At 43.4% G+C, this 286324-nt stretch overlaps 15 protein-coding genes and 6 long non-coding RNA genes across 49 annotated transcripts in view; 11 read left to right on the forward strand and 10 right to left on the reverse strand.

The window, feature by feature from the left end:
* yipf3 (Yip1 domain family, member 3) overlaps positions 1 to 4789 on the forward strand; it is a 5033-nt gene extending 244 nt beyond the window's left edge. The window contains exons 2-9 of the mRNA XM_022216879.2: positions 341 to 547; positions 2909 to 3015; positions 3088 to 3133; positions 3216 to 3308; positions 3380 to 3511; positions 3583 to 3696; positions 3799 to 3922; positions 4491 to 4789. Of these exons, the coding sequence (XP_022072571.1) occupies positions 341 to 547; positions 2909 to 3015; positions 3088 to 3133; positions 3216 to 3308; positions 3380 to 3511; positions 3583 to 3696; positions 3799 to 3922; positions 4491 to 4609 (942 nt within the window). The 3' untranslated portion in view covers positions 4610 to 4789. The remainder of the gene's footprint in view (positions 1 to 340; positions 548 to 2908; positions 3016 to 3087; positions 3134 to 3215; positions 3309 to 3379; positions 3512 to 3582; positions 3697 to 3798; positions 3923 to 4490) is intronic.
* Positions 4790 to 12113: 7324 nt separating this feature from the next.
* On the forward strand, positions 12114 to 16149 carry dnph1 (2'-deoxynucleoside 5'-phosphate N-hydrolase 1). Its single transcript, XM_022216880.2, has 4 exons — positions 12114 to 12345; positions 14010 to 14081; positions 14159 to 14269; positions 15975 to 16149. The coding sequence occupies exons 1-4, from the start codon at positions 12129 to 12131 to the stop codon at positions 16091 to 16093; spliced, it is 519 nt and encodes a 172-aa protein (XP_022072572.1). The 5' UTR covers positions 12114 to 12128; the 3' UTR covers positions 16094 to 16149.
* A 21351-nt stretch (positions 16150 to 37500) lies between these two features.
* On the reverse strand, positions 37501 to 82385 carry tjap1 (tight junction associated protein 1 (peripheral)). Of its 2 annotated transcripts, XM_051960200.1 has the most exons (11): positions 82022 to 82385; positions 73615 to 73700; positions 72839 to 72889; positions 68379 to 68540; positions 63457 to 63485; positions 62264 to 62425; positions 59249 to 59315; positions 51772 to 51879; positions 51476 to 51559; positions 42885 to 43553; positions 37501 to 42809 (listed from the first exon to the last, which is right to left on the reverse strand). In XM_051960200.1, the coding sequence occupies exons 4-11, from the start codon at positions 68496 to 68498 to the stop codon at positions 42180 to 42182; spliced, it is 1869 nt and encodes a 622-aa protein (XP_051816160.1). In that variant the 5' UTR covers positions 68499 to 68540; positions 72839 to 72889; positions 73615 to 73700; positions 82022 to 82385; the 3' UTR covers positions 37501 to 42179. The 2 variants fall into 2 exon arrangements, with proteins under 2 accessions (XP_051816160.1, XP_051816159.1); XM_051960199.1 differs by lacking the exons at positions 72839 to 72889; positions 73615 to 73700; positions 82022 to 82385 and adding an exon at positions 67332 to 68244 and having other exon boundaries at positions 68379 to 68516.
* On the forward strand, positions 69599 to 71242 carry LOC127537582 (uncharacterized). 9 transcript variants are annotated; one of them, XR_007947299.1, is made up of 4 exons: positions 69599 to 70198; positions 70267 to 70368; positions 70403 to 70504; positions 71136 to 71242. It is a non-coding gene; the product is annotated as an uncharacterized LOC127537582 (long non-coding RNA). The 9 variants fall into 9 exon arrangements; XR_007947301.1 differs by having other exon boundaries at positions 69599 to 70164; XR_007947302.1 differs by having other exon boundaries at positions 69600 to 70130; positions 70301 to 70368.
* LOC127537580 (E3 SUMO-protein ligase ZBED1-like) lies at positions 77615 to 81029 on the forward strand. The gene is made up of 3 exons (XM_051960201.1): positions 77615 to 78339; positions 78996 to 79615; positions 79705 to 81029. The coding sequence occupies exons 1-3, from the start codon at positions 77727 to 77729 to the stop codon at positions 80104 to 80106; spliced, it is 1635 nt and encodes a 544-aa protein (XP_051816161.1). The 5' UTR covers positions 77615 to 77726; the 3' UTR covers positions 80107 to 81029.
* Positions 82386 to 97056: 14671 nt separating the features above from the next.
* Positions 97057 to 143294, reverse strand: lrrc73 (leucine rich repeat containing 73). Of its 6 annotated transcripts, none has more exons than XR_007947346.1 (7): positions 143025 to 143294; positions 142353 to 142634; positions 142121 to 142281; positions 141476 to 141598; positions 139899 to 140267; positions 98135 to 98479; positions 97057 to 97448 (listed from the first exon to the last, which is right to left on the reverse strand). XR_007947346.1 is itself a non-coding variant. In XM_051960358.1 (7 exons), the coding sequence occupies exons 2-7, from the start codon at positions 142622 to 142624 to the stop codon at positions 134002 to 134004; spliced, it is 996 nt and encodes a 331-aa protein (XP_051816318.1). In that variant the 5' UTR covers positions 142625 to 142634; positions 143025 to 143294; the 3' UTR covers positions 133789 to 134001. The 6 variants fall into 6 exon arrangements, 3 of the variants coding, with proteins under 3 accessions (XP_051816319.1, XP_051816321.1, XP_051816318.1); XR_007947345.1 differs by lacking the exons at positions 97057 to 97448; positions 98135 to 98479 and adding exons at positions 119234 to 119572; positions 120248 to 120592; XM_051960358.1 differs by lacking the exons at positions 97057 to 97448; positions 98135 to 98479 and adding exons at positions 133789 to 134072; positions 136608 to 136875 and having other exon boundaries at positions 140167 to 140267.
* On the forward strand, positions 105241 to 107375 carry LOC127537619 (uncharacterized). The gene is made up of 3 exons (XM_051960362.1): positions 105241 to 106335; positions 106433 to 106525; positions 106822 to 107375. Exons 1-3 carry the CDS (start codon positions 106007 to 106009, stop codon positions 107336 to 107338), a joined length of 939 nt encoding a protein of 312 aa, XP_051816322.1. The 5' UTR covers positions 105241 to 106006; the 3' UTR covers positions 107339 to 107375.
* LOC127537618 (uncharacterized) lies at positions 108813 to 111402 on the reverse strand. Its single transcript, XM_051960357.1, has 2 exons — positions 109658 to 111402; positions 108813 to 109429 (listed from the first exon to the last, which is right to left on the reverse strand). Exon 1 carries the CDS (start codon positions 111400 to 111402, stop codon positions 110278 to 110280), a length of 1125 nt encoding a protein of 374 aa, XP_051816317.1. The 3' UTR covers positions 108813 to 109429; positions 109658 to 110277.
* On the forward strand, positions 111336 to 133701 carry dlk2 (delta-like 2 homolog (Drosophila)). The gene is made up of 5 exons (XM_022215725.2): positions 111336 to 111422; positions 121830 to 121887; positions 131125 to 131255; positions 131335 to 131479; positions 132190 to 133701. The coding sequence occupies exons 1-5, from the start codon at positions 111356 to 111358 to the stop codon at positions 132899 to 132901; spliced, it is 1113 nt and encodes a 370-aa protein (XP_022071417.2). The 5' UTR covers positions 111336 to 111355; the 3' UTR covers positions 132902 to 133701.
* Positions 122084 to 123091, forward strand: LOC127537621 (uncharacterized). Of its 2 annotated transcripts, XR_007947349.1 has the most exons (4): positions 122084 to 122173; positions 122243 to 122403; positions 122450 to 122610; positions 122999 to 123091. It is a non-coding gene; the product is annotated as an uncharacterized LOC127537621 (long non-coding RNA). The 2 variants fall into 2 exon arrangements; XR_007947348.1 differs by having other exon boundaries at positions 122151 to 122265; positions 122496 to 122610.
* On the forward strand, positions 137394 to 138414 carry LOC127537620 (uncharacterized). Its single transcript, XR_007947347.1, has 3 exons — positions 137394 to 137845; positions 137931 to 138042; positions 138124 to 138414. It is a non-coding gene; the product is annotated as an uncharacterized LOC127537620 (long non-coding RNA).
* A 1017-nt stretch (positions 143295 to 144311) lies between the features above and the next one.
* On the forward strand, positions 144312 to 146308 carry mea1 (male-enhanced antigen 1). Of its 3 annotated transcripts, none has more exons than XM_022221088.2 (4): positions 144312 to 144419; positions 145014 to 145273; positions 145345 to 145453; positions 145537 to 146308. In XM_022221088.2, exons 2-4 carry the CDS (start codon positions 145028 to 145030, stop codon positions 145716 to 145718), a joined length of 537 nt encoding a protein of 178 aa, XP_022076780.2. In that variant the 5' UTR covers positions 144312 to 144419; positions 145014 to 145027; the 3' UTR covers positions 145719 to 146308. The 3 variants fall into 3 exon arrangements, with proteins under 3 accessions (XP_022076780.2, XP_051816323.1, XP_051816324.1); XM_051960363.1 differs by having other exon boundaries at positions 144324 to 144419; positions 145017 to 145273; XM_051960364.1 differs by lacking the exon at positions 144312 to 144419 and adding an exon at positions 144438 to 144637.
* Positions 146309 to 146353: 45 nt separating this feature from the next.
* ppp2r5d (protein phosphatase 2, regulatory subunit B', delta) lies at positions 146354 to 167945 on the reverse strand. 8 transcript variants are annotated; one of them, XM_051960349.1, is made up of 17 exons: positions 167621 to 167945; positions 163473 to 163550; positions 163077 to 163248; positions 161550 to 161749; positions 161375 to 161485; positions 160783 to 160875; positions 159742 to 159872; positions 159553 to 159612; positions 155896 to 156004; positions 155768 to 155821; positions 155253 to 155423; positions 153206 to 153333; positions 150602 to 150703; positions 150431 to 150503; positions 148822 to 148869; positions 148616 to 148723; positions 146354 to 148001 (listed from the first exon to the last, which is right to left on the reverse strand). In XM_051960349.1, the coding sequence occupies exons 1-17, from the start codon at positions 167645 to 167647 to the stop codon at positions 147864 to 147866; spliced, it is 1803 nt and encodes a 600-aa protein (XP_051816309.1). In that variant the 5' UTR covers positions 167648 to 167945; the 3' UTR covers positions 146354 to 147863. The 8 variants fall into 8 exon arrangements, with proteins under 8 accessions (XP_051816309.1, XP_051816310.1, XP_051816311.1 ...); XM_051960350.1 differs by having other exon boundaries at positions 163077 to 163245; positions 167621 to 167941; XM_051960351.1 differs by lacking the exon at positions 167621 to 167945 and having other exon boundaries at positions 163350 to 163487.
* Positions 167946 to 172569: 4624 nt separating this feature from the next.
* On the reverse strand, positions 172570 to 189661 carry znf318 (zinc finger protein 318). 2 transcript variants are annotated; one of them, XM_051960235.1, is made up of 11 exons: positions 189202 to 189661; positions 187620 to 187720; positions 184853 to 185345; positions 183045 to 184173; positions 182666 to 182748; positions 182257 to 182356; positions 179880 to 180181; positions 178353 to 178571; positions 178144 to 178237; positions 176519 to 176637; positions 172570 to 175917 (listed from the first exon to the last, which is right to left on the reverse strand). In XM_051960235.1, exons 1-11 carry the CDS (start codon positions 189439 to 189441, stop codon positions 173038 to 173040), a joined length of 5760 nt encoding a protein of 1919 aa, XP_051816195.1. In that variant the 5' UTR covers positions 189442 to 189661; the 3' UTR covers positions 172570 to 173037. The 2 variants fall into 2 exon arrangements, with proteins under 2 accessions (XP_051816195.1, XP_051816194.1); XM_051960234.1 differs by having other exon boundaries at positions 178353 to 178574.
* Positions 176031 to 176512, reverse strand: LOC127537590 (uncharacterized). Its single transcript, XR_007947311.1, has 2 exons — positions 176262 to 176512; positions 176031 to 176160 (listed from the first exon to the last, which is right to left on the reverse strand). It is a non-coding gene; the product is annotated as an uncharacterized LOC127537590 (long non-coding RNA).
* On the forward strand, positions 180200 to 192998 carry LOC127537591 (uncharacterized). Its single transcript, XR_007947312.1, has 2 exons — positions 180200 to 181419; positions 192348 to 192998. It is a non-coding gene; the product is annotated as an uncharacterized LOC127537591 (long non-coding RNA).
* A 5356-nt stretch (positions 192999 to 198354) lies between these two features.
* Positions 198355 to 200851, reverse strand: LOC127537573 (PE-PGRS family protein PE_PGRS33-like). Its single transcript, XM_051960172.1, has 6 exons — positions 200837 to 200851; positions 200100 to 200247; positions 199743 to 200057; positions 199554 to 199700; positions 199421 to 199462; positions 198355 to 198638 (listed from the first exon to the last, which is right to left on the reverse strand). Exons 1-6 carry the CDS (start codon positions 200849 to 200851, stop codon positions 198355 to 198357), a joined length of 951 nt encoding a protein of 316 aa, XP_051816132.1.
* Positions 200852 to 214247: 13396 nt separating this feature from the next.
* On the reverse strand, positions 214248 to 240716 carry si:dkeyp-121d4.3 (uncharacterized). Its single transcript, XM_051960236.1, has 13 exons — positions 240528 to 240716; positions 235374 to 235592; positions 234937 to 235083; positions 234651 to 234830; positions 234297 to 234464; positions 233905 to 234153; positions 227425 to 227529; positions 227199 to 227336; positions 225057 to 225164; positions 224659 to 224687; positions 222059 to 224456; positions 221564 to 221669; positions 214248 to 215008 (listed from the first exon to the last, which is right to left on the reverse strand). Exons 1-13 carry the CDS (start codon positions 240585 to 240587, stop codon positions 214392 to 214394), a joined length of 4524 nt encoding a protein of 1507 aa, XP_051816196.1. The 5' UTR covers positions 240588 to 240716; the 3' UTR covers positions 214248 to 214391.
* Positions 240717 to 251303: 10587 nt separating this feature from the next.
* Positions 251304 to 255611, reverse strand: LOC127537498 (basic proline-rich protein-like). Its single transcript, XM_051959918.1, has 4 exons — positions 254670 to 255611; positions 253024 to 253074; positions 251511 to 251701; positions 251304 to 251424 (listed from the first exon to the last, which is right to left on the reverse strand). The coding sequence occupies exons 1-4, from the start codon at positions 255351 to 255353 to the stop codon at positions 251340 to 251342; spliced, it is 1011 nt and encodes a 336-aa protein (XP_051815878.1). The 5' UTR covers positions 255354 to 255611; the 3' UTR covers positions 251304 to 251339.
* Positions 255612 to 261761: 6150 nt separating this feature from the next.
* On the forward strand, positions 261762 to 269134 carry LOC127537497 (uncharacterized). 4 transcript variants are annotated; one of them, XM_051959908.1, is made up of 10 exons: positions 261762 to 263615; positions 263976 to 264078; positions 264265 to 264405; positions 264508 to 264683; positions 264799 to 264935; positions 265156 to 265249; positions 265341 to 265676; positions 265764 to 265920; positions 266015 to 266142; positions 266277 to 269134. In XM_051959908.1, exons 1-10 carry the CDS (start codon positions 263592 to 263594, stop codon positions 266595 to 266597), a joined length of 1617 nt encoding a protein of 538 aa, XP_051815868.1. In that variant the 5' UTR covers positions 261762 to 263591; the 3' UTR covers positions 266598 to 269134. The 4 variants fall into 4 exon arrangements, with proteins under 4 accessions (XP_051815868.1, XP_051815869.1, XP_051815867.1 ...); XM_051959907.1 differs by having other exon boundaries at positions 261764 to 263615; XM_051959909.1 differs by lacking the exon at positions 264265 to 264405.
* A 5992-nt stretch (positions 269135 to 275126) lies between these two features.
* LOC127537510 (uncharacterized) lies at positions 275127 to 275931 on the reverse strand. Its single transcript, XR_007947210.1, has 2 exons — positions 275599 to 275931; positions 275127 to 275496 (listed from the first exon to the last, which is right to left on the reverse strand). It is a non-coding gene; the product is annotated as an uncharacterized LOC127537510 (long non-coding RNA).
* Between the last annotated feature and the right edge of the window lie 10393 nt (positions 275932 to 286324).

Below are 286324 nucleotides of genomic sequence, written 5' to 3' on the forward strand. Positions count from 1 at the left end.
TGCAGACCGGGACCAAACCGGGACGGAATCGGGCGGTGCTGCTCTCCGTTCACCGGACAGGAGAACCGGTCTGCTGTGAGAACACACGATTAGTCGATAAAGCAGGAGTTAATATGCTAACTGTGCTAGCAGCTAACAGGCCAGCAGAACCAGCTAACAGGCTAACAGAAACAGTCATTTCAGAAAGTTTATTTCTTTTTACTAAAACTGGACATCTTTCTTGAAAACCACCAAAGTATAAGTTTGGTTCTTATATTGATGGTGGATATTATAGTGTTTATTAACATACTGATGGTGGATATTATAGTGTTTATTAACATACTGCTGGTGGTGCGTTCAGGGCGGCTCGGCCGTCATCGACATGGAGAACATGGACGACACGTCTGGTTCCAGCTTCGAGGACATGGGGGAGATGCACCAGAGGATGAAGGAGGAGGAGGAGGTCACCGCCGAAGCTGCTGCCACTGAGGATGACGCCACCGACGACGGAGAGTTCCTGGGAATGAAGGGGTTAAAGGGCCAGCTGGGCCGGCAGGTGGCCGACGAGGTGAGAACCAGATCCAGAAACACAACTAGAACTAGTACCAGAACTGGAACTGGAACTAGAACCACAATAGAACCAGAACCTCAACCAGAATTGCACAGGTGTGACCAGGAGGGGCGGAGTCATCTCCTGTCAGACTGAGGGATCAGATTTCATCAGTTCACATGTAGAATGACAGACTTTGGCCTCAGAACCAGTGGAACAGCCCATAATAACCCCCATCTTTATGAACTGACCTGTCCCAGTCTGAACCTGTTAAAACATGGGAAACTCTCCATTGTTCAGTTATTTAGGGTTTATTTTACAGAAGTTTACTATGAAGGAACGTAACTAGAACGTTCTGAAACTAATTCTGGATAAAAAGTTCAAATCAAAGGAGAATCTAAATTTCATACAAAGATAAAATGATTCTGGAAACAAAACATGATCAGAGTAGATCCACTTGGAGATGGGGGCGGCATAGATCAGTGGGTAGAGTGGTCGTCTTGTAACTGGAAGGTTGCCAGTTCGATCCTCGGCCCGTCGTGCTCATGTCGAGGTGTTCCTGAGCAAGACACCTAACCCCTAATTCCTCCTGGTGGGTCGTGGTTAGCGCCTTGCATGGCAGCTTCCACTAGGGTGACCATACGTCCTCTTTTGCCCGGACATGTCCTCTTTTGAGAGGCTGTCCGGCCTGTCCGGCCGGCGTTTATAAAGTCCTTCAAATGTCCGGGTTTTTGATTCCCTAAATTCCACATAACGCGAAACCGCCGCGCTCTTTAATCGTACTGCAGCACTTAGAACCCATTCTCTTCTATCAGACAATTTCCACTGCACACGCTGTGGAGCGCCAGCGCCGCGTCTCTGAAGCGCCGGCGCTGGAGATTCGCTTCCTCGCAGGCTGACAGGCAGGTAGACACACTGCGAGAGAACACTCGAACAGAAAGAAAACGCCGAAACACAAATGTCATTTCACTGATGAAATGCGATAAAAGTCCCCCTGTTTTTGTCCGGGTCGTGTCAAATGGGAGGCAGAATGTACAGTCTGCAAAGCTGGACTTATGTCTCTGTAGCTAATAAGAAAAGGAAAAAGAAGGAAAAAAGGACTGTTAACTTGAGGCATTATTTCTATATTTTTTCATTTGCCATTAGACACATTATTTTGAAGAATGGGCTAACTGAACATTGAAGAATAGGCTACCTCTCTTTTTTTCTTTTTGTTTAATATTTTGAGGCATTATTTCTATTTTTACATAATTGATAATTGGGAGGTTATTTTGAAGAATGCTACTCTACCTCACTTTTCCTAACTAAGGTGTAAGTGTCAGACTTAAGAGAGATGATTATTTCTTATTTTGTTAAACATCTGAATACATGTGTTCCTACACAACTTGAGTCAATAACTATTAAAGACTAGAGCATGCCATATTTGTATGTGACTGATTATATTGTTTAGGAGAATTGCTTTAATTTAATAAATATATTATTTATAAAGCAACTGTTTGTGAGTGTTTTGGGCTATTTTTCTGTATATCCAGGTAAAGTGTTCTTTTCTGGGGAATTCAGAATATCTGTTTAACTGAGTTTGAAGCACAGAAAGCCCCTAAAAATGGGGGGGGGGGACTGAAAATTTTTCGCGTGCGAGCTGGAAGTGTGTCCTCTTTTCAGAGAAACAGAATATGGTCACCCTAGCTTCCACCGTCAGTGTGTGAATGGGTGAATGTGATGTATCATGTAAAGCGCTTTGGATAAAATTTACCATTTAGATGGTTCCAGTTTAATATCTGTTAATGTGACCAGCTGATCTGTCTCCATGACAACCATCAGAATCACATCCCATAATATGTCTGTCACAGGTTTACCTGGACAGGTAACAGTCTCTCACACCTACAGATATTCTAGTATCACTGATTAACCTCAGCATGTTGTTGGACTGTGAGAGGAACCTGGAGAACCTGGAGACCCCATGCAGAAAGATCCCAGAACCAGAACCAGGGACCTTCTATCTGTAGCTGCTCTATTTTTCCTCAAATGTTTGATTTAATTCATTGATTTGTGCTTAAATTCAGATAAAATTAATTAACTGATGTAATCTGATGCTCTATGGGATGTACTTTACCCTGGAGGGTATATTCTGGACTGTTTCTGCCCCAGAGGGTATATTCTGGACTGTTTCTGTGTCAGCAGGTAAAGACTGAGACGGACTAAACTATACCCAGGGTTATTATGGTCTGTTCCACCGGAATTAATAAACAACTTGAAGATCAATAATAAAGATCAATAATTATAGCTAGAACTAGTTTCATTTAAAAATGCTTCAAATGGTTCCAGTCAGTGATTGGTGTGTTCAGGTGTGTTCAGGTCTTACCTGTGTGCTGTGTTCAGGTGTGGCAGGCGGGGAAGCGTCAGGCATCCAGAGCCTTCAACCTGTACGCCAACATCGACATCCTTCGTCCGTATTTTGACGTGGAGCCGGTCCAGGTGCGCAGCAGGTAGGACGTTCACTTCCTGTCTCCTGTCAGCTGCTTCCTGCTTCCTGTTGGTAACGACTGCATTTCATGCAGGTTGATAGAGTCCATGATACCTGTCCGAATGATCACCTTCCCCCAGGTACGTTCCTGTCAGCTGACTCTGCCTTTTTAAAGTCAGGCTTTTCAAAATAAAACGTTCTAAAGGAAGCTTGTATCTGTAGAAGATTGCAGGTGAACTCTACGGTCCTCTGATGCTGGTCTTCACCCTGGTGGCCATTCTGCTGCACGGCATGAAGACATCAGGAACCGTCATAGTAAGAACATGGAACCTCTGAGCATGCCCAGTGTGATGTCAGCAGGTGAGGTCATGTGATGTGTGTTGCAGAGGGAGGGGACTCTGATGGGAACCGCCATCGGAACGTGTTTCGGCTACTGGCTGGGCGTGTCATCCTTCATCTACTTCCTGGCGTACCTGGTGAACGCTCAGATCACCATGCTGCAGATGCTGTCCCTGCTGGTGAGTGACAGTAACACACCTGCCCCGCTGCCTTCAGCAGAGTGACATCACTTCCTGTCTCCTGTTGTCAGGGTTACGGCCTGTTCGGTCACTGCGTTGTCCTCCTCGTCACCTACAACATCCACTTCCACTTCCTGTTCTACGTCCTGTGGCTGCTGATTGGAGGACTGTCCACGCTGCGCATGGTGAGGACCACGTTTCCCACCAGCCTCTCTGACTCACCTGTTCTCTACGACTCACCTGTTCTCTACGACTCACCTGTTCTCTACGACTCACCTGTTCTCCAGGTAGCGGCCCTCCTGTCTCGGACCGTGGGTCAGACTCCTCGTCTGCTGCTCTGTGGAACTCTGTCTCTGCTCCACATGACGTTCCTGCTCTACCTGCACTTCAACTACCACAAGATCGTGGAAGGTCAGAACCAGAGCACAGACTGGAGCCAGACTGGAGCCAGAACACAGACTGGAACCAGAGAACAGATGAGAACCAGACTAAAACCAGAGAATGGACTAGAACCAGACTGGAACCAGAGCACAGACTAGAACCAGACGGGAACCAGACTAGAAACCAGAGCACAGACGAGAACCAGAGAATGGACTAGAACCAGAGTAGAACCAGAGAAGAACCAGAGAACAGACTGGAACCAGACTGGAACCAGAGAACAGACTAAAATCAGAGACCAGACTGGAACCAGAACACAGACTGGAACCAGAGTAGAACCAGACTAGAACCAGAGCACAGACTGGAACCAGACTGCAACCAGAACACAGACTGGAACCAGACTGGAACCAGAACACAGACTGGTACCAGACTGGAACCAGAGCACAGACTAGAACCAGAGCACAGACTAAAGCCAAAGAACAGACGAGAACCAGAAAACGGACTACAACCAGAAGACAGACTAGAACCAGCCATGTGAGAACATGAGGATCATTCTGAGGATCTTGGAACTAGAATTAGAACCTGTTCTTTGTCCTTCCAGGACTCTTGGACTCTCTGGAAGGACCCAACATGGTTCCGATGCAGCGAGTCGCCCGAGACGTTCCTGAGCTGACGCTGAACGCCACCTGGAGGAACCCGGAGGTTCTGCAGGTCCACTGAGACGGGTTCTTTGGTTCTGTCATCTGAGATGTTTGGTTTTCTGTTAACGTTCTCTGACCTGTTGTTTCTTTTTATTGATCCTGTTTATTCTGATTGATGGTGTTGAGACCAGTAAAGTTTCTCTTTTCTCCTTCCTTCTGTTGTCATCTGCTCTGTTCAAATAAAGTTCATAAAATTATAGTGGAGCTTTACTCTGCGTGTTGTCTGACAGGTTAGCTCTGTAGATATGAAGAGTAGATAAGCCAGTGGGGGCAAAGTTTCATTGTTTTCCATTGGTGTGTACGGCATGAAAATTAAAACAAGAAGAATGCCGGCTCATTGTGCAGCATACAGTTGCACACTACGTCGGACGATCAAGACAAGGAAACTTGGAATAACTTTCCACAGGTAAGAACAGTTTTGGGCTCGTTTTTCATTATTAAATCTTGTTGAGAGTCTATGAGAGCTAACTAGTTAGCCATTAGCAAAACATTAACACAAGCTAACAGCTGGACAACCAAATACCAGACGATTAATAGTAGCTGTAGTATAGCTGTACAAGCAGTAATACGAAAAGTACAAGCAGCAGTAATAGTATAAGTAGCTGTTAGAGTCGTAGACGTAGTATCAGCATGTGTACTAGTAGTACAAGTTGTAGTAGCAGTGACAGTATCAGCAGCAGTAGTTGGTGTATTACCACTAGTAGTAGCATTACTATTAATACCACCAATACTACCAATAGTAGTTATAAAGCCTAACTCATATATATCCAGATTAGCATCTATGTTCTTCCTCCAAACCCATTTTATGATTGGGATTTCAGGCAATTCTTTAGGACTGCTCTCACATAATTGAAATGTTACTAAACAATGTTATACTGATCAAATTAAATAGCTTTGGTCTCCAGTATATTGGCTAATTCAGTTCTTTGTACTTAATTTATTCGCATGATTTCTTTATAAATATGTTGTTGTGTACAGACTTATTTACTTCTCTGTCTACTTTTTCTTGACTCCATGTAGGTTTCCCAAAGACTATGGGTTGAGGAAGAAGTGGAAGCAGCTCTGAGAGAGGGGTTTGCTGTAAATGTCTAACAGCCTAGAGAGAGAGAGAAATAAATAATAATTTATAACTCTGTTGTTTATTGTAAATGCAAATAAACTCTATCCTGTTCGAGTGTAGTTCCTTGTTACTGTATATGTAAATAACAGCCTAGAGATACGGTGCCTTGTGAAAGTATTCGGCCCCCTTGATCTTTTCAACCTTTCGCCACATTTCAGGCTTCAAACATAAAGATATAAAATTTTAATTTTTTGTCAAGAATCAACAACAAGTGGGACACAATCGTGAAGTGGAACGAAATTTATTGGATATTTTAAACTTTTTTAACAAATAAAAAACTGAAAAGTGGGGCGTGCAATATTATTCGGCCCCTTGCATTAATACTTTGTAGCGCCACCTTTTGCTGCAATTACAGCTGCAGGTCTCTTGGGGTATGTCTCTATCAGTTTTGCACATCCAGAGACTGAAATTCTTGCCCATTCTTCCTGCAAAACAGCTGGAGCTCAGTGAGGTTGGATGGAGAGCGTTTGTGAACAGCAGTCTTCAGCTCTGCCCACAGATTCTGGATTGGATTCAGGTCTGGACTTTGACTTGGCCATTCTAACACCTGGATACGTTTATTTGTGAACCATTCCATTGTAGATTTGGCTTTATGTTTTGGATCATTGTCCTGTTGGAAGATAAATCTCCGTCCCAGTCTCAGGTCTTTTGCAGACTCCAACAGGTTTTCTTCCAGAATGCTCCTGTATTTGGCTCCATTCATCTTCCCATCAATTTTAACCATCTTCCCTGTCCCTGCTGAAGAAAAGCAGGCCCAAACCATGAGGCTGCCACCACCATGTTTGACAGTGGGGATGGTGTGTTCAGGGTGATGAGCTGTGTTGCTTTTACGCCAAACATATGGTTTTGCATTGTGGCCAAAAAGTTGGATTTTGGTTCCATCTGACCAGAGCACCTTCTTCCACATGTTTGGTGTGTCTCCCAGGTGGCTTGTGGCAAACTTCAAACCAGACTTTTTATGGATATCTTTGAGAAATGGCTTTCTTCTTGCCACTCTTCCATAAAGGCCAGATTTGTGCAGTGTACGACTGATTGTTGTCCTATGGACAGACTCTCCCACCTCAGCTGTAGATCTCTGCAGTTCATCCAGAGTGATCATGGGCCTCTTGGCTGCATCTCTGATCAGTCTTCTCCTTGTTCCAGGTGAAAGTTTAGAGGGACGGCCGGGTCTTGGTAGATTTGCAGTGGTCTGATACTCCTTCCATTTCAATATGATTGCTTGCACAGTGCTCCTTGAGATGTTTAAAGCTTGGGAAATCTTTTTGTATCCAAATCCGGCTTTAAACTTCTCCACAACAGTATCTGGGACCTGCCTGGTGTGTTCCTTGGTCTTCATGATGCTCTCTGCACTTTAAACAGAACCCTGAGACTATCACAGAGCAGGTGCATTTATACGGAGACTTGATTACACACAGGTGGATTCTATTTATCATCATCAGTCATTTAGGACAACATTGGATCATTCAGAGATCCTCACTGAACTTCTGGAGTGAGTTTGCTGCACTGAAAGTAAAGGGGCCCAATAATATTGCACACCCCACTTTTCAGGTTTTTATTTGTTAAAAAAGTATAAAATATCCAATAAATTTCGTTCCACTTCATGATTGTGTCCCAATTGTTGTTGATTCTTGACAAAAAATTAGAATTTTATATCTTTATGTTTGAAGCCTGAAATGTGGCGAAAGGTTGAAAAGTTCAAGGGGGCCGAATACTTTCACAAGGCACTGTATATATAAATAAATAGATTACATTCACAATTAAATATTTTGATCTCAGAACATTTTCTAGATATCTAAGTATTTACATTTATACATGTAATGGCTGAACTGAAAGATTCCCTGGCCTCTGGACCTAAATAATAAGAGAACTAAAATTGCAGATTACATTTGTAGGAAGCCTTTTTCTGTTTTTTTTTTCAGATCAGATATTCTCTATTAATAGCACATGTTTTGACATTGACAATAAAGTAGACCACACGAAAATCGGTTGAGAAATGAGCAAATTCTGATTTATTTTCAATGTACATGCATTGCTTTGAATGGGAACTTTGCCCCCTCCAAGATGGCCGCCACGTAGGCACATCGCTCAGCCGGCTGCTACAGTATTCTGCCTAACACCTAATTTTTGTTCTAAAACAGTTATGATAACTCCATTCATTTTTGTGTTGTATGTTTCATCTAAAAGATGACATTTCTTTCATATCTATTAATGCAAGGGTTCTCAGAGATATAACCAAGAGGAAAAGCTTCTTTTTGTTCTGTAAAGGAAAGAATGCTAATATAGTCGTTCTACAAGAAACTCATTCCAAAGCTGAAGATGTCACATTTTGGTCCACACAATGGGGAGATGACATTTATTTAAGCCATGGCTCTTCGAGGTCAGCAGGGGTCGCCATCCTCCTAAACAATCTCAAGGGTCGGGTCATTTCTCATTTGGCAGATGATAATGGTCACTGGTTGATATTTGTCATAACCCTGGATGACATCAAATTCATTTTGGTCAACATATATGGTTACAATGGAAACAATGAGAATAAAACCTGCTTGAACAGATTGGCATACACTTAGATAATATTAAGTCATTACACTCATCTGATAATGTTATAACTGGGGGTGACCTTAATCTAGTCCATGATGACTTCTATGACAAATTTCCCTCTAGATTCCCTGCAAGTCATCCGAACGACACTTTTACCAACTTTTGCTATACTCCAAGCTTAACTGATGTTTGGAGACATTTAAATCCTGGAACATTTCAGTTCTCATGGTTCAACTCCAATTATAAGTCTAGGATTGACTCCTGGTTCATTGCAAACCACCTGCTTTGCTATAACCTCATATCTCTGCTGCTCCACTGACTGATCACATGAAACCTAACAACAGGAGAACTTACTCATTCAAATTTTGGAAGTTTAATGCAAGTCTACTTAAGAATGATAATTATTGTAAAAAGCTCAAATGACTAATTTCAGATATTACAGACTTAGAAGAACTATCAACACCCATTAAAAAATGGGAATTTCTAAAGTACAAAATACACCAGTTTACTATCTCATTCAGTAAAAAGTTAAAAAAGGATTTTGAGAAGAAGGAGCTAGACATTATCAACCAATTAAATGTTTACTGCAATAAACTTAACCCTACTGAAACTGATAAACAGAAAATTCTGAATATTCAATCTGAATTGGACAAAATATATATTCATAGAGCACAAGGGGCCTTTGTTAGATCAAGGGCTAAATGGATGGGGGGGGGTGGGACTCAGCATAGTTTGGTGGTCTGGAGAAAAGAAGACAAGGGAGAAATAGCATCAGTTCCTTAATGGTTGATAATACAGAAACTACAGATCCAAAGGTGATCTAATTAGAAATACTTAAATTCTATAAACGACTTTACAGTTCTAAATTTTCTAATGAAGACTGCCTTGCGTTCCTACAAGACATAGACAAATATATTCCCAAAGTTGAAGAAGGTTTCAAACATGTGACAAAGAAATAACAATGACTGAAAAGGACAAAGCAATCAGCCGCCTCTCTCTGAACAAGGCTCCTGGTTCAGACGGACTCACTGGAGACTTTTACAGACACTTTTGGGATGATTTAAAAGTATTGCTACATCAAGTTTTTTTGGAAATATTTGAAAATTGTACGCTTCCACCCACAATGAGACACGGGCTTATCATTTTAATTCATTAATCTGGCAAAGACTCTAGACGTCTTGAAAACAGAAGACCGATTACTGTCAGAAATTCTGATCATAAACTACTTACCTACAGTTTTACCATTCGTCTCCAAACAGGGATTTTTATCTTATTGCAGAAACACAGTCTGGCTTTTTAAAAGGAAGATCAATTCACAATAACATCAGGCTGGTAATGGACATCACTGAATATAGAGATCAAATTATAGATGATGGTTTTCTTTTATTTTTAGATTTCTACAAAGCCTTTGACTCTGTAGAACACTCGTTTATTTTTCAAGTTCTCCAACAATTAGGTTTTGGAATCAAATTTATGAATTTAGTGGGGGGTTGTATCAGAATATCAGCAGCTGTGTCATTCTACCTCATGGATCCACCCCCAGTTTCAATGTTAATGTAGGGATTCCACAGGGTTGTCCCATTTCACCATACTTATTTATTCTAGTCACAGAAATGTTGGCAATCTACATTAAAAATTGGAAGGACATCAAGCAATTAAATGTATTGGGCACTGATATTGTCATTAGCCAATTAGCAGATGACAGGACAATCTTTCTACATGACAAACATCAAGTTCCAATAGCTATCGACAGAATTAGAACATCAGGTTTAACCCTGAACCTAAACAAATGTGAATTACTTGTGATTCATGATACACCTTTAGCAGACATTTGTAATATCCCTCTGAAATCAGAACTCAAATACTTGGGTATTCACCTTACCAAAAGCCAACAACAGAGTCAACTCTGAAATGTAGAAAACAAATTAAAGGAGTGTAAAGCCAAATTAAATTCATGGCTCCAAAGAGACCTCTCCATTCTCGGCCGGATTTACTGAACCAAGATGGAATGTTTATCGAGGTGTATTTATCCAGCCTACTCTAATGCCGTTCCAAATAAACTGATAAAATCTATCAACCAAATCAACCTAAACTTCATTTGGAGAAATAAACCGCACTATATGAAAAGAAGCAATATGGTTAAAGATATTAAGGATGGTGGCCTGAAAGTTATTGACTTTGAATGCCTTAATGGAACTTTGAAAATCAATAGCAACTCAATTCCCTATTTAATAAGACTGGAGGATTGAAATGTCTTCTCCTAGCCGACCACAACATCAATAAACTACCGATATCTTTATCAGAGTTCCATAGACAAATTCTGTTATATTAGAAAATGATATATGTGCATAATTTACCCCCCCCCCCCCCCCCCACTCTGCTATGCTCTGGAATAACAGATATATACTGTACCGAAATAAGTCCTTATTTTATCCAGATTGGTAGAAGGAAAACGTATGGTCCATATCTGATTTAATGGATGCCAGTGGTAATTTATTGGATTATCAACTATTTTGTGCTAAATTTAAATTCAACCCCTCTAAATCAGATTTTATTAATTTACACAAAGCACTCCCTCAAGAATTTACATTTTTGACAAAAACATAGTGACACACCATCCTATGACACCACAGCTCGCCTCCCATCAATACAAGGGATTTCAATCCTGGACAAAAACTGTAACAAGACCTTTGTAAGAAACTGCCTTACTGACACATTATTCCCCGGTAGACAAAACAAAAATGACATTCTGTACAAGTTTGATAAACACTCAATTGATAAACTAAGGACAACGTATCGAACATTTCCTTTACCCCCCAAAGTAAAGAAAACACATTTTAAAATTATGAACAATATTTATCCCTCTAAAGAATTACTCAGAATGCGTTTCAACATTGATGATAAAATGTGCACGTTTTGTGGAAATGACACTGAAACTACAGACCATGTTTTTGTCTCATGTGGTGTTGTTCAAACATTCTGGCTTAAAATTCACGACTGGATCAAACCCAAACTCCCACTTCTTCCAGGTTCTATTTCCAGAGATGATATAACCTTTGGCATAATTCTGGCAAACGGAATGGATGAACTCTGCTGTAATGTGATTCTTTGTTTAGCAAAATTCTTTATCCATAAGAACAGGATATTGAAATCATCTCCCAAATTTATAGTTTTTCTGAATGAGTTTAAATTATACATGAATTCGCTAAAACTTCTAAAAGGTACAAAAGCACAGAAACTATATAACATCTTAAAAAACTTCCCTATGGAATTGGATAGTTGAACTTTAATATATATTCTTCCCTTCCCCTTGAGATTTCAATGGTTGTGTTTTGGTTTTCTTATGTTCTACTTCAATCCAATCTGATTCCATTGATTTGAAATTTGATGTGTATGTTTTTTTTCATGTTGTTCTTTTGTTGCTAGGATGTTGTTCCCTTGGCAATATTTTTTATAATATTCTGATGTTTATTGAATTAATGTTGCCATACTTGTTTGCTTTTTGTCAATAAAGCATTTGAAAAAAAAAAAGCTGGTTGCTGCAGCACGCTGGGTATCTTGTCTTCATATCTATGGTTAGCTCCTTCCTCTGACCAATCAGAGAGCTCAGACGTAAGGCGATCCTCCAGTAATGACTGAAATAATTTGCATCAGGTTAGATAAAATAAAGTTTGTTTCTGTTTCCTTCCATGTGAAATAATATAAACTAGTGAAGAAATAAGAGTTAATATTAAAGTCCACATTTAGAACCTTAAATATTAAAACCAGCGGTTTTTAAAGTCTCTACTGTCTGATTTTGATGAAGAACTCGAGAACGGACTCACCTGTCAGTCTGTGCTCAGGGCCTGTTAGCCCGCAACCCCTACAGCGATACGTAGGCATGACGTCACTGCAGACAGCGCGGAAAACTACAGCTGTGAGAGACGGAGGAGGAACCTTAAGAACGTTTAGAACCTTCAGGATGTTCGTTTATTTCTGTGGCAGCATCCGCGGAGGCAGAGATGACATAGATGTTTACCAGAAGATCGTCATCAAACTGAAGCAGTACGGAACCGTTCTGACGGAGCATGTGAGCAGCACGGAACTCACTGATCGAGGCAATACACACACACACACACACACACACACACACACACACACACACACACACACACACACACACACACACACACACTAACACTATGTTTTTCTATCATTGTGGGGACTTACCATTGACTCCCATTCATATCTAACCCCTAACCCTAACCTTAACCCTAACGAAAACAATGCCTAACCCTAAAGAAAGGTTTTTGCACTTTTACTTTTTTCAGTAACAACAACATGACCAAGAAAACACTGTTTAAACTTGTGGGGACTGAAATGAGGTCTCCACAAGTGACATAGTTTTCGGTTTTCCTACAGTTGTGGGGACATTTGGTCCCCACAACCCCTTTAATTACCAGTCCACACACACACACACACACACACACACACACACACACACACACACACACACACACACACACACACACACACACTATAACACTGTGACCAATGAGGACTTTTCTACTCTGAAAATAAAATCCTTCTACTCGTTCATTTGTTCTCATCCTGGATTTAAAAAGTATCTATCTATCTATCTATCCATCCATCCATCCATCCATCCATCCATCCATCCATCCATCCATCCATCCATCTATCTATCTATCTATCTATCTATCTATCTATCTATCTATCTATCTATCTATCCATCCATCCATCCATCCATCCATCCATCCATCCATCCATCCATCCATCCATCCATCCATCCATCCATCTATCTATCTATCTATCTATCTATCCATCCATCCATCCATCCATCCATCCATCCATCCATCCATCCATCCATCCATCCATCCATCAGGAGGAAACAGAACATTCTGAGTTTCATTTTCTGATCTCAGGTTCAGTCTGAACAGTAGAAGAATGATTTAAAGAGTGGAACCACCAATAAATCAAATATAATAAGACTGGAATCTGCAAAACCATCAACAGCTGAATACAGAAATCAGAATTCTCTACGACCACTTTTTAAATCTCAATCTTGTCTTTTTTTGACTTATTTATTCCTGTTAATCAGAGTTCTGACTTATTGATTCCATATAGAATATTAAAAAATGTGAATTAAAAACCTAGAAGCATTAAAAATAATAACAGCTTAGGCGTTTATAGCTGTTTATAAACTGACCTGCTGGTTGGGTTCTCTGTGTTCTCATGTTCCTCCATGTTGGTTCCTGATGCTGCCTCAGTCCACCATCAGTTAGACTAGAACCTGTTTCCAGGGTTCCACTCTTCACACTCTGGTCTGGTTGCAAATGTTTTTGCTTCTTTGGACGTGGTGGAGTTTAGGTGTAACCAGGCAACCAGTGACAGAACCTGGTAGGACTTAGTAGGACCTGGTAGGACCTGGGAGAACCTGGTAGGACCGGGTAAAGAGTCATGTGACTTTTCTGCAGTAAACGGACCAATCAGGTTACTCCTTCAGTCAGCAGGTAGTTTAATGTAGCGTTAGGAGGAAAATAAAATGATGCAGGTAATCAGAGGTCATATATTGATTAACTGATCAATACAGCTGATTATTGATCACCAATAGATAATCAACCTTCTGATCAGAGTTCTATCAACGGACCAAACATCAAACATATTTTTGTGAACACGTGGGTTTCCATGGCAACACAGTGCCTCCAGTGTGTGACTCTGTAATTGTGTGATGTCATTGACCTGCTGTGCTGTGATTGGACAGGAGAGGACGCATCAGTGGCAGGAGATCGATTCATCCACGACCGAGATGTTGATTGGCTGCGACAGTCTGACAGTGAGCTGATCAAAGGATGATTTATTGATTATTGGCGATTGGTGATTGGTCAGTAATTGTGACCTCTGTGTGTACAGTCATCGTTGCCGAGGTAACACAGCCTTCTCTGGGCGTCGGCTACGAGCTGGGCCGAGGCGTCGCCATGAAGAAGAAGATCCTGTGTTTGTTCAGACCATCGTCAGGACGCAGTGAGCACTTCCTGTTTCCTGTTTCTGTAACCTGTTCTGTTGCTGTTAGCTTAGCACTTGCAGAGACAGAAAACAGCTGGTAAACAGCTAATAAACAGCTGGTATACAGCTACTAAACAGCCGGTAAACAGCTAGTAAACAGGTAGTAAACAGCTACTAAGCAGCCGGTAAACAGCTAATAAACAGCCAGTAAACAGCTAATAAACAACCGGTAAACAGCTAATAAACAACCGGTAAACAGCTAATAAACAGCGGGTAAACAGCTAAAAAAACAGTTGGTAAACAGCTAATAGACATCCGGTAAACAGCTAAAAAAACTGCCAGCAAACAGCTAATAAACAAGTGGTAAACAGCCGGTAAACAGCTAGTAAACAGCTGATAAACTGATAATAAAAATCTAATAAACAGCTGGTAAACAGCAAATAAACAGCTGTTACACAGCAAATAAACAGCTAATAAACAGCTGGTAAACAGCTAATAAACAGCTGGTACACAACTAATAAACATCCAATAAACAGCTGGTAAACATCTAATAAACAGCTAATAAACATCTGGTACACAACTAATAAACAGCTAATAAACAGCTGGTAAACAGCTAGTGAACAGCTGGTAAACAGCTAGTAAACAGCTGGTAAACAGCTACTAAGCAGCCTGTAAACAGCTAATAAATAGCCGGTAAGCAGCTAATAAGCAGCCAGTAAACAGCTAATAAACGGTTGGTAAACAGCTAATACACAGCCGGTAAACAGCGAATAAACAGCTAATAAACAGCTGATAAACTGATAATAAACATCTAATAAACAGCTGGTAAACAGCTGGTAAACAGCTGGCAAACATCTAATAAACATCCAATAAACAGCTGGTAAACATCTAATAAACATCCAATAAACAGCTGGTAAACATCTAATAAACAGCTGGTAAACATCTAATAAACAGCTAATAAACAGCTGGTAAACAGCTAATAAACAAGTGGTAAACAGCTAATAAACATCCAATAACCAGCCGGTAAACAGCTAATAAACAGCTAATAAACAGCTGGTAAACATCTAATAAACAGCTGGTAAACATCTAATAAACAGCTAAAAAAACAGCTGGTAAACAGCTAATAAACAAGTGGTAAACAGCTAATAAACATCCAATAACCAGCCGGTAAACAGCTAATAAACAGCTAATAAACAGCTGGTAAACATCTAATAAACATCCAATAACCAGCCGGTAAACAGCTAATAAACAGCTAATAAACAGCTGATAAACTGATAATAAACATCTAAGAAACAGCTGGTAAACAGCTAATAAACAGCTGGTAAACAGCTAATAAACAGCTAATAAACAAGTGGTAAACGGCTAATAAACAGCTGGTAAACAGCTAATAAACAGCTAATAAACAGCTAATAAACAGCTAATAAACAGCTGGTAAACAGCTAATAAACAGCTGGTAAACAGCTGGTAAACAGCTAATAAACAGCTAATAAACAGCTAATAAACAGCTAATAAACAGCTGGTAAACAGCTAATAAACAGCTGGTAAACAGCTGGTAAACAGCTAATAAACAGCTAATAAACAGCTGGTAAACAGCTGGTAAACAGTCTACTTCTCTGTTTTCTCAGAACATTCCATGTCGTAGAACCTGAACCTTAGATTCAGACTCTGATTAGAACCTTATTGATCTGATCGGTTATTAATCAGACTTATTGATCCTCTGCAGCTCTGTCGGCGATGATCCGAGGAGCTGCTGATGGAGAACAGTTTGTGGTGAAAGATTACAATGAGGACGAGGTGGAGACCATTCTCGATGAGTTCTTCAGCAACCTGAAGAGAACCTGAAGAACACACCATAGAACAAGTCTGATGCTGAAGGAATAAAGTTTGATTTAAATCTGTGTCTCAGATACTCTTTAAGGAACCAAACCAGAACCAAACTAAAATAAAATCGGGTGATATCCTTGACGTTCCACTGAAACAGGAACGTTTGATGTTTGAGTTTTCTTTGATCATCTGATAGAAACATGAGAACATGAGAAGAAATCAAACCTTTTAAAAGGTTTGTAGGTTATTTATGGGTGTTATTGATGGAGCTGCAGCAGAACCTTCAGATGCCTCCTGAGGAACTCCAGAATATGTCAATGAATGTTCTCAGAGGTTCTGCAGAGAAATAACAATGAAATATCTGACCTGATTTTCAGACGATCTGATCCACCAACAAGTTTAAAAGCAGGTTTAGACAGAAAAACGCTGCAGCCTGAATAAATTTGAGCTTCACTTCTGCTATAAATAACTTTCAAATGATAAAACTTTAGTTTTTACATCAACTTAAACTAATCTTTTTCATAAATGAAAAAACTAAACAGAATTCAGGACCTTAAAGTGAAATCGTTGTTTGTCCTCCGGTGTCCAGCAGGGAGCAGCAGAGTTCCAGAATCATCCGGTTTGCAAACCAATCACAGCTGCTGTGGGCGGGGCTAACAGCATCATGTGACTGGTTTCACATGTGAAATGTTTTCATCACAAACAGCTAATTCCCCTCAAACACCAGTAAGAGACTCATCAGATTTGTAGGGTTCCTCACAGAAAGTTTGTAAATCGCAGATCAGATGTTTCCAGATGACTTGAACTCAGATTTAATGAATGAGCTGAAGTCACTCAGAGTTCTGTGACTGATATTTAAACAAAGGTTCTAATAGAAATGATTCATGTTCCTGCTAGAGCCTAAACTCTACCATCCACAGATGGAACCTTCAGGAGAACCTGGCAGGAACATAAAGACTCAAGAAAAACCCTCATGAACTTTAAAGGACCCTGACAGACTGAATTGTTCTTAAAGGTTTCTCACAGAACCCTCAGTATGTCTGGAGAACCTGCTGAGAACAACAAGTGGTGCTACATCATCAGGAAGAGGTGGGGCCTAAGATAGGAAGTAAAAATATAAACAACAGAAACAGCAACAACAATACTAAGGGGACATTAATACATTGTGAGAACACGAATGCACTGTGGGGACATGAATGCACTGTGGGGACATTAGTACACTATGGAGACCTTAGTACACTGTGAGGACATTAATACAATATGGAGACATTAGTACACTGAGGGGACATTAATACAGTTCGTAGCCCTGGGGGAAGCTAAATCCCGCCCCCACACTGTCACCTGTGGGGTCCCCCAGAGCTCTGTCCTCGGTCCAACCCTCTTCACCATCTACATGCTCCCCCTTGGCATGAAATACAATTCCACTGCTATGCTGACGACACTCAACTCTACCTCAAGGTCACCCCTTCCTCCACTCCCCCATCCTTTGTCACTCAGCTGGACTCCTGCCTGGAGAAGATAAAGGCTTGGATGAGTGAAAATTTCTTACAGCTGAACAGCTCCAAAACGGAAGCCATTCATATTGGCACTCCACACCAGCTCCGTTCCTCTGTTATGTCCTCTGTCTCCTTTCTCGGTCACAACTTTCCTCTTTTTCCCTCCGTTACTAATTTGGGTGTCAGGTTTGACCCCCATCTTAGCTTTGATCATCATATATCTCACATTTGCAAAACCTCCTTCTTTCACCTCCGTAACATTGCCAAACTCCGGCCATCTTTCTCCTGTCCCGCTGCAGAGAAGCTCGTCCATGCCTTTGTGTCCTCCAGGCTGGACTACTGTAATGCTCTCCTCATCGGGATCCCTGGCAAGAGCCTCCAAAGGCTCCAGTATAGGCTTGTCACGAGAACCGATACTTCGGCACCAAGTCGGTACTAAGATTCAGAAAATGTGACGGTACTGACTTTTCTAGACTACCCAAAGTACCATAAGTACCGAGGAGCCAGATCTGGCCGCTTCTTTAGCATTGTTTTTTTGGCTGTAAATGAGCGATTAACTGGCAACCCTCACACAGTGCTGATCACTTGACTGACTACGCTGCAAAGAGATCAACTACATGCAGCATGGCGGAGGCACACGCACCTGGCTCGACAACAGCAGCTGCCCCTCAATTAGTTGAAAAAAAGAACGCCAGAAGTCGCGTCTGGAAGTATTTTGGATTCGGGGCTGACGAGGATGGATTGGTTATTGATCCTGAAAAACCCGTCTGCAAAAAATGCCGTCACTGCAGCACGGCGAAGGGGAGCAACACGTCCAACTTGGCGAAACATATAAGGTACAGTCAATTCCAGACATTTTCGGTACAAAAAAATCGCTAATATTTTATTTGTAAATAAAAATATGACAAGAAATACAGGGAATATTGGACGCGCATCGCGAGGTGCATTTCCTCGAAAACGACCTATTTGTGGATTATATACCGACTTCAAGACATGTTTTGGACAAAATATTTTACTAGCTTGTTTCATCTGGATGTAAAAGGTTGGATTATGGCCGTTTTTTGTGGAATATTTTCATCTGTGTGTAATAATGAACCCGGAAATGTGAGTCGCGCTGTGTACGTTGAAGCTGTGTATAGAGAACGGATGGATGAATATTCGTTTTTGTCGGACAAATGTGTTTTTCTCACCCGCTGTGGTAATCACATCTGAAAGTGGTTTATACTGGCGAATTCATGAGAATCTAAGCTTTCCATCGGTGTATAATGTTTCTATCATTGAGTTGGCAGTGTCGTTCTATTTCGAAAAATGCTTATGCAGATATCAAAACGGCCTGCCCGTGAGCCGCTGAATCGTAACAGGTTCAGCGGTCCGTGTTGTACCAGAGTTGTACACAGTTGTACACAGAACTCAAGGTGAGTGCATTTGAATTCACGTGTTATCATTGTTGCTCATATCTAAATTACGTTACAATGATTAGATGAGCCCAGCCCATAGTAAATGAGCTGCATGGCAAAGTAACAAGCGTGTCCAGCCTTGTTTGTCTCGCATAATAGTTTTGTGACGTTTAGGGCTGAAAAGATTCCTCGGATAATCAGAATAATTCGATTACAAAATATCCTCGGGGCAAATTGTGTGCCTCGAAGCCTCGTTTAATATATAAATATATCTAAAATATATATCTGGACTACTATACAGCTCACAGTGTTTGACACAGACGGTCATGGTCATTTCTGTGGCACAATGTGCCTGCTACCTCCGCTACCGTGGGATCGAGTGGTATCGAGTATGGTAGAATTTAAGTGGCATTGGTATCGACTACTAAATTTCTGCTATTACTAAATTTGTTTTTATTGTCTTCTTGATTGTGCACATTGAGATTTGTCCACAAATGTAATGTGCTTTATAAATAAAATCCATTATTATTATTATTATTATACACTATGGGGACATGAATGCACTGTGAGGACATTAATGTACTATGGAGACATTAATACCCTATGGGGTCATTAGTACATTGTGGGGACATTAGTACACTGTGGGGTCATTAATAGACTATGGAGACATTAGTACACTGTGGGGACATTAGTACACTGTGGGGTCATTAGCCATTTAGGTCATTTAGGTCTGTTTTTGACAAATTCTGATTTTACCTTTATATTTCACCTTAAAAGCTGTTGATCTTGCTTTGCTTGGTATCTTTTTTTTCAGCACTGTTAGGGAATTTCTGCGATGTCAGGTGAGGAAACACCGGAGGCAAACTCAGGAACACTCAGATGACTGATGTAGAGAAAAATGCTTTACTGAATTCAGGAGAATTGACATAACAAGTGCATTGTCAGTATCAACTCTGAGGAGTCTCTCTGTCCTTGCAGGGTTTATACTGTCTGGAAGAGAAAAGAGGCAGGATCTAACCTTGTTGTTGCTTCTGTGTGTCTCCAATTGGAGTCAAGGGATGACCTTCTGTATGTTGGTTCGAAATGACCTATTACCTACAATTTTTCCTTAACAAATCCCTCCTTTTTGATCGTAAGATCAAACCTAAATGAAAGGAAAAATTTAAGTGTGTGGAAACTATGGCCAGAGAGCTCCACAAAATTAATTCTGTAATATTCAACACGTAAGAAATTCATTTTAAAAATCATAGTAATGTACAATGAAATACACAAACACACAATAAAAATGAACTCAATTGCTGTGATAAATTTAAATACTGTAGAAATTTAAATACATTGAAATTGGAGTAATTAATCACATCTGCTATAACTGTAATTACGCACGGTTCAATTAGCTGAAATTTCAATATTCTAAACTAACCCAAAACTTAACTCTACTGATTTATTAATACTAAGTTAATAGTTATACACTCTTGTTTTGCTCAACATTAATTCATACATTTGACTTACAAAAATGCCTTAAAAAAACTCTGATACAATCAACTCTTACAAATTCTTTTACCTTCAACTACTCAAACCTTCTACACTACTGCAGTTATGTAATTCACTGAATGTGTGTTATACACAAAATCATTTCACAATAAGTTTTCTATAGAGACATTATTCCATGAAAAATCAGATACCCAGCAAGACAGTTATTGTTGTGTTATTCATGATCATCAAAATTAAAAACAACACACCATATTGATTAATTAAACACACGTGTAAAAGTAGTGCAGTGAAGATGTAACTAAGTGTGTGTGTGAGGTGTGTGTATGTTGTGGTGTTTATGTGTGTAAGCTGTGGCATCCCTCTTACTGACCTGGTCTAAATCATCTTTTATTCGTTCAATTCATCCAGTGTGAACGATGTTCCAGACCCTCCCATTTCTCAGATCAACTCAAAAGAGCACAATAATGCAACGTGTGAATCAGTGTGAAATCAGCACTTTTAGGAAACAAACTTAATGAGAAAATTCTCTGAAATCAATGAGTATATGATCATATTATGTGATTATAAAACGATTCCCTTGTAATGTTAAATCAGCTGCGGCTGTCTAATACAACACTATCACATTCCACATTATATGCAACTCAATCAATCTATGATTTATGTTGAACTAATGAAATGTTTTATTTGTGGTTGATTCTAGCTTTAACCTGATTTCAAATCCATCCCGCCCTTTGAAATGAAAGAATAATGAGACCAAAAATCTGAATAACTTGTAAAAATTTCAAATATGGAATATAAAATTATACTATATTATCTATAACTACCTGAGGCGTGTGTGTGTGTGTGTGTGTGTGTGTGTGTGTGTGTGTGTGTGTGTGTGTGTGTGTGTGTGTGTCTAATTGTGTTTGTGGCACATCTCAAAATGCATTTGATCAGAATAACCAAACAAGTGAGAATAGTGAAATTACCAGCACAAAGATCATTGTCAGGAGTCTGAGTAGTCCATCACCCCAAGTTCCAAACAGACTAGAAAAGTTCCCAAAATCAAACGTTACATCATGCTGCTCTTTTATTCCCTGCGCTGTGTCGTGCACCATGTCTTGTACCTCAGATGTTGCATCAGATATGTATGAACAGGACTCAGGTCCTATGACCTTAGAAGTACCTCCTTGTGCTGCTAGGAGCAGATCCAGATCCATTCTATTTTGCAGATCCACAGTCTTTAATCTCCTGTAACTATTTGTGTTCTGCCATCATAGCCCAGCTACACTCATTCAGATGACTTTTAGTACTCCAGATAGAGTGTTTGTTTCTTTGTGTGATATGAAAACACCATATGAGGGGAGAATTACACCCCACACCCGCTGGCTCATGGTGATTTTCCTCTTGGTCCTACTTTGGGGATTATGAAATAAGGCCATTTCAGGAGTTTGTACTGCTCTAATTAACGGGACGAGATAAGCTAAGTAACAGACACCATTTAGGTGCGAGTAAGGCATACAGCTATACGCTTTTTTACTACAAACTAAATACTCTGTGGCAGTGGAGCTCGTTTTAACACAACAGGTATGTCAGTGATGCAGCTGCTTTCACCTAGTAACTCCTTTGGTTGGAGACCCACACCTTTAAAACACAGGGACACATTCTGTAATCCTTGAACCTGAATAGGAGGCATACACTGATCACAATTCCTCAATGGTGTATCAGTATTTGAGATGGCAACAGAACAATTGTGAATATTAACATTTAACACTCAGACATCATGTGTTCCAAACCAGGGTTGTACTATTACCAATGCATCGACTAATATGGAAACTCTGTAGGGCTGTGGATCATAAGAAGATATGTCAACCTGAGAGCGAGAGCAATTAGTTTGGACTAGTGCTCATGAAATTCTATACTTCAAGACTAGATCAGTGTACATTTTCACCGAGTGGATTGTCAGCAATTTGCATATATTGAATTCTGCAGGTAAGTGTTGTGTGCTGACCTCAGTTACCACCCATTCTGCCATTTCTTGGTACCTAGGAAACTCATTATTTTTAACAGGAAAAGTGTGTAGCAGTTCTGTGAACCGTTCTCCATCCTTAAACCTATATCATTCTAGTTTATTTCTCTGTAATAAGCTAAAGAAAAGGGAACTGATCTAAACATAGGAGAATGCATAGAATTAGTCATGTGTTGACACACCCAGAATATACTTATATTATGTTCATGAGCATAACCTAGCATAAGCTCTACGGCAGAATTCTCCTTAGGTTTGTATTGTAATTGGTCAGGTAATGACACAGAACGCATTACTTTACCAACACAAGCATTTTGTCATTTAGAGGAGGTTTTTTTTACCTTTGCTGGCAGACACCTTTGATCATTAAAAGGCAAACCACCTGTAGTTTGGTGCAAATTCAGTACACATAGGTTTGCTATTGAGAATTTTTGCAGTGAAACACCATAAGTCCGGTAGTTCTGCCAAAAGCTCATAGCTGACAACTTCAACCTTCATCATATTCACCTTGTGAGGTAACAAAGAGGACATTTTAGATACCTTTACCAGATCCGGGTCTACGATGTTCCAGTTCCATCCTCCTTCCGAATCATACCCTGGATAAACAGTAATACAGTCATTTTCCTTACACCTTGTTTTGGAACAGAAAAAGGATATTCTTATGGTCCCAGTCGTTGTAGGCTGATAACCAGAAGCCGAGTCCATAGAGTCACTTTCTCCTTTCTCGAGTCTCTGCAGGTTATCAGTGTGTATGTGAGAGGAGCAGTCCAAACAGTCTGTTGTCTCTGTGTTCTGCTCCAGTCTTCGTGTATCAGTGTACGTGTACGGTGCTGGGGCTGCACCGGTCAGTGCGTCAGGTACAGGGGGTTTATGGGGACCTCGTTCAGCAGGTACAGGGGGTTTATGGGGACGTCGTTCAGCAGGTACAGGGGGTTTATGGGGACCTCGTTCAGCAGGTACAGGGGGTTTATGGGGACGTCGTCCAGCAGGCCCAGGGAGTGAGACGCCCTCTCCAGCAGGAGATGCTCCAGGTGCACCTCTCAACTCTCTGCTGTGGGAATAGTGGTGGAGCACTAGGGGTAGAATCAGCCTCCACATCACTTTTGCTGGGAACCCTCCTTTTGACCGTGGCTGGTCGTCGTGTCGTGTGGACCCACTCCGATCGGCCCTTGACCTTTACAGCCGTCCGTGTCACCAACAGCACCTGGTAGGGACCTTTCCACCTGGGAGACAAAGATTCTTTTCCAAAAATTTAATTAGTACATAATCACCACGCTGAAAAGGATGAATAAGTTCCTCCGATATTTTAAGGAGCCTGTCAGCCACCTGCAAATGAAAATGTTTTGTGGTATTAGTCAATTAGTATATTAGTTATTATTATATTAGTATATTTCACACACTCAGTCATATATTCTTCAGTCCACAATAGGAAAAGCATCAGGCCATTTTAACTCTGTCGTTAGCATTGTTTGAAAACAGAAAATAGTTGTAAAGATGTTCTTAAATCTAAGATTGTAAATAATCTGTCATTCTTATTTGCTGTAATACCAGAAATCACATCAACCAGATGTTTACTTTTTTTTTTTTGGTGCATCATGAAAGTGTCCTTAAAACTGTAGTGGATAGTCTATTAAAGGAAAAACTTTGGCTTCTTCCAAAAATAATATTTGTTTCTTTTCCTCCATTTCTTAGTTGTTCTTTTTTTAAAGGAATATAGAACGGAATACTAGAGTTTTTGATTTTCTTCTTTTCTCATAGGGTAAGCCTCTACCCATTTGGAAAACATTTCGGTTTTGTAACCCCTGCAAATTTGCATGCGCATGAAAATCAATTTTATAATGTTCATTCTGGTTCTTTTTTTTTTAACAAGTAAAACTGGAGAAAAAATGAACACCCGTAGTCAGATCACCTTTTTTTTTTTACCGTAGTTTGCTTCCTCCTGTGTTGTTAAATCATTTATAATCTATGTAATTTACTTACTTATTGCAGGATCAAAGTGATGTTTTTCTACTTTACTCAAGCTTTGTCAGTCAAAGTGATCTATCTCAAATTGAAAGGTCGGCTTTTTAATACGCAACATGCCTCTGTTCAGATTTTCTTTAAAACAGAACTTATCTGATGGTTTGTTATTTCTGTGGCTCGCAGGTAGAAATTAACGTCAGCATCAGCTCGCGTGTCTCCCAGAGAAACAGGATCAGAACCAGAAATCGGTGTCTTGCATTTAACAATCGCCACCTGTTCTGGCAGAAAAAAGTTTTCCACATGAAGTTAAAAATTCTCTATTTCTAAAATTGAGCAAAATCATATGCAATCTAGAGTCTGCGTAGATGGTAGAGACCTTGTCCTTGGAGATAACACAGGCCCTGAGTAATGCAAACAACTCTGTTGCTTGTGCTGAGGTGTCTGGGGGGAGAGCTCCACCATCTCCCACAGTTATTGACTACAGCATAACCTGTATGACGTGTGACATCAGTGGGTCTGCTGTTTGGCCCCTCTGTGTACAGAATGAGGTCAGAATTAGCTATTGGTGTCTGCATCAAATCTGGACGAGGCGGCAAAACACAGCTGATAACCACTTTACATTCATGATTGTCATCTGAGTCTGCGATTGGAAGGAACAACATTTAGAACAGTGGCTCGCTTTAGAATGATGTGAGGACTGGACCAAATGATGGATCTGTAGCCTGATTTACGTGCAGCGGTTTATGTGTTGTGTGGCAGCTACATTTAGGATATGTATCACTGAGTGTGGTGCATATAGGAAAAAAAGTTATGTGTCAAGATCATAGGTGCAGATTTCTCTATCCTTTCTGCAATAGCAGCCACAAATCTTATTCCGCCAGGCATACCACATACCACTGTACAGAGCCTAGAAGAGTAATATGAGACTGGGCGATAACGCGACCCATGCTTTTGCACCATCCCTCCTGAAGCAAATCCCTCAGTGACGTACAGATGAAATGGTTGCGTGTAGTCTTGCAAAACCCAGGGTTAGAGCTGAAATCAGAGCAGTCATTTACTCTTCAAAGGCCTTGTGCATGCTTTCAGTCCACTGTACCACAGCAGGAGCATCCTGCAGTGTGGCAGCTCGTCCACAGCAGCGTAATCAGAGATCCTGTGACGACAGCAATTCATCATTCATCTCTTTCTTAGTCTTTGGGGGAGCCATATTGCTCAACAGAGTCAGTCTTTCTGGAGACAGCATGCGTTGGTCTTCATACAACACATGACCCAGCTGCTTGACCTTTTACTGCAAAACTGCAACTTCTCCAGCGAGGCATGGTGACCTCTCTCAGCCAACCTTTGTAACAGGAGCACAGAGTCCTGCTGGCAAGCCTCACGTGAAGGGGACGCAACCAACAAAACGTCAACGTAGGACAGCAACGTACTTCCACCTGGCAGGTGCAAATCAACTAGATCACGTCCCACCACGGCCACACACACTGTAGGACTCTCACCATAGCCTTGTGGCAGCCTGGTCCACGTCAACTGACGCTCTTTGTACGTAAATGCAAACAGATACTATCTGGATGCTATTGGATAGAGAAAAATGCAGAACTCAAATCAGTTACTATTGTAAAACTTCGAATCTGGTGGTAATGATGCCCGTGTTGAATTTGTATCTGGAACAATCGGAGCTGTTGGGACCACAATATTATTAATTGCTTGCAGGTCCTGAACAAACCTCCATTCATCTGCACGGTTTGCTTTCAGAATTGGTAATGTAGGTGTATTACAGGGGCTGTATGTTTCCACTAACACCCCTTGGTCTAAAAGGGACTGAATTACACCCTCTATGCCTGTAATTGCTCTTTGTGGTAAATTGTACTGCCTGAAAAAGGCAGAACTGCATTGGATTTCAGTGTAACCACATGAGGTGGAGCAGTGGTCACACGTCCCACATGATTCTTGTGTTTGACCCAGAGGTCACTAGGTACCTCAGATAATTCAGAGGAAGGTCCCTATGACTCAGTGAAAGGCACTTGTTGTAATACAAACAAACTCTCAGGGAGAGTGATAGGCTGTGGTAGCCTAAACAAAAACACATCATCTCCCAAGGATTTTACAGCAGCTGTCAGAGGACTGACGACAGTCTGCGTCTGAACGTTGTATCTACTTATCAGTGCTGTTAGTTGTTTTTCATCTGCACCTGTCGACACAGCGACCTTGATGTGGGGCAGAGTGTCTTCACCTTTATACAGAATTTTCTGAGCTTCTGTCAATTTTAGCTATTTTACAGGCAATGCGCCTAAGCACCGATAATCATACAATTTTCACAAATTACTTGATCAGTCTGTTTTAGAAGACCTGACACTGCATTTACTGCATTTTGATAGTCATCAGGTGGGTTAACAGCAGCAACGCAACAACACTGCAACACAGGTCTCATAGCAGACACCAATGAAGCACAGCTTGTGGAAAATTTTACAATGGAACTACGGAAAAGTTCACCCTGTTGACATTTTCGTAAGTCCAACAAAGGAATGAAACTATAAAGTTAGTGTCTCCTACATAAAATCATGATTTATTAAAATAATAATAAGAGAACACCTGACACAATATGAAAAGATAATTTTAAGTTTTTATTGTTACTGTAACTTTTATTTACTCACAGTTTCTTTGTTGGTGAATCTGAGGCTGTTTCTAAATGTTTATAATAAATCTGCTGCCATTTACAGCAAGCAGATTCTGAAACTGTTTCTGCCTCCTGTGGCCTTCCTCGCGCCGCGCTGGGGAGGAAACAGACAGAGCCGGCCAAGGTCTCTGCTGCAAACTTTTTACAGGTTGAAAACGACAAAAACAAAAATTACAACACTAATTTATTTCTTGGACAACAAAATTATGAAAGCATTATTATATTTCTCCCAACAGACGTGTATAAAACTCACGTATGATACAACGCGCATTTTAAAGAGAGAAAACTACAATTTTTACATATTTTTTTTACATCAAAAGACAATTTGATGGCATTTAAGTCATTTGATTGTATTCACACCACTTGTCACTGCCTTTCTCAGGATCTCTTTCATCTGCGTAGTCAATCCAAATCTTCACACATTCACTCAAGTTATGCATGATCCCACTGTGGATCACCAAAGTGCTTTGATGCGGCAAAATCAAGCTTCTCTGAATCAAAAGAACCAACATATGGCCATTCCTCTTTAGTCCATTTACACATCTGAGAACTAAATGGTACAACATAACGCCAGCCCTTCGCCCTTCCTATTTCTCCAGCCGGAGTGTCCATAGGAAAGCACACTCGGTATGTTTCACATTGAGGATCGTTTACAGGATCACTATGTGTGGATGCATCTGTTTTACTTTTAGATGTAGAAATTGATTTTTTCTGTGTGTTTTTGGAGCTTTGAGTGTCATCTATCTTGGACTGTGAAGCACCCATGGTTATCAGCACTCATGCACACACACACCAGCAAGAATGGAAACAAACAATAGATGGATACACATTCCTCTCAACTGCAGCTGAGCTCCTGTGAGTGTGATCATCAATGGAGTTTCCTCAAACTTAACGTGGATTTTCAAGTTTTGGATCCGAGTATCACCCTTCAATGTATTGAATTTGTAGGTCTGCACACGACCTAGCTCAGGTACAATATTCCTCTGAGTCTTAAAACCCCGCCGAACCAAAGGCTGGACACCCCCTCAACCTAATGCATTACACTGTGTCTTTACACAACGGACATGCTTTGTGCCCTACACTGCTTGATATAGCAGCGGACCAGCACCTGCACCACACTGCCTCTTTCTGCAGCGGACATGCTTATAGGGTGTCCCCTAAGGTCGAGTCTACCCTACCCCAAAAAGCGACCCAGGTATCCTACTCGATCCTAACGCCCTACACTGCCTCTTTCAGCAGCGGACATGCTTTGTAGAATTTAGCACTGTTCACATGACCCCAAAAAGTCCGGATCAGAAATTTAGCACTGGTCTGAGACCCCTAAAATCCGAAAAGACATCTAACTGAAATCCACATGCGTACTGCGCCGGACTTGCCTCGTGAGCCGACTAGCATTTAATGTTCAAATTGCCTATCTGACAATCGCAGGTCTAAGATTACTTCTAAATTTGGTTAGAAAGTTTTAACAGGTACATAATCTCGCCAAACTCAGACATGGTAGGTTGCAAAATTTATTAAAATTTGCACACTTACCAGTCTTTGTTGTGGGGAGATCCTGTTCGTGACGCCAATTTGTGAGGGAATTTCTGCGATGTCAGGTGAAGAAACACCGGAGGCGAACTCAGGAACACTCAGATGACTGATGTAGAGAAAAATGCTTTACTGAATTCAGGAGAATTGACATAACAAGTGCATTGTCAGTATCAACTCTGAGGAGTCTCTCTGTCCTTGCAGGGTTTATACTGTCTGGAAGAGAAAAGAGGCAGGATCTAACCTTGTTGTTGTTGCTATATCAGCAAATAGTTGTCTGTCTGAGCAGTTGGTGTGCTTCTGTGTGTCTCCAATTGGAGTCAAGGGATGACCTTCTGTATGTTGGTTCGAAATGACCTATTACCTACAATTTTTCCTTAACAAGCACAACCTCACCTGTGTGATTCTATAATTATTTAGACATTTTGATATAATGTATGGACACACTTGACCTAAAATAGCAGAAAAAATACAAAATCCGAGTAGAAAAAAGTTTGATTTTTTTGCTGTGGACACCATAAACATGTGTAATGAATCTTTTTCAGAACTTATAATGTAAATATAAATTGTTTGTCATAAAATAATGTACAAATTTAGCAGTTAACACAGTTATATACCACTGTTTGCACTAAAATGGAGGAATTTTTTTAGGTGTTTTTGCACAACTATTTACAAAATCATGAGGACTCACAATAAAATTTTACATAAATGAATTTGTACCATTCCAAAAAGCTTTTTCTGTTCACCACAATCTATACAATGACAAAAACAATAGAAACAGTCTTTAGGACCATAGGGAGAATCCAGAGTCCTGGTGTTCTCCATTGCTAGAATATGTTTATTATGAATGTTATTATTATTGTTGTTTTATTATTATTATTTTATTTTTATTATAATTATTATTATTATTTTATTATTATTATTATTAGTAGTAGTAGTAGTAATATATTACATCTGAAACAAAATCTTCATTTTCTGTGCATCTTTGGTGTCCAGCAGAGAGTGATCTGTGGCCAAAGCCAGTGAAGGACGTGCTGCTCTCCCAAAGAGTTATAACTATCACCTGACTAAAAAAAATTTTAAAAAAATGATAGAAAGTTCCAAATCTGCACTTTGCCCATCTCTCCTCTGTGTATTTCTAGAACATTCCACTCTCTTACTATGAACACAGAGACTGGGGGCGTGTCTGTGGGCGTGTCTGTGCGGCCGCTCCCCGTCAGAGCGTCTCTGTCACTCAGCTCCAAGTTTCTCAGTCACCTTTGGGGAAATCCAGTTTGCGTTTTTACTCCAGAGAACTCCAGGTTTGTGAAAATCTGGTCCACATTTTCCTTACTACACCAAGCATCCAAAGGTCTGTGTTTCTCCCCAGATGCTTTCAGCAGAGAGGACTTTCCGCTGAGTCCAAAGTTCAAAGTTTCGCCGTGCATAAAAGACGCTGGAAATAGCTCCGGTGAAGTTCGGTAAAAAATGTGGCGTTTATCATTGATCATATCTCTGGTTTTACTTGGCCGATCAACATGATTCAAAAACTGGTAGAAAGTTCAAAATCTGTACTTTCAGCACACGTTTAAAGGGAGACTCGCCGACGCTTCATTTTCCTGCTTTGTTTTGATTACCGCGGCGCAACAAGAAAACGCTCCAGAGCGTCTTTCGGGTGGCAAGGGTTAGTACACTGTGGGGACATTAGTACACTGTGAGGACATTAGTACACTGTGAGGACATTAGTACACTATGGAGACATTAGTACACTGTGGGGACATTAATACACTGTGGGGACATTAATACACTATGGGGACATTAGTACACTGTGGGGACATTAATACACTATGGAGACATTAGTACACTGTGGGGACATTAATACACTATGGAGACATTAATACACTATGGAGACATTAATACACTATGGAGACATTAGTACACTGTGGGGACATTAATACACTATGGGGACATTAGTACACTGTGGGGACATTAATACACTATGGAGACATTAGTACACTGTGGGGACATTAATACACTATGGAGACATTAATACACTATGGAGACATTAATACACTATGGAGACATTAGTACACTGTGGGGACATTAATACACTATGGGGACATTAGTACACTGTGGGGACATTAATACACTAGGGAGACATTAGTACACTGTGGGGACATTAATACACTATGGAGACATTAATACACTATGGAGACATTAATACACTGTGGGGACATTAATACACTATGGAGACATTAGTACACTGTGGGGACATTAGTACACTATGGGGACATTAGTACACTGTGGGGACATTAGTACACTGTGGGGACATTAGTACACTGTGGGGACATTAATACACTGTGGGGACATTAGTACACTGTGAGGACATTAGTACACTGTGGGGACATTAATACACTATGGAGACATTAGTACACTGTGGGGACATTAGTACACTGTGGGGACATTAGTACACTATGGGGATATTAATACACTGTGGGGACATTAGTACACTGTGAGGACATTAGTACACTGTGGGGACATTAATACACTATGGAGACATTAGTACACTGTGGGGACATTAGTACACTGTGGGGACATTAGTACACTATGGGGATATTTTTCCAGTTCTCAGTCTGGGGCAGTTTTAGTGTCCAGGGTCATTGATCAGTACTAATGTCCTCTGGTCAGGTAACTGGATTTCTGCTGCAGGTGCTTATAAAGGTGTACATCTGAACACCTCTAACAGGTGTAACAGTGGAGGCAGCTGTTGCTGTGTTTCCATGGTAACTGTAAGGTTTCAGATGTTGGGAACCTCACAAGCCGGATGGAAATGCCAAGTGGTATGGAGGGGTGGAGTGTGATGGTAAAAAGAGCCACAGCAGACAGGAGTTTTTTTTTCCAGAGCTCTGATATTTTTTTCTGGGTTTTTAATTAATCCAAAAACTTACAATAAAAGATTCTGAAGAGGCAACAAACAGTACATGAAGAACATGTGGCAGCATTCCTGTTCAGCAGAGCACACGGCCTGACCCCTCTCACACGCACACTCCTCACACCTGCCACCTAATCATTCCAGATCATACCATTATCACCATCTCCTCACACCAAACTCATCTCCCCCACCAGATTTACCTGGCTAATACACTCAAGACTACACACAACATACACAGAACTATACAGGAAAATGAAACCCATAATAAACCAAAGAATTAACTAAACAAAAATCTAAACAAAATCAAACACTCTAACAACATCATATATATATATATATATATATATATATGAGAGTAAGAGGCTACAACATAGCCTGGTTTTGTGTAATGTGATGGTGGTTTTCACTTTTTACTCTGGTAGGCCTAATTCATGTTCTTGATTTGACAAATATATATCCACCATAGATGAATAAAGCAGCAGGTAACACCTAAAACCAAAGTAGGAATACTTTGGAAAAAAGGGGCAACTTCATGTGGAGATGTTTCATCAAACACTCAAACTTTGAATAAAAAAGCAGAAAAAAACATGTAGGCCTACAGAGGAGATGTCATTTTTATTAGAGATGATAGTGCTACTGTGCCCTACATTTAAATAAGGGAGAAGACACAAATGAGCTGTACACAAAATAGTTCTCTCATCATTTGGCATCACCTTTGGATTCTCATCATGATCAGATTGGACCGCTGGTAAAAGGAAGGTATTCTTTATGGAAAACTGTGGCTGTTGTGTCCTGCTTATTTTAACACAATCTGTGCCTATTCCTGTTACGTGTTGACTGCACTTTGAGGGTGAAAGAAGAAAGAAAATCAGATATTTCCAAGTATTTACCGCTGGTGGATTCGAACCCACGGCGCAATGAAAAGTAAAACCACATTTAATCTACTTAACTACGCTCTAACCACTGATCCACAGTTGCACACTGTGACAAAATGTGTAGTGTAATATGATAGAGTTTGATTCACGGTTATTCCGGTGTTATTTAAATAAGAAAATTTAAAAAAGGTCTCAATGTATGTCACCGAACAAGAACATCATTGATTACAGATCAAGATGAATTTAATGTGTAATATGCGGTTCACAGGCGTCTTTCTGAAGCTCGTCAGAACCTTCTCTGACATGGAGCTAAAGTAAGCTTGACTGTTAGCCTGCCCCGGACCAGGCTTGTCGCTCTGGCTGAGTTACCATGGCTACCAAGCCAGGCTAGCTCTATGCCTTGTTGGTGGAACAAAACTCTCACTAAAGTTAGCGAAGCTGACCGAAATAAGCCAGGCTTAGACCTAAGCCAGCTTCGTGGAATACCCCCCTGTACAGCAGATCCCATCAACCCCTGCAGGACCAGATCCAGCCGGTCCTGGTTTTAGTTTTCACCACCAGGCTGAGACTGTTTGAGGTTTTATGATAACTGCAGTCTGTTCTACGCCACATAATTAACCCTAAAAACCAAGTCCTCTAATGTTGACGTTTCTGTTTCTCCTGCAAAACCTTCAAATGTGAAGAATTCAAAAGTAATTTTAAGAATTGTCCAAGCTACAGTACATTTACATTAAATTACTATGGGAGAGTTTTTACAGTATTTTTCATGACAAGCTGAGTTTATAGTTCACTATTTTAGCTGAACACAGCATCTCTATAAATACTGAACCTGCACTAGAAGTCTAGAATTGTTCATTAAACTATCCAGTTATACAGCTGCATGTAAAATGATCCAACCTCCTTATGTTTCTGACATTGTGTCTAAATGAGCAACATTCCAGCTGCAGGCGACTGAATCGGAGGAGAACAGTTAGTTTATTGGATATAAAACCAAAGAGAAACATCAAGATTTAATTCAGAATCCATCCAAAATTTAAACTTTTTTTTGGAGGAAGCATTTTGCAGAATGATGGTCCTCCTATAACCAATGCTGGCTGATCCAGATACCTGCAGCCCAAATCTAATCCATCCACCTGGATGTCTACATCTGGAGGAGAATCCAACGGGGACACATTCTGAACACTGAGGAATACTGACATCTATAAAATGGGGACACTTTGTCCTCTAGCAGCACCATGGTTCAGACCAGAGAGATGTCCTGAAGTTTACAGAGGAGATAGTTGCTCTGCATCAGAAAGGAAATGGGTCCAACAAACACACATCAGAACCAACAAAGGCTGGTTAGAGAAGAAAGCATGGAAGGTTCTAGAGTGGACATCACAACCTCCACACTGAAACCCAATGGAGAACCTGTGGTGGATCTAAAGAAAGCTGCTGCAGCACATAGACCTGAGAACATCGCTGAGCTGGAGACCATTGCCCATGAGGAATGGACTAAAATTCCCAAGAAGCTGCCAGGAACTTGTTAGAGACGATACCTCCATCTACAGCAGGTCATTGAAGCTAAAGGCTGCTGAAGATACGACCTCATAGGACCTGAAGATACGGCCTCATAGATCTGAAGATACGGCCTCATAGGACCTGAAGATACGGCCTCATAGACCTGAAGATACAGCCTCATAGGACTTGAAGATACGGCCTCATAGGACCTGAAGATACAGCCTCATAGGACCTGAAGATACAGCCTCATAGACCTGAAGATATAGCCTCATAGGACCTGAAGATACAGCCTCATAGGACCTGAAGATACAGCCTCATAGACCTGAAGATACAGCCTCATAGAAGTTGAAGTTTGAAGTTTATTAATGGAATGCCCCTTGAGATGTAACATCTCGTTTTCAAGGGGGTCCATAAACACATACATATATAAACACAATTTACAATGACATACATAAGTGCACACATTTACACATAAAGAGACACACACACACACACACACACACACACACACACACAGGACAGACATGCTCCATTGTTTCCTCACCCCCAACCCTCAATGAATTCTAAAACAGGTGCCACCAACTCGGTGCCAATGAGGCAAGATAGCCTTTTAGAGATGTGTTTGTTTGTTTCTTTGTCTGTCTTGCTCTTTTTTTTCTTTTTCCTTTTCTCTTCCTTCCCTCCTCTCCCCCTTTTCCTTCTCCCCTTCTCTTCCCTTCCCTTCTTTATTCACCTCCCCCCTTATCTACTCCTTCCTCCTCTTCCCCTTCTTTTTCCTTTTTTCCCCTTTTTCTCTCTCACAACTTGGTGCTGCTGACAAACTAACCCTTGGCTTCCAAGATTGGTGACCCCTGCTCAGGAATATTAGCGGTTCACAAACCATGGTTCTTAAACCTATTCAGGTTTCATACAAAATAGAAAATGTCGCCTGAGGGACAAAGCTGAAGAACCACAGTTTAAGAATAAAACAAAGGATAAATATGAAAATGCAAATAAATGATACAGCATTGACAGAAGTTCGAAGGAAAGACAAAAGAAAAAAAACAAAAAAACAAACAAACAAAAAAAAACTAAAAACATGAGCAGGAAGTTTTAAGGTGTGAAAATAATAAGGACTGGAATTGACCAAAAGATGTTACATCCCGAATGAATAAAGGTAACCTATTCCAATCAGATGGAGCCCTATACTGGAAGGCTCTGCGACCACTCTCTTTTTTTGTATATGGAACAGTAAAAGTAAGACTATGAGTGCTTCTTAAAGAATATACAGAAGTAACTGGAACCAAAAATCGCTTAAGATACAGAGGACAAAAAAATAAATACATTTGAAAATGAATAGTGTCCAGTGATATTGGCGCCTTTCATATGGTTGCAACCAGTTCAGCTTCTCAAACAAAATACAATGATGAGTTCTATAAGGGCACTTAAGTATGAATCGACATAGAGAATTAAAAAGAACATTTAAAGGCTTGAGATACAAGTCATGAGTGTTTTGATAGATTGTGTCAGCATAATCAACAATAGGGAGGACAAGTTGAATAATTATTTGCTTCCTGACTTCTTGTGTAAAACAGTTTGCAGACCGAAAAAGAGGAGTTAAAGTAGCATATGTTCGTCTTATGATATAATCTATGTGAGGTTTAAAGCTGAGTTCAGGATCAAACCAAAGTCCAAGATATTTAACAGAGTCAACATTTTGGACAATTAATCCATTACTAAATGCAATATGTAGGCTTGGGGATGTAAGTAAGTTATAATGAGAACCAAAAAGCATGCAGCACGATTTCTTCAAATTCAGTTTTAATTTATTATTTTGAAGCCAGTTTTGGATAAGATTAAAATCTGCTTGCAGCTGATTCTGCAGTAGTGTAAGATCGGAATTAGCATTATAAAGCACTGTATCATCAGCATACAAATTTATTGAGCAGTTCTGTATAATTTGCGGGAGATCATTTATAAAGATAGAAAAAAGTAGAGGACCAAGGGTGGAACCTTGTGGTACCCCCTTTTCAACTGTGGATTCATCAGATTGAACACCATCAAAATGAACATACTGTTTCCTATTGTGAAGATAAGAACTGAACCATAAAACTGCCTCTTTATTAAGGCCTACTGTATAAAGTTTGTCAAGAAGCAAATAATGGTCAACTAAATCAAAGGCTTTGGACAGATCTAAAAATATGGATCCCACAAGTTGATCCTGGTCAATAGAGGAGAATATGTCATTAGAAAATTTTAGCAAAGCTGTAGTTGTTGAGTATCCAGCTCTAAAGCCAGACTGTACTGGTGATAAAATATGATATACATTGAGGTACTGATATAGTTGATTGAATATAATTTTCTCAAAAACCTTGGCAACAGCACATATAATAGAAATTGGACGATAATTGTTTAAGTCAGTCGGATCGCCTCCTTTAAAGACAGGAGTAACTCTAGCGGTCTTCCATATTGAAGGAAATGAGCAAGCATTTATGGACAGATTAAACAGATCAGCTAGTGGAAACATTAACACATGTGCAGCCATTTTAAGAAACTTTACATCAAGACCATCAGGGCCTGCACCACTATTAGTTTTTAATCCACATAGTGCATTAAAAACATCTAAAGGGGTTATATTTCGAAAAGAAAAGGAGGGTCCAATGCGTGGTTCATTGGTAAAGTCCCCTGAGAGAACAGGTGGATTATTGGAGACACTACTAATGTTAGAGAAGTGTAGATTAAAAGCTTGTGAAATGGTAACAGGATCAGACGTAGTTTTGTTATTGACTATGAGATGATGAGTTTTACTTTTAGATTTGTGAAGAAGTTGATCCAACTGGCGCCAAAATTGTTTAGGGTTGTTTACATTTTGAGAGAAGCTGTCTTTATAAAAATTTGATTTTGCATTCCTTGTTTGTGTTTTACTCTGAAGGACCTGAAGATAAAGCCACACAGGAAATGAAGATACAGCCCATAGACCTGAAGATACAGCCTCACAGGACGTGAAGATACAGCCTCATAGGACCTGAAGATACGGCCTCATAGACCTGAAGATACAGCCTCATAGGACCTGAAGATACGGCCTCATAGGACCTGAAGATACGGCCTCACAGGGAGAGGATCATTCTGAAACCTGCTTTTAGTAAAAAGTATATATTGTGGATGGATTCTGAATTAAATCTTGATTTTTTTTCTTTGGTTTTATATCCAATAAACTAACTGTTCTTCTCTGACTTGGTCGCCTGCAGCTGGAATGTTGCTCATTTAGAGAGAATGTCAAAATAAGCTTAAATCTAGTAAGAAAATTCAAAAGAACAGTTTTTGTTCTGCCTCATTTATGACTCTGAAAGCATTTCCTGTTTGATTGTTTAACACTGACTTAATTCTTCATCAGATCAGAACAGAAACACAAAATGATGTTAGTTCTGAACAGCTGAAGATCTGAAATGGATCCATTATTCTGAGACTGAAGTCCATTCTGTATCTTTGGCCATTTGGGAACCATTAATACTCGAGAGCAAAACACACTTTCCCAGGTAAGTGTGGGCGGAGTCTCGGGGACACCTGAGGCCAACTAGTTTTCTGATGCAACAGAAAAGGCAGAGTTAAGTTTAAAATATTTTATTTGTTTTAAAATATACATTGGTTTACAAATTGAGAAAAATAAAATCAGTACAGTTTAACAGTCTTTCTCTGCGATGGAACAAACAGCGGCCAGCAGCACCTGTGAGTGGAGAGCAGGAAGGCGGGGCTACACCAGAACATCACGCTGAAACAGCTTCGTTCCACAGTACATTCATCCTCAGGTGTCCTCAGGTGAGTCTGCTGTGAGGAAGCTCCGACCTCCTGTCTTCAGTCCTGTTCAGAGCCACTGATGCAGCTTCAACCCAAACATTCTCAGATCTGGAGCGTTTTCAGACCAGAGGAGAGACAAACGTTTGCTTCGTCACAGAAAAAAGAAAAACGTGGATTTTTAATTTGAGGCGTTGATGCCAAGTCCTGAATGTTTAACTTCATCCAAATACGGAACATTCAGACGGAGATCAGACACAAAGAAAACATTCAACATGAATTCAGATCTGGCTTTGTCTCAGAGTTTCTGTCCAGAAACAAACTCATGAAAAACTCGACTTAAACGTGCAGTCAGAAAAATCATTAGACGTCTTGAGTTTCCAACTTTAGTGTCGCATCCAGACGTCACAGTGATGCACGCTGGGACACGGTGTATTAATAAGGAGAGTTAACTGACCTCAGATCAGCGGAGAACCGCAGCTTTTAATCTGAAAGGGAGGCAGAAGTAGGGCTGTCCTGATCTGATGTAAATCATTTAATATTCACAATCTGTTGATACAGAGGCACAAATACTGAAAATACACACTTCAACTAAAGTTTATTAATGTTTATTTAAATTAACTCCAGTAGAACACCATCTGAATGTAGTACTAGACTGCAGGATGTAGTACTAGATGGTAGGATGTAGTACTTGATGGCAGGATGCAGTACTAGATGGTAGGATGCAGTACTAGACTGCAGGATGTAGTACTAGACAGTAGGATGTAGTACTAGATGGTAGGATGTCGTACTAGAAGGCAGGATGTCGTACTAGATGGCAGAATGTAGTACTAGATGGTAGGATGTCGTACTAGATGGTAGGATGTCGTACTAGAAGGCAGGATGTCATACTAGATGGTAGCATGTAGTACTAGATGGTAGCATGTAGTACTAGATGGTAGAATGTAGTACTAGACTGTAGGATGTCGTACTAGACGGTAGGATGTCGTACTAGATGGTAGGATGTCGTACTAGACGGTAGGATGTCGTACTAGACGGTAGGATGTCGTACTAGACGGTAGGATGGCGTACTAGACGGTAGGATGTCATACTAGACGGTAGGATGTCGTACTAGACGGTAGGATGTCGTACTAGACTGTAGGATGTAGTACTAGATGGTAGGATGTAGTACTAGATGGTAGGATGTAGTACTAGATGGTAGGATGCACTGCAGTAAACCTGTTTTCTCTCCATGATGTCAGTAAATGTAGATCAGCTGTAGTTCCTGGTTGTTCCAGCAGGTGGAGCCTCTTTCTATTTAATCTTGTAGAGACCAGAGAAGGTTAAAGCAGAGAGCATTGTGGGAGTTAACAGTAACAGGCACCATGACAAAGGAGGCTCATGACCTGAAATGTTCCACCTTTTAGTCGTAGGAGCTTCAGGAGAAACCAGACGGACTTCTCCTACGACCACCAGGCCCTGGATGAGTTTAGGGTTCTGTCTTTTTATGACACCAGCTGATGTAAACTAAGAATCCAGCTGAGGGTCGATGCCGATCAGTTAAACTCCTGGATCGGATCGACTCTAAACTCTGAGATTGAATCAGAGCATCTTAAACAGTTTTTATTGTTCTAACAGCCGATCAGACAATAAACTATTAATGATTAGTGATCAATAAAGACTAATAATTTATTAATAAATGACCCAGAAACCTGCAGAGCTCTGGAGTTTTCAACCTCACAACATGGTCTTCATCGGCCAGAAAGAACCGAACCCAACATTCAGTGGAGAAGAAAAGACTTGGAGAATGAAAGCGAAGATGAAGAAAAGATAAAGAAGGAACGACAGAAAGACAAAGAGGAGAAATAAAAGAGAAGCAGAGATGAAGACAACGATTATATTCATGAAGAGTCATTAAAGATGCACGAGTCCAGATGTAGCAACTATTTATACCCACAGTACCACACGCTAGCCAACACACGCTGACACACACGTTAACACACACATATGCAACCCACTCTAACACACATTAACAGACACGTTAACACACGCACATTAACATACGCCAACAGAAACGCGAACACACACACACACACACACACACACACACACACACACACACACACACACACACACACACTCGTCTGTCTTCCTGAACATATGATGATTAAATATTTAACACACTCACACACACTCTGGTGTCTCTGTCTTTGTGAGGACCATCAGTCTCATGATGAACCATCAGACTGACTTGAACCCAAACCAGGTCCCCACAAGGCAGGAACGTCCCCACAAGGCAGGAACGTCCCCACAAGGCAGGAACGTCCCCACAAGGCAGGAACGTCCCCACATGGTCCAAATGAACAACGATCCTCACAAAGATGGACAGACAAACACATTTCCACATCAGGTGTTTGTATGTTTGCGAGGACCTTCAGTCCCATGACGACTCTCCTGGACAGGACGATGAACCTGAACCAGGTGAGACCTCCAGACTGTCTTCACAGAGATAGAACCCTTCACCCTCAGACTGCTGCAGCACTGAGACGGAACAGTGTGAATAATTTAGCAGCAGCAGAAACCAGAGCAGCGGTGAGTTCGAGTGTCTGCATCAGAGTGGGACTTTCAGCTGCTGCGGCTTTTAAATGTTTGAACAGCTCGGAGCTCCGCCATGTTTTATTTACACCTGCAGACAGGAAGTTACCTAACAGCCCTTTAACAGCGGAGGAAGACCATGTGGTGCAGTCAAAAGCTCCATCCAGGCTGACCAGGACACCGTGCCCCATCATGCACTCTGACCGTTAAAGCAGCAGAACCAGCTGATTGGTAAAAGTTCTAATGAGTTCTGAATGATTCTAGATGGCTTCTGAGCTTCATGTTCAGTTTGTTTCTGATCAGGTTATTGATTGGTTAGTTAACCTGATCGATGAAAATTGGTCAGTTGTTTAATCAGCCAATCACTTAACTCTTCAAGGAAAACTGGAAAACATTTACTAATGAATCTTTGATTTGTCGACAACAGAACGTCTGGTTTCTGGACAAAATGCTGAAACAAAACCTGTGATCAATGATCGACTGATCGATAAAAACAATCAATAAGTGAGATGTGTTGTAGCTTCAGATTGAAGCTTTAATCTGAACTCTGAAACAAGAAAACATTCGGTGATCGAGACTTTCAACAGTCGATCAATATCCAGCGCTGATCAATACAGACACTGATCAATACAGACACTGATCAATACTCTGACACTAAAAACTCCGTCCTGTCGGGTGAAGAGGAACTATACGTGTCGATCAATCTGCAGTTGATCGACTTCCAATCGGTCAGTGGATCAATGACTCCATTATTGATCCTTGAGTCACAATCAGAGCTGTGAGGCGACGAGCCGACATTCACTACCACGAAAGAGAAGGAGAGACAGAGCGCCACCATGTGGAGGCCTGAAGGAGCCAGAAACAGAGAGCTGCAGCAGGGGGCGCTGCAGCTGCGTCTGATTCATGGTGTCAGCAACATTTTTTAAAGACTGAATAATCAAAGGCAATAATGTCTCCATTTGTGGCACCAACAGGCCTCCATAGTGAGAACATAAAAACACAAACTGAGCAGAACCGATAATCAATAAAGCAATAATAATTATTTGTAATAACGGATCGACACTCAGAGTTCACAACAACAGAAAACTAAACAAAAACAACGGAAACGTTACATTCCAGGTGTGGAGAAGCTCCGCCCCCTACCCCACCCCCGCAGGTACAGTCACAGTGGGGGGTCAGGGTCAAAGGGCAAACCGAGGAGCTGACAAAAGAACACGTCAAAGTAAAAGTCTGACCTTCAAAATAAAAGCTCCTGGCCAGGAAAGAAGGCAAAGACGTCCGTAAAGTTTGTTTGTTTTTGTCGACTGCAGAACACACACACACACACACACACACACACACACACACACACACACACACACACGTCTCTTTTCCCCAGGTGTCCATATACTTGTGTACATGTATGTTGTGTTGGTATGCAGACACCTGAACATACATGAAGAGATGAACACGTTTGAGTAAATCTGATTTTCCATTTGACTGAATCTGTAATAAATCCTCAGATAAACTGCAGGTCTGATTTAATCTGATTAATTTTAGATTAAAAATACTGTCAACCTAATTTTAGCAAACAAAAATAAATGCTTCTATGTTTGTGTGAAAGTTAACAGATACACAAACTGAGATAAATCAATCAGCTGATCAGAACCAATCAATTATATTGATTTTAACACTGATTATTTAACGCTGCTGTCCACATACTTTTGGACATGTACATATACTGGATGGAAACACGCACTTAAAGTGCACAACATTCCAAAAGTATATGGACACCATGCGACACACACACACACACACACACACACACACACACACACACACACACAGGTGAGGCTGCGCAGCATACGTTAGAGTATGGCTATATCCTGGATGGGCGTGGCCTGTTGCTAGGTGCCAAGTCGGTTGCCGTGGAGGCGTGTCAGTCGAGCAGTGTGCCATGCTCCTGTGCTCGCGTCAGGCTGTCCTTCCGGTGCAGGTGATGCACGCCCATCCTCTTGGGGCTCTTCTGTGGGCGCTGCGGGGCGGCGGTGAGGGCGGGGTCAAAGTCGAGGAGGCGGGGCGAGATGACAGGCAGGTCGTGGGGGAGGACATCTCTCTCCTCGGTGGAGCTCTCGTCCTCTTCGTCCTCCTCCCTCCGGACGTCTGCGGTAACCACGGTGACTGCAGTGTCGCCGCTGCCGCCGTCGTCCTCCAGGTTCATCAGCAGCCCTTCCCCCTCCTCGGCATCGTCATAGCGACCCCTCCCACCGGGCCGCGGCTCCGTGTCTGTGTCGGTGTCGAGGCTGGAGCCACGACTCGGCGTCCAGCTCCGCGCCGACGATCCCTCCTCGCCGTCCGAGTACGCCGCCCGGTGGTGGTCGGAGGAGGAGGCCCCGCCACCCGCCGCCGGCCTGCGGCGCTGCAGCTCCTGCGCAGTCTGGCTGCTGAAAGACGTGCGGTGCACCAGCGAGCCATCGCACGTCGGCGCCATCTTCTCCACAAACATGCGCTGCCAGTTGGCGAGCAGGTCCTCCTCCGAGCTGCCAGAGCTCGCCATGACGCTGGGTGCCTGGGGGCGGAGTTAACAGTCAATCACACAAACACTACAGGTGAGACTAAGGGCTGGGTGGTGGGCGGGGCTTACCTGTGGCGGGCTGCTGAAGGGGCTGGACTGGCTCGACAACGGCTCACTGGCCACGTCACGCTGAGACGGCGGCGTGTGCTGAGTGGCTCCGCCCCCAGAGGAGGAGGAGGGGGCGGGGCTCCCGGGCGGCCGCTCATCGTCGTTCTGCACCAGGCTCAGGGAGATGGCCTGCCGTGTGGCGTAGGTGCAGTTGGGCAGTGGGGAGTTCTTGGGGATCTTGACTTTGTCGTCGGAGGAGAACTCGATGACCTTCCTGCCGGGGTAGAGGGGGTGGGGCGGGGGCGGGGCCGGGTATGGGTTCAGCTTCTCGAAAGACGAGGCTCCGCCCCCCTCCTCGTCCAGACTGCTCTGACTGCGACAGGAGCCGTTCTGCTGCGCCGTCTCCCGGCCGCCGTTCTCCCGCCCGGCCCGGCCCTCGGCGCTGCCCGCCGGTCCAGTCATGTCCACGTGCACGAAGACGTCCTCCGCCACGGGCCGGCCGCAACTGCTGGACTGGGCCGAGTTCAGGACCAGCGGCTCCGGTTTCTCCAGGACTCGGGCGATGACCGAGGTCGGCACCACGTCGGCTGGAGTCAGACTGAGCGTGTCCGGGTCCTGGGGGGCAGAGCCACGCTCAGGTAGACTGCTCTTCATGTGTTTGTTCAGCATGTCCTGAAGCTCCGACGGCAACTGTAACACGCACACACAAACACATACAGACACACACACACACAGGTTACTTGTATCTTGTCCTCATACGTTCTTTAGTGTTTCTAGGAATGTGTGTTTTCATTTTAACAGCTGAGCGTCTACAAACTGTCAGCAGTCTCCAACCCTGGTCCATGGACTGGTACCGGTCCATGGACCAGAACCGGGCCATGGACCGGTACTGGGCGGCACAGAAAGATTGAATAACTTCATGTGATGTGCTACCACTAAAACTAAACCCACAAGCAGCAGAATGATAAAAAAAAAAAGCACTCTGCATTAAAAGACACACTTTTCGAGTATTTTGAAAGAAAAAACAAAGAAGATGGACAGAAGCAGTCACTGAGGGCATCATACCTGGTGGCTAACCGCATCCCTAAGGCTAAGAAGCTGTTCACTATTGGTGAAGAACTGATCCTGTCCAACACTAAAGACATTCACTGTGAACTTCTAGTTGAGGCTGCGGTTATAAAGAAAGCTCAGGTGCCTCTTTCAGCTGGCATCTCACTGGGGAAACAGCAGAGGACACAGACATAGTTGTTGGCAGTGTTCCCTCTAATTTTTCATGAGTCTGAGCAAACACACAAACTCACTGAGCAGACCCTTGGACCACTGTGAGCAACATCGGACGTGTACACTGTGGTCACGGCAGCATCACATCCATCCAAGTTACATGTTTGTTAAAAGAACCAGATTACAGCATTTACATTTCTGTTGAAACACTTTGTCAACAGGAGCCAGTTGAAGGCTGCAGTGATTTTGGTGACACTACAGTGTATCAGAGTGAAGTTATTGAATATTTTTGTCTCTCTTTGCAGACCGTACCTGTTCCCTCCATAGACACCAACGTTATTTCTGCAGCTTGAAAGACAACTGGGCTTGTAGCACATTGTCTGCCTTACAACGATGGAAAAGAGGCATTGTTTATGTTTTGACAACCTATATCTAATGTGCTGTTGATGCTGGAAGTTTGAATCTGTAAATATCTTTCCAACTTTACCAAACTTGGGGCCACAACCACCCAAGGAGTGGTATATTTAATTTTGCAAAAAACATTTAGCCATTGTGACGGCCCCCATCCTGTTGCCAGTGTGGTGGTCCTAACGTCTTGTTTTTTCTTTAAGGAGCTGACAGCAGGAGGCGACCGAGGTTGGCTAAGGGTCCTGCTTGACTTCCGGTTCTCGGGGATAAAAGCTGGCTTCCGCTGTCGAGCTGCAGTTCGCTTTGGAGCGCTCATTGGGGCGCGCACCGGAGTCTTCCACGTGCTTTTTGCAAACTCTAGTCGAGAGCTAATGTGGCTTTTCTTCAACAGTGGCTTTCTCATTGCCACTCTCCAATAAAGCTTTGACCGGTGAAGAACCCGGGCAGCAGTTGCTACATGCACAGTCTCTCCCATCTCAGCAGCTGAAGCTTGTAACTCCTTCAGAGCAGTTGTCGGGGTCTTGGTGGCTTCTCTCACTAGTCTCCTACTTGTAGGTCACTCAGTTTACGAGGGCAGCCTGATCTAGGCAGATTCACACAAGTGCCATATTCCTTCCATTTCTTGATAAGTGATTTAACTGAACTCCGGGGGATGTTCAGTGCCTTGGAAAGTTTTTTGTAACCATCCCCTGAATTGTACTTCTCAATAACCCTTTCCCTGAGTTGCTTAGAGTGTTCTTCTGTCTTCATGGTGTAATGGTAGCCAGGAATACTGATCAACCATTCTCTGGACCCTTCAGACAGCTGTTTTACAACTCAATCACTTGAAACACACCCACACCACTCAGGTGATCTTCATTTCACTAATTGTGAGACTATTGGCAACAATTTGAAGGACCTCTATTGAATTAGACCATTAAATTAAAAAGGGGGTGAATAATTATGCAAACAATTATTTTTATTTATATAATTTTCTTTCATTAACATTACTTTATAGAAATCTGTTTTCACTTTGACATTAAAGAGTTTTTTCCAATAAATTTTTGTGTTAAGAGAGAAATTTTATTGACCATGATTGATTTATTAAAGCAATAAAAGGGTAAACCATCAAAGGGGGTGAATACTTATGATAGGCACTGTAAGTTAAGCCAAGCCATCAAGGCGATACTACTCCTTTATGTGAGATATCTTTACCAGCAAGCTGTGCATGAGGATACGTTATGTAGATAAAAATCAGTTGTTAAATTTTATACAAACATGGTCACCGTATATTAACTCCCTTAACTTAAACCTGGTAACCTGACTCTGCCTGTTAGCGAGAGCCACCACATCACCCCAATATATTATGTACTTTGGCAATGTGTAACTAATGATTTTCTTCAGTTAGGAACCCAGTTGCTGTCAGCAGGACCGAGCGGGCCATATCGACGACACCTTACAGTCATCAACTCCTCAGGATCCTCTCTATATGCATGAATGGCTAGCTTGGTGTCACTGCATGCTTGGCTAACTTTCTAGGTGCTGGCTCGACGTGGTTGGCCTTGCTCCCTGGGCGGCGCTCGGTTTGGGCGGTCGCCGGGTCGCCGTGGGCGCCGGGGTTCATGGGGGGTTGGTGGAGTCGTGCGGGAGGCTGCTTCCGTGGGGGGGCGTGGTGGGTGGTTCGGCTCGGTCGGGTGCTCGGTTTGGGCAGTCGCCATTTGCGACTAAAAACGTCGCGGGTGGTGGCCTGGCGGCCGTCTGGGGCCACCTGTCATGTTTTCTTTGTGGGGGCGGCCGCTTTGTGTGGTGTCGTCGGCCTCCCGTGGTTCCCGGCACTCGTGGCGGCCTGGCGGCCGTCTGGATTGGGCGCTGCCCCCGGGTCTCTGCTGGGTCGCGCATGCGTCTGCATGGGGGTGTTCTGGCCTAGCCCATTCCAATTTTGCCGTCCCGACACCCTGTGCGGGCTCCGGAGATGGGGGGAGAGTGACCCTCGCCCTGCCACACCATCACCTACCCCCAATTTTAAGGCACCACACACACTTGTATATACACTTGGGTGGGTCATATTCACGGTGCAGGGTTAGTGTTTGCCAGTCGGGGAGCTGGTGAACTCAGTAACAGGGTAAATCACAATAGGTGTACTGGCGTGGCCTCCGGGGCTTCTCCCTGCCGGGCCCGAGGGCCCGGGTTGTTGTGCCTCCCCTGGTGCTCCTTCCTCTCCCTCCCTCAGTATCACATTTTTCTGGGTGGCTGTTGGTGGGCTGGGCTCCTTTGCCCTTGCGGTGCTGTTGCCCGGTCCCTTGGCACTGTTTTCCGGCGAGTGGGTGGCCTCCCGGATTTGGGGGTGGGAGAGGTGGTGTGGGTGGTGTGGCTGGATGGGGTGGGGAGGGCGTGTTGACGGCATGTTTATGATGTCATTTTTATCAGGTGACCAGTCTGACAGATCCTCCCACCGTCCGTTGGCCGACTTCCTGATCTCTGTGGCCTCCACCTTTTTTGCTTGGACTCCGATGTTCAATTCAATTCAATTCAATTTTATTTATATAGCGTCAATTACAGTAAACTCGTCTCAAGACGCTTTACAGAACCCAAATGCCTGACCCCCAGAGCAAGCCCAAAGGCGACAGTGGCAAGGAAAACACCCTTTTAACAGGGAAGAAACCTCGAGCAGAACCCGGCTCTATATAGGGGGGACCCATCTGCCTGCTGGCCGGGCGGGTTGAGAAGGACAGAAGAAGATGTTACATTCTCTCTTTGTCCCAGTCCATAATGTAGTTATTAGAGGTGGATAATGGAGGTCACAGAGATCAGGAAGTGGGCCAACAATTCTACGAACCAGGACGAGGGGGCTACACACTTACAAACTTCGTCAGATAAAGAGTCACTGATCAAATATAAGAAAATGACAAAATGAACATAATCGCGCCTGTTGGAGCAGCTTTGTGAGGAGTAGGGCTGGTCCAACAGCAAATTCTGGGCTCCGGATATTTGGGCCAAATTGATGACAAATATCTGAATATTTGGCTCGTCCCCGGGAATGGGGGTTGTGTTCATTGTCAGAGTCCAACAGCATTAGCATTGGTATCTTGTCGTCACTTTACAAACACCGGCGAAGTGAAGCGTGACGTCAGAGTTGGTAGGTCCACGTGATACAGTCAAACAACTTGCCAATGAAAAGCAACGCTGACCCCAGAGGTCACTGCAGTCCACAAGACTAAGAAATACCAATGCTTTCTGGCAGTAAAATGGGGGTTTGTACTCCAAATATTTGGGTCCAGCCCTAGTGAGGAGATGGACGTGGAGCACACACACCGTCTCGTACACACAGAAATCAAATGGTTTTCCAGGGAGATCGCTGGCCAGAGTGCTTGAATTACGAGAGCCACAGCAGAGATTTCGCTCAGAAAAAAAGTCACCGCTGGCAGCACATTTCAGTGACAAGGAATGAGTCAAAACTGGCTTACTGGTGCTTTTTTTGTTTTTGTGGTGTATGTTATTTTGAAGGCATGTTTAAACGCTAACATAGCAAACAGAGCGTGTTAGGAGGAGATGTTACTCATGTCATATTGTTGGACGCTGCTAATAAAGTTATATCTGAATACAGAGGACTCACGTTTATTGTTATATTTAGAAAATACCACAGTTTTTATGCCGGTTGTATCATTTTATTTTGTTTTAAAGGCCGATCTGTGAAAAAACTGTCTGACTAGAGATGCACCGATTGCAAAATTCTTGGCCGATACCGATTTCCGGTTTTAAAGGAGGTCTGACCTGCCAAAACCGGTTTTTCCGATACCGATTTTCTATCTGAGAAATAATTATAATCATATAATAGACACCATATTTGTTTGGCTTGAGTAGCCTTTCCCAAATTTAATACAAGTACCCCTCTACCAGACAACATTTTTCTTATATAACTACAATTAAAACCACAACTAATGATAGGCTATATGCTATCATAACCCTCCTTTTCAAGAATAAAACCTTCAACAGTGCCTCCTGAGCAGATTTATTTTCAACACTGACCATAACATTCAGTCCAGTTTACAGGTCAATAATTAACTTATATTCAAACAACATTCAAAAACATCCCAGCATTTGCCTGGTACAATGTAATTTATTTACTACCCCTCCAGTACCTCTGGGTACCCCAAGGGGTACTTGTACCCCAATTTGAGAAACACTGGAATAGTTGACTTTCAATGTCACATCACAGTCAATATATTTCAGGCTTTCAACACCTCAACACAAGCAGCAGTAGTTATTACAAAAGAAAACTTTAACCCCATCTAAAAAAAAATAAAGTGCAATGAAATCGGTGTACTTGAAAATTAAAGCTGGTGATCAAAGTAAATTGCACCACCTCTTTTAATATTTCAAAATAAAAAGTGCAGCATATAATATAAGATAAAACTAAAATACTAACACAAACAAAATATAAAGTGCACTGTATGTACTTGAAAATGAAAACTGGTCCTCAAAGTAAATTGCACCACATTTCAGACCTTTGGCCTCTCCTGAAATCTCTAAATAAAAGAAGTGCATCATAATATGGGATAAAAAGACAATACAAAACAGGTTGCTTTAGGTTGTGAACAAAGTACTCCATGAAATCACTTAACCATCAATGGCAGGTTCTTCTTCACAAACAGAAGCATCTCTGCCTTCTCACCAGAAAGCCTGTTTCTTTTTTCATCTATGACATTACTAGCCAAGCTAAACAAGCGCTCACTATCGATGCTTGTACATGGAGCAGAGAGGTAGGCTTGGGCAAGTGGGGCAAGTGCAGGGTAGTGTGTTTTGTTTTCATGCCAGTATTTCAGTACATCATTTACAGTTTCATCTTCAGATCTCCTGATGGGCGACTCGGACAGGTAACGATGTAACTGCACAGATGAAGGGCTGCACAGCAGTTGCTCTTCCTCATTGCTAGCAACCTCCTTCAGTATCTCATCATGCACGGAAAGCAGTAGACTTGTCCTTTTGGCTGCAAGTTCCACAGAAGGCTGATCAGGTGTGGGTCTGCTGGCACTGGTGTCCAGCATGTTCAGAAGCACCCTTTTCACTTCATCCTTTACTTCTGCTGAGAAGTAGCAGGTTTTGTATCTGTATCAACAGACAAAATAATTTTATTTTTATTATATAGCCACATTGGCCAGGCAATACATAAATGTTGTGCACTCTGCACATACACAAGGAGGCACTAAAAGGCCAACACATTTTTTTAAATTAATTTTATGTTTTGATATACTCCTGCAAACACATTAGCCTATAGCTCAGTAGCAAAGGCTTATTCATTTAAGAACAGTAGTGGGCTAATAAACATTATTAGCAGTAAGTTATAACTTGCCTGGGATCCAGAACAGTGGCCACTGCGTACAGTGGATTCTTCTCGATGTCTGCAAACCTTCTCTGGACCGCTTCCAACAGCGTGACTTTGGCGGTGCCCACACCACGGTCTGTGTCTGCTGCTCTCCCCAAAAGGCGCTTCAGTGCAGTGATTTCAGGGATGACAACTGCGGCGGTGGCTGACGAGGAGCTAACTGTCTTAGTGAGCTCCTCAAAAGGTTCAAGGATGCTCACCACATTCTCAATTAAACCCCACTGATTTGTGGTGAGTACGACCGGGAGCTCGTGTTCTGTTGCGTATAAGCCCAGGGCACGTTTCTGTTCCAACAGCGACTGCAACATATAAAATGTGCTGTTCCACCTCGTCGGGACATCTTGTTGCAAGCGCTTCGTGGGTTGACCCAACTCCTCCTGGATAGCGTGGAGTTTTGAATAGGCTAGCGATGAGTGCTTAAAGTACGTGACTATTCTCCTGCCTGTTGCCACAGCGTCAGTGATAGTGCGTTGAGAGTGCAGTCCCTCACTCACCGCTAACTGGAGTGTATGTGCCATACACGGGAGACTGGGGAAGTTGCCATCATCCAGTGCTTTGGTCATATTCCGAGCGTTGTCACGTAACACAACATGAACCCTCTTCTTGTCGATTTTCCACTCCACCAACATTTTTTCAAATTTGGCTCTTAGATTGTCGGCGGTGTGGGACCCGGGGCATTCTTCACAGTGTAGAAGGACTTGATGTAGCTCAAACTCATCATCCAGCCACTGAGCAGTCAGGCTCAACATTGACATTAAGCTCACGTTAGAAGTCCAAATGTCCGTTGTGAAACTGACCGGGGATTTAGTGCCGTCCAGCAGTTTGTGTATGTGGCCTGACACGCTCTCAAACAACTCTGGCAGCGCCGTGTCAGAAAAGTACCGCCTGCTTGGTAATTTGTACCGTGGATTCAGGTGTTTCATCAGATTTACGAAGCCTTTATCCTGTACAACGCTAAACGGCTGGTCGTCCAGTGCCATGAACTCCATTATTTTCATAGTGGTGGCTTTGGACTTTTCAGTGTTGATGTCGAACATAGGAGCCACGGCGGATGGTTGTTGTGGCTGCTGCGACTCTGCCACATCCCTCCTCTTAGCGGCATTGTCGTCCTTATATTTGCTAAACAAGCCTGCGTGCTTCTTTTCCAAGTGGCGTATTAGGTTTGTTGTTCCAAATGTCTTAGGCGTTGACCCTCCACGGCTGACTTTTGACTTGCAAGCATTACAAACAGCGTGTTTTGGGTCGCTCTGGCACACAGTGAATAAGTCCATATTACCGACATGTTTTGTTCCTGAGTCTTGCTAGTTTTTAGCTGTTTTGCTCTGAGCCGATACGCAGTGCTTGACCCGCATGCGCGGTGCATGCCCATGCGGGGTGCATGCCCATGCGGATCAGTTTGCCCTGGGAAAACCTATGGGGAAAACCGGCAAATTAAGACAGTGATCGGCCGGTCACCGGTTGGGGCCGATTGGATATAAAACCGGCTTTTTAAATCGGCGGCCGATTGATTGGTGCATCTCTATGTCTGACAATAAACCAGTCCGTGGTGCAAGAAAGGGTTGGAGACCGCTGGATCTAATGCAACCATTCAGACCAATCTCTCTCACACAGAGGTACTTACGTCAGCGAACTTGTGGTTCCTGAAATGTGACTTGTTGCATTTGAGCAGCTGCACGGCGAGGTTGCAGTCCTGCCTGTAGCGCTCCTAAACACACAGTTCATTGATATCAGTGATTGGTTTGTTGATCGGAGATTCAAACCGATTTAAACTATGAAAGAAATCTCAAGAAAAACAATCAGATGGAACCTGAGAAAAGTCTCAGTTTAATAAAGCTGTGATAAAAATACCAGAAACACGCTAAAAACACAGTTAAAGCAGCAGATCCAGAGTGATTCCTGAATAAAGGAGGTTCTCACATTCAGCTCCTCCAGACGGTCGATGGTGTTCTTGGCGTCCAACAGCTTGTTGGTCAGCTCCACGATCTCCTGGTCCATTGTCTTTTTGTCCCTCTCCACCTTCCGTAGCTGTGGGCAGAGCAAAGACATCCCGTTAGAGCTGTGTGTCACAGCTGAAGCAGCCAATCAGGGGCAGGAGGCGGGCCTTCAATGAGTCATTCAGATCATGTGGGAATAAACTGAGATACAACACAAATCTTTACATGTGGACATCATTTTTGTAGTTTTCTGTACAGTTCAATGGCTGAGGGTCGACAGACTGATCATGAACCATTAAAACCGATCGTTAACCACCAGAAGTGATCGTTAACCACCAGAAGTGATCGTTAACCACCAGAAGTGATCGTTAACCACAAGAACTGATCGTTAACCACAAGAACCGATCGTTAGCCACAAGAACCGATCGTTAGCCACAAGAACCGATCGTTAACCACTAGAAGCGATCGTTAACCACTCGAAGCGATCGTTAACCACTAGAAGCGATCGTTAACCACAAGAACCCATCGTTAGCCCCTAGAACTCATCGTTAGCCCCTAGAACCCATCATTAGCCCCTAGAACCCATCATTGGCCACTGGAAACCATCATTAGCCACTAGAACCCATCATTAGCCACTAGAACCCATCATCATCATTAGCCCCTAGAACCCATCATTGGCCCCCAGAACCCATCATTGGCCCCCAGAACCCATCATTGGCCCCCAGAACCCATCATTGGCCACTGGAAACCATCATTGGCCACTGGAAACCATCATTAGCCACTAGAACCCATCATTAGCCACTAGAACCATCATTAGCCACTAGAACCCATCATTAGCCACTAAAACTGATCATTAACCACAAAAATCCCTCTCCATGGAGCCTGAATCCTGAGTGGGCATTTCTACGGTTTCCCAGATCATTTGAATGCTGCTGTAACTAGCAGCACTTCACAGATGCATTATGGGATGCAGTGGGGTAGCTGCTGCTGTGAGGAGATCAATAAGATCTGATAAGATCTTGATTGAAGCATCAAAGCTGAAATATGATCAATAATCAAGTTCTTTTAAGGGCTTATGCTTTAGCTGGCGGCTAATGCTGAAGCTAGTAGAAACATTAGCAGCTAGTCGCTAACCACAGATCAGAACCTCTGACTGCCACAAAACTGCTGGAATTATCTGTAAAACTGCAGTATTTCTCTGGAGAACCAGTAATAGTACTTCAGATAACTGTTAATGTGTTTTACTCCACTGAAGCTGTGATATTTTTACATCTCCCTGAAACCAAACTTGGATTGGTTGTTCTCCGGTTTCAGGTTCTCGTATTATTTCAGTGCTGATCTGTAGCTGAGTGATCTGCTGCACTCTTTAACCTCGACTGGAGCTGTTATCTAGAAGCTGCACCCATGAGCCGATGATGAGTTCAAACACCAAGTCCAGACGCGTCAACGGACGTTAAATCTGCTGAGGATTTACTCTGGGAAATTTACCACCAGGACAATCAGCAGAAAGCAGGAAGGAAAGTCCTGAATACACCTCACAGCCAAGTGGTAAAAGTACATTCTGGTGGTATTTGTAGTGACACAAGAGTTCTACTGATAGGTTCTAAATACCAACACATTTCTGTAAACTGGTGGAGAAGAACTTGGAGAACTTCAGAAGAGAAGGATGGATTTAAAAACTAATGAAAGGCAGCTTTAAGAATAAATGTGAGGACTTGGTGCTCAAACAGAAACAGAAGAAGAAAGTGAGGATGAATGAAACCCAACTGCATGAACCCATGTTTGACTGACGGCAGCCTGATGGAGGTGAAGGATGGAGATGGAGGTGAATCCGTCAGAGAGCAGCGTGAGAAAAGAGGAGAAAAAAGAAAGAAGAGATGAAGAATCAGACAAACACCAATCTTCTGTTTCAATCAGACGGGAGAACAAATCAAACTTCTTCCACAAACAAACACCAGAAACTGGTTCAAACTGGTGAAAGTTTTAGTATCTGGTTTAGAAAGCTCTAATATGCTGGTAAAAGTAAAGTTTAGTTAAAGTTAGAAAAGCTTTAATTAAGTACGTTGTAATAAAACATTAAAAACGCAAAACTAGGCAGAAGAAAAAAATCACTTTGGAGGAGCTCAGCAAAGACCCGAAAAAGAAAATCATTGACTTGAACTGAAAAGATACCGAAGTTGGTCCAAAAATTTCCCTAAATTGTCAAAACTGACTCAAAAACAGCCAAAACTGACTGAAGTGATGTCCATATGGACATAAATTCACTCAACAATTGTCCAACATGACTAAAAACATCTCTAAAATGATCAAAAGCCTGTCCAGACTGGTGCAAAATTGACCAAATTACCTCCAAAATTGCCCAAATTTACTCAAAAATAGGGTTAGTGTTAGATGGCTGAAAATAAATTGTAATAAAACATAAAAATGTAAAATTAGGCAAAAGAAAATATCACTGAGCTCACAATAAGTTGTAGTATTTGGATAGAACAGTTGCAATAAATTGCACTTTTGCTTAAAAATGTAATATTTTGCTCAGTTAAATCTTACTAGAAAGGTTGTGATGAATCATGAAGTTAAAGAAACATGTTAAAGTTACCATGTTTGGCTTAAAAAAGTCAAGATTTTATTCAAAAAAGCAAAATAATTTGCAGTATTTTGGTAGAAAACTTCAAATAAATTGTAATATGGTTTAAAGAATTGAAAAGGCTGCCAAACTTCTGGAGCTTCCTGTCCTATGATGCTCCACTTCCTGTCCTGTGATGCTCCACTTCCTGCCCTGTGACGCTCCACTTCCTGCCCTGTGATGCTCCACTCCCTGCCCTGTGATGCTCCACATCCTGCCCTGTGATGCTCCACTTCCTGCCCTGTGATGCTCCACTTCCTGTCTTCCTGTGTAGCAGCTGTTCTCTTTCTCAGTTAAATATTTAATACAGGAGGTCTTCGATTTACATCAGAGCTCTGTTCCTACTGATGTACGTTAGTGAATTTCCGTTGTAAGTCAGAACTCTGATAAAAATGTAAACAAATCCGTTCCGTGGATCACGATATCTATCAGTTCTTCATAAAGTTATGAATAACGACTTTCATGCATGTATGAATCATTTTACTAGAAAATAAAATATTGTAACGGACTGATGTTGTTGTTGATGTTGAGGCTTAATGTTTATTGTTCAGCTAATTTATTTACCTAATGTCAGTGAACGTGCCATGTTTAGTTAGCTCACCTTCGTTTTGTTTCATTTTAGCATTTGTCTCGTTTGTCGTTTACTGTTTTGTTTTTGTTGCTTTGGCATCTCATTTTTGTCACCGTCTTGTTTTTCGCATTTTGTGTCATTTTCATCGTTTTCTGTCTAGTGTTTTGTTGCTTTGTGTCTCGTTTTTGTCATTTTGTGTCTTGTTATTGTCATTTTGACTCGTTTTTGTCGTGTTATTTCTTGTTTTGTTGTTTTATGCATCATTTTGGTCGACAGGCAGTGCATGTAAAAGCAGAGCATTGTGGGAGTTTAGCAGCAACCGGCACCACGACAAAGACTAATGAAGAGGTTCATGACCTGAAATGTTCTGCCTTTAAACTGTAGGAGCTTCAGGAGAAACCAGCTGGACTTCTCTGGAAGATGTTTCTAGAAAAATCCGACTGGTTTCTCCTGAAGCTCCTACGATCACTAGGACCTGAATGCAGTTGTCTAGGTTTAAATGTTTATTGTTCAGTTCCAGATTTTCCTAATGTCAGTGAACGTGCCATGTTTAGTTAGCTCACCTCTGATTGGCTGAGAGTCAGCAGTAGAGAGAGCTGGGAACGGTGGCTAATTCTGGAACTAAGTTATGGGTTTTTCTAGTTCTTCTGGAGCTAAGTTATAGAGTTTTTCTATTAATTCTGGAGCTAAGTTATGGGGTTTTTTCTACTTATTCTGGAGCTAAGTTATGGGGTCTTTCTAGTTCTTCGAGAGCTAAGTTATGGGGGTTTTCTAGTTATTCTGGAGCTAAGTTATGGGGTCTCTAGTTCTTCTGGAGCTAAGTTATGGGGTTTTTTCTACTTATTCTGGAGCTAAGTTATGGGGTTTTCTACTTATTCTGGAGCTAAGTTATGGGGTCTTTCTAGTTCTTCTAGAGCTAAGTTATGGGTTTTTCTAGTTATTCTGGAGCTAAGTTATGGGGTCTCTAGTTCTTCTGGAGCTAAGTTATGGGGTTTTTCTACTTACTCTGGAGTTAAGTTATGGGGTTTTCTAGTTATTCTGGAGCTACGTTATGGGGGTTTTCTAGTTCTTTGGAGCTAAGTTGTGGGGTTTTCTAGTTATTCTGGAGCTAAGTTATGGGTTTTTTTCTATTATTCTGGAGCTAAGTTATGGAGTTTTTCTAGTTCTTCTGGAGCTAAGTTATGGGTTTTTTCTAGTTATTCTGGAGCTAAGTTATGGGGTTATTCTAGTTATTCTTGGAGCTAAGTTTATGGGGTCTTTCTAGTTATTCTGGAGCTAAGTTATGGGGGTTTTCTAGTTATTCTGGAGCTAAGTTATGGGTGTTTTTCTAGTTATTCTGGAGCTAAGTTATGGGTTTTTCTACTTACTCTGGAGCTAAGTTATGGGGTTTTTTCTACTTATTCTGGAGTTAAGTTATGGGGTTTTTTCTAGTTCTTCTGGAGCTAAGTTATGGGGTCTTTCTAGTTCTTTTGGAGTTAAGTTGTGGGTTTTTCTAGTTATTCTGGAGCTAAGTTATGGGGTTTTTCTACTTACTCTGGAGCTAAGTTATGGGGTTTTCTAGTTCTTCTGGAGCTACGTTATGGGGGTTTTCTACTTACTCTGGAGCTAAGTTATGGGGGTTTTCTAGTTATTCTGGAGCCAAGTAGTGGGCAATTTCTAGTTATTCTGGAGCTAAGTTATAGGGGTTTTCTAGCTATTCTGGAGCTAAGTTATGGGGTTTTTCGACTTATTCTGGAGCTAAGTTATGGGGTCTTTCTAGTTCTTCTGGAGCTAAGTCATGGGGTTTTCTACTTACTCTGGAGCTAAGTTATGGGTTTTTCTACTTACTCTGGAGCTAAGTTATGGGGTTTTCTACTTATTCTGGAGCTAAGTTATGGGGTCTTTCTAGTTCTTCTGGAGCTAAGTTATTGGGGGTTTTCTACTTACTCTGGAGCTAAGTTATGGGGTTTTCTACTTATTCTGGAGCTAAGTTATGGGGTTTTTCTAGTTCTTCTGGAGCTAAGTTATGGGGTCTTTCTAGTTCTTTTGGAGTTAAGTTGTGGGGTTTTTCTAGTTATTCTTGAGCTAAGTTATGGGTTTTTCTACTTACTCTGGAGCTAAGTGATGGGGGTTTTTCTAGTTCTTCTGGAGCTACGTTATGGGGGTTTTCTACTTACTCTGGAGCTAAGTTATGGGGGTTTTCTAGTTATTTCTGGAGCCAAGTAGTGGGCAATTTCTAGTTATTCCTGGAAGCTAAGTTATAGGGGTTTATCTAGCTATTCTGGAGCTAAGTTATGGGTTTTCTACTTATTCTGGAGCTAAGTTAATGGGGGTTTTTCTAGTTCTTCTGAGCTTAAGTTATGGGTCTTTCTAGTTCTTTTGGAGTTATAGTTGTGGGGTTTTTCGACTTATTCTGGAGCTAAGTTATGGGGTCTTGCTAGTTCTTCTGGATGCTAAGTCATGGGGTTTTTCTACTTACTCTGCGAGCTAAGTTATGGGTTTTTCTACTTACTCTGGAGCTAAGTTATGGGGTTTTTCTACTTATTCTGGAGCTAAGTTATGGCGGTCTTCTAGTCTTCTGGAGCTAAGTTTATGGGGGTTTTTCTACTTACTCTGGAGCTAAAGTTATGGGGTTTTCTACTTATTCTGGAGCTAAGTTATGGGGGTTTCTAGCTATTCTGGAGCTAAGTTATGGGTTTTTCTAGTTCTTTTGGAGTTAAGTTGGGGGTTTTTCTAGTTATTCTGGAGCATAAGTTATGAGGTTTTTCTACTTACTCTGGAAGCTAAGTTATGGGGGTTTTTCTAGTTCTTCTGGAGCTACGTCTATGGGGGTTTCTACTTACTCTGGAGCTAAGTTATGGGGGTTTTCTAGTTATTCTGGAGCTAAGTTATGGGTTTTTCTATTACTCTGGAGTTAAGTTATGGGTTTTCTAGTTATTCTGGAGCTAAGTTATGGGGGTTTTCTAGTTCTTTTGGAGCTAAGTTGTGGGTTTTTCTAGTTATTCTGGAACTAAGTTATGGGGTTTCTAGTTATTCTGGAGCTAAGTAATGGGCCTTTCTAGTTATTCTGGAGCTAAGTTATGGGGTTTTCTAGTTATTCTGGAGCTAAGTTATGGGTTTTTCTACTTATTCTGAAGCTAAGTTATGGGGTTTTTCTAGTTATTCTGGAACTAAGTTACTTGGTTTTCTAGTTCTTCTGGAGCCAAGTTATGGGGTTTTTCTAGTTCTTCTGGAGCTAAGTTATGGGTTTTCTAGTTATTCTGCCGTTGGCTACGGCCCACATATCCTGTGTGAAGGTTCAAAAAACCAGCAGAGAACCAGATAAAGTCTCACTCATTCATCACAGAGGGTAGCTACAATATGTTGACCTGTTTTTACAACTTGACCCATGTTGGTCGGTGTTTCTGTTCCCAGGGTTTTATTCCATCTTCCATGGAGACGGCTTTCCTTTTCTTCCAAGCATCAGAAGAGTCTGACTTACACTGGGAGCCATAATGAAGGACAAAATGTTAGAGAATGTAGCACAATCCAAGGTGGAGTACAACCAGAGAATGGAAACAAAGCCATCTGATAGCCATCTGACACCGTATGTCAAGGACGTCGTAAACGAGGACCTCCCATACGTTAAAGTCTGCCTACCAGCACTAAAACCTGATAAACAACTGCAGCTCCTTGTGTGACAAACTGCTTCATAGATCTTTAGGGTGTTTCCGGTTCACTAGCCTGATCAGGATTAAAACGTTCCTCTGTGATAGTTGAAGCTGCTCAGGATCAGCTGATACTGCTGTAGATTCTCATAATGCACTGGGCTCCTCTCCATACAGGTAGACACCACCTTTACCTGGACTGTCTCTGACCTACAGCCTTACTATCCGCCCATTACATCATTTATTGACCTTTGCTTTCTGTGGTGAACGTGCTGATCAGTGTTACCATGACAACCATCCTGTTGTGGGGTTTCCAGTTAATCAATAAGCAGGCTCAACATGTTTTCATTAGAAATCGATCAGTTATGGGTTGACAGCGATCAATGAGTCACACACTCATTATTAATGAACACACACACTAAAAACAGAAACATATTGATCAATAATATGTATGCACGCACACTCTCTCTCTCTCTCTCTCTCTCTGGGGTTTGGACCAATCAGGAGCTTTGTTAGTGAGCTGACATGATGAGGGTCATAAATACGACTTCTATGAAGATGTTTTCATTTTTCCATTTTAACTGGAACCTGAACAAAGAACCAATCAGCTCAGAGCCCAGGTGAGGGGGGTGGAGTTTACCAGAGCATGAAGCTTCTCCTCCAGATCCTGATTGGCTCTCTGAGACGCCGTGTAGCTGTTCTGGAGTCTGCAGAGAGAAAGACATAAACCGCTTTACTGAAGAGTCCACGCAGCGAGTCAAAGAGAGTCACAGGTGAGTCACAGGTGAGTCACAGGTGAGTGAGTGAAGTCACAGGTGAGTCAGAGTTCACCTTTAAGTTTGCTGTAATTTTAATACACGAGTCAAAGCAAAGTTCCAGTCATCAACGGAAGTTTCCATAAACTTGTAAATGTTTATCGTTTATTCTTTAGTCTCCATTGGTTCCTAAAACTCTGAATCTTCTACAACGGAACCTTTGAAACATGAATCTTTGCCCATGAACAATCCTGAACTTTGGTTCTTTCACAGATTTATTAAAGATCTTCTGTTGAGTCAAAAATATACATACAGCTGGTTTAACTATCAGTTTTGGTGGATGTAAAAAGGTGTGTTAATCTAATTTTCTTAGTTTCATGGCCTCTTAGCTTCTCCTCAGTGATTCCAGTCGACTACAGCTGCTGACTCCTCTGATCCAGTTTAAATAGAATCTCCTTCCCAGATTGATGTTAAAATTGTCCACATTGACACGAGAATCGTCCAAGGTGACTGGAAATATGTTTAATTATTCTAGTCAGAAAGCAACTTGGAGCCATTTGAAAGCAGCTTCAGTTCCAGAATCATCAGGTAGTCAGAATGAAGTTCATGGTCCAGTTGTGTTACTGCCACCACTAGGAAGAAAACACAAACTACCATCTGCTGCTGAGAGATGATTGGTCAGGATGGTCAAGAGTCAACCAGAAACCATCAGAAAGCAGGTCTGAATGAATGAGAAGCTGCTGGAAAACAGCTGTCATTGTCCACAAGGTTCTAGAGGATCCATGAAGAAGGAAGTTCTTCCTCTAGAAGCAGAACCTTAAAGTTCCACTCAAGTGTGTCAAACACGCATCAGACGTGGTAAAGAAATGGTTACATCAGGCGAGACATTACGGTTCTGGACTGGTCTCCACAAAGTCCTGACTTAAACCCATCAAGAACTCTCTCCATCATCTGCATCCTGGAGGAGGTTAAGACGTGGAATTTGAGTCGGCCACGATCAAAGATGACATAGGAGGTTTTCAGGCCTGGCTGGCTCAGGGGTCTCCTGAACCAGTGGACAGGTACCGGGCTGCAGCTGTGGAAGCTACTCTGGAGTAGGGCTGCACCAAGCGACGCGTCGACGAGTCATCTGAGCACGATACGTCATCAAAAGCGGAAGTGAGCGCGCAATGCAACAGAAATTCCCTTCCGACTGGAGCGCGGAACACGGACGAACGTTGGCGCGGCATCGTGCATGTATTATGTATGCACGCTGCAGCGTGGATGTCCGCGTTTTAGATACAGCTGTATAGTAAATGCTGACATCCATGTTTACGATAGAACGCGGACATCCGCGCTGCAGCGTGCACACATAATACATGCACGATGCCACGCCAACGTTCGTCCGTGTTCCGCGCTCCGGTCGGAAAGGAATTTCTGTTGCATTTCGCGCTCACTTCCGCTTTTGATGACGTATCGTGCTCAGACGACTCGTCGACGCGTCATTTGGTGCAGCCCTACTCTGGAGTAGGAGGAATTCAGGGAGACCTCAAAGAATGACTTTTGGTTGGCCTCGAATGAGTTCTGGCAAATCGACGCCTCAGGAAGAGAGGCAAGACTTGGCCCAGGATGAGTACAGCTGAGGAGAAGAACTCTTGTTCCAGACTGGAGACATTGATGGGTGGAGGAAAGAGAACCTTGAACTCCTGAATTTGGTCATCATGTCCTCTGTGGAGGGCGCAGAGCCTGAAGACTTCACAGTGGCAAGGTGCCGGGTGTGAACGACATTCACCCTGAGATGCTGAAGGCTCTGGACATTGTTTGACTGTCTGGGCTGACACGTCTCTACTGTATTTTGTGGACATCGGGGACGGTGCCTGTTGAGCTTCAGACCAGGTGGTGGTTCCCATTTACCAACAGGGGGACCGTAGACTGAGTTCCAACTACTGGGGTATCACACTTCTCAGCCTCTCAGGATGGTTTACTCTAGGGAACTGTAAGGGACTGATTGTAGAACCTCAGATTCAGGAGGAACAATGCGGATTGTGTCCTGGTTGTGGAACGGTGGATCAGATCTTTACTCTTGTGGAGCTGCTGAGGGGGTCGTGGGAGTTCGACCTGCCGGTCTACATGTGTTTTGTGGATCTGGAGAAGGTCTACAACCATGTCTCCTGTGGGGCTCTGCGGGTTAAACTGAAGGAGAATGGGGTACCTGGCTCTCTGATACGAGCCATCTGGTCCCTGTAGAACAAAGTCAGAGCCGTGTCTGGTGGTGGTGGACTCCTCCAACGCTGGTCTTTTGTTTGAGCTCTTCATGGATCTGAAGGTGCAGTCGGGGTTAGCACAGTGTCTGATGTGGGAACCTCAAGATCGCGTCTCTGCTTTTTGCAGATGATGTGGCTCTGTTGGCTTCATGAAACCTTCAACAGAACTGAGTCGGCTTGCAGTTGACAGAACCTCCCAGTTTCAGGCCATGGTTCACTGCCAGAATCTGCTGCCTCAAGTGAAGGAGTTAAAGTATCTGAAGTTGTTGTTCATGAGTGACGGCTGCCCATATAAGCATTAGCAAATGGATAGATGCATATTTATGACCTGGCCGACTGTCCAGATATTTCCAGGAGACCTATAATAAATCTACAAAACACCAAAATGCATGATTTTTCTGTGTGACAAATATTCATGTTTCAATGAAAAACTGCAGTGATGCTTACAGGGTTATAAACTGCAGCTGCATTACAGCGAGTCACAGTTGACCAGGTTACTGCCTCAGGTAAGTCACAGAATAAAGCTCAGCAGAACTACCACTAGTACTAACACTAGTAATAGTAGTACATGTAGTAATACCACTAGTACTAACACTAATAATAGTACTTGTAGAACTGTAAAATAACCACATACACAGATTCTACCATTGTCCTCACCTGCGGAACTTGTCCCTCATCTTGTCCAGGTCGTCTCGGGTCCGGCTGAGCTCCGCTTCCATGTAGTGACGGCTGCCGTCAAACTCCGCTTCCATGGCCTCCATCTTGTGGGTGGAGAGAGCTAGGCGGCGCCGCAGGTCCTCATTCTGCTGCTGGAGGATTCTGGGTAACAGCAGAAGACAGGACACCATCTTAACAGCAAACACCATCATTAAATGTGATGTTTACAGTTCAGAATCAGCTGATTTCTCGTGAATGTTCATCTGCAGTAACACAAATTCAAGAAATCATCGTGTTTATTTCAACTGCTGTGGTTCCGTGTGTGTCTGTGGCTCACGATAAGTTCAGTAGAGACGCTTAGTAGGGACGCTCCGTAGACATGCTCGGTAGAGACGCTCCCTAGAGACGCTCGGTAGAGACGCTCCCTAGAGACGCTCGGTAGAGACGTTCTGTAGACACGCTTGGTAGACACGCTCCGTGGAGACGCTCGATAGGGACGTTCGGTAGAGACGTTCAGTAGGGACGTTTGGTAGGGCGCTCGGTAGGGACATTCCGTAGAGATGCTCGGTAGGGACATTCCGTAGAGATGCTCGGTAGGGACGTTCCGTAGAGATGCTCGGTAGGGACGTTCCGTAGAGACGCTCGGTAGGGACGTTCGGTAGAGACGCTCGGTAGGGACGTTCGGTAGAGACGCTCGGTAGGGACGTTCGGTAGAGACGCTCGGTAGGGACGTTCGGTAGGGACGTTCGGTAGAGACGCTCGGTAGGGACGTTCGGTAGAGACGCTCGGTAGGGACGTTTGGTAGAGACGCTCGGTAGACCCGCTCCGTAGAGACGTTTGGTAGAGACGCTCCGTAGACACGCTCAGTAGAAACGTTCGGTAGAAACACTACCTAGAGATGCTCGGTAGGGACGCTCCCTAGAGACGCTTGGTAGACATGCTCGATAGAGCTACAGTCCACCGAATCAATGTCTTTTCAGCTGAGAACTAAAGGATTTCTGTAACTTCACAGTGGTTGAAAGGTTAGGGAAGCTTTTTGCTCAGACTGATTGTTTTGTGTGAATCCTTATTTCGTTTTCTTCTCTTGTACTTTCCTGAATGTGTGTCAGAACTTTCGATTTGGTTCTGGTTCATTCGGTGTTCTTCTAGGAACTACTGAGACTTCAGTTAACTGGTAAAGGTTTTAGACTCACCTGATTCTGTCGGAGTCTGATAACGCCTCCTGAAACACAATCAGAACAAACACTTTTAAACATTATTCATTTGGACAATCAATACAAACAGCAGAAACACAGATTCATCAACATTATTATCAGAACATGGTTTTATTTCATGTCAAAGACAATCAGAGACACAATGACCCGAACACACCAACCAGAAAACTACAGGGAGAATGAAAAACAGAACCCGGTTCTGGTTCTGCTAAACTAACTGTTCTCACTGACAGAAGAAACAAAGATCACAGCATCAGGACAGACTGCAACCAGTGTAAAACCAGATCAAAACCTGTCCAAAACCAAGCTAAAATCAATCCAGAACCAAGTTAAAACCAGTCCAGAATCAGTCCAAAACCAAACTAAAACCAGTCCAGAAACAGTCCTGATCCTAATTCCAGTTCAACCACGGAATCTGAATCCTGACCAGCGTCTAAAACCAGATTCCAGCCTGGAGTCCCCAGTAGACACCAGTAGGGATGGTACTGAGACCAGTCAGAGACCAGTAAGAGATCAGTCAGAGATCGGTGACCAATCAGTCTAGGGAGTTAGAGTTGTCCCCATCGATATGAATCAGTAGATAGGACACGCCCCTCTGAGCTACATACTTTCGGCGACACTAAGTTACTGGGGGCAAAGTTTCAGTATTTTCCATTGATGTGTACGGCACAAAGAAGAATTCCGGCTCATTGTGCTGCATACAGTTGCACACTACGTCGGACGATCGAGACATGGAAACTCGGAATAACTTTTCATACGTAAGAATAGTTTTTGGCTCTTTTTTCATTATTAAATCTTGTTGAGAACTTCCGGTCTATGAGAGCTAACTAGTTAGCCACTAGCAAAACACTAACACGAGCTAACACCTGGACAACCAAATGACAGATGTGTAATAGTAGCTGTAGTATAGCTGTACAAGCAGCAATACGAAAAGTACAAGCAACAGTAGTAGTATAAGTAGCTGTTAGAGTCATAGAAGTAGTATCAGCATGTGTACTAGTATTATAAGTTGTAGTAGCAGTGACAGTATCAGCAGCAGTAGTTAGTGTACGACCACTACTACTATTAGTAGTCGCATTACTATTTATACCACCAATACTACTAATAGTAGTTATAAAGCCTAACTCATACATATCCAGATTAGCATCCATGTTATTCCTCCAAACCCATTTTATGATTGGGATTACAGGTGGGTCTTTAGGACTGCTGTCAAATAATTGAAATATTACTAAACTAGGTTGTAGTTATCAAATTAATATTAATACTTCAGTTGTTTGCTGTACAATTAAATAAACTCTACACTGTTCTAGTCTATCTCCCTGTCATATATGTATGTATATATATATATATATATATATATATATATATAAAAATAATGATCAAATTCTAATTTATTTTCAAAGTGCATGCATTGCTTTGAATGGAAATTTTGCCCCCTCCAAGATGGCTGCTACAGCGTGCTGGCGTATCTAGTCTTCGATAGATATCTATGGTTGTCCCAACATCAGTGTGATCTCCCAGCATGCAGCGGGGCTTTCCATGATCGATCAGCCTAATCAATAAGTCGGCTGTTGTCAGCGGCCAATCAGAGCATCTGGATCTGACCCTTGTGAAGACCACGATGAGAGTTTCCTCAACCCTACGGAGAACAAAAAGCATAAGGATGTTTCTGACCTTGGCCTGGTGCATTGTGGGTAACTCTGGAGTCGCTGCGGAAATATTCACCAACTGGTTATAAACCAAAACAAAGCCATGTTTTAAACCAGTCCAACCACCGACGGAACCCCTCCAGGAGCAGACTGCAGTGTTTCCCCTCCTATATAAATGACGAGGCGGCCCGCCTCACTGGAATAGGCTATCGCCTCATTACAATTTTGCCGACACTGCCGCCTCACTGGTCCGCACCAAAAAAAAAAAAAAAAAAAAGTAATGCTAAATATTAGAAAGCATTGACACATAAGTCCGGTATATTCACCGGTGAAATCAACAGAATGGCAGCCTTTTCTCGCCGTGGGTAAAGACAGCAGACACATCCTTGTTGGTCGGTAACACTCAGCTCTCCTATGACATCCCGTGAGTTCGTGTTTCAAATGTCGGTCGTTCCAATTGGCGAACGAGCATGGCGGACAAGAAGCGGCAGCGCTCCATCGTTTCGTTTTTCGGGGCTAAAAGCATAGACTGTATATATAGTGGACGTAGCATCTGGCTCCAGAATTGAAGCCAACCCGGAAGTGTCAAAAACTTGCAATATCACGCTGTCCACTAGGGTTGGCTGCAAAAAGCTTTTTCTCCATAGACCCCAATTCATTTTTGGAAAAAATAAAATTTGATAGACTGATTTTCTACGGCTCAGGATTTTTTTCCCGTTAGTTTTCATGGTCAAAATGAGAGATCAGGTGGCCGATCTCAAAATAAATCAGTACTGAATTTTAAATAAATCGTTAAAGTTGGCGGAGCCAGGGGGCGTGGCTATACTTGATAGACAGCAACAGAAGCCTCTGCGGTAAAATGTGGGCGGGATAAGAGAGTTCTCAGCCAATCCTGCCCCGAGTTGCTCTCCGGTCCAGTCTGATGACGCTTTTTACATCACTGACTCCAAAAAATCCAAAACGGCGACCAGGAAGTAGCAAAATCCGGGCTTCATTTTCTCGGCGTTGAAACCAACGGGTGACGTCACGGTTAGTTTACACCTGGCTAAAAGCATTTGTGTATCACAGACATATGTCAAATTAAGTATCAAAACTATCGCATGTCATCAAAATAAAGTGAGCAACGCAGTGTAGGCATCGATCTCGCTTCCTTTACTGAGTTACTGTTTTGTTGTCCGCGGCGATACGAATTGACAGTGACTGCAAAAATGGCTCCAGTTAAAACATTTAGACACGACAAAACCCGTTCTCACGAACGAGACAAATGATTTCAACGGAATATAAAGTTCCTAGTTTCTTTTGATAAAATGATTTAGAGTGCCCGAAATTACATCATTCAATGGCAAAACAAATTCTGTGTTCAAATTCTAGTTCTGTGTTCAAAAAAGGTAACAGTTTCGAAAACAGAACTAACTCCTTCAGAAGACCAGTTGTTAACCCAGAGTTGAAGTTTTCTTTCACATTTTTAAGTAAAATGAAGGTCATAACCTTTTTATTATAAATAAAAATGAAGTGGGAATTTGGTACCTAACATGTAGTTGGTTTTAGAAAAAAAGTAAAAGTCACCACTTGATTCCAGATTCAAGTCCTTTGTCATCTTTTTCAAATTTGTAATAAGAACTGATGTGGCATTTTGGAATGGCTTGTGGAAATCTGACCAGAATATAATAGACTGGACTAGTTGACATGTTTTGATCGCAAGGACAAGTGGGTTTATATTTGTCATATTTTCTCCCTATCACTAATTTTTAGAAAAGAAACATGAAAATTTTATTTAATTTAGTTTTTGGAAATGGCTACAAATACAACAAAATGTGCTCCAAATTGTGCCAGAATGCCCCATTTTGCATCTTGATTTTCAAAATTTTTCCGGGGGGGCATGCCCCCCCCCCGGACCCCCCAAGTTGCTTTGTGCCTCCGGCGCCACCCACCACCTCGCAGCCATTTCAACCCAGGGGAAACACTGGACTGACTAATGAAGACCAGCAGGTTAGTGAAGGGAAGTGGTTGGAATGTTGAGGTAAACATCTGGAGAAGATACAACCTGCTGACATGGACCTGACTACAGGAAGGAACTGGAGAGACTTTAGACCAGAAACTACTGGAAGGTTTATTCAGAGACAAGGAAGAAGATGATGAGGAGGAAGGACAAAAATGATGAAGGATAAAGATGAGGGTGATGATGAAGGCCTTCCTTGGACCTACCTTGATGTGTGACAGCAGAGACAGGTTAGACAGAGAGGCTTTGTGTCTCTGAGGTTCTGTTGTGTTCTGAACCTCCATCTTTACTCCTCTATTCACCTCCTCTTTGTGCCCCGCCCCCTCCATGATGTCATCTCTTGGGGTCTCCGGTCTGGTCGCCTCCTCCTGCAGGGGCTCGTACCAGCTATGGGGCCGCCGCAGAGCCGCCACCCAGTCGTCCCAGCGCCGGGTCCGGTCCGAGGACCTCTCAGGGTGCTGGCCCCTGGAAGCCAAGCGGGGGCCCCGGCGCTCGTGGGTGGGGCTTCCATGTCCTCCAGAACGCGACCTGCCCAGCTGCGTGAGGCGGTCAGGGCTCAGGACTCTGCAGGTGATCTCATCTAGGAAGTTGGAAAAGCGGACCTTCTCCTCCAGAACCTGTATCCTCCAGTTCCAGTCGCTCCTGCAGGGGGAGGACGGGGTTGAGGACCAGCGCGACCCTGGCGCCGTCCGCGGTTCTGCTCGGTCCAGAGAGCGGGTTGGCGGGTGACGGCTTCCCCGCCTCCTGATGTCATCCAGCAGCTCCACAGACTTGGACTTCCTCATGATGTCGTAGGTACGCTGCAGCGAGCCCGGCTGCTTCAGGATGCTCTTCGGGGTGCTGCTGGTCCAGACATCGGTGCTGGTCCGGCGCCGCCCTCTTCGGGGGCTGCAGTTTGGCGAGTGTCTCCTGGCGGGGCTTCGACATCCCGACAGACTCCAGTGTCCTCCGCTGGCGTTGCTCCTCGTGGTGAGCTGCAGCCTCGGATCGCGGTAAGGAGTCGTGGCACGGCAGTCTGATGCTGTGACACCGACGGCCGTGGTCCTGGTCCGGGCGGGTTGGTGGGTGTGGCTACTGAAGAGCGGCGTGGGCGGGATGCAGAGCTCCAGACTGGATATGCTGGAGACGTCCAGATCGCTGTCAGAGAGTGGCAGTGGCGAGGTCCGGACACCATGCTGCGACCCGGCACTGTGTGGCCGGCAGCAGGTGGTGTCAGGGGAATGTGGAGGTGTGCTGAGGGTGCGTTTGTTTACCTGGTTTATTTCGGTCTGCGGCGCAGGTGGCGGCGGAGCGGTGGGCAGGGTGTGGCGCGTCTCACGGTGCTGCGGTGGAGCCTTTCGATACGGCTTCCTGGCCGGCGCCGCACTCGTCATCCTGGGCGTCTGTCTGTCGTCCCTCCGGTTGGTCTGTCAGTCCTGCAGGAGAAGGAGCATGAGTGAGATAGAACACGCCAATCACCCGCCAACCGCACACCACGACGCCTCGACCGCAACTGAGCGAGGCGAGGCGTCACACTCACCTCCTCTGTACAGGTCGATGCTCGGTCGGCCCACATCAGCATCAAACCGCTGCACTCGCTCTGACTTATTGTCACTGTGAGGACCAGGACGATACAAGGTCCTCACAGAGATAGGGAACCCAACCAGTCCTCACTCTGGGTGTGTGTGTGTGTGTGTGTGTGTGTGTTTGTGCCCCTCAGGCCACATTGATCTCAGCTTGTTTCCAGAACAGGAAGTGCAGCTGCATTGATCTGCCCCATGCTAACATTAGCATGTCAGCCTGTTAATGTGAATGACAGATCAGAGCTAACTGCTCGCATGCTAATGGACGACTTTAAACACTTTAGAAAGACAATATTTTAAATTTAGGCCCCAAAGTAGAATCTAAGAGAGTCCAGCTGTGATTCCAGTCAGTCTAAGGGGCTTGACACAGGGGAAGCGACAACAGTTGCGCTCCATTCATTTTCTATGGCTGCTGTGCGACTAGACGAACATCACTTTCCCCCCTCCCAACAACGCGATGGCGACATTCGTGCATGTGAAATTTCGCACGCGTTCACGTAGACGTGCACCCGCTGGCTTGCAACGCGATACAAGAAAGTTGAAAAATGTTTAACTTTTGTCACTGTCGCCTGGAGCTTCAACCAATCAGTGAGGGTTTCACTCACTGACCAATGAGCTCACAGTATGTTACACGGTACAGTCTGCTCCTATACATTAATGGTCCGCTCCGGTTTTCAACAAATGTTTTCAGCCCTTTTCAACATGGAGGAGCAAATTATTTTAGCCTTGAATGATTTCCTGATTCTTTATGATCCTTCCCTTAATGACTATCGTGATAGAAATAAAAAAGCTGCTGCATGGGAGTTGGTTGGCGCCAGGGTAAACTTTTATAAGCCAATGTCAATAGTAACATTTCGGCTAAATCAAGCAATATCTTCTGGCTCATCATCTTTATGCTTTTATGTCATGAAACTCTTTGAAAACGTAAAAAATCCCTCTAATTTCACAGCCAATCAGAAGTGAGGGAGACAAGCGATCTGTGCTTTTGCACAGCGCGCCGTGTGTCGCCGTCACCTGCCGCTGCCAAGTATCGTGCACCGTGTGTTGAATTTATCTCCTGTTGCTATGACTTTCGCACTCCCCCCTCAACTGTTGCTTCCTGTGTGTCTTGCCCCTAACTGATGAACACGGTTCTAAGTGAGCTGAGAACAGCAGAACGTTCTCAGTCCTGGACCTATGGACTGGGTCCATCTATGTCTGCATCATGGCTCACCATGGAGAAGACCTGAACAGAGGAAGAGAAATATCTGACTGAGAGACTCGACAAAGATGGAAAAAGATCAAGGAAGATCAGTGAGCAATTAAACGCCAGTGAAGCACAGAATCAGCAGGAATCAGGAGGTCAAGGAGGAGTCATAGTACCACTATTCAGGAGGCCTAGAAGGAGTCATAGTAGCACTAATCAGGAGGTCTAGAAGGAGTCATAGTTCCACTAATCAGGAGGTCTAGAAGGAGTCATAGTAGCACTAATCAGGAGGTCTAGAAGGAGTCATAGTACCACTAATCAGGAGGTCTAGAAGGAGTCATAGTAGCACTAATCAGGAGGTCTCGAAGGAGTCATAGTTCCACTAATCAGGAGGTCTAGAAGGAGTCATAGTAGCACTAATCAGGAGGTCTAGAAGGAGTCATAGTAGCACTAATCAGGAGGTCTAGAAGGAGTCATAGTTCCACTAATCAGGAGGTCTAGAAGGAGTCATAGTACCACTAATCAGGAGGTCTAGAAGGAGTCATAGTAGCACTAATCAGGAGGTCTAGAAGGAGTCATAGTTCCACTAATCAGGAGGTCTAGAAGGAGTCATAGTTCCACTAATCAGGAGGTCTAGAAGGAGTCATAGTACCACTAATCAGGAGTATTAGGAGTCATAGTACCACTATTCAGGAGGTCTAGAAGGAGTCATAGTACCACTAATCAGGAGGTCTAGAAGGAGTCATAGTAGCACTAATCAGGAGGTCTAGAAGGAGTCATAGTACCACTAATCAGGAGGTCTAGAAGGAGTCATAGTAGCACTAATCAGGAGGTCTAGAAGGAGTCATAGTACCACTAATCAGGAGTATTAGGAGTCATAGTACCACTATTCAGCAGGTCTAGAAGGAGTCATAGTAGCACTAATCAGGAGGTATAGAAGGAGTCATAGTTCCACTAATCAGGAGTATTAGGAGTCATAGTACCACTATTCAGGAGGTCTAGAAGGAGTCATAGTAGCACTAATCAGGAGGTCTAGAAGGAGTCATAGTACCACTAATCAGGAGTATTAGGAGTCATAGTACCACTAATCAGGAGGTCTAGAAGGAGTCATAGTAGCACTAATCAGGAGGTCTAGAAGGAGTCATAGTACCACTAATCAGGAGTATTAGGAGTCATAGTACCACTATTCAGGAGGTCTAGAAGGAGTCATAGTAGCACTAATCAGGAGGTATAGAAGGAGTCATAGTTCCACTAATCAGGAGGTCTAGAAGGAGTCATAGTACCACTAATCAGGAGGTCTAGAAGGAGTCATAGTTCCACTAATCAGAGCTCCTAAAATGACTCCACAGACAGTGAACTACTTTCTCCATCCAGCTGTAAAAACAGACATCAGCTGCTTCAGACTTGGTTCAGAGGTTCTCCATGGAAACCAGAGTTAGTGTGAAGCTCAGACAGTGAGAAGGAACCTTCAGAACATCAACCTCTATGGACGGAGGACCAGAACTAAACCTGGTTGCTGCTCAGAACTAAACTTCCAGATGAAGAACATGAGAAGAAGCCTGATGGATGTTGGAGAACATTTTTTGGTCAGATAAAGATCAAAGAGTTGGGCTCAGATGGAGTCCAGATGTTTGGTGAGAACCTGACCAGGACTACCACAGTGGACGCATGGTCCTGACAGTGAAGCACGGAGGTGGGAGTGTGATGATCTGGGGCTGCATGAGGTCAGAAGGTATTGAAGACATTTCTCGATGCATCATGAAGGTCTCAGGAGGAACCAGAATACTGGCTGACCAGATGGAGAAGAGAAATATTTCAGTAGAACATCATCACACCAGAGCTTCTCCACTAGAACCAAGTGGAACCAGGACCTGGACAGTGCGAGTCCTGAAGCCACCAGAACCTTTGAGGTGTTCTCCAGAGAAAGGCAGAGCAACACAACCTCTCAAGCAAAGAGCAGCTGAAGAAAACAGAGAAGAATGTGAGAAGATGTGAGCAGAAATGAGTGGACTCTGGTTTCCTCCATGAGGAGGACTAAAGGAGGCACCAAAGAACCTCATCTTAGTTCAACTGAGTTCCTGCTGTGGAGCCTGAATTTAATAAACTGACAATAATCAGACTTCAGAAACAGTAATTGGCTAATCTGAACTGTGAGAAGTAATCTGATTACAGCTCTGTACTTCCTGCTGCTGCTAGTTAAACCTTTTCTGTCACGTTTGGTCAAAACAGGGAAAGAAAACTAGGTTTTAATGATTTTTTGCTTGTCATTGATTTCTAAAGTGTGTTTTTGTTTCTCTTGTGAAAGAACTAATAAATGTTTCTGAGCTGGGATTGGTCCAGATAACACCTGTGAACACCTGTGTGATGCTCTAACGTACAGAAAACCGTCACTGCAACAGAAAAGCTGTAGTTTCTGCTCCATTTAGTCTGTCCTCGTCACATGACCACGTCCTGCCCTCAGGGAGCCAATGATGCTTCATCGATCTCTGTGTGACTTCCTGGGTCACGCTCACACACATCCGTCTTTGTGAGGACCTGAGACCTGAAGCTAAATGCTAAAAATACAGGCTAAGGGCTAAAACAAAAACCGAAAGGCAAATTTCACAAGCTAAATGCTAAAGATAGAGGGTAAGAGCTAAAACACAAACAGAAGAAGGGTCATTTTACAAGCTAAATGCTAAAAATACAGACTAAAGGCAAAAACAAAAACAGAAGAAGGCTATTGTACAAGCCAAATGCTAAAATTGCAGACTAAAGGCTAAATCAAAAACAGAAAAGAGCTAATTTTACTAGCTAAATACTAAAATACAGACTAAATACTAAATCAAAAACAGAAAAAGGCTAGTTTTACAAGCTAAATGTTAAAAATACAGGCTAAGGGCAAACACACAAAGTGTAACTTGAGGTGAAACTGTTTTGGATTTCAGTTGGTTGACTCAGGTGTCTCCAGGTGTTCTGTCCGTACCTGAACTGTGAGCTGCTCCTGAGCTGACTTCATCCACAGAAATGATCCACCCTGAAACAGACGATCAGAGTGTACTTGTCACACCCGTTGGATTGATCTGGAACTATGCTGACATGTTTTCCTCATTTTTACATCTGAACAGCAGAGACCTGGTGCATGTTTGCAGACATAGTTTATTTCTGTATGACTAGCAGCACATTATACAGCTAAAAACACAGAACGACTGTTAAAAGACTGGCTGAAAGGGAATTACACAGGCTGAAGATCAAAAAGCACAGTCTGAACTTTAAAATAAAACAAGATCACAATACAACTTGTACCAGCTAGCTGTTAAAAACCCAGGCTAAATGCTAAAGATACAGACTGCAGCAGGATAAAAGTAAAAACATGCCCAAAATACACACTACAGGCTGAAACAAAACCAGATAAAATAAATACATTTACACGCCACCAGCAAAATGCTAAATTCATAAAGTAAACAATAAAGTGCAGACTAAACGCAACAAATAAAATAAAGGCTAATTTTACAAGCTAAAGGCTAAATGACGTTTATTTACGTTCTCAGTTTTGTTGCTTTCCTGTTTCTGTACAGATAAATGATCGTGGGACAGTCAGACATTTCTCATTACTGAGTTTTAGAGCAGCAGCGTCACTTCAACAGCCAAATAACAGATTCTGAACAAACAGAAGCAGCTGATTCACTAACAGGAGAACAGAAATTAGAGCAGAAATAAAGCCAAGGCCACAGAGTGGAGCTTTGTGTGAAACATCCTCACCTGGAACGTCAGCACACCGAACCGCTCATCCTCTCTGCTGCCTTCGTCCTCCTCTTCCTCCTCTGGACATGTGAGCCTCCCAACACCTGAAACACAAGACGGACGGAAAAACACGTAAAGCTGCTGTCAGTCACAAAACAAAGGCTAAGGAGGGCAAAGACAGAGTCAAATGAAAGGAAAAACGCAAGCAAGAGGGGCTAAAATACATAGCAGAACAACAGATAGATATCTAGATAAAACAGATAAATGACCAGATAAAAAGATAAATATCCAGATAAATAGATAAACAGATAAATATCCAGATAAATAGATAAATATCCAGATACATATCCAGATAAAACAGATACATATCCAGATAAAACAGATACATATCCAGATAAAACAGATACATATCCAGATAAATAGATAAGTATCCAGATACATATCCAGATAAAACAGATAAATATCCAGATAAATAGATAAGTATCCAGATACATATCCAGATAAAACAGATAAATATTCAGATAAATAGATAAGTATCCAGATACATATCCAGATAAAACAGATAAATATCCAGATAAATAGATAAGTATCCAGATACATATCCAGATAAAACAGATAAATATCCAGATAAATAGATAAGTATCCAGATACATATCCAGATAAAACAGATAAATATCCAGATAAATAGATAAGTATCCAGATACATATCCAGATAAAACAGATAAATATCCAGATAAATAGATAAGTATCCAGATACATATCCAGATAAAACAGATAAATATTCAGATAAATAGATAAGTATCCAGATACATATCCAGATAAAACAGATAAATATCCAGATAAAACAGATGCATATCCAGATAAAATACAGGGTTCCAGACTGCGACTAAATGGTCGCATTTTGCGACCAAAATTTGAGCGAGTGCAAGTAAATTTTTCATCTACTCGTGCATGTGCGACCAGTAAATTTGCCAATTTCTTTTTAAATTACTATTGAATGTTTTTTGTTGCTTACAAACTTCTGCTCCACACTTCCACCCAGTGGACAGTAATGTACAAATGAGCTGGTTTAACCGACATTAACTCCAAAAGAAGAAGAAAGGAGACGAACACCAAACAAGAAGAAGGCAGGCCAATCATGTGTGTGAGAGCGGGGGGTGAATGACGGTGAAGCTCCTGATGTTTCACAAAGCCTTTATTTATGTTCAGCCTTATTTTGAACACAAATTCACCTTCCTGTCCTTCACTCCTTTCTTGTCTCCATTCCAGCTGCTTCTAAGTTCAGACACATCCTTTACTCGACAGCAACAGTGGAACTGTTTTCTTTCATCTTTACGTGAATTTTCTGACTTTTCGGCAGTGTCTTTGTCATGTCAACAAACCTCTTCTTAGAGGAACCCTTCCTCTGCCGCTGGAATGGTTACAAAATAAAAGCCTGTAGCATTTAAAATATGCCTTCAAAATAAAAGCCTGGAACAGTAACACCAGCAAAGCAAAGGCTTATCAAAATTGATGAAATGATCAACAGACCTTTATAAGAGTAATTTACATGTGACTCAGTATAAATACATAACATGCACACGCATAACATGCACACGCATAACACATGCCTGTACTCAGCATGAGGTCTTTTTTATTAAAGTTTCATCCGTCAGAAATGATCCATCAACTGAGCAGCCTTGGTGGAGTACTGCTCTCTGAGTGCTTTTCTTGTTATGTTGTGTCAACTGCTGCACTATAAATTGTGAATTGAAAACATAGTTTCTGCATTTATTGTGCAAGTGTTTATCAGTAATACAGTGAAAATGAGACGAAATGGGAATATTTACTTTGCAAGTCGATGTTGGTGTGCGTCTCTAAATTTTCTGGTTGCGCTCCTAAAATTTTAAGTTAGAGGCCACTGTGCTACTAAGAAAAAAGTTAGTGTGGAGCCCTGAAACCAGATAAATATCCAGATAAATATCCAGAAAAACAGATAAAAAAATCAGATAAAACAGATAAATATCCAGATAACAGTTAAAAATCCTGATAAATATCCAGAAAAAGAGATAATTCTCCAGACAAAACCGATAACTATCCAGATAAATATCCAACTTTAATCACTGTAACCAAGGCATTCTGTGTGAACAGAAAACAGACATTTGGGTGAAATGAGCCTTTAAAGAGGCAGCAGTTGTTGAAAAGCATCACCTGTTCTCAGGTGAGTCACCTGCAAAATGACTTTAATTCTTCTTTATTTCTACTTCAAGAAGCTGAGAGTCTTCGCTTTAGAAAACCTGACGCTGGTCCACAACGCTCTGGAGGAAAAATACTCAGTTTAATCTGTAAACACACCAAAAACACATCAGCTACAAGCCAGTAACACGCCAACTACATGTCAGAAACACGCCTATAACACACCAGCTACACATCAATAACATGCCAGCTACAAACCAGAAACGTGTCAGCAACACACCATGAAACAGGAAGAGGCTCCTCCTGCTGGAACAACCAGGAACTACAGCTGATCTACATTTACTGACATCATGGACAGAAAACAGGTTTACTGCAGTGCATCCTACCATCTAGTACTACATCCTACCATCCAGAACTATATCCTACCATCTAGTACTACATCCTACCATCTAGAACTACATCCTACCATCTAGTACTATATCCTACCATCTAGTACTACATCCTACCATCTAGAACTATATCCTACCATCTAGTACTACATCCTACCATCTAGTACTACATCCTACCATCTAGTACTACATCCTACCATCCAGAACTATATCCTACCATCTAGTACTACATCCTACCATCTAGAACTATATCCTACCATCTAGTACTACATCCTACCATCTAGAACTATATCCTACCATCTAGAACTACATCCTACCATCTAGAACTACATCCTACCATCTAGAACTACATCCTACCATCTAGAACTACATCCTACCATCTAGAACTATATCCTACCATCTAGTACTACATCCTACCATCTAGTACTACATCCTACCATCTAGAACTACATCCTACCATCTAGTACTACATCCTACCATCTAGTACTACATCCTACCATCTAGAACTACATCCTACCATCTAGTACTACATCCTACCATCCAGAACTATATCCTACCATCTAGTACTACATCCTACCATCTAGAACTACATCCTACCATCTAGTACTGCATCCTACCATCTAGTACGACATCCTACCATCTCGTACTGCATCCTACCATCTAGTACTGCATCCTACCATCTAGTACGACATCCTACCATCTAGAACTACATCCTACCATCTAGTACTGCATCCTACCATCTAGTACTACATCCTACCATCTAGAACTATATCCTACCATCTAGTACTACATCCTACCATCTAGTACTACATCCTACCATCTAGAACTACATCCTACCATCTAGAACTATATTCTACCATCTAGTACTACATCCTACCATCTAGTACTACATCCTACCATCTAGTACTGCATCCTACCATCTAGTACTACATCCTACCATCTAGTACTACATCCTACCATCTAGTACTACATCCTACCATCTAGAACTACATCCTACCATCTAGTACTACATCCTACCATCTAGAACTATATCCTACCATCTAGTAGGGCTGAACGATTTATCTAATTTGCGATTTTATCGCGATATTACGTCACGCGATTTTGAAATCGCGTGGCTACTCGATTTTGAGCCTTTGTTTGGTTGTTTCGCACCCATTCATTTTAATCATGCCTGTGCATTCATATCCAAGGCCGCTAGGGGCGATAGTGCGCCCGCCCCTGGTATAGCAGGCGGAGTTAGGGAAAGAAGAAGCACACCTTGACGAGAGGCAAGCGGAGGCAAGCAGCAGCTAGCAGCTAACTTATAGCAAACAAACTTTCCCCACAATGCGTGAGGATCAGGAAAGTGAAGACAGCGATGGAAACACTGCACAGACTGTTTCTTTGCAGTCTAAGAGAAAAGGATCGTCCATTATCTGGCAGTATCTTGGATTTAAAAAAGAAGACGACGCACAGTCGGAGGTAATTTGCAGAACATGTGGGGCGAAAGTCTTAACATCAAAAGGAAACACTACAAATCTTTTCCAACATCTAAAAAACCACCACAAAACCGTATATGATGGCTGCATGGCAAAAATACCAACAAGACCAAAAGCACCTCAACAAGCTTCACTTAAAGTGATGTTTGAAAATGTTACCCCGTACGAGCGAACATCAAAAAGACACAGAGAAATCACACAGGCAATAGCGGAGTACCTGGCTAAAGACATGCTGCCTTTTAACAGTGTCAGCGGATCTGGATTCATGAAGATGGTCAATGTTTTGGACAAGCGATACAGCATCCCCGCACGTACTTACTTCAGCCAGGTTGCCATCCCTGAACTATATAAAAAGTGCAAGCACGAAGTCATGATGGAGATTCAAGCAGCTGGGTTTTTCGCTGGTACAACAGACTTGTGGACAAGTCGTGCATCTGAGCCGTACCAAAGTCTCACGGTCCATTTCATCACTGAAGATTTTGACATAAAAGCTCGCTGCCTTCAAACTGCCTACTTCCCAGACGACCATACAGGCGAAAATATTGCAGCAAGTCTGAGGGAGGGACTTTCGTGTTGGAATCTACCTGAAGAAAAACTTGTGTGCATCACCACAGACAACGCGTCAAATATGGTGAAGGCTGCGGAGCTGAATGAGTGGACCAGGCTTCAATGCTTCGGACACAGACTCCACCTCGCCATTGGTAAGTTTGTATTTTGTTCACGTGTGGTGGAAAAACAGACAAAAACATCTGACAAACATATTGATAATTCTACATAAATGAATGGGGTCATTTGTTATAACATAAATAACTCGTAAGAAGGGTTTCTTCAGTCGTCATCTGTACTTACAAGTACAGATGACGACTGAAGAAACCCTTTTTACGATGGGTCCTTCCTGTACGACTGAGACCCTTCACAAGCAACATAAACAACTAGTTTCTCATTTACATGGTGGCTTTAAATGTGAAACTATAATCAGAGGTGGGTAGTATTAAGTCACAATTACTCAATTAGATGAACATTTTGAAGTTTGTTCTTATACTTTTTAACTTCTAATTGGATAATGCTAGTATCTGTCCTCGACCTTTTGGAGGATTTCATTGAAAATATTATGATTTTTACTGTATGTTTTTGTTTGCCATATCTAAAATATTATTCAGAATTTTTACCCTCAAAATCAAAGTGACTCATTACTACTATACTTTTTTTTTTTTTTTAAACACTTTTACTTGAGCTTCTTCTAACATTACTCTACCCACTTCTAAATTTAATGGTGTAAATTAACTGCTGCTTGGCTTAAGCTGTAAAAGATGTGATGGTGACTATCAACTAATTATTTTTTGGCTTTGTTTTTCAGAAAACGCTCTTAAAGAAGTAGATGACAAGGTGTCAAGAGCCACAGGACTGTGTAGGAAGCTTGTAGGGCATTTCTCACACAGCTCTAAAAAGAAAATAGCCTTGGCTGAAGCACAGAGGCAGCTTAACTTACCTGAGCACTGTCTCATTGTGGAATGTCAAACACGATGGGGATCCAAAGAGAAGATGATCCAAAGAGTCCTCGAACAGGCCAAGGCCATATCAAAGGTCTTATCAGGAACACCAGCACGCACTCTCATCCCAACGTGGCAAGACATGGATGTGCTTGAATCTATTCACAAAGCACTACATCCACTATTAGAGTTCACAGATGCTCTATCCGGAGAAGAGTACGTCAGCATCTCCTACCTCAAGCCTGTTCTCCATCACTTGGCCACATCTGTGCTTGCTGACGATGCAGAGGATACTGAGTTAACAAAGTCAATTAAATCCAAAGTCCAGACATACCTTGAAAACAAATACAGCTGCCCTATCACTCAAGAACTTTTGGATGTGGCGTCATTTTTAGACCCTCGTTTCAAAACAAAGTACACCAACACAGACAAGATTCCCATCATTAAAAGCAGACTGAAGACAGAAATGCTGGATATACTAAGACAAGTAAGTCAAAATTGTATGGTTGAATATGATATTATGTTGAAACATGTATAAACTGAAATATTTTGTTATTTTTATCCTTCACTTGATAGGAGAAGAGATCTCGCACCGAAAGTGCCCACGGTCCACAAAGTGCACATTCCAGTGGGGCAAAAGGAAAGAAGTCAATTGGCAGCCTCTTCAAGTCCAGCGCTTCAGCCTCCGATGTGTCCAGTGTCAGTGTTCAGCCCGAAGATGTTGTGGAGGCCGAGTTTTGCAGCTACCTCCTTGCCCCCTTGATTGATGGAGAAGACGATCCACTTAAGTGGTGGAAAGAGTACAAATTTAACTTTCCCCACCTGTCGAAAATGGCCCGCAAGTACTTGTGTATACCTGCCACTAGTGCTGCTTCGGAGCGCCTTTTTAGCACAGGGGGCAACATTGTCACTTGCACACGAGCATCACTTAAACCAGCAAACGTGGACATGTTGGTCTTCTTAGCTAAGAACCTGTGAACAGTAAAACCTGGCGGAGGGTGTTTCGTTCAGTTGCACTTAAGTTTGTTTAGTAGTGTTTCGTACTCAAGTATTTTAATTTAAAGAAATGTTAAAAGGTATTTAATATTTACCTTTAGCAAGCATTTGATTTTGATGCACCTGATATCTTTTCTTTGAATACTTTTATTTATTATTTTTATTTTATCTCTAACTTACAAGCTGAAAAGTTTACTTGAGTTTTGAGAGTTTGTTGCACTATGCACTCTCTGCACTTTGTTTTGTTGACAAAGTCAAATGTTCACAAAGCTTCACATTCAGTGAATTTAATAAAAATGGCTTTGTATAAACAAGATAGTTTTGTTATTATTATGTAGCTTTATATACAACAAAAGGTATTTTTGGTGCAGTTAAAAAAAAAAGAAAAATCGAAGAAAAATCGATATCGCAATATTGGTAGCTAAAAATCGCAATTTTGAATTTGGTCAAAATCGTTCAGCCCTACCATCTAGTACTACATCCTACCATCTAGTACTACATCCTACCATCTAGAACTATATCCTACCATCTAGAACTATATCCTACCATCTAGTACTACATCCTACCATCTAGTACTACATCCTACCATCTAGAACTACATCCTACCATCTAGTACTACATCCTACCATCTAGAACTATATCCTACCATCTAGCACTACATCCTACCATCTAGAACTACATTTACCCTCTAGTACTACAATTTAATAACTTTAAAGTAGTTGTAAAGTAAAAGTGTGTACTACCAGTAAAATGGTCTCAGATATTTAATGATCCCAACATCAATCAAAGTGGATCCAGAATCAGAACCTTTAACCAAAAACACCTGAGCAGGTAACAGCAGCTCCCCTTTCCTCTGAGAGGAACAAACACAATATCTGATGACCTCCACCAGCCCTCCTCAGACCTTCTTCATATCAAACCAATCACAACATTTCTGTCCTTCATTTCTTTCATTAGTTAATTATTAAAAACATGCGACCAGGAACCATCAGGTCCACCATGTTGGTCTCCTCATCCTGGAGATGTTCAACATTTCTACTTTCACAAATTCCTCAAATTAACTCGACTTTTTAAAAGACTTGACTCGACTTTCTAAAGGAAAACATGTCGTTAACACCCACATCCACCCATCATCTATACACCTGTTTATCCTCTGTAGGGGTAGAGTCTGTCACAGGTTCACCTGGACAGGTAACGGTCTATCACAGGGCTACACATGAAGACAATCACATCTACAGATAATTTAGAATCAATTATTAACCTCAGCATGTTTGTGGACTGTGGGAGGAATCTGGAGAACCTGAAGAACGCAGCAGGGAGAACATAAAGACTCCACACAAAAAGATCCCAGGAAGACCCGGACACAAACCGGGGATCTTCTAGCTGTGAGGAGCTGCCAGGTGAAGATGTGATAGACTGTTACCTGTCCAGGTGAACCTGTTTTATTATGTTTCTTCTGGTTAATCGTCTGTTTCTATTTTTCCAACATTTATATCTATTGCTTCATTAATCACACCAGATCGGTCTGAAAGGGTCCTCATCAATAAGTGTGACGTCAGTACTGAACCTGTCCAGGTGGTCGCTCTGCCTGCAGCCTTCTGATTGGCTGTTGGACTGCAGGTGTTAACCTGACCGTTTGTCCCTTCGCTCTGCCTATCAGGCTGTCGGGGGACAAACACGACAAACACAGCGGGGCTTCCTCCGACGAACCCCGGGCCGAACCGGGCCCAAACCCCGCCCCGACACCGCCCTCCACCGACTAGTAGACCAAGTCAAAGCGCTGGAGAGCCGCCGCCGGGGACCGTGGCCCAGTTCAGCGCCTGCTACACGGTGCCCAGCACCGAACACATCGACTCGTCGGAGCCGTCAGCCACACACCCGCCCACCGCCCGCTTACCTGAGGCCGAGGAGTGCGGCGCGGCCCGGGATGCCTCCACGAACAAGTCCCGGAGAGCGGAGAAGAGACGAAACTTTATCCGGAGCTCCGGTACTCCGACGCGGCGAGGGAGGGAGGGAGGGAGGGAGAACAGACAGAGGCCGGGAGCAGCGCTGAGGTTCGACCGCGGAGACTGGAGGTCGGGCTGGAGCAGCGCAGGCAGCGGGCGTCGGCAGCAGAAGCAGCCGGCTGAGACGCTCCGTCCGTCGGTAGAGAATCCGCTGAGAGCCGCTCGGAGAAAGTTAGCTGCCCTGCTCAGCTGTCGCCATCTTTACCCGCGGGGCATGACGGGTAATCCTCAGGAATCCCGGCCACCCCGCACACACCGCTCACGTCCTGCGCGATGACGCACAGCACTCGATCTGCGGCTGCGCAGTTGAAGAATGACGCTTCGAGGCACGTGACCGACTTTTTTTTAAAGGACTGAAGAAAATAATAAATATTTTGTATTAAATCGAATTTATTTAATTTTCTGAAGTTATTGGTTATTTAGATCTATTTAATTTCACCTGGAAAACCTGCATCTGTTAGTTTGAACCTTTTCATACTTGAATTATTTTTTAAAAATAATTCCTGCAATTCCTTATTATCGGGTTGTCCAAATAGCTCTCTCAAACATCTACAGTTGATCCAAAACGCTGCTGCGAGAGTACTGACAGGAGTTAGCAAAAGAGATCATATTTCCCCTATACTTGCTTCTCTTCACTGGCTTCCTGTTAAATCCAGAATAGAATTTAAAATCCTTCTTCTGACATATAAAGCTCTTAATAACCAATCTCCATCATATCTTAAAGATCTGATAGTACCTTATTATCCTAGTAGAACTCTTCGCTCTCAAACTGCAGGCTTACTTGTTGTTCCTAGAATTTCTAAAAGTAGAATGGGAGGCAGAGCCTTCAGTTATCAGGCGCCTCTCCTGTGGAACCTGCTCCCAGTTTGGGTTCGGGAGGCAGACACCCTCTCTATTTTTAAGACCAGGCTTAAAGCGTTCCTTTTTGACAAATCTTATAGTTGGGGCTGACTGGGTGACCCACAGAGGTTCGGCTTGTGTCTTCATTGTACAGCTGACCCCCTCTTGGACGTCCCTTCGTTCTGCCTCTAGTCATGCTGCTATAGGCCTAGGCTGCTGGGGGACTTTTCTTGACGCACTGAGCCCTTCTCTATCTACCTTTACATTTAATATGTATACCGTTATTGCAGTACATTCACTCTGTTTCCCCCTGTGCTATTTCTCCGAGTGTCCCTGGTCCCAGAGCTGGATGCTTCAGATCTGCGGTTGATGTTCCACCAGCTGGTCCAGTCTCCACCATGTCCACTGTGGGATGCTGCTGCTGACCTTCCTCCAGCCCTCTGCTTCCAACTCCCTTTTTCCACGAGTCAACTCTGCATCGCCTTCACTATACTGTTATGCTAACTTACATACTGTTTGAATTTTACTGCTAGCTATATATGGAGTATGTTTAATGTCAGAGCCGTACATCATAAGAGTAAACTATGAGTCAGTTTTCAATGTTAGCTTATACTTTGTCTGTGTCACATATCCTGTCATGCATGTATTCAAATGTGTGTTGTGTTTTCCTTGCTTTCTCACCCCTCCCTCTTCTCCCATCCCTCCCCCTTGCCCTCTTCTGTCCTTCTCAACCCGCCCGGCCAGCAGGCAGATGGGTCCCCCCTATTTGAGCCGGGTTCTGCTCGAGGTTTCTTCCCTGTTAAAAGGGTGTTTTTCCTTGCCACTGTCTCCTTTGGGCTTGCTCTGGGGGTCAGGCATATGGGTTCTGTAAAGCGTCTTGAGACGATTTGACTGTAATTGACGCTATATAAATAAAATTGAATTGAATTGAATTGAATTGAAAAAAATGGTCCAAATTGAGTTAAAATTTGTCATACAAGACAAAAATGTCAAAACGAGTCGAATTTGGTCCAATAAGAGATAAAATTTCTTCAAAACTTACATTTTTAGAATTTCTACAAAAGGTTCAACTCAATTCCATGACTTTTTAAAGTAAAACCCACCAGTGGGTTTTAAAGGCCTGTTTTACTTTGAAAAGTCACAAAAACGAGTTAAAATTTGTCTAATATGAGCTATAAAAAAAAAAAAATGTCCAAAATGAATTCAAGTGTCCCCAGTTGTTTAAAAAAAATTTCCTTCCATTTTAAAAATGATCACACAGGAAAAATAAATCAACAGAGATGATGAGGAGGTCATGGGCAGGTTTGGTATCCAGAAGAGGAACGCAGAAGGACAGATGGTGGTTGACTTTGCAAAAAGGATGGAAATGACTGTAGTGAATACTTTCTTCCAGAAGAAGCAGGAACATAGGGTGACCTATAAGAGTGGAGGTAGGAGCACACAGGTAGACTACATCTTGTGTAGACGGTGTAATCTGAAGGAGATCAGTGACTGCAAAGTAGTGGTAGGTGAGAGTGTAGCCAGACAGCATAGGATGGTGGTGTGTAGGATGACCCTGGTGGTGAAGAAGATGAAGAGGGCAAAGGCAGAGCAGAGGACCAAATGGTGGAAGCTGAAAAAAGAAGAGTGTTGTATGACTTTCAGGAAAGAGTTGAGACAGGCTTTGGATGGTCAGGAGGTGCTTCCAGATGACTGGACAACTACAGCAAATGTGATCAGGGAGACAGGTCAGAGAGTACTTGGTGTGTCATCTGGAAGGAAAGGAGATAAGGAGACTTGGTGGTGGAATGAGGAGGTGCAGGAGTGGATCCAGAGAAAGAGGTTAGCTAAGAAGAAGTGGGACACTGAGAGGACTGAAGAGAGTAGACAGGAGTACAGGGAGATGCAGCGTAAGGTGAAAGTAGAGGTGGCAAAGGCCAAACAAGGGACTTACGATGACTTGTATGCTAAGTTGGACAGTAAGGAGGGAGAGACTGATCTGTACAGGTTGGCAAGGCAGAGAGACAGAGATGGGAAGGACGTGCAGCAGGTTAGGGTGATAAAGGATAAGGATGGAAGTGTGTTGACAGGTGCCAATAGTGTGATGGGAAGATGGAAAGAGTACTTTGAAGAGTTGATGAATGAGGAAAATGAGAGAGACCGAAGAGTAGAAGAGGTGACTGTTGTGGACCAGGAAGTAGCAAAGATTAGTAAGGATGAAGTGAGGAGGGCATTGAAGAGGATGAAGAGTGGAAAGGCACTTGGTCCTGATGATATACCTGTGGAGGTATGGAAGTGTCTCAGAGAGGTAGCAGTAGAGTTTCTGACTGGGTTGTTCAACAGGATCTTAGATAGTGAGAAGATGCCCGAGGAATGGAGGAGAAGTGTGCTGGTGCCCATCTTTAAGAACAAGGGAGATGTGCAGAGTTGTGGCAACTACAGAGGAATAAAGCTGATGAGCCACACGATGAAGCTATGGGAAAGAGTAGTTGAAGCTAGACGAATGGCAGAGGTGAACATCTGTGAGCAGCAGTATGGTTTCATGCCAAGAAAGAGTACAACAGATGCAATATTTGCTTTGAGGATGTTGACAGAGAAGTACAGAAAAGGTCAGAAGGAGCTGCATTGTGTCTTTGTAGATCTGGAGAAAGCTTCTGACAGGGTGCCCAGAGAGGAACTGTGGTTTTGTATGAGGAAGTCTGGAGTGGCAGAGAAGTATGTTAGAGTGGTGCAGGACATGTATGAGGACTGTAAGACAGTGGTGAGGTGTGCTGTAGGAGTAACAGAGGAGTTCAAGGTGGAGGTGGGAGTACATCAGGGATCAGCTCTGAGCCCCTTCTTGTTTGCTATGGTGATGGACAGGATGACAGACGAGGTTAGACAGGAGTCTCCATGGACTATGATGTTTGCAGATGACATTGTGATCTGTAGTGAGAGCAGGGAACAGGTGGAGGAGAAGCTAGAGGCGTGGAGGTTTGCCCTGGAAAGGAGAGGAATGAAGGTTAGCCGCAGCAAGACGGAGTATCTGTGTGTGAATGAGAGGGACCCAAGTGGAAGAGTGAGGTTACAGGGAGAAGAGATCAAGAAGGTGGAGGATTTTAAGTACTTAGGGTCAACAGTCCAGAGCAATGGAGAGTGTGGAAAAGAGGTGAAGAAGCGTGTACAGGCAGGCTGGAACGGCTGGAGAAAAGTGTCAGGTGTGATGTGTGATAGAAGAGTTTCAGCTAAAATGAAAGGAAAGGTTTACAAAACTGTGGTGAGACCAGCCATGTTGTTTGGTCTGGAGACAGTGTCCCTGAGGAAAAGACAGGAGGCAGAGCTGGAGGTAGCAGAACTGAAGATGCTGAGGTTCTCTTTGGGAGTGACCAGGATGGATAGGATCAGGAATGAGTACATCAGAGGGACAGCACATGTTAGAAGCTTTGGAGATAAAGTCAGAGAGGCCAGACTGAGATGGTTCGGACATGTCCAGAGGAGAGAGAGTGAATATATTGGTAGAAGGATGCTGAGTTTCCCACTGCCAGGCAGGAGGCCTAGAGGAAGACCAAAGAGGAGGTTTATGGATGTGGTTAAAGAGGACATGAAGGTAGTTGGTGTGAGAGAAGAGGATGCAGCAGACAGGGTTAGATGGAGGCAATTGATTCACTGTGGAGACCCCTCAAGGGAAAAGTAGAAGACAGGAAAACTCAATCCAAAAATGTAAGAAAATAAATGAAAACCCACATTGAATAAAAACACATTAACAACATGAACAGAATGTCTAAACGCTAAAAAAGAAAAACGTCAATCAAACTTTATTTATAGAGCACTTTTCATACAAAGAATGGAACACAAAGTGCTGTACAACATTTAAAAACATTAAAAACAAAAAGACCCATCCCATCCTCCCTCCATATAGGCACACACACACACACTATGTTTTTCTATCCTTGTGGGGACTTACCATTGACTCCCATTCATATCTAACCCCTAACCCTAACTCTAAACTTAACCCAGACCAAAACAATGGCTAATCCTAAAGAAACGTTTTTGCACTTTTACTTTTTTCAGTAACAACAACATGGCCAAGAAAACACTGTTTAAACTTGTGGGGACATTTGGTCCCCACAACCCCTATAATTACCAGTCCACACACACACACACACACACTCTTACCACTGGCTGTAGGGAGACATGACATGACACTGACGATTGTGGAAAAGCCTCCATTGGGCCGTCCACACTGGGAGGAGCTCCACGCCCGCCGGAGGTGACAACACCCAGACCCCCCGACCCCGACAGACACGGGGACCCCACACCGAGGTGGGGAGCCCCCCAACCAGCCGAGCCGACCCGTGGACAACACCCCCAGCAGCAGACTAGACAGCCCCAGTGTGGAGGACTCCCCTGAGGAAACACTGGAGTTAAAAAAAATAAAAAATAAAATGAAATAAACAAACAAATAAATAAATAAGTAAAGCATGGAAAGTGAAAACAGTAAAATACATAAGATAATAAATAAGTAATGATAAGAACATAAGAAGGCTTAAAAGGTCAGTTAAAAGCCTGATTAAAAAGGTGAGTCTTTAACCTTCCTTTAAAAACATCCACAGTCTCTGCAGTCCTGAGGTTCTCCAGCAGGCTGTTCCAGAGGTGGGGGCCATAGTGGCTAAATGACGCCTCGCCGTGGATTTTGGTTCTGGCTTGTGGTATGATTAAAAGGCTGCTGCCAGAGGGCCTCAGGGTCCGTGAGGGTTGATATGTTAAAAGGAGATTGGACAAATAAGAAGGCGCAAGGCCTTTAAGACATTTAAAAACTAATAAAAGGACCTTAAAATCGATCCAGAAGCAGACATGGAGCCAATGCAGGGACTTTAAAACTGGTGTAATATGCTCCCGCCCTCTGGTCCTTGTCAGCACGTGTGCAGCTGAGTTTTGCAGTAACTGTAGATATAAAATACTCTTTTTGGGAAGACCAGAGAGCAGGGCATTACAATAGTATAAACAAGAAGAGATAAAAGCATGCATTAGCACCTCCTGCTGGCCTGAGTGAGAAACAGGTAGACTCTGGCTATGTTCTACGGTGATAAAAACCTATCTTTGTTATGTTTTTAATATGTGGGATAAAATTCAGCTCAGAGTCAAAAAATAACGCCCAGGTTTTTTACAGATTGTGCTGTTAATCTAAATATAATAACAAGTCACTAAAGTCTAAACAAAAACAGCAGAAAAACAAACAGAACATTTCTATCTTTGAATAAAAGCTAAATAACCTGGAGTCACAGGAGTGCCACATCAAAATATAAATAAATAAATGTGGAAATATAAAGACAAATAAATACATAAATGTGGAAATATAAAAATAAATAAATAAATAAATAAATGTGGAAATATAAAGAGAAATAAATACATAAATAATTGGAAAAATAAAGAGAAATAAATAAATAAATAAATAAATAAAAGGAATATTTTGTCTTTGCTTTTACCTTTTCTGTTTTTTCCAATTATTTATTTATTTATTTCTCTTTATATTTCCACATTTATTTATTTATTTCTCTTTATATTTCCACATTTATTTATTTCTCTTTATATTTCCACATTTATTTATTTATTTCCCTTTATATTTCCTCAGTCCACCAAGAAAAGGAAAAATGCTAATCAGTTTGCTCTGGGCGGGGATTCTGAACACAGGAGTCCTGCCTGACACCAGCTCCCAGCACGGCTGAAGTGAAGCCATGTCACCGCTGAACTTCGGCTTATTCTGCCACTGATAAGAAAATAAACATTAATTTACCGAATTAGCAGCGTCCTTTCAGTGTCTGATGGCAGAATCAGCCGAAGCTCCACGGTGACACGGCTTCACTTCAGGCACAGACGGGCGTAAACTAACCGTGACATCACCCGTTGGTTTCAACGCTGAGAAAATGAAGCCCGGATTTTGCTACTTCCTGGTCGCCATTTTGGATTTTCTGGAGCCAGTGACGTAAAAAGCGTCATCAAACAGACTGGACCGAAGAGCAACTAGGGGCAGGATTGGCTGAGGACTCTCTTATCCCGCCCACATTTTACCGCAGAGGCTTCTGTTGCTGTCTATCAAGTATAGCCACGCCCCCTGGCTCCACCAACTTTAACGATTTATTTAAAATTCAGTATTGATTTATTTTAAGATCGGCCACCTGATCTCTCATTTTGACCATGAAAACTAACGGGAAAAAATCCTGAGCTGTAGAACATCAGTCTATTAAATTTTATTTTTTCCAAAAATGAACTGGGGTCTATGGAGAAAAAGCTTTTTGGAGCCAACCCTAGCGGACGGCGTGATATTGCAAGTTTTTGACACTTCCAAGTGGGCTTCAATTCTGGAGCCAGATGCTACATCCGCTACTGACCTGATTTCACCCTGCCCACTTTTAATTCTTCGTTGTTCCGCATTTTGTCTTCTCACTTCCGGTCAGCCCTTTCTGAGTAGCCGGCTCCACAAAGTTACAGCATCAAAATGTCAACAGACGCGACACCAGGGGCTCTAAAATGTTTTTAAAAGCAGACGTGAACCCGAGCCAGGCCAGCAGTACGAGTCACTTGGCGTGGGTGCTAGTTAGCAGTAGCAGCGCGGGGAGACGACGGGATGCTGCTGCATCGCTGGATTAGGACAGTCGTGCAGTCATGCAGCCTCAATATTATGGAAGGTAAAAGTCCTACACCTTACTCTTCTTTTTGTCATGACTTGTTTCGCCATCATTGTTATCATTATTATAATTACTGAAGAAAAGTTTTCTCTATTAAAAAACGGTGGTGCTTGAGACAGTAATATTTGTTGCTTTGTGCATGTAATACGTGCTTAAAGTTGTGGTTCTAACGTCAAAATATTTAAACTATGAACTATTTATTTCTTACATTGTGTTTGGACTGCATTTAAGGCTCTATTACAGAGTTTTATGGATATAGCAGAAGTAGAAGTGGTAGTTTTCTTGCTGTTGTGGTGCACGACAACTGAGTGACTAAAGAGGAAACGCTGAATATGATTCATTGTATTACTTTGCATTCATTCATATTATATGGGGTGCCGTCTGTAAAGCAGCTCATGCTAAAAAAACAGCAACATTTTGTCCCATTTAGCTTCAAACCATGAAAAACAAGTGGTGTGATTTTTTTCTGGTGATCTTTTACAACATTTACTGCAATATTTCTCATCTTAGAAATATCTTCAATAGTTTAATGTAAGTATTAAATGTCAGACATAAATGATAAATATAAATGTTAATGTCATATTTAACATTTATATTTATCATTTAAAAAAATCACAGCCCTTGTTTTTCATGGTTTGAAGCTAAATGTGACAGAATGAGCTGCTTTACAGACGGCACCCCATAATATTAAAGAATGCAATAGTTTTCATAGAAGACAGCTGTTAAAGTTCAAATTGTCCTCTTTTATATCACAAATATAAACTAATCAATAATCATTTCTGATGACAGGTTGAAGATGCTGTGTCCAGTGGGCTAACTCATCCTGCACGGATGAACAACGGATCTGGAATGTGGGGACTCAGAGGAACCTTGGCTCAAAGCGACTGATAGGACAACTGCATACCTGTCTGTCTGTCTGCCAGCCTCACCTGCTCACCAAACCCACCTCTGCTTCAATCCAGCCAGCATCCTGCAGAAACTCTCTTTTCCTCCTACAAAAATGCACTTTCTCCTTTACCTCAATCTTTCACTTCATAAATAAATCCCATTACTTTTATAAACCAAATTCTGTGTTGATGTCTACACTTAAGGCCACACTCAGTCATTACAGCAGTAAGTGTTTTAAAAAATAAGTATTTGTAACATAAACACATTGATAACATTTGTTAATAACAAACAATTTACAAACAGGTCAGAAATGTTTAGGTTTATTACAGTTATATTGTAAAGATGTCAGATGTCAGGACTTCAGATGGAGTGATGATCTTGCTGCATAGCTGTGTTCAGAGACAGACAGATCCTCCCACCGAGTTTCCACATCACAACGTGGAGGCATGTGAATGTGCTCATCCTTCTCCTCTGCATCCTTGACGCTGACTGTCATATCTGTGTTACAAAAAACACAATGAAAATGTTTTTTTATTAGGAATTAAACTTCAACCAGAACATCCACGGGTCATGTGAGTGTTGCTAAGGTCCACATAATGACAAGTAGTACAGACAGGCGTAAACTAACCGTGACGTCACCCGTTGGTTTCAACGCCGAGAAAATGAAGCCCGGATTTTGCTACTTCCTGGTCGCCGTTTTGGATTTTTTGGAGCCAGTGATGTAAAAAGCGTCATCAAACAGGCTGGACCGGAGAGCAACTAGGGGCAGGATTGGCTGAGGACTCTCTTATCCCGCCCACATTTTACCGCAGAGGCTTCTGTTGCTGTCTATCAAGTATAGCCACGCCCCCTGGCTCCACCAACTTTAATGATTTATTTAAAATTCAGTATTGATTTATTTTAAGATCGGCCACCTGATCTCTCATTTTGACCATGAAAACTAACGGGAAAAAAATACTGAGCTGCAGAACATCAGTCTATCAAATTTTATTTTTTCCAAAAATGAATTGGGGTCTATGGAGCAAAAGCTTCTTGGAGCCAACCCTAGCGGACGGCGTGATATTGAAAGTTTTTGACACTTCTGGGTTGGCTTCATTTTTGGAGCCAGATGCTACGTCCATCTTTATACACAGTCTATGAGTACAGAATAGCAAGAATTAAAAATACTGAGACTGACCAACGCCGCAAACTTTAAGTCTTACAAGTATCCAGAAATAATGTAAGCTACATTAAGACTGATCACAGTGTTCAAAACCACCATCTTAATAAAATTTAAAATGTAATTTTAGAAATTGTTTCAGTTAATTGTTCATAACTGATCATTAAATGTAATCACAGCATGGATCATGGGAACTTTACGTCAGGCAAAACAATATCTCACTCACCCCTATCTGACAACCTCTTCAAAGCCCGCCGTGGCTTCTTTACTGGAGCATCATAGCCGAGCCATTTCTCAGGGTAAGGGTGCTCCTCTGTCGGCTCTCTGTCCACAAAATGAAACAAACATACATAACGCCGCTTCGGTGGGCACTTAAGGTTTAGCGCTTTCAGCCACAGCCGCATGTGCTCCTCATCTTTGGGCGAACGATGTAGATTATAAGGAGCCCCGCAACACTCCCATCTCTCCACATGATGTTCAAAACAGGTTTGTTTGAAAAACTCTCTCCTCTTGGCCCAGTTATTATGGCAGCCTCCACATCTTGATGAAATAAAATCGCTAGCTGGTTAGCTTACACCGCTCGTTCCTTTTGTTGAGAACTGCACTTCCGGTCTGAAGCGGAAATCACAGGACAAAATGCTGTAATATGGCGCCACCCTGGGGAAGCTGCAAAATAAGGTGAATATATACAGTCTATGATCAGGCAAGAAGCCTGTGTGCAGGTACAACTCCCCACCCTGGAAAGGAAGCCCCGCCCATCGCAAACTGATTTGCATTTTTCCTTTTCTTGGTGTCAGTCCACCAAGAAATAAAATAGACCAAGAAATAAAATGCTTTCACTTGATGGACTGAGCTGTCAATCAAATGGCTCTAGGCGGGACTTCCTGTCCAGGGTGGATAGTCGTTCCTGATCACAGGCATAGATATGAAGAGTAGATAGGACACGCCCCTCTGAACAGCGTCCCGACGGAGACGCTAAGCTAGTGGGGGCAAAGTTTCATTGTTTTCCATTGGTGTGTACGGCACAAAAATTAAAACAAGAAGAATGCCGGCTCATTGTGCGGCATACAGTTGCACACTACGTCGGACGATCAAGACAAGGAAACTTGGAATGACTTTCCACAGGTAAGAACAGTTTTGGGCTCGTTTTTTATTATTAAATCTTGTTGAGAGTCTATGAGAGCTAACTAGTTAGCCATTAGCAAAACACTAACACGTGCTAACAGCTGGACAACCAAATACCAGACGATTAATAGTAGCTGTAGTATAGCTGTACAAGCAGTAATACTAAAAGTACAAGCAGCAGTAGTAGTATAAGTAGCTGTTAGAGTCGTAGACGTAGTATCAGCATGTCAGCGCTCGATTTAGACGGCCGCCAGGTCGCCATTTGCGACTAAAAACCGATTTTGGGGACCAAAAATGACAAAAAACACGCTGGTTAGGGGCCCAAATATTTTGATTTGGGCTACTGACCTCCAAATCCAAGTTTCAGGGATGGCAATTTTCCGCGGATCCGTGGATTTCCGCCGATTTAATTTCAAATTTGAACACTTTATTGTCGCTGATGTTAACATCGTTAACATCTCGCGGGAGTTCGCAAGACTCCGTCGGATCCAGAACCAGCCCAGAATGTGGTGGCGGCATCCGGAGGACAGCACCAACTGAGCCTGAGCACCGCGAACGGAAAGCACCAAGCCACCGGAGCTGTCATCTTTAACTCGACGGGTCCGCCGGCTGCTCTCCCCACAGACTGCTCAGACTCCCCGGCTGGCTAGCTATCCCCCGCTAGCTGCTTGGCTAACACCTGCCGCTCCTCACCGCTCATCTGCCTGGGACAAACCGCACCTGTTCTGGCTGTCAACGTCCCAGTCATCCGCTAGGAGCTCCGGACAATGCGCTGCTCATTCGTGGGTGACTTTTCACAGCTGTGGGGGGTTATAAGGCACACTTTACCCAGCGACCAGTGATAGCTCGGCGGCTCCAGCTAACAAGTTGACGTGGAGGAGGAACTGGATTCCCCGAGAGTGCCTGTATATCAGAGTAGCGACAACTGGGGATTTAACGCCATTTTGTTTCCATTCACTCAATATGGGACGCGCAGCGTGAGGTGCACATTCACGAAAACTATGGATTGTTTACTGATTTCAAGACATGTTTTGGACAAAATAATTTACTGGCTTGTTTTGTCTGGATGTCCAAGGTTGGATCATGGCCGTTTATAGTTGAATATTTTCATCTGTGACTAGTTTTGAGCCTTCAAAGGTGAGTTCTGCTGTTTACGTTATTTGCTGTTTGTTGGATAAATGTGTTTATATTACCCGCTGTGGTAATCACATCTGAAAGTGGTTTATACCGGCGGATTCATGAGAATCTAAGCTTTCCATGGGTGTATAATGTTTCTATCATCAAGTTTGCAGCTTCGGTCAATTTAGTAAAATACATTTTCCCGTCCGCCTGTACGCTGCTGCAGCTGTTAGCATATGGCTAACAACATCCTCATGCTAACGGCGGCTAACAGCCCAGAAACAGGTAAACAACACGGAGCCTGTTCGGGTCATATGAGGCTGATAAGTGACTGCAGGTTGGACGGAAAACAGAAAACTGTCAGCTGTTTGTTGAATTGGAAATCATGTGAATGAACAGGGAGGCTGTTGTCGAAGCCGCTGAAGTTTAACGGGTTACCCCGTTAAACTTCAGCGGCCCGTATTTCATGCATCTCCATGCATGAAAATGGTCAAAGTCAAAATAACCACAACTGCCTAAAATCACATCAAACTTTTCTATCTGTCATTCACCCATACATCATAACATGAAAGTACATACATGGGACTAACCTGGCACAAAAATCATGATGAAGTCGGTTTCCATCCCACTCTGCAGACTTTATTTTCCCAGTTTCATTCTTTCACTACTCCTGGGAAATCTAAACATGTGTAATCCCTTCTCCGATCGATTTGTGCACCCAAAGGCACAACAGCCCGTCATTTTTCAGGTATTTATGAAGCGAAAAAGGACCTAGAATTACTCTCTGCATTGTAAACAATGTTAAAAGGCATAACCGGCGTTCATGAATTGGAAACAAAATGGCTCCTATAGATCACGTGACCAAAATTTTTTGGACCCGTCATGACGCCACTCTCATTATATAGGCACTCTAGATCCCCCCCAAAAAAAAAAAAAAAAAAAAAAGTAGGAGTAATTTTTTTGGCCACTAAAAGTTGATTTTGGCTCCTAAAAATGTCTAAATTGACGTATGTTGGTGGCCCAAAAAATGTCATTTGGGGCGACCGGACCTCTTGGCCTTAAATCGAGTGCTGCATGTACAATAGTATTATAAGTTGTAGTAGCAGTGACAGTATCAGCAGCAGTAGTTGCTGTATTACCACTAGTAGTAGCATTACTATTAATACCACCAATACTACCAATAGTAGTTATAAAGCCTAACTCATATATATCCAGATTAGCATCTATGTTCTTCCTCCAAACCCATTTTATGATTGGGATTTCAGGTAATTCTTTAGGACTGCTCTCACATAATTGAAATGCTACCAAACAATGTTATATTGATCAAATTAAATAACTTTGGTATCCAGTATATTGGCTGATTTAACTGCTAATTGCCACATTTCTGTTACATGTTAAATGTCACACACAACAATTTGAGCCTGACAGCAGCAAAAACAAGAACTGTGAACCTGTATTAGCCTCACAAGCTTACATCACATCAGAACAATTGTCAAAACAACTAAACATATCTGTTTTAACATTTTATGTGTTTTGGTAGCATTATTTGGACTCTCACACAACATACGAGATGGTAAGCCATACTGAGCAACAGCTGACCAGGGGCCTCATTTATAAAACATTGCGTAGGATCCATACTAAAAGTTTGCGTACGCCGAAAAGCTGAAATGGGCGTATGCCCTTCGCCCCTGATTTATAAAACTGTGCGTAAGCACAGCTGCATGCAATTTCTTTATAATCACACACCAGCTGGAAGATTGCACAGGTGGATCCACCTCACATTCCGCCCACAACACACCCACATTTTACCATGAATGGTCAATGCAAAGTAACTCATGAATGTATCTGTATATAAATAAGCTGCTGATCCACGGCATTTTACACAGCGCCCCCTGCAGTCTTTTCACTGCTGTGCGTCAGGATGAATGAATCATGTGTTGACCCAGGCCACCCTGCCACTAAATTTGTTATGATCATGTCCGATGTACAAATAATTTGTACACTGATTGAATGTACATTTTTTTGGTTCACGTAGACAAATTCATCTTCACTCGGAGCCCTTACAGCAACATGAGCGCAGTCAGTTACGCCGATTACATTTGGGAAACCGGACATCGCTGCAAATTGCTGTTTAATGTTGGCCTGTTCACCCACAGTGTAAGGAAACCAGGGGCCTGTTTCACGAAGCAGGTTTAGTGAAAACTCTGAGTTTGTTAACCCTGAAATGAGGGAAACTCAGAGTTTTCCGTTTCATGAAGCGAGGTAACTTAACCCTGAGACAGAGGGGTAACTCTAGCCTGTTTCACAAAGAGGGGTAACTTCAACTCTCGGTCAGTTACCGCAGTAACAGACTCTATGACTCTAACCTGGTCACCAGCAGGTTTATCTGAGAAAACCTCCAGTTTCTCTCCGTCTCCGCCCTCTTTCAACCACACGCTGTTTCATTTCCTCATTCATTCAGTCAGTAAGCGAGCGAGTTTTGGCGTAGAACAGCTTTTATTAACGATCCAGTGGATAAAGGAGCAGCATTACTGCACAGATAATTAAATATTCGTCGGTAGATTGTTATCAGACCGAGCATAAATGTTCTCGCATTTCCGGACAATTATCGGTTTGAGCGGTACCGTTTCGTATTCGTTTTAAGTCCATAATCTACATAAACAACCTAATCTGGAGAGTCTAACCTGAGCAACAGACTGCAGCGTGGTCAGCAGCATAAAGATTTTCACAATAGAATTCTCTTGTCTCCCTCCTTTAATATGCTCTGATGTATCCACTATACATTACAGGAGAGTTTGATGGCCTTCTGCTGGGTGACAGGGGTTACCATGACAACCCAGGCTGATGACCTCATACCCTGACCCTGAACCAGGCCCCCAACAGAACTTCAACCGGACTCACTGCAGGACCAGAGCCCGGGTGGAGATGACCATAGGCCTGCTGAAAGCCCGTTTCCAGAGCCTACGTCTCCTCAGGGTGACCCCTGAGAGGGCCTGTGATATTACTGTGGCATGTGTTGTTCTTCATAATATTACTATTAGAGGAGAGCAACACCCTGCCCTACAAACTGAAGACCCAGATGATGAGCCCATCCACCTGCAGCTATCCAGGACAGCAGAGCAGTCGGAGAAACCGTATGCAATAATCACTTTAGAGTTTAAGTCTCCATCATCACCACCACAGCAAATAAAGACATGATACACATTTCATTTGCTCTTCTTTATTTCCTACAAATAAACAGATAGTTCAGTTCATGTTCCAGTAGTTAACATAATTCTCCTGTGACCATCACCACCTCTAACTTGTGCTCCAGTATTTCAATTTCCAGATCTGCCCTCCTAATCTGTTTTTTGGATTTTTCTCAGCAAATGCAGTTTGTAAATCTGTTTTACTGATAACTGGGAATACATAGAGGACATTCAATGATACAGTTGCACATGAATTCCACAGAATGAAGCTCTGGTGTTTCCTGAACATCCATCTCACTGTGTCAGTCTGTGCAGTGGAAGCTGAGGAACCATCCTGCTGCTGTCCAGCCATGCTCTGTTAAAAAGATGAGAATGTGCAATACTTCAGTGTAGGCTAAATGTCACACTCTATATTCCACCCAAAATGTGAATGAGAAGAGAACTATCAGTAACATCCTCTGTATGCCTTTCTGGATCCCCCTCTGTAAAGGCAGCAGACACAGTTTCATCCTCTTCATCCTAGATCAGTGACATGTTTCAGTAAACTTAAACTACACTTAAAGTACACTAAACTTACAGTTACAAGGTCTGTTGTGGTGTGAAGGGGCCAAAAGACAAAAAAAGACACAAAAGAGAACTAAATAATCATATATATATATATATATATATACATATATATATATATTTACAGGCATCTACTTTCTTTCTGTTGGCTGAGCAGAAGTCTATGTTAGTTTAAATAGGCTTAATTATTTAACAGGACATGATATGGATGCAGACATTTAGGCTATGTGTGGATAAAACAACTGCACAGTCAAACAGCCACTTAATATTTAGGCTACTTTACAATGTAAAACATGATCAACATGAAGTACCTCCATGAGATAATGCCGAGGTCTGACCTGTTTGAACAATGTTTTTATATTTCATCTTAAGCTTCTCCCCAGATTTCCCCTAAATGAAATAACTTAATATTCTACCGTTCAGACAGTTATTCCCTGTAATATTATTACGATTACAAAGGACTACATTTAAACTTACGCATTGATCCGGGCTGTTCTCCACGCCGTCTCTCTCTCTTTTGCAGCTGCAGCGGTGTTGCACTTCTTTCTAAAAACGTGTTCAAACTCGCCATATGAGCGCGTTTAAAACTTCCAGTTCAAAAACGCAGCCTTTCGCTTCCCCGTTTCCATGGTGACTCGTCGAATCGGGGTTCCATTGATGCTGTCTTTTCAGAGTTGCGGTGCACGCGCGTAACTCCGGGTCAAACTACTCCGAGTTAATTAAACCAACTCATATCAGCCGTTGTGAAACCGAAAATTCAGAGTTTTCTATCTCAGAGTAGATCAACTCAGAGTTGTGGAAGAAACTCAGAGTTTGTAAAACCTGCTTCATGAAATAGGCCCCTTATGTATTGACGGGTCATGTTTATAATGTCATCCAAAACAGCTGGCATTATTGCACTGAGGGATGGTTGTGATATCCAGACCTAAAGGACATCATTTAACTGTATATCAGACCCAGATAGGATTTAGACAACAAATGTAACCTCATATATTCTTCATATAAAACACAGACCTGTCGGCCACTTAACGCTGGAAGGAGCCAGAAACCCCCGAGTCGTCAGCTCCTGTGTCTGTACCGGGATGGCGTGGTTTGGGCGGGTGGGTCGGTCTAAGACGGCCCAGTTCAGCACATAGATCCAAGAGCACTGCTCTAGGGAATCTGAATCAGCTTGTTAGCCAGTCATTGTCATGGGCCAGGAAATCCCCGTTATCTGTAAAATCTCTCTCCATTCTTAACATGATCTTCCAGCAATGCCAGCTCATCCATTGTGCCACATTACACACGGCTGTGACCCGCTATTTATCCACTTGATCAGTGATTGGACTGATTGTCACAGGCCTTTTCCAAATCAGTAATCAATCAGTGCCACTCACCGCTCTATATCATTTGAAGATGTTTGATATATGAACATAGTTCTGCAAATACAGTCATAGGCCGAATGACGCACTATATGAACATCTACAACAATGAGGGTTTATGATTATCCGGCTCTACAAGTCTAATATGTGATAAAAATAAAGGTTTGAGATCAATCTGGTTTCAATTCACCACTTCACCCTCCATCACTGCCGTTCCCTCTGTCTCCAAAATGTGCTGAAGCAAGCATCAAAGTTGGGGAACCGGTGCGCACATTCTCACACCAAGTTTGTTTTAGAAATCACAACGTAAACAGCGTACGCCACTTTCTACGCAAAGGTTGTGATTTACGCCACTTTCTAGCCCTGTTTTGTGCGTATGCAAGCTTTATAAATGAGGCTCCAGAACAGTGGTGGATTTGTTGTTTGTAGCTGCTCCTATGTAAACTATGAGCCTGCTAAATCCATCCACTCCTGCATGGATCACGATTCGCCATCTATAAAAGTCACAGTGAAAATATGAATAGAAATGTATAATTATAGGTAGTTACAGCAATGCTACAGTAATAAGGAACAAGGACAAATTATCTCAATAAATGCAACAAAGAAAAAAGAAACGTAAAGACAACCACAATTACAATAAACAACGGAATTATTATTAATATTAATTATTATTTATTTCTCTCTCTCTCTAGGCTGTTAGACATTTACAGCAAACCCCTCTCTGCTCAGAGCTGCTTCCACTTCTTCCTCAACCCACAGTCTTTGGGAAACCTACATGGAGTCAAGAAAAAGTAGACAGAAGTAAATAAGTCTGTACACAACAACATATTTATAAAGAAATCATGCTAATAAATTAAGTACAAAGAACTGAATTAGCCAATATACTGTAGACCAAAGTTATTTAATTTGATCAGTATAACATTGTTTGGTAACATTTCAATTATGTGAGAGCAGTCCTAAAGAATTGCCTGTAATCCCAATCATAAAATGGGTTTGGAGGAAGAACATAGATGCTAATCTGGACATACACTGCTCAAAAAAATTAAAGGAACACTTTGAAAATCCATCATATTTCAATATGGGGGAAAAACAAATTGGATCTTAGCATTGATGTGGACTGGATAATGTGTTAGGAATGAAAAGTGTCACATTGTTTGATGGAATGAAAATTATCAACCCCCCAGGAGGGCTAAATTCAAGACAGCCCAAAATCAAAGTGAAAAACTGATGTGGCAGGCTGGTCCATCTTTCTGAAATTCCTTGGCAGCAACTCAAAATGGTATTCAGTAGTTTGTACGGCCTCCATGTGCTTGTATGCATGACTGACGATGCCGGGACAAGCTCTGAATGAGACAATGGATGGTGTCCTGGGGTGTCTCCTCCCAGAACTGGACCAGGGCATCGCTGAGCTCCTGGACAGTCTGAGGAGCAACCTGATGGTGTCTGATGGAACAAAACATAATGTTCCAAAGGTGTTCTATTGGATTCAGGTCAGGTGAGCGTGGGGGCCAGCTAATGGTATCAGTTCCTTCATCCTCCAGGAACTGCATGAGTTCTCTTACCACATAAGGCTGGGCATTGTCTACACCAGAAGGAATCCAGGACCACTGCACCAATGTAGGGTCTGACAATGGGTCAAAGGATTTCATCCTGATACCTAAAGGCAGTCAGAATGCCATTGTCCAGCCTGTAGAGGTCTGTGTGTCCCTCCATGGATATGCCTCCCCACACCATCACTGACCCACCACCAAACCGGTCACACTGAACAATGTTACAGGCAGCATAACGTTCTCCACGGCTTCTCCAGACCCTTTCATGTCTGTCACATGTGCTCAGGGTGAACCTGCTCTCATCTGTGAAAAGCACAGGGCACCAGTGGTGGACCTGCAGATTCCTGTGTTCTATGGCAAATGCCAGCCGAGCTCCACGGTGCCGGTCAGCGAGCACAGCGGGCACTAGAGGACGCTGGGCCCTCAGACCACTCTCATTACATCTCTTTCTGATTGTTTGGTCAGAGACATTCACACCAGTGGTCTGCTGGAGGTCATTTTGTAGAGCTATAGCAGTGCTCATCCTGGTCCTCCTTGCACAAAGGAGCAGATACCTGTCCTGCTGATGGATTGAGGACCTTCTACAGCCCTGTCCAGCTCTCCCAGACTAACTGCCTGTCTCCTGGAATCTCCTCCATGCTCTTGAGAATGTGCTGGGAGACACAACAAACCTTCTGGTAATGGCACGCATTGATGTTTCATCCTGGAGGAGTTGGACTGTCTGTGGAACCTCTGTAGGGTCCAGGTATCGCCTCATGCTACCAGAAGTGACTCTGACCCTAGCCAAATGCAAAACTAGTGAAAAACAGTCAGAAAACATTAGGAAGGAAAAAAATGTCAGTGTCCTTCACCTGTAAACTCATTCCTGTTTTGGGGGTTGTCTCATTGTTACCCCTCTAGTGCATCTGTTGTTAATTTTATGAACACCAAAGCAGCTGAAACTGAATAAAAAGCTCCTCAGTTACTTATTGACCAGATCAGTATCCCACATGTTTCACTGATTTGATGCAATACTTAGATTAAAAAGTGTTCCTTTAATTTTTTTTGAGCAGTGTATATGAATTAGGCTTTATAACTACTATTGGTAGTATTGGTGGTATTAATAGTAATGCTACTACTAGTGGTAATACACCAACTACTGCTGCTGATACTGTCACCGCTACTACAACTTGTACTACTAGTACACATGCTGATACTGCTTCTACGACTCTAACAGCTACTTATACTATTACTGCTGCTTGTACTTTTCGTATTACTGCTTGTACAGCTATACTACAGCTACTATTAATCGTCTGGTATTTGGTTGTCCAGCTGTTAGCTTGTGTTAATGTTTTGCTAATGGCTAACTAGTTAGCTCTCATAGACTCTCAACAAGATTTAATAATAAAAAAGAGCCCAAAACTATTCTTACCTGTGGAAAGTTATTCCAAGTTTCCTTGTCTTGATCGTCCGATGTAGTGTGCAACTGTATGCCGCACAATGAGCCGGCATTCTTCTTATTTTAATTTTGGTGCCGTACACATCAATGGAAAACACTGAAACTTTGCCCCCACTAGCTTAGCGTCTCCGTCGGGACGCCGCTCAGAGGGGCGTGTCGTGTCTACTCTTCATATGCCTGTGATCAGGAACGACGAGGAAGCCCCGCCTAGAGCCATTTGATTGACAGCTCAGTCCACCAAGTGAAAGCATTTTATTTCTTGGTCTATTTTATTTCTTGGTGGACTGACACCATGAAATAGAAAAATGCAAATCAGTTTGCTCTGGGCGGGGCTTCCTTTTCAGGGTGGGGAGTCGTACCCGCACACAGGCTTCTGTCCTGACGCCAGCTCCGACCACGGCTGAAGTGAAGCCGTGTCACCGTGGAACTTCTGCTGATTCTGCCATCAGACACTGAAAGGACGCTGCTAATTCGGTAAATTAATGTTTATTTTCTTATCAGTGGCAGAATAAGCCGAAGTTCAGCGGTGACATGGCTTCACTTCAGCCGTGCTGGGAGCTGGTGTCAGGCAGGACTCCTGTGTTCAGAATCCCCGCCCAGAGCAAACTGATTAGCATTTTTCCTTTTCTTGGTGGACTGAGGAAATATAAAGGGAAATAAATAAATAAATGTGGAAATATAAAGAGAAATAAATAAATAAATGTGGAAATATAAAGAGAAATAAATAAGTAAATAAATAAATATGGAAATATAAAGGGAAATAAATAAATAAATGTGGAAATATAAAGAGAAATAAATAAATAAATAAATAAATATGGAAATATAAAGGGAAATAAATAAATAAATGTGGAAATATAAAGAGAAATAAATAAATAAATGTAGAAATATAAAGGGAAATAAATAAATGAATGTGGAAATATAAAGGGAAATAAATAAATAAATGTGGAAATATAAAGAGAAATAAATAAGTGAATAAATAAATGTGGAAATATAAAGAGAAATAAATAAATAAATGTAGAAATATAAAGGGAAATAAATAAATAAATGTGGAAATATAAAGAGAAATAAATAAGTAAATAAATAAATGTGGAAATATAAAGAGAAATAAATAAATAAATGTGGAAATATAAAGAGAAATAAATAAGTGAATAAATAAATGTGGAAATATAAAGAGAAATAAATAAATAAATGTGGAAATATAAAGAGAAATAAATAAGTAAATGTGGAAATATAAAGAGACGTAAAAAAATAAATAAATAAAATTAAAAACAGAAAAGGTAAAAGCAAAGACAAACTTTTCCTTTTTATTTATTTATTTATCTATTTATTTATATTTTGACGTGGCACTCCTGTGACTCCATAAATAACTGTGGAACCTTCTGTAGAAATAAAGTGTTCTATCAGTGGTCACCTGTCCTCTGCTCTGATTGGTCGCCTGTCCTCCGCTCTGATTCGTCGCCTGTCCTCTGCTCTGATTGGTCGCCTGTCCTCTGCTCTGATTGGTCGCCTGTCCTCCGCTCTGATTCGTCGCCTGTCCTCTGCTCTGATTGGTCGCCTATCCAGGTGAATCTGATGAGCACTGACGTCATCAGACACTAACCAGCTGCGAACATTCAGTCCTTGTTAAGGGGAACCAGCTCTGGGATGTGATGCTGTTGCTCGGCAACCGCAGCATCAGCTGAGGATCAGCTGTCAGTCAGCTGATTGTTGTTTTTATTTGTTTTTACAGATGTTTTATCTGACATCTGTTTTTAACTTCGTCCTTTATTCTGTTTGATGTTTCTCTTCCTTTTATTATTTTTCTTGTATTGATGACAGACAAAGAAGTTTGTTGTTTTTTTCACATTTTTTATTTTATTTTGACATTTTCTACTTAGAGGATCTCCCTGTTCTTCAGTCAGTCTCTGTGTCGACGTTCAAACATCTCACCTGTCTGCAGGTGTAAACCGCTGCAGAAACACGTCAGAAAGCAGCCAGAGCACAGGCCGGGTCACATGATAGCATTCTGCGGGTCAGTGGCGGCTTGTTAATAGGGGGGCGCTAGGGCGCCGCCCCCATCAAGATTTTGTGAAAAAGGTATTGACACAGTAAACATAAATACGTATTTAAAGTAATTAACACATCTGCACAGTGTTCACTCATACAATGGGTCTCATTTTTATTTTTTTAAGCCTTTCCATTCTAGCCTAGCCGTGCTAGACCCATGCTCTGAAGACGCAAGGGTCTAGGCACGCTCAACAGGGAGGGAGGCGGGCTAAAAGGTTGTCTATCAAATCACTCTGCAGCAATTGGGTAGGTATACAACCAATCAGTGCAACGAATAGGCTCCTAGAGTGCCGGAAATCAGAGGATGCGGTAGTTCGGTGAAGCCTTATTTATACAGTCAATGGGTGAAGCTCAAGTATATTACAGACATGTTAACAGAAAGATTATTCAGAGTCGGTGCTAATGGAGCTCAATGACTGTTGTCGTTTTTGTTGTCGACCCTGGCAGAGAATTAAATTCGTTGCCGTGGGTTGTCTAGCGCGGCTAGGCTATTTCCATTCCATATTGGGGGGTTTTTTCAGGGTTGTTTTACATGTTTCAATAACGAGGGGCGCCTGCCAAATGAGCGTGCATGTACATTCTAAAACTTTTGGCTTTCATGTGACTTAATACTGGTCTCTAATTGGTTACTTAAAGATTGTCCTCTGGGCGCAGCTCTCTGCGTCTCTGGCGAATCAGCGCGTTCGGGTGGTCATTTTTCATCTGATCTGATTGGTTCATGATACCTGTCAATCAAAGTCTTCCTGGCAGCGTACACAGACACATACGGAGAGAGACAGACAGACCACAACAACAAGACAGAAGATGATGGCGGCAGCACAAGAAAATTCGGTTGTTTCTTTACGAAATAATCCTTTTACGAGGCGTTCGCTGGAGGGGGAAAAAAAGGATAAAGGAGCTAGGACCGGAGCAACCTGATTTACAAATCCAGCAGCAGGCAAGTGACCGTGGACGGAGTTCCACCCGGGGCTTCTCCCGCCTGTGTTATGCTAAACACAGCTGGCTAGCTGGATGTGAAGTTAGCAATGCTCTGTATTGTTTTCCCTGCTTGCTTTTTCAAAGTGTTGGCACTGAAGTTCTGTGGACAACAACGGGGGTCAGAGACCTGAAACATCTCTCTGAAAAATGCAAACGGCATGAAGGTAGCCGTAGCCACCTTGACAACAGCATGAAGCTACAGTTGTTTGGCTGTGTTAGCATTGCTGAACAACTAGACGAGGGCTACAGAGCTGGCATTAGAAGGCACAATGAAGAGGTGACAAAAAATCGTCACATACTGTCCAGGATAATAGACTGTGTGAAATTTTGTGGGGCCTCTGAGTTGGCTTTACGTGGCCATGATGAGAGTGAGAGCTCTGTTAACCCTGGGATATTTCGAGGGTTGGTGGATTTTGTTGCCTCTCTGGATGGAGCTTTGAAAGAGCACCTTGAAACTGCCACTGTTTTTAAGGGTACTTCAAAAACGAGCTCCTGGACTGTATGGTGTCTGTTGCAAGGGAACAAATAATAAAAGAAGCCCAAAAGAGTGTTTTTGTGTCAATCCAGGCAGATGAGACAACAGATATTTCAACACAGTCACAACTTGTGCTTGTACTACGCTACACTGATGACAAACACAGTGTGCAGGAAAGATTTTATGAATTCATTCCTCTGCAGTCAGCTACGTCTGAGTCCATTGCTGCTGCATTAACAGAGCGTCTTGCTGCCATCAGTCCTGAGGATCAGAAAAGGAAGCTAATCTGCCAGGCGTATGATGGAGCCACTGCAAGTGTTCAGAGGAAAATCAAAGATGTGTACCCAAATGCCCACTATACCCACTGCTATGCACACCAACTCAACCTGATCATGCAGCAGGCCACCGCTCACATTTCCAAGGTGAGAATTTTTTTCTGACCTGAGTGGATTTGCCAGCTTTTTACCCAGATCAGCCAAGCGTACAGCTGTTCTTGATAAAATGGTGGCCCATAGACTGCCAACATCCAGCAATGTCAGATGGAACTTTCACAGCCGAGCCATCAACACTGTGTTTGAGCACAGAGAGGATCTCATTCAGGGTTTGGAGAACATACGAGACTCAGGTGACTTTGATGCCAGTACCATCAGAGAGGCAGGAGCCGTGGCCATGCTGCTGGAACATCAGGACTTTAAGTTCTTTCTGGAACTTTTTCGCCACATCATGCCACATGTGGACCTGCTCTATGCCAAGCTCCAGAAGAAGAACATAGATGCAGTCCACATAAAAGTGAGCATCCAGCAGTTTGAACAGGACATGGAAAACATCAGGTAATAAGTATTCCTGTCAGTAATATGATCATCACATTTTTCAACATGATCTCTTTTCCCCTTTTTGGTTATTATTATGACTTCTTATCCTTCACAGAAATTCTCTCCATTCCATGGGTGAGCAAAGAAGTGGCTGTCCGACAGCAAAGAGGCACTCAGTTCAGAGGATCGTCAAAGGGTTGCAGAAGAGGTGAGTTTATGTTGTAGAAATCTCATCGTCTGTTTCATTGGAGGTTGTAATGTTTGTTAGAGGAGAAATGTGTTTAGAAATATGGCATTTAAATATGTCATTGTCATGTTGCAGAGATCATCTAATCACAATCTGTTTAATGAAAATTATTCAAAAATATTAAAAATCATGTCACAATTGCAGTAGTCAATAATAACAAGATATTTTTCCCAAACCATGCAGCAACAGAGGGTAACAGTGTCAACAAAAGTATATTCATTTCATATCTATATGTTTTTGTATCCTTCTCTCTGTAGATCTGCAACACCATTCTGGGACACACCAAGGAGCTTCTCCTTCAGCGACCGTCTCATCTGTGCAACCTTGTTGCAGGGGGACAGGTTTGAAGAACATCACGGGTCATTTCCTGAAGAGGCACTGCAACGCACTTTGAAGGCCTACCCGATGCTGAATGGAAGCAAGCTGAAGACAGAACTCGGTGTCATCTACAGCAAAGTAGAGTTCAGAGCCTGCTGTGGTGCACTGGACCTATTCCAGCTGTTCATGGAGAACAATCTTGAAGTTGTCTTTTCAGAAACTGTCAATCTTTTAAGGATCCTGATCACCACACCCATGACCACAGCTGAAGCAGAGAGGTGTTTCTCAACCTTGAAAAGAGTGAAACCTTTTCTCAGAAACACCATGACCCAGGAAAGGCTGAATGCCTTGACCATGCTCTCCATGGAAAAGAGACTTGTTTGTGAAATGACAGATTTCAATCCGAAAGTCATTGATAAATTGAAGGAGAGGAGAGCAAAATTTATGTTCAAGTAATTGTTTTGTTGTGTTGTAATGCCCGTCTGCTAGTGTGCCCCCCCAAAATATTTTATCACCAGCCGCCACTGCTGCGGGTTCTCGTGTTCCTGCAGCCAGAAAGACGAAGACAATGTCCAGCTGCTCCGAACAATACCGACCCCCCCCTCTGCTGTGGAATGGGAGCAATGGGAGGAATGGGAGGAACCCAGCAGCTGCTTGTGTCTGTCGGCTGCAGCGAGAACCAGAAACACTCAATCATTAGGTTCTGTCAGGTTCTATGAACCAGAACAAACATCTTCACTGCACGTTTTGGAGGAACGTTTCAAAGTTCTGCTCAACAAACCAAATGAGAGAATATTTCAGAACACATGGGTTAATTTCTGGTTCTGTTGACGTTCACGGTTCTGTTGACGTTCACGGTTCTGTTCTTCTGTTTGTATCTCGGTGTTTCTGAGCTGATCAAGGTTCTCCTAGCTCTTTGGAACCTTTGAATGAAGCAGTTTGTTCCACGTGAGAGCGAGTCTGAACCTGCCGGGACGAGAACCCATCTGGAGTCAGATCTGATCCGCTGCTCTGCCTGCTGGGCGCTGAAGAATACAGAACAACAACAGAACATAGAAAAGCAGAACAAAGAACAGTAGATCAGAGAAGAACAGCAGCTTCCATAAGAACCAACAGAACCGCAAGAGCTCAGAACATTAACACCAATGAACCCGACCCACAGGCAGACTGCGCCCCCTACAGGTTCATTAAACTCCACATTTATCTGCTCTGACGTTCTAAAGGTTCTGTCAGAGTTCCGCTGGTTGTGTATGGACTCAGACTTGTCCAGGTACTGGATCGGTCTGGTTGGTTCTGTTTCTGGAACGCTCTGACTCTGGAACATGTAGAACCCTGTCAGACTAAACAAAGGTTCTGCATCAGCTGGTGTTTGGATCCAATCAACACCTGCAGCTGAGTGGCTCGGCTCCGCCTCCCCAGAGGAGGGAGGTTCTACTGGAGTAAAAACAGCCAAGCGATGTCAGACAGAACATTCAGGAGCTCCAGGCAGAGAAGGTAAGAACCGTTCTGTGTCTGTGTTCTGAGCAGAACCTTTAGATATCTGCAGCTGATGGTGTTCTGTGTTTGTGAAACAGAAGCTTCAGTTATTTTAAGGAGACGTTTGTAGGACTTATAAATCATCAGGAGAACAGGAGAACAGGAACTATTTCAGAAACTAACTGAAGCTCAGAGTCACGATCAATCAATCACAGGATCCAAGAAAAACAGATGGAGCAAAAATAAAAAATAGATAAATAAATAAATTGCACTAAATATGAACAATAAAAAAAATCAAGGAAATAAATGCAAATAAACCAAAAACTATATATATATATATATATATATATATATATTTATTTATATATATATATATATAAAGGCAATTTTTTGAAAACAAACAATGCCAAAAAATATAAACATTGATAAAAATAAATGTCAAATAAAATAAAATTATAAAATAAAAGACCAACAACCTACAATAATAAAAAATAAACAAAACCGAGAACAGGCAAAACATTTAAAATAAAATCAAAAATTGGAATAAAATCACATTTTTAAGAAGAAAAAAGCAAAAAATTCATCAAACATGTAACGGAAATAGCTAATAAACAAATAAAGTTAATAAAAATAATGAAATAAACGTAAAGTGTGAAAGTAGAAAAGCTGTGAAGTCCGTGCTCCCAGGAGAACGTCTAGCAGAAATTCTGAGGATTCATCAGATCCTCCTGGACACGTTCTTTCAGTGTTCTGCTCAAACATCCTCCCACCCAGAGCATTATGGGAGTTCAGCAGCAGAGGTCACCATGACAACGACTCCTGAGGAGGTTCATGACCTCCGGCCAGAACCCAGAGTTCCTTCTTAGTATTTAAAGAACCTCTGAAAGAGTTCTTCTGCAGCCTCTCTGTGACGAACAGTTTATGGTTCCACTCTGACCTCCTGCTGGACGTTCTGCTGTGTTGTTCTGACCTCGGTTCCCTCGTCACACATCCCACCTGCGTCCATGGCAACCAGCCTCTTCCTCTGTTGCCATGGCAGCAGCTGCTACCTGCAGGGGAGGGTTTGTTCTCCTGGAACAGAAGTGAGAACCTTTTTATTCATCACCTGCAAGTGCAAACCACTGTTCTCAACAGAACCTTAGGAAGAACATTCTGTAAAAACAGGAGACAAAATCAAAACATCCAAAATTATTATTATTATTATTATTATTATTATTATTATTATATACTATAATATATAAAATTATAAACTATAATATTATTATTATTATATACTTATTATATATTATTATTATATACTCCTCCGTGTTCTACTCCATGTTCTCCTCCGTGTTCTCCTACGTGTTCTACTCCATGTTTGCCTCCATCCAGAACATCTAGAACAAACAGAACAGAACCTCTAGAACATGTAGAACATCCAGAACAGAACCTCTAGAACATGTAGAACATCTAGAACATGTAAATCATCCAGAACAGAACATCCAGAACATGTAGAACATCCAGAACAGAACCTCTAGAACATGCAGACCCTCCAGAAGCTGCCCCCCAGCAGCTGGACGGTGAGCAGATCTGCAGCCCGGTGGAGCTGCAGCGTTAAATCGACCACCTGTCGCTTCCTCTCAGACAAACACTCGCCTCATTCTTGTGTTTGTGCAGAAACTGAAGCGTGTGCGCTCTGGTATGTCAGACACACGGATCGGATCAGGCATGTCACGTCCTGTCCGCCTACGTCGCTGTAATCTCTGGAAAAATGATCCTGCCTTGTTTCCTGGCAGCCCAGAGACCGGGCAGAGAGTCCGACCGACAGAGACCAGGAGGAAGTCCAGAGCTCCGGCAGGTAAGACCGGTCACATGACCTCCGCTCCAGCTGCTCCAGCTGCTCCGGTCCGTTTACGGCCTTCAGTCTGTTACTCACGACTTCAGCTGCATCCGCTGAACTCTGACTGCAGATATTCTGCTGCTCGGTGCCCTGAGGGAACATCTAGTGAGGAACCAATCCACAACACTACTGTAAACAGAGAGGAATATACTGAAAACCGAGAGAAAACTAATGAAAACAGACAAAAAAGTACTGACAACAGAGAGAAAACTACTGGAGACAGAGAGAAAACTACTGAAACCAGACAAAAAACTACTGGAAACAGAGGGGAAACTGTTGAAAATTGAAAGAACAATAACAAAAACGACACAAAACCCACCACAAAATGGACGGAGAGCTGTGGAAAAGATTTTAAACTGATTTGCTGTAAATGCATCACAGTGAAAATGTTGCAATGAATACATCGCAGTGAATGCATTGCAGTGAAGACGTCGCAGTGAAGACGGCACAGTGAAAATGTCGCAGTGAAGAAATCGCAGTAAATGCGCCGCAGTGAGGATATGGCAGTAAATGTGTCGCCGTAAATGTGTCGCCGTAAATGCGTAGCAGGGAAGACGTCACAGTAAATGTGTCGCAGTAAATGCATCGCAGCGAAGACGTCGCAGTGAAAACGTCGCAGTAAATGTGTCGCAGTGAAGACGTCGCAGTGAAAACGTCGCAGTAAATGCATCGCAGTGAAGACGTCGCAGTGAAGACGTCGCAGTAAATGCGTCGCAGTGAAGACGTCGCAGTGAAGACGTCGCAGTGAAGACGTCGCAGTAAATGCGTCGCAGTGAAGACGTCGCAGTGAAGACGTCGCAGTGAAGACGTCGCAGTGAAGACGTCGCAGTAAATGCGTCGCAGTAAATGCATCGCAGCGAAGACGTCGCAGTGAAGACGTCGCAGTAAATGCATCGCAGCGAAGACGTCGCAGTGAAGATGTCGCAGTAAATGCATCGCAGCGAAGACGTCGCAGTGAAGACGTCGCAGTAAATGTGTCACAGTAAATGCATCGCAGCGAAGACGTCGCAGTGAAGACGTCGCAGTAAATGCGTCGCAGTTGGTGCTGTGTCTCAAGTGTCAGAGTTGATCTAAGTGCAGCTTCTTGTGTTTCAGGTCGTTGTTCTGCTGCAGCCGACATGTCGCCGCTCAGAACTGCAGTGGTCCTTCTGCTGAGCCTCAGCATCTCTACCTGCACAGGTGAAGGTAGGTCACATGATCACTCTTCACCAACCACAGTTCAGCCTGCTAACAGCTGAGTCATGCTCCAGCAGCTGAGTCATCGTTTAACCTGCTTCTGTTTCAAACTGATTAAATATGAAGGTTTTAATGTTTGAACACAAAGAGATGAAACTCTGCATCAGAATAAACATTCCTAAACATTCCTAATCAATAACAACAATCAATAATCAATAACAACAATCTCATCTCAGTGTTGTTATAAACAGCTGATCAGAAATGTAAAAAGTTAAAAAGTGACAGTTTTTGACAGCTTTTCTCTCCAATCAGCTTGTGTTTCCTCCATTTTCAACCAATCAGAGATCAGCAAACTCAGCTGATCAAACATCTGATTAAGGATCAATGAAGTAACCATGACGACAGCTGATGATGTAACTGCAGATAAATAATTAATCTGTTAATGAAACTCCTGAGACTGTAAAGAAGAATCAAAAAGAACTGAACTGAAATAAACAAACATTAGAATGAGATAATTACAGTTAAACTATCATAATGTTCCTCTAACGTTAGAGGAACCAGTTTATCTACGGTTCCTCTGACAGAACCGTCTCAGTTAAACTGTCTGGTGGTTCTTGTAGGCCGCTGGATGCTGGCTGTGGACTGAGCGTGCTCAGAGCGCTGCTATTGTTGTCTAATCCGGGCCAGCTGTCAGGTATCTCCGTTGTCTCAGATGACTCTCAGCTCCTCCCAGCTGTTCTGTTATCTGAGACAGCGTTTGTTTTCCGACTCTGAGGTTCTCCTGTTTGTTCTGCAGCAGATTCAGTCTTCAGGTTTCTGCTGCCTTCAGGTCTCAGCTGTCAGGAAGCGTGTCTGGTTGGATGTTGGCTCTGACCTCTGACCTCTGGCATGATGTCAGAGCTTCAAAAGGTTTGTTCCTCAGGGTTCCTCTGAAAACAACTGATCGGTTCTGAGTCTTTAGTAGAGCTGAGACCAAATGAAGCCATTACCATGACGAGATAACAGCTATCTTCTTCAACCCTCTGAGCCCCATCAGGATCTCCACCAGGTTCTCCACCTAGTTCTCCACTTCGCTGTGGTTCCTTTTCAATCTGAATAGAAGTCAACATGATGAAGGAGAGACTCAGAGATGTCTCCTCAGGAAAGAGACTTTTCTTTAATTATTATTTTATACAAACATAAATCCAGGAACCACCATGTCTCTTCAGATATTTCAGCTGTGAACTGATGTTGTCTCCTCATCAGGGACGGCTGGTATAAATGGGCTAACAGGGCTAAGCCCTCCCAGGTCAACACAAAAAGATGAGAAAATTATTTTTTAAAGAACTTACAACAGATTGTTTTAAGTTTAGGTGAAAACAAAGGTAGCAGCAGCACCAATCAGTCAAAAGAAAAACATAGAATATCTCTAAATGGGCTGATTTTTTACAGCCCCAGCAGATACAGTCCGCTTTCATTCATTTTGTTCTTGAAAGTGATTGACAGGTGTCATGTCCCGCCCCCTGATTTACTGATCATTTGGGCTAACTTCAGTCAGCCCACAGGCCTTTGATGCAGCGAGAAAAGGTTAAGCTATGGCGGGCGTTAGCATGAACGAGGATGATTATTTGCTTTCATGTCCATTTTCCTCAATGTCTTTGGAGGAAAAGCTGGAAGTTAAGAGACTGGGATCACATCGGCCGTCGATGTGAGCTTCTTTTCAAATAAGGTAGGCCCATGCTGACCTGTTAAAGGACTGTGACACCTTGTTTTTGCTGAGGTCATCTGTTGTACTGAAGGCGTGTTTTGCACTACATGTCACCAAACAGTTGTAATAAGACCGTTGCAGCAGGTTGTCTGTGGGCAGTCGTTGTAGTTGGAACACATTTTGTAGTGGTGTGTGTGTGTGTGTGTGAGTGAGAGAGAGTGTTGATGTAGAGCACTAAAAAAGTATAGTGGACCTGTAATTGATGTAACTGTGTGTATCATAGGTGATGTTGCTTTTGCAGCTGTGTTAACCATTTAATCGGTATTATGCATTTGTTAGCCCACCCAACAAATTTCACCACCAGCCGCCACTGCTCCTCATACTTCTGAGGAGATTCTCAGTCATCCAGGTCCTGGTGATGGTAGGAGCTCCAGGAGAAACCAGCTGGAGGTTCTGGATGTTTCTTTAAAGTTTCTAGAAATGTCTTCCACAACCTCCAGTTGGTTTCTCCTGAAGCTCCTAAGATGTCCTCATGCTGTTTTCTATCTCCAGATGTTTCCTCTCTACTCTGCTCCTCATCTGTAGATGTTCCTCCATACTGGATGGATCTCCAACCCGCTCCTCTGTTCTCTGTTTCTGCTGCATTTATTTTATTCTCTGAGGAAACACTGCCTGCAGTTCAACCATGAGGAGCGGCATGGCTCAGTGGGTAGAGTGGCCGTCTTGTAACTGGAAGGTTGCTGCCTTCGATCCGTCGTGCTCATGTCAAGGTGTCCCTGAGCCAGACACCGAACCCCTAATTGCGCCTGATGGGCTGTGGTTAGCGCCTTGCATGGCAGCTTCCACCATCAGTGTGTGAATGGGTGAAGGCAAGGCAAGACAAATGTATTTATATAGCACATTTCAACAACGAGGCGATTCAAAGTGCTTTACAAGGACATTAAGAACAGAGGATGACAATTATTAAAAGAAAAACAAAAGAAAACATTTATGAAATCATTAAAAAGGTCAGAACAGTAAAAAGATCAAAAACAGAAGTCAGAAAACAAGGGCAATTATTAAAAGAAAAACAGAACAGTAAAAAGTTTTAAAACAAGAGTCGGAAAACTAGGGCTGTTTAAAATAACTGTCATAAAATAAGAGTTAAAATAACTTAAAATAGTTTAATCAAAAGCAGCTGAGAACAGGTACGTCTTCAGAATGGATTTAAATGTGCTGAGAGTTTCAGCTGATCTACAGTTTTCTGGGAGTTTGTTCCATATATATGGGGCATAGAAGCTGAATGCAGCTTCTCCGTGTTTGGTTTATACTCTAGGAACAACTAGAAGATCTGATCCAGATGACCTGAGTGGTCTGGGTGGTTCATACTGAGTCAGGAGGTCTCTGATGTATTTTGGTCCTAGACCATTTAAAGCTTTGTAGACCAGCAGCAGGACTCTAAAATCTGCCCTCTGAGTGACAGGAAGCCAGTGTAAGGACTTTAAAACTGGAGTGATATGATCTCTTTTCTTGGTTTTAGTGAGGACTCGAGTAGCAGAGTTTTGAATCTGCTGCAGTTGTTTGAGTGTTTTTTTAGGTAGACCTGTAAAGATGCTGTTACAGTAATCAAGCCTACTGAAAATAAATGCATGGACGAGCTTTTCCAGGTCCTGCTGAGACATCAGCCCTTTAATTCTTCAGATATTTTTGAAGTGATAGTAAGCCGACTTTGTAACTGCTTTAATGTGTTTTCCAAAACTGAGTTCTGAGTCCAACACCACACCCAGATTTCTGGGTGCCTGGTCTGGACGCTAGAAAGCAAATCTCGTTCCGAAATCGCGCGAGAGCTCGCACCAAAACACCGGTTTTGGCGTGAGCTATTGTGCGATTTCGGAACGAGATTTGCTTTCTAGTGTCCTGAGATTTGGATGCAGGCCACAACAAGTAGCGATCACCAGGTAATGTGGAGGTTTTCGTTCACTTCTCATCTCTAGTATGTTGTGGGACACTCACTGAGACTATCTGAGCCGGTCAGTGTGGGGAAAAAAGCACGTTAGGGCGGACTTTGACACGGGGGGGCAGCTGCCCCATACTTTTCGCTAGCCAAGCTGCTAAGCTGCCTGCCTGACTAAATACTGGAGCTATGTCGAAAATTCATTTCTCCATCACTCACATGTATGAAATTACATATGGAAACAGACCCCAGGTTGAAAAAACCGAAGTTCCCCTTTAAGTAGCACAACTCGAGATGAGGACTTCAGTTGAAGGGTTACGTACTCAAACGAGGAGAAATGTTCAAAGGATAACTGCTGATATTGAAAAGATTCTTTGAATAAAATTGCAACAGCGCCCCCTCTCTTGTGCACCCTGGCCTCACTGATAAAACTGAAGTTGGGAGGGGTCGACTCGATGAGAACAGCTGTACTGTTATTTGGGTCTAACCAAGTTTCAGTTAAAAACATGAAATCATGATTGTGCTCAATAATAAAATCATTAATTAAAAATGTCTTCCCTGCTAAAGATCTAATGTTTAATAGAGCCATCTTTAATGTTTTTAAGGAGTTTTGCCTGCCATGTGAGCGGAAGTTGTTTGCGGTTCACAAATAATATGTACTATATTCAAAAGCTTTTTCTTTCTGTGTCTTCACATAGCCACCTTTCTTTTTCTGTTGCCTACTACGACAGAAATACTGGTTACCTGATTCCCATAAGGCCCCGGCTTTTCCTGGTTGATGACATTAATATCAGCTTTGAAGCCTGGACCTGGCACATATCAGACATCAGAAACATCTGAATTTTCAAAGACAAGACTAGTTGGCAAGCATATGGGATTGGTTGTTGCTAGAGGTACGGAGCCGTACCCGTAGCCTGTGGACTACGGATACGGCACTTGCCATTTGCCAATCAGATAGGCGAGATCTGGTCACGTGACTCCCGGTAGACGCTAACTGTACGGACCCGTAGCATCGGTACTACAGGTACAGACCCTAAACCTGACCCTAACACTAACCCTAACCTTAACCTTTGCTTACCTTTCAACAGTTTGCAGTGGTTAGCAGCTTCTTGACTCCCGAGACTCGCGTACGGGTCCGTATCTGTCTGGCAAATGGAAAGTGCCGTACCCATAGCCTGTGGTCTACCCGTATCCGTAGACACTACCTATGGGATTTTGGCGCGGTGTCAGTTTTGTTCCAGCATTAACACGCCTTTTCATGTCATCTGTGAAATCCAGATGAGTAGGGGAAGGAGAGAGACTGGCTGGGGAGGGTAAGGAGTTAGGGGAGGTTTCCTCTTGCTGTGGGGGTGAAGATGGACAGTGGTCTGTTGGATGAGGGGCAGGAGACGATGACGTAGTTGAGGCCTCTCTGGGTCCCTTGTTGTTCTTGATCTGTTGGATGAGGGGCAGGTGGCGGTGATGTAGTTGAGGCCTCTCTGGGTCCCTTGTTGTCCTTGATCTGATGGATGAGGGGCAGGAGACGATGATGTAGTTGAGGCCTCTCTCTGAGTCCCTTGTTGTTCTTGATCTGTTGGATGAGGGGCAGGTGGCGGTGATGTAGTTGAGGCCTCTCTGGGTCCCTTGTTGTCCTTGGTCTGTTGGATGAGGGGCAGGAGGTGGTGATGCAGTTGAGGCCTCTTCCTGGGTTCCTTGTTGTCTTTGATCTGTTGGATGAGGGGCAGGAGGTGGTGACATAGTTGGGGCCTCTTCCTGGGTTCCTTGTTGCCCTTGGTCAGTCCTTATCTCCAGCAGCAACAGTTCTTCTCCAGCGTGCTGTGCAATCTGTTGTTTTGGATGTCCTTGGCTTTTATCTCTGACTGTGGCTGGTGTCTGATGCACGGAGTAGAAAATGTTTGAGCACAGTAGCAGCAGTCCTGATCTGTTAAGGAAAATTCCATTTGCCTTAAAGAGGTGTCTGCGTTCCCAAAAGATGTTGAAATTGTCAATAAAGTTTATTGATTGAGCAGCACATGTAGCTTTGAGCCATCTGTTTAGCAGCATCAGCCTGCTAAATTTCTCATCTCCTCTCCGGACTGTAGGTAGTGGACCGCTCACATAAACAACAGGTTTCAGACCTCTGACTCTGTTCAGCAGATCCATGAAGTCCTGTTTCAGCACTTCTGACTGCTGCTTCTCTACGTCGAGGGCTCCCGTATGTATGACAAGGGATTTAGCTGTGGGATGCTCAGCAGTGATCCTCATAATTTTCTTCAAAATGTTAGACACCGTATCATTGTTAAAGCACAACACTTTGGTGCTTTTTTTTGCTATAAAAGTGCTTTAAATCATTCATAGCTCTGTCACCCACTATCAGAGTTTGAGGCCCAGTAGTAAGCTCTTTCCTCAACCTTTCTGGCTCAGCAGTTAGCTCATTCTGCAGCCTTTTAGTGCCATACCTTAGTCTTCTTTCAGGAGATGAACTCTTTTGGGGGGTGTCAGAATCTTGTTGCAGTACAGCAAACCTGTTCTCCAACTGAACCTCTGTTTCTTGGTTTTGTTTACTCTTATTCCTGGTTGTAGCCACTGTCCAGGGGCCTGTTTCACGAAGCAGGTTTAGTGAAAACTCTGAGTTTCTTAACCCTGAAATGAGGGAAACTCAGAGTTTTCTGTTTCATGAAGCGAGGTAACTTAACCCTGAGACAGAGGGGTAACTCAAGCCTGTTTCACAAAGAGGGGTAACTTCAACTCTCGGTCAGTTACCGCAGTAACAGACTCTATGACTCTAACCTGGTCACCAGCAGGTTTATCTGAGAAAACCTCCAGTTTCTCTCCGTCTCCGCCCTCTTTCAACCACACGCTGTTTCATTTCCTCATTCATTCAGTCAGTAAGCGAGCGAGTTTTGGCGTAGAACAGCTTTTATTAACGATCCAGTGGATAAAGGAGCAGCATTACTGCACAGATAATTAAATATTCGTCGGTAGATTGTTATCAGACCGAGCATAAATGTTCTCGCATTTCCGGACAATTATCGGTTTGAGCGGTACCGTTTCGTATTCGTTTTAAGTCCATAATCTACATAAACAACCTAATCCGTCCTTACATTTACATTACCAACCAGTCATGCTCTCACATCCAGCAGATATTGTGTGTTGCGCTGCGGTTCTTTGCAAATGGAAGTTTTTATATGATGTCAGAGATGCAGAGTAAGGCAACTGTATGGAGGACAGTCAGAAAAGTTTTCCTGGCTCTGAAATGACTTTTACTCATCATTGTGGACATAAACCTGTCAGAACATCAAGGAGGATCCACAGGATTACAGGTGAATGATGTAGAGATCTGTTAAATTCATTTTAAATCATATTCTGTTAATGACATTGTGCTGCAGCCTCAGACTGGGATTCGTCATTTTAATTTCTTTCAGGATTTCCCAGTGTGATTGGCTGCATAGATGCACACACATCCCCATCACAGCTCCCTCACATCATGAACAGGAAGTCCATTCACAGCATAAATGTGCTGGTAGGCTACAGGTAGACTGACTACTGTTTCTAAATGTTAAAGACTGCATCATAGTTCAACATCTGTCATTCTCTGCACTGTCCAGATCAGATGTGATGCTGCATACATCATTTCTAATGTGGAGGCCACGTGGTCTGGGTCTGTTCATGACTCCAGGATTTATGGAGAGTCTAACCTGAGCAACAGACTGCAGCGTGGTCAGCAGCATAAAGATTTTCACAATAGAATTCTCTTGTCTCCCTCCTTTAATATGCTCTGATGTATCCACTATACATTACAGGAGAGTTTGATGGCCTTCTGCTGGGTGACAGGGGTTACCATGACAACCCAGGCTGATGACCTCATACCCTGACCCTGAACCAGGCCCCCAACAGAACTTCAACCGGACTCACTGCAGGACCAGAGCCCGGGTGGAGATGACCATAGGCCTGCTGAAAGCCCGTTTCCAGAGCCTACGTCTCCTCAGGGTGACCCCTGAGAGGGCCTGTGATATTACTGTGGCATGTGTTGTTCTTCATAATATTACCACTATTAGAGGAGAGCAACACCCTGCCCTACAAACTGAAGACCCAGATGATGAGCCCATCCACCTGCAGCTATCCAGGACAGCAGAGCAGTCAGAGACACCGTATGCAAGAATCACTTTAGAGTTTAAGTCTCCATCATCACCACCACAGCAAATAAAGACATGAGACACATTTCATTTGCTCTTCTTTATTTCCTACAAATAAACAGATAGTTCAGTTCATGTTCCAGTAGTTAACATAATTCACCTGTGACCATCACCACCTCTAACTTGTGCTCCAGTATTTCAATTTCCAGATCTGCCCTCCTAATCTGTTTTTTGGATTTTTCTCAGCAAATGCAGTTTGTAAATCTGTTTTACTGATAACTGGGAATACATAGAGGACATTCAATGATACAGTTGCACATGAATTCCACAGAATGAAGCTCTGGTGTTTCCTGAACATCCATCTCACTGTGTCAGTCTGTGCAGTGGAAGCTGAGGAACCATCCTGCTGCTGTCCAGCCATGCTCTGTTAAAAAGATGAGAATGTGCAATACTTCAGTGTAGGCTAAATGTCACACTCTATATTCCACCCAAAATGTGAATGAGAAGAGAACTATCAGTAACATCCTCTGTATGCCTTTCTGGATCCCCCTCTGTAAAGGCAGCAGACACAGTTTCATCCTCTTCATCCTAGATCAGTGACATGTTTCAGTAAACTTAAACTACCATTTGGAGAAATCTTTGGAGTGTTGCCTACTTACAGTTACAAGGTGTATATATATATATATATATATAATATATATATATATATATATATATATATATACATATATATATATATTTACAGGCATCTGCTTTCTTTCTGTTGGCTGAGCAGAAGTCTATGTTAGTTTAAATAGGCTTAATTATTTAACAGGACATGATATGGATGCAGACATTTAGACTATGTGTGGATAAAACAACTGCACAGTCAAACAGCCACTTAATATTTAGGCTACTTTACAATGTAAAACATGATCAACATGAAGTACCTCCATGAGATAATGCCGAGGTCTGACCTGTTTGAACAATGTTTTTATATTTCATCTTAAGCTGCTGCCCTGCAGGATTTCCCCTAAATGAAATAACTTAATATTCTACCATTCAGACAGTTATTCCCTGTAATATTATTACGATTACAAAGGACTACATTTAAACTTACGCATTGATCCGGGCTGTTCTCCACGCCGTCTCTCTCTCTTTTGCAGCTGCAGCGGTGTTGCACTTCTTTCTAAAAACGTGTTCAAACTCGCCATATGAGCGCGTTAAAAACTTCCAGTTCAAAAACGCAGCCTTTCACTTCCCCGTTTCCATGGTGACTCGTCGAATCGGGGTTCCATTGATGCTGTCTTTTCAGAGTTGCGGTGCACGCGCGTAACTCCGGGTCAAACTACTCCGAGTTAATTAAACCAACTCATATCAGCCGTTGTGAAACCGAAAATTCAGAGTTTTCTATCTCAGAGTAGATCAACTCAGAGTTGTGGAAGAAACTCAGAGTTTGTAAAACCTGCTTCATGAAATAGGCCCCAGGGCTCTTTACTTCTCTGTATTGGTGTGGAGGAGATATTGCTGCGGGATGGCAGAGCCGGCCAACCAGTTTCATCACTAATCTCTGTGTGTTGGATTTTGCCTGTAGCCTGTCTTTCCATATCAGCTGTATTCATACCTGAGGTCTGCTTTGGCTTTGCTCCAAGCAAGTTCCAGCGAGTATTGCTGGCTGATATGCGGCTGTTTCGACAGGCCTCCTCGTCCTTGGCGGTGGTGCTAATTAGCTGTCTGTTAGGCTTCTCTTGCCCACTGCTTTGAATCACTGGTAGAGTGGTCTCGTTTCCATAATGTCCATTAACCTCCATATTCACTTCCAATCGGTGCATTTTCATTTCCAAAACTGTTATCTTCTGGAGGAGTTTGTGATAATTATTCATGGAAACAGGAGGCATCTTGCTGCTAGTTAGCACTTGCTAGTATCTCGGAATGACAGGGCTGCCCAGACACAAGTGATCGGAGGCCGCCTCGTCCTCCTGCAGAAAAGCGCTCACAAACCTCGACTCCTGTTTGTAATACACGTCAGTCTGGGTTCACTGTGAGATTCTTGTTGCTTCTCAAGAGAGAAGCAATGTTGAATAAAGTGCGAGCTGTGTAGTTAGCTGTGTATTAGCCTGTATTAGCAGAGATAGAGACGGAGAGAGGAAAAATGTGACATATCATGTAAAGCACTTTGGGTACCTTGCAGGTATAGTAAAGCGCTATATAAATACCAACCTGAAACTCTCTGAGTGGCTTTGGTCTCAGCTGAGGAGGTCTGCAGTAAAAGTTTTCTTTGTGTAGAATCCTGAGACGAGAGCATTAAAGTGACTTTCATGATTTTCAGATCTGGGTTTTCCTGAACATCATGTGATGCGTTCAAAGACTGTTGGAAATCTGCTGATTCTTTCAGTTCCTGCTGTCTGATGAACTGATTGATTTTAGGATCTTTAAACGGGTTCAGAGGTTAAACTGATGCTCAAGTGGGACTGATTGATTAGCATGTGGAGTGAAGGTAGGAGCACATTAAGCACCTGAGGCTCCGCCCACCTGACACACCTGGCCGTCTGACTGAACAGAACTTTATTCACCACATTCTTCAGGTCACAACAAAACAAAGTTCATCAATAAACAGTTTCAGGATCAAACCGATCAACAAGAGATCAAACTGCGAGTAAGTCCTCACCTGAGACACACCTGACCATCTGCTGTTATTGCAGGAGGAGACTGCAGCTGTGACATCAGCAACAGCCACTGTGATGAGTTTGGAGTCTGCAGGTGAGACAATCAACCAACCAATCAATGAACAGCTGCATGTAAAATGATTCAACCTCCTGATGACATTGTCTAAATGAGCAACATTCCAGCTGCAAGCGGCTGAATCGGAGAGCAGTTAGTTTATTGGACATTCAACCAAAGAAAAACATCAAGATTTAATTCAGAATCCATCCACAATGTAAACTTTTTACTAAAAGCAGGTTTCAGAAATATCCTCCCCTTATGAGGCTGTATCTTCAGGTCCTGTGAGGCCGTATCTTCACGTCCTGTGAGGCCGTATCTTCAGGTCCTATGAGGCCGTATCTTCAGGTCCTATGAGGCCGTATCTTTACGTCCTGTGAGGCCGTATCTTCAGGTCCTATGAGGCCGTATCTTCAGGTCCTATGAGGCCGTATCTTCACGTCCTGTGAGGCTGTATCTTCACATCCTATGAGGCTGTATCTTCAGGTCCTATGAGGCCGTATCTTCAGCTCCTGTGAGGCTGTATCTTCACATCCTATGAGGCTGTATCTTCAGGTCCTATGAGGCCGTATCTTCATGTCCTGTGAGGCTGTATCTTCAGGTCCTATGAGGCTGTATCTTCACGTCCTGTGAGGCTGTATCTTCAGGTCCTATGAGGCCGTATCTTTACGTCCTGTGAGGCCGTATCTTCAGCTCCTGTGAGGCTGTATCTTCACATCCTATGAGGCTGTATCTTCAGGTCCTATGAGGCCGTATCTTCAGGTCTATGAGGCTGTATCTTCATTTCCTATGAGGCCGTATCTTCAGGTCCTATGAGGCTGTATCTTCATGTCCTATGAGGCTGTATCTTCAGGTCTATGAGGCTGTATCTTCAGGTCCTATGAGGCCGTATCTTCACGTCCTGTGAGGCCGTATCTTCAAGTCCTATGAGGCTGTATCTTTACGTCCTGTGAGGCTGTATCTTCAGGTCCTGTGAGGCCGTATCTTCAGGTCCTATGAGGCCGTATCTTCACGTCCTGTGAGGCTGTATCTTCAGGTCCTATGAGGCCGGATCTTTACGTCCTGTGAGGCCGTATCTTCAGGTCTATGAGGCTGTATCTTCATTTCCTATGAGGCCGTATCTTCAGGTCCTATGAGGCTGTATCTTCAGCTCCTGTGAGGCTGTATCTTCACATCCTATGAGGCTGTATCTTCAGGTCCTATGAGGCCGTATCTTCATGTCCTGTGAGGCTGTATCTTCAGGTCTATGAGGCTGTATCTTCATTTCCTATGAGGCCGTATCTTCAGGTCTATGAGGCTGTATCTTCATTTCCTATGAGGCCGTATCTTCAGGTCCTATGAGGCTGTATCTTCATGTCCTGTGAGGCTGTATCTTCAGGTCTATGGGCTGTATCTTCATTTCCTATGTGGCTTTATCTTCAGGTCCTATGAGGCTGTATCTTATGCTTATCTTATCCTATGCTGACGACACTCAGCTTTTCCTCTCTTTTCCACCTGACGACACAACAGTTTCAGCTCAGATATCAGCATGTCTGGCTGATATCTCCACATGGATGAAGGAACGGCACCTTCAGCTGAATCTGTCTAAGACTGAACTCATGGTCTTTCCAGCTTGTCCATCTGTTCAGCCTCAGATCAGTGTTCAACTTCACTCGAGCCTACTTGTGCCCACAAACTCAGCCAGAAACCTGGGTGTCATGATTGATGACCAGCTGACCTTTAAGGTTCACGTGGCCTCAGTTTCTCGATCTTGTCATTATGCCCTCTACAACATCAGGAAGATCAGACACTTCCTGACCCAACAGGCCACACAACTTCTGATTCAGGCTCTTGTGATGTCACGCATTGGCTACTGCAACTCTCTTCTGGCAGGTCTCCCTGCATGTACAGTCAAACCTCTACAGATGATCGTCTGGTCTTCAACCAGCCCAAAAGAGCTCATGTCACTCCCCTGTTCATCTCCCTTCACTGGCTTCCAGGTGCAGCCAGAATCAAATTCAAAACTCTCCTCCTGGCTTACAAAACATTTACAAGAACGGCCTCAGCCTAGCTGGATTCCCTGATCCAGGTCTACTCCCCTTCACGCCCACTTCACTCTGCATGTGAGAGACGCCTGGTGCTTCCAGCCCAACACGGCTCGAAATCTCTAGCCAGACTCTTCTCCTCTGTTGTTCCCAAATGGTGGAACAATCTACCAAACTCTGTGCGTTCTGCTGAGTCCCTTTCTATTTTAAGAGACAATTGAAGACTCAATTGTTCAGAGAACACCGAGGCACTTAATCCGACTCCACCTTAGGGGTAGAATAAGTCAGGTGGTCCAAAACCCAGCACTTATTTGGCGCTGACAAAGTTGAAAAAAAAAGGGGGGGGGGGGGGGGTAGCAATTCTTCTGCAACTTGATGGCAACACCTTTGACCAATCGGACTTGAAGCACTTTTGCACTTACTACAGGTTTTTCCTTATGTCTGAATTCTTGCTTGTGTTGTATGTTGCTTTGGATAAAAGCGTCTGCTAAATGAAATTGTAGAATTGTAGAATTGTCGGTCCTGTGAGGCTGTATCTTCAGGTCCTATGAGGCTGTATCTTCAGGTCCTGTGAGGCCGTATCTTCAGCTCCTATGAGGCCGTATCTTCAAGTCTATGAGGCTGTATCTTCGGTAGCTTTTAGCTCCAATGACCTGCTGTAGACGGAGGTATCGTCTCTGGCAGCTCCTTGGGAATTTTACTCCATTCCTCATGGGCGATGGTCTCCAGCTCAGCGATGTTCTCAGGTCTACGTACTGCAGCAGCTTTCTTTAGATCCACCACAGGTTCTTCATTGGGTTTCAGTCTGGAGGTAGTGATGTCCACTCTAGATCCTTCCAGTCTTTCTTCTCTAACCAGTCTTTGTTGGTTCTGATGTGTGTTTGGGGTCGTTGTCTTGCTGGAACGTCCAATTACGCCCAAGCTTCAACTTCTTCAGGGACAGAGGGACGTTCTTGTCCAGAACATCCTGGTACTTCCTGAATCCATGGTGCCTTCAACACGTTGGAGATTCCTGGTTCCATCAGAAGCAGAACACCCCCACAGCATCCCAGATCCACCACCATGCTTCACAGCAGGCAGGGTGGTCTTCTCCTCGTAGGCCTCGTTCTTCCTCCCAGACGTTCCTCTGATCCATAGGACCAAAGAGCTCTAGTTTGGTCTCATCATCCATAGAACCATCTCCCAGAACTTCTGTGGCTTTGATAGGTTGGTTCTAGCAGACTGGAGGCCATTGTTCTTGTGGTGTGTCTTCAGAAGCGCTGTCCGTCTAGGAGATCTGACATAAAGTCCTTCAGCATGGAGTGTGTCCACAGAAACATCAGTTCCTCTTCCAGCCAGATCTTACTGCAGGTCCTTGGCAGTAAGCCGAGAGTTCTGGTCCATCCGTCTCCAGGAATCTTGATGTCTCCGACAGCTTCTTTTTTTCCATCACGACCCTGTAGTGTAGCCACAGTACTGGTGGATTTGAACATACCAATGATGCTTCCAACAGTGTCTCTGGGAGCATTCTAGAGCTTGGAGATCTTCTTGGACCCATTTCCTTTCTGGTGCAAAGCAGCTATCTCCTCTGTAAACTTCAGGACATCTCTCTGGTCTGAACCATGGTGCTGCTAGAGGACAAAGTGTCCCCATTTTATAGATGTCAGTATTCCTCAGTGTTCAGCATGTGTCCCCATTGGATTCTCCTCCAGATGTAGACATCCAGGTGGATGGATTAGATTTGGACTGCAGGTATCTGGATTCACCAGCATTGGTTATAGGAGGACCATCATTCTGAAATCTGCTGGATGTCTTCTTCAAACTTACCTGTTTATAATGAATTCACCTATTGGAGGAATTTTAACTCTGTCTTCTTGTCTCCTTCATGTCTTCATGTCTCTTTTATGTCTCCTCCATGTCTTCATGTCTCCTTCATGTCTTCATGTCTCCTTTATGTCTCCTCTGTGGCTTCATGTCTCCTTTATGTTTCCTCCATGTCTTCATGTCTCCTCCATGTCTTCATGTCTCTTTTATGTCTCCTCTGTGGCTTCATGTCTCCTCCATGTCTTCATGTCTCCTTTATGTCTCCTCTATGTCTTCATGTCTCCTTTATGTTTCCTCCATGTCTTCATGTCTCCTCCATGTCTTCATGTCTCTTTTATGTCTCCTCTGTGGCTTCATGTCTCCTCCATGTCTTCATGTCTCCTTTATGTCTCCTCTATGTCTTCATGTCTCCTTTATGTTTCCTCCATGTCTCCATGTCTCTTCCATGTCTTCATATCTCCTTTATGTCTACTCCATGTCTTCAAGTCTCCTTCATGTCTCCATGTCTCTTCCATGTCTTCATGTCTCCTTTATGTCTCCTCCATGTCTTCATGTCTCCTTTATGTCTCCTCTGTGGCTTCATGTCTCTTCCATGTCTTCATGTCTCCTTTATGTCTCCTCCATGTCTTCACGTCTCCTTCATGTCTTCATGTCTCTTCCATGTCTTCATATCTCCTTTATGTCTCCTCTGTGGCTTCATGTCTCTTCCATGTCTTCATGTCTCCTTTATGTCTCCTCCATGTCTTCATGTCTCCTTTATGTCTCCTCTGTGGCTTCATGTCTCTTCCATGTCTTCATGTCTCCTCCATCTCTTCACGTCTCCTTCATGTCTTCATGTCTCTTCCATGTTTTCATGCCTCCTTTATGTCTCCTCTATGTCTTCATGTCTCCTCCATGTGTTCATGTCTCCTCCATGTGTTCATGTCTCCTCCATGTCTTCATGTTTCCTTCATGTCTTCATGTCTCCTATATGTCTCCTCCATGTCTTCATGTTTCCTTCATGTCTTCATGTCTCCTATATGTCTCCTCCATGTCTTCATGTTTCCTTCATGTCTTCATGTCTCCTTCATGTCTTCATGTCTACTTTATGTCTCCTCCATGCCTTCATGTCTCCTTTATGTTTCTTCCATGTCTTCATGTCTCCTTTATGTCTCCTCCATGTCTTCATGTTTCCTTCATGTCTTCATGTCTCCTTCATGTCTTCATGTCTCCTCCATGCCTTCATGTCTCCTTCATGTCTCCATGTCTTCTTTATGTCTCCTTCATGTCTTCATGTCTCCTCCATGCCTTCATGTCTCCTTTGTCTTCTCCATGTCTTCATGTCTCCTTTATGTCTCCTCCATGTCTTCATGTCTCCTCCATCTCTTCACGTCTCCTTCATGTCTTCATGTCTCTTCGATGTTTTCATGTCTCCTTTATGTCTCCTCTATGTCTTCATGTCTCCTCCATGTGTTCATGTCTCTTCCATGTCTTCATGTCTCCTTTGTCTCCTCCATGTCTTCATGTTTCCTTCATGTCTTCATGTCTCCTATATGTCTCCTCCATGTCTTCATGTCTCCTCCATGCCTTCATGTCTCCTTTATGTCTCCTCCATGTCTTCATGTCTCCTTCATGCCTTCATGTCTCCTTCATGTCTTCATGTCTCCTCCATGCCTTCATGTCTCCTTTATGTCTCCTCCATGTCTTCACGTCTCCTTCATGTCTTCATGTCTCTTCCATGTCTTCATGTCTCCTTTATGTCTCCTCTGTGGCTTCATGTCTCTTCCATGTCTTCATGTCTCCTTTATGTCTCCTCCATGTCTTCATGTCTCCTTCATGTCTTCATGTCTCCTCCATGCCTTCATGTCTCCTTTGTCTTCTCCATGTCTTCATGTCTCCTTTATGTCTCCTCCATGTCTTCATGTCTCCTCCATCTCTTCACGTCTCCTTCATGTCTTCATGTCTCTTCGATGTTTTCATGTCTCCTTTATGTCTCCTCTATGTCTTCATGTCTCCTCCATGTGTTCATGTCTCTTCCATGTCTTCATGTCTCCTTTGTCTCCTCCATGTCTTCATGTTTCCTTCATGTCTTCATGTCTCCTATATGTCTCCTCCATGTCTTCATGTCTCCTCCATGCCTTCATGTCTCCTTTATGTCTCCTCCATGTCTTCATGTCTCCTTCATGCCTTCATGTCTCCTTCATGTCTTCATGTCTCCTCCATGCCTTCATGTCTCCTTTATGTCTCCTCCATGTCTTCATGTCTCCTTCATGTCTTCATGTCTCCTCCATGCCTTCATGTCTCCTTTATGTCTCCTCCATGTCTTCATGTCTCCTTCATGTCTTCATGTCTCCTCCATGCCTTCATGTCTCCTCCATGTCTTCATGTCTCCTTTGTCTTCTCCATGTCTTCATGTCTCCTTTATGTCTCCTCCATGTCTTCATGTTTCCTTCATGTCTTCATGTCTCCTTCATGTCTTCATGTCACCTTTATGTCTCCTTCATGTCTCCATGTCTTCTTTATGTCTCTTCCATGTCTTCATGTCTCCTTCATGTCTTCACGTCTCCTTTATGTCTCCTACATGTCTTCATGTCTCCTTCATGTCTTCATGTCTCCTTTATGTCTCCTCCATGTGTTCATGTCTCTTCCATGTGTTCATGTCTCCTCCATGTCTTCATGTTTCCTTCATGTCTTCATGTCTCCTATATGTCTCCTCCATGTCTTCATGTTTCCTTCATGTCTTCATGTCTCCTATATGTCTCCTCCATGTCTTCATGTTTCCTTCATGTCTTCATGTCTCCTTCATGTCTTCATGTCTACTTTATGTCTCCTCCATGCCTTCATGTCTCCTTTATGTCTCTTCCATGTCTTCATGTCTCCTTTATGTCTCCTCCATGTCTTCATGTTTCCTTCATGTCTTCATGTCTCCTTCATGTCTTCATGTCTCCTCCATGCCTTCATGTCTCCTTTATGTCTCCTCCATGTCTTCATGTCTCCTTCATGTCTTCATGTCTCCTCCATGCCTTCATGTCTCCTTTGTCTTCTCCATGTCTTCATGTCTCCTTTATGTCTCCTCCATGTCTTCATGTCTCCTCCATCTCTTCACGTCTCCTTCATGTCTTCATGTCTCTTCGATGTTTTCATGTCTCCTTTATGTCTCCTCTATGTCTTCATGTCTCCTCCATGTGTTCATGTCTCTTCCATGTCTTCATGTCTCCTTTGTCTCCTCCATGTCTTCATGTTTCCTTCATGTCTTCATGTCTCCTATATGTCTCCTCCATGTCTTCATGTCTCCTCCATGCCTTCATGTCTCCTTTATGTCTCCTCCATGTCTTCATGTCTCCTTCATGCCTTCATGTCTCCTTCATGTCTTCATGTCTCCTCCATGCCTTCATGTCTCCTTTATGTCTCCTCCATGTCTTCACGTCTCCTTCATGTCTTCATGTCTCTTCCATGTCTTCATGTCTCCTTTATGTCTCCTCTGTGGCTTCATGTCTCTTCCATGTCTTCATGTCTCCTTTATGTCTCCTCCATGTCTTCATGTCTCCTTCATGTCTTCATGTCTCCTCCATGCCTTCATGTCTCCTTTGTCTTCTCCATGTCTTCATGTCTCCTTTATGTCTCCTCCATGTCTTCATGTCTCCTCCATCTCTTCACGTCTCCTTCATGTCTTCATGTCTCTTCGATGTTTTCATGTCTCCTTTATGTCTCCTCTATGTCTTCATGTCTCCTCCATGTGTTCATGTCTCTTCCATGTCTTCATGTCTCCTTTGTCTCCTCCATGTCTTCATGTTTCCTTCATGTCTTCATGTCTCCTATATGTCTCCTCCATGTCTTCATGTCTCCTCCATGCCTTCATGTCTCCTTTATGTCTCCTCCATGTCTTCATGTCTCCTTCATGCCTTCATGTCTCCTTCATGTCTTCATGTCTCCTCCATGCCTTCATGTCTCCTTTATGTCTCCTCCATGTCTTCATGTCTCCTTCATGTCTTCATGTCTCCTCCATGCCTTCATGTCTCCTTTATGTCTCCTCCATGTCTTCATGTCTCCTTCATGTCTTCATGTCTCCTCCATGCCTTCATGTCTCCTCCATGTCTTCATGTCTCCTTTGTCTTCTCCATGTCTTCATGTCTCCTTTATGTCTCCTCCATGTCTTCATGTTTCCTTCATGTCTTCATGTCTCCTTCATGTCTTCATGTCACCTTTATGTCTCCTTCATGTCTCCATGTCTTCTTTATGTCTCCTTCATGTCTTCATGTCTCCTCCATGCCTTCATGTCTCCTTTGTCTTCTCCATGTCTTCATGTCTCCTTTATGTCTCCTCCATGTCTTCATGTCTCCTCCATCTCTTCACGTCTCCTTCATGTCTTCATGTCTCTTCGATGTTTTCATGTCTCCTTTATGTCTCCTCTATGTCTTCATGTCTCCTCCATGTGTTCATGTCTCTTCCATGTCTTCATGTCTCCTTTGTCTCCTCCATGTCTTCATGTTTCCTTCATGTCTTCATGTCTCCTATATGTCTCCTCCATGTCTTCATGTCTCCTCCATGCCTTCATGTCTCCTTTATGTCTCCTCCATGTCTTCATGTCTCCTTCATGCCTTCATGTCTCCTTCATGTCTTCATGTCTCCTCCATGCCTTCATGTCTCCTTTATGTCTCCTCCATGTCTTCACGTCTCCTTCATGTCTTCATGTCTCTTCCATGTCTTCATGTCTCCTTTATGTCTCCTCTGTGGCTTCATGTCTCTTCCATGTCTTCATGTCTCCTTTATGTCTCCTCCATGTCTTCATGTCTCCTTCATGTCTTCATGTCTCCTCCATGCCTTCATGTCTCCTTTGTCTTCTCCATGTCTTCATGTCTCCTTTATGTCTCCTCCATGTCTTCATGTCTCCTCCATCTCTTCACGTCTCCTTCATGTCTTCATGTCTCTTCGATGTTTTCATGTCTCCTTTATGTCTCCTCTATGTCTTCATGTCTCCTCCATGTGTTCATGTCTCTTCCATGTCTTCATGTCTCCTTTGTCTCCTCCATGTCTTCATGTTTCCTTCATGTCTTCATGTCTCCTATATGTCTCCTCCATGTCTTCATGTCTCCTCCATGCCTTCATGTCTCCTTTATGTCTCCTCCATGTCTTCATGTCTCCTTCATGCCTTCATGTCTCCTTCATGTCTTCATGTCTCCTCCATGCCTTCATGTCTCCTTTATGTCTCCTCCATGTCTTCATGTCTCCTTCATGTCTTCATGTCTCCTCCATGCCTTCATGTCTCCTTTATGTCTCCTCCATGTCTTCATGTCTCCTTCATGTCTTCATGTCTCCTCCATGCCTTCATGTCTCCTCCATGTCTTCATGTCTCCTTTATGTCTCCTACATGTCTTCATGTCTCCTTCATGTCTTCATGTCTCCTTTATGTCTCCTCCATGTGTTCATGTCTCCTCCATGTGTTCATGTCTCCTTGTCTCTTTGTGTCCAGGTGTGACCCCGGCTGGGATGGAGAGCGTTGCGACCGCTGTGTTCCAATGCCGGGTTGTGTCCACGGTTCCTGCGACCAGCCATGGCAGTGTGTGTGCATGTCGGGGTGGGCGGGGCGGTTCTGTGATAAAGGTGAGACATCGCCTGAAGCTTCACGCTCTGATTGGTCGAGTCCTGAAGTGAAACCTGAAACCAACGTTGTGTTGTTCAGATCTGAGCGTCTGCTCGCGGTTGCAGCCATGTCGCAACGGCGCCACCTGTGTGATGGAGGACAGCGGAGACTTCACCTGTCTGTGTCCTGAAGGTTTCCATGGTCCAACCTGCCAGAGGAGGGCGGGGCCTTGTTACCTGAACAGGTGAGATCAGGAAAAGTCCTGCTCTTCTCTTTGATTTCCCACTAAGTTCCAGATTGTACAGCTTTATTATTTTTCAGACTGTTTAATCTGTGGCTGCCTGCAAACTTAGCTACAAGCCGTTAGCGTAGCATTAGCCTCTGTGGAAGCAACTGATTGATCGAGATGTTTCTGCTTCTAATTTAGTATAAACATGTTATGGTGCTACAGATAGTGTTAGCCACAGGCTAAGAGGCACAGCTAACCTCTCAGTATTAGCATTAGCTTAGCACCATCAGGTGAGTTATTCAGGTGTTTAATAGCAGTTCACCCTAACCAACTGCTAGCTGGAGCTGCTAGCTACAGTCTGCTAATGTGTAAACAACAGCTGTGATTGGCTGCTGCTGTGATATGTAACCAATCAGAGAAGGCCGTGGGTGGGGCTGAGTGACAGCAGACAGAGACAAAAGAGAACCTTCTATTTATTTAGTAATAATCGATCAATCCCTAATCTAGTTCTATGTTGTATGTTCTTCCTATGTTTTATGTTCTATGTTCTATGTTCTTCCTATGTTGCATGTTTTTTATATGTTGTATGTTCTATCTATCTTGTATTTTCTTCCCATGTTGCATGTGTTTTATATGTTGTATGTTCTTCCTATGTTGTATGTTCTTCCTGCTGCATGTTCTTATATGCTGTATGTTCTTCCGATGTTGTATGTTCCTTCCTACAGGTCTCCGTGTAAACATGGCGGTCAGTGTGAGGATGCAGACGGCTTTGCGTCAGAGCTGACGTGTCGCTGTCTCGCCGGCTTCACGGGTCGGCGCTGTGAGGTCAACGTGGACGACTGTGCAATGAAGCCATGTGCTAACGGCGCCACCTGCCTGGACGGCGTGAACCATTTCTCCTGCGTGTGCCCAGCCGGGTTCAGCGGACGTTTCTGCTCTGTGAACCTGGACGACTGCGCCAGCCGGCCGTGTCTGAACGCCGGCCGCTGCCTGGACGGCGCCGGAGGCTACCGCTGCGTCTGCCGGCCTGGTTTCAGCGGCACTGCCTGCGAGACGCCGTGGAGAAGCCGCGAGAGCTGGACCACGCTGGGATGGGACGGAGGCGGGACGAGGAGCGCCGCCACCACGAGCGGCAGTAATGGCAGTCGTCATGGCGACAGGCTGCTGAAGGTGACGGTGAATGAGCGCGGCGGCGGCAGCGGCGGCGGCCTGTCGGAGGTGCGGCTCATCGTCCTGCTGGTGCTGGCGGCCGCCACGCTGGGTGCCGTGGCGCTGACCGCCGCCCTCGTGCTGCAGGGTCACTGCAGGAACTGTGGCCACGCCCCCTGTTGGTCATCACTGATATCATCACGGCGCATCAGGCAGCGAGCACAGGAACGTCACATCAGCTTCCTGAATGCAGCAGAACCGGAGAAGAAGAAACTCAACGTGGTTTAGACCAACCAGCACCTGAACTGTGACATCATCACAGTGACATCACAGACTTATTACTTATAATGCCTTTCAGCTCAGAGGACTGTGCAGCTGAAACTTCATTAATGAATAACAGATCAGTAAACTTCAATAACCTCCTGATAATGCGTTTAAAGAGCTTCAGATTTAACTTTACAACATCAGAACCTCAAACTGAAATCATGTCAGACATTTAAAAGAACCTGATTGGTCTGTGTCAACAGCTAGACACGCCCCCCTGATGACATCACAGCAGTTCCAACTGTTCAGACTGTTTTTGGTTCCAAATTTTCATTGTTTCTTTTTTTTACAGTCAATAATAAAATAGAGAATATTATATATAAAAGAATATAATAAAAAGCATTAAAATTGAAGTAATGTCACTAAAACTACAATATTAAAACATTTCAAAAAATAAGATCAAGAGTTTAGGAACTGTTAGGATAAAAACATTTTGAAAAATCAAATAAGCTTTTTTTTAAAGTAGTGGAGTCATTTAAAAATATTGAAAAATTATAAAATGCAACAAATCACAAGTAAAAAATTAAATGAAATATTAAAAAGTCAAAACGTTAAACTAAAACACAAAATGAAAAATAAAATGTATAAGAAAACATTTAAAAAATATGTTTTTTTAAAAGACTTGTCATTTTATCATTTAAAAACAATAAAACCTGTTTTTCCTTTGATGGAACTTGAATTAAACCTCCAGTAGATGTTTGTGCCATTTCTGTAAATACGATGATTATTTATTGTGTCGTGTAAATAAAAATATAAAACTGTCAGACTTCTTCTTCACCTTAAATAAAACCAGAAGCTGCAGTCATTGGCTGCAGATCATGTGACCAGTGAAGGACCAATCGGAGCCTCCATTCTTACAAAGCTGTAAACACTTTTATTATTGTGACATCAGAGCAGCAGAACCAATCAACAGAGCCGAAGGTACATTCATCAGAAATACCTGTGAGGTCACCTGGTGCCACATCAAATCGTGCTGCGCAGTGATTGGCTGCGAGTTGTCAGGTGGGAGGTAAAGACAGACATTCAACCAATCAGTGACAGGCAGCGGGTGTTTACGGAGGGGGTCACATCTCAGTCTCAGCCAATAAGCTCTCACCAAGACCTGATGTCAGCAAGACCGTCGGGTGGGCGGAGTCTGTGGGTCAGAGGTGACATCATCAAATCAGCTACAGGTCGACGCCCTCCAAGGAACTAAATGTTGATTGAACCCCCAGAACCCAAAACCTGCATCTGAAGGAAACGAGCTTTAAAAAGAAGCAACATCACACATTTCTGAGCCTGAAAACAGTCCAGACGTCCTGATGCTCCTGAACGCATCATGTAGGACGTTTCTTCAAAACAACGAACCAAATCTGAGCTAAAAATCCTGAAACCTCATCAAAGTCACTTCATTCGACACGTCTGAGCATCAGCTGGAACCGGGTTGGCAGACTAAAACAGAGGAGCAGGTAGTAGGAGATCCATCCAGCATGGAGGAAGCTCTACAGATGATGAGCAGAGTAGAGAGGAGAAAAACATCTACAGATGATGGTGAGCTGGTAGGAGCTTCAGGAGAAACCAATTGGAAGTTCAAAAAGATGTTTCTAGAAATGTTTTCCAGAACCTCCAGTTGGTTTCTCCTGGAACTTCAACCATCACCAGGACCTGGATGACTGAGAACCTCAGAAGTCTGAAGAGGCAACATTAGTTCAGAGTTTAAACTTCTGAGGAGACTTGGTGGTTCCTGGTTTTACATTTTTGACACTAAATAGTCAAAGAAATGTTTCATTTCTGGGTTTCCATCATTCTGAATCCTTTCACCAGAAGAACATCTCTGAGTTCTCTCCTTCATGATGTTCTGGTTCCACAGAGCTGAAGGACTTTAAAATGAGACAACAGCTGCTGTTGGAGTTCAGAAGATAGGCTAGCTGCTTCTGTTTGTCTCCAGTGTTTGTGCTAAGCTAAGCTAAGCTAAACATGAGAGCTGAACTGTTCCTTTGAGGAAGTGGAGCTAGAAGCTGATGTGTCTAAAATTAGGTGAGAACCAGAAGCTCGTGTTTCCTCTGTGGTCCATCATGAAGCTTCAGTCACACAAACAGACAAATGATGAAGAAGCTGGACCACGGTGAGCTTCAGGATGGAGGGTTTGGACCTGTTATCACCAGACAGAACCCTAAAGCGACCCCATCAGGTCCGACCCGCTGAGAGACTCCATCAGTTCTGAACAAACTGAAATCCCAGCGTCTCCTCCTGGATCAGAACCAGCAGATCATCTATCCAAGACCTGAAGGACCTGACATCAGGGAGGATGGACGTCGCTGTGTGGTCTGTCCACTGATACCAGATCCAAACCCACCAACCTGGACCTCATCACGGAGCAGCTTCATCTTGGATGTCCTCCATGGTCCTCCAGGAGTCACTGAATTTCTACTTAAGATGTTCTGATCTGATCTTGAAGATCAGGATGTGGTCAATCAAAGCTTCATAACTGGTGATCTGATCTTTCTATCTGTGGCCACACAGAAGATAAGTCCACCCTGCAGGAGGCCCACAGAGCCACGATACAGGTTTAGAATACTTTCATCAAAAAATGTTCTGCTGTCAATCAATAAAAGGTTAATTAATAGAATAAATTAATCACAATGAAGATTTATTTGATGTTTCTGTTTTCATGAACAGACTCCTGGTTGGTTCCTCAGATGGTTCTGATCCATCATGAGATCCAGGAACTCTGCTGGTCCCAGTTTGAGTTCTGCTTGGAGGCTATTAAGTAGAACATTAGTCTTTGTCTAAACTCCCACAATGCTCTCTGCTTTAACCTCCTCTGGTCTCTACAGGATTAAACAGGAAGAGGCTCCCCCTGCTGGAACAACCAGGAACTACAGCTGATCTACATTTACTGACATCAAGGACAGAAAACAGGTTTACTGCAGTGCATCCTACCATCTAGTCCTACATTAACTCTCAAATACTACATTTACCCTCTAACACTATATTTACCCTGCGGTACTACCTTTACCTCTAGTACTACGTTTCCTGGATGTATTGGACTCATTTTACTACCACTTACTGGGATCAGACTGGGACTCAGCACATGCTAAATAAAGGATTATAACTTTCTAATCTGATGTGTTTCACGGAGAGATGTTTTCATGTTTACTTGATGTCTATTTATTTATTGTTTTCTAACATTAAATCGATAAATTAAAGTGATTTTCTGGAGATGAAATCAGAATCTGGAAGCAGCAGCAGGTTTGTAGACCAGAGAAACCACAGTAGGAGAAGAGAGGAGACACGGAGTATTACTGATTAAATACCGATTATCATGAAGAGAAGTACTCAGTGGCACCCACAGAAATACCAGTTTAACCAGTTTCACACTGAGATTATACAGAACACAAACCTCCTACTGTCACCGAGGACACCTAAACACATCACAGAGGACAGAACCAGAGCTGTACTGGGTCAACTGGGACAAAACCAGGTCCAGTAAAACAACCTTGACATCCCATTCCAGTAAGACCAGTTTAACTGGACCAGTGGGATGAATGAGACAAGTTTCCCAGTTACTGAGTCTCAACTGGTTCTACTGGGTTCTAGGGAGCAGTTTGGAGAGTAAACTGGAACAGTCTGGGGGTGAGGACAGATTCTGGGTGAGGACAGTCTGGGAGAGACAGAGTTCAGCCCTTACTGCTGTGCGGGAGCCAGGTGAGGGGCTGGTACTTGTCTCTGATTGGCTGGTACTTGTCTCTCAGGGGCTGGTACTTGTCTCTGATTGGCTGCAGGGCACTGCTGGAGGGGGGGCATGTGGGGAGGGGCGTGGCCTCCCTGTCGTCGTCCTCCTCCCCCTCAGACAGCAGGTCACAGATCTGCTGCTGCAGCTCCGGACTGATGTCGTTCTCGGCCAGAACCAGAACCCTCAGGCTGGTGGGGTAGTTCTCCACCATGTCCAGGAACACCTGCAGAACATCAGGAGAACCGGAGTCACACACCACACCTGGGGCCTATTTCACGAAGCAGGTTTAGTGAAAACTCTGAGTTTGTTAACCCTGAAATGAGGGAAACTCAGAGTTTTCCGTTTCACAAAGCGAGGTAACTTAACCCTGAGACAGAGGGGTAACTCAAGCCTGTTTCACAAAGAGGGGTAACTTCAACTCTCGGTCAGTTACCGCAGTAACAGACTCTATGACTCTAACCTGGTCACCAGCAGGTTTATCTGAGAAAACCTCCAGTTTCTCTCCGTCTCCGCCCTCTTTCAGCCACACGCTGTTTCATTTCCTCATTCATTCAGTCAGTAAGCGAGCGAGTTTTGGCGTAGAACAGCTTTTATTAACGATCCAGTGGATAAAGGAGCAGCATTACTGCACAGATAATTAAATATTCGTCGGTAGATTGTTATCAGACCGAGCATAAATGTTCTCACATTTCCGGACAATTATCGGTTTGAGCGGTACCGTTTTGTAATCGTTTCAAGTCCATAATCTACATAAACAACCTAATCCGTCCTTACATTTACATTACCAACCAGTCATGCTCTCACATCCAGCAGATATTGTGTGTTGCGCTGCGGTTCTTTGCAAATGGAAGTTTTTATATAATGTCAGAGATGCAGAGTAAGACAACTGTATGGAGGACAGTCAGAAAAGTTTTCCTGATCCTGAAACGGCTTTGACTCATCATTGTGGACATAAACCTGTCAGAACATCAAGGAGGATCCACAGGATTACAGGTGAATGATGTAGAGATCTGTTACATTCATTTTAAATCATATTCTGTTAATGACATTGTGCTGCAGCCTCAGACTGGGATTCGTCATTTTAATTTCTTTTAGGATTTCCCAGTGTGATTGGCTGCATAGATGCACACACATCCCCATCACAGCTCCCTCACATCATGAACAGGAAGTCCATTCACAGCATAAATGTGCAGGTAGGCTACAGGTAGACTGACTACTGTTTCTAAATGTTAAAGACTGCATCATAGTTCAACATCTGTCATTCTCTGCACTGTCCAGATCAGATGTGATGCTGCATACATCATTTCTAATGTGGAGGCCACGTGGTCTGGGTCTGTTCATGACTCCAGGATTTATGGAGAGTCTAACCTGAGCAACAGACTGCAGCGTGGTCAGCAGCATAAAGATTTTCACAATAGAATTCTCTTGTCTCCCTCCTTTAATGCTCTGATGTATCCACTATACATTACAGGAGAGTTTGATGGCCTTCTGCTGGGTGACAGGGGTTACCATGACAACCCAGGCTGATGACCTCATACCCTGACCCTGAACCAGGCCCCCAACAGAACTTCAACCGGACTCACTGCAGGACCAGAGCCCGGGTGGAGATGACCATAGGCCTGCTGAAAGCCCGTTTCCAGAGTCTACGTCTCCTCAGGGTGACCCCTGAGAGGGCCTGTGATATTACTGTGGCATGTGTTGTTCTTCATAATTACCACTATTAGAGGAGAGCAACACCCTGCCCTACAAACTGAAGACCCAGATGATGAGCCCATCCACCTGCAGCTATCCAGGACAGCAGAGCAGTCAGAGACACTGTATGCAATAATCACTTTAGAGTTTAAGTCTCCATCATCACCACCACAGCAAATAAAGACATGAGACACATTTCATTTGCTCTTCTTTATTTCCTACAAATAAAAGATAGTTCAGTTCATGTTCCAATAGTTAACATAATTCACCTGTGACCATCACCACCTCTAACTTGTGCTCCAGTATTTCAATTTCCAGATCTGCCCTCCTAATCTGTTTTTTGGATTCTTCTCAGCAAATACAGTTTGTAAATCTGTTTTACTGATAACTGGGAATACATAGAGGACATTCAATGATACAGTTGCACATGAATTCCACAGAATGAAGCTCTGGTGTTTCCTGAACATCCATCTCACTGTGTCAGTCTGTGCAGTGGAAGCTGAGGAACCATCCTGCTGCTGTCCAGCCATGCTCTGTTAAAAAGATGAGAATGTGCAATACTTCAGTGTAGGCTAAATGTCACACTCTATATTCCACCCAAAATGTGAATGAGAAGAGAACTATCAGTAACATCCTCTGTATGCCTTTCTGGATCCCCCTCTGTAAAGGCAGCAGACACAGTTTCATCCTCTTCATCCTAGATCAGTGACATGTTTCAGTAAACTTAAACTACCATTTGGAGAAATCTTTGGAGTGTTGCCTACTTACAGTTACAAGGTATATATCTATCTATCTATATATATATATATATATACATATATATGTATCCATGTCCTTTTATTCCACCGTTTTACAGGCATCTGCTTTCTTTCTGTTGGCTGAGCAGAAGTCTATGTTAGTTTAAATAGGCTTAATTATTTAACAGGACATGATATGGATGCAGACATTTAGGCTATGTGTGGATAAAACAACTGCACAGTCAAACAGCCACTTAATATTTAGGCTACTTTACAATGTAAAACATGATCAACATGAAGTACCTCCATGAGATAATGCCGAGGTCTGACCTGTTTGAACAATGTTTTTATATTTCATCTTAAGCTGCTGCCCTGCAGGATTTCCCCTAAATGAAATAACTTCATATTCTACCATTCAGACAGTTATTCCCTGTAATATTATTACGATTACAAAGGACTACATTTAAACTTACGCATTGATCCGGGCTGTTCTCCACGCCGTCTCTCTCTCTTTTGCAGCTGCAGCGGTGTTGCACTTCTTTCTAAAAACGTGTTCAAACTCGCCATATGAGCGCGTTAAAAACTTCCAGTTCAAAAACGCAGCCTTTCGCTTCCCCGTTTCCATGGTGACTTGTCGAATCGGGGTTCCATTGATGCTGTCTTTTCAGACTTGCGGTGCACGCGCTTAACTCCGGGTCAAACTACTCCGAGTTAATTAAACCAACTCATATCAGCCGTTGTGAAACCGAAAACTCAGAGTTTCTATCTCAGAGTAGATCAACTCAGAGTTGTGGAAGAAACTCAGAGTTTGTAAAACCTGCTTCATGAAATAGGCCCCTGTTCATCTAGGCAACACCAGACTCATTAACCTCCTTTATATTGGTGTGCTGTTGTTTATGTTGTTTTTTTATGTTGTTGTTTGTTGTTGTGTTCCTGTCTGATGTCAGATCAGAGTGGTGCTGCAGTGTCTCCCCCTGCTGGACAAACACATCAATACAGACTGAGATCTGGACTCTTAACTGGGTCGGAACCTGGCACCACTGTGACGAGAGCAGAAGAAGAATGGGGCTCTGTGATTGGTCAACCTGTGCTGAGTGGTTCGTCAGTCCGGTTCCTTCCAGGTCCAGAACCTCCAGGGTTCTGCTGGACGCCACGGCAACCGCCAGCATTCCTGCAGTCTGATCACCTGGAGACAGAACAAGAAGCAGAACCATCAGAACCAACAGGTGTGTCTGCTGTTAGCATGCTGTTGTTGTTGTTGTGTATGTTGTGCTGTTATTTGTTGTTGTTGTTGCTGTGTTGTTGTGTTGTTGTTTTGTGGTGTTGTTGTGTTGTTGCTGTGTTGTGTTGTTTTATTGTTGCTGTGTTGTTGTGTTGTTGCTGTGTTGCTGTTGTGTTGTAATTTTGTTGTTGCTGTGTTGTTGTTGTGTTGTTGTTGTGTTGTTGCTGTGTTGTTGTGTGGTTATTTTGTTGTTGTTGCTGTGTTGTTGTGTTGTTGCTGTGCTGTTGTGTTGTTTTTGTGTTGTTGTGTTGTTGCTGTGTTGTGTTGTTGTTGCTGTGTTGTTGTATTGTTTTTGTGTTGTTGCTGTGTTGTTGTTGTGTTGTTGCTGTGCTGTTGTGTTGTTTTTGTGTTGTTGTGTTGTTGCGTTGTTGTTGTTGTGTTGTTGCTGTGTTGTTGTGTTGTTGCTGTGCTGTTGTGTTGTTGCTGTGCTGTTGTGTTGTTGCTGTGTTGTGTTGTTGCTGTGTTGTTGTATTGTTTTTGTGTTGTTGCTGTGTTGTTGTTGTGTTGTTGCTGTGTTGTGTTGTTTTATTGTTGCTGTGTTGTTGTGTTGTTGCTGTGTTGCTGTTGTGTTGTTGCTGTGTTGTTATTTTGTTGTTGTGTTGTTGTGTTGTTATTTTGTTGTTGTTGCTGTGTTGTTGTGTTGTTGCTGTGCTGTTGTGTTGTTTTTGTGTTGTTGTGTTGTTGCGTTGTTGTTGTTGTGTTGTTGCTGTGTTGTTGTTGTGTTGTTGCTGTGCTGTTGTGTTGTTGCTGTGCTGTTGTGTTGTTGCTGTGTTGTGTTGTTGTTGCTGTGTTGTTGTATTGTTTTTGTGTTGTTGCTGTGTTGTTGTTGTGTTGTTGCTGTGTTGTGTTGTTTTATTGTTGCTGTGTTGTTGTGTTGTTGCTGTGTTGCTGTTGTGTTGTAATTTTGTTGTTGCTGTGTTGTTGTTGTGTTGTTGCTGTGTTGTTTTATTGTTGCTGTGTTGTTGTGTTGTTGCTGTGTTGCTGTTGTGTTGTAATTTTGTTGTTGCTGTGTTGTTGTTGTGTTGTTGCTGTGTTGTTGTTGTGTTGTTGCTGTGTTGTTGTTGTGTTGTTGCTGTGTTGTTGTTGTGTTGTTGCTGTGTTATTGTTGATACCCAGTGGGTTGTAGTCCAGGTTCAGAACTCGGAGCTGAGAGCTGTGAGCCACAGCGATGGAGAGACGAGCCCAACCTTTGGAGCTGATTCCTGGGTTAGCACTCAGAGTGAGCTCCCTCAGACCTACACACACACACACACACACACACACACACACACACACACACACACACACACACACACACACACACACAGTGTGGTTTCAGCTGCCAGAGACAACAACCAACTGAACAGATGGTGTGTGTCTGTGTGTGTGTGTCAGAGTTAAATCTCCCAGAATCCTTTGCTGGTGAATTCAGGTTAGCGGAGCCTGAAATAACGTCTCAGACGAGCTGCAGCTCAAACCTGAATGATGACATCATCACAACTGAGTCACACCTATGGAGCTAACATTCGATGCTGGTTGTTACGGGGACACCAGGTGGTTGCCATGGCGTTGCTAGGTGATTACGTGGAGGTTGTCAGATGTGCCTCAGAGCTCACAGCAGTTGCTGTGGTTACTGATTTTTTGTTGCTAAGGTTGTCACCAAGGCAGCAACATGTAGATGCTGTGATGTTTCTAAGATGTTGTGGCTCTCAGCAGGGTGGTTGCTAAGGTGTTTCAAGGTGTTACCATGGCGCTGCAGGTGTCTCAGGTGCTCCTACCTGACTTTGCTCCGTCTGGCGGCAGCATCCCACAGATCAGCCCCAGGGCCTGGTCTCCCAGCATGCAGTCCCCCAGGTCCAGGCAGACCAGCGTGGGGTGGGTGGACAGGGCGGCGTTCAGGGTCACCAGGCCGGCATCCAATAGGGGGCTGCCGTGGAGGCTGTGGGAGGGGCCAGAGTCAGACATACCAATGACAGTGCAGCGGTTGGGTGACGTCGGTGTGCTACTCACAACAGTGTCTGCAGGGAGCGGTTGGTCTTCAGGGCGTCGGCCAGGTGTCGGGTCCGGCCCACACTGGAGACCACACCCAGGTTCAGGTTGAGCTGTGCGATGGAATGCGACTCTGCGACGCTGCGACAGACGCGTCCGAAGTCACGGTCAGACAGCTGACAACCACGGACAGACAGCAGCCGGACGCTGTCCTCCTTCAGGCTCTCACAGATGTCCTGCACCTCCGCTGCCGACAGCAGCTCACCTGTGATCTGGATGGAGGCCGGCAGCATCCTGGGACACCTGCAGGACAAGCATACCTGTCTGAAGCTCCGCCCCCTGCGGGACAAGCACACCTGTTTGAAGCTCCGCCCCCTGCGGGACAAACACACCTGTTTGAAGCTCCGCCCCCTGCGGGACAAGCACATTAATTGCTGATGTTTGTTTCCTCCAATAAGAGCTCAGAGATAATCAATAGAAACTGACTGATCGATCACTTCGATCAGTCGCTTCCATCCAATCAATCATAAATATCATAACTGATAATAAGTGTATTAAGCAGATTGTAGAGGATCAATACTAGATCAGGTTGGATCAATAGTTTCAGCTCCTGTCAGTGATCAGATGATCAATAACCAATCAGTAGAAGGTATGGATTAGCAGCCGATCAGCTGATTGGAACGACCAGTTAACCTGAGAAATGATCGATCAGCTCACGCGGGGCTGTCGGGACCGTCACACGCTGATGTCATCATTGGCTGGTCCTGCAGGCCACGCGCCGGTTCCGACCAGCAGCGGACATCAGAGCGATGGATCCGGTATCGATTGTTGGGGTTCTATCGGCGGAGCGAGCGGCGGGGCGTCGGTGTCCTGCAGGCGCTCAGGAGGTCCGTGTGTCAGTCGGTGAGCTCCGTGAGTCCCGGTGTGTTTCTGCAGGTGACCGTTACTACGGGACAGAGAAAGGAGGAGGCGAGAGGCATCACTCCGACCAGAATCCTGGGACCAGAAACAGGAACATACTGGAATCTAATTCACATTCATTACAATAGACACATCATATCTATTTCTGTCAGAACTGTTAATTATTTTCATTCCAGACTCTTCCAGGTTCGAGTCTTGTTTTATTTGTATTCTCTTTATTTTTCTTTCTGATCTAAAGCACTCCGAGTGGCTCTTTCTGTAGGAATAAATGCTGAAAATAAATAAGAAATAGACAAAATGGAGTGAAATATATAAGATATAGAAATATTCCCTTTACATTTATACTATAAATAGATTTAAAGGCAATTTAAAACATTCTAGCTTCATTTTGGACGTCTTAGTCGTGATTTGAATGTGTTTAGGAGCACAAATTAAAAGTTTTTATTGTAGAATTTCCCAAAGAAAACAATAAAACAACAGAAAGAATATCTTATCATCGTTTAGTTTTTCTTTTCCTGATCAGAGTGACGCCTCTCGCACATCACACCAGCTTTACACCTGTTACGTCACTTCCCTCTGATCCGATCTGCGTCGTCATGGAGACAAAAAGCTTTTTAAAATTAGACTCTCTATTGATTATTGACGCCTATTACTGATTGACTAGCTGTGATCGATTATTATTGATCAGTTGATGTTTGATTGAAACAATAAAAGCTGCTGAATGAGGAGAAAGCGGTAGAAACGCGCCACCTGCTGGACAAACATCCGGAGGACCAGGTGACCCAAACAGGTCCCTTACACCTGGTCAGAGTGACCTAAACCACCTGAAGACGTCACTGATGATGAGCTCAGATCTGTTTCTTTCTGTAAACTGATCGAAAAGCAGCGTTTTAAATCAAACTTTCATGTTTAATGTTCTCTCTTCTTTATATTAGCATCAAATTATTTAAATAAGTTCATTTATTAACAGAATAAATTACAATTAAACTATATCTGAAATAATTCACTAAATTGGATTTTATTTATTAATTTTTTGGGTTTTAAATTGTGGAAAAAATGTTTGCGTCACACGTTCAGATCGGCGTCATGACGTACACGGAAGCGAGTAACCAGTGGCTAACGGCTAACGGCTCAGCATCCGGAGCAGACAGACAGACGGACGGACAGGTAAGACAAGTCACCTGTGGGGATCATTACTGTGATAAATAACAACAACTGGAGTTTTACGGATAAACAAACGGAGGGAAACAGGCAATAGTTAGCTCCGTTAGCCGTTAGCAGCTGCTGCTTTCAGAGACCGACTGGAGCTGCAGGCAAGAACCGGGATAGGAGCGACAACCTGCGGCCTGCCCGGCTTAAGCAGCCCGGTGAACACCGGAGCTCCGGTTAGCTCAGATTCACCTCAGACTGTTCTCTGTAGAGTTACTGCAATATTAGTACTACTAATATTAGTACTTCACACCTTTACCTACTGCAGTATTAGTACTACTAGCATTAGTATCACACACCTTTACCTCTCTGTAGTGTTACTGTACGGAGCTAGGGAAGCTTCCTTGTGTGGTGTGTAGTACTCACACTGCAGTATGAGTACTTGTACTGCAGTATGAGTACTTGTACTGCAGTATGAGTACTTGTACTGCAGTATGAGTACACGCAGTCCTGCAACTGTTACTGCAAAGATCCAGCTAAGATGTTAGCGGCTATTAGGTTCATGCAATAAAACTGCTGTCTGTCTGTCTGTCTGTCTCTGCTCCTCCTTAGCAGTGTCTCTGTGGATGGAAGTGTCTGCGATGGGACCAGAGCGAGTGTTTCCGAGCTCTGAGGAGGAGGTGGGGGAGGAGGAGCGTGCGGTGGGGGGTGCGGTGTGGAGCGGGGGGGAGGGTGAGGAGGAGGAGGAGGAGGGGGGAGGGGGCTACTACTACCAGCCTCTGAACCAGGAGCCCAGCGAGGCACCGGAGGACGAGGAGGAGGAGCGAGGAGACGCTGCCGAGCAGCTGCAGCAGGTGCAACAGCGCATAGAGGTGAGATCCGCCCGGCGACAAGTGACCTCGGCGTCCGGAAGTCGCCCGTCTCACCTGTGTGTCTCCCACAGGTGATGGGGCTCCACCTGCCCGAAGCTCCGCCTCCAGATAGCGACGAGGAGGAGGACCCTGAGGGGGCGGCAGCCCAGAGGAGCCGTGCCTCCATCCCCATGGACGCAGGTGAGTCGCACAGCTGTCCTCTGTCTCACCTGTCCTCTATCTCACCTGTCTCACCTGTCCTCTGTCTCACCTTCTGTCCTCAGACCACGTGGAGCTGGTGAAGAGGACGATGGCATCCGTGGCGCTGCCGTCTCTGGGCGTCCCCCCGTGGGCACGAGAGATCTCAGACGACCAGTGGAAGGACATGGTGCAGCACACGCTGCAGAGCCGGCAGAATGCCACCGCCCTGCGGCTGCCGCGCCGCAGCAACATCCCTGGACCCTGAATGGACCACCGCCTCTTCATTAATGGACCTGAACGCACCACTACAGCCTAAACGGCATCATGTGACCCTGAACGCACCACCCTAACCACCATCTCCGTAACAGACCTTGAATGCGCCGATGTGCTGAGGCCCCTGAATGCAGCGCGGCCCCTTCAGGAGCAGTGACTGAAGCACCTGGAGGGTCACCTGACTCTTATAGGGTTGAATTTGTGTAAACATCCAATCAGAGCAGCTGAAACAGTCATGTGACTGGTGGAGCTTCATGCTTTGTAAATAGAATTATAGATAAATAACTTAATTTTGCTGCTTTAAATCAGAACTCAGCTGTTATTGATCAGGTCTTTGTTCTGATCAATAACTTTTCTGATTTGCTCATTTTGTTTATTAAATATTTACCGCCTTAAATGGATCAGACTAATAGAAAAGTCCTTTTTCTGATCAAGTCTTCTATTATCACTGACTTCAGCTTATTATTGATTAACCTCCACATGATTTTCTCCATCAATCAAGTTGTTCAAAAATAAAATAATCTGATGAATCGATCAGCTGTTTCCTCATAACTTGATCGATCATCAGTTATTAAAATTGAACCTGTTTCTGATTGATTTGTGATTGACACAAACGGACCAATGGAGTTGACTGGATGGTTTTTATTTCTGTACATACATGAACATCTGTACAAAATCAGACTTCATACGATGTGATGCTCATTAAACATCTGTACACATGACGGGAAGCAGCTCGTTTAGTGCCGATCAATCGATCGATTGGCCGCACCTAGACAGAAACAACATTTACATCCATGAAGTGATTGAAAGGTTTCTGTGGTTCTGCTTCAGGATCCAAACTACTTCCTGTTAGAAATCTGTTTAGTTTCAGCTCCAGACTTGAGGAAAACGTCCTCGCATCATCTGCAGATGGCGTTTGGAATGAAGCCGCTCATTCCTGCCGTTTAAATAAAAACTGAAAAATGCACAATTCAGTTTCTAGATAAACTTCGTGTTGGGGGCGGGGCTTCCCCTCTGGAACGGTTAGACACGCCCACAGACAGGAAGAGGAGCGACAACAAGCCAATAAAAAAGACCTAAATACAAAAAGTGCAGAGGGGGCGTGGTCAGTCGATATACAGCACGGTACGGAACGACTGCAGGCAGAATGTTCTGAAAGAATCAACAAAAAACGCATCGAGCCGTGAAGTCATCAAACTGTGAGGTCATCAGATCGCAGCAAATGAATTGTTTGGTTGCTTTAGGAAAAAAATAAAGATGCTGAGAAACATTTAGAATCTTGTCTTCAGTAAATTCTGACAAACGGATTCAATCAACACAACTAAAGGTTTTACTTCCTGTTTATCGTTGGTTTTAATCAAACTTCAGGTTCTTCTAATGTTTGTTTCTGCATCAAGACTGGAAAAAGAATTTACATCAAAGGTCACAAAAACATTCCAACATTTAGAGAATTGAGACTTTGGTAAAAAATACAGAAAACCAAAAACAAACGAAAAAAACCGACAAAGTTAAAATCAGCGGTTTGAACGAGTCGTCATCCGTCTCCATGCCGACGGGCAGAGAATGGAACGTTGGAACATTCTGATGGGCGGAGGATGGAACGTCGCTCTGACACAAACATTCACATGACGGGGAACGCCTCCTCTGATTGGCTGAAGCTGGCGGCGTCAGAGCGGGGGGTGGGGCTTCCTGACGTCTACATTCACTGAAGCTGCTTCAGTCTCCAGGCTGCAGGTGATTGGTCGGCTCACGCGAAGGGGCGGAGTCCTCCGTGAGTCACCTGCAGTGCATTCAGGTACAGAGTGAGGAGCGTTTTCCACCCAGAGCCCCGAGGACCGCAGACGTTCTACTGAGTTCTACCGAATTTAAAAGAACCTTCAGATTAAATACAGAGCTCTGCGGGGAAAAGGCGGCGCTGATGGGCGGTGCAGCAGGTGAAGCAGGTGGAGGTGTTAGTGCAATATGAAGCTGATGTCCAATCACAGTGGACACACGTTGACGGGGACGGAGCTTCTACGTGTCCTACAGGTGTCGGCCTCTGGGGGGCGTCGGTCCGTCCTCATCCCACCCAGGACCGCCCCGCCGACACGCACCAGAGGAGGGCGGGGTCGGGCTCGGAGGGCGCCGCCCCCCCCGGTCAGAGAGCCTCCTGATTGGCTGTCAGATACTCCTCAGCTCGCTTATGAGCCTCCAGAGCTTTGATGGTGTAAACATCCTGAGGAAGCTCTGACTTCCTCCTCATCAGAACCTTCTCCTTCCTCAGGTCCTTCACACCCTGAAAACACACACACACACACACACACACACACACACACACAGGAACACACGGTATTTACATCAGTAAAAGAACTGAAGAAGCCAACATCTGGCCTAGAATCCAGCTGAGCTTCTGGTTGAAGACCTTAAAGATCAGCTGACGATCTTAAACCATCTGATTATTTATTGTTATTATCATTATTATTATTATTATTACTGATGGGACTGAGTTAAACTGTTCTTCAGAGGAGGTGGACCAACGTTCCTCCATGGATGGAAGAGATGGTCACAGCTGGAACAAACCAGAGATCAGGTTGAGGAGAGTGATGGAAGTTGTAGATAATCTTCTAGAAATCCTCATTTAAAACCTGTTTAAATATGTGAAATATCAGACGATCTGGAACATTTACACAGAAATATAAATAGAAGTCACGACTGTACATTACATTACGAGCATAAAAAATCAAAAACAGAAACCATTTACAAAAATAAATAGAAAAAAATATAAAAGAAAAAAATGAGACATAAAACTAATTCTACTCCTGATATGGATGATAAACATGATGAATGAAACTGATGAAGAAGAACTGGAAACAACACGTGTGTGTGTAGTGTTGTGTAGTCGTTGTGTACCTGTGAGGCTTCAGTCTCTACAGTCTTCTTCAGCAGCTGGATGTCTTCAGCTGTTGGAGTCTCTGTTTCCATCGAGTACACAGCGACAGCATCAGTGTACAGCAGGTACTGCAGCAACACAACAGACACACAACAGCATCAGTGTACAGCAGGTACTGCAGCAACACAACAGACAGACAGACAGACAGACACACACAGTGTCTCACCTGGTCTTGTGGGTGGAGTCCTGGGCGGAGGGGGTGGAGCTGATTGCTCTGAAAGTAAACACAGAAAACATTTAGGACTGAGTTTGTCCACAGGAGGGTTTGAAAACATCACACACTGGACAGGCGTGTCACTGGACAGGCTTTTTGAGGGAAACAGTTCAGTGAAAAGTCTTTCTGAAAACATCTGAGGTAACAGAGGACTAAGCTGCTGAGTCATTTTATGTTGGTTAGTTCGGACGGTCTACTAAAGTTTCCCAGATCTCTACTCAACACGCCTCATTTGCATAAAGTTAAAGTCAAGGTTACTTTATGCAAATGAGGTGCAGGCAGCTAGCGGGCGTCGCTATCAGAATGCTAGGTGGGGCATTAATGTGACACGGTTGGACACAAACCATCAGTTTGTATAAACCTGATGAAATGAATGAATCCCTGGAAGTTCTCAGTTCTGAGTCATGGTCTACTTCACAGCAACATCAGGAGATAACCAGATCCTCAGCTGGATGGAGGTCTGGACTCCACAACGTCCACCTCAGTGTCTTCAAACATCTTTGAGGATCTCTGGCTGTTTGCTTCCACTCATCGTCTGGATGGAAAACTGATCTCCATGAGACGACATATCATGATGCTGCCTCCACCGTGCTTCACATCATGATGCTGCCTCCACCATGCTTCACGTCATGATGCTGCCTCCACCGTGCTTCACGTCATGATGCTGCCTCCACCGTGCTTCACGTCATGATGCTGCCTCCACCGTGCTTCACATCATGATGCTGCCTCCACCATGCTTCACATCATGATGCTGCCTCCACGCTTCACGTCATGATGCTGCCTCCACCGTGCTTCACGTCATGATGCCGCCTCCACCGTGCTTCACGTCATGATGCTGCCACCACCGTGCTTCATGTCATGATGCCGCCACCACCATGCTTCACATCATGATGCCGCCTCCACCGTGCTTCATGTCATGATGCTGCCACCACCGTGCTTCATGTCATGATGCTGCCACCACCGTGCTTCACGTCATGATGCTGCCACCACCGTGCTTCACGTCATGATGCCGCCACCACCATGCTTCACATCATGATGCCGCCTCCACCGTGCTTCATGTCATGATGCCGCCTCCACCGTGCTTCATGTCATGATGCTGCCACCACCGTGCTTCACGTCATGATGCCGCCACCACCGTGCTTCATGTCATGATGCCGCCTCCACCGTGCTTCACATCATGATGCTGCCTCCACCGTGCTTCACGTCATGATGCTGCCACCACCGTGTTCAATCCTGGAGTCATCCTCCAGTCTCTGAGACATTTGCTCATCATGTATTTTATATTTTTGGTTTTTAATTAACTGCCATTATTTTACAGAAATGTGATTTCACTTCGACATAAAAGATTCTTTCTGGGTAAAACTCTTGACAGAAAATAAAAGCTAAAACAAACTGACTATGATCCAACGTTTAAACTTCCAGGAAGGTAAAAACCTTTACAGATAAAAGCAGACATTCATCATGCTGGACTCTGATAAACTCTGATCCAAGGAGTCGATGGATTCCTCCAGAAGATAACTGAAGCTCCTGGACTCCTGGTGTGGACCAGGTGAGGGTTTACCTGAGGGTTCTGTCGGGCCAGTTCTTCTATCTTGTGCCAGATTTCCTCTCTCTCCTTCAGCTTATATTTCTCTCTGATGGAAACACAAAAACATCTGCAGTCAGAGCAGCTGGATGGTTCACTGAAGGTCTGGAGCTGCTTCCTGTCTGTGTGTGTGCGTCTGTGTCTTACTTCTGCTTCTCAGCTTTGTACTGCTGTGTGCAGTCATCAAACAGTTTCTGGTTCATCTCCATGAAGAGCTTCAGAGCGTTGTAGATCAGACCGTGGATCGTCCTGAGAGGAACATGACCAAGAGTTCTGACGTTAGCGTAGCATCAACACAGGAGCTAAGGACAAACTGCAGTCTGACGTTAGCGTAGCATCAACACTGGAGCTAGAGAAACTGCAGTCTGACGTTAGCGTAGCATCAACAATGAAGCTAGGCACAAACTGCAGTCTGACGTTAGCGTAGCATCAACACTGGAGCTAGAGACAAACTGCAGTCTGACATTAGCGTAGCATCAACACTGGAGCAAGGGACAAACTGCAGTCTGACATTAGCGTAGCATCAACACTGGAGCTAGGGACAAACTGCACCCTGACGTTAGCGTAGCATCAAAACTGGAGCTAGACAAACTGCAGTCTAACGTTAGCGTAGCGTCAACACTGGAGCTAGAGACAAACTGCAGTCTGAAGTTAGCGTAGCATCAACACTGGAGCTAGAGACAAACTGCAGTCTAACGTTAGCGCAGCATCAACACTGGAGCTAGAGACAAACTGCAGTCTGACATTAGCGTAGCATCAACACTGGAGCTAGAGACAAACTGCAGTCTGAAATTAGCATAGCATCAACAATGAAGCTAGGCACAAACTGCAGTCTGATGTTAGCTTAGCATCAACAATGAAGCTAGGCACAAATTGCAGTCTGATGTTAGCTTAGCATCAACACTGGAGCTAGGGACAAACTGCAGTCTGACATTAGCATAGCATCAACACTGGAGCTAGAGAAACTGCAGTCTAACGTTAGCGTAGCATCAACACTGGAGCAAGGGACAAACTGCAGTCTGACATTAGCGTAGCATCAACACTGGAGCTAGGGACAAACTGCAGCCTGACATTAGCGTAGCAACAACACTGGAGCAAGGGACAAACTGCAGTCTGACATTAGCGTAGCATCAACAATGAAGCTAGGCACAAACGGCAGTCTGATGTTAGCTTAGCATCAACACTGGAGCTAGAGACAAACTGCAGTCTGACATTAGCGCAACATCAACACTGGAGCTAGAGACAAACTGCAGTCTGACATTAGCGTAGCATCAACAATGAAGCTAGGCACAAACGGCAGTCTGACATTAGCGTAGCATCAACACTGGAGCTAGGGACAAACTGCAGTCTGACATTAGCGCAACATCAACACTGGAGCTAGGGACAAACTGCAGTCTGATGTTAGCTTAGCATCAATACTGAAGCTAGGCACAAACTGCAGTCTGACGTTAGCGTAGCATCAAAACTGGAGCTAGACAAACTGCAGTCTAACGTTAGCGTAGCGTCAACACTGGAGCTAGAGACAAACTGCAGTCTGATGTTAGCGTAGCATCAACACTGGAGCTACAGACAAACTGCAGTCTAACGTTAGCGCAGCATCAACACTGGAGCTAGAGACAAACTGCAGTCTGACATTAGCGTAGCATCAACACTGGAGCTAGAGACAAACTGCAGTCTGAAATTAGCATAGCATCAACAATGAAGCTAGGCACAAACTGCAGTCTGATGTTAGCTTAGCATCAACAATGAAGCTAGGCACAAATTGCAGTCTGATGTTAGCTTAGCATCAACACTGGAGCTAGGGACAAACTGCAGTCTGACATTAGCATAGCATCAACACTGGAGCTAGAGAAACTGCAGTCTAACGTTAGCGTAGCATCAACACTGGAGCTAGAGACAAACTGCAGTCTGACATTAGCGTAGCATCAACACTGGAGCTAGAGACAAACTGCAGTCTGACGTTAGTGTAGCAACAACACTGGAGCAAGGGACAAACTGCAGTCTGACATTAACGTAGCATCAACAATGAAGCTAGGCACAAATTGCAGTCTGATGTTAGCTTAGCATCAACACTGGAGCTAGGGACAAACTGCAGTCTGACATTAGCATAGCATCAACACTGGAGCTAGAGAAACTGCAGTCTAACGTTAGCGTAGCATCAACACAGGAGCTAGGGACAAACTGCAGTCTGACATTAGCGTAGCAACAACACTGGAGCAAGGGACAAACTGCAGTCTGACATTAGCGTAGCATCAACAATGAAGCTAGGCACAAACGGCAGTCTGATGTTAGCTTAGCATCAACACTGGAGCGAGAGACAAACTGCAGTCTGACATTAGCTTAGCTTCAACACTGGAGCTAGGGACAAACTGCAGTCTGACATTAGCTTAGCATCAACACTGGAGCTAGAGACAAACTGCAGTCTGACATTAGCTTAGCATCAACAGTGGAGCTAGGAACAAGTGTATGTATGTATGTGTGTGCGCTTGTGTAGGTGTCCGTGAGTGTGTGTTATATTGTGTGTGTTATTGTGTGTGTTGTAGTGTGTGTGTTATAGTGTTTTAGTGTGTGTTTTAGTGTGTGTTGTAATGTGTGTTTTATAGTGTGTTTTATAGTGCGTGTGTTATAGTGTGTGTTGTAGTGTGTGTGTGTTGTAGTGTGTGTGTTCTAGTGTGTGTTTTATAGTGTGTGTTGTAGTGTGTGGTTTGTAGTGTGTGTGTGTGTGTGTGTGTGTGTGTGTGTGTGTGTTACTTGTTCCAGTGGCTCTTAGAGTTCTTGTAGAGTGCGGGGAACATGATGGGGAGGATCTTAGCAGCGTTGTCACTGATCAGACTCATGATGTACTCGTTGTTCCAGTAATACAGAGCTCTCTCTGCGACCTGCATGCACACAATCATCATCGGTTCCGTCATGGTGTGAGGTTTCAGCTGTTTTTCTCCCTGAAGCTGTTCTGGTTCTGAACTGGAACTGACGTTCTGCAGTTCTGTAGTTGTTTTAAGGTTCTGGTTCAAGTCATTTAGCTGCAGGTTCTAGCAGAGGTTCACATTCTTTGTGGTATTACACTCAACAAAAATATAAACGCAACACTTTTGTTTTTGCTCCCATTTTTTATGAGATGAACTCAAAGATCTAAAACTTTTTCCACATACACAATATCACCATTTCTCTCAAATGTTGTTCACAAATCTGTCTAAATGTGTGATAGTGAGCACTTCTCCTTTGCTGAGATAATCCATCCCACCTCACAGGTGTGCCATATCAAGATGCTGATTAGACACCATGATTAGTGCACAGGTGTGCCTTAGACTGCCCACAATAAAAGGACACTCTGAAAGATGCAGTTTAATCACAGCACAATGCCACAGATGTGGCAAGATTTGAGGGAGCGTGCAATTGGCATGCTGACAGCAGGAATGTCAACCAGAGCTGTTGCTGGTGTTTTGAATGTTCATTTCTTAGCATCAACACAGGAGCTAGAGACAAACTGCAGTCTGACGTTAGCATAACATCAACACAGGAGTTAGGGACAAACTGCAGTCTGACATTAGCGTAGCATCAACACAGGAGCTAGGGACAAACTGCAGTCTGACGTTAGCGTAGCATCAACACAGGAGCTAGGGACAAACTGCAGTCTGACGTTAGCGTAGCATCAACACAGGAGCTAGGGACAAACTGCAGTCTGACGTTAGCGTAGCATCAACACCGGAGCTAGAGACAAACTGCAGTCTGACGTTAGCATAACATCAACACAGGAGCTAGAGACAAACTGCAGTCTGACGTTAGCGTAACATCAACACAGGAGCTAGGGACAAACTGCAGTCTGACGTTAGCGTAGCATCAACACAGGAGCTAGGGACAAACTGCAGTCTGACGTTAGCGTAGCATCAACACAGGAGCTAGGGACAAACTGCAGTCTGACGTTAGCGTAGCATCAACACTGGAGCTAGGGACAAACTGCAGTCTGACATTAGCGTAGCATCAACACAGGAGCTAGGGACAAACTGCAGTCTGACGTTAGCGTAGCATCAACACAGGAGCTAGGGACAAACTGCAGTCTGACGTTAGCGTAGCATCAACACAGGAGCTAGGGACAAACTGCAGTCTGACGTTAGCGTAGCATCAACACAGGAGCTAGGGACAAACTGCAGTCTGACGTTAGCGTAGCATCAACACCGGAGCTAGGGACAAACTGCAGTCTGACGTTAGCGTAGCATCAACACCGGAGCTAGGGACAAACTGCAGTCTGACGTTAGCGTAGCATCAACACTGGAGCTAGGGACAAACTGCAGTCTGACGTTAGCGTAGCATCAACACCGGAGCTAGGGACAAACTGCAGTCTGACATTAGCGTAGCATCAACACCGGAGCTAGGGACAAACTGCAGTCTGACATTAGCGTAGCATCAACACCGGAGCTAGGGACAAACTGCAGTCTGACATTAGCGTAGCATCAACACCGGAGCTAGGGACAAACTGCAGTCTGACATTAGCGTAGCATCAACACTGGAGCTAGGGACAAACTGCAGTCTGACATTAGCGTAGCATCAACACTGCAGCTAGAAACAAACTGCAGTCTGACATTAGCGTAGCATCAACACTGGAGCTAGAGACAAACTGCAGTCTAATGTCAGCGTAGCATCAACACTGGAGCTCGATCAAGTTAGAGCAATACTTGAGAGAAATGGTGATATCGTGTATGTGGAAAAAGTTTTAGATCTTTGAGTTCATCTCATAAAAAATGGGAGCAAAAACAAAAGTGTTGCGTTTATATTTTTGTTGAGTGTAGATTGGTTCTGGTACCTGGAAGTGTGGGCTGGAGACACACTTGGCGAGCTGCCGGAACAGCGGCTCCTGAACTTTAACGAACTCCGACGGCTCGATGACGTCCAGGATCTCCTCCAACTCGTTTAGGAACATCACCTCTTTCGGACTGTGAGTCTTCGGCCAGAACTTCAGCAGACCCATGATCACCTGCAGGGTCAGAGGTCAGATTAACACCTGCAGGGTCAGAGGTCAGATTAACACCTGCAGGGTCAGAGGTCAGATCAACACCTGCAGGGTCAGAGGTCACGTCTGATTTGAAGTCAGGTGTGATACATTCCTGACAAAAAGCTCTCAGATGTTCTTTCACCTGTCAATCACAGTGAGTGAGAGTCTTCTTCCTGAACGGGGTGGGGTCAGCTGCTTTTAAAGCTACAGATACTGAAACAGCCTCTTAAGAACCTCTTTGTAACTGGACTAGAACCCCAAGGTCCGTGTTACTATGGAAACCAAACACCGCACATTACCGTCTCCATGTTCTGCAGGATACTCACTGGCTCTGTCAGGCTGCTGTCCTTCTCCAGGAACTGGACCACACAATAGGCCAGCTGGAACACAGAACCCACCGTTAGAACCAGAACCCACAGGAACAGAACCCCCAGGAACAGAGAGGAACAGTTACCTGAGGGTGGTAGACACTCAGAGACTTGACTTTATGCAGCGGCAGCAGAACTCGGATCAGGAACATCTTGTGTTCTTCTTTCAGTGGCAGAGCGAAGCCGTTAATGATGCTGAGAACACAGAGTTAGAGAACGCAGAACAGAGAGTTAGAGAACGCAGAACAGAGAGTTAGAGAACGCAGAACAGAGAGTTAGAGAACGCAGAACAGAGAGTTAGAGAACACAGAACACAGAGTTAGAGAACACAGAACACAGAGTTAGAGAACACAGAACACAGAGTTAGAGAACACAGAACGCAGAGTTAGAGAACACAGAACAGAGAACACAGAACGCAGAGTTAGAGAACACAGAACGCAGAGTTAGAGAACACAGAACAGAGAGTTAGAGAACACAGAACAGAGTTAGAGAACACAGAACAGAGAACATAGAACACAGAGTTAGAGAACACAGAACACAGAGTGAGAGAACACAGAACGCAGAGTTAGAGAACACAGAACACAGAGTTAGAGAACACAGAACAGAGTTAGAGAACACAGAACGCAGAGTTAGAGAACACAGAACAGAGAACATAGAACGCAGAGTTAGAGAACACAGAACAGAGTTAGAGAACACAGAACGCAGAGTTAGAGAACACAGAACAGAGAACACAGAACTCAGAGTTAGAGAACACAGAACAGAGTTAGAGAACACAGAACGCAGAGTTAGAGAACACAGAACAGAGAACATAGAACGCAGAGTTAGAGAACACAGAACAGAGTTAGAGAACGCAGAACAGAGAGTTAGAGAACACAGAACAGAGTGAGAGAACACAGAACGCAGAGTTAGAGAACACAGAACAGAGTTAGAGAACACAGAACGCAGAGTTAGAGAACACAGAACGCAGAGTTAGAGAACACAGAACAGAGTTAGAGAACACAGAACGCAGAGTTAGAGAACACAGAACAGAGTGAGAGAACACAGAACGCAGAGTTAGAGAACACAGAACAGAGTTAGAGAACGCAGAACAGAGAGTTAGAGAACACAGAACAGAGAACATAGAACACAGAGTTAGAGAACACAGAACACAGAGTTAGAGAACACAGAACACAGAGTTAGAGAACACAGAACAGAGAACACAGAGTTAGAGAACACAGAACACAGAGTTAGAGAACACAGAACACAGAGTTAGAGAACACAGAACAGAGAACACAGAACACAGAGTTAGAGAACACAGAACAGAGAACACAGAACACAGAGTTAGAGAACACAGAACACAGAGTTAGAGAACACAGAGTTAGAGAACACAGAACAGAGAACATAGAACACAGAGTTAGAGAACGCAGAACAGAGAGTTAGAGAACACAGAACAGAGAACATAGAACACAGAGTTAGAGAACGCAGAACAGAGAGTTAGAGAACACAGAACAGAGAACATAGAACACAGAGTTAGAGAACACAGAACACAGAGTTAGAGAACACAGAACAGAGAACACAGAACACAGAGTGAGAGAACACAGAACAGAGTTAGAGAACACAGAACACAGAGTTAGAGAACACAGAACACAGAGTTAGAGAACACAGAACAGAGAACACAGAACAGAGAACACAGAACACAGAGTTAGAGAACACAGAACAGAGAACACAGAACACAGAGTGAGAGAACACAGAACAGAGTTAGAGAACACAGAACACAGAGTTAGAGAACACAGAACACAGAGTTAGAGAACACAGAACTCAGAGTTAGAGAACACAGAACTCAGAGTTAGAGAACACAGAACACAGAGTTAGAGAACAGAACACAGAGTTAGAGAACACAGAACACAGAGTTAGAGAACACAGAACAGAGAACACAGAACACAGAGTGAGAGAACACAGAACACAGAGTTAGAGAACAGAACACAGAGTGAGAGAACACAGAACACAGAGTGAGAGAACACAGAACACAGAGTGAGAGAACACAGAACTCAGAGTTAGAGAACACAGAACACAGAGTTAGAGAACACAGAACAGAGAACACAGAACACAGAGTGAGAGAACACAGAACACAGAGTTAGAGAACACAGAACACAGAGTTAGAGAACACAGAACACAGAGTTAGAGAACAGAACACAGAGTTAGAGAACAGAACACAGAGTTAGAGAACACAGAACACAGAGTTAGAGAACAGAACACAGAGTTAGAGAACAGAACACAGAGTTAGAGAACACAGAACTCAGAGTTAGAGAACACAGAACACAGTTAGAGAACAGAACACAGAGTTAGAGAACACAGAACACAGAGTTAGAGAACACAGAACGCAGAGTTAGAGAACACAGAACAGAGAACACAGAACGCAGAGTGAGAGAACACAGAATGCAGAGTTAGAGAACACAGAACAGAGAACATAGAACACAGAGTTAGAGAACACAGAACGCAGAGTTAGAGAACACAGAACAGAGTTAGAGAACGCAGAACAGAGAGTTAGAGAACACAGAACGCAGAGTTAGAGAACACAGAACAGAGTTAGAGAACGCAGAACAGAGAGTTAGAGAACACAGAACGCAGAGTTAGAGAACACAGAACAGAGAACATAGAACACAGAGTTAGAGAACACAGAACACAGAGTGAGAGAACACAGAACGCAGAGTTAGAGAACACAGAACGCAGAGTTAGAGAACACAGAACACAGAGTGAGAGAACACAGAACGCAGAGTTAGAGAACACAGAACACAGAGTTAGAGAACACAGAACACAGAGTTAGAGAACACAGAACACAGAGTGAGAGAACACAGAACGCAGAGTTAGAGAACACAGAACGCAGAGTTAGAGAACACAGAACAGAGTTAGAGAACACAGAACGCAGAGTTAGAGAACACAGAACAGAGAACATAGAACACAGAGTTAGAGAACACAGAACACAGAGTGAGAGAACACAGAGTTAGAGAACACAGAGTTAGAGAACACAGAACACAGAGTTAGAGAACACAGAACACAGAGTGAGAGAACACAGAACAGAGAACATAGAACACAGAGTTAGAGAACACAGAACACAGAGTGAGAGAACACAGAACACAGAGTTAGAGAACACAGAGTTAGAGAACACAGAGTTAGAGAACACAGAACACAGAGTTAGAGAACACAGAACACAGAGTTAGAGAACACAGAACACAGAGTGAGAGAACACAGAACACAGAGTTAGAGAACACAGAGTTAGAGAACACAGAACACAGAGTTAGAGAACACAGAACACAGAGTTAGAGAACACAGAACACAGAGTGAGAGAACACAGAACTCAGAGTTAGAGAACACAGAACACAGAGTTAGAGAACACAGAACACAGAGTTAGAGAACACAGAACACAGAGTTAGAGAACACAGAACACAGAGTTAGAGAACACAGAGTTAGAGAACAGAACACAGAGTTAGAGAACACAGAACACAGAGTTAGAGAACACAGAACACAGAGTTAGAGAACAGAACACAGAGTTAGAGAACACAGAACACAGAGTTAGAGAACACAGAACGCAGAGTTAGAGAACACAGAACGCAGAGTTAGAGAACACAGAACGCAGAGTTAGAGAACACAGAACGCAGAGTTAGAGAACACAGAACACAGAGTGAGAGAACACAGAACACAGAGTTAGAGAATGCAGAACAGAGAACATAGAACACAGTGTTACAGAGTGTGTGTTGGTGAGTTACCTGCCCAGGATCTCAAGCAGTTCTGCGATCCCGTTGTGATGTTCTGTCTCATAGATAAACCTGCCGAACAACCAAACCAGTCACACACAAACTAAGAGTTCTGGTCCAGCTGAGAGCTTCCTGTTACTGTGGTTCTTTTGGGTTCTACCATAGTTCTTTATGTTTAGCTGCGGTTCTGCAGGTTCTGACCTGTAGAAGATGTTGTTGATCTGTCGGCGGATGTAGGCTCGCAGGCCGAGGAACTTCCCGTAGATTCGGTGGAGGATGGTCTTCAGGAAGTCTCTCTCTCTGGGATCCTCACTGTCAAACAGCTCCAGCAGCTGGAAGACAGGAAACAGTCACAGTTTCACCTGGTCTACCTGGTACTACTGCTCTACCTGGTACTACCGTTCTACCTGGTACTACTGCTCTACCTGGTACTCCCGTTCTACCTGGTACTCCCGTTCTACCTGGTACTCCCGTTCTACCTGGTACTACTGCTCTACCTGGTACTCCCGTTCTACCTGGTACTCCCGTTCTACCTGGTAATCCCGTTCTACCTGGTACTCCCGTTCTACCTGGTACTCCCGTTCTACCTGGTACTACTGCTCTACCCGGTACTCCTGCTCTACCCGGTACTCCCGTTCTACCTGGTAATCCCGTTCTACCTGGTACTCCCGTTCTACCTGGTACTCCCGTTCTACCTGGTACTCCCGTTCTACCTGGTACTCCCGTTCTACCTGGTACTCCCGTTCTACCTGGTACTACTGCTCTACCTGGTACTCCCGTTCTACCTGGTACTACTGCTCTACCTGGTACTCCCGTTCTACCTGGTACTCCCGTTCTACCTGGTACTCCCGTTCTACCTGGTACTACTGCTCTACCTGGTACTCCCGTTCTACCTGGTACTCCCGTTCTACCTGGTACTCCCGTTCTACCTGGTACTACTGCTCTACCTGGTACTCCCGTTCTACCTGGTACTCCCGCTCTACCTGGTACTCCCGTTCTACCTGGTACTACTGCTCTACCTGGTACTCCCGTTCTACCTGGTACTCCCGTTCTACCTGGTACTCCCGTTCTACTTGGTACTCCCGCTCTACCTGGTACTCCCGTTCTACCTGGTACTACTGCTCTACCTGGTACTCCCGTTCTACCTGGTACTCCCGTTCTACCTGGTACTCCTGCTGTAATCTGGTACTCTTGCTCTACCTGAAGTCAGACACCCGGACTCATCAGCAGGTGACGTCTTACCGAAAGAACAAACTTTTGGTCGATGTATTTTTTGGCAACGTTTGGCTGAAAGTCTGGAGACTCGAGGAACCGGAGGAAGAACTCGTACACCAGCTGTGGACACAAACGCACACATGTTGGGGTCTGGAGGTACAACAAAACGTTCCATCGGTCGGTTCCATCCTGGATCCTGGTCTTCAAAATACTCCAAATATATCTCTGTTAAATTCAGATCTCCTCAGATGTTTGATGAACGTTGTGGCAGTATTTAATGATTTTATTTGTTCTTTTCTTGTATTTTGTTAAAATCTTGCAGTCCTTTTATTAATGTGGTTTGGCAAACATTGAAACACTTTTCAGACAGTTTGTTCACGTTTGTTTTGTTCTGCCCTGTGATGATACTTTCAGATCAGTTATCTGTGGAAAATGGATCAGTTGATGGAAACATGCCTTCCCTGTGACTTTCTCTCTTGTATAAAACAGTGATGAGCAGCTTCAGTCTAATTAATGTGATACTTTCAGCTGATGGTCAGACAGACCAATAAGACTCCTATTTGTGTCGTTCTTACTGAAACACCACCACACCTGTGTGACCAGGTGACCCTGGATGTACCTGCAGGTGAGGCCAGGCCGCCTCCAGCGTCGGCTCGTCCTCCTCAGGGTCAAACTCGGCTCCGGTCGGGTTCGAGGACGGAGGAAGAGTGCGGAACAGGTTGACTGAAAACTGAACAGAAGCAACCGTCAGTGTGTGGTGGTGTGTTTGAGGGGAGGTGAGTTCTGGTTCTCACCATGATCACGGCTTCGGGGTAGATGGACTCGGTCACCACGTCGCTGTTGTGCGTGATGTACTCCACCATCTCGTTAAGCCCCGCCCTCTTCACCTCCTTGTACTTGAGGTCGCTGAGTGGGTCGCTGACGAAGTCGAACAGAACACAGCACTGACGCAGCTTCTGAACGAACAGCTCCTCCCGGTCCACAGGGGGCGCATCTGAGCAGGGCAGAGGTCCATTCATTGGTTCATTCACTGACTGAACAATTACGAAGGCTCCTCCTACTGATCTGCTGGAGGTTCATCTGCAGCTCCCTGGTCTGACTCAGGTGTAGGTCAGGTGTAGGTCAGGTTTAGTTACCTTTGAGGGCTGGTACCTTCTGAAACTCCCTGTTCTTGGTCAGGCTGAGGTCTAGCTCGGGTTTGGGTCGGGTTTAGCTCAGGTTTGGGTACGGTTTGGGTCGGGTTTAGCTCAGGTTTGGGTCAGGTTTGGTTACCTTTGAGGGCTGGTAACTTCTGCAGCTCTCTGTTCTTGGTCAGGCTGAGGTTTAAGTCAGGTTTAGGTCAGGTTTGGGTCCGGTTTGGGTCGGATTTAGCTCAGGTTTGGGTCAGGTTTGGGTACCTTTGAGAGCTGGTAGCTTCTGCAGTTTCCTGTTCTTGGTCAGGCTGAGGTTTAGGTCAGGTTTGGGTCCGGTTTAGGTCAGGTTTGGGTCTGGTCTCGGTCAGGTTTAGGTCAGGTTTGGGTCTGGTCTCGGTCAGGTTTAGGTCAGGTTTGGGTCTGGTTTGGGTCAGGTTTGGGTCCGGTTTGGGTCAGGTTTGGGTCTGGTCTCGGTCAGGTTTAGGTCTGGTTTGGGTCCGGTTTAGTTACCTTTGAGGGCTGGTAGCTTCTGCAGCTCTCTGTTCTTGGTCAGGCTGAGGTTTAGCTCCGGTTTAGGTCAGGTTTAGGGGTTAGGGTTAGGTCAGGTTTGGGTCCGGTTTAGGTCAGGTTTGGGTCCGGTTTAGGTCAGGTTTGGGTCTGGTCTCGGTCAGGTTTAGGTCAGGTTTGGGTCAGGTTTGGGTCCGGTTTGGGTCCGGTTTGGGTCAGGTTTAGTTACCTTTGAGGGCTGGTAGCTTCTGCAGCTCTCTGTTCTTGGTCAGGCTGAGGTTTAGCTCCGGTTTAGGTCAGGTTTAGGGGTTAGGGTTAGGTCAGGTTTGGGTCCGGTTTAGGTCAGGTTTGGGTCCGGTTTAGGTCAGGTTTGGGTCTGGTCTCGGTCAGGTTTAGGTCAGGTTTGGGTCAGGTTTGGGTCCGGTTTGGGTCCGGTTTGGGTCAGGTTTAGTTACCTTTGAGGGCTGGTAGCTTCTGCAGCTCTCTGTTCTTGGTCAGGCTGAGGTTTAGCTCCGGTTTAGGTCAGGTTTAGGGGTTAGGGTTAGGTCAGGTTTGGGTCCGGTTTAGGTCAGGTTTGGGTCCGGTTTAGGTCAGGTTTGGGTCTGGTCTCGGTCAGGTTTAGGTCAGGTTTGGGTCAGGTTTGGGTCCGGTTTGGGTCCGGTTTGGGTCAGGTTTAGTTACCTTTGAGGGCTGGTAGCTTCTGCAGCTCTCTGTTCTTGGTCAGGCTGAAGCGAGAGGAGCTCTGGCGGCGCTCCTTCTTGACCAGCTGAGGTCCTCCAGAGTACTTGATCTTGTTGAGCTGGGTGGGCGGAGGCGTGCTGTTGCTGGGACGTTTACTGCCGCTCTGCTGCTGCTGCAACACAACAAACCACAGGAACAGATTGGCTGATGCCCAAGCTGATCAGGCTTATTGATCGGAGTGATCAATAAGAGTTATACTGCTTCTAGTCTGACCTGAGCTTCCAACCAAACCAAACGGACTTTGACTCTGGTTTAACGGATCACAGAAACCTTCCTGAGCTGACTGAACTGTAGAGGAGATCTCTGATTGGTCCTGAAGACGTCAGGTGACCTCACCTCCTCAGAGTTCTCCACCGCCTCCTTCCCGCCGCTGTTGCTGTTCTTCGAGCTGCTTTTGGCTGATTTGGTCGTTTCCTGTTTCAACACAGAAGAAGTTCAATCAGCTGATCAATGCTGTCGTCATCAATCAATCAGACTGATTCCACACAGAGAAGAACAACAGAGTACTGATTAAGAACTCTCCGACATTCATTTAATCCAGTTATCCTGTAACATTCACTGATCAATAAGTGTTTCTGGACTTACAGGCTCCAGAACGTTTAACCCTCCTGTTTCCTTGCCTGAAAAACAACAATTTAGCAAAGAAATTCACAAAACTTCTGAAATTTTGTAAAACCTTCAGGAAGAAAATTCCAATAATTCCATAAAAGTTACCCTTAAAAGTTTTATTTAAAAAAAAGAAAATCAATTTCGGCAAGAAAATTCTTGTAAATATTTTCAAAGAAAATGTAAAAATCTTCAAAATAAATCCTAAAAATATCTAAAGTGATTCATATATATCAGTAAAACTTCTGATATTTTCTTTAACAATATTCAAATAAAAATCTTTTTTGTGAATGCTTTAAAGACATTTGTTTAACATTTCTTGTTTTCCACCAAAAAATGTTCAAAAATTTTCCAAAAATGTTGAAAATGTGGACATCAGAAGTTTCACTGTGAAAATATACATTTTTTCTCCACATTTTCAAACTTTAAAATGGGTCATCAATCTGAACCCCAGAGCTTCCTGTTTTCATCCAAGTCACATGACTGATGAGCTAATTCCATCACCAGCTGCTCTGGACGGATCAGGAGCTTCTGAAGACCTTCTGCTGGCAGTTCTTGGTGGAGTTCTCCGGTTCTGTTGGGTCTCACAGGGACGGTTGAAGGTGTTTAGATTCATGGAGGCACCATGAAGGTCCTGGTTTCCATCTTCCTCTACAGCGCCACCTTCTGTTCTTCCGCAACATTCCGACTGCAGATGATCAACATCTGGAGGTGCTCTCTCACTCCTGATGTTCTCAGATCAGACTGAAGCTGTTCTCTGGTTCCACCGACCCGTCCTAAGGCTATGTTCTCTGTTGTTCTGCTGCAGGTTCTGTGTCACACGGTCGTTTCTAAGCTTTGGTTTCTCCATGAATCAGCTGACTTAATGTATGGAACAACACAGTTGGATCTTCTTTTTTTTTGTCCTGTCCGGCAACAGAGCAGGCAGAATGAGGATCTGGCTGCTGCATTGTGCCACACAAGTTTGCTTTTCCAAGGGGAGTTCGTAAGTATAAGACTCCCCTTGATACTGTACAGTAATTTATTTAGTTTGAATACTTGTTGATTAGTTAAATATACATAAATTTGCAGGACCTGACAAGGAAAAGGCAGGAAGAAAGAAACGAGAAAAGGAGAAAAAAAAACAACAAGAGGGGATAGTGAAGAGAAAAGGAAAAGTGAAACCGACACAACAGATAACAAGCTAGTACCCCTTAACAAAGACACACCGGAACGCATCCTACGGGTTTTGTTAGGAAACACAGCTAGTAATTATTCAGATCATCTATGTGAGACAAACAAACGGAGGAAACATGTCTTTTGATATTCTGGCACCAGGACAAACTTAACTCCCCACAAGACAACATGGTTGCTATGTCCACATGCAGAGTACGGTGCAATTGTGACTGTGATCATGCAACTATGACCTCTGACCTCCGTGAAGGCCAGAAGCGGCCCGAGAGCCCACAAGACCCAGGCGAGCCGGCAGCGATCCCAGAGCAGAGACCCGAGCCACCAAACCACGAGGACGACCACGGACCGGCCCGGAAGGGGGCAGAGGGAGAACCCGGCCAGGACCCCCAGCATCCAGTGGGGCCGGGCCCCAGGCGACCAAGATCGGCGGCCGCCGACCCCGCCAGGGGCCGGAGGCCCAGAGTGGACCCAGCACAGGACCCCGGGCCCCAGGCGCCAAAGAGGCAACCCCCGCCCCCCCAGGCAGAGGGTCAACATCGCCAGGGGAACCGGCCACCCCAGACGGCCACCCCAGACGGCCACCCCGGCGCCCCCGCCGCAGCCCAAGATCCAGGGCACCCCACCCCCCACCCCCTCCCCACCACCCACCAGTCATGTTATCACTGCAGTGTGAGCAAATATCCAAATGGGACAGACCCATCCTGAACATCCTTTGTCCTGTATAATGAATTCTGTGCAGAATTTTAAATTGTATAAGTTGCATATTTGAGTTCTTTGTCATTTTAAAGGTATTTAAACATATTTGTGACCATGCATTTTGATTAAGATTACTGGATAGGTCAGCTTCCCATTTTGTTGTAGGAAGAAAGATTGTATCTTCTGACTTTGATAATATTCTATATAGTTTTGATAATAGCTTTGGGGGACAAAGATTTAAGAATTCTTCTACTCTAAGAGGAAGCTGCCAGTGTAATTGGTTGAGAGTGTATTTTTTTCCTATAATCGATTTAAGTTGGTGGTATTCTAAAAATTTTGTGTTGCTAATTCCATATTGTGAAGTGAGTGTGTGAAATGACAGAAAGTTACCATCTTCTATGATATGTTCTAACTGTTTTATCCCTTGGTTTCTCCAGTGAGTAAAATGTATCATCTTTTTATTTTGTAGAACGTCAGGGTTATTCCAGATTGGAGTAAATTTACATGGAATGACTGAAGACTTACTTAATTTTAGAAATTCCCACCAAGCCATTAAAGAGGAGCTGATATTAATGCTTTTGAAACACTGATGAGATTTAATAGTTGTGCTGATAAATGGCAAGTCAGAAACGGCTATGTCCTCACATATTGCTTGCTCTACATCTAACCATAACTCATCTACATTACTAGGTTTTAGCCATTTGGAAATATACTGCAACTTACTAGCTAGGAAGTAGAGACTGAAGTTAGGTAAATCCAGTCCACCTCTATCTTTAGTCTGTTGTAGAGTCTTTAAAACTGATACGTGATGGTTTGTTTTTCCAAAGAAATTTGGATATATATGAGTCCAGTGATTTAAACCAACAGGAGGATGGTTTGGATGGTATCATTGAGAATACATAGTTAACTTTAGGTAAAACCATCATTTTAATAGTGGCTACTCTCCCCATGAGTGATATGGGTAAGTGCTTCCACCGTATAAGATCGTCCTCTATTGCTTTCAATAACTGAACATAATTTAGTTTTGTAGGTTCTGACTTAATCAGCTGACTTAATGTATGGAACAGCACAGTTGGATCAAAAGTCCAACATCTGGACCAGTTCAAGGATCCAGAAGATCCACAGTCAGATTTACCAGCTTTAGACTGAAGATACAAGAACCAGCAGAGCATTACAGAACATTACAGAACCACCAGAACAGCAGGGTAAATAAAAGGTGTTCAGTCTGTTTCTACTGCTGTTCTAAACGTTCTGTATAAACCAGTGACTCCACGTAGTCAGCCCTGAAGAACTGAAATATATCAGCAGCTCTTCTGATCATTAAATATCGTTAACATTGTGAAAATCGTTAATACTGGTAATACCGTAAATATTGTTAAATACTGTTCAACATCATTAAAAATTGTTCATTTCATCTCAGACGTTTCTGCCTCAGTCTATTTCTGCAAGACTCAGTTCAACAAGCTGCTCTGAGCATCTGAATCCATTTAGACTGCTGTTCTGTTGTCCTCCCTGCCCGTCCTCTCTCTCTCCCATCAGACGCTCTCCACATGACAACCCTCAGAGCTGACGGCTAACCTGCAGCTTAGCATCACATCTCCCTGTTGAATGAAGCTCAGATGGACCAGAACCAGCCTGATCAAAACCGGGACCCTCCCCGGAGCCGGGCCGATCTTCAGGATAAATAATTCAGGGAGCTGCAGCGGCTCAGCCTTCATCTCAGCTCGCTGCTGAGTTAGCACCGCCCGCTAACGGCTCAGTTAACAGCCCGCTAGAAGAGTTTTAATGAAATTCACTGTTTCAGCTCTGCAGCTAGCTTAGCTTAGCTTAGCCTATCCGTCCCTGCTAACGGGGCCCGAGAGGGTAGCTTAGCATGTTAGCTTAGCAGGTTTGCTAGCTGCCGCTCGATAAAATTAAACGTCTAAAGTCTCCAGCAGCAAAAACAACAGCTGCTCCGGTACCGGTGGCTGTGAACGGTTCATGTAACGGCACTGCGGCCGCAGCCTCACCTTCTCCTTCTTGGTTTTGTTCGGCATCTTGCAGGGTTTTTCCACGGAGGTTCCGTGAAGCTCTTCCCCGGGACTCAGACGCTGTCACTCGGTCTGTCTCAGCTCCCTGCGCCCGTTCCGGAACCGCCTCACGTGATTGGCTGCCGGCGGACAGACCTGCCTCGCGACGCGTAGTGGGATTTTTTTGATTGGCTGGGCGGGGTTTGTCTGTGAGGGTGAGGTTGCAGGAAGGTGAGGCAGGACTGGATCTTCCCAGCAACAAAACACCTTAAACTCGGTGATACCGAACCGAGCCGGACAGGACCAAACGGGGCATTGTTGTGAAGCGTCAGTGAGATAAAAGTTAAACTATAAAGATCCATCTGAAGATCTAAACTGTTCACTATAAAAAAATAAATTTTAATTCATAAGTAGGAATGGAAAAGTCTGCATTTTTAGCCAAAGGTCAGAAATAATGAGATGAAAAGTCAATATTCCAAAAAGAAAATATAAATTTGATTCACCTGATGCACAATAACATTTAACATGAAGGGTTAGGGTTAGATTAGATTAGTTCTGAGATAAAACTCTGTAATATCATCTATACTTTGACCAGCTAAATAAATACTTCCAGATTAAAAGCTCAGTTCTACATTCACTCAATCATCAGGTTTTACATCAAAATATGTTGTGTGGAAAAGTCCAAATATTTAGAAAACTAAAAAAAAAAAACTGAGATAAAAACTTGAAATTCTGACAGACAGCCGAAGCGGCAAGTGTTTAATGTCAGCGGTTCAGTTTCTCCTCTAAGCTGTGACACATGAAGTTCTGAACCAGCAGATGCTTTGTTCTGTCTCCTCTGACTGGTCTTATTCATCCAGTAGCTTTGGTTTTCCTCCCAGTCTCTCTGATGAAACACTGCCTGCAGTTCAACCTGGAAACTCTGGGTGTTTCACTGCTGATCAATGAGTGAGCTGGAGAACCAGGACCAGAACCAGAACCGGTCAGAATCCAATTTAGGACAGAGAAAGTTTCATTCACTGTGACCACCAGACACCTTCCAGATATGTCATGATGTGATGTCATGTTTTCAGGAGGAAGATTCACAACACCTCCAGGAAGTACGTTGGTGATCAGCTCAAATTGCTCAGCCTCTACCAGAACCAGAACCAGAACCAGAACCTCTGACCAGTTCTGAAGTGCAGGAAGTGAAGGTCAGAATCTGATAACAGCATCAAAGGATTCCACTCCAGTGATAATGAGACCAGGAACCCTGAAGTGATGTGAGGACGGACCATCATTCCACCATCCTGGGTTTTACTCTTGGTTATGTTCACTCAGTTAAAAGAACACTGATCTCAGTGATCTCATCACCACCATCCACCGTTCGATCTCCTTCAATCTGTTGTTTATCTGAGGCATCCTAGAGTCCTCCTTCCTAAGCTGCAGAACTTTTATAAAAAACCTTCTGATAATTTGATGTACTATTATTTGTAATTCCTGAAGTTCCAGAAGGTTATTCGTGCTGCATTATTCTATTAATCTGATGTCAATGCTTTGTTAGGCTGTGTAATAATTCTTTCTGAAGAACTATCTGAGCCAATATTTTCCCTTAAAGGGGAACTTCGGTTTTTTTCAACCTGGGGTCTGTTTCCATATGTAATTTCATACATGTGAGTGATGGAGAAATGAATTTTTGACATAGCTCCAGTATTTAGCCAGGCAGGCAACTTAGCAGCTCAGCTAGCAGCTCAGCTAGCGAAAAGTATGGGGCAACTTGGTCCCCCCCCGTGTCAAAGTCCGCCCCAACGTCCTTTTTTTGCCCCACACTGACCGGCTCGGATAGTCTCAATGAGTGTCCCACAACATACTAGAGATGAGAAGTGAACGAAAACCTCCACATTACCTGGCGATCGCTACTTGTTGTGGCCTGCATCCAAATCTCAGGACGCTAGAACGCAAATCTCGTTGCAATAGCTCGCGAAATCACGCGATTTCGGAACGAGATTTGCTTTCTAGTGTCCTGAGATTTGGATACAGACCACAACAAGTAGCGATCGCCAGGTAATGTGGAGGTTTTCGTTCACTTCTCACCTCTAGTATGTTGTGGGACACTCATTGAGACTATCCGAGCCGGTCAGTGTGGGGAAAAAAGCACGTTAGGGTGGACTTTGACACGGGGGGGGGGGGGGGGGGGGCAGCTGCCCCATACTTTTCGCTAGCTGAGCTGCTAGCTGAGCTGCTAAGCTGCCTGCCTGGCTAAATACTGGAGCTATGTCAAAAATTCATTTCTTCTCCATCACTCACATGTATGAAATGACATGAAAACAGACCCCAGGTTGAAAAAAAACGAAGTTCCCCTTTAAAGGAGAACCAGAACAGGAGGAAGAGGAGGAAGAGGTTCTGCTTTTACAGAATCTGGTGTTTTTAATAAATATCTAAATGTGACGTGTACACTTCACTGATTTTGAATTAAGGCTCAATTTATTTTAACTTTATTTCGTCCCACACAAGTTTCATTCAAATCTGAACCTAGTTTCTTCTTCTTTGTTTATTATTTGGATCATTTATTGTTGTTGTTGTTTACACCAGAAAACAACGACATCCTTCAGTTCAACAAAACTTTATTGATCCGTCACAAACAGCTGCTTTGTTCTGCTGTTACCTGTTTGGAGGAAAACGCTGGACCAATCCGGCGTCTGCAGCCTGATGACATCATAGAACGTTTAACCCGACCTGCACCTTCTTCAACTCACTGAGCAGCGAACAGTTCAGAAGAGAAATATTCAACAGATTATTTATGAGGAAATGAAGCAATTAAGAGATGGAACTAACACAGAAATTCAAATTTCTAATTCAGTAAGAAAAAACAATTAAAAAAACAATTATGAATCTTGAGATCAAAAAGTTAAATTATAAGAAAATCTAAATTCACCCAAAAATCAACTTCCAAGTCAAAACTATTAAAAATACAAGAAGTTCAAATATAAATTAGTTATGTACCTACAAATGTGGAATAAAAAAAGAAAAAAGAAAAATTTTAACAGAAAAAATATTAAAATTACAGTAAAAAAAATCAACATTGAAATAAAACATCTAAAATGTACTTTAAAAGGTAAAGAATTTGGGAAAAAACAAACATTACAGGATAAATGTGCACTTGTTTATGATGTTTAATCTTTGAGTTTTATATTTTTAATCACATTGGATTTCTTTTTCTACAGATTCTAAACAACCTTCGACTTCTGCTGCTGTCGGCCGACTTACCTGCAGGAGCTCCGACAGAAAACACAGAAAACACCGACGAACCGGAGACAGAAAATCTGAAACTCCTCAGACGGTTCAGGCCTGAGCAGAACTGTGGTTCTGAGCAGCTTCATCACAGCTGTTCTTCTTGATCTGTACAGATACTTTTAGTTCGGGTTCTGTGTCTGAAACTTTCAGTGATTTTTTTTGGTTGTTTTCATGACATTTAATTTAGTATATCAGCTTCAGTAATATCCATTTATTTCTGATAATATAGGCTCATTTTTTAATCAGCGCCTCAGAGAAAAACTGAAGTATACCATGAGAGGTTGAAATAATCGATGAGTTCTGATCCATTTGTTGAAGGTAAATAAAAACCGACATCATCTCTCATCAGTGAAACTCAGATTCTAACTTGAGGAATCTTCACTTCCTGGATTTATTTTGTCCGAAAACAATTAAATTCCTCATTTTTAAATTTTTTGCTGAGAAAAAAACATTTTAAGTTCTTCCTGTTGGGTTCAGAGTTAACTGAGAACGTTTTAAGAACCTCGACTCACAGCAACACAGTTTACAGGACGAGCAGCTCGAGACGACGGAGGAACCAAGTCCGGCTCTGAGGAATCAGAATGAGGAGGAACTGAGCAGAACCACCACAAACAAACCTTGACCTTCAGGACGAGAACCCAACCATGTTCTGCAAGAATGAGGAGAAACTTTATCAGAGGAAAACTTGCAGCCAACTTGATCAGTTTCATCTGATAATTAATTCAAGTGGAACTTGTTGGAGAACTTTTAAATGAGGAACAGCTTCATGTTTGCAGATACGAAACATGATGAACTTCTCAACATTCATCCCTTAAATCATTTCGTCTATCGGGGATCAGTTAGAAACAACTTCTAGCTGCTGAACTACGTGACAGAACTTTCCTTCCTTTATTCAGCCCCGTTTCCACTGCGGGAACTCAAGGAGAATGTTTACAGAATGTTCCACTAATCCAGGCCTTCTGTTCCAGAGTAGATGCACAGCTTCAAGTTCACTCCGTGACCAGAACAAATCTCTAAACAGGTGGAAGTTCACCACCTCAGCCTTCACATCCAGCAGCTAGCTGCATGAAGTTCTCCATTGGTTCTAACAGAACAAACCTCTATTGTTCTGTTTCCTACATGGAACTGCAATTTGTTCTGAGTTCATGTTGGAAACAGAAAGACTGAATTAATGGACCGTTCCTGTAAACATTCATATCTAGTTCCTACAGTGGAAATACATCCAACAAGTCCAGACTGGAGAGGGTCTCTGAAAAATATTTTCAAGAACTTTGTGTATTAGAACAGCTGCTGCTTTAGAACAAGTTGGCTGAATCAATCTGGAGGAACCTTTTAGTCACTTGTAAAATTTCTAGACATGAAGAAGTTCTGGAGATTTTTGAAATCTACACTGAGCCAAACAGCTGCTGGCTTCCGTCCTTAAGACGGTTCTTCACCGTGAAGCTGTGAAGAACGACGATGGAACAGATAAACGACAGATTATTCAGAAAAAAAAGTTCTCTCCATACCTTAAAAACACGAGAGCGCTGATCACTAAACCATCATGGTGGAACCAGCAGTTCAAACCACAGTTTGAGGACCCTCAACCTTTAACAGCTTCTGAACATCGGAGCTCAGTCTGAAGAAAGGAAATGATGCTCAGAGACATTCCAGAAGTTCAACAAAGATTTGACAAATTCATTCTTTAGCTGACAAAACAAGAAGCAGCCGCTGTTTTATTTGACAAGCAACATCAAGAAACAACAATGACGTTGAGGATGTTCTAAATTTCTCTCAGAGATACTTCATCAACATAAGCAGGAACTCTCTACAGGAACGTTTGACTTTTCTGCTTGAAAAACTTTGTTTAATAATCGACTTTCAACCGTTTTTATTCACAGCATCATTTTACATCGAAACAAAAGCCTCGTCCTGGTTTGGGAGCTTCAGGGAAACCGTCCTGGTCCGAGAAGAGTTTCAGTTCACAGACATCAAACGGATCTAAAAACAAACTCTGGAGAACAACAGGATCTAAACTAAACTAACCGGACCTTCAAACAGTAAACTACTCAGGAAATGTATCTTTGAACATCTTTGACATACAAGTGACTTTAAAAAAAGAAAAGAAAAGAAGCCAGACTGTCGTCGCACTGTCTGCTCAGCTTCTACTCAAAGTTAAAATCATACTCAAAGTCCAGGGAGGTCATGTCTGAGGGGAGGCCCAGGGTTTCTGGGGTGATCTCCGTCATCTGAGGGTCCTCCTCACTTGGGGCTCCTGCCTCCGACTCCAGGTGTGATCCAGAGCCATGATCAGACGTGTCCAACCCCTTTGAGTCTACACCTGCAGAATCCAAGTCCCCTGAAACCAGCTCAGGTTCTGGTTCGGACTGATTCTGCTGCTGCTGCTGCCGCCGCTGCCGGGTCTGGTACCTGGTTTGGGATCGGGTTTGTCGGGCTGCCCGGGGAGCAGGGGGGGTTTTCTTGCCTCTAGTTTTTGGGCCTGATTTGGATTCGAGCTCTGGAGCAATGTCAGGACAGGTCTCTGGCTGGGACTCGGTGTCCTGGTCCCGCCGGGGTTCAGACTGTGTTTGGACTGGAGGAGCCGGTTCAGACCGAGACTCAGTTTGAGGTGCAGGTTCATGATTGGCAGACTGGGTTGGTGGAGAGGTTTGGGCCTGTGATACAGGAGTCGAGGATCGGTTGAGATGTGAAGTCTTAGCCTCGGGCTGAGGTGGTGAAGTCGGCTCTGGTTGGGTGGTTTGTGAAGAGGTTTTGGGTGGAGCCACTGCAGGTGCTGAATCAGCGGTTGGTTGTAGGGACCAAACAGAGGCAATCTGAATGTTTGATTCTGTCTGGGTTTGTTGACTTGGTGGGTCATTTTTAGAGTCTGGTGGAGGTGTATGGACCTCAGCTTGAAGATGGGAGTCTGTAAGAGGCTGAGGTTGTGGTTGGGATTGTGCTTTTGGTGCTTGTGGGTCTGGAAGTGGACTTTTAGCAGCACTACTGTCAGCTCCAGAGTCTTTTGCTGGTTTGGTGAAGGAGGAGGGGCCTGAGTCGCCGATGCTGTTGTAGAAGATGTCGAATAATTCCTGGGCTTTGGCTGCAGCCAGATTACTCTTAAGTTTCTCTGACTTCTGAGCTCCTTCACTCAAGTTCATGAAGGGTGGAGGCTTGACGAAAACCGTACGAGTCTGCTCACTCTCTGGGACGCCGGGAGCTGCAACATCAGACACGATCTTTATCATGGCTGGTTGTGCAGGCGTATCCTTGGATGGTGCAGGTGGTGCGGTGGCAGCCTGGGTTGGCACAGGCTTAACTTCAGACAGTGCAGAATCGAGAGTAGCAGGTTTAGAAACAGGTGGAGCAGGATGACCTTTAACTGGCTCAAGACTTGACACCGATTGCGCAAGTTTAGACTCGGATGGTGTAGGCTTTGATTTGAGTGTGACTGGTTTAGAAACTGGTGGAGCAGGTTGAACCCCAGGTGGAGCAGGTTGAACTCCAGGTGGAGCAGGTTGGACCCCAGGTGGAGCACGTTGGACCCCAAGTGGAGCACGTTGGACCCCAAGTGGAGCACGTTGGACCCCAAGTGGAGCACGCTGGACCCCAGATGGAGCACGCTGGACCCCAGGTGGAGCAGGTTGGACCCCAGGTGGAGCACGCTGAACCCCAGGTGGAGCACGCTGGACCCCAGGTGGAGCACGCTGGACCCCAGGTGGAGCACGCTGGACCCCAGGTGGAGCAGGTTGGACCCCAGGTGGAGCAGGTTGGACCCCAGACGGAGCAGGTTTCGATGCTTTTGGTAGAGGTCCAACACCAAATGGCTCAGGTTTAGCAACTGGAGGAACTGTATTCCTTTCTAAGAGTGCATCCTGAGCATTTAGGGCCTTGGTCAGGGGATCAGGGAGGACGGGACCTTCTTTTGGAGGAGGACCAGGAAAACTCATATTTTGAGGTCTAATAGAGAGGAAAGTATTGAGAGGTGCAGGCTTACCAGCCATGGTTGTTTTTCTAAGAACTGAAGCAGGTGCAGGGAGGTTTGGCCGGATCCGTCCCCGGTTGGCGCTGTTCAGAGCCCAAGGAGGAGGTCCGCTTGGTTGGCCTCCCAGCTTTAGAGCGATCTCCTTAGCGACAGCCATCGACTTTGCAAAAGAATCCTCTGCCGTGGCTGCTTGCTCGTTAGCAGCTGCTTCATCCTCCTTGGTGAATTCAGCAGCGACTTTCGCTGCCTCCTTTGCCAGCTGGTTCTCCTTCTTTTTCCAGGTGAACTTTGCAAACGAAGTGGTTGTGGTCGTCGGTGCCGGTGTCAGTGCCGGTTTTCCAGATTCTAGGCTCTGCTTGCGGAGCTTTGCCCTCATGGCTGGACTGGGTCCGCAGAAGATTTTGGGAGGGTCGTACGGTTTCGGCGGGGGTTCAGGCTTGCTGACCTCCAGTTTCCCTGCTGGTGTATCCGGCTCTGGCTTTGTAAAACCCTCCCTCTCAGCCTTAGGCTTCCCTTCGTCTTGCTGCCTGTCGTATTTAAATCTGGCATCATAAGGTTTTCCATATTTATTTCTGTCCTCACCGTCTCTTGGTCCATATTTGGGTCGGCCATCGTAACGGTCATCGTTGTATCGGCGGTGCCGATACCGATATTCTTCTTCTTTGTCACCCCTATACTCATCATCCCCATCTCTCCTGCTGTATTTTCCCCTCTCATCTTCCTCTCTGTAGCGGTATTTTTCGTCCTTCTTGCTGTATTTATACTTGTCCTCCTCGTCTTTCTTGCTGTAAGGCTTGTCCTCATCCAGGGTCGTGTCCTCTTTCTTCATCCTGTCCTCCACTTCCTCCTTTTTGGTCCTGGGTTTCTCCTTCTGAGTGCCGTCGTCCTCCTCCCTCTTTTTCTCCTTGTCCTTTTTATCCTTTTTGTGTTTGGACTTTTCCTCTTTGCCACCATTCTCGTCGTCGTCATGTTTGCGCTTCTTCATGCTCATCTCTGAGGCCAGTCCAGCCTGGCGGTCCAGGTTCCTCCTCTGCTCATAGAGTGGGTTCTCATACATTTGTTTCTGGTGAGGCAAGAATCAGAACACAGAGTAAAGAAAACATATGAACAACTAACCAATGCTGCCAATCTGCTGAGAAACAGCTTTCAATGCTACCAGTTCAGACGTTACCGTACCAATCATTCCCACACATACATGGTAAGGAACTCCTCCACCTTCTACCAACTCAGTATCCTGTTCTTCATTTACTGGAGGTGGAACCACAATTTAGTACTTAGACTCAAAACCCAAGTGCACCTGTGAAGGCTGGAGAGGAGGAATGAGTTAATGCACTTTTATTAATGGAAACCTGAGTTTGTCTCTGACCAGAATCATAGCTTTAAATTTTGAGTTTTGCTTCCACTCACTGCTTGGGTAAGTTTGGGCACCAGAAGGTCTCGGTTAAATGTCGACACCAAAACCACTTGCTTAGGTTCAGACATGAAAACGACTCAGTGACGCACTCAGTCAGTACGAATTATCCAAACTCTGTCACTGACGTTATCAGAGTTACTTCCTGTTTGAGTGATCAGAGCAGATGGTGAAGGTCTGAGGAGGTACCACAAGGTGGAGCTGGTTGGAGGGTCTGATGGCTCATTTAACGGAGCAGACTTCCTGTCCATACCTTGTACTTTTCATTGTGAGCGTGTGTCGTGACGTGTTCTTCTGCACAGATGGCGTCTCCATAAAACTCTCGACACAGCAGGCAGAAGAATCCTCTGACTGGCAACAGGAACTCAGAACCTGCAGCAAAACACACAGGGGACACTTTAGAGCTTCATATAGCGACAAAATAACCTGCCAATCATGTTTACCTGAGAGACGTCTCCATTTCCAGAACCTGTCAGGACAGGAGAAGGTTAGAGAGGAAGCGTTTACCCACAGTACACGAACAAAAAGAAGATGAAGAGCTCAGAGGTGGTGTTTCAGAGCGGAGAAGTGTTGCAGCTGCTCAGCAGGAGTAAACCAGGTGTACTGACACACCTGCACCGAGTAGCTACTGCACTTTTCCAGGTGTTGCACAGGTACGTTACATTCACTGTCAGTCGAGGATGACACATGAAAACTAATGACAGGAGTGTCCTCTGCGGCTCTCCACCTTGTCAGTAGGGGTGTAACGGTACATGTATCCGTGCCAAAACGTTCGGTACAGGCCCGTTCGGTTCGGTACAGAGGTGTACTGCGGTACGAAAATTCTAAGACTATAAAGAATGTGCAGAATTGTTTTAATTGCGAAACCTAAAACTTCGTAGTCCCCACAGTTGCGGTGGACCTTCTCTGGCTCACAGTAGCGCAGTATTGCAGAACTAAAAACAAGCAGGAGTTTCCAGGGAACCACAGGATGTGACGGATCGTTATTCTCCTGCTGGAGCTTCATGACTAATGCTAGCAACAACGAGAAGAAGCTGGAGCTGGAAGACGCTCCAGCGTCATTAAAATCACCCATTTGGGATCACTTTGGTTTCCCAGTGAAGTATGAAAAAGTAGAAAAACAAGTGGACCAGACGAAAGCCGTATGCCGACACTGAAGCGGTCCTCAGCTCTGCATCCAGCAACACGTCAAACTTAGACACACATTAGAAAAAGCTCCATCCAAGTGTAGCTATCCCCACTGCTAGGAAAAAACAGAGTACTGTACAAACGATGCTCCCAACATCATTTCATCAAACCCTGCCTAGCATTTCAGAACGGGCTAAAGCAATAACCAAGTCCATGGTGTGTTCATAGCAGCAGATCTACGGCCATACTCCGTTGTTCAGAACTGAGGTTTTAAACTTCTGATGAAGGTCAGCTTACAGTAACTTTACATTGCTCTTTACTACAGATAAATGATTATATTGGGTATTTTTTTTAACCTACTAGTATATTTATGCTGGTAAACAAGAGCCTAACTAATGGTGGTGTTTTTTAAAAAGCAGTTACATTAAAATATATTTCCTATTTTAGGTGATAGAGCCCGTTATGAAGTTCTTTCTCATCCACAGTTCAGCCAGAAAGTCAGACCAGCTCTGATATCAGCAGGTTTTTTTTTCATTTTTCCCCTTAACTGAGAACCGAACCGTGGCTTCTGTACCGAACCGTGATTTTTGTGTACCGTTACACCCATACTGGTTAGCACTGTTTTCATTTAGACAATGAGAAACTGCAGATCCACCTGAAAGCAGAAGACGCTAACAACATTCAGCAGCTCAGAGGTCACATGACTGCAACGTGCTATGATTGGACGGTCTGGAGGTGTAGTCCGAGTACCTTTGGCTGGTTTGGTCAGCTTCTCTTCTGAAGGCACGCTCTTGGAGATTTTGTTGGGAGTGGAGGCCCAGGGTCGGTCGTAGGGGTCCAGAGTCTGCAACAGAAAGGAGCTGTAACGGAACAAACACCAGGAGGACGGGCCATGGAAGAACATTCCTGGAAAATTCCGCTACACATGGAGGTCAGAGCAGGTAGAAGACTCAACAAACCTTTCGATGTGTTTTGCTGTGCAAGTGCGTGAAAAAATCAAACATGGAACCAGAGGTGACGTTACAGTTTTTGCACCAGTGGTTTCCAGCGTCATAGTATTCAAATGGTTCAGGGGGCGGAGCCAAGGCAGCGGGCGGAGCCAAGGCAGCGGGCGGAGCCAAGGCAGCGGGCGGAAGCTTGTCCAGAGGCGTTCCTGATGGCAACGGAGCCACCGAGGTCTGCTGAAGGAAACAAAAACGGAGGAGGTCAACATGGCGGCAGGCGTCCACACGCCCAGGACTCACTCAGTTTTTAGCTCCACAAAATGTGAAAGTCAAAGTTTCTCACCTGCAATTGGCTCCAGCATCGAAGACGCGTCTGCAAGTCGCTTTTTAAACCGACAGTAATTTCCAAATCGAGTTCAAGTTTAACCAGATTTTCTGGAGTCACCTTAAACTTGTATCTGAGCATGATTAAAGCTTAAATTGACAGCACCGTCTGCTGGCTGGATGTCTTCAGTCATTTACTACATAAACCACAGTCTTCAGCCAAAATCAGGTTTGTATCTGATAAAAGCATCTCTCACAGTTACGACCAGCTGATAAGCTACAAATCTGTAAAATCAGAGGTTCTCCAAAGAACTGCTGCTGTTCTCTTAGTTTATTCCAACCATTTCCTTTAAATCACCTGAATTTGTTAATAAAAGGTTTAATTAAATCATAAAACGTGCATTTTTGCAGAAATAATTAAGTTTGATTCACTGAATATCAGCAGCATCTAACTGTGGTTTTGTTTATGAGAACTTGTGGGGATTAGCTTAGCTTAAACACTGCGTTCTGTCGCTGAAGCTTCAGGACTAAAACTACATCTCAGGAACTCGGCTGATCTCTCTGAACTCGTCATAGTCGGCCACAGATCAGGATCACGGTAAATTCTGTGAGTTTTAAAGTAATCAGCATTGACACAAACATTTGACATGAAAATAAACCCACAGGAAAAGCCTCCAGATGTTCTACTGAGGACCACGGTCCTCGTCTCTGTCATGGTGCTCCTTTCCTAGCTAAAAATATGCTAACAAACAGAATACAGAGTACAGCTAATCTCCAGTACATGAAGGACACTACCATGTTTAAAGATTCTCTAGAATCTGAAGCTGTCTCTTTGCTCTCTCGATGCACACGACCTGTCCAGTTCCACTTTGCCATTTCTTTGACTGAAAATGTCAGATTTTTAAAACAGTAAAGTAGAACCAGCCCTCTTCCTGCTGAGCTAGAACATGGAACAGACCGACTGCTGGCATCAAACCTCTGAACATTTGAGCGAACGGCGACGCTTCGACCCGCTTCAGCCAATAAGATGAAAACTAAAACACTGCAGCAGAAGAGTTCGTGAACATCTAGAACGAGCCTGGTCATTGGTTTGATTGGTAGCTCAGTGGAAGCAGCTACCTCCTTTCTAAGCTGTAGGTGTTCGGGTCCACCACCAAGCCCTAGCTATGCTCTCTGACGGTAGCTCCTCCCCATTACCTGGCCTGCAGGTGTTTGTACCTTCGTGGTGGAGCTGCTGGGGTCTCCTCTCCGCTCGGGGCTCCTCTCCGCCTCCCGTTTGACCCTGGGCGACGGCTGGTCCTCTTCGGGCAGTCTGCTGGGCCGGCGAGGCCGGTCCGATGGGCTCACGCCGAGGATGAGCGCCACCTTGTCGATCTCGTTGCGTTTCTTCTCGGCGGCCTCGTGCTCCTTCCGTAGGTTGGAGATCTGAGCCATGACCTCCTCCTGCAGGTGGCTGATCTCCTGCAGCAGAGGGTCTTTGTGGCCGTCCTTCTCCCGACGCTTCTTCCTCAGCAGCTCACCTGCAGAACCAGGAAGGAAAACGACGACTCGGTTACTGAGTACCATAGAGATGTTCTGATCTGACCTCGCTCTGACCCCTGGTTCATTGCGCTGTTGGTGGTAGGACGCTGAGGAGACTAACTGTGGACAATCAGCACCATGATCAACCAATAAACAACAGATCACAGAGGACGTTCCTTCTGTTTCAGGCCACAGACTCCTGGTTGGTTCCTCAGACAGTTCTGATTCATCATGAGATCCAGGAACTGTGTTAGTTCCAGTCTGAGTTCCTGTTGGAGGTCATTAACCTCTTCATTAGCCTTTATCATGGTGCCTGTTGCCGCTAAACTCCCGCAATGCTCTCTACTTTAACCTCCTCTGGTCTCTACAAGATTAAACAGGACATCTTAGAAACTCGCTTTCAAAGCAAATAGTTACTCTGGATGGCATCACGTTGGCCTCCAGTACTACTGTGAGGAATCTTGGAGTTATTTTTGACCAGGACATGTCCTTTAACTCACACATAAAGCAAGTCTGTAGGACTTCCTTTTTTCACCTGCGTAATATTGTAAAAATCAGGAACATTCTGTCTCAGAGTGATGCAGAAAAATTAGTTCATGCTTTTGTTACTTCCAGGCTTGACTATTGCAATTCCTTATTATCGGGTTGTCCAAATAGTTCTCTGAAACATCTACATCTGATCCAAAACACTGCAGCCAGAGTACTGACAGGAGGGAGAGAGAGATATTTCTCCTGTACCGGTTTCTCTTCACTGGCTTCCTGTTAAATCCAGAATAGAATTTAAAATCCTTCTTCTGACATATAAAGCTCTTAGTAACCAATCTCCATCATATCTTAAAGATCTGATAGTACCTTATTATCCTAGTAGAACTCTTCGCTCTCAAGCTGCAGGCTTACTTGTTGTTCCTAGAATTTCTAAAAGTAGAATGGGAGGCAGAGCCTTCAGTTATCAGCTCCTCTCCTGTGGAACCTGCTCCCAGTTTGGGTTCTGGAGGCAGACACCCTCTCTATTTTTAAGACCAGGCTTAAAACGTTCCTTTTTGACAAATCTTATAGTTGGGGCTGACTGGGTGACCCACAGGGGTTCGGCTTGTGTCTTCATTGCACAGCTGACTCCCTCTTGGACGTCCCTTCGTTCTGCCCCTAGTCATGCTGCTATAGGCCTATAGGCTGCTGGGGGACTTTTCTTGACGCACTGAGCCCTTCTCTATCTACCTTTACATTTAATATGTATACCGTTATTGCAGTACATTCACTCTGTTTCCCCCTGTGCTATTTCTCCGAGTGTCCCTGGTCCCAGAGCTGGATGCTTCAGATCTGTGGTTGATGTTCCACCAGCTGGTCCAGTCTCCACCATGTCCACTGTGGGATGCTGCTGCTGACCTTCCTCCAGCCCTCTGCTTCCAACTGCTCATTTCCACCAGTCTACTCTGCATCACCCTCACTATACTTGATCTGTTCTTCTACATACTGTTTGAATTTTACTACCAGCTATATATGTAGTAGATTTAATGCCAGAGCTGTACACCAGAACAGGAACCTATGGATCAGTTTACATGTTAGCTTCTACTTTGTATGTATCATCAGTCTGATCATACATGGATCCAGCTGTGTGTTCTATGTTCCTCTCTACCTCCTTCCAGCAGCAGATGTTCCCCCACATAAAGGTTCTGTTCCAGGTTTCTTCCTGTTAAAGGATGTTTTTCTGCCACTGTCTCCTTATTTCTGCTCTGGAGGTTCTTATGGGTTCTGGAAAGCCTCTTGAAGCAATTTGACAGTAATTGGTGCTATATAAATAAAAGTGAATTGCGGCTCCACCTGCTGGAACAACCAGGAACTACAGCTGGTCTGGATGTTCCGACGTGAACGTTCCTCGTCTGATCCGTGTCCACTGAGCTCCATGTGTTCTAACTTTGCTGATTGTTGATTATAATGCTGCTTTTTGGCGTCCTAACCTATCCTCTCCTAAGATGGGCCCCTGGTCAGGTTTAGATGGATATCAGTCCATAACCACATCGATGACCGGAGAACAGGTCGAGGTTCTGCTGGTTCTGATGATGTGGTCTGAACTCACCCTGCTGCTTCCGGAGTCTCTCCAGCTCCTTCATCAGATACTCCTTCTTCTTCATGCGGATCTCTCTCTCCTGCTTCAGCTTCTCCCTCTCCTCCAGAACCTGAACAGAACCACAGAGCAACATTCACAGTCTGCTCTGGTAGATTATGGACAGAGTATTTGGAAGGACACTGGATTAGTTTGAGTAAATGTTTGACAGAAAGCCCAAACTCTGGTTTCTGCTTCTGTCCTCTGTGAGCTGAAGGTCAGAATCACCAGATACAGGACAGAGTTTGTCAAAATGATTTGATTAAGATGCGAATTATCAAACAGAAAACCTGAACCAGCAGTTTGGAACAGTTTCCTGAGATCTTAGAGACCAAACAGCTGATTGATTCATCAGACTGATGTTCTCGAGGAGTTCCTGGACCTTTTGTTTCTGGCTTTCATTGTTCTGCTCCTCAGAAACTCTGCTGGATTTACTGCTTCCCTTCAGTCCGTCTGGAGCTGAACCTGCAGAAACAACAACGGATCATTTAATCCACAACAAACACTCAACAGAACACATATGTACATAAACACACGCACATTTACATGCATCAGAGCTCAGTTAAGAACCAGCTGAAACCAACACAGTCCACCCAGAAACACAGACTACATAATAAAAATGATTGGATGACAGTTATTAATATAATAAAGGAATAAAATGACAGTTATTAATATCATAAAGTGATTAAATGTGTTAATTTAAAATGAAAGTGAATCAGATTTAAAGCTGTTATTGTGATGATCCTGTAAACATGGCTGACCTGTGGCCCCGGGCCCCGGCTCCGTGCTGTAGGTCTGTTTGAAGGGGGAGGCAGGGGGGAAGTCGGCGGCGGCGTGGTGGGGCAGATTCATGTTGGGAGGGGGGTACATGGGGGGCCACTGCTGGGGCACGTAGGGCAGGAAGTTGGCGTACTGACCGAAGGGTGGTGGGGGGAAGTTGGGGGGCATCAGGCCGTGTGACGGGGGGTATGTGGGGATTGGAATGCCCTGGTGGGGGGGCGGGAGGTCTGCGGTTGGAGGTGGCAGCGCAGCGGCCTGACTGTCGCCGTCGTCTTTGGGCGCTTTGGGCTGAGCCGAGCTCTTCCTGTTGTCGTCGTCGCTGCTCCAGCCACCACTGCGACTCCTGCTGCTGCTGCTGCTGGAGCTGTGGCTCCGCCTCCTGCGGCCGCGGCTGCCAGACGAGCTGCCAGACGAGTACCGATGACGGCGTGTCGGCGTCTTGGGAGGCGGCTTGCTCCCGTGGAGACGCTCTTTGGTCCTGGCCGCCATCTTGCTGATCTCGGTCACGCCCAGATCCAGGCCGATGGTCTTCAGCAGGTCCTGGATCTTCTCGTACTCCTCCAGGGCCTGCCGCTCGCTCTCCTCCAGAGGCTCCGTCCCTGGAGGGAAGGCGGGATCGGACACCTGCACGGTGACGTTTTGGTCTGGGCCGAGGGCGGGTCGGTACCTCACATCTACCTCGGCCGTTGGGGGCGGGGCCTGAAGGAGCGTGGAGGCTCCTGGAAGGCGACCGTACGCCGGCCCGACGGCAGCCTTCTGTGATGGGTAGTCTCCGTACAGCGTCTCCTCCGTCACCTCCCCGTACAGGTCCAGGCTGTGGTGTCGGACCGGCTCCGGCGCCAGCAGAGGTTTCGGTTCCTCCGAGTCTCCGTACAGGAACTTCTCCTCGTCGTCAATGTCGTCCGCCAGCTTCTCCGGAGTTTTGCCGGCTGGACCCGCCACGCCCAGCAGGCTGAGGATCTCCTTGATCTCGGCATCCAGTCCGGCACGCCGGGACATCTCCGGGTCGGATCGCAGTTCTGACAGCATGGAGGCCATGGCCTGCGGATCGGTGGTTTTAACGGCCTGCAGCAGCTGTTCGGCGACATGCGACATGTTGGTGTCACAGCTCTGCAACACAAACGCAGTTTTCTTACTTTTTCAAATTTCTCAGACTTGTCAACATTAAGACTAAAAACATGTCCACACTCACCCAAACTGACTACAGTTTTTTTTTTAATCAAAAGTGACCTGAAACTTGTCCAAAATGACTCGAAACTTGTAGAAAATTACTCGAAACTGATTCAAAATGACTCGAAATTTGTCTAAAATGCCTCAAAACTTGTCCAAAATGATTCAAACTTTGTTCAAAATGACTCAAAACATGCCCAAAATGACTCGAAACTTGTCTAACACGACTTGAAACTTTTAGAAAATTACTCGAAATTGATTCAAAATGCCTCGAAATTTATCCAAAATGCCTCGGAACTTGCCCAAAATGCCTCGGAACTTGCCCAAAATGCCTCGGAACTTGCCCAAAATGCCTCGGAACTTGCCCAAAATGCCTCGGAACTTGCCCAAAATGACTCGGAACTTGCCCAAAATGACTCGGAACTTGCCCAAACTTGTCCCACAATGCTCTCTGCTTTAACCTCCTCTGGTCTCTACATCATTGAACAGGAAGAACCTCCCCCTGGTGGAACAAGCAGGAACTACAGCTGATCTACATGTTCTGACATCATGAGCCTGTTCTTTCCCTGATTGGTTATATCTCTACCTGGTGGAATGACGGTGGACCAATCAGACGTACCCTGAGGGACGGTGAGTCCTCGCTGCGTTTCTTCAGGATGGACTTGGTGGGCTGACTCAGCATCTCCTCCAGCTCTTTGCGCCGTCGAGCCATCTGCAGCTCCTTGAAGCCTTTGCTGCTTTTCTTGAGGTCACCGCTGCGGCCGCTGGAGCTGCTACTGCTGCTGCTTCGTCTGCGGCTTTTGCTGCGGCTTCGGCTGCGACTCCTCTGCCGGCTCTTACTGCGGCCGTGGCTCTCCGCCTTGCTGTAGCTCCTCCCACGGCTCCTCCCCCTGGACCTGCTGCGGGGTCGGCTCTTGCTCCGCCCCCTGCTCTTGGCACGGTTCCGGTCCGGACTGCGGCTCTGGCTGCGGGGCCGGCTCTTGCTCCGTCCCCGACTCTTGGCCCGACTGCGACCCGGACTGCGGTCTTGGCTGCGAGGTCGGCTCCGCCCCCTGCTCCGATTCCGCCCCCTACTCCGGCTCCGCTCATAATCGGGTCGAGGAGGATAATCCCTGCAGGGACAGAAGGACCCACTGAGCATGTGCAGCTGGTTCTACTCTGTTTGTCAGGGTGGAGGTGCAGAGGCCTGACGGGGGGAACCGGCAGGAACAGCTCCGTCTAAATGGAACCAATCAGCTGATCTACTGTTTAATGTTGGCCTGACTCTCACAGATCAACAACACTGCTCCTCATGTCTGTGTCTGGCAGGACGGACTCCTGAGAGCAGGAGAACGCTTCCTTAAAATCTAATTAGAAGTCGATGACGTTAACACCTCGGCTCCTCTAGTCCGATTACAAAACGGGCCCGCCAGAGGGTCCAAATGGGCCAGAACGACTTTACAAAGAGAAGAAATCACAGAGAAGACATTAAGTGCAGCTGTACATTTGTAAAACTGTAAATTTTTAATAACTTCTAGACCAGGGGTCGGCAACCTTTAACACTCAAAGAGCCATTTTGACCCGTTTCCCACAGAAAAGAAAACACCGGGAGCCGCAAAATCCTTTTGGCATTTAAAATGAAGACAACGCTGCATATATCTTTTTTTTTTACCTCTATGCCCTTGTTAATCAGTTGCGATTACTTAATTACAAAGCCTCTAATTAGATAGATTCATTTTTTAATTGTGTCCTTCCACTAATATTTATCTTACTTGGTTAATGTCATTTTTGCTCCTTACATAATGTTAGCTGGAAATCAATATTTTGCGAATGTCTATTTAACTTGTAAAATCTATTTATCTATTTATCTTAAGCTAATAACTTTTCTCCGGTAAATCGCTGCCCTATTTTTCCAAGACGACACTCCTCTGACTCTCTGACCTGCTGCCTGGATGTGACATCGAGCCGTGTTCTTGCAGTAACGTGTATTACCCTATCATGAGTACTTTTGACTCAAAGACCAGACGTGTCTTTCTTGGAGTGGAGCTTTAATATACAGGCTTGCCATTCTTGAGTACAAAACGATGTGAAACTACAGGCGTTTCTTCTCCAGGAGTAAAATTTTTAAAAAGGCATGAAACGTGTGGGAATCGGAAGCTCCGTGTTGTCTCTCTTCATCAGCTTTGCGCTCTCATGTCACAGGCACACCACATCCGGTGGAGTGACACGTCAAAATAAGAGCGGTAATTTCACAATAAAACTCTCTATATTAAAATGCATTGAAACGCGCCTGAAAGGCAGAACAATTTATTTTCCAAAGTTACAGGGAGCCACAACAGAGGGCTGAAAGAGCCGCATGCGGCTCCGGAGCCGCGGGTTGCCAACCCCTGTTCTAGACATTAACAAGAGGTTCTGATCCTCCAGTAAATCCTCTCTGGTTCAGTTCCAGGTGACTAAATGTTGTGTTTCTTTGTAGACACTCTGTGATCTGGAAGTTGTAATGTGGAAATGATAAACTGAGGCTGAATGTTGATGAAACTGAACTTTCAGGTTGTTGATGTAAAGGAAAATAATTACTTAAATCTGAGCATTAGGAACCATCAGGTGTCCTGGCTATTTACAGGTTAATGCTGTGGTTTTACTGGAGATCAGACTAGACTGGATGTAGAACCTGGACTAAGATGAGTTTGACTCTCCTGATCCTTACCGTGAAAAATGACTAAATGGAATCAGATAGAACACACACGCCATTACTTAGAAACTGTTGCTAATATTCCCCTCACCTCGTGCGGACCCCACACTCAGACGTTAAGAACCGAGCGGAATGTTCGGGTCCATCCTCTGTTTACTTACGGCGTCTCACGTTATGAACTGAAGCAAATATTCGTTCCCCCGTCCATGACCGCGCGTCATGGAGCGGAACGGACCGAATATCCAGATATTCGTCATTAATGGGGGCCGAATATCCGGAGCCCAGAAACTGCCATTCGGGCCAGCCCTTGCATATATATGGACTTTGTATAAGGTCCAGTGGAGCGTGGAGGTTTCTCTCCTCTGAAGGTGAACCCGACAGAACCAGTCTGAGAACCAGAGTTCAAGCAGACCATCCAGATCCCAGATCAGATTATACAGTTAGAACCTAACAAACACATTTATGGTCTTTATTCTATTTTGACAGGTTCTCTGGCATTCTTAGTTTGAACACTATATCTAAAACAATAATAAATGTTCTAATCAGTTTGTCTCCAGCATCATGTAATCAAACACATTTAAATATTATTGATTACCATTCTATCTCCAGTGAAACATGAAATAATATCTGACATTTAACACCTGAATAAATTCTGCAGTCAGATCCTGGAACTGTTAGTGAAGAACTGATATTAAACACTGAAACATGGACGCACCTGTCGTGGTGGTGTGAGGGGACGGAGCCTCCAGGTGTGGTCAGCTCGTTGCCCACAGTGATGACCAGGTTGTGGTCGAGGATTGGAGGAGAAACAGACCTCTGGAACAGAAACAGTCAGAAGAGGTTTGATTTAATCACAGGAAACTCCTTTTACCTGCAGGTGGTGAAGGTTTATTTAGAGATTAATAATAATAACAATAATACCACCAATACTATTAATTATAATAATAATACTGACAATAATAATCACCACCTGCAGGTGGTGGAGGTTCATTTAGAGATTAATAATAACAACAACAACAATATAAGTTTGATACAAATACAAACCACTTATTAAACTATTAAAATCAAAAGATCATCTGCTAAAATCACACTGAGGCTCTGAGGCCCAGTAGAACCAGTTCACTGTGTTCTACTGGGAACAAACTGGGATTAGAGAAAAACGAGATTTTACAGTAAAAGTTTTTGATGGTTCCAACAAAACCTGAATCGGATCATTAAACAGAGAAAAATCCTTCTAAATCTTATTTACCAACAAACTGTTGATTAACCCGCAGGTCTGGATAGAACCTGTTCACTGCCTGGAAATGCACCAGCTAACTGTGAGCTACTGTTTGCTGGTGTTAGCTGGCGTTAGCTAGTCTTTGCTGGCGTTAGCTAGTCTTTGCTGGCGTTAGCTACTGTCAGCTGGCGTTAGCTACTGTTAGCTATTGTTTGCTGATTTTAGCTACTGTTAGCTGGTGATAGCTGCTGTTAGCTGGTTTTACTACAATTCTACAATTTCATTTAGTAGATGCTTTTGTCCAAAGCGACGTACAACACAAGCAAGAATTCAGACATAAGGAAAAACCTGTAGTAAGTGCACCCATTTACAAACTGTGCAATAAAAAAATGTAAATACTGATGCTGTGCAATTACATAAAAATCCTGCTGTAAATAAGTGCTCTATTTGCTGCTGTACAATGTAAATTTCCCGCTGTGGCATTAATAAAGGTTTTATCTATCTATCTATCTATCTATCTAAAAGTGCGATTGGTCAAAGGTGTTGCCATCAAGTTGCAGAAGAGTTGCCACCCCCCCACCCCCGCCTTTTTTATGGTTTTAGCTACTGTTAGCTGGTTTTAGCTACTGTTAGCTGGTGATAGCTGCTGTTAAGCTGGTGATTGCTGTTAGCTACTGTTAGCTGGCTTTAGCTACTGTTAGCTGGCTTTAGCTACTGTTAGCTGGCTTTAGCTACTGTTAGCTGCCGTTAGCTAGCAGCCAATATCCATGGACGTTCAGGTGTTGGATCTTATTTACTTCTACCGGTTGTGCTGCTGGCTAACCGGGTGTAGAACTGTTCTACGGGTTCTACTGCTAGCCAACCAGGCGTAGAACCGTTCTACGGGTAACTGGCCGGTGGGTAAGTACTTCTCTCCGCTAAACAAACAGCAGGCCTCCTTAAACTAGCAGCTTTCTGAACGAAGTCTGGTTCCAGACCTCCAGACTCCACCGGGGCAGCTGACATCTCTAACGCCGCTGCAGTCTCCTCCTGCGGTGTGAAGAGCTCAGCGAGCCCCGTGGTGTTCCGGTTCTCTCACCTCTCTCGGCGGCCCTCCGACCCGGTACTCTCCGCCGTGGCCCGGGGAAGGGTACCTCCTCCGCTGCGGGGAGCGGCGGTGGGAGTCCGGGGGTCCGTGGTCGTGGTGGCCGGGGTGGTAGGGGGGCCTGGGCCGGTTCCGGTCGTCCCGGTACCCCGGTGCTGGGTAAGGCCTCGGCGGGCCGCGGCCTTCGAATGGCGGTGGGTAGCCTCCTCTCGGTGGAGGCCGACCGCGGTACATCTCTCCCCGCAGAGGCTCTTCGCTGCCCGCGGTCACGCTGCGGATCTTCGGCGGTGGATGTAGCAGGAGGCCGCGGTTCGCTCCGTGGTTCAGCTGATCAGCAGGAATAGATCCGATATCGACCAGAAATGGTCAGAAAGTTTGATTCCCGCTGTAGCTCTCAGACCCGCCGCTTGCTTCTTCTGCTGCTGGAAACAAGCAGCGCTGGGATCTGCTGCCCCCGTAGGACGGACCGGGAACTGCAGTGGATCTGCACTTTGGATCTTTGACTGTTTTTCTCTGATTTCTGATGTTGAAAGAAAATCTTTCTTTCGTTCGTTCTTTTTATTGGCGGTTGGCAACCAACTTTTGCATTTACCGCCACCTACTGAACTGGAGTGTGAGTCAGATGGTCAGAAAAAAAACAAACTATATCCTATTTCCTAACCGCGTTGCCTCGAACTGTTATATCTTTTACCTTTATCATCATTAATACAAACTAAATCATTGTCCTCAATAAATTCCTCGACTGCCAACCCATTAACATCCTTATTCATGCTTCCCCAAAGTGTATTATGAGCATTAAAGTCTCCACACCATGCAATGTTGTCTTGCATCTGCCCAGCTATGTTATTTAATGAAGCCAATGTTAATTTATTACATGGGTTGTAGCAGTTAACGAAGGAGACGGAAGGAGCGTATTGCTGCGCCTGGTAGTTTTCCGTGTCACCAATGTCCTCGCGTTTGCAGCTCGGCCATCGGCCTGTGGTTTCATGTGAAGGCACACGAGCACGCCAAGACTTAACGTTAACTGCGGGTCATGGATCCGTCGAAATCGACGGCCAACCGATGAAATAGTTAACTATTGTTATATTATCATTTCCAGTCCAGGTTTTAACAGTTACAGTTTCTTGTTCCTTACCAATGCTGACTATACTGTAGCTTATTCCATTTTGTATAAACGTAGCAACTCCTCCTCCTGGACCCATTTCTCTGTCTTTCCTTATTGTAGTATATCCAGGTATGATAAAGTCCAGTTGAGGTTTTAACCATGTTTCCTGTATACATATTACATGAGGTTTATTATGTAATTGATTTAATATATTGCTTGAATTCCTGTCCATTAGCTATAAGGCTTCGAGCATTCCACTGCAGAATAACTATGAACATGTAGAACCACCAGCCCGTGTCTGAGTTAGGAGGATTCCTTTAAGCATTTCTTCCACACCCTCACAGTGCAACCCTTTCACCCCAAGATATTTCTCTGCTGATTTTACTATGATTTTTATCTTTTCTGTTTTCCTTTCAGTTTGTGCTGAACAATTTATTACATCCACCATAAAAAGAACAAACTCCCTTTTCCCCATGATCAGTGTGTCTTCTTTAATTTTCTGACATCCTTTAAATGACTCCACTTGCTTGTTTTCTGTACTTACTCTTGTTTCTTTGACCAATCCCTTTCTGGCTGCTTCAGCATACGTTACCTGTTGAGAATTTTTGACCCGCTGTACCTCTGTTGCTCTTTTGCTGGCTTCACACCCCCGATAAGCTGAACTATGTTCACCTCCACAGTTACAGCATTTAAGTTTTGCTCCTGCTTCACATTTGCCATATTCATGTTCTCCTGCACATCTTCCACATCTTTGCTTTCCTCTACAGACTGCTGCTACATGTTTCTGACACTTAAAACATCTCAGTGGAGGTGGAACATAGGGCCTGACCTCATAGCTGATGTATCCTATGGATACTCTCTCTGCCAACACTGTTTCTTCCATTTTAATCATGACAGACAGACTGTTACATTTTTCTCCATACCTGGTTGTTTGCAGACGTTTTGCTTCAATAACTTTGGCTCCTGTTACATTATCTATGACTTGTTGTTCCGTCACATTTGTTGGGACTCCTGTAATAACCCCTATCACAAACTTTTTATCCTCAATCATTGAGCATTGTTCTTTCCTTCTATCTTATTTATTCTGATTGCCTTGCCTTGTTGTGCACTGTCCCTACAAATTACTAATAGAGATCCATCACGCACTATTTTGGCACATTTAATTTCACCCAGCATCCTGTTTAAAATCTTTGTTAACTGGATTGGGTTCCACTCACCAAACGAAGCACCATCTTGGGTAAGTTTAATGATCACTTTGTACAAATCTTTCTGTCTTTCCACTGTCACAACTCTTTGATCATTTTCATTGTCCTCTGACATGGAGGTGTCTCTGCCTTTTACTTGCTTTTTACGTTTACGTCTGTTACGACTCGATTCTACTGCGTTCCAGGACTCGTCTTTCCCACCACCAGATTCAGTTCCCATCTCACTTCCTGATCCTTCACTACATTCTGCCATCTCTTGCCCATTCTCAGACCAGTCGTGCCAACCGCCACCACCGCCTTCATCAGCCTTTTTCCTCGCCAGTAACACAGACGCCATCCCTCATCACTCCAATCTAGCCTGGCCGCTAGTCGCCTCGCTCACGCGTCTTCGCTTCAACCCCCATGCACGAGCAACACACGCGCACCAGCAGCTGAAACAAAATCTCTTGCTGGCTTTCAGTAAATTCTGAAAGTTATTATTATTATTATTATTATTATTATCATTATTATTATTATTATTGTTGCAGTAGAACAAATGGAAGCTTTCCAGTAAACTGTAATGTTAAAAACAAAAGTTCTACAGAAAATCTACAAACGAAAATAATAAACCAGTTCTGTTCTACAAACTGCTCAAATTCAAATCATTTAAACTAAACAACAAATTGGAAAAAAAAAAAGGGCTCCATCGTCTCATTTATCTATAGATTTATTGATCTATAGATTTATTTATCATGTATTTTATTTGAACCTTTGAAGCCTTTTACTGCAGTGAACGTCCATTTCCATGGAAACCGGCTGCTTGTTCTGGATGTAAAATGCAGATTCTGAAGGTTATTGCAGTACATTCACTCTGTTTCCCCCTGTGCTATTTCTCCGAGTGTCCCTGGTCCCAGAGCTGGATGCTTCAGATCTGCGGTCGATGTTCCACCAGCTGGTCCAGTCTCCATCATGTCCACTGTGGGATGCTGCTGCTGACCTTCCACCAGCCCTCTGCTTCCAACTCCCTTTTTCCACCAGTCAACTCTGCATCGCCTTCACTATACTGTTATGCTAACTTACATACTGTTTGAATTTTACTGCTAGCTATATATGGAGTATGTTTAATGTCAGAGCCGTACATCATCAGAGTAAACTATGAGTCAGTTTTCAATGTTAGCTTATACTTTGTCTGTGTCACATATCCTGTCATACATGTATCCAAATGTGTGTTGTGTTTTCATTGCTTTCCCACCCCTCCCTCTTCTCCCATCCCTCCCCCTTGCCCTCCTCTGTCCTTCTCAACCCCCCCGGCCAGCAGGCAGATGGGTCCCCCCTATATAGAGCCGGGTTCTGCTCGAGGTTTCTTCCCTGTTAAAAGGGTGTTTTCCTGCCACTGTCTCCTTTGGGCTTGCTCTGGGGGTCAGGCATTTGGGTTCTGTAAAGCGTCTTGAGACGATTTGACTGTAATTGACGCTATATAAATAAAATTGAATTGAATTGAATTGAATTGATCCCAGATGATGGCTTCATTCTTTTTTGAGACTTCTTCAAAGCTTTTGATACAATAGAACACCTTTTTTTATTTAAAGCTTTGGAAGTGTTTGGTTTTGGCACATTTCTGTGATGTCATTCGAATGCTCTATGTAGCAAGACTGCAAAGGCCCTGGAATTCCTGAGCTGATCAAAACTCAGATAAGCTGTCTCTCTCTCCAGCACTGACCAACACCCATCTCTATAGGAGGATTGAGACATTTGTATTTCTGTAGGTTTTCATTCACAGAAGGATGGAACTCCTGTGAACATTTAAACCCCTGGAATAACTTCTTCTTTTTAAAAGACAATGACTTTCAATTATATGCTATGGATGTTTGTTTAATGAACTTTCATGCTAAAATCCCTTTTCAGCTTCAGGAGACCCTGAGCCGGAGACGTCTCTGCATTCCACAGATCAGATAACAAGTCGTAAAACTTTATGGCTGAAGGCTGGAGTCACCCTCTCCCTCTCTTTGACTGAAACAAAGAAACTGGAACTGAACTTAAAAACCTTGCCAAATTAATATTTCTATATGCATTTGGTTTTTCCAGATTTACCACAGTTACTCACAGTGTTTCATCTATGACATATTTGAAGATCATATTTGCATGTCTGATAGAAGTCGATTTATTAATTTGTGATGTTAATCATTTCTTCCCCAGGATACTATGATTTTGGAATGAATTCCCTTATTAATCTCTGAATTTCCTCTCCATTTAGGTTGAATGATGACCATTGTATTTACCTGTTACCAAATCTCTGACTTGTTGTGATATTTTAATGTCATAAACATAAACATATAGTTATGAATGAAATGATTCACATCATATGAACATATGTATTAATCTACACATTTCACTTTCACACAACTGAATATGGTGGGATAGACAGATCGTGTTTTGCGCGTTTAATATCATATTTTAATCCATTCTGGATTCCTCTTTCTTCTCTACTCTGTGAGAACAAAGAGATTCCAAATTCCACCAGACTCGCGCCTAAAAGTTCTCTCTCTCCGCCCAGGTCCTCCCCTTAGCTGGACCCACAGATAAAGTCAGCCGTAGCCCACATCATCACTCTTACCGACTCTTCTCTCTTGCCTCTTACGTACCTTACCCTCTCTTCCTCATCTGGCCCTGAGCGGCCCACCAAAGTCTCTCTCATTTTTCTCTATCTAAAGCGCGTTTTTCCTATCTTTGAAATTCCCTCACCATCTAAGTCTGTTAACTATTTATCTTTTAACATTTTTGTAACTTAAGGAGACATTTTGCTCGTTATTCGTTTAATCTGAAGAACCGATTCAGAACCAGCATTTATTTTTCTTAATTTTGACCGTTTTTCATCAACACCCGTTTTTCTTGACTAAAGCCTGAGAACCATCATTTTTAAGCACTCAGCTGAGAACTCCAGAGATCTGCTGGATCAGGTCTTTGCATAGAACCGATCAACCCGCGGCAGGACATCTAGGCCACCACAACGACGACGACGCACCGCTCCGAACCCGCAGGTCCAGACCGTGTGCATAATCTGAAGGCCTCGCATGTCCCAGCCCCATGACGGTTCACTTCAACTCCAGCTGAGTTTGCTCTGATTCCATTCTATGGGTGATGTACTAACAGCTTGGTCATTTAATTCACTTCATCAATTTATTCTTTTACAAATCATTAGAATTCTTAATCCAAATTACCGGTTACCTCGTCAGGTTAGCTCTGGCTAATCCTCACCATATTTCCTTCTCTCTCACATGCACACACACTCCCACATTCCACGCACACACGTAGTCCTGCACGCACACACACACACCATATCTACCTTGTACATAGTTCACTTGTCATTATTTTCATAGAATAGTTAATAAATACCTCATTATAGACCAAATTACAGTCTTGTGTTTCTTTGTGTAGAATGTGGTCAATTTAAACGAGGATTCAAGACTTTTTGATATGAGATTGATCAAAATTTTTATGAATATTAATTTTTTTATTAATATTAATGTTTTCCCTAGAGATCTAGGGTGGTGCCCCAATTATTAATAACGAGAGCTATAAATCATAACGTAGTACTGCTACATCTATAATGATATAAATAGTTGTGTATCTCTCAGCCACGGTTTCACAGCGAGGTTCCCAATCAAAAGAGGTATTCGTCAGGGATGCCCAATTAGCCCCCTATTATTTATTTTAGCTGCAGAGTTAATGGCGATTTATCTTAAAAACTCCCCTGAAATTAAAGGTATCGAAATTTTAGGAAAGGAATTCATAATAAGTCAATTTGCAGATGATACAGCACTTTTCTTAAGAAATAAAAATATGGTTTCAAAAGTGATTGATAAAATAGTTTTTTTCTGAAAAGCTTCTGATCTGACTTTAAATCTCAGAAAATGTGAACTCATGGCTGTTCATGGCAGCAATCTAAATAGCATAGCCAATATCCCAATCAAAACAATAAAAACATACACGATAGAGAAGATTTAAATATTATTCCAAGAGTAAAAGCAGTCCAAAAGCTTCTGAATCATTGGCTCACACCTGACTGATCTATACTGGGTAGGATTCTCTGTCCAAGGTAGACGGTCTCTCAAGACGTATTTACACTTGCCATCCTCTGCACACTTCTTCTAAAACAATTAAATCTGTTAATTCTGTCATATTCAAATTTGTATGGAAGAATAAGACTCATTATATTCGTAAATCACAGCTGGTTAAAGACTCTGTAATTGCATCTTTAAGTCAAATGGTTCAAAGACTGTACGTCTCTGTCCCATTCCATATGGAACCTCATTCCCAACAAATGTTTTAATAAGATAGGAGGGACTGATTTCTTGCTAAAATGTGACTCTGAAGTGTTAAAAATTCTTGTAAAACTGTCTAATTTCCACAAACAGGCTTTACAGTTTGCAAAGATGATTTTTAGCCATAATTTTTCACCACAGAACTCTTTGCTGTGGAACAACAGCGTCATTACCATAAACACAAAATCTGTATTCAAGTCTGAATGGTTTCACAGTGATATAATGTTTGTTTATGATTTATTGAAACCAAACCAATCTGCTCTCCTTTGAAGACTTCAATGAGAAATATAATATTATCATTCCTAGAAGAGAATATGAGAAAATTGCAAAGCATTTCCTACTCCTTTAACTCACCTGATACACAATAGGATGCAGTTCTCTTCTATTTCTCCCTCTCTGCCTACTCTAAAGATTGGAAATGTAAACTTTCTACATAAGAAATGTAACAACTAATTGATAAGTATGTTTTTTAAACAAAATGTCTTTGGCGAATTTAATTCCTATTCTGTTCATGATAATATTGAGGTTTCGTTACAGAGACAAGCTCTTTCCTTTTATCCATCTTATCCTGTTGCTCCTAAAGTTAAAGAGACCGATTTTAAAATAGTGTCAGGAATATACCCTACTAGGGACTTTTAGCGTAAAAGATTTAAATCCGATGTCGATCCATGTGTCTTTTGCTCTTCAGACGCTTAAACTGTTGAGCATCTTTTTTTTTATTGTTACCATGTCACTTTGTTCTGCTCTGAAATCCATAACTGGTTGTCTTTGAAAATGGACAACATACCCTCATTTACCTACAAGGATGTTATTTATTTTATGAAAAATCTTGAGGTGAATGTTTCTGACACTATAAATCTTGTAATCATTATGGGTAAATATCATATTCACACTTGTAAATGGAACAGAAGCCTTCCCTCTGTGTTCTTATGCAACTTTACCAGTTCCTTTAAGTCGCTGAAAATTATGGAAAGAAAAACCAACAAGACTGACTGATTTACACATCTATCTCCCGATCCTTGCTCTTCTAATATCCAGTGCTGTGCTCCTCTGTCTCACCCTTTATTCCATCTTTTGTCTTTGTTTCTTAATTATGTTTATTTGACTTCAATATGACTCCTCTGTTTTTCATGTTTATATGGTTGCTGATTTCCACCACTGATGATTTTGTTTCTTGTACATTATTTTTGTCAAAATTGTCCCTATCTTGAAATGTGAATAAACATTTATTTAAAAAAAGAAAAAAAAAGAAAACCGTTTTTACTTTCAGGAAACATCTCAGATCAAACAGCGCCTCCTGCTGGACACTCAGTCGCAGACCAGACGGTGGCCGCCATTTCAAATCCATACCGGAAGATGTTTATCTCCGCCCAGATCAGCTCTGTGGAAGTTGTACCTTCTCGCTTCTCTCGTGAGTGAACAAAAGTAACGTTTCTCCCTGCACTAATGTGAGTGGCGATAGTGTTACAAAACGATAAGGGTGTTAGTAGTTTTTATTTTAAATGTCATATGATGCAACTTTACCAAAAAACGTAGGTATAATCAAGCAGCTTAACATTAGCGCTGGCACTAACTTAGCATTAGCATTACTACACCGTAGATTTGTCGAGCTACGTTTTACTAATGTCAGTATGGGGGTACAGTTGAATAATGTTGTAGTTGTCAGACACCATTACTGCCCTAGCGATATGTGTTGTGATCTAGATGCATAACGTACTGCCGCGTCCACATGTTATCTATTTTTATTGCTTGTTGATCTTTGCATAAACCCTCTTCTATGAGCTGTTAACCCACAGCTCCTGGTGTCTGTAAAAATACATGTTGTGTTTATTAATGCATCAGTGTAGTTACACATAGATACCTAAAGACCATCCACTATTGTAAACATATGGACAATATTCACACATCGGTGTTTGGCCTCTCCTTTTACAGATGCACCCATCAATTGTTGACAAAGATGGTAATCTTTGTCACATTGTCCTTTTATCTGGAGATTCTGGGTGTCCTCTCTGTAACAAATTTCAAACTAAAAGCGAGGGGGCAATCCAGAGGCACATTCAGCAGCACATGGAATGTGGAGTTCATTTCAATGGTATGTTGATAACAAGTAATTTATTGATATATTTGTAATAGCAACTTTTAATCATATTTGTGTTTTTAGTATATAAGATATGTACAATTTAGGCAGTGCTAGAATCAAGTTGCACTCATTTGAGGTCTGCTGATAAGCTATTCTCTTCAATAAAGGTACAACATGGACCACATCTTTTATGTTTATAATGTATGATCTTATGTTTAACAAAATGCCCATTACAGAAACAACAGGTGCAACATGGCTTGTCGAGAGAAAGGACATTATCATTGTCCTTTCTGTGGAAAAACCATCATCCAGAAAGACAGCATAACACCACATGTCAATGAATGCTTTAAGAGTTGTAATGGCACCACCTCATCCTCCATCATCACCAGGAAATCATTCAGCACCAATTCCTCCATCACCAGCAGCTATTCCTCCATCACCAGCAGCTATTCTCCATCACCATTCACCAGCAGCTATTCCTCCATCACCTGCAGCTATTCCTCCATCACCTGCAGCTATTCCTCCATCACCAGCAGCTATTCCTCCATCACCAGCAGCTATTCCTCCATCACCAGCAGCTATTCCTCCATCACCTGCAGCTATTCCTCCATCACCAGCAGCTATTCCTCCATCACCTGCAGCTATTCCTCCATCACCAGCAGCTATTCCTCCATCACCTGCAGCTATTCCTCCATCACCTGCAGCTATTCCTCCATCACCTGCAGCTATTCCTCCATCACCTGCAGCTATTCCTCCATCACCAGCAGCTATTCCACCAACACCTGCAGCTATTCCTCCAACACCTGCAGCTATTCCTCCATCACGCTGCAAGCTATCCTCCATCACCTGCAGCTAATTCCCTCCATCACCAGCAGCTATTCCTCCATCACCTAGCAGCTTATTCCTTCCATCACCAGCAGCTATTCCTCATCACCTGCAGCTATTCCTCCATCAACCTGCAGCTATTCCTCCATCACCTTGCAGCTATTCCTCCATCACCAGCAGCTATTCCTCCATCCCTGCCCTATCCTTCCATCCCTGCAGCTATTCCTCCATCACCTGCAGCTTATTCCTCCATCACCTGCAGCTATTCCTCCATCCCTGCAGCTATTCCTCCATCCCCGCAGCTATTCCTCCATCACAGCTGCAGCTATTTCCTCCATCAGCCTGCAGCTATCCTCCATCACCTGCCGCTATTCCTCCATCACCTCGCAGCTATTCCTCCATCACCTGCAGCTATTCCTCCGATCACCAGCAGCTATTCCCCCTGCCAGCTATTCCATCCACACCTGCAGCTATTCCTCCCTCACCTGCAGCTATTCTTCCAATCACCAGCAGCTATTCCTCCATCCACCTGCAGCTATTCCTCCATCACCTGCAGCTATTCCTCCATCACCTGCAGCTATTCCTCCATCACCAGCAGCTATTCCATCAACACCTGCAGCTATCCACCAACACCTGCAGCTATTCCTCCATCACCAGCAGCTATTCCTCCATCACCAGCAGCTATTCCTCCCATCACCAGCAGCTATTCCTCCATCACCTGCAGCTATTCCTCCATCACCTGCAGCTATTCTCCATCCCGCTATCCCATCACCTGCAGCTATTCCTCATTCACCTGACTATCCTCCATCACAGCAGCTATTCACCAACACCTGCAGCTATTCCACCAACACCTGCAGCTATTCCTCCATCACCAGCAGCTATTCCTCCATCACCAGCAGCTATTCCTCCATCACCAGCAGCTATTCCTCCATCACCTGCAGCTATTCCTCCATCACCTGCAGCTATTCCTCCATCACCTGCAGCTATTCCTCCATCACCTGCAGCTATTCCTTCATCACCAGCAGCTATTCCTCCATCACCTGCAGCTATTCCTCCATCACCTGCAGCTATTCCTCCATCACCTGCAGCTATTCCTCCATCACCTGCAGCTATTCCTCCATCACCAGCAGCTATTCCACCAACACCTGCAGCTATTCCACCAACACCTGCAGCTATTCCTCCATCACCAGCAGCTATTCCTCCATCACCTGCAGCTATTCCTCCATCACCTGCAGCTATTCCTCCATCACCTGCAGCTATTCCTCCATCACCTGCAGCTATTCCTCCATCACCTGCAGCTATTCCTCCATCACCAGCAGCTATTCCACCAACACCTGCAGCTATTCCTCCAACACCTGCAGCTATTCCTCCAACACCAGCAGCTATTCCTCCATCACCTGCAGCTATTCCTCCATCACCAGCAGCTATTCCTCCATCACCTGCAGCTATTCCTCCATCACCTGCAGCTATTCCTCCATTGCCAGCAGATTCTCTGTCATCATCATCAAACTTGCTTGACCATTCCTATTCACGTTCTTCTCCACCTACAACCACAGATGAAGCAGAATTTCCATCTTCACATGTGACTTGCCCTCACTGCAAGTTTGTGTTATATAAAAAAAATACCATTACATATCCAAAGAAAGCATAATCAACAAAGAGATGTCACAGCCAGCTCACACCTTAAAAGTATGTGTCTGGATCAAAACAATGGTATTTATGCAGTGATGAAAACTGCAGATGGTTTCAGTGTACCTGTCCATGTTCAGAGGTTAACTTTGGCCCAGCAACATATTTCTCATTGTGAGATGGAGGACTGTCACCACTATCATTTACTGGTGAAACAGAGTGGAGTCTCCCACAGCTTGTGTGAGCACATTCGCTCTGTGGATTACTGTGTAACCACTGGAAGAGAGGAAAAACTGCAACACCAGGTTCTGGCAGAGATGGTAGAGAATAAGTTCTTTGGAGAGTCCAAGGTAGATCTCTGTAAAAAGAGGCAACAGGAAGCCGAAGAATCTGATGTGCCATTATCTGTGTTGGTGGAACTTGGTGGTGCACAAAGTAGAATTTGTCTCTCCATCATTGAACCATCATTGCATTACTACAGCACTTTGGGCAGAGTCATGGTCACTTACACACGTGGACAAAATTGTTGGTACCCCTCAGTTAAAGAAGGAAAAACCCACAATTCTCACTGAAATCACTTGAAACTCACAAAAGTAACAATAAATAAAAATTTATTGAAAATTAAATAATCAAAATCAGCCATCACTTTTGAATTGTTGATTAACATAATTATTTAAAAAAACAAACTAATGAAACAGGCCTGGACAAAAATGATGGTACCTCTATAAAAGATTGAAAACTATTTGACCAGAGTGACATGATTAACTCAGGTGTGTCATTTAATTGACATCACAGGTGTTTCCAAACTCATAATCAGTCAGTCTGCCTATTTAAAGGGAGACAAGTAGTCACCCTGCTGTTTGGTGAAAAGGTGTGTACCACACTGAACATGGACAACAGAAAGCGAAGGAGAGAATTGTCCCAGGACATCCGAAAAAAAATGATAGACAAACATCTTAAAGGTAAAGGCTATAAGACCATCTCTAAACAGCTTGAAGTTCCTGTGACAACAGTGGCTCATATTATTCAGAAGTTCAAGACCCACGGGACAGTAGCCAACCTCCCTGGACGTGGCCGCAAGAGGAAAATTGATGACAAATTGAAGAGACGGATCGTTGGAATTGTATCCAAAGAGCCCAGAGCAACCTCCAAAGAAATTAAAGGTGAACTCCAAGGCCAAGGTACATCAGTGTCAGATCGCACCATTCGTCGTTGTTTGAGCCAAAGTGGACTTCATGGGAGACGACCAAGGAGGACACCACTGCTGCAAAAAACTCATAAAAAAGCCAGACTGGAATTTGCAAAAATGCATGTTGACAAGCCACAAAGCTTCTGGGAGAATGTCCTTTGGACAGATGAGACCAAACTGGAGCTTTTTGGTAAGGCACATCAACTCTATGTTCATAGACTCAAAAACCAAGCATACGAAGAAAAGAACACTGTCCCTACGGTGAAACATGGAGGAGGCTCAGTAATGTTTTGGGGCTGCTTTGCTGCATCTGGCACAGGGTGTCTTGAAAGTGTGCAAGGTACGATGAAATCTGAAGACTATCAAGGCATTCTGGAGAGAAATGTGCTGCCTAGTGTCATAAAGCTTGGTCTCAGTCGCAGGTCATGGGTCTTCCAACAGGACAACCATCCAAAACACACAGCCAAAAACAGCCAAGAATGGCTGAGAGAAAAGCGTTGGACTATTCTAAAGTGGCCTTCTATGAGCCCAGATCTGAATCCCATTGAACATATGTGGAAGGAGCTGAAACATGCCATTTGGAGAAGACACCCATCAAACCTGAGACAACTGGAGCTGTTTGCTCATGAGGAGTGGGCCAAAATACCTGTTGACAGCTGCAGAACGCTCATTGACAAATACAGAAATGGTTTAATTGCAGTGATTGCCTCAAAAGGTTGTGCAACAAAATATTAAGTTATGGGTACCATCATTTTTGTCCAGCCCTATTTCATTAGTTTGTTTTTTTTAAATAATTATGTTAATCAACAATTCAAAAGTGATGGCTGATTTTGATTATTTAATTTTCAATAAATTTTTATTTATTGTTACTTTTGTGAGTTTCAAGTGATTTCAGTGAGAATTGTGGGTTTTTCCTTCTTTAACTGAGGGGTACCAACAATTTTGTCCACGTGTGTACAATGTAAAAAAGAACACTTGGTATTGCCCCTGTGCAAAGTCCCGTACATCTTGTCCCCATAAAAATATTGGAAAGTGGCACCTTTTTCAAACACGCAAAGAACTTTTTGTGACTGCAGCTCAGACCACAATCACACCACCAACATCACCAGTGACAACTCTCCCTGTCAGTCAACCCCCCACATCAGGGATGGAGAGAACAGTGAGATATGTCTATGAAAACCTAAAAATACCTGTCCCTCTCCCTGAAGAGGCCACAGCTCGAACCGAGTACCCTAGGGAGTTGGTGCCATTTGAAGAAACATGCAGGTTGTGTCCAGGAAATCCTCAATTGGAGAAAGCCAAGCTGATCACCCGGAAAGCCAGAGTAGTTGGCATGGAAGGTGTAATACAAAGTAAGTTAAAGTCATCTGTATGTAAAACTGATTTATGTCTTATTATCAGTGGCGGTTTTTCACGGAGGCCAAGTTAAGCCTGGCTTCCCCAAAAAATATGCAAGAAAGAAAAAATATAAATAATCCTCACCACTTTGTATTTTATGTTTTATATTTTTGTCATTCCTTGTTGTCAAAACACTACATCAGGCATTTCTGCTTTGTGAGGAGCAAAACAGCACCCTTCTTGTCAAGCTCTTTTTGTGCATTACACTACGTCTGTCATGCCCTCTGCCTGTCTGTCTGTTCAGAGGCCAGCTTCGCCTTGCCTCCTTTAGAGAAAAAAACATTTAAAAAACATTAAAAAAACATAAGGGAGGCCAGATCAAATCTGGCTTCCAACCAATCACAAACTGTGATGAACAATACCCACACTAATGCAGCTGTCCCACCAGGCGCCAGCAAGCCCACACAGCAAGTATAGCCATCAAGCTAGCCAGAGAATGGATGGTGACAGGGACCTTGAGTTTCTCGTAAAAAAATGACTTCACCAAACTTCCTTTTGAAGTTCAACTACAAGTCAAAAGTGACGGTAGGCCAACTCCAAAGCTCAATCTAACTAAGTGTGGAGCTAATGGAAAAGCTCGCTCTTTTTGTGAAGCTAACTATGCCAGAAACGAGTGGCTAACGGGAAGTGCCAAGCTTAACCGGCTTTTCTGCTGGCCATGTCTCCTATTTGACCGGTCTACCGGCTCCCTGAACAACCCCTGGAGCACTTAACCTCTTTTTTTTATTTTCACTGAAATGAACGAGAAGTCGGTAGAATAAAGGTACTGTAACAGTAGGCTGATTTGTTTACATGAAAATAACAGTTAAAACACCGAATCTAATTTGTTGTTCACACTGGCTTCCTCGGTAATTTTGGTCACGGGCCGCCACTGCTTATTATATGCATTAATGTACTTATCTCTGCCCATTACAGACATCTCAACTTACAACAGACAGTGTACCTAAAGCAAAATGGTGTACAGATACCAGGAATGGACAGATGGTTTGCATAACTTCAATGATCATGTGATCCTCACGCTGCAGCTTTGTCTATTTTTGAGGCACAATCTCCAGGTGTATGTATATGCATGTTAACTAATAGTCAGTCCCTCATTGGTCCTTTAGTAACTACTCTAAATTTAGATACTGCAAAGTGTTGCCATTATACCATGTATGGCATCTACGTTTACCTCAGTAAATCCTATGGTACCATGATGACAGTGACTTTCTCGAAGTTGTTTGTGCTAATTTGCTGTTATTCCTGTGTCTGTAATATAGAATCATGTGTCCCTGTCCAGAGTCATAGACTCTCTTGAGGCTTTGTTTAAAATGAAGTTTCCAGCAACAGACCACATTTTTCAAGGATACTGCCAGTTTGAAGCACTTTGCAGCACACAGTACACATTCTCCTGTGTAAATTGCGGCTTCCACCCTCCTGTGGTGATTATGGACCTCCACAGAAAGGGGGTTTTTAATCTTGAAGGTATGCCTCTATTTAGGTTCCGTTAATCTAATTATCAGAATCAATAAATGATTGGCACCATTTTTTCACAAGAGTGTCACTACTGAAAGGATGAAATTCTGTTTTTTTTCTTCCATCTCAGTCGGTGAACTGGAACAACCTCATGCAGAGTTTCAGGGAGAACAAAACATGCCAGCATTCTGGGAATCTGTTAATCTCCATATGATCAGCCGAAGATTTTGTAAGTGCAGGACTTTCAATAATTCAGAAATTTATTTTAATCCAAGTAGGTGTGCACTTCTCAGAATTAACAGGTTTTTCATGTCTTTCTTTTCCGTGAAGTCTCCTCACACAACCCATTTGTGGTGAAGCCGTCATGGGAACTGGGCCCCTTGGATTGGAGTGGAGACCAGCAGAGGCAACACTGTCCTTAACACAGAGTTTGAAAAGGTCCCACAGAAGAGGTCCTCTGGTGAACCTCTGCTGGACAATTTAACAGAAGACCACCTCATCGATGAGCTTCAAAAGCAGAAGGTACAGTCACAAGTCACTTTGTTTATTGTGTTCTTATTAAAAATATATATAGAATTTAAATTCTGTTTTGATGTTAATCATGATGCCACAGATTGACAGATTTAATTGATTTAAGATTTTATGGTATAGGTATCCACCATTCGAAAACTTTGCAAGTCCTGCAACATGGACACTAAGGGGTCTTGTGTAGACCTTATCAACCGGCTGCGGGATTCACTGAAGACCAGGCAGACCCATGATAAGGTCTTTCAGTCCATTTGGGGGTTTCTGGTGAGTTTTGAATTGACAAATTATTTAAATGATTAGATTTTTGAGCATTTAAAAGTCAGAATAAAAGTGTTTTTGTATCGTCATAGGTGGATGGTCCATCATTGCCTGCCCTCATGGAGTGGTCTACAGTATAAAGTTTAACTTGAGAGCTGAAAGCCCGCGAGACTTTGCAGACCTCCTTTTGTCATGGAAACACATGCCCAATGTTTGCGTGTATGACTTCACACGCGGATTGGTGGCTCACACAAATCTGAGAGTGGCAGACGACCCCTCTTTCCAGCCCTTTGAGGGAAGACTTGCCCCACCAACAGATGACAATGTCCAGGCTGCCTCTCATGGAAAACTCAAAGTTCATCTACCGTGGTTGTTGCAGAAACTCCATCATGCAGATTCAAATGGCCATCCAGTCACGGGATCAAGCCAACACTATGTCCTGTACGATAAATTTCATCAGGCAAACAGTAAAGATCCGAAGGAAGTTCTAAGGAGGATAAATATTGTCCCTGAACTTCAGGCAAATTTAAACAGTCAGGTGGCAGAGCAACTTTTTGCTGCACACAATAACAACTACTTCCTGAACAATATGGGGCCCTCTGCACACATATTTCTGGTGCGAAACATCCTGGAGCACAGAAATAACGTGCTAAATGACAAACAGCTCAAACGTCTGTTAAGAAGAGGCCGACTTCTCCACCAGATGCACAATGTAACCCTTTCTGACTTAGGCCAAGTGATCATAGGTTCATGTCAAACTTGTAATCTAACACAAGAACATTAAGTATCTCTCATGAAACTTTGAAAAATTGATAATTTCTTGTTTTGTATTGTCTTTCTAAGCATAAGGCCCACAAACAGTGTTAACAGGCCCATGCTCCGGAACACCACAGCATACCCAGATGGGGGTTGACAATCTTGACACAGGTACAGCTGTGTCCTTGTCAAAATGAAGCAGTAAATGTGTTTTTCTACGTAGGTTCATCATTACATAGTTTCACCTCACCGAAAGTGAAAAAGACAACATCAACTGTGAAGCAACACCTCTGGCGTCCAATGAAGGACAACACTGTGGCCCTCACTGTGAAAGTCTGACTCGGTTGGAGTCCGTTGAAGCCAAACGGTCCTCCTGCTCATTTACCTTGCACCACAACCAAGAAGAAGTGGTAATCACTTACTGATTTTTTATGCATGTGCAGAGGCTCGTGATTAAAAGCTTCATTTCAGAGTCAAAGTTATGTTGTTTTTTTTTTACCACAGCTCAACTATGTTCTGGACAAAAACAGACCAGGCAGTGAACTACTAGTACAAACATTCAAAACGTCCCTGTCTTGGTCAGATTTTCTGACTATTAGGCACAATGAACAGATGGAATCCACTGTAAGTCAATTTGTCAAAGTGCAATATAGTGTTATGAACATAGTATGTATGTTTTATTTTGCAATTAACCTTTTTTTATAGATTGGAAATGCCTGCTTTGAAATGATTCAGGAGATAGCTCATTTCAAGGTACTGTGCTCAGAAGATAAAACTATATAAACCTGAATGTCTGAAACATTCTGAGTTACAAATCTTTGCCATGACAAACGACAACTATGCAGTCATTGTCTTTGAAATTTTATTAACTTCTTGTTTCAATGTTGGTTTAGGGGAAGAATGTCCACATCATAGATCTGTATGTCTGCCCCACGTGGCTACCACCTTCAAATGCAGATCCGATGCAAACAATACCGGTAAGTAGTACAGCAGGTCTTATGTATGTTTTGATATATGGGGCTATAATGGGCTTACTACATATTCATGATTAATCTTTGAATATCTGTTTGGAAGGTTGATGCACATCAGAAGGATGCAATTTTCATCCCTTTGTGGACACCTGGCCATTACCAGATATGTGTGAGTATGTGAGTCTGTATGTAGTCAAAGCTTATTGATGTCAGTTATGTTTGGATATAGTATTACAGTATATTTTGTGAGAAAAGGTACAGCATAACATTACTTCTGTATCAATATAATTCATACACATATATTAAAAAGATATATCATAAAATGATTATATATATATATATATATATATATATATATAGTTTTATATAGAAATGTGTTCATTAGTCAGTATTTTGTTTATATATGTATATATAGCGTAATCATATATTGTCTCTTCAAATTATTAAAATAATTGACTTTACTGCCATTATCTGCTTCTCTAACATATATTAGTGTGTGTGTGTGTTTACAATGTTTGCAAAATACCTGTCTACAGTCGAGCTTAATATCTGAATATTCTATTACCTATTATTATTATTATCTATTATTCCTGCTATGAATATTAAAATACGCCGAACCATCTGTCCTGTATCATAGCTACATGTATGATGTTTGCAGCAAAAAAATAAAAATAAAAACGCGTGAAAATCAGTTTAATATTCAGAGTTCAGATGGATTAAATGTGCTGTCAAACAGCGCTGAGTGGAGCGGGTGACCGGTCCAAGATGGCGGCCGTATTTCTCGCTGCACAGCAGCCTGAGCAGCGTCTACTGTCTTCAATCATGTTAAAAAGTTTTACAGCAGTCTGTTTTTTCATATGTTTCAGTGATGAGAAGGATAGAGACATTTCTTTATGAAACATGTTAAAAATAGGTGTACATTTTAGAAATCTGCATTTGTGTATGAAAAATTTCCCAAATATTATAATAAAGCAGACCGGAATCGAACCCGCGTCCGAGACCAGCTCCTGTACATGAGTAGCCTGCTTAACCCGCTGAGCTATACGGGCATCTGACACCCACTCATCAAAATTATTTAATAAATACCAGCGCACCGGCCCTTCGGTCAAACGACCGAATAATGTTTACACAAATTTTGTCCCGAAGCCACATCTAATCGCCGACCCCTGCATTACATTATAAATATGGAACGATGTAATGCAAAATATAGTGTTGGATTTGCTACGCTTTTACATTAAAAATATAATTACCCATTCAAAATGCCCTAACTCGCTTAAATCTGACCGAGGAGAAATATGACACGAGGAATATTTGATTAATTAAACGTTCTATTCAGGTGTGATTAAGACTCAGATATGAAAACAAAATCAAACCCGTTTGCAAACAAACAAACACTAACGTTTTTTAATCTCAAATACCCAAATCCTGCAGCAAAAATAAAGGCATCACATTATATGTATGGGACGATGTAATGCAAAATATAGCGTTGGATTCGGTTCGTGTATATTTTGGTAATTGGATTTTCCGTTCTAAAGCAGGTATTGAAAAACAAAAAACGAGTGGTTATTTGATTTTCGTTTTCAAAGGCAAAAATTAAAATTGAAATACAAGGCGTTTTTCCTTTTCACGATCAAAAAGGGATATACGAATTTTAAAAAATGCTTTGATTTTCATTTTTTATTTACGATAACAAAAAATAAAATAAGTAAGAGACAGAAACAAAATAAGGTCCGTTTTTTCGTTTTCTGAGACCGGAAGTGGTCATCAGCAAGGGTGGAGCCAAACAGAGTACGAAGCATAGACTGTAAATAAATGTTTTTATTGTTAGTTTTCATGGTCAAAATGAGAGATCAGGTGGCCCATCTTAAAATAAATCAATATCGATTTTTTTATTTATTAAGTTTTGCGACGCAAGGGGGCGTGGTTACCTGATTGACAGTTCGTCTGGAATGACTGACAGTCTGAAGGATTAATTCTGATATGGTCACTGGTGGTTTATCGGTGGAGAAGCAGAACCTTTCCAGAGACACTTTTCCTGCCTATTGGCTTGTTTTAACCAGTTTTCTACCTTCAGCTGATTCTACCAGCAGACACTGAAAGGACTGATTGGTCGGTAAGTGTTTATTTTCTTATCGGTGCCGCTTTTAATGCACTTTATATGCAGCTTTAGTGTCAAATATAATGTGTGCCATGCAGTCCAGATGTTGGTGGAGTTTATTTCAGTGTGTGTTAAACAGAGAAGAAAGTTAGCATCCAGTAAATATAAGCTTTAATGTTAGTGATGCTAACCGAGCTAGCTGCTCAGTCTGATTAAAGCTAACGTAGCATTAAGCTAACGATGTTTGTGTTGAGTTTCATGTTAACAGATGAAGTGTGTTGTGTTAGTGTAATGTGGTACATTTAGTTAAAACTGTGTGGAGACGCTGGTTCTCATTAATGTAACGTTTATAAAACCTAAATGTGATTCAAACAGTAAGGTTAAGGTTCTGTGTTGTCAGTAGTCCTGAATATCTGCTGAGTCTTTGAAGTTAAACTGGAGAAAACAGTAAATCTACTCTCTAATGATTAACATTGTTTAATTCACATGTTGTAGTACGTATTCCTGCAGTGTAGACTGGAAAAATAACCTCCCAGAATATGTCCAAAGTAATGATGAACGCTACAGTTATTACATTTAAATTACAGCACAGATAAGCTGGATAATAAAATCCTCTCCTGAAGCTAAAGTGACTACAGGTCTTTCTGTCTTTTAGTGCTTGGAAAACTATATGACAGAGGAAATCTTTCCAGGGTCACTTTAAAATGAACCTCTGCTGTTGATGCTGATGCTGTGACGTCTGTCTTCATCTCAGGTGTCTCATGTTCACTGTGAGGACCTTCTGAGTGAAGCTAACAGAAGGAAAACCTCATCTGGTTGTGAAGAAGCAGACCGAATGGACGACATCCTCAGTGAACCACTTCCTGTTTAGCTTTCACTGACAGAAGGACAGAGCAACTCTTTCAGCAGTTTATTATTCTCTGTTCTTAGTATTCACAGGTTCTATTTATCACCTTTAACTTCATCTCTGCTGCTGTAGCAGAAATATAATACAATAGTCCATGTTATTTATAGCAGATATGCAGCATTGAAACATCAACACATTCAGGACAAGAGCTTCATTATTTCCTTTATTACACATTTAAAAACTGCATTATTTAACAATTGTGAACTGTAAAGATGTGTAAACACATGATAAATGGATAAATAAACAATGTGTTGCTGACAGTGAAGTATAAAAACTGAACTGGATGTCATATTACAGTAGGGAGTGATGTTGATGTTCCTGCTTTGGTTTACTTCAGCTGTGTTTACAAAGACTCATTCTCTCTTTTTTTCTGTATTTTGATTAGTTTATCTATGTGATTTGTTTTCCGGATTTAACTGGTCATTAAGGACTCAAAAGAAAGGACCTGAAGAAATATGGTCTCGTCTGCCCTGATCCTGATGTAACCCGCTTCATTTTCCGTTTATATATTGTTTTGTACCTCTGTAAGCTTCATTTTACATGCTGGCAAACTCCCTGACTGTTATGATGGCCCCATCTGTCTGTTGTTAAACTGTTCATTTTTTGTTGTTTTTGTAATGTAAAAGCAAAAATATAAAAATAAAGTATAACAAAAAGAAGTATAAAAACTGAACAGTCACAAGACAAGTTGTACTCTGAAGAGAGGAGCTGAATCTGCAGCATTATTGTTCTTAATGGAAGCATGAGGAGGACATCAGTGCTGCTCTTCCTCAAGGACAGAAGACTGTTCAGACGACCACAGCTGGATGTTCATGTTCTCTGGAGCTCTCAGTCCATCAGACTAGAGGTTCCCAATGATCCAGAACAAAGGAAAGGACACGAACAGTGAGGAAAAGATCTCCAAGGTTCTTTCATTCCAGCTGATGGAACTTTAAATATCAGAGTGAAGACATCAGGATATGAATGGAACACAATAGTGTTGTGTTTTGTCCTATTTTCTAATCTTATAGAAATGTTTGTTTTCCTGTTTGAGGCCAAAGAGTATTTTACTGCCTTAGATGGACAATAAAGTTTATTATTTTTATTCTAATGTATCATTAGCATTAGCATGAGCTCCACAGTTATCTGACCGTACACTGTTGTAGAGAGAAAAATGTCTGAAACAAAGAACAGAGATATGAACTCAGAACTGAACTGAGAGATTAACATTCATCAGTAACAGAGTTCTGTGGAGGAACATTAGTGCAGATTCATTTCTATCTGCTGATCATTAATGAAGTGCACCTCTGAACAGCAGTTATTGATCCCTTATGACTGATCTATTATGATTGATCAGCTGTGACCTGCAGGACACTTAGCTACAGCTAATAGATAACTAGTTTATAACACTGACTAACCGGGATTCAGCCTGGAGCTTCAACCAATCAGTGAGGGTTTCACTCACTGACCAATGAGCTCACAGTATGTTACACGGTACAGTCTGCTCCTATACATTAATGGTCCGCTCCGGTTTTCAACAAATGTTTTCAGCCCTTTTCAACATGGAGGAGCAAATTATTTTAGCCGTGAATGATTTCCTGATTCTTTATGATCCTTCCCTTAATGACTATCGTGATAGAAATAAAAAAGCTGCTGCATGGGAGTTGGTTGGCGCCAGGGTAAACTTTTATAAGCCAATGTCAATAGTAACATTTCGGCTGAATCAAGCAATATCTTCTGGCTCATCATCTTTATGCTTTTATGTCATGAAACTCTTTGAAAACGTAAAAAATCCCTCTAATTTCACAGCCAATCAGAAGTGAGGGAGACAAGCGATCTGTGCTTTTGCACAGCGCGCCGTGTGTCGCCGTCACCTGCCGCTGCCAAGTATCGTGCACCGTGTGTTGAATTTATCTCCTGTTGCTATGACTTTCGCACTCCCCCCTCAGCTGTCGCTTCCCGTGTGTCGAGCCCCTAACTCTTGTGATATTGGGTTATAAAAATAAATTTGATGACTGATTTGATTGCTTGACGTTTGTCATCCATTGAAATAATCATTAAAAATTATCAACAAATCGGACGCTGATCGCTTCTTATGTGGTGTGTCATGAATCCAGGACCATAACAATAAATATCATCAAAATACACTGTTAACGGACCATTTACCTCTTCAATCGCCTTTGCCACCTCAAGCTCCAGCCGCTCGTCAGAACGAGTTGGATGAATTAAGGCCTCGCTCCACACACCACCTTTGCATGCAGAAAAGCCCTGTGTATATGTGAATATTCTCTTTTCTGATGTGAGTCTTGCAAAAGTGTAGTTAAAAACAGATATCAAAAAATGAAATTTAACTTCTAATTTGTTTTTTGATATCCGTTTTTATTGAAAAAAGAAAATCAGAAAACGGATTGGTTTTCTGTTTTCTGATTTTTATTTTGAAAACGAAAAACGGGAAACGGCCGTTATCCGTTTTTGGTGTTTTGACCCCAAATCGAAAATGGAATGACGGCCGTGTACGTCGCCGTTTTTTGTTTTCAAAATAAAAATCAGAAAACAGAAAACCAATCCGTTTTCCGATTTTTTTCAATAAAAACGGATATCAAAAAACAAATTAGAAGTTAAATTTCATTTTTTGATATCCGTTTTTTATTTATTTTTATAGCCCAATATCACAAGAGTTACCCCAAAGGGCAAGCAAATCGGGTACAATGGATTTCACTGCTGTCTTATTTATTCACAGGACCAGTCCTGTGGTGTGTGTGTGCGCGTACGTGTTTTCATGACCTAACTTTAACTCATAACTTGTTGTAGGCTTTTAACCCATAGTTATCAAAGACATGGACACACAATTAACTATTAAATTCTACTGTTGTAATAAACGTGCAACTGCAAAAAATGCACAAGCTAAGTAAAGAAGCAAATGTACGTGTTTTTTAAAGCATCTATTTTTCACTGCGATTCTTCCGGTAAGGACTTCCGGTATGGATTGGAAAATGGCGGCCACCGTCTTGTCTGCAGCTGGGTGCTCTTGGGCTGCAGGTTGAGTCTCAGATCTGGGTTTAGGGTTGTTTTGTGTTTCTATGACGTTTAAATCAACTCTTCCAGCTCTCGTGTCAGAATCTTTTCCATGTTGTCACATTTTCAGTCGTGTTCCTCAAATTTTTCTGTGGTTTCAGCTGGAAATATCGACCAGCTGCTCAGAGACCAGACCCTTCCTCCAGTTGGGTTCAGGTCTGCTGTGGACTCCTCAGAACCATCTGGACTGACACCTGCAGAGGAAACGGACTCACCTGGTCCTCGACAGGTAAAAACACCTGAAGATTGCAGTCACTAAACCTCATGTAGGATCTCTGGTGTCGGTTCTGAAACTCTGAATGTTGTCATCTAACCCACATCATAAAACCAAACCTGAACAAAGTTCTAACCTCAGAAACTCCAGAAACTTCCTCAGTGATCAGAGTTCTACCTTCAGACTGGGAATGTTTCCAGAGTTCCAAGTCCTTGAAGTCCATAGAGGAGAACTCCCCTGGAGAAAGTTCTAGAGTTGTTCGGCAGGTCTACTCTAGAACTTTGTCCAGTTGTCAGTAGGTCTGCTCAAGAACTTTGTCCAGGGGACATTCTCCTTTCCTGCTTCCAGTCTTTAGGTTTAGTCTCAGAACATTCCAGGTCCTTGAAGTCCATAGAGGTGGGGGGGTGGGGGTGGGGGTGGGGGGGGGGGTGTCCACGTTTATCACTTTTTAATGGACTTCATCAGAACTTCTTCAGTCCAGCAGATAGAACCATGACATTTAGGAGGAGGAACATCTGAGTTCTGGTAGAAACTGACTCCAGATCAGTTTAAATCCATCCAGGAGTCTCAGTCTGAACACTGGATCTGGTTTCCTTTCTACCCAGCTGTGATTATCAGTATTATGGGATTTATCCTAGTGTGAGTCAGAGACAATCCTGGATATTTCTGATATTTCACCAGAGAAAATTTGGAATACTTCACATTCTGTGTTTTACAGAATCATGATATGAACGTTTTCTGTTCACTCATCTTTTATGGTTCTAAAGTGGCTCTACCCATAATGTTCTTCCTGGAGATGTTTTTTCTGAACTCTGCAGATTTCTGAAGTTGTCCATTCAGATGGAAAATATTTCAACCGTTAAACTGTTCTGTGCTGCTGTGCACTAACATTTACACATTAACCATGAAAACCCTACAAATAAACTCTACTTTTCTGATGACACATTCAGAGAGTTTACAGAACTAGAATTTCACTATAAACATTACATTATAAGAGCCCACAGCACTACTAATCATGGAGATTAACTAAAAAATACAGAAAAACCAAGAAAAGACACAACAGCAGATTCTTAGTTCTGACTTTATTGTTTGGTGACACAAACATGTTTCATCTAAACGTTAAACTACGAACACATGACTGATCCGCTGAGTAGCTGCAGCTTTTAATTGATATTTGACTATGAAAGTGATAAAAGGAACGTAAAAACAGATCAGCTCTGCTCGGAGGCGCCATTCACCTCCAGATCCCACTTTTCCAGGAAATCCTGCAGGTTTAGGTTGAAGACGTCAATGCCTTTAGGAGACAAATGGACGCCGTCGGGCCGATACAGACCTGTGTTGGCGCCACAGCGGATGTTATCATGGCTCAGCGAGGCACCGCCCAGCTCAGACACAATGTTCTGGATGCGGCGGTTCACCGTAGTTCGAACCAGATCCACTTCGTGGTTGTCCGCTGAGTGGCGCCAAACCCTGCGGGGGAGGATGTTGGACCAGACGAGGACGCATCTCGGGAAGATGCTCCTCATGGAGGTCAGGTCCTTCCTGACAGAGGCCAGCAGGTCGGTGGGGCTGTCGGTGCTTAGGTCGTTGCCTCCCAGGTGGATGATGAGGACGTCAGGGTTCGGCCAGGTGACCTTCAGCTGGTGAAGCTGAGGCAGCAGCTGAGACCAGGTCATGCCCTGGGTGCCCTTCCACCAGATGGACACCCTGCTGGGGTCCATGCCCAGCTGCATACCTACCTCCGGGGACTTGGCTCGGGACTCGGCCCAGTACACCAGCGAGTGTCCGCAGATCCAGACGTTCTTGGCTTCGCTGCTGATCGGTTTTCCTGGAAGTTTGAACAGGATACATTTCTGAGTGAGTTTCTGACTCTGAAGCTGTGGGGCTACACTTCAGTCCTGCTGGCTTCACAAAGATCTGCAGGTTCTTGTTCTCATCTCAGTAGCTCTGCTCTGAACCTAACTGAAACTGTGGCTGCTCTTCAGTCGATTAATAAAATCAGCAGATTCTCAGAAGATGAACTGAACTGTTGTTAGTCAACATTTCCACAAAATTACATTTCCATTCAACTAAAATGAGTTCGAATAAACCTTCAGTTCCCCAACAAAAAGTTAATTTCTCTCATCAGCCACTTAGTAGGTAGTTTAGTTGTCTACTGATGGATCTACGTAGAGACCTGGAAACACCGACCAATCAGAGCAGAGCAGCTGACCACTACAGACAAGAAAGGTCTGCAGAGAATCTGACAGTGAAACTTTGTGAAAGCAGATAGGGTTTGAACAGGAAACAACTACAATATTTACTGATATCTGAGTACAAACTGTCTTTGAAGCGGTTTGTATCCGGTGCTATCAGGTGGTGTTCTACCTGTTAAACTACATCAATCATACCGACTAGAACAGAAGTACTGCATCAGCAGGTACAGGCAGAGTAACAACTTTAAAACTGGATCATAGAACATTTGTGATAAAATAATCTTTGTACTTATTTAGTTTGTGTCATTTAAGACAATCAGAAGTTAGTTTTTTTTTTCAAACAATCAGAAAATCAACGGACGGATCAAAGAAAGACTAAAATTTTCACCTACCTTCACCGTCTGACAACAAACTCTCTGCAGGGTTTGTTCTGTTTCATTTTAGAGCCGAACTTCATTTAGAAATCAAACATTGCAGGTCTGAAAAGCTCTCAGTGACTTTTAGCTGTATTTATGTCCCTAGCTAACAGCTAAATTTATGGACAGACTTGATCATTACTGCTGGCTGACTATCCAAACAGAACATGCAACAACTCAACACTAAAAACCTTTCACTAGACCTGATAACATTCTGATTTACAGTTTCATGGCTTCAGCTTTTCTTGTTCAGCTTCTATCTGAGGTTCCAAAGTTTATCCACCCTCCAGTGTTTCATTTAGGGAGAAGAAATGGAGTCATACAGCTTTAGCTTCAAGAAAGTTTCATGTTTCTATCCAACAGCGTGAAGATTGGAAATATGAAACATGATTTTATCAAGGAGAGCAGCTTCAGGATGTAGAAGCTCCTCCAGCACCAAACAGTCTGGACCAACAGCTTCTCCACAAGGTCCCAGAACAGATTTCTGCTCCGACTGTCAACAGGAAGAAAACCAGTTTTCAACGGGATTTGGACTGGTATTAGACCGGCTCTGGACCAGTTTTAGATTAGATTAGATTTAGATTTAATATTAACACTGTTCTGGACTTAATTTTTATCTGAAATATATTAAAGGGTAAATGTAGTACGAGATGGTGGGATGTACTGCAGTAAACCCATTTTCTCATGATGTCAGTAACTATAGATCAGCTGTAGTCCCTGGTTGTTCCACCAGGTGGAGCCTCTTCCTGTTTAATCCTGCAGAGACCAGAGGAGGCGTCACTCAGACTACAGTTAAAGCAGAGAGCATTGTGGGAGTTTAGCTTTTTACACATCATCTTGTTATTGGCTTTTTAAAACTCCATTTATGGTCCCAAACTCCACACTGGACCCACAGAGCTGCGACGCGACAACAGAAGATAATACGGCACAAACAGCCTCTAGAATTCAGAGATGCTGCATTGCATGCTGGGTAGCTGGAAAGACTAATTAGCTAACAGGCTAACAGAGAGCTCAGTGGAAACGCGGTGTGAGTTTAACGTCCGTACGTGTCGCTACCGATGAACATTCCATACGTTAAGATTAGCAGCAGCATGTCAACTTCTCCACCTTCAACCTAGATTTACCTGATGACTCTCTGGTGTTAGCTTCCTGAGCTAACAAGTTAGTTAACAGATGAACTGATCCTGATTAACACACTCAGCTAGGGGGCTAAGCTTACATTTAGCTCTGACCAGGTGCTACATATTACTTAAAGTTATATTTGACACAAATTTTATCCTTTAGTTTTAGCGGCACATTTAGCTACGTAGCATACAGATGGACTACCAGGAAACTGTGACTGAAACTGCTAAAGAGGACAATAGCTAACTACATTAGCTTTCTGAGCTAATACAGGAAAAGGTAAGATCCCAATTAGCATCTTAGAAATCAGGGACATTAAATGTTTCTTAGTGGCAGTAACAAACCTCCAATCAGTCACAGCTAATCCCAATTAAAACCCTGAATGACGCTCACACTTTTATACGTTAGCTTTCTGAGCTAACGTTAGCTTCAGACAGAGAGCTAGCTCAGAAAACAAAAAGGCCCCAAAGTGCATCACAGTTATTTTACAAATACAGGACAACTTAGATCATCATGTAAAACACCGCCAGTAAACATTTAGCTTGATGCTATTCCAAACAATGGTCACAACATTCGAAGAACAATAAAAACAAACAGAGTGAAAACAGAGGAAAAGCTGGACTTAGATTCTTCAGGTGCATCGTTCATGTGGAAATAAGCAGCTGTCTGGGATAAATACAGTATATACCTGCTAACACCAGCTAACAGATAACTAGCTACATGTTCTTTTGGGACACGGCAGAGAAAGTTTTTAGTGCTACCTTCTTATGCTAACATTTCAGTCATGTCTGGTGACTGGTCTGCTGGAGAACCAGAGACTGAGGCTAACATCACAAACTAACCTTTAAACTAGCAGATGTTAGACGATACTTTAAACTTGTTTTTTGTCGGTTTCTGTCAGACTCAAAAACATTTCTTCTCCTAAAGGAATAAATAAACTAAAATACACCGCCTGGCCAAAAAAAAAAAAAAGGTTCCACCTGGTTTTACCTGAACAAACAGGTCAGATCTTCCCATTGGATAATTACTGCAGTCAAGAAACAACCTATTTAACCCTCGCTGATTCTCAATTCTAAACAACCATGTTGGAAGACGTTAATCTGTCTCAGAAGAGTCAAATTATTGGTCTGCATCAAGCAAAGAAAATAACTAAGGAGATGAAACGATTAAAATCAGGTTAAGAACCATCCAACGCATCATTAGAACCAGAAGGACAGTGGAGAACCATCATCTTCAGGAACAAATGTGGTCTGCTGAGTCCAGATTTACCCTGTTCCAGAGTGATGGGGGCATCAGGGTAAGAAGAGAGGCAGATGAAGTGATGTCCTCATCATGGCTAGTGGGGGCTAGGATTATGATCTGGGGTTGGTCAGGTTCACCAACGTTATGTTCCCAAAGAATGAGGTCAGCTGATACCTGAAGATACTGAAGGACCAGGTCTTTGAATCAGTGGAGGCTTTCTTCATGTTCCAAGATGACGATGTCAGGATTCTTGGGATTATAGTGAGAATGAGTGGATCAGGGAGCATGAGATGGATTGTCCTCCACATAGTCCAGACTTCACTGAGAATCTCTGGGATGTTCTCTATAAGACTTTGGTCCGACTCTCCTATCATCAGTGAAAGATTGTGGTAGAACATTAATGCATCTCTGGACAGAAATAAATGCGGACGCTGGTGAAGCTTGTCAGTGAATGAGAGCCGTTCTCGGAGCTAAAGATCCAATGAAATATCAGTGATTTTTTTGGCCAGGCTGTGTAGAAGAATATGAGCTTCATAGGCAGAACCAACAGGATCCTGTTTCTTTAAGCCCATTTGATTCGAGCTTTGCTCTATCAAACCAGTGTGTTACCTGTTCATTTAAACCAGAACCTTAAAGGGTGTTTTACTGTAAGTTAATTAGGAGGCGTGACTATATGTGTTCATGGGACAGCAGCTCTCCGGATTTCCTGTCAAAATAAAAGGCGTTGGAAAACCTGGCAAAGGTGACTGAAGTCAGTTTGATGCAAAAACAAATCAGCAAACTGGACTTACCCCGAACCGCTACTAGCTCCTGCTCAAAGACTTACCACGGCCAAACGCAAAATCCTGCATAACATTTGTACAAAGAAATAAAACGAGTTTCTGCATCCTCACAGGTCCTGCAGTGGCAGCGTTCTGCTGGTTCTTGGGTTTAAGCGTTCCCTAGATAACGGTCTCCTATGGTCTCTACACTCTGGCTGCTGGAGCTCTGGAAGCTTCCATGATGCGGCTTTTGGGACTGTACCCCTAAATAAAAAAGGCTCAGTATTTATTTACTGACCTGAAAACTCTACAGACGAGGTGAGAACGTAAATGAAGCTCGTCCAGGACTAAACAAAGCACACTAACTCTTAGAACCTGAATACAGGCGGTTCTAACAGCTTCAGGTAGAACGTCTCAGTAAAACATTTATTTACACTCTTTAGTTTGATGAAGAATTGATGAGTAAGATAAAAACTTAGTGAGAAAATCGGCTTCAATCTCACATTTAGCTGAAGTTTAGCTTCCATCATTCACGCATAGCTAAAGCTACAAATAACTCCAACACAAAGACGGACTTGATGAAGAGCAGCTGGCCAGAAATACCGGTTTTTAATGGTAGCTGCTAAATATTCAACATTAACACTCAGTAAACTAGCCGATGTAATTAGCTAAACCACAAACGTGCTGAGCTGGAGAACACTGGCTGCTGCAGCGGATTGGTCACAAACTCCTTACTCACCGAACAGTGGAGGTCCTGATTCATGAGATTTACAGCCTCAATTTACTGATCTGATGAAAAAAGACGCAAATGCTGAAGAGGGACTCTGGTAAAGGAAAGAGATAATGAACGCCGCTAACGCAGGACGCAACGGGCTGGAAATCAGAAGCAGCTAACATCTCCTGCAGGTTTAAACATCCATCTGTGCTTCAGATCAACCTAACATGATACCTGATGTTAGTCCTGGACTGACCCTGATACACTCTCAGACAGCTCCAGAAGCTTACATCTGGACTACTGACGCCCTGTCTGCATCAGTTGGTCCAACCTGGAGGTCCTACTGAGACCTGCGGGTCCTACTGAGACCCGGGGATCCTACTGAGACCTGGGGATCCGACTGAGACCTGGGAGTCCTACTGAGACCTGGGGGTCCTACTGAGACCTGGACCAGATGTCTGCATCCATCCTTCATACTGAGTAGACTTCATGCCTCTTTCTGAGCAGACAGCATCAGTTATCTGGAACGTCTGGAGTAAAGTTCTGGATGTATTTAAAACTAGCTGTGCTGCGTTTACACTCAGTGGTCCCTGTTTAGTTCAAGCTGTTCTAACGTTCTAACGGAATGTTAGGCGTCCTTCTCCCCGGTATTATCTGTGTGGTGTTATCTCCCATTAAAGCTGTCAAACAAATAACTACTGAGCTTTAACCCATAGACTGGTTGGTTTTCGATGACCGGCATGTTGGTTGTTGACATGTGATCTGCAAACTAGAGGGCAGTGGTGGTACAACGGTTAAGTTCTGGACTACTTATTCGAAGGTCAGAGGTTGAAACCCCAATGCAGCCACTGTCGGGCCCTTGAGCGAAGCCCTTAACCCTTCCTGAGCCAAAGCCCAGTTTAGAAAAGTCCCATTTCCATCCCAGTTCCCATTTTTAGGAGTGTTCACAGGTCGTCTATTCCTCCAGCTGCAAAAAATAACGAATCCTTCCAGAAGGGCTGCTGATGTAGAACTTTTTTCCTTATCAAAGTAACTGACTAATGAGTCTGGTCAGGTGATCATACCGATCAGCCAGTCAACCAGGATTTCAGCTGTAGAGACTGATGTCTCTGCAGGACAGAAAACGTGTCAACATTCATCTTTGAGCCTTAAAGAACTGAAGACATTTTCTATGTAAAATATTCTAGCTTATATAATTGACTAACTGATACAGCAACGACTGACCCCAGAACATCTGAGTTCAAATCCAGATGTGATGCTGGACCTGAGTGACCACTGAGTGTAAATCCATCTAAGCTGGAAATGGATCTAGCTGGCTTAAATATTCTCACTATGTCTACATATCTAGCTAATGATAAGGGCTGATTCCTAAAATACTAAAATTATAGAGTTGGTCTTAGTAATTTAGTTTATAATAACTAATGATCTGATGACACAGTGACACGCTGACTTACAGCCTTCAGTAAAAGCTAGATAACCATATAGTCACCGTACGAGGAAGAAGACGACGTTACTCTGTGGAGGTGTGGAGGGAGATAGCGGTCGACTTCTTTTCTTGATGGCTGGGATGAACCACTAGGATCGGCTAACAGGCGCAGCAGAAGGAACCTATGTGCTCTGTTAACACGTCAAGAGGTCCAGAGAATGATCTGGACAGAACCCTACAGAGCACTGGACCACTGGGCCTGACGTTAACTCACTACTCGTGTTCACTGGTTCTAGATGAAGCCTGTGTAGCTACCGGGGAGGAAGTTATCTACTTTAACCTGCTCAACGCACCTGTCAAGTTAAATAAAAAGAACGTGAATCACATAAATGGCATACAGCTGTATACTTGAAAATGTATGAACATAACATTACTGAAGGTAAAGTCCCTGTAATTCAAGAGATTCTAGTTAGGAGGAGCATCTGTAAACCAACAGGTTGTGATACCTGCAGCCATCAAGGGTCCATCCTTCTCTCCTTGCTTCTTGCGAGCTTGGAGGTCTTTGTACTGTTGCTCTCTCTTTTCCAGAAGCCTCTGGTTGTACAAATCCAACTGCAACATGAACATAAACAACTCAAGTCTTCCGTGTTTTTCATTATTTTGAGGTTTCTACTTTACTAAATACAGGAGATGACTCTAAGATTTATCTGTCATATCACTGGAAATACTTGAAGTAAACGACTTGAGTACCGGAGCACCACTCAGTGCTCAGACAGATAGAAGATGGACTTCTTTTTGGTTCTTGAAGATGCTTCAGCTCTTAAACACAAAGTCTTCTCAGTTATAAGTCTGAGTGTTTGGCTAAGAACTGAGGAACCTTCTTAGATAGGAGCTGAAACATCGTCAAGAACCAAAAGGAAGTCCAGTTGTTTCACTGAAGCATTTAGAACGACCATGACTGGGATCACATAGAATCCATACAGACGGTAGCTCATCCTTACCTTTTCCTTCTGCTTGGTCTTGATGTCGTCGTCTGCCACCACTGAGGTTGGAGGACTGGCAGCTGACGGGGACTCTGTCGGTAAACTGAACTGGACTGATTTGCCTGGCTTGGCTGGTGGCTGCACAGCAAGAGATTTCACCGTCTCTATGACCTTCAAGCACCGAGCCACTGTGGTGGAGATGGCTGATGGGTCATCGCCTGAAGGAGTCGAGGTCGCTGGTGTTGATAATGGTGGGGTTGCAATGGCAGTGGTCAAAGGCTGAGGAGGACTGGAGGCGTTAGGGGGCAGAGTTGGGTCAGGAGTGCCAATAAAAGGCAAAACCGAATAGCTGGAGGGTGGAATGAAAGGAGGTTGTCCAAGAGGGCGCCGGGGTGGAGGCCCAGGAGGAGGTCCTGGAGGGGGCTGTCCAGGACGCCTTGGAGGAGGTCCAGGCGGAGGTCCTGGAGGTCGCAGGTGTGGCTGCCGAGCTGCAGGAGGAGATGGAGTTTCAACACTTGTTGATGTCGAGGTCTGTGTAGGGGAAATGTGAGAAGTGATGCTGATTGGCCAGTTGACTGGGAGGGGTGGATGTTGGTAGTGAGCAGGGGGGGGCCCAGGAGGAGGCTTGGGGGAAGGGGTGCTGGAGGGTGTAGTCTCTCTCGTCTTGGTAAGACTTTGCAGCTGCTGTGCCTTCTTCAGAGTGTCCAACTCCTGCTGATCCAGGAATTCCTCGTACTCAGATACGGAGGTTGGATGTCTGCTGAGCGGTTCCAAACTTGAGGATCTAATGGGGGACGGAGAATGAATATGATCAAATTCAACAGAACCAGTTCTGCTCGTTCGCAAGTCTTCCTTTGGAGACGATAAAGTCTCTGCTTCGGTGGAGGACGACTTGGGGCTGTAGATTTTCTCCTGTGCTCGGCTGGCCAGTTTGGACACATCTCCGGTACTCAGCTTCAGGCCGATTGTACGGAGAAGACTTTGGATCTTGTCATAGGGTTCTGTCTTTGGATCCTCACTCGTCCTCTCTACTAAGGACCGTTTAGGACTTGGTTTCTTCTGCTCCACTTCCAGAACCAGACTGCTGCTGGGCGGCTCTTGAGTCAATCCCACAATCCGGGAGAAGCCTTTCCCGTCCTGAAGAGCCCGCTCATGAGGCAGCAGGTCGTCGCTAACATGAACCGGTTCTGCCTTCTTCTCAGCATCAACCTTTTTGTTGAGCATGTCGAGGAAGCGGTCCAGAGGCGGTTTCTCAGTAGGAGGTGACGGGCGTAAGGTGGTGAGCTTCAGTCTGGGAGAAGGGCTTCGAGGAGGCGGCGCTACCGGAGAAGAAGGCCTTAAAGGATCTTCAGAGGATGAAGTGGCAGCAGAAACTTTCAAATGCGGTTGAGTTGAAGCAGTGGGGCTTTGACCAGACTGAGAGGGTGGCGAGAGATGGTGGGATTCGGGAGACTGGCTCTGTTTGACTGGGAGATATGGATCACTTGGTCGGTCCACGTATGCCGGGTCATAGTAGCGATCGTCATAGGGTTCATCATAGACATCGTAGCGGTCGGTGTACCGACGGGGGGCAGGGAGCGGACCACCATAGGGAGGCTCACCATATATGCGACTTTCAAATGGGCGGTCCCCATATGGATGGTCAGCGTAAGGCCGATCGGCATAGGGCCGGCTGGCGTACGGGTCGCCATAGCGCTCCGCATACCGCCGATCTTGGTAAGGACTATAAGCCCGGTCATAGTAGGGATCATCGTAAGGAGGACGATGGAGGTATTCGGGTTCCTCTGGTCGTTTCTTCAGGATGGAACGGACTGGTTTGTACTCAGTGAGCGGGACAGCAATCCTGCCGTGGTCATAGTCTATGCAGGTCCTCTGGCCGGAGTCCGGTCCTCTTGGGTCCACCAGGGACTTCTTATAGGCGATCATCTCATTCAGCTCCTCCAGCTCACGTTTCTTCCTCGCAAGTTCATCGTCCATGACTCCTCCTCTCCTGGTTTGAGGACTCGGCTCCCTCCTCCTCTTGTGGCTTTCCTCTCGTTCTCTGCTGACTTTGCTCTTCTTCTTGGCGGCTCTGTCTCTGCTCCTGCTGCGACTCCTGCTCGAGCTCTTGCTGCGACTCTTCGAGCGGCTTCTGCTGCGCCGGTGCGTCGTCTCCCGGCTGCGCCTGTACTTGGTACTCTTGTGGTCGCGGTCAATGCTGGGGCTGTGTTTCCTTTTGACAACACGTCCAAACTGGTCCCTTGATGGACTCCTACTTTTACTCCGAGCCCGACTCCGACTCCTGCTCCTGCTTCTCGTCCGGCTGCGGCCATATTTACGGCGAGGGGCGCTGTGATCCTTCCTGACTGGCTTGCTGTCCTGCGCTCTGAGGTTTTTCACGATGGCTTTCAGCTTGTCCGTCTCTGGTTTGTCCTTCCTGAAATGTCAGAGGTAAAATCAGCCACAGACAGAAAGTGCTTACGGAAACATTTATGGAATCTATGATTTACTCCGAGTCAATTATATTTCCATTTAAAATTTAAACAAATGAATTCAATAAGAACAAGAACTTTCTGGAAACATCTCTGTCTTTACATGTGTTTCTACTCTGCATACAAATAAATAGTGTCATGACTCACTCCTCTGCTTTAGTCAGCTTGATGGTCATCTGTCAAAGGAGAGAAACACATTTCACACTGAGTTAGACCACCAATTAACACTATTATGAGTGTTAGTCCTGCACAAAGGAACACCCAGTGGTCTCTGAAGGAGGTTCTAGTTCTTCAGCAGCATCAACAGACACAATGAGTCCATTTTTCACCCCACTAATGATAAATGTAGAGAACGATCTCTAATAAGCTGCTCACTGCCTTTACTGTATGTAGAGAATCAGAAACCCAGAAGAAGGCAACCCATATGATAAACCACTATCATTATACTGTAGCTAACTGAAATTAAATATTTTGGACATGAAGGGTCAAACACATGAAAGTCTTGTGGTGGACGCCATGGAAGTGTCTGAGACCGTCCTGCTCACCTTTCCTTTGTTTGCACCGACACCACCGAGTTTCCGGACGTGGAGGAAGACGCTCTCTGTGTAGCGTTTTATCCTGATGGCCTGGTTTCCTCCCTCCGCCGTCTCATGCTGGACAGACCACAGACGTGTTTTAAAATACATCAGACAAACTAGAATCCTCCATTTATTTAACCTTTTATTGTTTCTCCAAAGGAATACTAGTCAGACTACAGTTCAGGTTAAAGCAGAGAGCATTGTGGGAGTTTAGCTAGCAACGGGCACCATGACAACGACTTATATGGTACAGTGGGCATGGAAAGTTTGGGCACCCCAGGTAAAAATTTGTATTAATGTGCATAAAGAAGCCAAGGAAAGATGGAAAAATCTCCAAAAGGCATCAAATTACAGATGACACATTCTTATAATATGTCAAAGTTAGATTTTCTTTCCATCATTTACACTTTCAAAATAACAGAAAACACAATAATGGAGTCTGCAAAAGTTTGGGCACCCTGCAGAGTTAATACCTTGTACTGCCCACTTTGGCAAGTATCACAGCTCATAAACGCTTTTTGTAGCCAGGTAAGAGTCTTTCAGTTCTTCTTTGAGGTATCTTCACCCATTCTTCCTTACAAAAGTCTTCCAGTTCTTTGAGCTTTCTGGGCTGTCTGTCACGCATTGCTCTTTTAAGGTCTATCCATAGATCTTCAGTTTTGTTGAGGTCAGGAGGTTGTGAAGGCCGTGGCAGAACCTTCAGTTCACGTCTCCTGATGTAATCCACCGTGGACTTTGAGGTGTGTTTAGGATCATTATCCACCGTGGACTTTGAGGTGTGTTTAGGATCATTATCCATTAGTAGAAGCCATCCTCTCTTTAACTTCAGCTTTTTCACAGATGGCATCAAGCTGGCGTCCAAAATTTGCTGAAATTTTATTGAATCCATTTTTCCTTCTACTGGTGAAATGTTCCCTGTGCCACTGGCTGCAATACAGCCCCAAAGCATGACTGACCCACCCCCATGTTTACAGCTGGACAGAGCTTCTTTTCATTCAATTCTGTGCCCTTTCTTCTCCAAACGTACCTTTGCTCATTCCAGCCATAAAGTTCTACTTTAACCTCATCAGTCCACAGAACTTGTTTCCAAAATGCAGCAGGCTTGTCTATATGTTCGTTTGCAAACGTCAAACACTGATTTTTGTGGTGAGGATGTAGAAGAGGTTTTCTTCTGATGACTCTTCCATGAAGCCCACATTTGTATCTCTTTATAGTGGAATAGTGCATCACAACTGCAGTGTCTGCCAGATCTTTCTGGAGGGATCATGCAGTCAAACGTGGGTTTTTCACTTGCTTTTCTCACAATCCTGCCAGCTGTTCTGTCTGATATTTTTCTTGGTCTTCCAGATCTTGCTTTAACTTCCACTGTTCCTGATGATTGCCATTTCTAATTACATTCAGAACAGAGGACAGCTGCTTAGAAGAACCCATGGTGCTGATTGTTGGGGAAAGGTCAGATGAGTCTGGGCATTATAAACCTTTGAGACCGACATCACCTGGTCTGTCCAGATGATGATTGTGAACAATCCATGACACTGTCAGGCCTCAGCTTTCCAAAGGGGGCAATACAAGGTAGTAACTCTGCAGGGTGCCCAAACTTTTGCAGACTCCATTATTGTGTTTTCTGTTATTTTGAAAGTGTAAATGATGGAAAGAAAATCTAACTTTTTTTTGACATATTATAAGAATGTGTCATCTGTAATTTGATGCCTTTTGGAGATTTTTCCATCTTTCTTTATGCACATTAATACAAATTTTTACCTGGGGTGCCCAAACTTTCCATCCCCACTATAGTTAATGACCTGAAACCTTCCACCTTTGAATCGTAGAAGCTTCAGGAGAGACCAGCCGGACTTCTCTGGAAAACGTTTCAAGAAATGTCTTCCAGAGAAGTCCGGCTGGTTTCCCCTGAAGCTCCTACGACCACTAGGACCTGGATGAGTTCAGCAACAATGGGGCACCATGACAAAGACTTTTGAGGAGGTTAATCCTAAAGAACTCAAACTGGGACCAAGAGTTCCTGGATCTCAGTGAAACATGAAACAGCCATTATTGCATCCTGAATCATGTGTCCATGGATTAAAAATTAAATGATGACCAAGGACTCACCGGGATGACGCTGAACTCGACCTTCTCATTCAGCTCCAGCTTCTTCTTCTCGATCACCTCTGACATGTGGAAGTAGAGCTGAGGGTTCTGAGAGCACTTGATGAGCCCAGAGTCCTGGAAGAACTCGATCACGATGCCCTGATTTAAAAACAGAATCAGGTTCAAATTCATGGCTCAGGACTCACATTCACAGCTGCTCAGAAGGAACCGAGGAACAGGTTCTTACATGTCGACGCTGTTCGATGGACTCCTCAAAGGAGTCGGGGAGGATTTCCACGTACGTTGCTCGCTCCTCTTTGGTCTCTGGATTGGTGGCGATGTTGAAACGGACCTTCAGAGATCAGACAGAGCAGCATTTAAAAAACCCACTGACCAGACAAAGCCACAAAGACACACAAAACAGCCACAAAGAGACACAAAACAACCACAAAGAGACACAAGACTAGGGATGTCCCGAGCCGATACTCAGTATCGGTATCGGACCTCGATACGCCTATTTTTGGAAACTCGGGTGGTATCGGCTTTAGTCACGGTATCGCGCCGATGTCGTTTTTCAGCGCCGTCACACTTTACGGCAGCTGCAAATCAAAACGCGCATGCAGCATGTCCGCTGTTTGGGATTACTTCTCCATTCAAACCAACGACAGTCCAACAGCGTCTTGCAATGTTTGCAAAAAGAACATTTCTCGAGGAGGCACCAGCAGGGTGCACTTTAATACAACAAATATGATCAGACATTTACAAAGAAGTCACCCCACGGAGTTCGGGATATATAAGGAAAAGACAGCGAAGCCACAGCAACAAACTTTGGCGGAGGTGTTTCAAAGAAGAGAAAAGCTACCTCGAAATAGCGAGAAGTCCAGGAAATTAACAGAAAAGATTGTCGAATTCATTGCACTGGACGACCAACCTCTTTCCGTGGTGGAAAACAAAGGATTTCGTCGTCTGATGGACTTTGTAGAGCCAAGATACGAACTCCCATCTCGGCACTATCTGACGGATGCGGCATTACCGGAGCTACACGAGAGGGTTTGTGAACGCATTCGATCCCTCATAGCTGATGCAAGCAGCATTTCCTTTACAACAGACATTTGGAGGTCTGATGTGTGCCCAATGTCTCTGTTAAGTCTTACTGCACACTGGATTGACGCCTCTTTTAATCTCGTTAATGTTGTGCTGCATGCTAACGAGTTCCGCGGCTCACACACAGCTGAACATGTGAAAGAAGTTTTTGAGGAAATGTTGAAAGGATGGCAAATACAGAAAGAACGAGTGCATGTGGTTTTAAGAGACAACGCCAGCAACATGCGCAAAGCCATGGATGAGATGGGGGTGCGGAGCCTGGGCTGTGTTGCACACACGCTGTACCTCATCGTACACGAGGGTTTACTCTCACAGCACAGCGTGAATGACACTTTGGTCATTGCCAGGAAAATTGTGGGTCATTTTAAGCATTCACCCCTCGCCTACTCACGCCTGGAGGACATTCAGACTGACCTTAAAATGCCCACAAAGCGTCTGCAGCAGGATGTGCAAGTGAGATGGAACAGCACTCTGTACATGCTGCAAAGCCTCATTGAGCAAAAACGTCCCCTCAGTGTCTATGCAGGCGAGCACAGCCTACCCTCTACTCTGACTGCAAACCAGTGGATGTTAGCAGAGAAGACTGCAACTGTCCTGGCCCCATTTGATGAGGTCACAAAGTCAGTGAGTGCAGAGACAGCAACATGTGCTGATGTGATACCTGCCATCACAGTGCTGAAGCGAGTTCTGTCTCGAGAAGACGAAAATGATGCAGGAATCAAAACCATGAAGAGCACTCTCCTCGAGGCTGTAAACAGGCGCTTCTCCCATGTTGAGATGGAGCCACTGTACTACATCGCCACTTTGGTGGACCCAAGATACAAAGACAGGCAAGTCTTTTAACATTTATTTTGCCAAAATTATTTAATTACCAAGGGTATCATTTGTGTGAGTTAATGATTATTTGTAATATTTCTAGGTATTTTGCAAGTGCAGCCAACCTGAAAAGTGCCAAAGCCTCACTCCTAGAGACTGTGGAGAAGGTCTGCAGAGTCAGCAGTGAGCCAGCGAGTCCAACCCCACGTGCAAGACCAGCGGAGGCAAGCAACAAACTGGGAAGCGTGTTTGATGAAATTTTGGAAGAAAGTGAGGTTGAAACAAGATGTGCCACCTCATCTTCAGTTGTCACTGAAGTGCACAGCTACTTCTCTGAACAAACCATCCCCAGGTCAGTCAGTCCACTGGAGTACTGGAGGGCGCATGCTACACAAAAACCCTCTCTGGCTGCTGTCGCCACCAAGTTCCTCTCTGCCCCTTGCACAAGTGTGGACAGTGAGAGACTTTTCAGTGCTACCTCAAATGTACTGGATGAGAAGCGAAACCGTTTATGTGCAGACTAGACAGAGAAGCTTGTCTTCATTAAGAAAAACTTTCACCTCATTATTGATGGTTAGACAGCTAAACTAAGCCCTGTTCACCCTAACAGAATGTAAGACAGGGTTTTACAGTTTGTTAAAGGAAAAGTATTGATTTACTCCCTGTATTCTGCACTTTTTTGTTCAGTATTTGTGTGCAAGTTGAGCACCAGCACTTTTGAAGAGAAAAAAGGCTCATTTTCATTTTCTTAATGCATGAATCTGTGCATTTGTACAACTACATTTTAAAGTGTAGAAGTTTACAGTTACTGCTCATATGAGTTCTCACTTGTTTTACTCCCTGTGTTCTTCTTACAAATGTAAAACTTTTTGGGTGAAATTCAGCACCAGCACTGGAAAAAAGAGAAACTATTTTATTTTTGCATTGAATATTAAGCTCAGCTAGCTACTGGGTTATTTATTTTTCTATTTCTAACAATCTATTTTTGTGTAAAACGAAAGTTTTAGTTTTGTTATGACTTTTGAAGTTGAAGTATTCTGCAGACATGGTTTGAAACTATTTTTTTATTATGAGATTTGTTGCATTGTTCTTTTTAAAGCAAAATAAAATACATCTGTAATTTTGATACTGCTGCATTATTTTTAATGCTCTGAGAATGTAGGGATCGGATCTGATCGGTATCGGCAAACCACATCATTAAAAAAATGGGATCGGATCGGAAGTCAAAAAATCTGTATCGGGACATCCCTACACAAGACCACCACAAAGAGACACAAAACAGCCACAAAGAGACACAAGACCACCACAAAGAGACACAAAACAGCCACAAAGAGACACAAGACCACCACAAAGAGACACAAAACAGCCACAAAGAGACACAAGACCACCACAAAGAGACACAAAGCAGCCACAAAGAGACACAAGACCACCACAAAGAGACACAAAACAGCCACAAAGAGACACAAGACCACCACAAAGAGACACAAAGCAGCCACAAAGAGACACAAGACCACCACAAAGAGACACAAAACAGCCACAAAGAGACACAAGACCACCACAAAGAGACACAAAACAGCCACAAAGAGACACAAGACCACCACAAAGAGACACAAAACAGCCACAAAGAGACACAAGACCACCACAAAGAGACACAAAACAGCCACAAAGAGACACAAGACCACCACAAAGAGACACAAAGCAGCCACAAAGAGACACAAGACCACCACAAAGAGACACAAAACAGCCACAAAGAGACACAAAACAACTACACAAACAGGAACAAAACAACCACAAAGAGACACAAAACAGCCACAAAGAGACACAAGACCACCACAAAGAGACACAAAACAGCCACAAAGAGACACAAAACAACTACACAGACAGGAACAAAACAACCACAAAGAGACACAAAACTACCACAAAGAGACACAAAACCACCACAAAGAGACACAAAACAACCACAAAGAGACACAAAACAACCACACAAACAGGAACAAAACAACCACAAAGAGACACAAAACCACCACAAAGAGACACAAAACAACCACAAAGAGACACAAGACCACCACAAAGAGACACAAAACAACCACAAAGAGACACAAAACAACCACAAAGAGACACAAAACAACCACACAGAGACACAAAACAACCACAAAGGGACACAAGACCACCACAAAGAGACACAAAACAACCACAAAGAGACACAAAACAACCACAAAGAGACACAAAACAACCACAAAGAGACACAAAACAACCACACAGAGACACAAAACAACCACAAAGGGACACAAGACCACCACAAAGAGACACAAAACAAAACAACCACAAAGAGACACAAAACCACCACAAAGAGACACAAGACCACCACAAAGAGACACAAGACCACCACAAGAGACACAAAACAAAACAACCACACAGAGACACAAAACCACCACAAAGAGAAACAAAACAAAACAACCACACAGAGACACAAAACAACCACAAAGAGACACAAAACCACCACAAAGAGACACAAAACAAAACAACCACACAGAGACACAAAACAACCACAGCCACAAAAAGGCGGTGAAAAAGCAGAACTGTTCCTCTAAATCCTGAATTTATTTGCAGGTGAAACGTTGCAGCGCTGCTACTGGTTAAAGTAAAATTAAGTTCTCAGACTTATACTGCGATGCAGTCATGTACAATAGTGTTAAAGGGACATGTATAGGGTAATTATGTGTAATGAGGACAGGGACAGGTGCAATAGTGGTTAAGAGAAACGTGCAATATTATCAAGGGCAATAGTGACAATGGGAAATGTGCAATACGATTTTATGTAATCATGTCAGAGGGACATACAGTGGGTACGCAAATGTATTAAAAAAGAAAAGCTGAAATATCACATGGTCAGAAGTATTCAGAGCCTTTGCTCAGTATTGAGTAGAAGCTCCTTTTCAGCTCGTACAGCCATGAGTCTTCTTGGGAATGATGCAACAAGTTTTTCACACCTGGATTTGGGGATCCTCTGCCATTCTTCTTGCAGATCCTCTCCAGTTCTGTCAGGTTGGATGGTGAACGTTGGTGGACAGACATTCTGAGGTCTCTCCAGAGATGCTCAATTGGGTTTAGGTCAGGGCTCTGGCTGGGCCAGTCAAGAACGGTCACAGAGTTGTTGTGAAGCCACTCCTTTGTTATTTTAGCTGTGTGCTTAGGGTCATTGTCCTGTTGAAAGGTGAACCTTCGGCCCAGTCTGAGGTCCTGAGCACTCTGGAAGAGGTTTTCCTCCAGGATATCTCTGTACTTGGCCGCATTCATCCTTCCTTCAATTGCAACCAGTCGTCCTGTCCCTGCAGCTGAACCCCCCCCCCCACACACACACACACAACATGATGCTCCCACCACCATGTTTCACTGTAGGGATTGTATTGGGCAGGTGATGAGCAGTGCCTGCTTTTCTCCACACATACCGCTTAGAATTAACACCAGAAAGTTCAATCTTGGTCTCATCAGACCAGAGAATCTTATTCCTCATAGTCTGGGAGTCCTTCATGTGTTTTTTCAAACTCTATGCGGCTTTCATGTGTCTTGCACTGAGGAGAGGCTTCCGTCGGGCCACTCTGCCATAAAGCCCCGACTGGTGGAGGGCTGCAGTGATAGTTGACTTTGTGGAACTTTCTCCTATCTCCCGACTGCATCTCTGGAGCTCAGCCACAGTGATCTTTGGGTTCTTCTTTACCTCTCTCACCAAGGCTCTTCTCCCACCATTGCTCAGTTTGTCTGGACGGCCAGGTCTAGGAAGAGTTGTGCTCGTCCCAAACTTCTTCCATTTGAGGATTATGGAGGCCACTGTGCTCTGAGGAACCTTGAGTGCTGCAGAAATTCTTTTGTAACCTTGTCCAGATCTGTGCCTTGCCACAATTCTGTCTCTGAGCTCCTTGGGCAGTTCCTTCCACCTCATGATTCTCATTTGCTCTGACATGCACTGTGAGCTGTAAGGTCTTCTATAGACAGGTGTGTGCCTTTCCTAATCAAGTCCAATCAGTTTAATTAAACACAGCTGGACTCCAATAAAGAAGCAGAACCATCAGGAGGAGGATCAGAAGAAACGGACAGCATGTGAGTTAAATATGAATGTCGCTGCAAAGGCTCTGAATACTTCTGATCATGTGAGATTTCAGTTTTTCTTTTTTAATACATTTGCAAAAATTTCTACATTTCTGTTTTTTTCTGTCAAGATGGGGTGCTGAGTGTACATTAATGAGAAATAAAATGAACTTTTTTTATTCTGGCAAATGGCTGCAATGACACAGAGTGAAAAATTTCAAGGGGTCTGAATGCTTTCAGTACCTACTGTATGTTGGTAGAATCTGATGTTATAGTGACAGAGGGGTGAGTTTAGTAGAACAATATGCAATAATAATAGAGGGATATGTGCAATAACAACAAAGAGATAATGGCATTATAGGCATATGTAAATGTTAATTAAAGACTGCTTGGTAGCTGCTTTGGTCCCCAGCTTCTGTCTGTTCTGTGCACTGTGTGTTATCACCTGTTGCTTGTTCTTCTTTGTTGTACGTCTTTGTTCAGTTATGGTTTAGTTTCTTTATCTTTGATCTGCCAAATGGAAATTATCCGTACGGCTACAATCTCTCTATTTACGTGGAAATATGCATTAATATGAACTGTCCCATTTTTTAAGATAAACAAACAGATGCTTCGTGTTTCTTGTACACTTAGAAAAATGAGCAGACAGTTTGTTAGGATAAAAGGATGTGACTGACCTGTTTTACTAAATCCTGGATATAACGATGAACGAGGTCCTCACCTTGTCTCCGTCCAACATGGTGGCGCTGCTGAGCAGGTCTTTGGGACCGAAGGGAAGCTGCTTCTGTTGACCCTCCACAGTCATCACAAGTCGACCCATCTCTGGGTCCGGTTTGACTCCGCCCCCTGCTACAGGTGTCAGCTCCGCCTCCTCGTCCTCCTTCTTCACCTCCTTGTCCTCCTCCTTCACCTCCTCGTCCTCCTTCTTCACCTCCTCTGCAGCCTTCACACCGTCATCCATGCTCTCCGTCTTTACAGAACAGCATCTCCAGTTATCTTTCCTCACTAATTTATGTATTTAGCCTGTATTTATTCAGGTAATCTCACCAGGTCTCATTCTCAGAGAGAGACCAGACTAATGAATCCATGCAGGGTCGAGTTATTTTACCGTACCTGTCCGTTCTCAGCACCTCCTCGCTCCATCTGGATCTCCTCTGGTTCCTTCTTGATCTCCTTGCGTGGAGCTTTGGAGATGGCTTTGAGGACGGTTCCTTCAAATCGCTCTTTGCTGATCTCTTCCAGTGAGTCGGGGTCTCTAGTTTTGAAGCCAAACGGCGTCCACTGCAGCAGGAGAGAAGTCATTTTAGATCAGTACGAGTCAGACTGAGTCTAAACATGAAGCTAAAAACACAAAGAGAAGTTCAACGCCTCGCACAGAAAACTACCTGAGACAGTCTGAACTACAGTTTGTTTTAACTCTGGACATTTAGGATTAAACCGATAAAATGAAGATGGATCGTGGCTCACTTTGTCCCGGGCGGCTGCTAGTGCTGCAGCGACTTCCTCCTTCTTCTTCTTCTCTGCCTCCTTCTCTTGCTCCTCCTTCTTCTTCTTCTCCTCTTCCTCTCGTCGTTTCTGCTCGTGCAGGATTTGGTCTTCCACCTTCTTCAGCCTCCTCAGCCTGATGGCCCGTTTTTTGGACTTCACCTGCAGACAGAACCCGATGAATGTGATCTCTGAGGACCAGACGCCTGCAGAAACAAAACAACAAACTCTACAAAGCGGACCTCAGTTCTGCTGCTGTGGGACTCACCGTCATCACTGTGAACTCCACCTCTTTGTGGACGTCGTCGGCGTTGAGTTCGGTGTCACTGAAGTTCTCGCAGACGTCGAAGGGAAGTTCTCCGTGTTCCTCTGAGGAGATGACGCCCTCCTCAGCTCCCAGACTGCTGATGACGCCCTGGAACAGGATGTAACAGAACCAACCCAGTGGTGAAGGCAGTCAACCAACAACAACAAACACGTGGTGCTAAAGAACGATTACTGACGATCTGAGGAGACCAATAAATGACAACCATTAGAAGCTGGTTATGACCAGAACGGGACAACATTTGGAAGTGAACAGAACAATACTGAGAGATGATTAACTGATCAATTGATTGAAATCAATAACAGTTTGTCTCCTATAGGTCTGTGTCCACTAAGCTCCAGATGTTACAGCAGTGCGAGTCTGAGGTCAGGTTGTGTTACCAGCTCTCTGGTCTCCTTGGTGTAGCTGAAGGTGAAGGGGATCTTGGGCTTGATGTTTGCTGCCCTCCTCTTCCTGGTCACCAGGTCCACCAGCAGGTTGATGAGAACGTGGTCGTTCTTTAGCAGGGTCACACTGCAATCACGATGGTCAAACGTCACGTTGGTCCTGATGGGGCCGATGTTGGCGTGAATCTGGCCAGGATACCCGGGCATGTTGGGCTGGAGATGGAGCAGAGGTCAGGATACAGAGAAGCAAAGAGACACAAAACCACCACAAAGAGACACAAAACCACCGCAAAGAGACAAAACCACCGTAAAGAGACACAAAACCACCACAAAGAGACACAATACCACCACAAAGAGACACAAAACGACCACAAAGAGACACAAAACCACCACAGAGAGGAACAAAACAACCACAAAGAGACACAACACCACCACAGAGAGGAACAAAACAACCACAAAGAGACACAACACCACCACAAAGAGACACAAAACAACCACAAAGAGACACAAAACCACCACAAAGAGACACAAAACCACCACAAAGAGACACAAAACCACCACAAAGAGGAACAAAACAACCACAAAGAGACACACAACAACCACAAAGAGACACAAAACCACCGCAAAGAGACACAAAACCACCGCAAAGAGACACAAAACCACCACAAAGAGACACAAAACCACCGCAAACAGACACAATACCACCGCAAAGAGACACAATACCACCGCAAAGAGACACAAAACCACCACAAAGAGACACAATACCACCACAGAGAGACACACAACAACCACAAAGAGACACAAAACCACCGCAAAGAGACAAAACCACCACAAAGAGACACAAAACCACCACAAAGAGACACAAAACGACCACAAAGAGACACAAAACCACCACAGAGAGGAACAAAACAACCACAAAGAGACACAACACCACCACAAAGAGACACAAAACAACCACAAAGAGACACAAAACCACCACAGAGACACACAACAACCACAAAGAGGAACAAAACAACCACAAAGAGGAATACAACAACCACAAAGAGGAACAAAGCAACCACAAAGAGACACACAACAACCACAAAGAGACACAAACAACCACAAAGAGACACACAACAACCACAAAGAGACACACAACAACCACAAAGAGACACAAAACCACCACAAAGAGGAACAGAACAACCACAAAGAGACACACAACAACCACAAAGAGACACAAAACCACCACAAAGAGGAACAAAACAACCACAAAGAGACACACAACAACCACAAAGAGACACAAAACAACCACAAAGAGACACAAAACCACCACAAAGAGACACAAAACCACCACAAAGAGACACAAAACCACCACAAAGAGACACACAACAACCACAAAGAGACACAAAACCAGCACAAAGAGACACAAACCAGCACAAAGAGACACACAACCAGCACAAAGAGACACACAACAACCACAAAGAGACACAAAACAACCACAAAGAGACACACAACAACCACAAAGAGGAACAAAACAACCACAAAGAGGAACAAAACAACCACAAAGAGACACAAAACAACACAAAGAGACACAAACCACCACAAAGAGGAACAAAACAACCACAAAGAGACACACAACAATCACAAAGAGACACAAACCACCACAAAGAGGAACAAAACAACCACAAAGAGACACACAACAACCACAAAGAGACACAAAACAACCACAAAGACACAAAACCACCACAAAGAGACACAAACCACCACAAAGAGACACAAAACAACCACAAAGAGACACACAACAACCACAAAGAGACACAAAACCACCACAGAGAGGAACAAAACAACCACAAAGAGACACACAACAACCACAAAGAGACACAAAACCACCACAAAGAGGAACAAAACAACCACAAAGAGACACACAACAACCACAAAGAGACACAAAACAACCACAAAGAGACACAAAACCACCACAAAGAGACACAAAACCACCACAAAGAGACACAAAACCACCACAGAGAGGAACAAAACAACCACAAAGAGACACAACACCACCACAAAGAGACACAAAACAACCACAAAGAGACACAAAACCACCACAAAGAGACACAAAACCACCACAAAGAGACACAAAACCACCACAAAGAGGAACAAAACAACCACAAAGAGACACACAACAACCACAAAGAGACACAAAACCACCGCAAAGAGACACAAAACCACCGCAAAGAGACACAAAACCACCGCAAAGAGACAAAACCACCGCAAAGAGACACAAAACCACCACAAAGAGACACAAAACCACCGCAAACAGACACAATACCACCGCAAAGAGACACAATACCACCGCAAAGAGACACAAAACCACCACAAAGAGACACAATACCACCACAAAGAGACACAATACCACCACAGAGAGACACACAACAACCACAAAGAGACACAAAACCACCGCAAAGAGACAAAACCACCGCAAAGAGACACAAAACCACCACAAAGAGACACAAACCACCACAGAGAGACACACAACAACCACAAAGAGACACAAAACCACCGCAAAGAGACACAATACCACCACAAAGAGACACAAAACGACCACAAAGAGACACAAAACGACCACAAAGAGACACAAAACCACCACAGAGAGGAACAAAACAACCACAAAGAGACACAAAACCACCACAAAGAGACACAAAACAACCACAAAGAGACACAAAACCACCACAGAGACACACAACAACCACAAAGAGGAACAAAACAACCACAAAGAGGAACAAAGCAACCACAAAGAGACACACAACAACCACAAAGAGACACACAACAACCACAAAGAGACACACAACAACCACAAAGAGACACACAACAACCACAAAGAGACACAAAACCACCACAAAGAGGAACAGAACAACCACAAAGAGACACACAACAACCACAAAGAGACACAAAACCACCACAAAGAGGAACACAACAACCACAAAGAGACACACAACAACCACAAAGAGACACAAAACAACCACAAAGAGACACAAAACCACCACAAAGAGACACAAAACCACCACAAAGAGACACAAACAACCACAAAGAGACACAAAACCAGCACAAAGAGACACACAACCAGCACAAAGAGACACACAACAACCACAAAGAGACACAAAACAACCACAAAGAGACACACAACAACCACAAAGAGGAACAAAACAACCACAAAGAGGAACAAAACAACCACAAAGAGACACAAAACAACACAAAGAGACACAAAACCACCACAAAGAGGAACAAAACAACCACAAAGAGACACACAACAATCACAAAGAGACACAAAACCACCACAAAGAGGAACAAAACAACCACAAAGAGACACACAACAACCACAAAGAGACACAAAACAACCACAAAGACACAAAACCACCACAAAGAGACACAAAACCACCACAAAGAGACACAAAACAACCACAAAGAGACACACAACAACCACAAAGAGACACAAAACCACCACAGAGAGGAACAAAACAACCAAAAAGAGACACACAACAACCACAAAGAGACACAAAACCACCACAAAGAGGAACAAAACAACCACAAAGAGACACACAACAACCACAAAGAGACACAAAACAACCACAAAGAGACACAAAACCACCACAAAGAGGAACAAAACAACCACAAAGAGACACAAAACCACCACAGAGAGGAACAAAACAACCACAAAGAGACACAACACCACCACAAAGAGACACACAACAACCACAAAGAGACACAAAACCACCACAAAGAGGAACAAAACCACCACAAAGAGACACACAACAACCACAAAGAGACACAAAACAACCACAAAGAGACACAAAACCACCACAAAGAGACACAAAACCACCACAAAGAGACACAAAACCACCACAAAGAGGAACAAAACAACCACAAAGAGGAACAAAACAACCACAAAGAGACACACAACAACCACAAAGAGACACAAACCACCACAAAGAGACACAAAACCAGCACAAAGAGACACAAAACCAGCACAAAGAGACACACAACAACCACAAAGAGACACAAAACAACCACAAAGAGACACACAACAACCACAAAGAGGAACAAAACAACCACAAAGAGGAACAAAACAACCACAAAGAGGAACAAAACCACCACAAAGAGACACATAACAACCACAAAGAGACACACAACAATCACAAAGAGACACAAAACCACCACAAAGAGACACAAAACCACCACAAAGAGGAACAAAACCACCACAAAGAGACACATAACAACCACAAAGAGACACACAACAATCACAAAGAGACACAAACCACCACAAAGAGACACAAAACCACCACAAAGAGACACAAAACAACCACAAAGAGACACACAACAACCACAAAGAGGAACAAAACAACCACAAAGAGGAACAAAACAACCACAAAGAGGAACAAAACAACCACAAAGAGACACATAACAACCACAAAGAGACACACAACAATCACAAAGAGACACAAAACCACCACAAAGAGACACAAAACAACCACAAAGAGACACAAAACAACCACAAAGAGGAACAAAACCACCACAAAGAGACACAAAACGACCACAAAGAGACACACAACAACCACAAAGAGACACAAACCACCACAAAGAGGAACAAAACCACCACAAAGAGGAACAAAACAACCACAAAGAGGAACAAAACAACCACAAAGAGACACACAACAACCACAAAGAGACACAAAACCACCACAAAGAGGAACAAACAACCACAAAGAGGAACAAACCACCACAAAGAGGAACAAAACAACCACAAAGAGGAACAAAACAACCACAAAGAGACACACAACAACCACAAAGAGACACAAAACCACCACAAAGAGGAACAAAACAACCACAAAGAGGAACAAAACCACCACAAAGAGGAACAAAACAACCACAAAGAGGAACAAAACAACCACAAAGAGACACACAACAACCACAAAGAGACACAAAACCACCACAAAGAGGAACAAAACAACCACAAAGAGGAACAAAACCACCACAAAGAGACACACAACAACCACAGATCTTCAGGTGGTGCGTTTGTGTCTCCTCAGGTGTAGCGGTTCTCCTTCAGGTGTGTTCAGGTGTGCGTTGTGTGTCTCTCTGAGTCGGTACACTTGGAGTCACACTGAGCGCGCTCACCGAGGGCTCTATGATTGGCTGGCTCACGATGCCCTCATACAGCTCCGGGTCCAGCCTCATGTTGGGTCCAGCTCCACCTTGGCTTTCCTCTTCATCTTTGTCGACTCCTCGTCGCCATCACTGTCGGTCTCCTCGGCGACGGGGGCGGTGACATCAGAGGAGGCGGAGCATAGCGTCAGGAGGAGGGGTTCCTTGACCCGCTGGATCCTGATGGCTCTCTTCCCCGACCTCAGCTGACCCCAGGACAGGTGGAAGACGACAAGTAAGGTCAGGATCTAACGTCTAACTGCAGACTATTAATCAGTAAAACTATAAATTTAAAATAATTTCTAGACCATGACAAGTTGTTTGGATCAGAAAGTAAAATACTAGATTGTTCTTTGTTCTTTTCTGTCTAATTTTTGTAATATTTTCATCTTGTTTGTCTTTTTTCTCATTTTGTCATTTTGTGTTTTCTTGTTATATCACTTGTGTTGTTAATCCATTTCTTGTAATTTTTTATCTCGCTTGTGTAATTTTTTGTATGTTTGTCCAGTTTTTTGCCGCTTTGTAACTTGTTTATCAAATATTTTTGTCCCTTTTTTGTTTTGACACAAAATTACAAAAAATGAGACAAACGACACGATTTCATGTTGTTCGTCTCATTTTTTGTCTTTTTTTAAGATAAGATAATCCTTTATTACTCCCTGTGTCTGGGAAAATTTCCCATGTTACAGCAGCACACATCATACAGTAGAGCAACAATAGCAACAGTAAACAACAATATAATGATAATCATAATAACAATCACAATATGTTCAGGAGTGTAGGATGGGAAAAGTGGATTATGGAATGATGTGAAGTACAAAAAGACTCAGAATAGCGCAAGAACTGTGCAGATTATGTGGTAAAGGATGATGTGACAGAGTCCAGTTTTGTTTTAACATCAGCCAGTGATGCTGGTGTTATAAAGTCTTATAGCAGATGGAATGAATGACTTGTGATAGCGTTCCGTATTGTAGGTTAGGTGTCTCAGTCTGCTGCTGAAGGAGCTGCTTAGAGACTCCACAGTGTCATGCAGTGGGTGAGAGGGGTTGTCCCTGATGGATGTGAGCTTTGCCAACATCCTCCTCTATGGAGTCCAGGGAACAGTCCAGCACAGAACCGGTCCTCCTCACCAGTCTGTTCAGTCTCTTTCTGTCCCTTTCAGAGCTCCCTGCTCCCCAGCAGACCACTGCATAGAAAACAGCAGACGCCACCACAGAGTCATAGAATGTCCGGAGCAGAGTCCTGCTCACTCCAAAGGACCTCAGTCTCCTCAGCAGGTGGAGACGACTTTGGTCCTTCTTGCACAGGACCTCTGTGTTGTGTGACCAGTCCAGTTTGTTGTTGAGGTGAACACACAGGTATTTGTATGAGTCCACTATCTCAATGTCCAAACCCTGGATGTTCACCGGTGCAGTCTGAGGTGTCCTCCTCCTGTGGTAGTCGATGTTCATCTCCTTCGTCTTACTGGCGTTGAGCTGCAGATGGTTTCACTCACACCAGTCGACAAAGTCAGAGATGACTGTCCTGTACTGCAGCTCGTCTCCATCAGACACACACCCAACAATGGCTGTATCATCAGAGAATTTCTGGAGGTGACAGCTCCCAGAGTTGTAGTGGAAGTCTGATGTGTACAGGATGAAGAGAAAGGGAGAGAGCACTGTCCCCTGTGGGCCCCCATGCTGCTGACCACTACATCAGAAACACAGTCCTGAAGCCTCACGTACTGTGGTCTGTTGGTGAGGTAGTCGATGGTCCAAGCAGCCAGGTGACAGTCTAGTCCCACTCCCTCAAGCTTCACTCTGAGCAGAGAAGGCTGGATTGTGTTGAAAGCACTGGAGAAGTCAAAGAACATGACCCTCACAGTGCTGCCGGTGTCCTCCAGGTGAGTCAGCGATCTGTGCAGCAGGTAGACGACTGCATCATCCACTCCAATGTTCAGTTGGTAAGCGAACTGCAGTGGGTCCAGATTAGGGCTCACCAGGGGGAGTAGATTCCTGAGGATGATCCTCTCCATCGTCTTCATCAGATGAGAAGTGAGGGCCACAGGTCTGAAGTGGTTTGGCTCTCTGGGGTTCCTGGTCTTTGAGACAGGAACCAGGCAGGAAGTCTTCCACAACACAGGAACCCTCTGCAGACTCAGGCTCAGTTTGAAGATGCGGAGCAGCACCTGACAGCTGGTCTGCACAGTGTCTGAGGAGTCTGGAGCCGATCCCATCAGGACCTGTGACTTTCCTGGTCTTGATCGTTTTTAGCTCACTTCTCACCTGATCAGCTGTTATGGAGAGGTCTTTTTTTGTCTTTTTTTTGGTCTGATTTTTGTCGTTTGTGTCAAGATTTGGTCGTTTTGTGTTTCCTTTTTGTCTCTCTTGTGTTTTTGTCTTATTTTTGTCATTTGGTGTTTTACATCATTTGTTGTATTGTGTATAATTTTTTGTCATTTTGTAAGTTTTTTGTCTCTTTTGTCTTCAGGTTGTTCATGATGTTCAGTAAAACATAATTCCATAAATGTGAACACTGAACTGGAGGTTGAACCTGGACTAAGATGAGTTAGAACCTCCTGGTCTAGAGGAACCTTCTACAGAACAAATCTCACCACTGAGGAGCAGTGAGGACCTCCTGGATCTGATCTAACATCCAGAGCAGGGGTCCTCAAACTTTTTCCTGTGAGGGCCGCATAACTTTTCCCTTCTCTGGTGGGGGGGCCACGGTCAGTTTGTAACAGAAAAAGTGTGACGATCGCAGGGGTGCCTAAACGTAAACATTGTTCTCCAGAAAGTCACACATAACCAAATAATAATAACCCTTTCCAGGGTTATTATTATTTTTTTCACAGAAAAAAAGTCAGGAAATAAAAAACACTATTAATTACATAAATAACACTATTTATGAAATAAATAATAACCAAATTACCCTCTCTGGGTTCTTCACAGAAAAAAAGTCCGTGGAACATTAATTTTAAATTGTGCCGTGCACAATCTTTTTTTTAAATTTTATTTTATGGCCTTTTTTTGGCTTTATTGGACAGACGAAGTGAAAGAGAGACAGGAAACGGGGGAGTAGAATGGGAAAAGACATGCAGCAAAGGGCCACGAGTGGGAATCGAACCCGGGCCGCTGCATCGGACACCAGCCCCTGTACATGATTCACCTTAACCCATTGAGCTACACAGGCGGCCCCATGCGCAATCTTAACAGGTAAAAGTTCATCTTAGTTGTCAGAGCAGAATCTCTGACTTAAATGACTCATATGAGCAGTGTCTCAAAGGTCTTGTGTTCCTTTTAATCCCAGGGTTTATGCTACATTCATTCTGCAGCCCGCTGCTACTAAAATTCCAGCGCCGCTCCTTTAAATGATTTTTTTTTAATCGTTGCAAATCCTCCACTGCTGCATGTCTCCACCTTCACAGCAGTCTGCACCGTGTCGGGTACTTGCGAGTACTAAGGTAACCTACAGATAACTGTGGTGTTCTCAGTATCTGCTCTTTGTGTGTGTGTGTGTGTGCGGGGGGGCGAGCGGAGAGCCTGCCGCCTACAGAAAAAAATCCGAGAGGAAACACTGAATCCTTTAGTAGGTTCCACGTTCTATGCCTGTATTAGTATCGATCACGTGGCCAGACTGAAAAAAAATCATATTGTGTCTCTGGTGTCGTTCAGGAGGCTGGACCAAATGTGGAGGCGGGCCGTAGTTTGGGGACCCTGATCTAGAGGAACCTTCTACAAAACAGTCGGAGCAGTGAGGACATCATGGATATGTTCTCACCTCCACCACGGTGAACTCCACCTCCTCGTTGGCGTCTTCCTCAGTGAAGTCCACGTCGCTGAAGTTCTCTTTGATGTCGAAGGGAAGTTCTCCGTGTTCCTCTGACCTGATGATTCCTTCTCCGTCCTTCAGGCTGATGATGACGCCCTGCAGCATAAAACAAACATCCAGGATGAATCAGTCCCAGACTGCTGAGCAATTAGGTTCCAACATTTAACCAGCTGAAGATCAAAAGATCAACTTCAACTGTAGAAGATCAGCCTCCTCCACAGAGATCCAGAATTCAGATTAAACTGGATGAAGTCTCAGACTAATCTGGACTAAAATTCAGATTTAAACTTGACTAACATTCAGATTTAAACCAGATTAAAGCTCAGGTTAACCTGGACTAAAGCTCAGATCTAATCCGGACTCAAGCTCAGACTAAATCCGTGCTGACCTTCTCTCGGACCTCCCCGGTGTGGCTAAAGGTGGCAGGGATCTTGGGCTTGATGTTGGTGGCCCTCCTCTTCTCGGACACGATGTCGGTCAGCAGGTTGATGAGGACCTGGTCGTTCTTCAGCAGCGTCACCGTGCTGTCCTTCTTGTCGAAGGGCAGGTTGGTCCTCAGAGGACCGATGTCCACGTACACCTGTCCGGGATACGCTCGCTCCCCGGGCTGCTAAACAAAGAACGATTCACAACCTGAGCATCAGAGGCAGAAGGAGCAGCTATTAAAGGTTAAACTTAGCCTGCACTAAAACCAGATTAAACTGGCTTTAATCTGAGGTTAAAACTGGACAAAAAGATAGATTACACCAGAATAAAGTCAATTAAATTAAAACTCTAAATAAATCAGATGAAACCTGATTAAAACTGTGAATAAAGTTGGATTTAAACAGGATTAAAGTCAGATCAAACCAGATTAAAACTCTTACCTGCGGTTCTATGATTGGCTGACTGACGACAGCTTCATAAATCTCCGTGTCGACGTTCTCGGTTCCACCTGGAGCCACTTTCACATCCGTCGCGATCAAACTGGTATTCTGAGACACAAACATTCAAACAGAAGCTCAGCAGGTTTCTGCTGTTTTGATCAGACAGAACATTTCTTATTGTTAAGGTGAGCTAATTTAAAGCGGTGTTATCTATCGTTAAGGAGAGCTAATTTAAGGCAGTATCTGTTGTTAAGGTGAGCTAAGGCAGTATTATTTATTGCTAAGAGGAACCTTCTCCTTGCAGGCGGTGAAGTGGACTCGGACTCCAGGAGTCATCGCTTTAGGGTTTCCAAAGAAGGCATCGAAGCTGAACGTGAACTTCTCCAGATCCTCACGTTCTATGTAGCCCGAACGACGGCTGCAGGAGACAGAACAAGAACATTAACAGAACATTAGCAGAACAATAGCAGAAGACTAGCATTAACTGACCCTAACCATAACCACAATATAACCAGAACATTACTACATTACCACAACATTACTACAACATAACCACAACATAACCACAACATTACTACAACATGACCACAACATAACCAGAACATTACAACATAACCACAACATTACAACATAACCACAACATAACCACAACATTACTACAACTTAACCACAACATTACAACATAACCACAACATAACCAGAACATTACAACATAACCAGAACATTACAACATAACCACAACATTACAACATAACCACAACATTACCACAACATAACAACATAACCACAACATAACCACAACATTACTACAACTTAACCACAACATAACCACAACATTACAACATAACCACAACATTACAACATAACCACAACATTACAACATAACCACAACATAACCACAACTTAACCACAACATTACAACATAACCAGAACATTACTACATAACCACAACATTACTACAACATAACCACAACATTACCACAAACTTAACCACAACATTACCACAACATGACCACAACATGACCACAACATGACCACAACATAACCACAACATTACTACAACTTAACCACAACATTACCACAACATGACCACAACATTACCACAACATAACCACAACATCACCAGAACATTACAACATAACCACAACATTACAACATAACCACAACATTACTACAACTTAACCACAACATAACCACAACATAACCACAAACATTACAACATAACCACAACATAACCACAACATTACTACAACTTAACCACAACATTACAACATAACCACAACATAACCAGAACATTACAACATAACCACAACATTACAACATAACCACAACATTACCACAACATAACATAACCACAACATAACCACAACATTACTACAACTTAACCACAACATAACCACAACATTACAACATAACCACAACATTACCACAACATAACAACATAACCACAACATAACCACAACATTACTACAACTTAACCACAACATAACCACAACATTACAACATAACCACAACATTACAACATAACCACAACATTACAACATAACCACAACATAACCACAACTTAACCACAACATTACAACATAACCAGAACATTACTACATAACCACAACATTACTACAACATAACCACAACATTACCACAACTTAACCACAACATTACCACAACATGACCACAACATGACCACAACATGACCACAACATAACCACAACATTACTACAACTTAACCACAACATTACCACAACATGACCACAACATTACCACAACATAACCACAACATCACCAGAACATTACAACATAACCACAACATTACAACATAACCACAACATTACTACAACTTAACCACAACATAACCACAACATAACCACAACATTACAACATAACCACAACATAACCACAACATTACTACAACTTAACCACAACATTACAACATAACCACAACATAACCAGAACATTACAACATAACCACAACATTACAACATAACCACAACATTACCACAACATAACATAACCACAACATAACCACAACATTACTACAACTTAACCACAACATAACCAGAACATTACAACATAACCACAACATAACCACAACATTACCACAACTTAACCACAACATTACAACATAACCAGAACATTACTACATAACCACAACATTACTACAACATAACCACAACATTACTACAACATAACCACAACATTACTACAACTTAACCACAACATTACCACAACATAACCACAACATGACCACAACATAACCACAACATAACCACAACATTACAACATAACCACAACATTACTACAACTTAACCACAACATAACAACATAACCACAACATAACCAGAACATTACAACATAACCACAACATTACAACATAACCACAACATTACAACATAACCACAACATAACCAGAACATTACAACATAACCAGAACATTACAACATAACCACAACATTACAACATAACCACAACATTACAACATAACCACAACATTACCACAACATAACCACAACATTACTACAACTTAACCACAACATAACCAGAACATTACAACATAACCAGAACATTACAACATAACCACAACATTACAACATAACCACAACATTACAACATAACCACAACATTACCACAACATTACCACAACTTAACCACAACATTACAACATAACCAGAACATTACTACATAACCACAACATTACTACAACATAACCACAACATTACTACAACTTAACCACAACATTACCACAACATAACACAACATTACTACAACATAACCACAACATTACTACAACTTAACCACAACATTACCACAACATAACCACAACATGACCACAACATAACCACAACATGACCACAACATAACCACAACATGACCACAACATAACCACAACATAACCACAACATTACTACAACATGACCACAACATTACTACAACTTAACCACAACATGACCACAACATTACTACAGCATAACCACAACATTACTACAACATAACCACAACATTACTACAACTTAACCACAACATTACTACAACATAACCACAACATTACTACAACTTAACCACAACATTACCACAACATAACCACAACATTACTACAACATAACCACAACATGACCACAACATAACCACAACATGACCACAACATTACTACAACATGACCACAACATTACTACAACTTAACCACAACATGACCACAACATTACCACAACATTACTACAGCATAACCACAACATTACCACAACATTACTACAACATAACCACAACATTACTACAACTTAACCACAACATTACTACAACATAACCACAACATTACTACAACTTAACCACAACATTACCACAACATAACCACAACATTACTACAACATAACCACAACATGACCACAACATAACCACAACATTACCACAACATTACTACAACATAACCACAACATTACTACAACTTAACCACAACATGACCACAACATAACCACAACATGACCACAACATAACCACAACATAACCACAACATAACCACAACATTACCACAACATTACTACAGCATAACCACAACATTACCACAACATTACTACAACTTAACCACAACATTACCACAACATAACCACAACATTACTACAACATAACCACAACATGACCACAACATACCACAACATGACCCACAACATTACTACAACATGACCACAACATTACTACAACTTAACCACAACATTACTACAACATAACCACAACATTACTACAACTTAACCCACAACATTACCACAACATAACCACAACATTACTACAACATAACCACACATGACCACAACATAACCACAACATTACCACAACATTACTACAACATAACCACAACATTACTACAACATAACCACAACATTACTACAACATAACCACAACATGACCACAACATAACCACAACATTACCACAACATTACTACAACATAACCACAACATTACTACAACATAACCACAACATGACCACAACATAACCACAACATAACCACAACATAACCACAACATAACCACACATAACCACAACATAACCACAACATTACCACAACATTACTACAGCATAACCACAAACATTACCACAACATTACTACAACTTAACCACAACATTACCACAACATAACCACAACATTACTACAACATAACCACAACATGACCACAACATAACCACAACATGACCACAACATTACTACAACATGACCACAACATTACTACAACTTAACCACAACATTACTACAACATAACCACAACATTACTACAACTTAACCACAACATTACCACAACATAACCACAACATTACTACAACATAACCACAACATGACCACAACATAACCACAACATTACCACAACATTACTACAACATAACCACAACATTACTACAACTTAACCACAACATGACCACAACATAACCACAACATGACCACAACATAACCACAACATAACCACAACATAACCACAACATTACCACAACATTACTACAGCATAACCACAACATAACCACAACATTACTACAACTTAACCACAACATTACCACAACATAACCACAACATTACTACAACATAACCACAACATGACCACAACATAACCACAACATGACCACAACATTACTACAACATGACCACAACATTACTACAACTTAACCACAACATGACCACAACATTACCACAACATTACTACAGCATAACCACAACATTACCACAACATTACTACAACATAACCACAACATTACTACAACTTAACCACAACATTACTACAACATAACCACAACATTACTACAACTTAACCACAACATTACCACAACATAACCACAACATTACTACAACATAACCACAACATGACCACAACATAACCACAACATTACCACAACATTACTACAACATAACCACAACATTACTACAACTTAACCACAACATGACCACAACATAACCACAACATGACCACAACATAACCACAACATAACCACAACATTACCACAGCATAACCACAACATTACCACAACATTACTACAACATAACCACAACATTACTACAACTTAACCACAACATTACCACAACATTACCACAACATAACCACAACATTACTACAACATAACCACAACATTACTACAACTTAACCACAACATAACCACAACATTACTACAACATAACCACAACATGACCACAACATAACCACAACATAACCACAACATTACCACAACATAACCACAACATAACCACAACATTACTACAACATAACCACAACATTACTACAACTTAACCACAACATTACTACAACTTAACCACAACATTACCACAACATAACCACAACATTACTACAACATAACCACAACATTACTACAACATAACCACAACATTACTACAACTTAACCACAACATAACCACAACATTACTACAACATAACCACAACATGACCACAACATAACCACAACATAACCACAACATTACCACAACATTACTACAGCATAACCACAACATTACCACAACATTACTACAACGTAACCACAACATTACTACAACTTAACCACAACATTACCACAACATTACCACAACATAACCACAACATAACCACAACACTACTACAACATAACCACAACATTACTACAACATAACCACAACATTACTACAACTTAACCACAACATTACTACAACATAACCACAACATTACTACAACATAACCACAACATTACTACAACATAACCACAACATTACTACAACATAACCTGAACATTACCACAACATTACTACAGCATAACCATAACTAAAGTTTTCTGAATCTGAAACATAACCAGAACCTAACTAGGATGTGGAACACCAAACTAACTCCATGTTTGTGTCTTTTTACTGTTTTTAGACATTTTTGTCTTTCAGGTCCTGAAGCTTCTTTAGTTTATATATTTGAACCTGAAACATCTGAAGCATCAGGATGGAACCAGGAATTAACCAAGATGGAACGAGGATGGATTCTGTTCTAAACATCCACTCATTAATCACAGGAGAAGCTCTGGATTTCTGTGGTTTTAATCTGAGGTTCTGTCTGTTAAAGGCTGCAGGTGTTCCACCAGTCGACACGTTTAGACACAAAAAAACATAAGAACCAGATTTAAAATGTTTCACAAAACGTTCATGAGGAAGAAGGAGTGTCTCAAACTGACCCCGATGAAGGAGATGATTCCTGTAGATCTTCCAGGAGGAGGTCTGAGGACAGAACGTCACCGTCATCATGAGAGGAAACTTTCTACGGATTCTGACACTGAAAGCAGCTAAATGAAAGAACGACTCACTTCTCGAACATCCGTTTCCCCAGCAGCCCCAGACCTTTGCTCCTCCTGGACTCAGGTCTGGGTTTGGGTTTGGGTTTGGGTTCTGGTTCCGGCTCAGAGGCAGGTGGTTTGGGGACAACCGGTTCCTCTGGAGGCTTTTTAGTCTCAGCTGGAGTCGAATCAGCAGCCGGAGCCGAAATCAGAGCTTTGATCTGACAGAAAAAAACACTCATCACGTTCTCCACCCAGAAGAACCTGATCCAGAACCAAGAGGACCTTAAAGTTGATTCTGCTTTCCACAAACAGAACCGTCATTCAGCAGTTAAACATGAAAATATTAGGAAATGATCAGAAACCAGATCCAGTGTTCAGACTGAGACACATAGATGGATTTAAACTGATCTGGAGTCAGTTTTTACCAGAACTCAGATGTTCCTCCTCCTAAATGTCATGTCATCTGCTGGACTGATGAAGTCCATTAAAAAGCGATAAATCTAGACCCACCTCTATGGACTTCAAGGACCTGGAATGATCTGAGACTAAACTTAAAGACTGGAAGCAGGAAAGGAGAACGTCCCCTGGAGAAAGTTCTAGGGTAGACCTACGAGCAACTGGAGAAAGTTCTCGAGTAGACCTACGACAGCTGAAGAAAGTTCTAGAGTAGACCTACCGACAGCTGGAGAAAGTTCTAGAGTAGACCTACTGACAACTGGAGAAAGTTCTAGAATAGACCTACTGACAACTGGAGAAAGTTCTAGAGTAGACCTACCGACAACTGGAGAAAGTTCTGGAGTAGACCTACCGACAACTGGAGAAAGTTCTGGAGTAGACCTACCGACAACTGGAGAAAGTTCTAGAGTAGACCTACTGACAACTGGAGAAAGTTCTGGAGTAGACCTACCGACAACTGGAGAAAGTTCTAGAGTAGACCTACCGACAACTGGAGAAAGTTCTGGAGTAGACCTACCGACAACTGGAGAAAGTTCTAGAGTAGACCTACTGACAACTGGAGAAAGTTCTAGAATAGACCTACTGACAACTGGAGAAAGTTCTAGAGTAGACCTACTGACAACTGGAGAAAGTTCTGGAGTAGACCTACTGACAACTGGAGAAAGTTCTGGAGTAGACCTACTGACAACTGGAGAAAGTTCTGGAGTAGACCTACCGACAACTGTCCTACTCTAGAACTTTCCCCAAGGAACGTTCTCCTCTATGGACTTCAAGAACCTGTAACTGGAAATATTCCCAGGATGAAGGTAGAACTCTGATCATTGATAAAGAACCAGAAAGTTTAACTGCAGAGGACGAAGTACTGAGAACCTGAGTAAAAGTACTACAGTAAAAATACTGCTACTGCATTTAATATTCATTCTGATTATTAGCTCAAGTACTCAGGTCTAGTCAATCAATCTGATCAGATGATTGATTATGATTGATCACTTTTAGAATAACCTGAAATAAAGACAAGAATCACTGCAGCTGCTGATTGATCCTTGATCTTGATTACTGATCAGGATTATTGATCCGGACTCACCCACTCGGGCTGATCAGGAGGCGGGTTCGGCATCGGTTCTTCCACCACCATCTGAACAAAGAGAAAAGTTTCCGATATTAATGAGACTCAGTTTATCAAGAAGTTCAATCAGCCGATCAAAATCAATAATCAATAATACCGGTTGTCTCTGAATCCATGTATGGTTCGCTCATTCGTTTTTCCGTTTCAAAATAAAATCTAAAAAACCAATAAACCACGTTGTTTTTTTGTTTTTCAGTTTTTAAAACCTAAATGTAGAAACGTATTATTTAACTAATGGAAAAAACACAGTGTTGGATTTTTAACCCGAAATACAAAATACGGCTGTTGTTTTAGTTTGTTGCAACACCGAAGTTGCTGAGGAAGAACAGTTTAGAGCTGGTCTGGATCGTGAACACATCTAGAATGGCTTTAATGGAGCGCTTTTCCAATTTTATTCTCTTTGAGAGTGACAAAACCCACACAGAAATCATGGAGTTCACATTGCTCTATATTAAAGAGATTATATTATATTATATTATCAGGAGGTTCTGCATGGAGAACAATTTAAGACGCAGTCATGTGTCAGCTGCTGATTTTGAGAGAGCTGTCATTTGTTCCATATTAACGACATGTTAATTTCAGTGCCATACTTTATTAACTGTAGAATGTTATGTTTCACTTTTGTGTGTTTTACAGACAGGCCCGACGTATGGACAAAAGTTTTTGTCATGTATTGGTGCTGCTGTTCCAGTTTAACTGGTGATCAGGTTAACTGGTGATAGTTTCACTCTCCAGATGTTTCGTAGCAGATTTGACCAGACCAGACCTGGCTGTGTGTGAAATTAAGACACTAGATAGAGAAGAGCTCACCGATAAACGTCGGCATCACTGCTGAATAAAGTCAATATCCGTGTAAATATCACCTACAGACATTACAGGGAAATGTACTGGCGAAATAAAAAACACGTATTTTTATGAACGGTGAGAGGAAACGATGGAATCCAGAAATAAAATTAGAGACATTTCTTTTTACCGTCTATAGGTGATGTTTACATGGATATAGACTTTATTAAGTAGGCCACTGATGCCGACGTTTTTCGGGGAAGTTTTCTTTGTCTAGTGTCTTTATTTGGCACATAACCAGGTCTGGTCGGGACAAACCTGCAACGAAACATCTGTAGACGGAAACTATCACGAGTTAACTTGATCGTCAGTTAAACGGGAACAGAGGTCGGAATCGCCAGAGTTCTTGACATTTTAATACTTAAAAATACTTACTTGGACCATTAAAGCAATTTTTGTTCACACTGAGATCATGAGTTCTCAGAGTGATGCGTCTACTCGCTCTAAAAGACAAACATGTCTTGTTTTCACAGTACGTGGTGCGGAGTTTGACAGAGAAGTGAAGTCAAGTCGCCAAGAATTCTCCCTTTGACTTCCGGTTCTGTCAGTAGCTTCTAAATGGGAAAATACTTTTTGTGTTCGTTTAAACCTTAAAATTTGTAAAAACGAAGCGTTTTTTTTCCTTTCTCTAATTTCATTTTAAAAGGAAAAAAAAACGATTATTTGTTTTTTCTCATTTTATTTTGAAACGGAAAAACGAATGAACGAACCATACACGGATTTCTCTGAGACGCTCCAGAGCCGGACTGACGGCGACTCACCTCCGCTGTCCAGCCGGGCGGAGGGAAGGCCGGGAACCCGAAGGGAGGGACGCAGGACGGCGGGGGGATCGGAGGGAGCGGCCCCGGGCCGAAGGCTGTGGGGTCCGGAGGAGGAATCCCGACAGGCGGCGCCAGCCCCGGAGGAGGCACTGGAGGCGGGACGGGAGGTCCGGGCTCGGGTCCCCACGGTTCAGGAGGACCTTCCGGACCCCAGTCCAGAGGTCCCCAACCCGGCGGAGGGAGCGGCCTGTCGGGGCCCCAGTCCTCGGGGCGGAGCCGCCGCCACTCCTCCTCCCGGAGATGTCTCAGGTCGTCCGGGTGAAGCCTCCATTCGTCGGGGTGTGGACGCCTCCAGGGGTCGGGGTGACGGCCCCAGTCCTCCGGAGGAGGCAGCCAGTCGTCGGGGTGAGGCCCCCAGCCCGGCGGCGGAGGTCCTCTGAGGTCCCAGTCCGGAGGCGGAGGCCCCCTCGGCCCCCATCCTCCAGGCGGCGGAGGGCCCCACTCATCTGGGGGAAGAGGCCATCCGTCCGGCGGGGGAGGACCCCAGCCTCCAGGCGGCGGAGGGCCCCAACCCCCGTGCGGCGGAGGCCCCCAGCCAGGTGGCCCCATGTCGAATGGAGGTCTGTCGTCAGCCGGGGGTCCCATGGGGGGTCTGCCCCGCTTCGGTCCGTCTCCCCGGCCCATGTTCTCAGCGGCCCCGGTAGGCAGCAGCAGCTAACCGGCTAAAGGCTCCGAACGCAGTCGTTCATCGGTTCACTCTAAGCTTCGTCTCCGTTTGGTGGAAAAATCCACCGAGATCCAGTAAGTGATAGCAAATGATAAGAGATGAGAATAAATTATAATAAATGAAAATCCAGCTTGTCTAATACAGATAGTTTCCGCTGGAAGTTCAGAGTTTAGCGTTGGACTCAGAGCTCCATCCTCCGGCTCTGCTCCACTGCTCTTCCGGTTCCCCGATGGCGGCGCTGGTCTGCAGCGCCTCCAGTAGGCCGGAGGACGGAAGTACAACTACCACTACTGGAATACCAGTACTAGACCTTATTTCGCCCCGCCCACTTTTAATTATTTTTTCTTTTTTCTTTTTTTAAAAATTTTTTATTATTTTTTAATGTCATCATACAGCTTACAGGCATTCAACATTCAAGTATGTCCAACTGAGCACTATTAACAAGAACATAACAGTAACAGTAACAAAAAAGGAAGGGAAAGCCAAGGTCTTCATGGTGATATCGGGTCAAGAGACAGTTTCAAAAGACAATTGTACAGCCACAGTGCCTTCTTAGATTTACAAAGTTTTAGAGATTCCATGAGAGATGTTAGTTCTTTTAAGAAAACAATAAAAACAGGTTTTACATTACCAAATTTACATTTGTGTATGAAAAATTTAGCCATAATAATTAAGTTGTTAGTAACGAAGCTTTTTTCTTTGTCACCTAAGACAAAACCAAATTTAACATCAGCATATTTCAAAAATGGAGTACCCAAGTCATTATGTGTCGCCCAAATATAGAAACTATCCCAAAAGATCTTTATAAAAAACACAGCTGAAAAATAAGTGTTCCTCAGTTTCAATGTTATCGGTACAAAAAACACATTCATTGTCACCAATATTAAACTTGGAGTTCAAAAATTCTTTACAGGGATATATATTATTAATAATTTTAAAATGTACTTCTTTGGCTTTGAAGGGAATAGGAAATTTAATATAATTGCATCTAATGTTTTTAATGTTTTGATTGTTGAAACCTTCCATTAAATTCCGTCTTCTGAGAAGTAAGGGAAAACATTCCTTAGTCAGTGCAGCCCTGAGAAATTTGTTGTTACACTTTCTGTCCACAAGGGGGCAGCCCTGGACCGTTAGAGAATGCAATGTCGGGGTAATCTGTGTGTATGGCTCAGTCCCAAACCGCCCCCTACACACTATCCCTACACACTATCCCTCCGTTTGCGCGTTCCCGTGGAGGGTCCTCCATATTAAGGGCCGTCCCAAACCGCGTAGTGCGGAGGGGGAGTGGACTGTTCAGCCCTTAAATAGCGAGTCTGCATCGATGCACACTCTGGACAACTTTTTCAGGAAGTGCAACATCGAAATGGAGGAGGAAACAAACATATCGATGTGAGTTCCACATGCGTCCTTTATTTCTCCCACGCCTTTTTCACACTGACAGAACATCACAAAAAGAGTGGTGTAACAAGATAAATCAAAAGAAACAAATCTTCTTCTCTGCTGACGTTTGATTTAATTGTGCACCCCCTGACACCTTAAAATTTGAACACAACTGACAGAATTCATTCATTCATTTGTTGGATCTGAAATGCCAGATAATAGGATTGGAAAACATGTGAGTGAAAAAAAAGTGGGACGCTTTCGTCTTCTGGAAGCAGCAGCGATCCTTGTTAGTTGCAACCTGTGCCACAGCGCTACAGCCATGCACAGTAGGCATCTTTGTGTTACCATGGTGATGACGTCTTCCGTTTTCCGGTGAGGCGACAGGGCGTCCCATTCCTGCCGATCGTATTTATACCCTCCCCTTCAATAATAGGTGCCCTCCACAGCTGCGAGTGTGACTTCTTTTGGAGTGACACTCGGTAGTGGAGGGGGAGTGTGTAGGGGGCGGTTTGGGATTCAGCCGTAAAAAGCGCTCCTTTTAGGGTGCAAACAAGGGCTTGTGGGATTGCATTAATGACGTCGGAGAAATGTTGCTCTGAACAGGCGATATTAAATTTGTGGCTGAAATCAGCAAAGAAGGTTTCCCCTCTCATCCATTAAGTGCAATACCGACCATATTCCTTGTTCATTCCAGTCTTTAAAATAAAATGATTTTTTCTTAATAAGGATGTATCTATTATTCCATATCAGGCGTGAACTAACCGTGACGTCACCCGTTGGTTCAATGCCGAGAAAATGAAGCCCCAATGGGCGTGTCAAGATGGCGCAGTAGACGGTCTAACTTTGCAACGCGCTGCACAAGACTTTGCATAAAACTCGTGAAAACTTTTTTAAAACTGCCCTATGTTTTTCTACGGTTTTCTGATACATTTTTATCACTTCTGCTGTCACAACCATGGTGAAGAAGCGTGAGCATACGGCTGGAGCGGAGCTTACAGGACCGGGCTCAGTCGGACTAGCTTCTAGCGGCCACGACTACACTCTGGACCCGAACAACATGGAAGAGGAATTCCCGCCGCTACCCCTGTCCCCAAGTAAGCCGCCCGTTCCCAAAAGAAAGACTCAAGAATCACCTCCAGGGCTTCCAAGGATGAGAATTACACTCGACTGTCTGATCTGATTAATAATAGAGCAGACAACATTGAGTGGAAGATTGCTGGCCTCAACGACAAGGTGGATGCCATGGCGGGCGATCTCAAAGCTGTGAGCATGAAAATGGCGGTGATTGAGAGACGAGTCGAGTCGCTGGAGCAGCCAGTAAACGTTTTGCAAAGAAGAGTAGACGAGCTTGAATCTCGCTCAAGGAGGTGCAACCTAAAGCTTTTTGGTGTACGTGAATCTGAGCAAGAACATGTCTGACAAATCGTGATAAAGACATGCCAAATGGTCGTCCCAGCAATGAAAGATGAATTTGTCCGTGGCATAGATGCTGCTCACCGGCTGGACATGAAGAGGCGGGAGGCGCTGCTCCAGGGAGACCCAGGCCTATCATCTTCCATTTCATGTCGCGTGAGTGAAGAGAAGCTGTTTGGGAAGCGGCGAAGACCTCAAGATATCTACAGGAGCATGGTTTGCAGTTCAAGCTGGATTTCTCTCAAGGTGACCGAGAAAGAAGACAGCGACTGTACCCGTCTGTGAAAAAGGCTCGTGACGAGGGGAAGGTGGCTTACTACTCCGGTGCCAGAGCTTTCATCAAGGTAGTGTCTACAGATACGGACCCGTACCCATAGCCTGTGGCCTACGGATACGGCACTTTCCCTTACTATAAATATTAATTAGACGCACATGAATATTAATGAGCCGACTGATGAACGCGCTTTGTGATTGGCTGGTAATCCGACGTACATAAATATTAATGAGCCGGTTTGGTAATCCGAGTGATGAAGGCGCTTCCGTGATTCGAGGTGAATCTGCGTGCCGAGCCTGTCATGTCAGTCATCTGCTGTTCTCTTTTCTATCATGCATAATGTCTTATAAATATCATTATCTGACTTTTTCACGAACAGCGATTTGGGGGTTGAAATCAGCACTACTATTAAAAATAGCAAAACTTTTTATTCACGTGACCCGGTTCTAATAAAGCACAAACAGCAAACAAAAGAAATGGCGGAACTAACAGCCAGCAAACTACAAGTATTTTTTTACCTTCAAAAGCAGCGACAGACTATTACATAATAACAACCTAAACAAAACCCTGACGTATTTTCTGCGTCTGTCAACACAGACACTGTCACAGTCACTTTAATGTTAGCGGACTCTGTTGAATGGCTAAGTTACATCACCACAAACAAATCTCACAATATCACAGTAAATCGAGTTTGTGGTTTTTTTTTAAAATTCATGCCGAATTAAAGAGCTGCTCCTCACCATTCACGAGTGTTTGTTTCATATTCGACATCCTTAACTTTATCTTGTAAATTAGCGTCCGAAATTAAATGGGAACATTTGCAATGGAGTTCGTCAGCCGCTTCCACCACTGAACGCGGTAAACTAATTAATAGGAACTGGACTTCAAACAATTTAGACACGGCGTCTAAAAGCGTAAAAACTGCAATGTCTAAAGTGTGAGAGGAGACGGTGTATTTTTGGTTAAATTATACAATGTTCGCCGTCAAAGTCATTCATATAAACTGCCTGTAATGTGCAGCAAATAGTAGTTAACCGGCGCCAGCTCTTCAGTGACCTTAACGGGTCCGTACCTGTAGCATCAACCTTTCATCAAAGGAGAGGGCGAAATCATCATTCCTGACTTGTGATGCTTTTGTGAGACTGCTCACACAGAGGACGTCCTGTCATCATCTGGTAAACACTTGACAAAACAGAAAACCGAACATGTAATAATAAACTTTGTTCTCGTGCTCTGTTTCTATGGAGCTTCTTTAAAAGTGACTTATTTCACACACAAAAAAGTTGTTAAATTTGTGTGGCTGCGTTTGCTGTCGACCTAGGTTAAGAACTAAGTCTAAAATCAGTCTAAAAGGTTAGTTTTTACTTTGTGTTTTGTTCATGTCTTTGTCTGTTCTTTCACTGAATGCCAGAAACAATGTCAAACGTAAAGCCTTATTTTTGTTTGCTAAGCAACAAAGTACTGACTGGTTTTTTCCAGGAGTCTCATTCACTTGCCAAAGATGTCAGTTTCTGGAAAGCTCAGTGGGGGAATGATCTTTGGTTCTCTCATGGTACTGAATGTTCTGCTGGGGTGTGTTGTTTGAAAAACAACTTTAAAGGTAAATGTCCTACACACGGATTGTGATGCTCAGCGTCACTTTGTAATTCTTATTGTTAAAACGAATGATATATTTGCCTATTAATAAATATTTACGGATTTAACTCCAACTCAGAGAACAATCAACTACTTGATATCATAGAAGAGAAACTGTTGTTTACCACTAAATTTCCTGGCAGTAATGTACTAATAGGCGACTTCAGTGTCGTGATGGATCCAAGCGTTGATCGGTGGCCTCCTGCTCAACCTTTAAAATCCATTTCAAAATTACAATTATTAATCAGTAGGTTTGGTTTGTAAGATATTTGGAGAAGCAAATTTCCTAATGATAAAAAGTACACATGGTCCAATAAAGATGGATCCAGACAATCGCGTATAGACTTTTGGCTTACCGATAACTCTTTAGAAAAAGAAAAAATAGGAGTTCACATTCTGACCACGCCTCTAACGGACCACAAAGCTTTATCCATGAAGATCAATTTTGTCCCTGATGAGAGCAATTTGGGTAAATCCAGCTACTGGGAAATGAACAACTCACTGCTTAATCACAAGTGTGTCAAAACAGAAATAGAAAAACTTGTTCAAATTTACTGGGACAAAGCTCAAAAAGAGAATATTTACAGCTGTAACTGGGAGCTTCTGAAATATGACATTTCAAAATATTTAAGAAGATGTGGTAGTCGTCAAGCTGAATGGAAGCGTCTATTTGAAGAGGAAGTCATTTCTGGAATCACAGCTCTTTCAAGTTTACCTCCAGGAACTTTAAGCAAACAACAAAATTTAAGGTTTTTAGACTTACAAAACAAATTAGATGAAATTTATAAGACAAAAGCTGAAGGAGCTTTCATAAGATCCAGACAGAAATGGTTAGAGCAAGGAGAGCATATGACAGCTTACTTTTTAAGCTGGAAAAATCTCAAGCAAAATTCAGTTCAAATCTACAGTTAAATATAGAAGGAAACATTACAACTAATAAACCAGAAATCTCTCCATTTTGTTATGAGTACTACTCAAATTTGTATAAATCTAGATATAATGAAGATACCATGTCCACATTTACTCCCTTTTTGACAAATCTCAATAAAATAAGCAACAGTGATGCATTAATGTGTGACTCTCTGATTACATCACAGGAAGTTGTGGACGCTATAAATCATTTGAAAAGCAACAAATCACCTGGCAGTGATGGAATCACAGCAGAGTTCTATAAAAAATTCTCTGATCTCTTAACACCGTTTCTATTTGAGGTTTATAAAGAAAGTCTTACAAATATGAACCTTCCACCAAGCATGACCCAAGGTGTTCTCTGTGATACCAAAACCTCACAGAGATACTTTGCAAATAGATAATGGTAGGCCTATCAGTCTTCTCAATAACGATTATAAAATATTAGCTTCTTTATTAGCAGTGCGTTTCAAAAAAATCTAAACAAAATTATTGATGAAAACCAATGTGGTTTTATGAAAAACAGATGCATATCAAATAACATACGGCTCATTTTGGACGTAATAGATTATTCAGAACTAATATCAGACAAAAGTTTTATATTTTTCCTTGATTTTTTAAGGCTTTCGACACTGTCGAGCATCCATTTATTTTTTATTGTCTTGAAAAGTTAGGATTTGGAGGTTACATGTGTAATGCCATAAAACTCTTTATACTCATGGAAACAGCTCTGTAAAGTTAAGTAATGGAACTACTAGTAGGTTTGTTCTGGAAAGAAGTATCCGACAAGGATGTCCACTGAGTGTTTATCTGTTCCTTATAGTTGGACAAATATTCTGTAGATATCTAAAATCGAGCTCTATCAAGGGTATTACCATTGCTGATAAAGAAATTGTTATAAGTCAGCTAGCAGACGACACTGCACTTTTCCTGAGAGACTCCTTGCAGGTTCCCCAAGTTCTTCAAATCATTAAAATATTTTCTAATGCATCTGGTCTCTACCTAAACTTAAAGAAATGTGAACTGTTTGCACTTAAAGAATGTGATCTGTCATTAAGCAACATTGCTATCAAAAAAGAGGTAACACATCAAGGTGTGAAAATAAGTAAAAACCAAAAAAATAGAGAAGCTAATAACTTTAATCCCATGATTAGAAAAGCAGAAAATAAGTTCAGCCGCTGGTTACAGCCAGACCTGTCACTAAAAGGTCGTTGCCTTCTCACCAAAGCAGAAGGTCTTTGAGGCTTGTTTACGTTGGATCTTCACTTTCGCTGGACAATAAAAATGCTAAAAAAATTGATCAGTTACTTCTAAACTTTCTATGGAAGAATCGAATACATTATGTCAAAAAGTCTGTGGTTATTAATTCCCTAAAGAATGGAGGGCTTGATTTTCTAGATTTCTCCACACTAAATAATGTCTTAAAAATTAAGTGGCTACAAAAGTTCCTACAGCAAATTCAAAAGTGTTAAAATTCCAGTGTTGGTGTTGTTAGTTAAAAATAAAGTGTCAGTTCAACACTTGCTGAGTTTAATTCAACTACCCGAGAGTTAGTCCCTCAAAAGAGTTGGTGATCATACACAGAGTTAAATTTAAACAACTCTGTAAAGTGTTGATTTTAAAATCAACACTTAATAGAGTAACTCCCAGCATCCCAACGTATCTGTGACGTGTTTGCCTGAAGAGCGGGACGGATAGAGCGGCTGCAGCGAAGCACAACTGTTTTTCCCTTTTTTTTTTTTCCTTTCTACTTGTACAAATGAGGATATTGTGCGCGTAAATGAATGTCGGCATGTTTAATTAATAACACTTCTATGCAATAGTGTTATATTTGTGACGACAATAGGTGTCGCCGAAGCCTGTCTGCAGCTAACATTGCGACAAGGTAAGTTAGCATGATTGTTGTATGCTATTTGTCGCTTTTGCACACGTGTCGATAAATATACAAACATATGTGTAACCTACAGGAATACACATTTGTATAACATGTTACATTTGCACAGCTGCACATTTTGTAAGGGGTCAGAGTTTGCTAAAGTGATGTAGCACGCGCATGGCGGGTTAACCAAATATTTCCCAGAAAAAAATCTGAGGGCCACTTGTCATTTCGACAATCAAATCCGTGTCAAGTTGGTGAGGAGTGCAGTTAGCTAGTCTTGTCGAATGGTTGTTGGCATTCCATCAGGGGTGTCAAGATCCGTTCCTGGAGGGCCACTATCCTGCATGTTTTAGATGTTTCCCTCTTCCAACACAGCTGATTCAAATGATCAGGCTCGTTATCAGACTTCTGCTGAGCTTGATGATAAGCTGATCATTTGAATCAGGTGTGTTGGAAGAGGGAAACATCTAAAACATGCAGGATAGTGGCCCTCCAGGAACGGATCTTGACACCCCTGCATTACATGGACCGGGGGTGGGGGTTCGGTTGAGCTGCTGCTGCTTGCCCGAGACAGCTGCAGACTTCCTGCTGTATTCCTCCACCGGTGGAACACCTCCACACACCGGGCCACCACACCAGCCATGCCAAGCCTTGCTTCGATTAAAACATTTTAAGATTAAAAAACGCTAACTCTTCAAGCTAATGTTACCGGAGCCACGCATGCTGGTGAGTTCCACTTACGTAGCTGTGTATCTTAACGTCGCTGCCACGTTTATGTCTTAGGGTGACATTATTTCGCTAAGCTAACGGAGCATAGTTGATAGTGTATCACTGTTTACGGATAAGTGTGGGTGTTTTTAGCAGAATAACTAGCTAGCCGTCATTCTAGCAAGCAGGCCAAGCTTCAGTAGCACGTCACTGTGCTGGTGGTTCCTATCGTCCAGGTAGCAAGTAATGCTAAAACTTAAAACGAATACTCAGAGTCTAGTAAAGCTAGGCAAAATGTTCCTGCCTCTACACATCCATGGTGATCATAGTGTAAATGATGGCACAGTGTGGATGTCTTTTGTCCTGTTTTCTTCTTAGTGCATCATGTTGGTTAAGGTGCGATTTGGTGAAACACAGAAGTATGTCAAAGTGGCTGAGACTGAAGATGGCTATGATGACTTCAACACATTTCTTCAAAAAGGTTGGCATCACTTTTCATACAGCCCACAACGTTTGTGGCTACATGTTATAACACCTATTGAATTTATGTGGTATTTAAATATTTTGTTTATGATAGCCATGTCCTGCCAAAAACAAGCATAGAAAATGCCAGGTAATGTTCTTATTATATTTTTTCTATTGCTCTAAATCTAATATTTTTTATCAGTTATTCAAAAGCTAGATCTTCCACTTGAGACTGAGCTGCATTTGACAGATGAATCAGGGACAGAAGTTGATGCAGATGTGTTTGAGGAGCTCTTGCAGGCAGGGAACCTCACTGTTAGGGTGACATTGGAAAAGTCAACAGGTGAGACTCAATCTTGTTAGGGAAGGAGTATAATGAATATTGTGGAGAACACATGATTTTTTTTTCATTTTGTGTTTACATTTTGTAAAAAATTGTTTACAGTTGCACTTCAGCATGATCTTTCATATACTTCGCTGGAGTCACCCATGTCAGACAACTCATCTGGGTCAGTGTCAGGAGTCTCCTCGCTAGTATCCTCTGATTCATCAGATGCAACAGTGATTGTTCATACAAACGGAGGGAGGAGAACCCATGCTGAACGGGAATCAGCAAAAGAGGTGTGTCGCTTTTGTAACAAATTCTATTAGTTATCAGATATCAGACAGACACAAAGATGTTGTGTTAAACTGATGGTGATGGATGATTCTAACTTTATTATTCTTTATCTTTTAGATGGTGAGAAATGCTCTGAAGGCTAAACCAGGTGGACAGTTTATTTTGGATGAATATGACAAAATGAAAACATTGACAGATAGCACAAGGAGAAAGTTGGTAAACCTTCTTGTGGCCAACATGGTTGAAATTCATGGGTAAGTTTCATGTTCATAATGTTCTTTATTTAATATAGAAATTATTTTAAAACAAGCATACTCATTGTAAGGCATTGCATATCAGTAAAGCATCGTTTTAAGGCTAAAACATTATACAAAAACTAAATTTGAGGGACTGCTACTAACTGAAGCAAGAAAAAGCAAAATTTGTATCTTTTAAACACTGAATTGCTGTAGTAATGTCATGTTTATCTTTCAGGAGGAGCCCACCCATCTCTGTTCGAACTACATGTGCTCTAGGCATCATCTCTCTATTTCCCAGCCTCAGAGATCCATATTCGGACAAGGGATATGTAAGTTTATAAATTAAAAGCTTGTATGTCAATTTATGGACTGGTAATATGTTTGGACTTTATGTAATAATCTATTGTTTTAATGTTACAGGAACACTTCTATGACCCAGAGAGTGGATCTGGCTACTTGGCTTGGAGGATAAAGACTGTTCAGCGCAACACTGCAGCTCAGCCCCAGAGATGCTCCACAAGCACAACCTATCAAGATAGTCCAAAGAGAAAGAGGGATGTTCTCTGCACTGATAAGCAGCTGCTTGGTGAGCACTGTCATGAAGCAATATCCTTTTTGAAACATTCAACTGATGAATCAGCCATCAAAGAGCGAATGAGGGCCACATTTCAGTACCGTCAAACACTGGTTCAAGATCAGCAGTGCTCTTCGACAGTCTTTGACATCTTCCCACGATTTCTCGACATCACTGGCTTGGTAAGAAAGACAACTTCTTTTGTAAGTGAATTATACTCAAAGTATATGCTTAAGGTGTATGAGTATACAGTGTGTGTTATTCTGTAGATTGAACAAGACTTCACCATGATGTTTGGAGAGGAAGTGTCGGGCAGATTTTTGGCAAAATGGCCTACCTTTTTCAAGCCTAGAATCCTGGCAGACTGCAAAAAACTGACTTCTAATGAGCACATTGAAGACCTCATGTCATTGCAGCAAGACTCAGGTGGGTCTGGTTAGCTTGGCTCATTCTTCCCTTTGAAATGTCTCAATTATTTATAATGTGAATGAGTCTAATATTTCTCCTGTTTTTCCCCTAGGCTGGGACAGTGATCTGTCCAGCATTCTTCTGTTGGTTCACCTGCTTCCTCCCACCCCCAAAGGCCACAAGAAGAGTGCTAAAATCAGCCCATGCCAGGCTGTTGACCATGTTGTGAGATATTTGCAGGTATGCAAATAGTAGTGTTGCAATTATTCTGATGATCCTACTTCTTGGGTTGAAGCACTTTTTATATTGGCTTAGGTAGACATTTGAATGTAACAAGGGCATATTTTCTCATAATTCTTTATGTTTTGTTCAAGATGGGAGCCAGTGTTGAAACCTTCCTTGCTGGTGTGGAGCCAGGCCAGCCCTTCCTCCTTGGTGTTGGTGAAAAGAAGAGCAGCATCCAAAGATACTATGTCATCATTGATCACAAGGCCATCCCCTGCAAGGCACAGACATCCCTTGCAGCTTTCGATGAGCTCTTCAAAGCACACTTCATCTTCAGTGTCAGTTACCATGAATCCCTCTACAACTTCTATACGTTCATCCAAACCACAGTTTTTAACATTGACATTGGAAAGGCCAAGGAAACTCCCAGAGTCAAGGAACTAAGGGCAAGATTTTTTCATGACGCTTGAGGGGATAAATATCCATGGATGCAAACATTTTTCTTTGTTATGTCTGTAAGGCATGCCACAAAAGTTCTGCACTGCTTTGTCAGCATTTAAGACTTCACCATGGTCTATATCCTGGAAAGACATTACGCTTAAAATGTGGACAGCCGGGATGTTCTTCTTTGTTTTGCACTTATTCAGGTTTCAAGAAGCATCTTGTTCATTGCCACAGAGATGTTGCTGTGACTAATACTGCTGACAATGTGGACACTCAGAATGAAGTTGATGAGCCCTCAACTTCACAGACAGTCAACAAAGCCTCTCCAACAACTACCCAGCTCTCTGTTGACAATGATCATGTGTTAAACATGTGTGCTTCTGTTGTAGCACAGTTGCAAGCATCTGGTGTTGCTGAGAGCACAGTCCAAGCAATGGTGGGATCCATGGAGGACCTTGTAAATGACATTAATAGACAAGCAAGAGAGGCAGTTCTCAGCTGTTCTTCAGAAATTCAAGGTACGGATTTGGAAAAGAAGGTGGAAAAGTGCTTTGATCAACTAGGAAATCCTTTCTCATCCTTGAACACAAGAGTAAAACGTCAGAAGTTCTTTAAGGACAAATGGGAAATTGTTGAACCTGTTGAATATGTTCTTGGGGTGCGATTTGATGTTCGCAGAGATCAAACAACTGGTGTTTATTGTCAGGTCCCCGTAACAGATAAATTTGTGTATACACCCATCCTGGGAACTCTTAAGTCAATGTTCAAGAACACTGAATTATGTGAAAGTTTCTTCCAAGCCAAACATCACGAAGAAGGCATTTATAAAGACATATGTGATGGTTCATACTTCAAGAGTAACGTTTTGTTTTCCCAGAAAAAGCATGCTCTACAGATTCAACTTTATTTTGACGAGTTTGAGACAGCAAATCCCTTAGGTTCAAAGAAAGGTATTCACAAACTCGGTTGTATTTACTTTATATTGAGGAACCTGCCCCCAAAATATAATTCTGTGTTGATGAATATACATGTTGTGGCACTCTTCCACTCACAAGATCTGAAGACTTATGGGTTTGATGACATCCTGAAGCCTGTTGTTGACGATCTTAAAATACTTGAAACACAAGGAATTGAGGTGCCTTTCTCAGACTCACCATTGCTTGGTTCTGTTATACAAGTAACGGGTGACAACCTAGGTTTACATGGACTGTTCGGTTTTGTTGAGTCCTTCAGTGCTACATATTTCTGTAGATTTTGTTTGACAAGTAAGGATGAGTCGCAGTCTGTCTTTACTGAAGATGACCCTGGCATGATTTTTCGTACAAAGGAAATCCATGCAGAACACTGTGCAGCTCTACATGAAAATCCTATGTTGAGTTCCACATTTGGTGTCAAAAAGACATGCTTGCTCAATACATTGCATTTTTTCCACACCTCTGACAACTATGCAGTTGACATAATGCACGATTTACTTGAAGGTGTAGTACAGTACGAACTCAAACTTGTCTTTCAGTACCTTGTAAACCAGAAGTATCTGTCTTTGGAATCATTGTCACAGAGGATCCAAACTTTCAACTATGGTTATATTGAGAGAAAAAATAGACCAAGTGGGTTGAAAATGGATGAGGCTAGCAAGGATCTTGGATTAAATGCAGTTCAGTCATGGTGTCTTGTAAGAAATACTCCTCTTATTTTTGGTGATGTATTGGAAAGAAATAACTGTTACTGGAATCTGCTCCTCCTCTTGATTCAGATTGTGAATATAGTTTTTTCACCCATTGTAACTAACGGTATGACATACTATTTAAAGCACTTGATTAAGGACCACCATGAGCTATTTAAGTGTTTGTTTTCACAAAGAAGATTGATTCCAAAGCATCATTTCATGCTACATTATCCACGTTGTATTCGAAAAATAGGTCCACTCCTTCATGTATGGTGCATGAGGTTTGAGGCCAAACACAATTTTTTTAAAAGATCAGTGAAAAATTTCAAAAATATCACAAAATCATTGGTGAAACAACACCAGAGACAGTTAGCTTACCACTGGGAGAATTTTAATTTTCAGAGATTTGAGTTTGGTCCAGTGAAAAACGAAATCATTGATCGCCTCGAGGGAGGTGAGGTTTTAAGTTCTGTTTTTGATGTTAATTTATATTGTGAAGTGTCAACCACGAATTGGGTGAAGAACTATGGAACAGAATATCAGATTGGTATGTTTATTTGTACTGGAACAAAAATGGAAATTCCTATTTTCAGAAAGATCACCAACATCATTGTCCATGATGGGCAAGCTTTCCTTTTGACTTGCAGAGTGGACACTCTTTATTTTGATGATCATTTCAATGCATACTGTGTTGATGAGAGAGCAGATTCATTTTCTGTTTTCCCAGTTAAGGAACTGATTTATCACAGACCCTATGACAAACAGTTTTCTAATGAGATGTGTGAAAAAATATACATTGTGCCACATTGTCATATTTTGTGACCTGTGTTGTATTGCAAAGCAGTGCTGTTTTTATGTGGTGTGCTTATTTGAAATACAGGCTGATTCAAACTGCAACTTGTGTTTTCTTTGTAATTTCAAGTGAAATGTATTATTTTGGGAGTAAAATTGGGGGTTATTATTTGATTCCCAGTAGTACTTTTAAACTGAATGATAAAAGATTTCTATTTAGATTAGAATTTTATAACACTCTCCATAGAGTTAATATAGTTTAAACCTTATTCGGTGTTAAAAACTACACTAATAGTGTTAACTTTTAACACTACACACTAGTGTAGTGTAAATTCAACACTGATATATGTTAAATTTCAACTACTGAGAGTGTTGTTCCAACTCTGTCACAGTGTAAACTGTTGAACACTTTCAAAAGTGTTGTTTTAACTCGATCTAGAGTGGACCAATATAAACACTTTAGAAGTGTTGAGATTAACTCTGTAGGAGTTGAATTAACACTTCCAAATTTGCTGTGTACTCTTCAATGTGGAACTTCATTCCAAAATTTATGTTTGATAAAATCGGAGGACTACCATTTCTTCTTTTATGTAACTTCAAAATAAGCAAATTACCTTTAAAACGCTCTCATTTCCATAAACAGGTTCTGCTCGCATGGACTTTGATTTACAAGCAGAATTTCTCTCCACAACGCTGCTGTATATGGAACAATTCTGATATTTTACACAGGAATAAGAGTTTATTTCTTAAATCTTGGGTTGAGAAAGACGTGCTAGTGAAACAGCTCTTAACTCCTGAAGGTATTCCAATGTCACATCATGATTTCTGTTTCATATGTAATCAGGGTTCTTGCACCATTTTAAAAGTTAAATTTAATGCTTTTTAAGACATTGTAAGACTTTTTAAGGACCCGCGGGAACCCTGATAATATACCTGTATCACCTACAGAATATGACGTGGTCATAAAAGCTAAACCCAGCGGAGTAAAAATGTTATGCAGTGGTTCCTCTTACCAAGACCCATTGTCTTTTCCAAAGTTCAAAGATACACCGTGTGGGAAAACATGCTTTTCATCATCACGGAAAAATAACAAAGCAATCCGATCTCTTCCAAAGGGAACTTTCTACAAGACCCCATGTTATATTGTATTGGAGAAAATTTGTCCAGGATATTGACTGGGCTAAAGTACGGACTTTACCCCACAAATACTTCGTCACTAATAAAGTTAAAGAAATTTCATTTAAGATTATTCATAAATTTTACCCTGTAAAACACTTTCTAACCAAATTTTAAAAAGACATAGATGCCAGTTGTTCGTTTTGTGGTTTACAGCCAGAAACTCTGACTCTTCTCTTTTGGAGTTGTGCAATGACTCAAAGATTTTGGAAAGATGTAACTTTATTGGTGCCAAAATATGTGTCAGCTATAAAATGTATTACAGGCATGTTGTACTGGGATATCTTGAACAGAAACTTATGAGCCCTGAGAAAATATATATTGTGAACCTTATTATACTCTTAGCAAAATACTTCATTCATAAATGTAAATTTGGAAATAAGGAACCTCTATTTTATGTCTTTCACAAATAAATTGATATGTATTTTGAATGTATTGAATTCTGTACTAATAGTAAGGCTGCAAAAACACGAGAAATATGGTCTGAACTGATGTCATTGTAATGAAATACATTTGTTTGTATTTGTTTCCTTTTCTACCTTACCCCCTGGCAGTACTGTTGGATGTATGCTGAAAATAAAATCTTTTCAATAAAAAAAAAAAAGAAAGAAAAAGAAAATGAAGCCCACTTCCTGGTCGCCATTTTGGATTTTTTGGAGCCAGTGACGTAGGCTGAATCCCAAACCGCCCCCTACACACTACCCCTCCGTTTGCGCGTTCCCGTGGAGGGTCCTCCATATTAAGGGCCGTCCCAAACCGCGTAGTGCGGAGGGGGAGTGGACTGTTCAGCCCTTAAATAGCGAGTCTGCATCGATGCTCACTCTGGACAACTTTTTCAGGAAGTGCAACATCGAAATGGAGGAGGAAACAACATATCGATGTGAGTTCCACATGCGTCCTTTATTTCTCCCACGCCTTTTTCACACTGACAGAACATCACAAAAAGAGTGGTGAAAAAAGATAAATCAAAAGAAATAAATCTTCTTCTCTGCTGACGTTTGATTCAATTGTGCACCCCCTGACACCTTAAAATTTGAACACAACTGACAGAATTCATTCATTCATTCATTTGTTGGATTGGAAATGCCAGATAATAGGATTGGAAAACATGTGGGATGACTTCAAATTATTTGAAGCAGAATGTAGCCCCTACATCATTGCCTGCAACCTGTGCCACAGCGCTACAGCCATGACAGTAGGCGTCTTTGTGTTACCATGGCGATGACGTCTTCCGTTTTCCGGTGAGGCGACAGGGCGTCCCATTCCTGACGATCGTATTTATACCCTCCCCCTTCAATAATAGGTGCCCTCCACAGCTGCAAGTGTGACTTCTTTTGGAGTGACACTCGGTAGTGGAGGGGGAGTGTGTAGGGGCGGTTTGGGATTCAGCCGTAAAAGCGTCATCAAACAGGCTGAACCGGAGAGCAACTAGGGGCAGGACCAGTCAGTGGGACTGTCAATCAAGTATAGTTTGGAGGGAATTTGCAGAGAACCAACGAAAGGTAAGACTGCTCAGGCCGCCATCTTGCCAGAACCCCGCCCACTTTTAATTCTTCGTTGTTCCGCATTTTGTCTTCTCACTTCCGGTCAGCCCTTTCTGAGTAGCCGGCTCCACAAAGTTACAGCATCAAAATGTCAACAGACGCGACACCAGGGGCTCTAAAATGTTTTTAAAAGCAGACGTGAACCCGAGCCAGGCCAGCAGTACGAGTCACTTGGCGTGGGTGCTAGTTAGCAGTAGCAGCGCGGTGGAGACGACGGGATGCTGCTGCATCGCTGGATTAGGACAGTCGTGCAGTCATGCAGCCTCAATATTATGGAAGGTAAAAGTCCTACACCTTACTCTTCTTTTTGTCATGACTTGTTTCGCCATCATTGTTATCATTATTATAATTACTGAAGAAAAGTTTTCTCTATTAAAAAACGGTGGTGCTTGAGACAGTAATATTTGTTGCTTTGTGCATGTAATACGTGCTTAAAGTTGTGGTTCTAACGTCAAAATATTTAAACTATGAACTATTTATTTCTTACATTGTGTTTGGACTGCATTTAAGGCTCTATTACAGAGTTTTATGGATATAGCAGAAGTAGAAGTGGTAGTTTTCTTGCTGTTGTGGTGCACGACAACTGAGTGACTAAAGAGGAAACGCTGAATATGATTCATTGTATTACTTTGCATTCATTCATATTATATGGGGTGCCGTCTGTAAAGCAGCTCATGCTAAAAAAACAGCAACATTTTGTCCCATTTAGCTTCAAACCATGAAAAACAAGTGGTGTGATTTTTTTCTGGTGATCTTTTACAACATTTACTGCAATATTTCTCATCTTAGAAATATCTTCAATAGTTTAATGTAAGTATTAAATGTCAGACATAAATGATAAATATAAATGTTAATGTCATATTTAACATTTATATTTATCATTTAAAAAATCACAGCCCTTGTTTTTCATGGTTTGAAGCTAAATGTGACAGAATGAGCTGCTTTACAGACGGCACCCCATAATATTAAAGAATGCAATAGTTTTCATAGAAGACAGCTGTTAAAGTTCAAATTGTCCTCTTTTATATCACAAATATAAACTAATCAATAATCATTTCTGATGACAGGTTGAAGATGCTGTGTCCAGTGGGCTAACTCATCCTGCACGGATGAACAACGGATCTGGAATGTGGGGACTCAGAGGAACCTTGGCTCAAAGCGACTGATAGGACAACTGCATACCTGTCTGTCTGTCTGCCAGCCTCACCTGCTCACCAAACCCACCTCTGCTTCAATCCAGCCAGCATCCTGCAGAAACTCTCTTTTCCTCCTACAAAAATGCACTTTCTCCTTTACCTCAATCTTTCACTTCATAAATAAATCCCATTACTTTTATAAACCAAATTCTGTGTTGATGTCTACACTTAAGGCCACACTCAGTCATTACAGCAGTAAGTGTTTTAAAAAATAAGTATTTGTAACATAAACACATTGATAACATTTGTTAATAACAAACAATTTACAAACAGGTCAGAAATGTTTAGGTTTATTACAGTTATATTGTAAAGATGTCAGATGTCAGGGCTTCAGATGGAGTGATGATCTTGCTGCATAGCTGTGTTCAGAGACAGACAGATCCTCCCACCGAGTTTCCACATCACAACGTGGAGGCATGTGAATGTGCTCATCCTTCTCCTCTGCATCCTTGACGCTGACTGTCATATCTGTGTTACAAAAAACACAATGAAAATGTTTTTTATTAGGAATTAAACTTCAACCAGAACATCCACGGGTCATGTGAGTGTTGCTAAGGTCCACATAATGACAAGTAGTGCAGACTAGCAAGAATTAAAAATACTGAGACTGACCAACGCTGCAAACTTTAAGTCTTACAAGTATCCAGAAATAATGTAAGCTACATTAAGACTGATCACAGTGTTCAAAACCACCATCTTAATAACAATTAAAATGTAATTTTAGAAATTGTTTCAGTAAATTGTTCATAACTGATCTTTAAAGCTGCTGTCCGGAGTTTGAATCGCAGTGTCTCCCAAAACACTGTTGGTCCCTCCCTCTGATTTCGCCCCTTTATTTGTGCACGCGTGCAGTACATGAGAGAAGTGCTGCAGCATCTCGCCTGTTTTGCTGTTTTCCACTCTTCTACATTTAGTACATTTAGTAAATAATAAAGGAATTACGTTAGAATGCTGTATTGAGTCTAACTTGTCCTAATACCAAAATAACATGAATCTGCTAGGACGAACGAGTAAAGTTTCAATATGTGATTACACTCGTGTATCCCTCTGGATGACGTTGTTTATCAAACTTAGTGCATTTACGCGTGTATATGTGTTACATTGTTTGTTTATTTCTATCTAGAGTTCAGAATTGCATGACTCCTCTGACGAAGAGTATGTCCCAGACGCCCCAACATCTTCCTCCAGAGGTCGGGCATCTAAACGAAGCCGTCAGGCGGGCTATGGAGGCCGTGGTCGGGGAGCGACGCGAGCACCCCGAGCCAAAAAACGTCCTGCAGTCTCTTGGCCTGACAAGCCGTGGGATCGGTAACTTTTCTGGAAGTTGCTGAGCCCTGATGCTCTCTCCTCCACAAGCAAAACAAATGTGCGCGCGGTTGCGTAGTGCGTAGCTCGCCCACTATGGCAAGCCGTTGTAACATTTAATGCCTAGAGTGCACTATCCAGAACTAAGACTGCGGATATCCACAACTCCATTCTGACTAGGCGTTAATGAATTTTGGATATCCGGAATTTTCATTAAAGATATCCATAACGTAATTTTGACTATCCGAAAGGACAGATAGAGATATCTAAATCTCAGTTTCGCCTTGTCGAAACTGAATTACGGATATCTCTAATGACGTAACTGAAACGTCATGAAACGCGTCACATATCCTAAATGAAAATTACAGATATCCGTAATTCAGTTTCCACTAGGCGAAATGTAAGTTAAAGATATCTTAAACGTCACTATGACTCGTCGGAATGACGTTGCTCTATTTTAGGCAGGGGCGGATTGAACGTTATTTCATTCGGTCGTTTGGGTCGGTGCGCTGGTATTTATTAAATAATTTTACTTACGGGGTACCTGGTAGCTCCATGTATAGCTCATCGGGTTAAGCAGGCGCTCCATGTGCAGCGGCTCAGGTGCGATTCTTAACTGCGGCCCTTTTCTGCATGTCTTGCCCCTACTCTTCTCCCTTTTACCTGTCACTCTTCACTGCCACCATCACAATAAAAAGGCAAAAATAATAATAATAATTTTGTTTATTTATCCATATGCGGCCGAATGGGATGAGCGTCCAACCATCATCAGCCCTGTACAGGCACACAGGCACACATGGTCACACCACAACAACGCTCATCCCATGGGGAGATTGCAGTGTTAGGTAAAGGTAAAAATGAAAACAACACATGATACATAGATCAATCAAACCTGTCCATCAGGTTGATACTTTATTGATCTCCAAGAGAAATTGGCATTTACAGTAGCTCAAAAAGGGGAGAGATAAGTATGGTAAAGAGGCATGTAAGTTTTAAACTACATGAAGATATAGAGTACAATAAAAAGCAAAATAGAAATACAAAATTTACATTTCCTATACATTTAAGATGTGCATAGTGACAGTGTGCACCATACAGTGGTGCAAAGGGCGGTTCGTACACAATTAAAAGACATTTATATAGATGTGAATGTAACCCACACAGTAAACCAGCAACTCATAGAACGCATGTTGCTGTCCCTTTAAGACGCTAGACGCAGCACCAAGGCAACAGCAGAAACAGAGACCTGAGGGAGAGAGCAGAGAGCAGAGATCGGGAACTTTGATTGCTATTTATTGAATTAATTATAGCCAGAAAAATGAAATGAATTTAGCCGCGCTTTTGCTACCTTGCTAGTTCGGTGGTATGTAGCCTATGCTGGCAACACTTACTCCGAAGGAGTTGGGGCTGACGGCGAAATAGCCGTCTCGTCGCATCCACAATATTATCCGTTTCTCTTGCTGCCAGTTCCTGTCGAGCACGGGTAGTTGTACTGAAAAGTCTGTCAAAAAGGGAAACGTTGTCCAGCCGGGAGGCCATGACCACGACAGACAAAAAAAAAGGCGTCAATAAAAGGCGTCAAAAGTTCAAATCAGGCATTTCACCGCTTTCCGCCTGAAAGTGGGAGGACTAATAGCACGACATTACAGATATCTGCAACGTCATTTCGTCTAGTCAAAACTGTCATTCAAGATATCTTTAATTACATTTCGCCTAGGCAGAATTGTAATTACAGATATCTCCAGTTTTAGATATCTCTATCAAAATCCATTAAAGATATCTCTAACATAATTTTAGATATCTACAATCAAGTTTTGCCTATCCGCAATTCCCATTTGAGATATCTACAACGTCATTTTGACTAGTCATTACTTTAATTTAAGATATCTACAACGAATTCCGCCTAGTCAAAACTGAGTTATGGATATCCATAAAGAAACATGTAGATATCTGTAATTGAGGAGGGGTTGGAGATATCTCGAATTGGAATTTTGACTATCCGTAATTCAGTTGCAGATATCCGTAACTCATATTGTGGATATCTGCAACTGAATTATGGATAGGCGCAATGACGTAACCCATACACATGAATGGCAAAAGTGACATCATTTCTCCTAGGAAGAATGTATTTGTGGATATCTGAAATGATTATTACGGATAGGAGAAATAGAGTTGTTGATATCTCTAACGTTCTCTTCGACTAGGAAGAACTGAATTACAGATATCTGTAGCGAATATCCAGTCTGGGCATTAAATGTTAAAACGACTTGCCATAAGCCCACCTCTGCATGGGCTTGCTTGCTGTGCGCGTAACCGTTGAGTGACAGCATGACAAAGCTGAAGCTCGAACTTGATTGGCTAGCTGCCGACCGGCGCTTTTTGGAATAACTAGAGCCCTAGAGACAGTAAGAGTTGTGACACTCATGCTCTGGCAGCGGGGCGGTCACGTGGTTCATGTAAGCCTGAATAGTTCCAAACAGGCAGCGCTGTCATTTCCTTCTATGGGACTGAGAGCGGCGATTTCACGGTAAAAATGGAATAAAATCACACCTCCAAGTACTTGTTTGATTATTAATTCATTGGAGTATGTATGTAAATGTCAGTTTTACATTTTGAGCCGTAAGGTGACATATTAAAGACACTTTTGGGGTTTTGGAGGGAATGTTTCACATTCGTGTTAGCATGGAAAATCGATTTTACACAGAAATGTAAGATGATTGAAGATGTTAATTTTTGCCCAGCTGGATTATTGTATTTCCAGACAATGTCTATATTTCTCTGCTTCACTTACCCGTAGTCTGGGAGTTATTGAAAAGCAGAGTAACAACAGTCCATTCAGCAGATAGTGTCCAGGCAGGAGTTGACTCACTATAACCATTTTAAGACATACACAAAATATATATTCAAGAATAACAACTCATTATGCTTTGATGAATGAAATAGTTTGTTTTATTGACAATGGGAGAAACAATGAGGGTCTTCGTGTCTTCAGTGAGGGCTCTCGGGATACTGGCGGATAGATAGATACGATAGATATTAATAAATATATTTGTTAAATACTTACAAGTATAAGTTTATGCATTATAAAGGGTCTCGTATAAAGGACGTAGTCTTGACAATTAAAAAGAGGTAGCGATGTAGCTAGGTAGCTTTCAAAGAAGAGCTAACAAGCACAAGGCAATGCCTGAAAGTCGGTCATCTGCCAATATTCACAAATACAGATAAATGTCTGCACCACAAAGGGCTTCTGATATAATATAAAGACGTTAAAATTAAAAAGAGGTAGCGACTCATCAACAATTAATCCGTCAACTTCACAGCTAACAGCAGAGTCGAGCTAAAAAAAGTAGCAGAAATTCAGTCGTCTACCAAGATAAAAAAAAATATATAATTACGCTGCGCAAATACAAATAAAGCTCAGCATCTGCATCATAAAGAGCCTCTGATAAAATATAGGCAGTTGACAATTCAAAAGAGGAAGGCATTTCATCAACTTACCTCCACATATACTCAACAACCTGCAGTGCAAATGAACGGTGGCTATCACTGTAGAAGCGGTGCTTGGAACTAAACAAGCCTCCACAACCCGGAAGTAGACCGAAAGAAAGCGTACAACGGCACCCTATGGGAGTGTCGCAACTCTTACTATCTCTAGGGCTCTGGGAATAACATGGAGGTCTATGAGAGGAAGGCGGAGCTCAGGAATAAATTTTCATATCGCGTCATACTAACATTATATTATAGTATCGAACTAGACTAACACATTTAAACTTTGTTAAACAATGATACATAAATTGAAAACAAACGGAAACTCCGGACACGAGCTTTAAATGTAATCACAGCATGGATCATGGGAACTTTACGTCAGGCAAAACAATATTTACTCACCCCTATCCATAGGCGTCAGTTTAGGGGGGGGACGGTGGGGACGTGTCCCCCCCACTTTTTGTCAGGGGTCATTTTGTCTCCAACACATTCAAATTCTTCACATGTAAGCCGTTGTAAACCCAGTTATTTTCAGTAGTATAGAAAATTCCGACGCTCCTGAACGCATCATCCGCACTCGGCCGAGAGTTGCACAGACACGCAGCACACCTTCATGAGGTTAAAAAAAAAAAACGTGCAGATGTTAAATTTGCGCCCGTGCCAAGTGGAAGCTCCGACCAGAGGCATGCAGGGGCAAAATTTCGGCCCAGGAGAATTAGTACTATAGCGGCCCACAGACGCCTCTACCTGAATGTAACGATAGCTCAGCAGGGTGAGCCTCTGCCTTTGGTGTGGTGGTTATGAGTTTGAGCCAAGCTTTGGCATTTTGCCGCCGTTCTTCGACATTTTCTCAAAGTGCTGTGGTCTCCATCCCCCCCACTTTTAAAAACAAACTGACGCCCTTACCCCTATCTGACAACCTCTTCAAAGCCCGCCGTGGCTTCTTTACTGGAGCATCATAGCCGAGCCATTTCTCAGGGTAAGGGTGCTCCTCTGTCGGCTCTCTGTCCACAAAATGAAACAAACATACATAACGCCGCTTCGGTGGGCACTTAAGGTTTAGCGCTTTCAGCCACAGCCGCATGTGCTCCTCATCTTTGGGCGAACGATGTAGATTATAAGGAGCCCCACAACACTCCCATCTCTCCACATGATGTTCAAAACAGGTTTGTTTGAAAAACTCTCTCCTCTTGGCCCAGTTATTATGGCAGCCTCCACATCTTGATGAAATAAAATCGCTAGCTGGTTAGCTTACACCGCTCGTTCCTTTTGTTGAGAACTGCACTTCCGGTCTGAAGCGGAAATCACAGGACAAAATGCTGTAATATGGCGCCACCCTGGGGAAGCTGCAAAATAAGGTCATACTATCTCTACTACTACTAGCACTATTACACTACCTCTATTACTAATAGTACTACTATAGAATAGAATAGAATAGAATAGAATAGCACGTTTTTTGTCATCATACATGGTGTGACGAAACTAAACAGTTTCCACTGGACGGTGCACGTGAACAGCAAAAAGGGATAAAATGTCAACATTAAATAATACAACTGAATGTCCCTATATAACAAAACAATATTTAAAATGGCAACAACTGCAGAGGAGGACAGATATATACAATGTGGGAGGTAAATGAGATGGAATAAGAACCAGTAAATAGAATAAATATGTCAGGAAATTTCACTTATAAGAAATTGCACGAAAGCAGAAAAAATGATATCGTGCATTCAGGAAAACAGGTGTTCGGAGTTCAGGAGTCTGATGGACCATGGATAGAAACTGTTCCTCAGCCTGTTTGTCCTACATCTTCAGGATCTCAGTCTCTTCCCTGATGGCAGCAGGATGAACAGCTTCTGGTCAGGGTGTGTGCTGTCTGCTCAGATCTTTGTTCCTCTGCTGATGCAGCAGGAGGTTGAGATGTTCTCCAGAGTCCTGATAACCCTCTGCAGAGCCTTCCTGTCTGCCAACAGACAGTCACACAGTAGGTCAGCACAGACTCTATGGTGGCCTGGTAGAAGGACACCTGCAGTCTCTCCTCCAGGTGGTTCCTTCTCAGCACTCTGAGGAAGTGGAGTCTCTGCTGAGCCTTTTTAACCAGTGCTGCTGTGTTGACTGTCCAGGTAAGGTCCTCAGATAAATGAGTCCCCAAGAACTTGAAGGAGGCCGCTGTCTCCACACAGACCCCGTTGATGGATAGTGGAGCATGGACACCCCTATGTCTCCTGAAATCAATGACCATCTCTTTGGTCTTCTTGGTGTTCAGCTCCAGGTTGTTCCTCAAACACCACCCTGCCAGATCCTGTATTTCCTCTTTGTACGCCGTTTCATCACCGCCAGAGATGAGGCCAACCACGGTGGAGTCATCGGCGAACTGAATGATGGTGTTGGAGGGGTGGATGGGTGAACAGGAGGGGGCTCAGCACACAGCCCTGGGGGGAACCAGTGCTGAGTGTCAGGGTGGATGTGTAGAACTGACCCACCTTCACAACCTGTGGTCAGTTAGTTAAGAAGTTCTTGATCCAGGAGCACATCAGGGGGTCCAAGTCCAGGTCCACCAGCTTCTCCACCAGGATGTCAGGGCTGATGGTGTTGAACACGAAGCTGTAGTCAATGAACAGCATCCTGACGTAGGTTCCTGGGAGCTCTAGGTGGGTCAGGGCTGTGTGAAGAGCTGTGGTGATGGCGTCCTCTGTGGACCGGTTTGCCCTTTAGGCAAACTGGTGTGGGTCGAAGTTCCAGGGGAGGCAGACTTTAAGGTGCTGGAGAACCAGCCTTTCAAAGCACTTGATCAGTACAGACGTCAGTGCCACTGGTTTGTAGTTATTAAGGTCTCTGATGGCTGTGGTCTTGGTCTGGGCACTGGAACGATGGTAGCTGCCTTTGGACAGGGCGGTACTTCAGCCAGTGACAGGGATGAGAGGAAGATCCCCGTCGGAGCTCCTGCTAGCTGGTCTGCACAGGCACGAAGCACAATTCCAAGAGTTCAGTCTGGTCCAGCAGCTTTTCTTGGATTTACTGCCTTCAGTGCACGCCTCACCTGATTTTCCTGGAGAGTGAGAGACTGGAGGGTCGACGAAGCTCCAGTGGAGTGGCTGATGTTGATGACTCAAAGCGGGCGAAGAAGCTAAATTCATCCACTAACGAGGTCTATAGTATCTGTACGACTACTAGTATTACTATACTACCTCTACTACTACTAGTACTATTACAGTACCTCTACTACTACTAGTACTACTACTGGGGTGTTTAATCTCAGGGGAACATTAAAAAAAGACATCAATGATATTGAAGCACTAACTTTATTTCATTTTACTTTATATTAAAATCAAATAAATTTTAGTTAGTTTTTACTAAAATGCATCGACTGAAACGATGAGGTCATCAGGGCCGGTGTTGGAATGTGGAACATCAGGAACATTTGAAATCAGTCACATGGAATAAAAGTGTTTTGGTTTAATGCTGTTCAGAGTCCCAGAAGTCCAGTAGCAGGATACCATGGAGGTCTCCTGTCTGGAAAACTGGTCCTCAGATCCGTTCTGACCCAGAATATTCTGGATTCTGTCCTCAGGAGTTTACATCATTCCTGGACTCACTAATATCTGTGTAGAGATGAACAGTAAACACAGTTTACAACTACAGTTATATATTTATTTACCTAATGAGACATGGACCATATGTGTATGTTTTAGAAAGCAGGACATTCATTTGTTCATGTTTGATTCATATCAATGACACAAAAATATTTAAAGCAGAAAGCAGCATTTTATGGATACAGTTCTATAAATTATTATTATAATGACACTGATGGAAAACTGCAGATATAAACACACTTTTTACATGACAAACCTGGTGGTGCAGTGATCCCTCTGGTCGTCCCTCTGGTTGTCCCACTGTCCCTGCTCGTTAACGTCCCTCTGGTCATTCCTGCTCGTTAACGTCCCTCTTGTCGTCCCTCTGTCCCTGCTCGTTAACGTCCCTCTAGTCGTCCCTCTGTCCCTGCTCGTTAACGTCCCTCTAGTCGTCCCACTGTCCCTGCTCGTTAACGTCCCTCTTGTCGTCCCTCTGTCCCTGCTCGTTAACGTCCCTCTAGTCGTCCCTCTGTCCCTGCTCGTTAACGTCCCTCTAGTCGTCCCTCTGTCCCTGCTCGTTAACGTCCCTCTGGTCATTCCTGCTCGTTAACGTCCCGCTTGTCGTCCCTCTGTCCCTGCTCGTTAACGTCCCTCTAGTCGTCCCACTGTCCCTGCTCGTTAACGTCCCTCTTCTCGTCCCTCTGTCCCTGCTCGTTAACGTCCCTCTAGTCGTCCCTCTGTCCCTGCTCGTTAACATCCCTCTAGTCGTCCCTCTGTCACTGCTCGTTAACGTCCCTCTGGTCATTCCTGCTCGTTAACGTCCCTCTTGTCGTCCCTCTGTCCCTGCTCGTTAACGTCCCTCTAGTCGTCCCTCTGTCCCTGCTCGTTAACGTCCCTCTAGTCGTCCCTCTGTCCCTGCTCGTTAACGTCCCTCTGGTCATTCCTGCTCGTTAACGTCCCTCTAGTCGTCCCACTGTCCCTGCTCGTTAACGTCCCTCTTGTCGTCCCTCTGTCCCTGCTCGTTAACGTCCCTCTAGTCGTCCCTCTGTCCCTGCTCGTTAACGTCCCTCTAGTCGTCCCACTGTCCCTGCTCGTTAACGTCCCTCTAGTCGTCCCTCTGTCCCTGCTCGTTAACGTCCCTCTAGTCGTCCCTCTGTCCCTGCTCGTTAACGTCCCTCTAGTCGTCCCTCTGTCCCTGCTCGTTAACGTCCCTCTAGTCGTCCCACTGTCCCTGCTCGTTAACGTCCCTCTTGTCGTCCCTCTGTCCCTGCTCGTTAACGTCCCTCTAGTCGTCCCTCTGTCCCTGCTCGTTAACGTCCCTCTAGTCGTCCCTCTGTCCCTGCTCGTTAACGTCCCTCTAGTCGTCCCTCTGTCCCTGCTCGTTAACGTCCCTCTGGTCATTCCTGCTCGTTAACGTCCCTCTTGTCATCCCTCTGTCCCTGCTCGTTAACGTCCCTCTAGTCGTCCCTCTGTCCCTGCTCGTTAACGTCCCTCTAGTCGTCCCTCTGTCCCTGCTCGTTAACGTCCCTCTAGTCGTCCCACTGTCCCTGCTCGTTAACGTCCCTCTAGTCGTCCCACTGTCCCTGCTCGTTAACGTCCCTCTTGTCGTCCCTCTGTCCCTGCTCGTTAACGTCCCTCTAGTCGTCCCTCTGTCCCTGCTCGTTAACGTCCCTCTAGTCGTCCCTCTGTCCCTGCTCGTTAACGTCCCTCTAGTCGTCCCTCTGTCCCTGCTCGTTAACGTCCCTCTAGTCGTCCCTCTGTCCCTGCTCGTTAACGTCCCTCTAGTCGTCCCTCTGTCCCTGCTCGTTAACGTCCCTCTCGTCGTCCCACTGTCCCTGCTCGTTAACGTCCCTCTAGTGGTCCCTCTGTCCCTGCTCGTTAACGTCCCTCTAGTCGTCCCTCTGTCCCTGCTCGTTAACGTCCCTCTCGTCGTCCCACTGTCCCTGCTCGTTAACGTCCCTCTGTCCCTGCTCGTTAACGTCCCTCTAGTCGTCCCTCTGTCCCTGCTCATTAACGTCCCTCTAGTCGTCTAGTCGTCCCTCTGTCCCTGCTCGTTAACGTCCCTCTAGTCGTCCCACTGTCCCTGCTCGTTAACGTCCCTCTAGTCGTCCCTCTGTCCCTGCTCGTTAACGTCCCTCTAGTCGTCCCTCTGTCCCTGCTCGTTAACGTCCCTCTAGTCGTCCCTCTGTCCCTGCTCGTTAACGTCCCTCTAGTCGTCTAGTCGTCCCTCTGTCCCTGCTCGTTAACGTCCCTCTTGTTGTCCCACTGTCCCTGCTCGTTAACGTCCCTCTAGTCGTCCCTCTGTCCCTGCTCATTAACGTCCCTCTAGTCGTCTAGTCGTCCCTCTGTCCCTGCTCGTTAACGTCCCTCTTGTCGTCCCACTGTCCCTGCTCGTTAACGTCCCTCTAGTCGTCCCTCTGTCCCTGCTCGTTAACGTCCCTCTAGTCGTCCCTCTGTCCCTGCTCGTTAACGTCCCTCTAGTCGTCCCTCTGTCCCTGCTCGTTAACGTCCCTCGAGTCGTCCCTCTGTCCCTGCTCGTTAACGTCCCTCTAGTCGTCTAGTCGTCCCTCTGTCCCTGCTCGTTAACGTCCCTCGAGTCGTCCCTCTGTCCCTGCTCGTTAACGTCCCTCTAGTCGTCCCTCTGTCCCTGCTCGTTAACGTCCCTCTAGTCGTCCCTCTGTCCCTGCTCGTTAACGTCCCTCTGTCTCTGCTCGTTAACGTCCCTCTTGTCGTCCCACTGTCCCTGCTCGTTAACGTCCCTCTAGTCGTCCCTCTGTCCCTGCTCGTTAACGTCCCTCTAGTCGTCCCTCTGTCCCTGCTCGTTAACGTCCCTCTAGTCGTCCCTCTGTCCCTGCTCGTTAACGTCCCTCTAGTCGTCCCTCTGTCCCTGCTCGTTAACGTCCCTCTTGTCGTCCCTCTGTCCCTGCTCGTTAACGTCCCTCTAGTCGTCCCACTGTCCCTGCTCGTTAACGTCCCTCTTGTCGTCCCTCTGTCCCTGCTCGTTAACGTCCCTCTAGTCGTCCCTCTGTCCCTGCTCGTTAACGTCCCTCGAGTCGTCCCACTGTCCCTGCTCGTTAACGTCTCTCTAGTCGTCCCTCTGTCCCTGCTCGTTAACGTCCCTCTAGTCGTCCCTCTGTCCCTGCTCGTTAACGTCCCTCTAGTCGTCCCTCTGTCCCTGCTCGTTAACGTCCCTCTTGTCGTCCCTCTGTCCCTGCTCGTTAACGTCCCTCTAGTCGTCCCTCTGTCCCTGCTCGTTAACGTCCCTCTAGTCGTCCCACTGTCCCTGCTCGTTAACGTCCCTCTTGTCGTCCCACTGTCCCTGCTCGTTAACGTCCCTCTTGTCGTCCCTCTGTCCCTGCTCGTTAACGTCCCTCTAGTCGTCCCTCTGTCCCTGCTCGTTAACGTCCCTCGAGTCGTCCCACTGTCCCTGCTCGTTAACGTCCCTCGTCGTCCCTCTGTCCCTGCTCGTTAACGTCCCTCTAGTCGTCCCTCTGTCCCTGCTCGTTAACGTCCCTCTAGTCGTCCCACTGTCCCTGCTCGTTAACGTCCCTCTAGTCGTCCCACTGTCCCTGCTCGTTAACGTCCCTCTAGTCGTCCCACTGTCCCTGCTCGTTAACGTCCCTCTAGTCGTCCCACTGTCCCTGCTCGTTAACGTCCCTCTAGTCGTCCCACTGTCCCTGCTCGTTAACATCCCTCTCGTCGTCCCTCTGTCCCTGCTCGTTAACGTCCCTCTAGTCGTCCCTCTGTCCCTGCTCGTTAACATCCCTCTAGTCGTCCCTCTGTCCCTGCTCGTTAACGTCCCTCTAGTCGTCCCTCTGTCCCTGCTCGTTAACATCCCTCTCTGTGACTTTCCTTGCCTCCTCTGGTTTCCGTCTTCCTGATCCTCACCTTGACATGACCTCGCTGCTTTCACTTTTTTATTTGGGGCATAAAGAACATAACGTCTCTTTCTGGTCTCATGCTGACTCGACTACAATCACAGGAATGCTGTAGACGTCCAGCTGATTGATCAACGTTAACCGTCCATACTGAGTTACTGTTCATTACTCACCAAATCTATTATTTATTAAAATGTAACAAAAACAGAGGTTCCTGCTTAATCATCACTCCATCCTGATATTTGATCCAGATTTGCTTTGAAGAGTTTTCTGAGCAGCTCTAAACATGAGACCAGACATTTACAGACTTAGAGAAGGAACACCAGGAAGATCAGGAAGACCAGGAACACTGTCATGTTTACAACAAATCCCTTCACCAGGTGACATCATTTGGCTTACCTGCGCATGTCACAAGAAAATCAGCTCCTCCTTTCTCCAAAATTTGTTGTTAGCCTGAATCCCATCAAACACAGACGGACTGTCTGTCCACCAGATGGACAGCACCAGCAGTAAAGTCTTCTACAGGAGGCTCTGCTGAAGGAGAAGAGGAGGGTTCTTGGATTTGGATCTGGGGACAAAGAGGAGCTGAGGAGGTGCAGAAGGAGATAAAGAAGAAGATCAAGGCGGACAAGGCCAGCTGCCGGACCAAGATGGAATCTCACCTGCAGGAAAATAACACAAGGGAGGTCTGGAAAGACCTGAGATCCATCTCTGGATACAGCAGAGGCCATGAGAGGAGAGCTGCCGAAGACCGGGAGTGGACCAATGAGCTGAATCTGTTCTGTAACAGGTTTGACTCTGCTCCCACTCCTCCCCCCTCTCAGCAAAGCACTGACCAGCCAGCTCCTTCTTCACACCTCAGCTCTACACCACCACCACCCCTCCTCTCCATAACAGCTGATCAGGTGAGAAGTGAGCTAAAAACGATCAAGACCAGGAAAGCCACAGGTCCTGATGGAATCGGCTCCAGACTCCTCAGAGACTGTGCAGACCAGCTCTGTCAGGTGCTGCTGCACATCTTCAACCTGTGGCCCTCATTTCTCATCTGATGAAGACGATGGAGAGGATCATCCTCAGGAATCTACTCCCCCTGGTGAGCCCTAATCTGGACCCACTGCAGTTCGCTTACCAACTGAAC

This window comes from Acanthochromis polyacanthus, chromosome 15 (genome assembly GCF_021347895.1).
Source record: "Acanthochromis polyacanthus isolate Apoly-LR-REF ecotype Palm Island chromosome 15, KAUST_Apoly_ChrSc, whole genome shotgun sequence".
Lineage (NCBI taxonomy): Eukaryota > Metazoa > Chordata > Actinopteri > Pomacentridae > Acanthochromis > Acanthochromis polyacanthus.

Coding starts and splice junctions, on each gene's coding strand:
- LOC127537580 (XM_051960201.1), top strand. CDS start 77,727: ATGGCAAAAATACCAACAAGACCAAAAGCACCTCAACAAGCTTCACTT. Junction 78,340..78,995: donor CAGACTCCACCTCGCCATTG/GTAAGTTTGTAT, acceptor TTTGTTTTTCAG/AAAACGCTCTTAAAGAAGTA. Junction 79,616..79,704: donor TGCTGGATATACTAAGACAA/GTAAGTCAAAAT, acceptor TTCACTTGATAG/GAGAAGAGATCTCGCACCGA.
- tjap1 (XM_051960199.1), bottom strand. CDS start 67,910: ATGAGGAAGTCCAAGTCTGTGGAGCTGCTGGATGACATCAGGAGGCGG. Junction 51,880..59,248: donor AGGAGAAGCTTCATGCTCTG/GTAAACTCCACC, acceptor CTCTGCCCACAG/CTACGGAAGGTGGAGAGGGA. Junction 43,554..51,475: donor GGAACCACAAGTTCGCTGAC/GTAAGTACCTCT, acceptor TGCGTGTTACAG/TTGCCGTCGGAGCTTCAGGA.
- LOC127537497 (XM_051959907.1), top strand. CDS start 266,612: ATGGATGCAAACATTTTTCTTTGTTATGTCTGTAAGGCATGCCACAAA.
- ppp2r5d (XM_051960349.1), bottom strand. CDS start 167,647: ATGCCGAACAAAACCAAGAAGGAGAAG. Junction 163,551..167,620: donor ACAAAACCAAGAAGGAGAAG/GTGAGGCTGCGG, acceptor GTGTTGAAACAG/GAAACGACCAAATCAGCCAA. Junction 159,873..160,782: donor ACCAAAAGTTTGTTCTTTCG/GTAAGACGTCAC, acceptor CCTGTCTTCCAG/CTGCTGGAGCTGTTTGACAG.
- dnph1 (XM_022216880.2), top strand. CDS start 12,129: ATGACGTCACTGCAGACAGCGCGGAAAACTACAGCTGTGAGAGACGGA. Junction 14,082..14,158: donor TTGGCTGCGACAGTCTGACA/GTGAGCTGATCA, acceptor CTGTGTGTACAG/TCATCGTTGCCGAGGTAACA. Junction 14,270..15,974: donor CAGACCATCGTCAGGACGCA/GTGAGCACTTCC, acceptor GATCCTCTGCAG/CTCTGTCGGCGATGATCCGA.
- dlk2 (XM_022215725.2), top strand. CDS start 111,356: ATGTCGCCGCTCAGAACTGCAGTGGTCCTTCTGCTGAGCCTCAGCATC. Junction 121,888..131,124: donor GATGAGTTTGGAGTCTGCAG/GTGAGACAATCA, acceptor CTTTGTGTCCAG/GTGTGACCCCGGCTGGGATG. Junction 131,256..131,334: donor GGGGCGGTTCTGTGATAAAG/GTGAGACATCGC, acceptor TGTGTTGTTCAG/ATCTGAGCGTCTGCTCGCGG.
- lrrc73 (XM_051960358.1), bottom strand. CDS start 142,624: ATGCTGCCGGCCTCCATCCAGATCACAGGTGAGCTGCTGTCGGCAGCG. Junction 141,599..142,120: donor GCCAGACGGAGCAAAGTCAG/GTAGGAGCACCT, acceptor GTGTGTGTGTAG/GTCTGAGGGAGCTCACTCTG. Junction 134,073..136,607: donor CACCTGGCTCCCGCACAGCA/GTAAGGGCTGAA, acceptor TCTGACCCACAG/ACTCCGCCCACCCGACGGTC.
- LOC127537573 (XM_051960172.1), bottom strand. Junction 199,701..199,742: donor TGATGGAGGAATAGCTGCTG/GTGATGAAGGAA, acceptor GAATAGCTGCAG/GTGATGGAGGAATAGCTGCA. Junction 199,463..199,553: donor TGTTGGTGGAATAGCTGCAG/GTGTTGGTGAAT, acceptor GAATAGCTGCAG/GTGATGGAGGAATAGCTGCA.
- LOC127537619 (XM_051960362.1), top strand. CDS start 106,007: ATGGTGGCCCATAGACTGCCAACATCCAGCAATGTCAGATGGAACTTT. Junction 106,336..106,432: donor CAGGACATGGAAAACATCAG/GTAATAAGTATT, acceptor TATCCTTCACAG/AAATTCTCTCCATTCCATGG. Junction 106,526..106,821: donor GTCAAAGGGTTGCAGAAGAG/GTGAGTTTATGT, acceptor TTCTCTCTGTAG/ATCTGCAACACCATTCTGGG.
- mea1 (XM_022221088.2), top strand. CDS start 145,028: ATGGAAGTGTCTGCGATGGGACCAGAGCGAGTGTTTCCGAGCTCTGAG. Junction 145,274..145,344: donor AGGTGCAACAGCGCATAGAG/GTGAGATCCGCC, acceptor TGTCTCCCACAG/GTGATGGGGCTCCACCTGCC. Junction 145,454..145,536: donor CTCCATCCCCATGGACGCAG/GTGAGTCGCACA, acceptor TTCTGTCCTCAG/ACCACGTGGAGCTGGTGAAG.
- LOC127537498 (XM_051959918.1), bottom strand. CDS start 255,353: ATGGGCCGGGGAGACGGACCGAAGCGGGGCAGACCCCCCATGGGACCC. Junction 253,075..254,669: donor CGCCCGGCTGGACAGCGGAG/GTGAGTCGCCGT, acceptor CTCTTTGTTCAG/ATGGTGGTGGAAGAACCGAT. Junction 251,702..253,023: donor CTCCTGATCAGCCCGAGTGG/GTGAGTCCGGAT, acceptor TTTTTCTGTCAG/ATCAAAGCTCTGATTTCGGC.
- LOC127537618 (XM_051960357.1), bottom strand. CDS start 111,402: ATGCTGAGGCTCAGCAGAAGGACCACTGCAGTTCTGAGCGGCGACATG.
- si:dkeyp-121d4.3 (XM_051960236.1), bottom strand. CDS start 240,587: ATGAGGCTGGACCCGGAGCTGTATGAGGGCATCGTGAGCCAGCCAATC. Junction 235,084..235,373: donor CCAAGGAGACCAGAGAGCTG/GTAACACAACCT, acceptor ATCCTGTTCCAG/GGCGTCATCAGCAGTCTGGG. Junction 221,670..222,058: donor AGACCAAGCAGAAGGAAAAG/GTAAGGATGAGC, acceptor TTCATGTTGCAG/TTGGATTTGTACAACCAGAG.
- znf318 (XM_051960234.1), bottom strand. CDS start 189,441: ATGTACCGCGGTCGGCCTCCACCGAGAGGAGGCTACCCACCGCCATTC. Junction 185,346..187,619: donor CCCTCACACCACCACGACAG/GTGCGTCCATGT, acceptor CTGTCCCTGCAG/GGATTATCCTCCTCGACCCG. Junction 182,749..183,044: donor GCCGGGGCCCGGGGCCACAG/GTCAGCCATGTT, acceptor TTGTTTCTGCAG/GTTCAGCTCCAGACGGACTG.